The sequence below is a fragment of the Mixophyes fleayi genome, chromosome 5 (genome assembly GCF_038048845.1).
Source record: "Mixophyes fleayi isolate aMixFle1 chromosome 5, aMixFle1.hap1, whole genome shotgun sequence".
NCBI classification, from domain to species: Eukaryota; Metazoa; Chordata; class Amphibia; order Anura; family Limnodynastidae; genus Mixophyes; species Mixophyes fleayi.
In genome coordinates this window covers 17,285,028-17,573,385 of record NC_134406.1, presented here as the reverse complement: position 1 = coordinate 17,573,385, position 288,358 = coordinate 17,285,028, and the positions used below count along the sequence as shown (strand labels likewise).

Here is a 288,358-nt window from a genome sequence, read left to right as displayed (position 1 = left end):
AGTGACCCAGACCAAGGTAGCCCACTATGGGACCAACCCGGGTGGGCAGATGCCCCACAGACCAGGCTGTCCCTGTCTGAAAGCAATCTCAGCATTATATACGCCAGATGCCTTATTGGTATCTATAGATGCCCGTGTGTAACAGGCTTTAGGAATTGTCTCTGCCACTTCTTGTAAAACCTTCATACAAAAGTCTTATAATATACATACAGACTTCTTTAAACATTTCCATTAAACAAATATAAATAGGGGAAAAAATAATGGTTAGAGTGCCTTTAATTGCTTGATTAGCTTGGGACCCGCATATCTAAATAAACATCTGCTGCAAAATACTCTTTATCCCTCGCTTAGTGATTCATTAGGGCTTCATTTACTTTGATAGTATCCCGTAAATACGTAGGTAGTTTTTTTTTAAACTAATTTATCGCTCATTGTGATTTAATAAATATTATTTGCTAAATTAGCTGAGCCCATTTATATTTCCCAATAACCATTTTATTTGAATGTAATACAATCTTGCCTCGTATTCCGCAGAAATATAAATACTGTGATAATAAAACATTGTTATACAAGCAATACCGTAATTATGTCTTGTTTTCATAACTTAAATTTACAGCAAACTAGAACGCAATGGATATTTACACGTTTAACCCCAGTCTCAGCTGGACTCTGTGAGATAATTGCGTTTGGCACAGATAAAAGATTGGGTATATGCATTGCGATCACTCCTATATTTGAAGAGTCTGTGAGTATTATTTCTCCAAATGATAAAAAGACAGCGTGCGTTGTATTACTGATGTAGGGCTTCTGTTCAGGCCCCAGTGCTGCTGGAACAGATTGTCTCCTACAAGCCAAGTCCAAATGACATCTGATTCACCCACTGACAGTCATCTATGTCTATCTGGACCGGCAGACCTCAATGCACACTGCTCTTGGATGTTCCTTTCCAGTGTGTTTATCAGCAGCTCTCAAGCTGTTGAAGTCATCTTGGCAGAGCCGTTCAAAGTAATCACTTACTTTGTTTCCAGGGCTCTTCCTCGAAGACTAGCTATCCCTCTTATTTTTGGTTCATTATCAGTCTGTGAAGTGTAGATTTTGTTGGATGAATGAATAAAAAGCATTTAAAATGTAAAAAAAAAAAATCCACTATATAGAAAAAAAAACAACATACTGGATGTAACTTAAGTGGGGATCTATATTTGTATAACAGCCACAAAGCTATGCTAAAAGGTTCTAAAATCATTTTTTGTTGTTGTTGTTGCTTTTAAATCCCTTTAATCCCCAAATTTTTATCTCCGTCGCCCCAATCCCCTTTAATAGAGGGGCTATACAAGGTATTTACCCCCTCTTGGATTTTTTCACATTTTGCTGTGTTACAATATGGAACTTTGATCGATTTATTTAAAATTTATCCCACAAATCAACACAGCGTATTCGACAATGTGCAAAAAAACAATTAAGAGCAAAAACTGAAAAATGTGAGTGCATTAGTATTTACACTTTGACCCCCCCCCCCCAATTAATACTTGCTAGAATCACATTAGGCAGCAATGATAGCTCTGAAACTACTTGGGTAAGTGTCTATCAGTTTGCACATCTAGACACTTTTAGCCCATTCTTCTTGACAAAAGTGGTCAAGCTCCATCGGTTTGGATGGAGATCTGGGTTTCGACTAGGTCACTTTTTGGTGGTACGTCATGTCACTGTGGCTTTTGCTGTATGCTTTGGGTCATTGTCATGTCTGAAGAGAAAGCTTCTTCAAAGTCCAAGCGCACTTGTGGCCTGCACCAGATTTTCCGCCAAGATTTCCTGTACTTTGCTCCATCCATTTTCCCCCTCTATTTTTATGAGCTTCCCGGTCCCTGCTGCAGAGAAACACCCTCAAAACATGATGCCGCCACCACCATGCTTCACCTTAGGGATGATGTTTTTTATGTGATGTGCGGGTTATGTAGGTGCCAAGCCCAGCACTTAGCATTGAGGCTGAGAAGATCAATATTGGCCTCATAAGATCATAGAATCTTCCTCCACATGGTCATGTCCCACTACATATCTTTGGGCAAACTGTAGCCGGTCTTTGAATTTGTTTTGACAAGGGCTTTCTTCTTGCCACCCTTCCATAAAACCCAGATTTATGAAGAGGGAAGCTATTGTTTTCCCATTCACATTTACTTCCATCTCCGTCATTGACGACCATAGTTCCTTTAGAGTTGACATTGGCCTCTTGTTGGCCTCCCTTACTACAGCTCTTCTCCCACAGACACTCAGTTTTGGAGGACGGCCTGTTCTCAGCAGTTGTTCCAGAACGTCTCCATTTTTTAATGATGGACTTAACTATGCTTCCTAATTGTTACTTATCAATAATCTTGTCCCGGATCTGATTGGAATTTTCTTTTGTCTTAATTTTGTTGTCTTTGCTTGGAAATGTACAATCTACCTGAGGGAGGTCACAGAGACAGGTGCATTTATGCTGTAGTCATTTGATGCACCTTAACTGCACACAGGTGGACTCCAATAAACTATTAATGTAACTTGTGAAGAAAGTTGCTTACTTCAGAGGGCATCTAGTATAGATATACCAAGGGGGTAAATACCGTATGCGGTCAACTGCTAGATATTTATTTGGTCGACATTCCGAAACTAAACAACAATAGGTCGACAATTTACATGGTCGACAGTATTATTAGGTCAACAATTAAAACGTTGGCAGTATAATTTGGGCGACAGTTTGGATGTGGACAGTATTATTAGGTCGACAATTGTAATGTAGACAGTATTATTAAGTTGAAAATTTGAATGTAGATAGTATTATTAGGTCGGCAATTCAAATGTCGACAGAATTATATGGTTAGCGTTAGGGTTCAGCATAGAGGTAGGGATAAGGATAGGGTTAGGCATAGGAATAGGGTTAGGGTTAATAATACTGTTTACATTTGAATTGCCGACTTAATAATACTCTTTACATTTGAATTGTAGACCTAATCATACTGTCTACATTCAAATTGTCGACCTAATAATACTGTCGATGTCATTGTGGACTTTCCAACCCTGTCTATATTATGATGTTGACCATATGAATGTTGATCATGTAATTGTTGTACATATGTTTCACACCCGGTAAATATGAATGCAATCACTTTTTCAGTTTTTTGTTCTTAATTAATTTGGACAAAGGGTTGCATTAATTTTTTTTGCCACATAATTTGTGTTGATTAGTTGGAATAAATTTCAAATAAATCCATCATGGTAACACAGCAAAATGTGAAAAAGTCCAAGGCAGGTGAATACCTTTAATAGTCACTGTAGCACTCTATGGCTCCAACACCCACTCCAAAAAATAAATATAAGGATATAATTCAGGCCAAACTATCCAAGCTAAAATGCTTATAATACACAAATAGTAAATTATTAATATACAACATATATCAACTGTGACAATGTTTCATCCTCAGGTCTACTAGCCTAGTCCCGATTTGATGCTGTCTATCCACAAAATCAAGGCAACACAACGCACAAAGTGTCCGACTGAGTCATCAAGTGCCCAAAGGAGAAAACAATGGCAGGGGTCCATGCAATAGTCATGAATGGGTGCTGGAGGGGGGTCGGATGGCTCTCAGAGGGTAAAACTACCACTTACCAGCTTTAGATGAAAAACATACAGTAGCACCATACTAGGCATATGGAGGCAGCTGGCTGGGGTGGTCATAAAAAGTTTGTGCATTCTGGTGAACTACTACCTCTAATCCTCTCTTTGGCATGTGATGCCACGTGACACCGGTATGTGAGAAATCAAGTGACATCGCTAGTATGGCATCACCACCTCACCTTGGCTCAGCCTCAGACTGATAGACAGGGATCTGAGCCAGGCAGGGGCGGGGTCCTGATCCCCGCTGTCAACTGCAGGACATTTAATACAGTGTCTGGTCCCTGGGGAGGAGCCATCTGCCAGGAAGAACCCCGATGCCATTACCAGCACCCTATAGACCAGGGCTGGCCCAAACAAGCTTGGGCCAACCAGACCAGGACCCCCGGCCTTGATGCCAACTAACAAAAAATGCATAAAAAAACATGAAACAAAATGGAACTTATAAAAGTTTTATTAAAAAGATCAGAGAAATAGCAATGGAACAGGTCCTCTTAGGCAGTGGAAGCCTATCGGGGCTTGCCCCAGTATCCCAGTGGGCCAGTTCAGCACTGAACACACGAACATTAATTTGTTCAATTAATGCTCTCAGCAGTGATTATAGAGGAAAGCAGTGCTTGTGTGTCAGGAATTTAGCACTTACACTGTCTGCTATGTGCAGGAAAACATAGGATAAAAGTTAGACTTTCCTAGGCTGGTATACATAGGTGCCAATATACTGATACCTATGCTGCAGCTATTCTACCCTCCATGTGACACTTATCAATCAAAGCTTCAAGCCGTTGTCTCCATAGGCATAAAATCTATATATGTTAAAAGAAATACATGGTATTTTGTTCCGCAGCTGATATTGCATTCTTCCTCTCCTTCTGTATACTCGGTAGGTGAACAGGAATGACCACAAAATAATGAAACTTCCAAAATCTCCAGATGGGGCATGCTACATTTTAATCGACTTCAGCACGTCTGGAATACTCTCTCCTCCATAACTATGTAAAGGCAGAGAATAAATTGGATCTCGGCGTTGTCTGACGTAAGACGAGCAGAATAGTAACCAACTTTCATTGCAAACTGGTAGCCACGGACTCCTGCGATAACGGGTAGCAGGTGCACACACAGGAATCGCATTTATTTACAGCTTGCATAATACAAGATAACATTATTACTTGCTGCAACGTTGAAGGCTGGGGATGTGGAGAGATATAGAGCACTTTACTATAAATGATTTATTCATCTGCACTCAGTAACGCTTGACTTCTTATTTATAGGAAAGCTAACCCTATATTTTTATTTTCTCTTTTTATTTGTCTGACGTAAATATCATAGGATGAAGGCCTAAAATGTTCTTGTTTTAGGACTTTACCTTTTTTCTGTGATGATCTTAGTAAGCCCCAGGGACTGATGTGAATGGCAAATATTCTCTGTACCGCGCCACTTAATATGGCGGCGCTATATAATTAAACGACAATGCAAATAATAAGTCTGCTGAAAAAGCTGAACATTCGGTACAGCTGCCATTGTTTCTCTTTTTATTCCCATAATTCTTTTATCTCATGAAAGGAACCTTCAGTAAATTTTATTGAGGTGTGATAATCCTCTCATGATATACAAGCTTTAGGGCATAGCCTAGTGGCATTGGATAAATGTGACGTTATTGGGGGCATAGTATGCCATTATTGGGGCATGGCAAGGACCAGAGATGTGACAAAGAGCAGACATAAAGGTGGAAGGAACAATCACAATCTTGTGCTTGTTCACAGCTTGCCAGACCCGGATCAACCATTAGGCAACAAAAGCTACCACCTATGGCACAGTGGTCACCCTGGGGCCAAATTACCCTAGCCATTTTGTTTGAAGGGGGGTGTTTGACAAAAGGAGGGGGAGAAGGGAGCAAGGAGCACAAATCAGTATCATGTCTAGGGCCCCACAGGGCTGCCAAGAGAAATTCTGGGCCCCAGTACAGCAACCTTTTGGGGCCCTTTCTATAGCAATCAAAGGGGGGAACCATGCCAGGTTGGTGGCTCCTCCCACTACACAGGCAGGCCTGGGCCCTGATACTTTGTATCTGCTCACCTTCCCCCCCCCCCACACCACCACCTCTCGATGCCCCTGGCACCATAATATCTATATCAGGCTTTGTAGCCTGCACATAATAATAAAATAGAATATATAATCTCTCTTCTGTGCTAGACACAAATACGCTAAGAAAATGTTTGAGTTTACTGTCCCTTTATCTACTTTGCAGTGGTCTAATTTTTTTCTTCTTATCTTACACTACTACACAGTCAGTGTTCATTTATTTTGCCTCTTGAACTATTTTTACCTTTCAGTTTTTTCAATTTTCTTTCCTGAGACAGGATTTTTTTTTTTTTCTTTCACTTTAGTTTTCAAGAAACTCTTTAAATGTTTTTTATTTCAGCTTCAGCAAAGCTTACCTAGTGCGTATTTCTTCTTTTATCCTTTGTGACCTTGCCGGTCAGCTGTGCAGCAGGAGATCAAAGCAATACTGCAGTGTGGCAAGGATAGGCCATGTAATGTTTTCGTGTTTGATTTGGTTATTGCAGAATATACTGCTCAACTTAATGATATAAATCCATGATGTCATGTCACTGACAGGCATTCTCAGTATGTTGATTAGTCAAAAGAAATGGTGGTTGTCTAATAAAAACATGACTTTAGTATGGGTAAAGTCAGTTAAAAGAAAACCGAGAGGGCACCATTAGTCAGAAGCCATTTTAGGGTGATTAATATGCAATTAGAAGATCATTAGAAGACGTATCCATTTTTTTCAACTTACACGTTAAGTTGAAAAAAAAATACTTATAAATAATTTGCAATTAAGACCAGTTTATGTTGATTGCATGAGATGGGTGGGGACATCGGTTCCCATCTGCGAGTTAGCTTTAAGTTGCAACTGTCCTGTTTCATTATCAGTGCCGCTTTAAACCGCGATGAGTGAAGATGTGTATAATGCCGATGCATTCCCCAGGAAGGTGAATATAATATATGTACCAATCTAAAGAGTAAGGAAGGGGATCCAGCCGGAGAACGACTATGCACTTTTGTTAGTATTGTGTAAGGGAATAATGTGTGATACGACTCCTTATAAAATAATGTGTGTGTTGAAATATATGTATTCAGATATATGATTCCTTATATGTATGCACAGATATATTTAAGTGGAAAAATACAGATATGTGCAAGTTACAAGTGAGACCTTTGTGAGACCTTTGTGACAGGAACAAGCCCGGAAGGTGATAACATCTATTTCTGCGGTTGAGATGCGGATCAGACATATGGCAGTTGTTCCAACTGCAACTGGCACTGGCAGATGTTTCCTCACAGAAGTGATAAACAACTCAATATTGTCATGAGCCGTAGCGGTACTTACAGCCTCCGCAACTCACTTCCTCCCCTGTCCTGCGCCCCGGCCGTCACCTTGACGACCGGGACGTCACTTCCGGGCAGGACCCGACCGTTGCGGGCCGGACGCTTTTCTTCAGTGCTGCGTCCCGGCAATGAGAGGAAGCCGGGCGTATGCGCAAGACACCCCTAGCTAGCCTGCGGCCTAATAGTAATTAATTATGCAGAGATGATTGGCAGGTGATTGTGTCAGAGCTAGGCTCTGATTGGCCACATGAAGTACTTAAGGCAGGGAGGGCTTAGCCTCCCTGCCGGTCATAGCGTCTGTGTAGTGCACTAGTGCTCACTGTTTCTGCTGGATTGCTGTTTTGATTATTTGCCTGCTTACTGGATTTTGCCTTCTTGCCTGTGTCCCTGATCCTTTCGCCTGTACTTCGGATTCTGCTGACCTGCTCGTGACCCTGACCCTTTGGCGTGTTTTTGACTATTCTTTTCTGCAAGTGACCCCTGACCTTGGCTAGTTTACCGGATTCGCTGTCTGCCATACTCCTCATTCCTGGGTTCTCTGCAGCCAGTACCCATTTCCCGACCCTCCGTTTGTCTGCAGCCAAATCTGTCCCCACCACTAGGGGCAACAGTGAAAACCAGACCTTCGGAGCAGACTCCGGGTTTTGTGGTATTGGCTGCTGGAGTTCCTAACAAATATATGGACATGTTATACAATAAGTGCTTTTGCAATAATCTGCGGAATCTTTTTTGCTTTGTTGTCTGCCTATAAAAGACTCCCTGAATAAAGGAGCAATAGCTCAGTTTATCTTGACCTCAATTGTGTATGTCATAAAGAACACATATGATATCTGAAGGTAGTTTATTTCAAGCACAAGAATTGCCTTAACAATTGCATGAGATTTATCATTTACCAGATTGAATGACAGACATGGTGTTCGTAAAGAAGAAAATAACTGCCTGGACCACATATGTCAATAATGCCAACGCAAAGGGCATCCATGATCGACCTAGGAGGTAAGCTCAGGGAGGACAGAATGCTCCCATGGAGCAGAAGGGCAAAGGCTAAAGTAAGGGCTAGGCTCTTACCCAAACAAAGGTTGCCTTGCCCCCTAAATATAGGTGTCATACTTGATGTAATATGAGAACACAAGAAGATTAGATATTGTCCAGTCCCACCTGAGACACAACATTCCATCGCTGGGCCCCATAGAATATTTTTTGTGGTTGTGGAGGAGGCTGGTCATATGAACCAGCAAATGAGGACCTGTGTGGGGATGAATGAAGCTAAATGCCAGGCTCTTATTACCAGCAATGCACTTACCTGTAATGGTTAACTTTCCCTCCAGTTTGAAACATCCAATAGGATACCAAGAGGTGTGGTAACCATGCATTTATAACTTTTTCCTCCAGTTTGAAACATCCAATAGGATTCCAAGAGGTGGGGTAACCAAGCATTTATACGTTAGTGTAGGCAGGAAGTCGTTCTATTCCCACCGGCCCTCCCTTTATGCTGTGTTTTATATCTGCATGATGTTTGTTCTCCTAACCACGTTTTTTTTTTAATTTAGGTGAGCCACAGTCGGAAAGCAGTGCAGGCAGTAGTTTAATACATGGCGCAAGAGTATATTGAGTCACAGTAATCTCCCCCTTTCGATTTCATCTTTCCCAGGGTCACTTGTGGAAGTGCCTGGGGTATTGTTTGTGAAAGCGTGCCCTTTAGAGTCCGGGAGGGGCTGACTCTTTCTGGCGCCATAAAGTAGCGCCGGGGATTCTGGGTCGGCTGGCCATCCCCATTTGTTGGTTGGCTGTTTCATTGCCACTCCTTTTTTTGGTTAAAACTTAAACTGTGACCTTGTTTGGCCAAAATTTAAACATGTGTCCGTGTTATTATTTTAGGTCATAAGTAAGATGAAGTAAATCTAAGGGAAAGGTTTAAGAAGGGGCAGGGTTGGTATATTGGCCCTTGGTGTTTAGTAGAACGGGAAGATAAAGTTGTACTGAAGAATAAGAGAAGGAGGCAAGCTCACTCTCTTGAGCTAATCATTGGCAAGGCAGAGAGGAACTCTTCAGAAATGTAGGCATACGGATAGCCTAGTAGGGTTTAATATTTTTCCCCTAAGTTAATGGTCCGCAACTTCTGTGCCTCCCTCTTTAACAGCCATGCAGTAATGATGTTCCTATGGCTCTGCCAGATAGCCTGTAAGCTGTTACATTTACTTACATCACTCACACAAAAGTACAAGATACATTATTAGTTTTATCCTCCATTCGCAATTGTGCTGTAGTTATTAGGAATTAGACTCCGCCCTAATTTCTAGTTAGGCATTGACGAAGCAGTGACATATTCCACTAATGGAATGCACCTAGTAGACCACAGGCAACAGAAATAGTTGTGAAGAGAAAACTCTGTTTCTGTCTTTAAGCTGTCAGTGGGTCCATCAGAAAATGTGGGTGCACGGCCCTTTTCTAAGCACAGTTGCACCTGATTTAAAGCACTGTGCATATAAATGGTCACAATCACATTTTGCATTATCACGGGCCTTGCACGCAGATGTTTTGTTAAACATTTTACAGAGTTCTGCTCCATGAGCCTCTGTGGCTGAAACTGAAGTGCCTGTAGCATCCTGGTTTCTCCTAAAACACTGCTGGTTGGACCCTCCTTTATGTTTTTTGTATCTTGTGGCAGTAACGTGACATCTGGACTATCTTTATATTACGTGTAAGAAATTTACATTTTACGTTTTCTATTACATTCATTTATTTGTGCACTTCTCATATAATATGAACCTAGTAAAAGTCGTATTGACAAAGTCCAGATTACTGCCACGTCCGAGGGAGTGAGGCTATTTTGTGCATTTAAAAGCTTCAGACCTGCTAAATTGGGTATGCAGTCAATTCAATCTCCACCCCTTTTTTTTTAGAAAATCTCATCCTATAAAAATACATTTTGATTTGTAAAATCAGACGCCATTCTATAAAGATTGCTAAAACTTTTTTCCTTTTTAATTAACAAAAGCGTTGATAACTATAGAAAAGTCTCTGTGCAAATTGTGGTTCTGGAATGATATAGTAAAATAATTAATTAATGTATTGGATAAACATATAACTATTGCTATAACTTAAGGAAAAACAAACATATACACTAAAAGGACAAACTGATACACTTAATGGGCCGCATAGGTGGCCCACTATCCTTCAAAAGGGCCACATATTACCCTTAATCTCAGTAATAAGTTAAAACTAAAGACGAGCGGTTTGGATTCAGAGAAATCCGACAGATCCAAATTTTAGAGTACCGCGTCGAACCGAGCCATGACTCGGTTTCTTGCTCCAAATTTAGATCTGAAAACGAGACAAAGCGTAATTTCCGGTTTAATGTCAGATCTTGCAAGTTTTGGATCAGTATCATCTATATATAGCCTGCTCCCCTGTTCTCAGCAGCTATTTTAGAAGTGAAAGCATGTGGATAGGAAATTGGCGAAAATTCTGTGGTAAGAAAAGCGCTTGCAGAGGGTTGGACAGGGTGAAAGAGACAATTTACATAGCAATAGCGGTGTTTTTAGCGCAGTTTATTTAGAGATCAGTCTGCGAGAATTGTGTGCACTGCTAAGCTATTGGGTATCAAAGATGGAAGAGTAGTGGCTACTGGTTGCCATAATAGTATATATTGTTAGAAGAGGAGAGCTACGCTCCGTCTCTTCTTAGTAGTCAAATCCCTGGTGGTCTATTGTACAGGAACTGGGGCAGCAGCTTCACATCCGTATCGCACTACTGCGCATGCGCGAGCACTGAAACCTGGAAGTCGGCTTCTGAAGCGGCACTTTCATTGAGACACTGAGAGAGACAGACGCAGTGTACATTAGCTGTGTACCGTTATCTATATAAAGCCCTAAAAGTCCTTCAGTGAGTGACTGGAGGTTCCCTATGTATAATAGGAGCCCGTGCCCACAAGAATAAGATCCTGAGAATACCTACATATGTATAAGAGTCCTGCCTGTATGTATATATGATGTCTACAAGTGCATACTGCATAAGGGTGTATACTGCTGATACAAGACTGCATAATACTGTATATCTAATTGCTGCTGTACTACAAAGCATTGCCAATTATGAGTACCTGCATAATCAAGTGTTGTTACCAAGTTCGATAAACAGCAACCTGTTTAAGTTAAAAGTGTTTGTGGCTTCACATCCACCTAACACCACTGACACCTTTCACAACATCAAAGATATAACCAATATATATATATATATATATATATATATATATATATATATATATATATAGTATAGACATATGAACTATTTAGTGGAGTAAAAACAGGGTGCTATATGAGCAACACACCCAAAAAACAAATCGATTTCTTGCGTTTAAAATCCCAAGTGATTCAAGCTCAAAAGCAATTGTAGCGAAACGAGTTTGATAACACCTTAACCAGCCTGTCCCTAGTTTCTCACAAAATGTGGAGCATAACATGTACTTTTTATAGCCCTGTTTTTGTTTCCAACTCAACAGAATACAACTACGGTGTCTAATTATGTATGAATAAAGGGACATTGTACCTTTTCACTATATGTTACTCATTGTAAATATGTATATTGTTTATTGTATCTTGTTGATATTACAGTGAAGCTGTTACTCATTGTCCTTAAAGTGAAGCCAGGTGGGTTATGGGAAAGGATAAGTTTCCTGGATACAGGTGAGGGGGCTGTAGCTACATTCATTCTCCCCCTCCTTTCTGTACAGCATGAAACAGCTGGAGACCCTGTGACATCACAAAGCAGTTTAAAGGATTTATTTCAGGAGGGGTTGAGAGCTTTCCCAGATCTGAAGGCGGAAAGGCCAATTAGTATCCATTGTCCTCCACAGAACTTGTCCAGACATTTGTTTGGAACCCAGCAGGGTAGCCACTGTAGAATTACAGGTCGTCTCCACTCTCCTACATCCCCCTAGTCCAGCACTCACCAATGTTTAAGAAGGAGAGAGTCAGGGGTTTGCAGAGGAAGGGGATTAACATGGTGGAAATTTGACCCTAGATATAAGGAGCCAATCTAGGTGGGTGGTGTTGTTTGTGCTGAGGATTGATGACTGGAAGCTGCAGGGTGGCTGGTTGTGAGTTGCTGTTCTCTACCAGTGGACTACACCTGCAGATCCATGGGTCGTCAAGTCCGGACAGCCAGGTGACTGTAACTCCTTAAGCTGGTGGAGTAAGGGACAGATAATGTGGTAAACCTGCCTGGCATTTATTTACTGTTTGTATATAATATTCTAGGGTTGTTTTAATTACAATAAATGTACTGTTGTACTTCTCTAACTGCATTTGCCTGAGTGACTATAGCAACATTAGAAGGTACTGGGTAGTCTTACCTGGCATAGTAAGACACCCCTTGGTGGCCAGCAATGTCAGAAGAATTGTAAGGTAACATTCCCTCCTTGGGCATTCACCTGGTGTGACGGCAGCTACAAGTACCTCCAACCTCAGGTAGCAGTACTCCTCTTGTCTACCATGCATCAATCTACAGATCAGGAGCATCTCAGGACCAACACTGGTAGTAGTCGTACTTTTTTGACCTCTACTGGTGAAAAAAAGGCCATGCAGGAAGAAAGTGTAAGAAAATGTGCTCAAAATCCAAACACTGTTTGTCAATCTCAAAGAAAACATCAGCTCTTGATGTAAGGATTCAGCGAGAAGTTTCTGATGAATGTTGTGATTTTTCCCAAAAAATGAAAAGAGATAATATTACATACACCACCGCTGTGGCGAGAAACGTAAGAGTGATTAAGTCATGTGCTTATTAACTGACGCAGCCTTAGATGGAAAGGTAACCTGCTTGAAAGTATTTACTGAAAGCCGGTCAAAGTAAAAGAAAATGAAAAGCCTTAGATGAAGAGTTGTACATGGCCGAATGAGTATTATTCCTGGATTGTTAAGAAAAGAACACAGAAAATGAGAAAGACAAATGTTACTATAAAGAAACTTGTAGAAACTGAATTAAAGACAGTATTATTTAATTATAAAAGAGAAAATTTGTCCTTCTGTCCTTCTGTCTGTCTTTCTATACAAATCCACCTTTTTCAAGCAAAGATCATGAAATTTTGCATACGAGTGTATTAAAACATGACGGAGGCAACTAAAAAAATGTAAAATTGAAATTCATTACGGGGTGGGGGTGGCGAGGGGGGTAACACCTAAAAGTCATCGAAAACGACCATAACTCTGGAATGTCTGGAACAATTTACACCAAACCTGGTACACATATGACTTACAGTCTGACAACAAATATTGTGGGGGCAACACACCCCTAGCACTCCTAAGGGTGGGGGTGGCGAGAGGGGTAACACCTAAAAATCATCGAAAACGACCATAACTCTGGAATGTCTGGAACAATTTACACCAAACCTGGTACTCATATGACTTACAGTCTGACAACAAATATTGTGGGGGCAAGACACCCCTAGCACTCCTAAGGGTGGGGGTGGCAAAGGGGGTAACACCTAAAAATCATCTAAAACGACCATAACTCTGGAATGTCTGGAACAATGTCTTGGAAGAAGTTCCAAAAAAAGGGGGAAATATATTTTTTCTGGATGCACCCGGAGGAACAGGTAAGATGTTTCTCATCAAGTTGTTACCTGCTAAAATTCCAGTATATTCCAAGATAGCTATTGCTGTGGCCTCTTCTGGAATTGCTGCAACTTTGCTCCCTGGTGGAAGAACAGCACATTCAGCTTTTAAGTTACCGCTTAATCTGGCCCGAAGTGAAACTCCCGTCTGCAATATCACTAAACGAACAGAAAAAGCTCAAATTCTGCAGCAATGTCAGGTCATTGTATGGGATGAATGCACCATGTCACACAAAAATGCTTTACAGGCCCTCAATCAAACACTTCAATTTTTAAGAGGCAATGATTTACTAATGGGTGGAGTCACTGTTGTATTGGCTGGAGATTTTCGACAAACATTGCCGGTCATTCCAAAAGGAACAATGGCGGATGAAATTAATGCATGCCTTAAATCATCACATCTTTGCAGGCATGTTCACACTTTGCGACTAACCACAAATATAAGAGTTTCTCTGCATGGCAACACAATGGACGGTCAGTTTGCTGATCATTTGTTAAATATTGGGAATGGTTTAATGCCGCTTCATCCAGTAACTGGTTTCTTCAAACTCAGAGAAACACTTTGTAACACAGTTGTGTCTTAAAATTCTTTAAGTCCCGGGCAACGCCGGGTATTCTGCTAGTTTAATTATAAAAATGGTAACTGTATTTCCCCCATACTGACACCTCCAATAATAAAGCCTCCATCTATGTAACACAATAGCAAAGTTTTAACTAGAAAAGGACATTGGTTTAAATTTACTAAGCTGCGGGTTTGAAATAGTGGGGATGTTGCCTATAGCAACCAATCAGATTCTAGCTTTCATTTATTTAGTACCTTTTACAAAATGACAGCTAGAATCTTATTGGTTGATATAGGCAACATCCCCACTTTTTCAAACCCGCAGCTTAGTAAATCTAGCCCATTGTCTCACTGGTTTAAAAATAAATCCCCAAGCCCTGTCCCCTGATGGCATGTATACTAGCCATTATTTAAATATTTATACAGTAATTTAGTAATATATCTGAAACATAATTGTGTGTCTTTGTACTTATAGCTCATCCCAGTCCTAAAGATTAGGCAGACATCTTTTATGGTGCATATAAAATTATCGAAAATATAAACTGAAGAGAGGGGCATTGATGGTCAGTGGCATACCATCAAGGAAAACCAAATGAGCACCTTGACTCCAGGGACATAAAATGCATATTTGGGTACCCCCATACTTGGAATAATTAGCTGAGTACATTTTGAGGTACATTTCTGGGGTTGCATTATTTGTGCAAAAGCAACTATGGACAGTTGAGTGTGTGACCACAGAGTGTTTTCCGTCTGGAACAATGACTTTACACGTTTTCGGAGGTGCCGGTAATGGGGTGGGTGCTGGCTTATTTCTTCTCTGGTTTTGTTTCAAAATATTGCCCTATTGTCATAGCAGCTGTCTATTTAAGGCTCATTTGGGTGTGGCTCACAAGCCTGCCCTTGCTAGATGTAAGCCCTTATACCTGGGAGGTGAGTGCATCTCATTTTAACTGAATTTTAATGACATTTGAAGTATATAAGTCAGTGTAGAACCTGCATACCATGAGGTGCCCTTGAAGCTGGGTGACAGGCTTAAATGTTTTGATAAAAATAGGAACCAATACCTTATGTTTTTATTTTGCTAGATACACACAGATATGCAGTGTTAAGGATAAACACTGACAACACCAAATGAGTGAGAGAAAGGAACCAAGTAAAAGGCAGAATAGAGGGAGTGAGAGAAAGGAACCAAGTAAGAGGGAGAATAGAGGGAGTGAGAGAAAGGAACCAAGTAAGAGGCAGAATAGAGGGAGTGAGAGAAAGAAATCGAGTAAGAGGGAGAATAGAGGGAGTGAGAGAAAGGAACCAAGTAAGAGGGAGAATCGAGGGAGTGAGAGAAAGGAATCGAGTTAGAGGCAAAATAGAGGGAGCGAGAGAAAGGAATCGCGTAAGAGGCAGAATAGATGGAGTGAGAGAAAGGAACCAAGTAAGAGGCAGAATAGAGGGAGTGAGAGAAAGGAATCGAGTAAGAGGCAGAATAGAGGGAGTGAGAGAAAGGAACCAAGTAAGAGGGAGAATAGAGAGAGCGAGAGAAAGGAATCAAGTAAGAGGGAGAATAGAGGGAGTGAGAGAAAGGAACCAAGTAAGAGGGAGAATAGAGAGAGCGAGAGAAAGGAATCGAGTAAGAGGCAGAATAGAGGGAGTGAGAGAAAGGAACCAAGTAAGAGGGAGAATAGAGAGAGCGAGAGAAAGGAATCGAGTAAGAGGCAGAATAGAGGGAGTGAGAGAAAGGAACCAAGTAAGAGGGAGAATAGAGAGAGCGAGAGAAAGGAATCAAGTAAGAGGGAGAATAGAGGGAGTGAGAGAAAGGAATCGAGTAAGAGGGAGAATAGAGGGAGTGAGAGAAAGGAACCAAGTAAGAGGCAGAATAGAGGGAGTGAGAGAAAGGAACCAAGTAAGAGGCAGAATAGAGGGAGTGAGAGAAAGGAACCAAGTAAGAGGGAGAATAGAGAGAGCGAGAGAAAGGAACCAAGTAAGAGGGAGAATAGAGGGAGTGAGAGAAAGGAACTAAGTAAGAGGGAGAATAGAGAGAGCGAGAGAAAGGAATCAAGTAAGAGGGAGAATAGAGAGAGCGAGAGAAAGGAATCGAGTAAGAGGGAGAATAGAGAGAGCGAGAGAAAGGAACCAAGTAAGAGGGAGAATAGAGGGAGTGAGAGAAAGGAACCAAGTTAGAGGGAGAATAGAGGGAGTGAGAGAAAGGAACCAAGTAAGAGGGAGAATAGAGAGAGCGAGAGAAAGGAACTAAGTAAGAGGGAGAATAGAGGGAGTGAGAGAAAGGAACCAAGTAAGAGGGAGAATAGAGAGAGCGAGAGAAAGGAACTAAGTAAGAGGGAGAATAGAGAGAGCGAGAGAAAGGAATCAAGTAAGAGGGAGAATAGAGGGAGTGAGAGAAAGGAACTAAGTAAGAGGGAGAATAGAGAGAGCGAGAGAAAGGAACTAAGTAAGAGGGAGAATAGAGGGAGTGAGAGAAAGGAACCAAGTTAGAGGGAGAATAGAGGGAGTGAGAGAAAGGAACCAAGTAAGAGGGAGAATAGAGGGAGTGAGAGAAAGGAACTAAGTAAGAGGGAGAATAGAGGGAGTGAGAGAAAGGAACCAAGTTAGAGGGAGAATAGAGGGAGTGAGAGAAAGGAACCAAGTAAGAGGCAGAATAGAGGGAGTGAGAGAAAGGAACCAAGTAAGAGGGAGAATAGAGGGAGTGAGAGAAAGGAACCAAGTTAGAGGGAGAATAGAGGGAGTGAGAGAAAGGAACTAAGTAAGAGGGAGAATAGAGAGAGCGAGAGAAAGGAATCAAGTAAGAGGGAGAATAGAGGGAGTGAGAGAAAGGAACCAAGTAAGAGGGAGAATAGAGGGAGTGAGAGAAAGGAACCAAGTTAGAGGGAGAATAGAGGGAGTGAGAGAAAGGAACCAAGTAAGAGGCAGAATAGAGGGAGTGAGAGAAAGGAACCAAGTAAGAGGGAGAATAGAGGGAGTGAGAGAAAGGAACTAAGTAAGAGGGAGAATAGAGAGAGCGAGAGAAAGGAATCAAGTAAGAGGGAGAATAGAGGGAGTGAGAGAAAGGAACTAAGTAAGAGGGAGAATAGAGAGAGCGAGAGAAAGGAACTAAGTAAGAGGGAGAATAGAGAGAGCGAGAGAAAGGAATCAAGTAAGAGGGAGAATAGAGGGAGTGAGAGAAAGGAACCAAGTAAGAGGCAGAATAGAGGGAGTGAGAGAAAGGAACCAAGTAAGAGGGAGAATAGAGAGAGCGAGAGAAAGGAATCAAGTAAGAGGGAGAATAGAGGGAGTGAGAGAAAGGAACTAAGTAAGAGGGAGAATAGAGAGAGCGAGAGAAAGGAATCGAGTAAGATGGAGAATAGAGAGAGCGAGAGAAAGGAACCAAGTTAGAGGGAGAATAGAGGGAGTGAGAGAAAGGAACTAAGTAAGAGGGAGAATAGAGAGAGCGAGAGAAAGGAATCGAGTAAGATGGAGAATAGAGAGAGCGAGAGAAAGGAACCAAGTTAGAGGGAGAATAGAGGGAGTGAGAGAAAGGAACCAAGTAAGAGGGAGAATAGAGGGAGTGAGAGAAAGGAACCAAGTTAGAGGGAGAATAGAGGGAGTGAGAGAAAGGAACCAAGTAAGAGGGAGAATAGAGAGAGCGAGAGAAAGGAACCAAGTTAGAGGGAGAATAGAGGGAGTGAGAGAAAGGAACCAAGTAAGAGGGAGAATAGAGAGAGCGAGAGAAAGGAACTAAGTAAGAGGGAGAATAGAGGGAGTGAGAGAAAGGAACCAAGTAAGAGGGAGAATAGAGAGAGCGAGAGAAAGGAACTAAGTAAGAGGGAGAATAGAGAGAGCGAGAGAAAGGAACCAAGTAAGAGGGAGAATAGAGAGAGCGAGAGAAAGGAATCGAGTAAGAGGGAGAATATAGGGAATGAGAGAAAGGAATCGAGTAAGATGGAGAATAGAGGGAACGAGAGAAAGGAACCGAGTAAAAGGCAGAAGAGAGGGAGTGAGAGTGAGGAAGGAAAGTAAGAGGCAGAATAGAGGGAGTGAGAGTGAGGAAGGAAAGTAAGAGGCAGAATAGAGTGAGTGAGAGCGAGGAAGGAAAGTAAGAGGCAGAATAGAATGAGTGAGAGCGAGGAAGGAAAGTAAGAGGCAGAATAGAGGGAGTGAGAGTGAGGAAGGAAAGTAAGAGGCAGAATAGAGTGAGTGAGAGCGAGGAAGGAAAGTAAGAGGCAGAATAGAGTGAGTGAGAGCGAGGAAGGAAAGTAAGAGGCAGAATAGAGGGAGTGAGAGCGAGGAAGGAAAGTAAGAGGCAGAATAGAGGGAGTGAGAGCGAGGAAGGAAAGTAAGAGGCAGAATAGAGGGAGTGAGAGTGAGGAAGGAAAGTAAGAGGCAGAATAGAGGGAGTGAGAGCGAGGAAGGAAAGTAAGAGGCAGAATAGAGGGAGTGAGAGCGAGGAAGGAAAGTAAGAGGCAGAATAGAGGGAGTGAGAGCGAGGAAGGAAAGTAAGAGGCAGAATAGAGTGAGTGAGAGCGAGGAAGGAAAGTAAGAGGCAGAATAGAGTGAGTGAGAGCGAGGAAGGAAAGTAAGAGGCAGAATAGAGGGAGTGAGAGCGAGGAAGGAAAGTAAGAGGCAGAATAGAGGGAGTGAGAGCGAGGAAGGAAAGTAAGAGGCAGAATAGAGGGAGTGAGAGCGAGGAAGGAAAGTAAGAGGCAGAATAGAGGGAGTGAGAGCGAGGAAGGAAAGTAAGAGGCAGAATAGAGGGAGTGAGAGCGAGGAAGGAAAGTAAGAGGCAGAATAGAGGGAGTGAGAGCGAGGAAGGAAAGTAAGAGGCAGGGTTCAGCCTTGTATAAGAGACAGAATAGAGGAAAAAGGATTTAAGGAAGTTAGAAAGAGCAACTAAGCTTTGACAGCAAATCAGAAGTACAAAGGAACTGACCACCATCCTGTATCACCCTCCAATTTTTCTACTGAGCATCCTTATTAAGAATTGGAATCATACGTTCAGGTATAAGAGCATATCATGTGGGTCACTTGACTATGGATCCTAGTTTTAATAGTTTAATTTGCATTACCTGGGCTCTTATTACAGAAAAACAATTGAGGGTCTGGTAGGAAAATCTACTGCAGAATACCCCTGAAGAGTCACAAAATGTATTAAATAGCTCACATTTTGAGGAGCATTTGCCTAAGGTTAATATACACATTTGAAGTTAATTGTACCTAGGAGGTATCAACTCCTCATTTCATCTCCTGGAGTGCTGAACAAGATTATTGAGAGTAATAAAATTGGAGAGAGGGAGAGGGAAATAAAGCGAGGAGCAGAAAGTAGGGATCTCTAGCTTGCCTAAATCTAACATCCATCACCAGACCCTTGGCTCTTAACCAGGGGCTGGCTGGGCATCTGTCATGGATTACCTGCATTTTTTTTCCTTTAAAATGTTCCTAATAGGCTCTGAACTATGCCCCCCTCACGCCAAAATTTGCCAGGCAGACCCCGCTCCCAACATCTGCTGATTCATAAAAGCTAAACTTGAATGTGTACTTACATTGCAAGATCTGCAAGATGGTCATTTAAGTGCATTTGCATTAAAGTTAACCTGCTGTGTACCTCCATACTTTCAACTCAGTGCTGGAAACTACATCTCCCAGCAAGGACAGATTAACTTTAGGGGTATATCTCACTTTCTCCTAGAAAGCCACTGCATTAAAAGGGTTATGAGTAACGATCACATGGGTGTTGGTATTGAAAAATGAATACATTATAAAATATTACTAACTACTGCATATTGTTTTATACATATTATTTAAATTTATACCACCCCATTCAGAAAGAGCGAAACTCCATCACTATTTTAGTCACAATACTATATTTCAACCCTTGCACCTTGTGATTTGTTAAAGAACAAACATGTAAAATAAAAGCTACAAACCAAATAACGTGTTCAAGTAACCAAATTAACACCGGATAATGCTTCTTTTTCTGAAGACATTTAGACGCAACACTGGGTTCCTGTTGTTCCTTAAAACGCTTTGCGTTCACTGTAATCCCTCCTACGGTTTACAATGCAAAGGTTATTTATTAAATGTGCCCATTGTGAAGAAAAAAAAAGCAACAAAATCTATTTTCCTATGTTTAAAATATTGTCTTTATTATTAGACTATAATTATTTAAATGAGAGCAATTTTCAAGTTTTGATTAATAGTTGCATGTAAGCGTTGAGAGTTCCTTGACCTTTCGACAATAAAAGAGTCCAGGCTGGAGCCCCCATCGGCGCAGGGAAAATATATCACAGAAATACAATGTATAACATTGTTCCCACATCTGCCGCCAAACTATTTCATTATTTTTTCATTCTGTATAATTTTGCCTGATTTCCTCTAGGTGAATCCTGTTGATTCTCTTTTCTTTGAGCTATACACTATAATCACCTTTGGTTTAGGTACAGTACACTACCAAACCACCCACTGGAAAACTAAAACCATTTTGATGAAGCAATGAGCTTTTTAGACTGCGATTCCTCCACCCTCCCTGCAAGAGTCTTACATTTCACCAAGTGATTTTGTATGCTTTCATCTTTTTTTTTTTTTTATTTTGCTCTATATAATTCCAAGTCATTCTTTCTCAATTTAACATGCATTGCAGCTTTGACTGTAAGTACTTTGTTTTATTTCCGTTTCTTGCATTGCCTTTTTCGACCTACTGTTGCGTACATATGGACATATAATGGTAGATTTTCTAACCAGACATTTTCATGTCTTTATTGAGCACGAAGGTCACTAAGGGTTATTTCCTAAAAGGTAATGCAACATAAATTTCCTGTAAGTGGAGTCAAAAAAGTTTATTTGTTGACAGCGCGGTTAGTTCTATGGAACTGCAGAGAATTTCATTACGAAGTAAGTAAACTTTGCTTGTGGGCAGATCACGTGCTGTGATGTAGACACGATGATCCACCTTGCAAAGCACAAAACCCACAAAAACAAGTTGTGTACGCCCCCCCAACCCAGTGTTCACTTGTCAAGTTGGGCTGGGTCCCCCACTCCCAGGAGTTGAGTGGTAGAGGAGGAGAAGTCACTGACAGGAGGGGCCATTCAACTCAATGCTGGAAACTACATCTCCCAGCAAGCCCAAGGAGCAAGAACATAGGAAATGAAATCACAGCCTGCCACACACATAGAAGCCCTGAAGTGTGGTCATAGAGGAGGAAGTTGTAATATCCACAAAGCCTGTACATGAGAGGAGAAATCTTCATGCTGAAAAATCAATATTCTATCCTTCCTAATACCAAACATCTTTCCTTTAAAGTGTCAATTATTCTTGGGTCATATCTTGGTTGGGTAACTCACCTCTCTCTGCGTTGGGATTGGTAACATCCTATAAAGGGCGAAACGCAGTCAGTACCAACAACTCCGGCTACAGAGTACCATGATAATCATTATTTTTTTGCTTTTTTGTTATTCCAATTTTTGTTGCACTTTTGTATTATTTGTACGTGCTTACAGTTTGTGTTCGCAAACTTCCTCCACTTTTTCCAGCTACCATTTTCAACCTGGGAAGACAAGCCGCTAGTTTGTAGGTATACATTATATATTTCTGTGTCCTGAGGATTAGAATAAACACGATCATGTACACTCCCTAGATCACATGTGCTCCTAGAGCTGAATGATATACTAACCATATGTCTTCTCACCTTTGCAGCCAGTGTGCGGTACTCCATTTGAGCTGAGATTTTGGAATGTTTCGGGGTGGGAAGTAGATCTTAGTGAAATCGGGGCAAAAAATTTGTGTGGACAATTTTCACGGCTGTAGAGGCCGCTTCTCAGAGGTGCAAAGTTGCTTTTCCATTCCGCAGAATGTCATTATGCACTATATTTGTACATTTGCATTTTGCGGAATGTATACTCTACGTGGTGTGATTGCGGTAAAACGTGGAACACTTAAGACCAAATTCCACTGGCAAAACCCTTGAAATTTCACAGCTAAATGCAGAGCGATGTGAATATTTATATGGGATGTACGTCAGCTTGTGTAGAGTATCTTGCGTGAAATCGATTTGTGCATACCAAGAAAGTGGGTGCACTCATATGTGCCTATGCTGTCTTGTGCAATTCTGGCACTTATGCCCTCCTGTGCCTGGAGAGATGTGGGAGGTAAGGGGCGTGTTTATGCAAATGGGGCTCATGCAGACCTGCAGAAACACACAGATACACCTGTTAGGAGGTGTATATTTTGCACCTGCTATAGAACAGATTCAAAGATTCACGTTGATGATGACTTGTCGTAAACCAGGCGCATATGCTGCTGATGTACACGCATCTTGGGTTTTCTACGGCTCTACATAAATAAGGATGGAAATTCGCTCATTTATTAACATTTTGAGGCAAGCTCTGCAATCAGCTCTTGATGTTCAGATAACCATGCTTGATTTAGATTTTGGTATGCAGATACCTACATTTTCTTTTTGAGATATCAGAATTTCATTGAGCAACTACACGATTATTTGGTACCTCTTTGCTCCTTCTATGTTTTATATACATAAAAATATGGGGGGTGGTAAAGAATTTTTTTTCGTGCAGCCTTTTCATCTGCAGTATAAAAATCGACACTCACAAAAGGATTTTCATTGGCTGTAAATACAGTATCTCATAACACTATTTCCATCTCCTAGAACCATTGCATTTTTCCGGTTGTCTCAAGGGGGTCTCAGCTCTGTTGCCTATTTATTTCTATCAATGGTCATAGTGATGTTGGATTGTTCTCAGCCATTATTAACTCACCAGCTACGATTTATTACCTGAATATTACATCTTGCTAGTGTTCCACTGGAAGTCTAATCTACTATTACAACAACCTAAAGAGGCCTTATTAGTTTGTATTATTATTATCCTTTATTTATGTGGCACCACAAAGGGTCTGCAGCGCCGTACGTAGAGCATGGACAAAACTCGGCATATAGGACAGTACAAGAAAAAAAATAGAGTGCAATGAAAGAACCAACTCAGGTGCAACAACGCGGTATGGGGAGGGGGAGAGGTGGGGAGTGAAACAGACTGACCTAAGCCCAGCGATGGGGCGCGACTAACAGGGACAGAGCAGTGATGGAAGTGGGAAGGAAAGGGAGAAAAGCAGAACCATCGAGGAGCAAAAATGAAGCTGGGAAGCTGAAGTTAAGGTAACAGGAGGAGGAGACAGGAGGAAGAGAGGGCCCTGAGGCCTTCTGTACTATGGAAACATACCATCTTTGTCTTTCTTATTGGACTTATTATATTATGATCATATGAGAGATACTTTATGCCTTCTGGGTCATAGCTACATGGTGGCTCAGTGGTTAGCACTTCTGCCTCACAGCACTGGGGTCATGAATTCGATTCCCGACCATGGCCTTATCTGGGTGGACTTTGTATGTTCTCCCTGTGTTTACATGGCTTTCCTCCGGGTGCTCCAGTTTCCTCCCACACTATAAAAACATACTAGTAGGTTAATTGGCTGCTATCAAATTGACCCTAGTCTCTCTCTCTGTCTGTGTGTATGTTGCATAATTTAGACTGTAAGCCCCGGAGGGGCAGGGACTGATGTGAGTGAGTTCTCTGTACAGCGCTGCGGAGTTAGTGGCGCTATATAAATAGCTGATAATGATGACATGCTAGGAGATTTGAGCAAACATTTTAAGGAATTATTCTGTTTAGCCATCTTTAAACATGCACAGAGCAATTTCTTGCAAGATGCGGCATGCGGAAGGACTCACGTCCGTATGTGAATCAGGCTCTAAATGTGTAATTATCTCTTGCATCTTATCCGAAGTGACATCACTTAAGCAAACTTTTCAGTCTGAACTATAAAAGTCAGATGCTGGTTGACAATCCAGCGTGGCAGAGATTGGGGCTAGGATGGATACCGCAGAGACCAGATTAGAGGAGCTCATTCAATTTCAACAAGAAGCTGAGGAGACTATGAGATCCTTTTTCAATGACATTCAACAACTTAAAGGCTATTGTAATAGTAGAATAGACTTGTAATATTCAGGTAATGTATCTCCGCTAGAGAGCTAATAAAGGTTAAGACCAATTCATTGTCACTGTTGGTATTAATATAAATAAAGAGCCCATAGATAGGAAGCCCCTTGAGACGTTAGAAATGGGGCTAGGCAACGGAAGTAGTTTCACTGACATACTTAAAGCAAGAGGACCTAGATAGCCATCAAGCTAGGCCTCATCCTTCAGCCATTATTTCAAGGTTAAAGAGAAACTCCTTATGGAAGCGAGGCATAGGGAAAAATGTAGTTTTGAAAAGTTTCAACTCTCAGGGCTAGACTTACTAAAGGGCGGGTTGTTGAAACCGCCGGTATTCGGCGATAACTGCTGGATTTAGTGGCCAGAATTTACATTTTTCAAAACCACCACTTTACGAATCGCCACCCTGATTTTAACAATGATGAACATACAAACCACCAGATTTACTAAGCTGGGGTTTGCAAAACTGCCACAAAACGCCACGCAAATGGCCAAAATAAAAAAGGTGGTTGTGAGTGGCGAGATTGTTGAAACTGCTGCTCTTTGAGCTATTTTCAGAACATAAGAGAAAGCATCACTGACATTTAAAGTATTTGGGCAATCATTATTTATTGATTATCTATTGATTAAAGGGCAAAATTAATTTAATATTAATTTATGGGAGAAATTTTCTTTTATATATTTTTTAAGGGGACACTATTATATCGTTATATTGTGGGGAAATGTGAATATATAATAATATTAATTATATAATAATATAATAATATTAACTGATTGATCGTTAATGGTGAATATAATTATTTATGTTGCTCAATTTGGCATTATATAGTGCCTAAATAATATATTAATTAAATAATTTTGTCCCCTTAATATAATGAATTCCCCCCCCCCAAACTTAATATTTAGTTAATTTTGCCCCTAAGTCAATAATGATTGCCAAAATACTTTAAATGTCAATGGTGCTTACTCTTATGTTCTGAATGGCGAAATAATTCAAACAGCATGTTTGAGCCATAAAGCCATTCAGAAGCAGGTAGCTTCCTGGTGTTTGCTCTAGGAGGCATCCTGCTATCTTCTGTGAGTGTGAGGGGTGTCAATTCTCTATGCTCATCATCTTAATTTTGAACTGAATGAGGTAATTGCAGATGAAATGGGGATAAATCATATTCTCTCTGACACCTGATCTCCCGGATACATCAATGAATGTGTATGACCCTAATCAAAACCAGTCAACTTTCTTTATCACCTTTGATCCAAACTAGCGAGAGGGAATCCAACCCTATCATGTCTAGCGACTCACAAGCTTTCTTCCAAAACAAATTATCTTTGCTGAGAGACAACTGGCTACATCATGAATGGTGTGTGTGGGATCCCTTGGCCAAGGACTTTACTTTCCATTCTCAGGTACATAATTTATAATGATCTTTATAGGTCAATTGAATATATGAAACTGATATGTACTCTCATTTTTTCAATTATCTGGGCTGACAACGCTCCTATTGGAGCTGGACAGTCTTTTTCGCCCTTCTCTTCTTCTTGACTTCTCTTTCGCCCTTCTCTTCTTTTTTGCATCTCTTGCTGCCTTCTCTTCTTTTTTGCTTCTCTTGCAGCCTTCTCTTCTTTTTTGCATCTCTTGCAGCTTTCTCTTCTTCTTGACTTCTCTTTCGCCCTTCTCTTCTTTTTTGCATGTCTTGCAGCCTTCTCTTCTTTTTTGCTTCTCTTGCAGCCTTCTCTTCTTCTTGGTTTCTCTTTCGCCCTTCTCTTCTTCTTGACTTCTCTTTTGCCCTTCTCTTCTTCTTGACTTCTCTTTCGCCCGTCTCTTCTTCTTGGTTTCTCTTTAGCCCTTCTCTTCTTCTTGACTTCTCTTCTTCTTGACTTCTCTTTTGCCCTTTTCTTCTTCTTGACCTCTCTTGCAGCCTTCTCTACTTCTTGACTTCTCTTTCGCCCTTCTCTTCTTCTCTTTTGCCCTTCTCATCTTCTTGACTTTTCTTGCAGCCTTCTCTTCTTCTCGTCTTCTCTTTCACCCTTCTCTTCTTCTTGACCTCTCTTGCAGCCTTCTCTACTGCTTGACTTCTCTTTTGCCCTTCTCTTCTTCTTGACTTCTCTTTTGCACTTCTCTTCTTCTTGACTTCTCTTGCAGCCTTCTCTTCTTCTCTTTCACCCTTCTCTTCTTTTTGACCTCTCTTGCAGCCTTCTCTACTTCTTGACTTCTTTTTTGCCCTTCTCTTCTTCTCTTTTGCCCTTCTCATCTTCTTGACTTCTCTTGCAGCCTTCTCTTCTTCTCGTCTTCTCTTTCACCCTTCTCTTCTTCTTGACTTCTCTTTCACCCTTCTCTTCTTCTCTTTTGCCCTTCTCATCTTCTTGACTTCTCTTGCAGCCTTCTCTACCACTTGACTTCTCTTCCGCCCTTCTCTTCTTCTCTTTTGCCCTTCTCATCTTCTTGACTTCTCTTGTAGCCTTCGCTACTTCTTGGCCTCTGAATGAGCTTCTCCTCTAAGATGTTTATATTAAGCAAAATCTTTCTCAGACTTTGGAGAATTATTTTGCTCAGTATCAGCATGAAGCAAACCAAATGAGAATATAAGAAAAAATATTGATCCTAATGAGCCAATGACAAAAATTAGAAGTGGCACCTAAATTTACATTATCTAACCATATTCTAAGTGAATTATTAAAAGAGTCAAATTAAATCTGCATCTATCTGTTTGCACAGAACGGGCACTAAAGTGGCGCATTCAGAAATATTAAGAGGAAGGGGACAAGGCCGATAGGCTTCACACATACAGATTTAGAGATAAAATATATGTATGATTAAGGATTGCAAATGGATCCTACCACATGATCCGAGTAAAATTTTGATAAAATTTGAAACTTTTTTTTAGAACATTTTTTAGAACCTTCCTTTTAATGCCAGTTCTAATCCCACCCCAGCCTGTCCTATTAAGTCCTTCCTCTTCAAGTGCCATCTACCTAGATTATTCAGCTCTAGAGTGGAGAGTTTAGGAAAATAAATTATGATAGAAGAGATTGTAATGGCTATTACAGACCAGATATCCAGCAGGGTCCTACGTCCGTACAGCTTCTCAGCTGCATATTACAAAACATTTCAACAAATATTGATCTCCCACTTATATACGTTCTTTAATTATTCTATTAACAGCAATCTATTCTCCAATCACCAGTCCTTAAAACCCAAATTTCTCTTCTTCACAAACCTGGTAAAGACTCGACTTTCTGTACTAGCTACCACCCTATGTCCTTCATAATTGTTATTTGCAATAATCCATATGACTATAATGACCGAGTAGGATTTCTACATAATAGATAGGCAACGGATAATACTAGGTGAAGTATTGGTTTAATTCTCAAAGTTAGCTCCAGAAAAAACTCCATCCTTACTTCTTCCCTAAGATGTCTATAAGGGATTTTAACGGCCCATTCCTTTGCTTCATTAGAGAGATATAGTTTTGCAGATAATTTTCTTGTGCACTAATCCTTCAACCAGTGGAGAGGGGAATGTGGAGAGACACTGCCGGCGTCCTGCTTCGTTGTGTTGCAGAGATTTACTTTATCTACACACCTGTTGTTTTTTCCAGTGGGGTAAGATTACATCCATATAGAGATTGAAAACTGCACAGAAATTTGCTTCTTTTATGGTTTTATACAGTTTTATTGCTGGTAATAAAGACTAATTGTTTGTGGAGTTTGTATGGTCTCCCTGTGATCACGTGGGTTTCCTCCAGGTGCTCTGGTTTTCTCCCACACTCCAAAAACATACTGGTAGGTTAATTGGCTGATATCAAAATCGACCCTAGTGTGTGTGTGTGTGTGTGTGTGTGTTAGGGAATTTAGACTGTAAGCTCCAATGGGGCAGGGAGTGATGTGAGTTCTATGTACAGCGCTGCGGGATTAGTGGCGCTATATAAATGTCTGATGATGATGATTATATATATATATATATATATATATATAAAGAAAGGGATAGGTCGCCAAAATGGTGTAGTATCATAACATCGTCATCCACTATTACAAAACTGAGTTGTGCACACCAACCATTAAAGGATCTCAAGCAAGTTTGGTTCTTGGTCCAAGATGTTTCAACACCTCATAGCAACTGTAGAGCCAGAGTGATCAGAGATGACTTAACCGTGAATTGGTGCAAAATCCTATAACATACACACCAAACCATCCAGAGGTGTATATGCGTACCAGAAGTAGAGGCTTTAGAGCTTATCTGCAAACAGTCCTGAAGTCCTACTATGTTGGCTGTTCATCTCAGACATATAGTATCAGGGTTATTAGAACATATATATTGATTCTCCCCAAATCCAAAAAGTAAATATGCCAGACTGGGTGCGGGTGAGGTGCCCATTGCCATACCAAGATGTTGTAGATAGAACTCTTTATATTATGTGCTAATAAATATCATTCAACACATTCAATAAAGAATATTATCTGTTTCACTGGTAAATTTGCAAGGTTATAAGAATGAATACGTAACCTCAATGCATTGATGACAGTCACTGAGTAGAGGGACTTGCGGGTAAATGGATCAAATGATGGTTACGTAAGATCTCCGATTCTCGTGGTTTGCCGTCATTTTTTTAATGGAACCCTTAAATAAATGATGGGTAACTTATATACAAATGACTTTATAAAGAATAGTTTAAATACTTAGATCATTGTGATATAAACAAATAGAAATAATGAGTACATTTCTGTGAATATATGGAAGTTGGGATTTTTGGTATTTTAAAATATATAGACTCTAATTCCATTTGCCTAATAATGTCCTGGGATTGTGCACTAAATAAAATGCTTTTCAGTACCAAATATAAAGATTTTGCAGGATCCCATTTAATAATACTGTTATTGCAAGTATCTCCCAAGATATTTAGATATGCATTGCGAAACTTTCATGTGAGAGTTCCAATATCCCCTTTATCTGAAACTATATCTGGATGGTTCATTTGTTGCTGTACAGCAATTCTTTGTTGAATGTTTATGTCATCCTTACGGTAATTCTTGGAGGTATTTAAAATCTAAATCTCTTGTAATGTTGATAAAATGTTTGTATAAAAGGTACTCTAGCAAATGTGAATTTGAATATGGAAGAAGGTTTGAAAGGAATATGGAAGCTGTCAAATAAATGTGGATGAAGGTTTGAACTATGTGGAAGGATACTTTTAGTAGGAGTCTTATCACACTATGTATTCTCTGTGTCACGGGATTGGGAGCTGTCATATCGTTCATTCTGTTTTGCAAGGGATTGACAACTATGTTTTGTCTTTTTCAAAGGATGGAAAGCTATCTTGCTGTATGATCTGTTTTGCAAGGGGTTAAGAAGACTAGGGGGTACATTTATCAAGCTACGGGTTTGGAAAAATGGAGATGTTGCCTATAGCAACCAATCAGTGTCTAGCTGTCATTTTGTAGAATGTACTAAATAAATGATAACTAGAATCTGATTGGTTGCTATAGGCAACATCTCCAGCTTCTCAAACCCGCAGCTTGATACATTTACCCCTAGGAGTAAGGAACTTTTGAAAATATTTGTAATGTGAGTTTCCTTGTGAATTTATTAAGATTAATAAGCAACTCAAACTTATTTAAGAGCATAGAAAATGCAAACATATACCCATACTTGCTAACTCTGAAATAGGGGTGATCTCCCTCACTCCCTGAAGAGTCTGGCATTCTCCCAGTACAAGACGTGGTTGGCTTCACCATCTGTGGCAGGATGACACAGTTCAGAAATTGTGTCCTATGTCCATGTATTGATGCCTATGGAGGTGGCCATTTTCATGGAGACCAAGATTTAATCAAAGACTGACAGGTAAGACAACATGACTTCAGTAATGGAGACAGAAATGTAAAAGACACTTCAGTCTCTAGAGATTCATTAGCTGCTTTTCTTTAACGCAAAGCTGCCTACTCTGCCGGAATGTCTGGGAGACTCCCGCATTTCTGGGAGACCTCCCGGGAGAGCAGGGCAACCTCCCGGTTCTCGTCCCCGCAAAGATAAGTAGTGGGGGGGGGGCTTAATGATGCAAATATAGAGTAATCTTAGCCCCGCACCCTGCTGTAATTGGCCAAAACTGTGACAATCGTTTAGGGAGCGGTGCCAAAATTATGCAATTTGTCAAGCCCCGCCCCCTGCACGAACACCTCCCCCGGGTTATCCCTGAAGCCAAGGAGGAAAAGTTGGCAAGTATGTATATACCCTTGCTTAGGAGAGAAATATGTGCATTTGTGAAATTGCAACAAGTGACATTAAATATACCCTTATTTTTAATTATTTTATCCAAAGGTTTCTTTTTTGAATAATATTTTCTACCTCCCCACTGCTTCTTTTATATCTAAGATCTTTTTGTTATAATGTGTGGAATGCCAAGACATACAAGCACTAGTATTGGTAGTTAACTTTGGAGTGTTATTACCATGCGAAATTACTTTCTTAGGGATATTGGAACTAGAGGAAGATTTAGGAGTTGGGAAAAGAGAACTTGGAGATTTTCTTCTTTCCAGTTCTCCAGTAGAAATAATATCAAATAGAATTGGTTCAGAACTTTATTCTCGGCGTTGATTATAATTCTGATCATGTCTCTCAAATCTACTCCAAGAGTGATATCTGCTTGTTCGATAGTCTGAACTATCTCTATTGAACGTAAACTATCACTATTGAAGTTCATAGAGAATAATGTAAACGATAACTGGAAGATATTTAAAACGGACCCAGTTTTGGAATTCATTTTGCCTGACAGACCTAGGTTCTTCTATACAAAAGCTAGTTGTATAAAAAATAAAGTAGCTCCTTCTATAAAATTTGAAGATGTGATAGATGTTAAGGACCTGATTCATCAAGGAATGTAAATGCTGATGCCGTATTTCGCGTAAATTCGCTCTGCGTATATCCACAAACTAACCATAGACCAGAGAACACAGCAATGCCCAATTCATCTTCACGTGCAAAGGACCCTTAGTACAGTCTATGATGTCATGGGTCGGAACGGGGAGGAGAATGGGCATATGCATGTAGTCTATGTACAGTACGGGCGTGCCAAGCTCAAATGCATTACTAATGATGACGGCTGTGTATACATGCTAGAACATGTGTTTGCAATCAGTAGCAACTGAAAAAAATGCATTTTATGTACAGTAGACATTAATAACATCATAATAAATTTATTTTATTGAAATAAAAATTAAAAATATTTTTTTAAAAAATTTTTTTCTCACTAATGATTATATTGTTAGCAGGTGACATTAATTGATTTTTTTTTCTGTGACTTTTTTGTGACTTTATATTCCACATATGTATTGGACGTATTCTGCGGTGTGTCTATATCCCATATCGGTTGGGTCCTGGTTCACCTACCTAAGGGTTCCCGCGCTGGTAGTCTTTGCCGCAGAGACATGGCTGCTCTGGTCCGGCGCCACCTTGAGGTCGGGCTGCGCATGCGCATTTCGTCCTTTTCTCTGCTCCCATTCATTCCTAGAGGCTAGTGCCCTCTATTGGTTGGATTATTTAAGACACCTCTTTTCTTCAATCATTTGTCAGTTGTTGAAGTCTCTCCTTGTGTGTGGACGTGTTCTGACTTCCCTGTTCTATTTAACTTTTACCGCTATACTATTCTGAACATTAGTGAACCTCCGCTGCATACCGTGGTACTCCGCCTGATCCAGCTCCAGTCAGTGGCGGATCCAGGGGGGGGGGGGGGGGGGGCGATCGGGGCGATCGCAGGGGCTTGCTGCCGGCGGCTGCATACTATGTGCAGGTCCATTCAGCAGTGACAGGCAGGGCCAGCGTGCTGCCCGGCCGCTCTGATTGTGTTTTAAACACAATCAGAGCATCCGGGCAGCACACTGTCCCTGCCTGTCACTGCCGAAGGGACCTGCACATAGTATGCAGCCGCCGGCAGCCTCAGATGTCAAAAAGGGGGCGGGGCCTAAATCCCCCCCCCCCCCCTTACATCGCCCCGGGTAGCAGTATTCTCTAGATCCGCCCCTGGCTCCAGTGCTCCCTAGCATAGCTGGACCCAAGGATACCCTCAGCCGCAGTCCTGTATAATCTTCTAAAAGAAAATAGGTAACAAAATATTGATGATTGATAAATGCTTTATTGATATAATAAAGCATTTTCTTCTGCTAGCACCATCCAATGGCTGCCACGATCCTTGCTAAATAGACTGTTCCATACTTGGATACCTAGATGGGATAAACTGACCCATTCTAATAGAGCAAAAGAATAACTCTGTATCACTAGGTTACAATCAATAAATGGCTTATTTAATAAGTATATTTTGCCCCAAATCATGAATCGTTGAAACGGCTGTTTGTGCATTATGGTAATTTAAGTATCTGGATAATTTAGCAAAAGCTATAAAGGCAGAGAAATCATAGATTCCTCCGGTGTTCACTAACTTAGTGCTTAGTAACGCTGATCCCATTGATCTCTATGGGAGCATCTATTTACCAAGCAACGAAAAGCCTAGATTTTTGCAAAATGTCAACGCCGCCCTCCGATGTCCGCAGGGGACTGACGTCTCTCCTTAGTGTGAATCTGCACAGCCGCAGTATATGCAAGTGAGCAAAAAATGGGTGTGATGTCATCCGCCACTGTGGTGAATTAAATCACAGGGGGAGAAGTACAGGACAGCCATTGTCGGAAGTGCTGTTTTGGCAGAAGAATATTAATAAATAGCTCTGATAAATCAAAGACAATAGGTGAGAATGAGATTGAAAATTATTGGGGAAAAAACCCTAAAGATTGTTTCAATTTTAGACATTTAAAATAAGCTGAACATCAGCATATCCTAATTTATAACACTGGATCCATCTTGCAAAAACTGCACTTTCTATATTACAATAACTAGATTGTAACTATTTCATTGCTTTCAAAGAAATAGCAGAAATGTAGTGTTACAATACAGACACAATGTGACAGCTGGTTGTCTACCTCACAGCAAATTCATTTCACACTATGCATTGTCCCTTTGAGTTTTACTGCCATCTAGTGGTCGTTTTAAAGGTTGCAGATAAATCCCTATAGATTGTATATGCCACCTTCTGTCATGTACCGTCTTGTTTAACACTTACTTTTATTTACGTTTGAAATTTTAAAATGATAAACAAAATGACTTACACCAATTCTATAAACTCGGTCTATACTGACTAGAAGCTGCCGTGATGTTCTCTCTAAAAATTAGTGTTAAATCTGCATTTTACAAAGCTTGGTATAGAAGTAGGTAGACATAAATCTACAACAGCATGCATTTCTGTTAACTAGGCAGCTTAGTTATTTATCCGAGTCAGTTTTCTTCACAGAGTGTGGTCACCGACATTTAAATGATTTCTGTGTTACTAGAACTGTTCATTCTGTGTGTGTATATGTGTGTGTATGTTAGTGAATTTAGACTCTTAGTCCCAATGGGGCAGGGACTGGTGTGAGCGAATTCTCTGTACAGCGCTGCGGAATTAGTGGCGCTATATAAGTAAATGGTGATGATGATGATAGATAAGCAAAATATTACAGTCCCTGGCAACATAACATGAATGGGGGAAGAGAGAAGATGTGCATACTTCTATAGTAGACATAGAGAAAATCAGTTAGAATTTATGACCCCAAAAACTTGAGTAACTTTGCACCTTGGCAAAACCATGTTGCATTGGAGGGGGAGGTAAATTTAAAATGTGATGGCAGATTTAGAGTTCAGGTAGAACATGTCCTAGATCAACTTTAAATTTCAGTTTAAAACTAAAGCTATAAAGTATTTGTGTCCTACATGAAAAGAACACACAGTATTTAACTTATAAGCAAAATAATAAACTAATTTGTACCCCTTTCATTGTAACTTGGTTTTGTCCAGGAGAAACTTACTCATTTTTTTGCCTTACTTGGGGGCTTGATTCATCTTCGAATGCAATGTGAACGCAACTTGGGCCTGATTCATTATAGAGAGTAAGGCAAAAAAAGTAGTAACTTTGCACCCTGGCAAAACCATGTTGCATTGGAGCAGGGAGATACATTTAAAATGTGAGGACAGATTTATAATTGGGGTAAAGCATGTCCTACATCAACTTTTAATGTCAGTGTAAAAATAAAGCTATCAAGTATTTGCATCCTACATAAAAAAACAGCCAGTATTTTCCTTATGTGCATAATAATAAACGCATTTGCACCGCTTGTAACATGGTTTTGCCAAGGTTCAACGTTACTCATTTATTTTCTTTACTTTACTTAATGAATCTGGCCCCATATGTTTAAAAAAACTCATGCAACTTGTACGCCAGTATTCAAATACAAGAAAATCTCAAAATACATTTCCATTTAAATCTGGCTATATGTTTCTTGCTATATGCAAGCAGATAGAACAGACGGAGCATACTCACATGCATATGAGCAATGTAAACTCCCATCAGAACTCATGCAAAAAAAAAAAATGCTATAAAACAAATTTACAACTCTTAATACTGTAATCATTAATAAAATAAATAAATAATTAATAATAATAGTATATTATACATGAAATACATGTATCAGGATGTTAATGTGTACAGAACATAAAATGTATTTTTATTATTACTTGCAAACACATGTTCTGTTATACATACATGCAGTTATCACTATCAGTCGGCACTCACCCCTGTCCGGTAGCTGGTGCAAGTTATACGGCTAAAAAACACGTACGTACAAGATGCCCTGAATTCAAATCGGTCACAATGACGTAGGAACGCCTCTACTGTACATTGCCGTCCGCCCCTTCTCCCCCCCCCCCGTTCCGCCCTTCAAGTCCTAGGCAGTTGGAAGTGTCAGTTACATTCAGACATTTGAGACATGAATTGCATGTAATTGCATTCACTGGCGCAAGTCCCATTCTGGCGCATGTGCAGAGCTTTTTCACACAAGATACACTATGCAAATGGACTTATCCCCGAGGACGAATCAGAGACATTCACTCTGGTCCTGTAGTTAGATCCATTCTTTCCAGAATATTTATGGCAGTAATTGGAGCTATTTACATCAGAATTTCTGCTGATTGCATCGCTGCAGATGATATTGATTTCTGTATCAGTTTTGCTACACACCCATTATTGTAATTTACTAAGTTTCTGATTGTTTTGGATTAGTGGCTATCACTTAATGAGCAGCAGGATTTATTCAGTGTATGCTTTTTTATTCCATTCTGATATTAGTGAGGTCTTCTCCAGCAAATCTGTTTGTCAACAGGAGCCTTTGTCACTGAATTTAATGTCATTTAATCCATTTGTCATATTTTTTCAATATTTCATCAAGTTTCAATAATTCATATAAGCATGTTATAGCATTAAAACGCCTTCAGTGTTTATAAGTTATTTTAGAAATGTTATCATAAAAAGTATGTATTACTCTGAGATGGTTTCAAGAGAGAATTGTTTTCTTCTTTAAATGTATGTAATTCTTATTTCTTCGTCACACCCTCGTCAGCTGGAAATTTAGGTAATATTTTTGAAGCCATATACAGTGTTGAGGATTTCTATAATTATATTTAGCAATCCTGCTGCCTCGCTCTGTGTAAGTATATAATTGTGTGAAGCTCGTTGCCTAGGTGTGATCCTTGACTCACAACTGTCGTTTATTCCCCACATCAACTAAATCATGTTACATACATCTAAAGAACATTTCCAGAATACGCACATATCTTACACAAGACACCGCAAAAACCTTAATTCATGCACTCATCATCTCCCGCATCGACTATTGCAATTCCCTCCTAACTGGTCTTCCCAAAGTCAGACTTGAACCCCTACAATCTATTTTGCACGCAGCGGCAAGATTGATTTTCCTTGCAAACCGTTATTCCTCTGCTGAGCTACTCTGTCAGTCTCTACATTGGTTGCCTGTATTTCAACGAATCCAATGTAAAATTCTTCTACTAACATACAAGGCCATCAACAAAATTGCACCGACATACATTTCCTCACTTGTCTCAAAATATCTCCCAACTCGACACCTCCGTTCTGCCTAAGATCTACATCTCTCTTCCACTCTTATCACATCCTCCCATTCTCGGCTACAGGACTGCAATGTATGTCAGTGTAGTCAGGAACTTTCAGGAAAGGAAAAATGCTCCAGCGAGGTTTTTAACCACTGAATCTTATCTAAATAAGGGTCAATTTGTAAACTGTTCAGTTGGACCTGAATTAAGTTAATTCATATCAATTTTTTCTTTGTCAGATTGGTTCACTCTTCTCTAATCACAAAAACAATATATTTATATTCATTTTATATGGGTTTTAAAGGATATACCTATATGTGTAAATTTTACAGTATGCCATCCTATCTACCCTTTCTCATTCCTTTTTTTATGTCCATACTTTATGCCAAGGACACTTAGCACCTGTATTGATCAACCGATGCGTCTGCCTGCCCTTATGTACTCAACAAACTCATCAAAAAGGCAACACATAGGGGTATATTTACTAAACTGCGGGTTTGAAAAAGTGGAGATGTTGCCTATAGCAGCCAATCAGATTCTAGCTTTCATTTATTTAGTACATTCTACAAAATGACAGCTAGAATCTGATTGGTTGCTAGAGGCATCATCTCCACTTTTTCAAACCTGCAGTTTAGTAAATATGCCTCATAGTGTGTAATTTATTCTACCATGTAATAATTAACAGGAGTATTTACATAAAAACAAGTTATTGAAAACTCATTTCATATTGGGTTAAAAAAATGATGATATTTCAACAAAATTAATATTCTCCTTAGACGTATTTTTCCATAATGATTTTCTTTATTATGATGAAAGGAAATTTACCAAAATAGTTTTCTTGGGAAAATTCAACAATTAGATGTTTGTTGTTTTCCCTTCCACTTGAAGAACCCATTTGAATTCTATTATAATAGTTATTATCAAAATGTGAAACTGAACACTCTCGCATTAACCAGAATGGTTTTTACCATTAGCATACCTGTTTACATTACCATTTAAAAACTATTTGTAAATGAAGCACAATTGCGCAGTACATTATCACATATAAATGATATTATATTATCTAAATGATCACATATAGCGTAAATGTAATTGTAAGAACATGACCTTATTTAAACAAAACAAGAAGAGCGGCAGATGGAGCCAGTTCTCTCCTCAAACAGGTACGGTGCTCATAATTAGATAGAAAATATGGAGATTCGAATAAATCTTTAAGCAAATGCCAGATGGTGGGAGCTAAAATTGAAGTTGGTGCTTTGTTTATGCGATGCCAAACAGCCCTTTGTCCGACCCTGACAAGAGTGCTACAATTAAGATCGATGACTGAAGTGGTTGCTTCCACTAAACTTGAAATGTTTCCTTCAAAAATACAATTTATTTACCTTTATTAGTGAACTAACAGGAAACTATTTTAAAAAAAAACTACCATACATATATTGTATAGATAGTAAAGACCTGATTCACTAAGGAAAGTAAGGCAAAAAAAATGAGTAACTTTGTACTTTGGCAAAACCATGTTGCATTGGAGGGGGAGGTAAATTGAAAATGTGAGGACAGATTTATAGTTGGAGTAGAGCATGTCCTAGATCAACTTTTAATGTCAGTGTAAAAAGAAAGCTATCAAGGATTTGCGCTCTACATGAAAAAAACAGCCAGTATTTTCCTTATGTGCAAAATAATACTAATAAAACTAATTTTCACCCCATGCATTGTAACATGGTTTTGCCAAGGTTCAAATATACTCATTTCTTTTTGCTTTACTTTCCTGAATAAATCAGGCCCTAAGTATTTATGTCCATGAATTGTCAGTACAATATAGATTTAGCAAACCTTCTAAAATGGAAAAGTGGAGGTGTTGCCCATAACAACCAATCAGATTCCAGCTGTCATTTATCTAGTCTATCTGTGTAGATTTCCTCCGGGTGCTCTGGTTTCCTCCCACACTCCAAAAATATATTAGTAAATTAATTGGCTGCTATCAAATTGACCCTGGTCTATGTGTCTATCTGTGTTTGTGTGTGTATGTTAGGGAATTTAGACTGTAAGCTCCAATGGGGCAAGGACTGATGTGAGTGAGTTCTCTGTACAGCGCTGCGGAATTAGTGGCGCTATATAAATAGCTGATGATGATGATGACCAAGATCAAGAGGGGTAGTCATCCAAAGCCAATAAGTCAAACACTGATAAACAATCAGGAGAGTAGAGAAGGTTTGCTTTACTAAGCCAACACCTTTTATAAGGAATGTTTGCTAGTTTATGGGATGCATGAGAAGAACACAATGGGATAACTTTGCCGATGTGCACAAATGTTAAAACTTCACGCTCGGAGACAATGCAAAGGCATCGATGTTGAATGAGTCTGTTGCCCGCATGTGATGTGGGCAGAAGGGACGCCTGGGGATACCTCATGTCTCCGGCAGCTGTAACCGCCCCATCTGGAAAAAGAGCTGGGACTTAGGCTCCCGCCTAGGAGGACTTAGTGGGCCTCAGTCATTAAGGAAAGGATAGCAGGAAAAGGAGTAACTTTGCACCTTGGCAAAACTATGCTGCATTGGAGGGGGAGGTTAATTTAAATGTGGGGACAGATTTATAGTTGGGGTAGGGCATGTCCTAGATTACCTTTAAATTTCATTGTAAAAATAAAGCTATCAAGTATTTGTGTGCTATATGAAAAAAACAGCCAGTATTTTTCTCAGGTGCAAATAAATAAATTCATTTGCACCCCTTGCATTGTAACATGGTTTATTCAGGATCAAATTTACTTATTTTTATGCCTTACTTTCCTTAATGACTCAGGCCCAGTGTGAGGCCGTCAGGACATACAACACTGCAGGTAAGGCAAGACAAAGAGTGCGTCAGCAGTGACAACAAGCTAAATTACTTTGAGCCCAACTTTCACCCAAGATAATCAGGGTTTGAATTGTCATGTTTTGGCCGCAGCAATATTATATTTACTTATTTTCTTTAATTTTTATTTTGTGGCAAAGGGGCATATTTGCCACAGTTTCCCTATAAGAGAACTGTTAAAAACACAGCCAGGCTGCAGACAGGGTTAAAGGTTCCCTAGGTTTCTCTTTTAGCACACACACACACACACAGGTGTACCACATGGTGGTGATTAGTTTGCTGTGATTTGTTTGTAGTGCTTGGGGTGGAGGATAAAGACACTGTCTGTATGTGTGGGTGGGACCACCGATGCCAGTAAGTGGCCGGCTTGCAGACAGGGAAGTTATGTCTAGCCAGATGTAGGTGGTGGGGATTTTTGTGTACTGTTACTGCATATGACTTCTGTACCAGCGTTGGAACTATTTACCATCCTGACAACTGCTAATAAACAGTAAAATGGTTCAGCATACCTGTGTCCGATTCCTGTGAATGCTGCACTTTCTCACAATTTATAATTCTATATTGGGTCCATGGCACTCCCTAATGTCTTTGTTCTTAAAATACTTTTATATTATGAGACAACTTCATCAAAATCGCAAGTTACAATTTCAGAAATAAATGACGGGCAGGAAAGAAACGTGATGTATTTTTGTTTTCTATCTTCTTTAAGCCTAATTACATTACTAATCCTGTAGAAGTAATTTTATGCGTGTTGTACTGACCAAATCTAGAATTGTCATTAGGTGAGTTTAGAGCTGGACACAAGTGCATCCACATGTCATAGTTTTGTGTTTCACTTAAAATTTGCAGCACGACGCAAGCGCACAACTTGCATTAGTATTTTGATCTGCACGTATCCAACAGTTAAGGCCCCGATGCTTCTAACAGTGGATTGTTAAGCTACACTAAGGGCACGCAGATGCAATTAAGTATTCCTTTACATGATGCATCTTATTTTGGATTACATAAATGTTTGAAATAGTTTACTTAACAAGGGCAAAATCTGCACCTACGCAAGATGAGTAGGGTGTGGAGATTTTGAGTAAATGAAGATGCTGCATATTTAAGATTACACATATATTATGGTGCGTGTAACTCAAAAAACAGATTTGGAGACATAAGGGCACAGGCATATAAACAACAGACATCTTTTACAACTCTAAGGAGTATATTTACTAAACTGTAGGTATGAAAAAGTGGAATTGTTACCTATGGCAACCAATCAGATTCTAGCTGTCATTTTGTAAAATGTAGTAAATAAATGCTAACTAGGGGCCTGATTCATTAAGGATCCTAAATGAAGAGGTATCTTATTTCAGTCTCCTGGACAAAACCATGTTACAATGCAAGGGGTGCAAACTAGTTTTCTGTTTTGCACATAAGTTAAATACTGACTGTTTTTTCATGTAGCACACAAATACTTGATAGCTTATTTGTACACTGAAATTTAAAGTGGATATTTGTGTGCTACATGAAACTAGTTTGCACCCCTTGCATTGTAACATGGTGTTGTCCAGGAGACTGAAATAAGATACCTCTTCATTTAAGATCCTTAATGAATCAGGCCCTAGAATCTGATTGGTTGCTAAATCACCCTCTATGTCTTTATCAATTGGATTTACTCATTCTCCAAACATCAATCATTTTTAAGTTTTCTGCAGTAGAATGCTTAGCAATAAAGGTAAGCACATCTAGGTAGTAAGGGTGCTTCATATAAGCACTTGGGTCCTGCAGGACTTTAATATTCCCTGGTGATGTCACCAAGGTCTCTCTGAAGTAAATGACAAATTACTCTCAATTGTTAAATAGATATATGATCATAGTTTATTTTTTCGATGCATCAAGTTAAGTTATAACTATATATAATAATAATAATAATAATAATTGCATTTACATAGTGCCTTTCTCTTAATTAGGACTCAAAGTGCTTTACAGTTGAAACACACAAAGAATACATGACACAGTAACATATGAAGCACAGGAGATACAAACATAGGGCCTGATTCATTAAGGATCTTAAATGAAGAGGTATCTTATTTTAGTCTCCTGGACACAACCATGTTACAATGCAAGGGGTGCAAATTAGTATTCTGTTTTGCACATAAGTTAAATACTCACTGTTTTTTCATGTAGCACACAAATACTTGATAGCTTATTTGTACACTGAAATTTGATATTTGTGTGCTACATAAAAAAACAGTCAGTATTTAACTTATGTGCAAAACAGAAAACTAGTTTGCACCCCTTGCATTGTAACATGGTTTTGTCCAGGAAACTGAAATAAGATACCTCTTCATTTAAGAACCTTAATAAATCAGGCCCATATATAGCAAAATGAGAGTCAGGTACTGGGAAAACATCGGGGAGGCAGCCATCTTGGGTGCACTTAGAGTATAGGGGATAGTAATACTTGCGACACAGACGAGGCACAGACATGAGACAGAGAGAAGAGACAGGACACTGTTTTTACAAGTTTACAATGTAATATATAACATATATATATATACAATTTACAAAGAAGATGTTGATAGTAGGCCAATATTAGGTCTGAGGGGTACTAAAGCTTCTAAAAGGAAAAATGGAGGTGTTGCCCATAGCAACCAATCAGATTGTAGCTATTATTTTCTAGAATGTACTAGATAATTGATAGCTAGAATCTGATTGGTTGCTACGGGCAACATCTCCATTTTCCCTTTTTAAAAGCTTTAATAAATATACCCTTACATGAAACATGATTACTTTAGAAGATATTGCTAAATGACATCACTACGGCTCTGAACGCACTGGGTTTATAACTCTTATTTTCAAAGATTTCCATTTACGGGAAACTATTTTCATTTCCGCTAAATTGGAGCAGTGAAATAAAACTATCTTCATACAGATGCTTTTACGTTTAATTAATTTACCGTGGTGAATACATTGGCCGTTCTCTGACAATTTTATAGAGGCAATCTTAATAAACTGAAATACAAATCTTATTAAACTAAAATACGAACTCCAGGAGTGTTTTTTGCTCTCATCCTACTAAATCATCTGGACATTATTTTCAATGTAATGTAGATAGCACGGCGGAGGTACATTAATCTTATTCATGACCATCTCAAAATATATTTCACTTAGGAGTCGATATGTTGGGTGGTCCATATATTTAATGAAACAGTGGAAACGTTTCCCTATCAAAAAGTTTGCTTATGCTGCCCTCTAGTGGAAATAATGCAAATTAATGCCAACAGAGTAACCCTGAGGGCCTTCATTGAATGCTTTATACGTTTTATTAGAAATGAGCAAATCTCTTGTGGTTCGGTCCACTGGCCGATTTGCGATCCTGGGCCAATAGTTTTATTTTCAGTGAATCAATTAACATATTTTATTAAGGGTTATAAAAAGATATTTAAAGGGTTTATAATGCACAATGTGTTGCTATTTTGACATTTTCATAGAATGTGTTGTTAAAAACAGTTGACATTGAAAACAGTTTCTTCAAAGAAAGACATTAATAATAAAGCATGATCCAGTATATTAGCAGGAACTTCGTAACGGAGAAACATTGAAATTCATAGAAAACTTTGTTATTCATTCATATACTTTGTATCATGACTGCTATACTTGCACTAGTTAATTATTCGTCACTGGTTCAAGAGACAGACGTGTTTGAGAGGTGTATTTGAATTTGTTTTAGGTAGAGTTTAAATAGACAATAAAACTTGGTAGAAAAATATAAATTGTACTTTGGAGGAGCTATTTGCCAGATCCATCAGTCACTTCAATGGGTACAATGGTCCATGCCACACTCCTCCCCCTTTTCACCATTCAGTCTGTTTAAAGCAGACAGAACAGGTATCAGTGCCAATCAGATGTTATCTTTCTATTGATCCCGGCGAACCCAAGAACAAATGACACATCCACATTTCAGTTTATCAAGCAGTATGGTAACTTCAACTAATAGTTCAAACATGCAGAGAAATAATGTTTTCTGTTCAGTCCACACATGGTGATAAGAGAAAACATATAAACCCTTCAGATAAGAGAAATAGAAAAACAGCACCTCATTTACTGCAATTTTAGCAATAGATTTTTTTTATAAATGTCCTCCGTTAATATAACAATGAGCTGCCTATGTACTTCTATACCTAGATAGGTAATTGCACTAATGAGAAGAACATAGAAGACAATTGAGCTTTGCGCCATTCAGTGTGTTTAGCAAATACACGGGTCAAGATCACAATGTATTGCCTATGTATCTATACACTTAGATAAGTAATGGGGCTAATGACAATTACAGAAATCAATTGTAACTTCCGGCAATAATGCCCAACTCACAATTATCAATATTGTGATTCTAAGCATTGTTGACCCAAGGCTGTAGCTGTCTGGAAGTGTTACCTACAATAGCTGCCGTAGCTGCATGTGCCTATATCCCGACGTCTTCATTGGCTTCAGTTATCAGTTCAAGAAGGACTTCCATCTCTGGGTCATCCATGGAAGGACAGCAGACAGACAATACCCCAACCACCCTATCCAAGTACACTTTGATGTTCTATGTCATTAGCTGTTTGCTTGCTCCATCCAAGGCAATGGTATAGTCCATCTCACAGTGGCACTGCACTTTGGTATATGGACTGGCCCAAATGGCCTGGAGGTAATCTTTCCTGATTTGGACCTACACCATCACCTTCTGCCCTATTTCGGCCAAATGATTGCCTATCATAGGTTTCTAGCAGGCTAGAGTTAGTCAGCTCGATTAACCACTTAAGTCGTTCCCGCAAATTCTCAGCTCAATGATGTGGACCTACAGGACCCAGAAAGTCCCTTCTTTGCTATCTCAAACTAAGTCCAAGGTTCCTCATACCCTCCAGCCATACAGTAGTTAGATTAGAGAGAAACCGGTAGACTCCTGCGGCTGCGATAGGGACTTCCCCTAGTTTCCCCCTTGCAAGTGGAGATATGCTCACAACAATTGCCTTAGTGTGCAGTTAAAATTCTCACATAGCAACCTTCTAGGCAAATCCTACCCAGCTGAATATGACATCAACGTCTGTGCTACGTGCTCGGCATCTATGGATTCCAGGGCTTCTGCATCAGATATCTGGTGGTATAGTCAACCAGGGTCAGGATGTATCTCTTCCTTATCCTAATGGGTCTGGGCCAGGGTCCCACTATATCTACAGCCACTCACTGGAAGAACTTTACAATAATCAGCATGGACTGAAAGAGTGCGCAGCAAAGGGGATCCCCCAAGATGTTGGTACATGCTGCAAGACCCCTGGAAAGAAGAGACTACTCTATAGTTATGTAGTCTTGTGGATCTTCAAATGTCCAGCTTGAGAACATCATGGGCTAGTGTTACCAGCTGTGCTCTGTACAATCTGGAGACCACTACTTGCTTAGCTGCTGTACAGGGCTAATGCGAAGTCCGCATCTCAGTAACCCTGTATAGCTGTCCATCCTTCCACATGATGCGGTCACCATTAGTGGGCATGACTGGTTGGTAATCAGCACTGTAAAGGCTGGCTAGGGAAGGTTCTGTTCATTGAGACCTATCCAACACGTCTCTATCCACCTCCTCCAAGTCGACTCCATGGTTAGTTATGTCAGATGGCAGGTTATTCATCTGTAGTTCAGGGGACATTGCTGGTGATCCATCAGGGACTTTTGGTACTGGAGGCCAAGCATGGGTGGCCGCGTTAACAAAGTGGCTGGCCTGTCCTTGCCCTAGGTTGTTCATCAGGATGACTTGCAATAACCCAACTTTCACTTTTCAGTAACCGTGTCCCAAGTCCAGGTGTTTTTTGGCCATGGGGATATCCCTTAGCTGTCCTCTGAACATGGCAATCCAAACCGCCTTGTTTCCCCTAGGACTTAGATACCAACTCAGGCCAAACAAGAGTGATGGAATCACCCGAGTCCCTAAGCTCCTGAACCTCTCTTTCTCACACTCAAATTGGTTGCAGATGACCCTGCCTGCTGGCTGGTACCGTTTACACCAGGAAAATACCTACACCACCACTGGCACATTACTGAAGCTCTTCTGGGTAGCAATGAATGTCCTCCTGCTGAGTCAGTCCCCCTGCATATGCCTGGTCTGGTTGCACCTAAAACACAGATTCTGGTCTGGCAGTTCTGGGGTAATCCAGCAGGGTGGTTCGCGGTTCAAGATAGTCGGCACTGTAGGGGTGCATTGGGGTAATCCTCTGTTGAATCCACCGGAGGACAGCATCTCGGGGCCTCGGTTGAACCTTCCATTCAGCCAGTCTTTACCTTCTGGATTGATTGGCCACAAACTCATCCCCTATGGTGGCCCAATTTTTCAGGGTGTCTGGTTTATGTTCTGACACCCACTCTCTAATCTCTGGAGAGAAACAGCCAGGGGTTCACCACACAAGGAAGCTTAATAGCCGATCCTAACCTGAAGGGGCTATAGTCACCAAGTTTCTCCTTTACAAGAAATTGATGTTTTGCCTTCTTTCAGTAAAACTTGGAAATGTTGGATTCAATTATTATTAGTATCTTTTATTTATAAAGCACCAACATATTACTCAGTGCTGTACATTGAAGGGCTCATGGGTATAGCACTAGTTCTTAACTCTGGTCAGTTGGTAATTACAGAGACTGTGATAGTTTCTGGCTCCAGGAAGTTGGTAATTGCAGGTATAGCACTAGTTCCTGGCTCTGGTCAGTTGGTAATTACAGGCACTATGAAAGGCAGTTGGTAATTGCAGGTACTCAACTACTTCCTGGTTCTGAGACAGAACTACAGAGGGTACAAGAGGTGTGGAGCTACAAGGTCCAAAGTTGAGGGACACCTGGCAATGTAAAGTCACCTCCCTAAGGCCCCTGCTCCCCCAGATGCCACCAATCTACTCTCAAAACAACTGAACAGAGGCTTCTTCTGAGCACGCGTTAGTCCCCTTGGTAAAATCATATACATCCCCTGGTCATTATGGTTATTTCCTAACCATGGATTTTGAGTGCAGGTGTAGACAGGGGTGGAATTAATAAAAGTAACAATTTAATTTAAAAAATTGCTATGTGGTCTGTGAAATGTGGCTGCCAATGGAGCTCACAGTGGAGGTGTAATGCTCATTATCTGACTTTCTCCTTGTACATGGACAGCTGAGTAGTGTCAATTTAATAGTATCTTTACAGATGTTATATTGTACCAAAGACATCATAGCCTTGGGTGACATAGAATAGTAAAAGATGAAACATGGGTGTGACATGGCCTAAAATTTATCAAGGGGCATAATTATTAATTAATAGTTACCTTTCTGAACGGCTCTTCAGCTTTGAGAGAATACCAATCAGTCTCTTAGTAAAAACCTTGATTTGTAGAAACAAGAATGGGCTAGGGGCCAAATACCTCCCTGTCCCTATTTTCAGCCATTCCCTGCTACTGTTGTCTCCGTACATAATTGGGACACGACAATACATAGCAAATATGTCTTTCTTTAGCTCCATTTCAGTACATTATCGAACCATTTTCTTTGGTTTTCCTTTTGTTGTCAAAAACGTTATCTTTAATTTAGAGAATGAGAAAAGATCAAATAAAAAAATACCCAACGTGATCACTCACTCTTACATATTGTGACAATTTAATAAACTAATATTATCCTGTACATCACCTTCATGCTGGAATAATTCAGTGGCCACACATCTCTTATGATACAACACAATCCCTGAACCTCCATGAATGCCATCATTTGACATCAAGTTAAAAATAATGCTCTGCCGGGTAGAAATTTTGATAACTTGTTGTAAGTGAATGGCTACCACCACCTAGTGTTTTAGGTAAAGTACAACATGTACAAATTATATTAGAAACACATCTATGGTATTTATGGTAAAACAGTGACTCTGAATTTATTTTCACTCCACGGCTCCAAATGTCAGTGTGCCATTTTACTGGGACCCCCGAAAATTCTGGTAACCCCCCTGGAGTTTGGATCCATAGGCTGATATATAGCACTGATTCACAGAGAGCGTGTCTCTGTGTGGAAGTGCTGATGTGCAAGTTACATTTAGGTGTGACAGGTTAAAAGCCTTGAAAGAATCAAAATAATTTGAAGATATGCAAAATATACTTTAAATGGTATTTAAAGCATATATGTTTTTAATTATACCAGTCTGATTTAGCACAGTATAGCAGGTATTTTTTAAAAAAAACATTGATTTATGTATGATGCCAGTATCACTACATGAAAGAGAAAGGAACCACAAGTGCACAGGGAGTTTTGGAGTTTAAAGATATTGTTTTTAAGCTTGTGTATTGGAGGAGGTGGAGGTGGGCACGCGGTCTGCATTGGTTTCCACCTCATGGAAGCTGTAAGCTCTAGTATTTCACACAGAGCCCATTGTAGTAGATAATATACCAGTTCTGGTGGACAGTGTATGATGCAAAGCTAATTCTGGCGGCTAATATACGTTTTAGCCCATTCTGGTGACTAGTATACAAAGCAAGGTCCATTTTGGCACCAAGGGTGCAGTGTTTTTCCCCAGAAGCAGTGTGGTCGCAGCCAATATTGATCCAGAACATTGCCCTGAATCCATTACCCCATGCCTCCTTACCAATTTTAGGATGACGCAATATACACCATTTAGGGGGAGGTCTACTAAATGTCAACTTCTCTATGTTTTTCTTGTCCCAACTTTCTAACCTATAAAGCAGTGATTTTTTTTTAACTATTCCAGAGATTTCCATAGATTTAAAGTAAAAGTTGGTTTCACCCATGATTGGTGTAGAAACCCCACTGAAAGAAATTGGTCCATTGATATACAACGCATTGAAATGAATAGGAAAACCTCTTTTTAGGCAGTTTTCCATCATTAGACGAACAGGCTAGTTATGGCTATATGGACAACCTTCTTGGAGGTATAAGGTGTATTCCAAAAGAGCCTGCATTCTTTTGGTGTTTCAATCTCCCTCCTCAGCTGCGTTGTTTTTTCCCCACATCAATAAGAATTGGGAAAGCTTAATTAGCTACATAATTCATTGTTTTTCTCATTGATATTATGCTCAATACTGAAATCTCATACAGCTTTGCATTAGTGTAATTCATTTGCATAGTCACAATTTTGTTCTAGGTTATAAAATAACACATTGATAAAGCACAACAAATGGGAAAACAAAACTAGTGAAGGTTGTATTCAGGCTACTTTAATTCACTGGTTTGTACATGCCTTCCTATAACTATTACTGAGTATATTGCTTTAATGTGGATACAAATGTATGCAATACACCAGTGGTGGGCAACAGGTGGCCCGTGGTCCACTGAGCACTTCCACGTCATGTACTGTATTAGGTATATAATTGGGTATAGAGATATAATTCTTTATCCCCTTGTTAGACCACTTATGTGGAGTATGTAAGCATGTTATGTTGAGACATATACCCCCTTTAGATGCAGCTCTTATTGTTCATTATTTGAATTCTTTATTAATACTATCTATAGTCATGTGTATATATATTTTTTAGTGTCTCTCTATCTATTTAGTTTACTGCTGTATAGCCAGTATTACTTTATGTGCTGGGTTTTACAATATGACGCAATTTATATCTATGTACCATGGACCTGGTAAATGCATGCTTATATATTTTTTAACTAATTGACAGGTATTTTGTAATTATCTCTTTATTCTTAGTAGACTATATTGTTCCTAATATCTAAATGTCCCACATTCTAGACTATTTGTACACTTTATTTATATGTTGGGTATTACACATGTATTATGTTGTTTTTATTGCATTTATACTGTTGAGGCTGCGCTTTGATTGATACATAGAGATCAGATATTAGCTGATATTTTGATTGTTAATTCCAAGCTGTATTATTATTCGGATGCTTTCATGAGGACATTTTTTATTATGATCAGCATCCTCTAGGTTTTGGTGTCCACCACTAGAGGTAACCATGTGACTGACATGTCACCCATGTGATTCTAGCAATGCGCGCGTCACAGTGTTATCTGACACTACTGCGCATGCTCCAAAATGGCGCTGGACATTATTTAAAAAGACGCTGGAGATCCCAGCATCTCTATCATTCAATTTTTACCTCCTGATGAAGTCTGATTACTTAGCAGACGAAACGCGTTGAGGAGTGTCTGAGGATTTTTATTGTTTTGGATATCGTGGTACCAGCGTGGCGGGAGTGCTGTGGACTTATCTACTATTGACTGATATCTATCTATATGTCTTTGAATGCATCCCAGATGAGTACCAAAAGATACCATTATATGCTTCTTATATTTGCTTTTATGTAAGTGTGTTACTTACCGTCTATTAGTAAAATCTGATTTTTACAGTATTATACTATTTGAGTTTTTTATTGCTCCTATGATGCTGAGGTTCCAGTCCTAACGAGATAATTCATTTGGATGAGTGACGTTACTGGCAACATCTGTACAGCCTTGGAGACACCATTTCAACATATACATTTACCTTCAAGTGCTACTATCTGGTACGCAGATATATGGTTATTGGTGATTTTTTTTTTGTGGCATTGGATACAGTGTGTTGTCACGTGTGTATGTCTCTAATCACCATTTCGGTTCCATCTTTCACATTGGAGAGTTGTAACAAGTCTTGAGTGTGCATCTGATTTATCACACCTTATCCTCTCTCACAGTATTACGTATTAATATCGTGGTAATACACTATGTGGCGCCATGTTTCCTTTATTCCCTTATATATATATATTTGTTTATACATGTAAAACAACAATTACAGTTTTATTTATTTTGTTTTTTTAACTTGCTTGTTCACAAACAAAAACAATAAAAATAGACATAATGAGCTCTGATCTAAAAAATAATTTCAAGGGTTGTGCACTAAGCATTCTTGTTACGTTTATTAGAGAATACCCATATTATATTGCTTGATGAAAGCTGACATGTTTATATATGTGCAGTGAGGCACAGTTTTCCTTTACGCTGAAATGGAAAAGAGTGGAGGAACAGCGCACAGAAGAATCAAACTCAACTGCACGGTGGCTCAGTGGTTAGCACTTCTGCCTCACAGCACTTGGGTCATGAGTTCGATTCCCAACCATGGCCTTATCTGTGTGGAGTTTGTATGTTCTCCCCATATTTGCGTGGGTTTCCTCCGGGTGCTCCGGTTTCCACCCCACACTCCAAAAACATACTGGTAGGTTAATTGGCTGCTATCAAAATTGAGCCTAGTGTCTGTCTGTGTGTGTGTTAGGGAATTTAGACTGTAAGCTCCAATGGGGCGGGGACTGATGTGAATGAGTTCTCTGTACAGCGCTGCGGAATCAGTGACGCTATATAAATAAATGGTGATGTTGATGATGATTATGAGTGGTTTTATTTCAGCTTGTTCAACTGTGTTTCATCTGCCTGTATTACATGGAATATAATCTCTCCCACAGCTAACACTCTAAACTTTAATTGAAATACAACTTCTTAATTTCTTGTTTTAAAACAATTATCAGTGGACAGAAATGCTTCATTGTAAAAAGCTAGAAGCTACCTCCAGTGTCACATATAATGCTCTTTATAGTATGCTATACATGTGTCACCTGTAGAATTGTCCTTTGTATAAGTTGGTAATGACCATCGTCTGGGTATCTCAATTCACAAACTAAACGACTTAGATCATTTAGATACAGCGTAATATAGCAGCACACACTGACCACTAAGAAACTAGTCTGCTAAATGGATTGTGGGGTTTAGCTTACCCTTTATTTCATACCCAATCCTACCCACGTATTTCTTTTGTCAAAATAGAATATCGGACTCCGTAAGCGCTACTGATATCTGTTACTTAGAGGAACTTGCTATATATCTACTTAACTTGATTATTATTTATTTATTTATAGGGCGCCACATATTCTGTAGCGCTGGAGAATACTACTAATACAGATAAAACGTAACTAACACAGTGAGCAAGACCACACATACATGAAAACAGTTACATCAATGGGTGTGAGTGAAACTATAGGGACTCACACAGAATGTAGCTGAAGACACGTCAAGGATATATGAAGAAGTACAGGAGACAGACATGAGACGATAGGGAGAGAGCTTACATTCTAGATGATCCAACGACATACAGAGATGCTCATCCATTAAGTGATTTGTCTGACATCATCCTCATCGCCATCATAGTTTATTTATAAGGCCCCACAGAATCTGCAGCTCCGCACAATCAGCAAAACAATTCACAAATAAGTATGGGACAAAAGAAACAATGTAATCGGTAAAAACGAATACAAGATAAGACAATAAAGATGAAGACACAATCACGTATGTTTTTTCAAAGAACTAAATCAATTTCCTTTAAACATAAGTTGAAACAACAACAAAAAGTGTTTGTTCTAAACATGTCTTTCTCTGTTAATATTACAGAACCTTTGTTTTTGATTCTGAACTATGTATATATGTATGGGCAGCACGGTGGCCAAGTGGTTAGCACTTCTACCTCACAGCGCTGGGGTCATAAGTTCAATTCCCGACCATGGCCTTATCTGTGTGGAGTTTGTATGTTCTCCCCGTGTTTGCGTGGGTTTCCTCCGGGTGCTCCGGTTTCCTCCCACACTCCAAAAACATACTAGTAGGTTGATTGGCTGCTATCAAAATTGACCCTAGAGGATCTCTCTCTGTCTCTGTGTGTATGTTAGGGAATTTAGACTGTAAGCTCCAATGGGGCAGGGACTGATGTGGGTGAGTTCTCTGTGCAGCGCTGCGGAATCAGTGGCGCCATATAAATAAATGGTGATAGTGATGATGATGATGATATATTATACAGATCTTCTACTGCCCTAAAAGGTACAAATATCACAATATATCAACATCACCAGCCAATAACACTGTATAGTAGAGATCTAAGACTCACAGTAATGTGTATAACACAATCAGTGTGACCTTACTGTTGCCGAGAGCGGTCTCACATGATCTTCACTTTCACAATTTATGGGATCGTTTTGTTTTTCAGTGTTCACAGACATGAACCCTGCTTCAGTTATTAAGGGTTTGCCCTGTGTGCCTGCGTGGCTTATAGCGTTTAGACTGGATATACCACATTTTTTGTCTTGCAGGAATAAAGTTGCTTCCTAGTCCTCCACACTTCATCTACCTACAGTATACTCGTTGTTTTTGGTCCAGCACAAACACTCCCCAATTACAATGGCATACAAGTTAAAATAAGTGGTGGGCCAATGCCATATACCAGGCCTGGCCAACCCGTAGCTCTAAAGGTGGCATGAAACTACAAGTCCCAGCATGCTTTGCCAGCAATTGGCTGAGAGCCACAGGTTGGTCAGACCTGCCAGAGAAGGAGCCAGTGCAGAATAGAAAAATACAGCTCTCCCGCCAAGTGCTTCTAGTTACCATACTGCAAATGCAAACTTAATATAGATTAAGACTAAAAAGACAGCAACAAATGGTAAAACTAAGTTTGTACATATTATGCTATTATTCCAATCCCAGGAAGAGATGATGGCGTCTCCACCGCCCACCTGCTAAAGTAAGGAGAAGCGGTGGGGGTGCCACACTGCGGTGGGTCACCAGCTAGGGCTTGGACCTGCCCTGGATGTCAGGATGATGCTCAGTGCACATTACTGTGTCTGACAAACAGGTATGTTGGCTGTTTCTGTGCTCCTTTTTTTGTAGCTCCACCAGCTGCCAATAACTGACCTGGCTGAGTGTAAAGGTCGGTACAGATGTTCTTCTATACACTGGTGATTTGCGCTGGCTAATTTCGAATGGCTAATGGGAACCCCAGTCTACGCTTGTGTCCCCTTCGAGTAAATTATGGGCTTCACATACTGCACTGCACCCAGGCTAGTCTCACTAGGCACCTGGGACCTGATTCATTAAGGATCTTAACTTGAGAAACTTCTTATTTCAGTCTCCTGGACAAAACCATGTTACAATGCAAGGGGTGCAAATTAGTATTTCTGTTTTGCACATAAGTTAAATACTGACTGTTTTTTCATGTAACACACAAATACTTGATAGTTTATTTGTACACTGAAATTTAAAGTTGATATTTGTTGTTCACCACACAGGACAGACGTGGTTGTGATCTAAGAAGAAGCCCATTTCTATATTTTTGTCATATGCATGATGCCATATATAACTTTGTAGAATGACAACCATCTCAGCTGATAGATTTATCAGCTGATTTATCACTTATAAATAACTTGTATAAATATATCTAAATTATTAACACAGTGGGCCAATTTATATAATTGCAAATGTACTGATTTCTGAGGTGTTGATTTTTTATAGACAGTATATCACGTTTGGGTTTTGTAATTTTTCTATAGGAAATCCAAAGTAAGCATATGTGTGGAGGGGATGTGTTTTTCTACTGTCTGGAGACAGGTAATCTCATGTTAATTAGACAGTTTCATCGCTGAGTGACCAACGCGTCTGCTGAACCTGAAAGCACAGGAGGGGTAATTAGACTTGCTGGTAGATCCCTATGTGTGTAAGACTCAAGAAGTAAGTGAGCACAGATTAATGAGAATTTTGCAGGTTAATTTGCGCTAAAAGCAAGATTAGAGAAAATGTTATATCCTGATGATAAACATTCAATATAAAACCTCAGACGTTGTGGTGCCGCTAGCAATGAAAAAAAGTGTTAAACCCCTCCAGGCTGATTTATGTACAGGCTGCATGAAGCACCTGGGTTGGTTAGAGGGTCAGGGGGCTGGATTATGTCATGCCAGGGTATCTGTGTAAATCTGTATAAAAAGCAGACTGTTTGACCATGTAATGTAGTATTATCATTCCATCTGTAACTCTTGAAAGATCACTAGTACCACAAACTAGTGTAACTGTTCTTATTAGGACTACTTGAGCTAATAAATGATGTGAATGAGTTCTCTGTACAGCGCTTCGGAATCAGTGGCGCTATATAAATAAATGGTGATGATGATGATAATAAATCATCACTGCTTCAAGATCCTGCTTTGACGACTACTTGCCTACTGTAATTCCTGTGTTCTGAGGTTGGAACTCAGCAATTAGTACCAATGCTCTGCTTGCTACCCTGCAACTCTGGTCAGTGTGATAGTCCAGGGGGAACCTTTCACAGCAACCCTGATCTAAAGAAAGAGGTCAGATGGACCAGTCCAGGTGCCCAGCAAAGGGGTACGCTAGCAGTGAGTTACCCAGAAGGACGCGGTTCTAGGTGCTGGTGAAGGAGCCTAGTGATGGCAGCAGGCCCCTTCGACTGCAGTTAGAGGGGTGCAATTTGGTTTAACATTTACCTTTCCTAAATCAGGATACAACCATGACCTCTTCAAAAGTAAAGTATTGGCTACACCACGTCGGTCACAATGAGCATGGTCACGGGCTCGGGGTTGTCTTGCACTTCTTAAGCGCTCAACCGCCCCCAAACACCCTCCTTTTTTTTTGACACCTGCTCGTCATGATGATCAAGGTTATACCTCTGAACTTCCCACCAGTAGAACCCATACTTACCAACTATTGAAATTTGTTTTACGGGAGCCTGCCGGGAAAAGGTGGGCGTGATGGGAGGCGGGCTCCAAATTGCGTCATTTTGGACCCGCCCCCGTGACGTAATGACGCAAACGCATCATTTGACAGCGGGGGGGGGGGGGGGGGGGGGGGCAAACGCCGCAATTCACCAGGAATCGCGGCGTTTGGGACCTAATTCTGCCCACTTCACTAGGAGTGAATCCGGGAGATTGCCACACTCTCCCGGGAGTCCGTGAGACTCTCGCAAAATGCAAGTTTGGCAAGTACGGTAGAAACAGGTTTGCCCACTTGCAGTACTGTCCATTCAGCTCAAGGCTCTCCTGCAATAATTTGGGCAGTTGGGAAGTGTACTATAGCGAACACCACCTTTTTTCCTCTGCATCAGTTTTCATAAATGCATGTGGTTTGCATGCTACGATTACCATTACATTATAAAAACGCCCCACATCAATGTAAACCTTCCAAAAAAAACACCATCAATGCAAACCTCCTACATTAATAAACATGATCAATACAGTACTTACAGTATTGGCCCCCCTCCCCCAATAAAGCTTCTCCTGATTTAATAAAAATGTAGTATAATAGAAAAACATAACACACACACACCAGTGTAGTGCAAAGTCTGATGCAACAATTGTAGAGATTCAAAAGCAAGACAAACAGCAATCCCTTTGTTGTGTTCGTCTGTACGTTTTAATAAAGTTGCAAATATCAAACTATGGCGGAAAAGAAAGGTTGGTGCCGGAAGATCTGGCGCATGCGCAGTGCCGGTTACTCGCTCAGGCCGCCATGACAGGGACGTCAGAAGACGTAACGGGCGGGTTGTGACGCAGCAGCAGCAGCAGTAGCACTCTCTGCCTGGCAGCCGCTCGGCAGGTGCGGGGAGGATGGACTCAGCGAGGGAGGACAGCGGCGGCAAGTAGCCCCGGGGAGGCGGGGGTTCTTCACCCTGAGGAGGAGGCCCCCAGGTTTGGGAACCTTATGGCGGCCCCCAGGTACCGGTGGTCGGTCAGCGGGTACGGGCCGTGCTGGATGTGGCCCTGCGGGTTCCTCCTATCTTCATTATTGACGCCATGTTAAACTCGTCACACGATGGCACTGCCGGATACCTGTCATCACTTGTCCAGGTCATCCTGAAACTGCTGGGTGAGATACCTGAGTGTCCTCATAATACTGTATTACTGTAGGAACCCCCCCCCCCCCCCCTCACATTGCTGTGTGACTGTATAGGACCCCCCCCCATCACATTGCTGTGTGACTGTATAGGACCCCCCCTCCTCACATTGCTGTGTGACTCTATAGGACCCCCCTCCTCACATTGCTGTGTGACTGTATAGGACCCCCCTCCTCACATTGCTGTGTGACTCTATAGGACCCCCCTCCTCACATTGCTGTGTGACTGTATAGGACCCCCCTCCTCACATTGCTGTGTGACTCTATAGGACCCCCCTCCTCACATTGCTGTGTGACTCTATAGGACCCCCCTCCTCACATTGCTGTGTGACTGTATAGGACCCCCCCATCTCACATTGCTGTGTGACTGTATAGGACCCCCCCATCTCACATTGCTGTGTGACTCTATAGGACCCCCCCATCTCACATTGCTGTGTGACTGTATAGGACCCCCCCTCCTCACATTGCTGTGTGACTGTATAGGACCCCCCCCTCCTCACATGCTGTGTGACTCTATAGGACCCCCCCTCCTCACATTGCTGTGTGACTCTATAGGACCCCCCCATCTCACATTGCTGTGTGACTGTATAGGACCCCCCCTCCTCACATTGCTGTGTGACTGTATAGGACCCCCCCCTCCTCACATTGCTGTGTGACTGTATAGGACCCCCCCTCCTCACATTGCTGTGTGACTGTATAGGACCCCCCCTCCTCACATTGCTGTGTGACTGTATAGGACCCCCCCTCCTCACATTGCTGTGTGACTGTATAGGACCCCCCCCTCCTCACATTGCTGTGTGACTGTATAGGACCCCCCCCTCCTCACATTGCTGTGTGACTGTATAGGACCCCCCCCTCCTCACATTGCTGTGTGACTGTATAGGACCCCCCCTCCTCACATTGCTGTGTGACTGTATAGGACCCCCCCCTCCTCACATTGCTGTGTGACTGTATAGGACCCCCCCTCCTCACATTGCTGTGTGACTGTATAGGACCCCCCCTCCTCACATTGCTGTGTGACTGTATAGGACCCCCCCTCCTCACATTGCTGTGTGACTGTATAGGACCCCCCCTCCTCACATTGCTGTGTGACTGTATAGGACCCCCCCTCCTCACATTGCTGTGTGACTGTATAGGACCCCCCCTCCTCACATTGCTGTGTGACTGTATAGGACCCCCCCTCCTCACATTGCTGTGTGACTGTATAGGACCCCCCCCTCCTCACATTGCTGTGTGACTGTATAGGACCCCCCCTCCTCACATTGCTGTGTGACTGTATAGGACCCCCCCTCCTCACATTGCTGTGTGACTGTATAGGACCCCCCCTCCTCACATTGCTGTGTGACTGTATAGGACCCCCCCTCCTCACATTGCTGTGTGACTGTATAGGACCCCCCCTCCTCACATTGCTGTGTGACTGTATAGGACCCCCCCTCCTCACATTGCTGTGTGACTGTATAGGACCCCCCCTCCTCACATTGCTGTGTGACTGTATAGGACCCCCCCTCCTCACATTGCTGTGTGACTGTATAGGACCCCCCCTCCTCACATTGCTGTTTGACTGTAATAGCGCCCCCCTCCTCACATTGCTGTGTGACTGTATAGGACCCCCCTCCTCACATTGCTGTGTGACTGTATAGGACCCCCCCTCCTCACATTGCTGTGTGACTGTATAGGACCCCCCCTCCTCACATTGCTGTGTGACTGTATAGGACCCCCCCCTCCTCACATTGCTGTGTGACTGTATAGGACCCCCCCCTCCTCACATTGCTGTGTGACTGTATAGGACCCCCCCTCCTCACATTGCTGTGTGACTGTATAGGACCCCCCCTCCTCACATTGCTGTGTGACTGTATAGGACCCCCCCTCCTCACATTGCTGTGTGACTGTATAGGACCCCCCCTCCTCACATTGCTGTGTGACTGTATAGGACCCCCCCCCCCATCACATTGCTGTGTGACTGTATAGGACCCCCCCTCCTCACATTGCTGTGTGACTGTATAGGACCCCCCCCTCCTCACATTGCTGTGTGACTGTATAGGGACCCCCCCCCATCACATTGCTGTGTGACTGTATAGGACCCCCCCTCCTCACATTGCTGTGTGACTGTATAGGACACCCCCTCCTCACATTGCTGTGTGACTGTATAGGACACCCCCTCCTCACATTGCTGTGTGACTGTATAGGACACCCCCTCCTCACATTGCTGTGTGACTGTATAGGACCCCCCCCCCCCCATCACATTGCTGTGTGACTGTATAGGACCCCCCCCCCCCATCACATTGCTGTGTGACTGTATAGGACCCCCCCCCCCCATCACATTGCTGTGTGACTGTATAGGACCCCCCCCCCATCACATTGCTGTGTGACTGTATAGGACCCCCCCCTCCTCACATTGCTGTGTGACTGTATAGGACCCCCCCTCCTCACATTGCGCTGTGACTGTATAGGACCCCCCTCCTCACATTGCGCTGTGACTGTATAGGACCCCCCTCCTCACATTGCGCTGTGACTGTATAGGACCCCCCTCCTCACATTGCGCTGTGACTGTATAGGACCCCCCTCCTCACATTGCGCTGTGACTGTATAGGACCCCCTCCTCACATTGCCGTGTGACTGTATAGGACCCCCCCCCCCCCCCATCACATTGCCGTGTGACTGTATAGGACCCCCACTTCCGCATCACATTGCCGTGTGACTGTATAACGCCCCCCCCCCCCCCCCCCCCCCCCCCACGCACACACTATTAGTGCCTACTACAGGGGATATAGTTGCTTCCTCATCACTTTTTTTTAGTGCTTAGTACAGGGGGTATAATGCCCCCCAACATCATTAGTGCTTAATCCTGCCATGGTGAAGGCTTCTACATCACACAAAAAAGCAGTTAAACCTAACATAAAAGTTGTCTTGTAGTAAAGATCTGATAACATTCACAAATATTTTTGTAAAAGGCTTCAAATACTCTTAAGCTTAACATCTAGATGTAGGTGGCATTGTCTGCATAAAGATTACATCTGGTGTCTTTCTTACTGGTAATACTCATTGGCCATGAGTCTCGGTGTCCATGTGACTTGCACATGGACTCTGAGACAAATGTCCGACCACAGGTAGAATGCTAGATTTATTCTTTTGTAAATGCCATCTAATATCACTGTTACATTTGTGGCAGCAGTAGCTATTTATTAACTTATTCTTAAAGAGACCTCCCTTGTGACTGTGGGTTGTAAATACAAAAAGCTTAGGATACTATGGTTTCCTGGGAGTCCTGCCAGATCTCGATTTCCCCTTTGCGCGCTGACAGCTATACCGAGAAGTTACTGACATTACTAAACACATTACACTCAGGAGGACTGGATGTGTCATGTGACCTGTGGAAAGCATTAGTGTTTGATCTAATGTCATTCACAGATGTTGATGCGTTGGACAGTAGCCATGATGCTAACAAATCAGGCGTGACTTTATTATTAGCAAATTAACTGTGACCTTGCTACATGTGTCCAGAATGACCACTCAAATTCAGAAGGAGCAGTGTGAATATCCATGGATAAATGCAGGCTACACTTGATGTGTGCGAGTTGTGTAATATAATTACTCATAAGTATAGTAATTAGTATCCTTACAGAGGATTCACACTTGTTATAAGCTCTTGTAACTTGTTAACTTTAAATGTACAGAAACAGTCCTTTTTTTAGTAAACCATTTTTTTGGGCCCAGTATTTAAAGACTGCTAATGCTGTGCAAGATTGTACAACTTTGCAATCCTTCCTGGTCATATAGTACAGATTTAGATTGAATTGTTGTTTCTGTAGCTTTATTCCAAGCATCTTGCATGTATGAACATAAGCTTATTTTTCCATCATCACCATTTAGTTATATAGCGCCACTGATTCCGCAGCGCTGTACAGAGAACTCATTCACATCAGTCCCTACCCCATTGGAGCTTACAGTCTAAATTCCCTAACACACAGACACAGAGAGACTAGGGTACTTTTTTGATAGCAGCCAATTAACCTACCAGTATGTTTTTGGAGTGTGGGAGGAAACCGGAGCACCTGGAGGAAACCCATGCAAACACAGGGAGAACATACAAACTCAACACAGATAAGGCCATGGTCGGGATTCAAACTCATGATCCCAGCACTCTGAGGCAGAAGTGCTAACCACTTAGCCACCATGCTGCCCTATTTTTCAGTATAAACGATGTATGCAGATGAAGCTTTTCACATAATCTTGTGCCTTTGCTTGCTAAGCCTTGCGTTGCATTTTTACTTCTTTGTAAAAATAAGACAAAATGCTTGCAACTACAGAATAAATAATAGCGTACACAATATTGTCTTTCTCCAATTGACACTTTTGTCTGTCTGCCACTACTTGTGTTAGTGTGTTGTGATCTGCCCATTTGGTGGCCAATCACAGCAGCTGAACCGTCCCTGGCGGAAGATGACCGTAAAAACACACTGCTGGCAGCCACCTGCAAGACTGCGTTTACTAATGTGTCTGATGATCATCCAATCAATTTAGATCGGCTTATTGGGCATGCAGTGGTAGTATTGGGACCATGTTCTGATATTGGTACGAGTGCCCAATGTACTTGTAGATATCACGGCATAAGTAGTAATAAAAAAAAACAAATCATGATTCCCTCAAAAATATTTTTAGGTCATTAGTGTAATCACAGATATTTATCCCAAAACTTTACCAGCTAGTTCACGAACACCTAAGTATACCAAAATCATCATCATAACTACCAGTATGTTTCTGGAGTGTGGGACGAAACCAGAGCACCCGGAGGAAACCCACGCAAACACAGGCAGAACATACAAACTCCTCACAGATAAGTCCATGGTCGGGAATTGAACTCACGGCCCCAGTGCTGTGAGGCAGAAGTGCTAACCACTACGCCACAGTGCTGTCCAGAAGTGTACTTTGTGCAAGGCCCGACGCCTGAACTTGTCTTGAGATTGTAGTCAAAATAAAATTTAGAAAAACTACAATACTCAACTTTGTACATGATTACAACTTGATTATTATGGCTGTAACTAGTTTAAACCTGACTCGAAAATGAATCATCCATGTAATCTGTGTCCTTGAACTGACAGAAACATCCATTTAGGTCTATTACTGTTTCCATTCTAATTTCCCCTTTATCTGAGACCACACATACTGTATGATTGGGTTTAGTTAAGGTGGCTATACGCAGATAGAATGATTTTCTTGGTTATGGAAGAAAAACAGGATGAGCACTAATCATGAGTGATTGCTCAGCCTGCAAGTATTTATGCAAATCGTTGCAAACTGATTGTTCGGCCTGGCATCTGAAAAAAAGCAGATTTGGGCATTTTGATGGTTCAACTAGTGGCCTTCACTCTGGCGCTAGTGTAAAAAAAAAAAAAAGTACTTCTTTGTATAAGAGGTTAGTGTAATACTTGTTTCAAGCACCAATTTTAGTTTTCCAAGTGCTTATTCTCTTAAATATACAAACATATATTTTTTTTTTTTTGAGGAAATGGGCTGTATATCAGGAGTTACCCTCTGCAGTAATACATCAACTGTAATAGTCATATAATACTACTTGACATGCCAGATACCAATAGATCCCTATTATTGGTGGTGATCTAATGATGTAGAGCGATGGGAGAGAGTTGCATATGCATGTCTCATGGTAAAGTCTAATGCAGCAATCCCCACTTCTATATTGGGCCATTCATATTGAACACTATGGCGGGTATTCAATTGTCGAGCGCGGAAAAACTATTACCGTTAATACGGTAATCTCTCGCTGGATTTCAGCTCGCAGCTCCCCTAGCTGCGAGCTGAAATCCAACGAGTAAATTACTGTATTAATGTTTTTTCCGCGCAGGATTACCGTAATAACGGTAATCCTGCGCGGGCCGCGGGATTTTCGGCAATCCCGAGGGGCATATTCAATTGTCCGATGTATGAGACCTGACTCCCAACAGGTTCTCAGCACATTGCTGGAATTAAAGGAAGTCACTAAACAGTATAGTGTGAGTGGGCCACCGTTTTCCTGTGTCATAGAAGCTTGTAGCGTCATTTATATAGGTACCAAACAGTGGTTACAGGAAAGCTCCAATCGTAATGTACAACTGTACAGGATTTATTTTGTATAACAAAACAAATGTTTACAAATGACCGGTATTGCAAGTTTTGAGACTCTACCTTTTTTTTGTACAAATGTTTCAAATTTCCCATTAGTTTTCCTGCAATTCACTTATTACTATTTGTATCATATTGAGAATATATGATGCAAGTATACCCTGTTCAAGTCTACTTAAAGAGACATTTTTGTAATAAGTTTGGGAACTAATTTCTGCTAGATTGATACAGTAAGTTGGTTTTAGCTCAGTCTGCTCATTGTTCCTCCATAATTGTCCCTAGTTGCGTTAGGCAGCTGCACAAGTCCAGGGTTATTACAGGAGATTCCATCTTTCTCTATCCATACTCTATATTCTAGTCCCTGGCTCTATATACAAACACACATACTCCGGGCTGTGATGTTCATGGGGCTGCACTGTGTACATGCGCACAATCCTGCTCTGCTTCCCTCCTTCTATCTGTTACATGTCTACAATGTGATTTATTGCCGGACACCCCATTAACATATTGCTGATATCCATTATTCAAGTGTGATCTGTGCCAAGTAAGCAGACTCCACCTGCAGTCACAGATCCATGTGCTAGAGGATTACTTCCTAGTATTCTGTAATTACAGCTGACTGGAGGACATGAGTTTTATGGAATCCCAAAGCAAAATATAAACTGCTACTTTATACCTTTCTTGCGCTAATAATGAATTGTATAGTGTCATTTTTAGTTATGACTTTTCTTTGAAATGTGAGGTATGTAAAAGTAAAATGTTTTTTAGCCATTTCATTGTGTATATCCGGTTTATATGTTATGCCTTTTATAGTCTAAATAAACTAGTCATTAGATGGTTGAAAATGTTTAAGTATCTTTTTTCAAAAGCCACATCCCCCAGGAGAACCAAATTGTACCTTTTGTGTAGATGTCGTAAGACAATACTGGGCAAATGGCTGTAAGTAGAGCTGAACGAGGATCTCTCTTGTACCCAAAACTTGTGTTTAGCGTTACTTAATGTGGTAATCCTAGCAAATGGTTGCTTCCTCCAGTGCTTAAATGGCCTTTTTAATGGAACACTTCCTTCCTCTGCAGTTATAGTAATTCTCTATAGCCAGTGCTGCACTCTGTTGTCTGAGATGGAAGCTGGATCGTTCAAAATTCTTTTGGGCCCTCATTTGGGTGTACAACCAATGTTTAGGCCCATTGTGTTTTGGGTTTTATGTAATCTGCTCACATTTTATTTATACAATATATGCATTTTAGTTGTTGTTGTACAATAACTGTAACTTCTCCATATTTTTTCAGGTGTTCTGGCTTCCACCGTTGTGCTGGTGTTGTCCCGGAGAGCACTTTTCAAGTTTTACATCATCAGTATGGCCCTCATAATTGCTGCAACTTCAGTGTTGATGAATTATTATACCACTTTGCACATGAAATTTAATTCAGCTTATAAGCTGGGGCTTCTTCCCTCCAGTGGACCTTCTCTGTGGATGCCACTTATTGCCTTGCAGCTCATCTTCAGTATTGGTTTCATCACATTGTTTGAGATCCAGTCTGTTTACGCCCAACTTGTAATATTGGATTTGTTAGTTCCTGCCGTTGGTTTCATAATTGAATTTCCAAGCCAAGTTCAGGAGACCCTAGTTATCATTTCTGGACTAGTGCTTGCAATCTACACTGCAGTATGCCTGTACGTCCGATTTAAGTGGTTCTATTACTCCACTAAATACACCGTCATCCTGCTCAAGCACATGTACCAGGTTTATGGATTACAAGTTATGGTTGAAGACGTCTGGAAAAAGGTTCACTTTCCCGACGTGCTACGAGTGTTCTGGCTGACTAGATTGGCTACACAAGCTGTATTTTTAGTCTACGTGGTTAAGCTGTCAAATGCCAACACAGGAGAAGGCTCCTACTTTATACAATGGAAAGACTTTTGGGAACTTGTCTGCAATCTCATAATCAGCGGGTGCGATTCTACCTTAACTGTCTTAGGAATGAGCGCAGTGATTTCTTCCATAGCACATTACCTAGGACTTGGAATACTCTCCTTCATCGGCTCGACTGAAGAAGAGGACAAACGCCTTGGCTTTGTGGCTCCCGTTCTGTTTTTTATACTGGCCCTACAAACTGGCCTTAGCGGACTAAAACCCGAAGAAAGACTTGTACGTCTGTGTCGAAACATGTGCCTTTTGTTGACAGCAATTTTACATTTTATCCATGGAATGACTGACCCGGTGTTAATGTCACTTAGTGCCTCCCATGTGTCTTCTTTTCGCAGGCATTTCCCAGTGCTCTTGGTTTCGGCATTCCTGTTTGCGCTTCCGATTCTGCTTAGTTGCGTCTTGTGGCACTACTATGCACTAAACACTTGGTTATTTGCCGTTACAGCATTCTGCGTTGAGCTTTGTTTAAAAGTAATCGTTTCTCTGACTGTGTACACACTGTTCATGATTGACGGCCACTACAGTGTAGTGTGGGAGAAGCTGGACGATTATGTGTATTACGTGCGGTCAACTGGCAGTATCATCGAGTTTATTTTTGGAGTAGTCATGTTCGGCAATGGAGCCTACACGATGATGTTTGAATCCGGAAGCAAGATCCGAGCTTGTATGATGTGTCTTCATGCTTACTTCAATATATACTTGCAAGCAAGGAACGGGTGGAAGACTTTCATCAACCGCCGGACAGCCGTCAAAAAAATTAACTCTCTTCCAGAGGTGAAAGTTTCAGAGGGCAGTGAAATAGACGACGTCTGTGCAATCTGCTACCAGGAGTTCCGTTCATCCGCTCGCGTTACACCCTGCCACCATTACTTTCACGCACTTTGCCTTCGCAAGTGGCTGTACATCCAAGATACGTGCCCAATGTGCCATCAGAAAGTATACATTGAAGACGACCCAAAAGAGACAACCCCCTTTTCCAACAACAATGGATTTGTTGCGCCAAATGAGGAACCCGTGCAGGATATTGTGAATGGGGAAGTTGAGCGTGAACTTGATGGCCACGAGCTGAGTGAAGATGATAGCACGGAAGGAGAGGAGGAAGAGTGGACACCTGAACCACATCATTCCACTGCTGAGGAAGAAGAATATACTGATGATATTGACCATTTGAGGGATTAAACATTTATTTATTTTGGATTTCTTTTTTTTTTTTCTTTGCTATCGTGTGTCTGTATTATGAAATTTAAAGGTGAAATTAAGATCGGGAATTCTTTCGTAACTCTGAAAGCACAATCGGAATCCTGAAGCGAGGTCTGAATGGATAGTGTTTAAGTGCTACTGTAAATATATCTCTTGGTCTCTTTTGTGACCTAATTAAAATGTGTACATTCTTGTACATGAAATAAAAAAAAAGTTGATTCTGCATCACTTGCGTTTTTCTAGGGGCCAATGTGGCTTATTGTAAGTACTGCTCAGAGTCTGGGATTGAAGTCTGAAAATTCTTTATAGATCATGTATAAGAATAATTCATCAGTGGATGTGAGCAATGCACAGCATTTTACAGTAAGACTCTGGGTTGAAAGTGACATCTAGGCTTCCTTCTATCCCTGTAACACTTCTCATAGACTATACTGTAAAGGTCTAACAAAGCATAATGTTAAACGCAGTTGTGATATTTCTGAAAGCTATTACATAGGTAACTGAATGAAAGGTCCTATACCTGATAGCTAAAGATCATATGAGTGCTTACAATTTCTAAATTTTACTAGAAAAATAGAATGTGGTGGTTATTGAGAGCAGCACGTCATAGAGGTAACCTGTGGAATAGTTTTAACTCAACTTGATATAAGATTACAGCCATTACTGTGATGCTGTAGCCAGCTGCTAAACAGAAGTCATACTAAATACAGTGTGCAGACAAATATTTATTTCTGGAACACTGTTCTATAGTCGTAACTAAGGGGACTTTGCTTCTGTACTTGTATAACACTTTAATCTTTTAAACTGTTTTTTGCAACCTATCGAAATCTGCTTTCCTGTATAATGTGCTTTTTTAGGATGCATTGAACGTATGCAATGGATGGGTAACAATGAGGAGGGAAAAGGACTCTAGCCCGTTGCTAAACAGGGAAAAAAAATTCCCCTAAATGTGCATTCTCTATCTGAAATCTCACTTTAAAATCTTATCTTTCGATACTGATCTCCTCTTTGCATTGAGGAGCAGTATTAGCAAAATTCGTGTGTCTAGCCTGTACTTGGGATGGAAGGTCCCGAGCCATCACAAGCACCACAGTTGCCATCTATTTGTGCTGACCCATATAACACAAAAGGAAGTGCATGGTGCATTTTGTCATTTGTTTATGATTTTGGTGCTAGTCTCTGCTGATTGGCCAAGCCATGATCAGACCTGTTCACTGTGGGTGGAGTAGACAAGTTGGTAACAGCCAATTGGCACTTGTCCCATGGGAGTAACTGCTGCATCTCAATGTGTTGTGGGTGGTTTGTATAACATGTTATTGGAGACTGCGGTTTCAGAAGAAGCTGAACTGGTAAATGTTACATCCTGTGATAAAGATGAAATGTTATCCCTGAGTATTAATGCTATAAATGGCTTCATGCATTCTCTTTTTATGAGTTATGGAAGCAGCATGCAGAAGAATCGTGTGTGACACGTTCTTGTATTATGTGCAGAGTTGGCATCAACTGGAGATTTGAGTCTTAGTTTATGGTGAAGTGAAACATACGGGTTGGTTTAAATATTGTCACCTTCTCCAGGTATCTTGTACTTTAAATGAAAATAGGTCTCAGTGCAGTTACCACTTTGATTTGTATAACATTATAGCACACCATACTGGAGGCGCTGGTCCAGGCATTTGTTGGGTGTTCCCTGATCTTTGGAAATAGAAAACTGTCACTTTTTCGATGCTCCTGGTTGTGTTGAGAGGGGGGCAGGTGAGACCATCTGGCTCGGTAGGTGATCTAACGGCAGTCTGAGCTACCATGATATAAGCTGAGCTTATGGAGAAGGAAAAAAAGGACATTAAAGCTGAAATCCTTTATTACACTCTTTATTTCAACAAAATTATCTGTAAATGCTGTAACAGTTGCTCTGAGAACCATGTTAATCTGAGTACATGACAGCAGACTGTCCCGTTAAGGGTAACATGTAGAATATCATTTCTGTAGGAAAACAGGATTCAAAAAGCAGCAGACAGAGTGCAGGTGAGTCACGCTCTTAGGGGTATGTCTTTCAGCAATGCTTCCTCAGTGATGGTCCCTGAAATCTCCTGTTCCTTCTGTGCTTTGCTGATAAAACACATCCCTAAGAGGATCCCTGTCATTGTTTTGATTTTTGAATCATTTTCTTCTGTGTATTTGGAAGCAGTGAGGAAGAGGCTGGATCCCAGCTAGCAGTGGTCCAGATAGTGATGACTTTCTCCATAACTGTCATTCTACACGTCTGGGAAAAACACTTTGGTTGTGTTGGTGTAGAGAGTCTGGGCCAGCTCCTCCGGCTCCTCTTCTCTTGCTGCCGCTAATATCTCCAGGACTTGTCTGCAATATAAAGTTGACATTGTTATAGTATCAAATAAGCCATATTCCTAAATTTACTGTATAAGCTGATTCAAAGTGTTAAATTTGAAATGGCAACAATATTACTTTTTGTGCTACCCAGACTTCATAGTCTTCACCCTTCAGGTGCACAAAATTCATGCACATGGCCAAAAGCTAGTCTATTTTGTGTAACTTTTATTATATAAGTGTAATATGTTCAGATTTCATTACAATTGTTTAATGACCTTAATGCTGAAACTAAATAGTAACCAATGCACAGATTTAGCCATTGGACAAAGTTCACCCCTGTAATTAGAAAAAAAACACATTTACAAATAGAACTCAATACAAGCAGAGGAGGCCAGTGGTTTTCATATCTAGTCCTTGGGAAGTAGCATGGTTAATGTTTCCTAAGATAAGAAACTCAGCCGTGACTGTGTCTGTAACCTGCCTGAAGAGTTTGGCATTCAATGGGTTTTTTGTAATGCAGTCATAAAAAAAAAAGTATAATAAATTAATATATACTTGTAGCAGAGGTTTAAGCAGCGTGTAAATATAGCTAGAATTTATTACTCTATTCTAGTGGGAACAAAGATACAGATTGATTGGATCAAAAGACTCAATGAAAGTAGTACAATTATAAAAATATATTTTCTTCATGTAAGACTGAATTATTTTATTACTTGTATTCATAAAGTTATGAAACAGACAGGGTAGTGTGCATTGTAATATTGATGGAAACGTTGGTCCAACTCTGCCTGAATAGAAGGAATTGGTGTCTCTGCAGCCTGTAACAACAGTTTGTAAATTAACAGGACCCATGCATGTAGGTTCTAAATTCTGTATTATATCATATGCAGCATACAGCTCAACTCCATTGTTTCAATGCATGTAAGACTAACTTGGGGGGAAGCATCTTATTGATACTCCAGAAGGCCGTGCAGATGGTCTATGGATATCATATCAAATGTGCATGGCTCTTACATTTTTAGTCTAACTCCTAAAATATTTGGCTGTTGCTAACTAGCACAGTGATTATATTACATATGTATACTGCTGTGTGACTGCCCCCAGACTTTCTCCATGGACAGCAAGGAAATTATAATGATAGATCAAGCTAAATAGTTTCCCAAGTAATTTGCATATGATGTTTGTCTCCAGGATATGGCGGTCTAAGTATGATTATGTTAATTTTATTATGAAATAACAAAAGGCAGAGTCATGGTTAAATACAGCATTTTCTTATTTTCACATGCCAATAATCCCAGCTGGCTCAGACACTTACATGATGTGGCAGGGCTCATTCCTGTCCTTCAGACAGTGACCTGACTCCCACTTCTTCTTAGTCGGGAAAGTGGTTTTCACATACTTGGAGCCAGCGTGCGTATTCTTCACCCCACACCAGGGGGCGTCTGTTCCATAAATGCAGGACAATACAGTCAGACATCAGAATAACCTACAGCACTGATGTCCTGCTCGACATTGAGTGCTTACAATATTACTACCCAGCATATAACATCTGATGCAGACTGTAGCCACGCATTATACATACCCACAGTTTAACACTTTTTATGAGCGGTGGAGAAAGAACAATATAACTATTTTGGCACAAAGAAGCGCCACCCGTTAGCTTGCCCAATGCCTCTTATTACATATTTGATACATAGGCCTGACCACTTGTCACATGACGCGTGAAAATATTACATGCAGGATTGTGCAACAGTGGAGACAAAAACACCTGTGAGGATGTGAGGAGTGTAATAGGTAAACTACATTTTGGTTTCTGCAGGGTGCACAGAATGCCTCTGTGATGTCACTGGTGTCTAGTGCACGCTGCATTCTCATGAATATTTGTTGCGCTCACACTACTGCTGCCTTCAATGGACGCAGGTAGTTTAACCTCTAAAGGATCGTATCACACTGTCACGTGGTCAGTGACCTCCTGAGAGCACAAGTAGGATTTCTGGGCCATTGAGGTAATGATTCTGCATAGGACACCCCCTTTGCTTTATTTAAGGGGGGGTGCTTGTTCCAGGTGCATTTCTTAAACTGAGGTTCACATTGTAAAACTAACCCAGGTGCATGAATACATGTTATGTAGCGCTAAAAGAAATAAAGAAGTGGATGATGGCAAAACAGACAGTTTAGTTACGGTATAAAGAAGAAACCAAAACAAAACGCCAACCAGCACATTAGGCTAAGGGTAGATATACACTACAGTTAGATATGTCTATTATTACTCTTTATATAGCGCAGATATACAGTGGAAATAAAAAGTCTACATATCCCTATTGAAATTGCAGGCATTAGTAATGGGAAGGATCAGTCAGTTTAGGACGGTGTTCAGCATTAATGTGACCTTGTAACCAACAAAATTCAAGTGAAAAGCTAATGGTCAATTTTTAGGGAGGAAAAGTGAAGAAAAAAATCCCTATAGTACGCTGGGTGCATAAATGTGCACACCCCTAAACGAATGTTTTGTAGAAGCACCTTTTTGATTTTATTATAGCAGTGAGTCTTTTTGGGTAAGTAGCGAGAAAAATGGACAAAAAAAACCATCACACTGGAAAAACAAGAAAAGAGGACATTGTAAGAGGCGAGAGCTGAAACGTGACGGTCTGACCTAACAGACTTCTCAAAAGTTAAAAGAAAAATTAAAGATAAAACATTTACAAAAAGTCCCCCTCAGTAATGGGCCAATCTACTTTGCAGCAGTCCCTGTTTTACTGATGCCCCAGCCCAATGCTAAGTAGCATTGGTTCCCTCCTGGTACACCCGGCCTGGGGAAAAAACAACTTGTACAGCCCATGTTACATCATTCCCCAGGTTTTCAGTGCCATTGAGGTCAGGTGAGAGACTTCACCCCAGCGGGCATTGTTTTTGAAGCTTAACATTTTTAACTTTTTTTTTGTGTTAACTGTTTTCATAAGTAAGAATAAAACAGATCATATTCTATTCAAGGTTTCTTTCTAGGTAAAAAGATAAATCTACCCCCTTTGCCTTTATCAAACCCAGTGAAAGTGACTGGAACAATCAGCCTTACACCAATTTTGAATTCACAATTAAATGACTTATTTCATGTACCCATAACAGATGCAGTGTATAGCCTGATCTTTCTTCATTGTAATATGGAGTTTTTCAATCCCATAATACTGAACTGATGTGTCTGTGTGTTAGGGAATTTAGACTAAGCTCCAATGGAGCAGGGACTGATGTGAGTGAGTTCTCTGTACAGCGCTGCGGATTTAGTGGCGCCTATAAATAAATGGTGATGATGATGCACAATTGAACCTCACCTGTCCTAATCGTCAGAAATAAACTAAACTATTAGATGCATCTGTGTGTGTAAAGTAAACTGGGGGTGTGGATTCACACTGGTGGCACAATTAGAGGTGTTTGTTTGTCACATATGAGCACGTTTTCTTTTTCCACTCATTTGTTTGGGTTGTATACAGTTTGTTTTAGATATGAATTTTTGATGTACTATGCTATAGAATTATGTTTTGGGGTTTGTTTTACATTTCACCATCTGAGTGGATAAGGGAAAAAATAAGGTGCTTGAAAAAGTGTTTTGTTTTTTTTTATGAGCTTTATAATTGATAAGCATTGAATCTAGTCCAGAAGCAGTGCTGAAAATATAAATAACATATGTTAGACACAGCTTAACTGATTTTTTTAGAATGTTATTTTATTGTATGAAGCTCAAAGTTTCACATTTATCACTGTTAACCAGAATCCGTAGTGGTTGCATTCACACCCGTGGTGGGGGGTGTTGTAGTCCTTTAAGTGTCAGCAGACATTTTGGGTGCTGAACATTTGGCTGTAATGGATAAGAATGCAGCACTTATTGATGACTACTGACTAATGTTTCAGCCAACAACACAACTGCCACTGTTGTGTGTAAATGCCAGGAGAAGCTCTATTCATCTAATCCTTTACATAGTTGTTTTAAATATACAGAATGCAGATATATGTATCTGGTGTCTTATAATATACACCTAATGTGTTATGTAACACAAGGACAGGACCTGTATCTTACTATAGTAGTATCCGACTCCTTGGTGTAGATTTATCAAACCTAACAAGGAAAAGTGGAGGTGTTGCCCATAGCAACCAGATTCTAGTTATCACTTACCTAGTACATTTTAGAATCTGGTTGCTATAGGCAACCTCCGCTTTTCCTTGTTGGGTTTGATAAATCTACCCCATAACTTTAATAAAAAAAAAAAAGTGAATGGAACAATCAGCTATTGCACCAATCAAAGAGTTTAGAATTAAATGACTTATTTCATGTACCCATAACCGCTGCAGAGTATAGTCCAGGGTTTACCAAACCCAGTCCTCAGGGCTCCCCAACAGTGCAGGTTTTCCATATCTCCTTGCTGGAGCACAGGTGTATTCATTACTGACTGACACATTGTAACAGATCCACAGGTGGTCCTAATTATGTCACATGTGATCTGGAAAACCTGCACTGTTAGGGAGCCCTGAGGACTGGGTTTGGGAAACCCTGGTTTAGTCTGATCTTTCTTCACTGTAACATGAAGTTTCCAGTCCCATAATAATGAACTGATGCACAATATGAACCTCACCTGTCTCAATCATCAGCCTCTCGCTGGGAAGGGATTTAAGGACCTCCAGGTTGGACTCTGTTTTTAATGAACTAGGAGATTAGAAATAACAACATAAATAACAGACAAATACACATCAGTCGTGTCAGACACCTAAACTAAGGAGTACTTCTAAAAACAGATGCAGAGGAAAATGGTGATATCACCCACAGGAACCAATCAGAAATCTGTGTGTGTGTTAGACCACTGACCACCAGTCTGACCAGTCCTGCCAGGTGTGGGCAATAACGTCCAAAATGTTTCAATATTATTGCAAAGTATTACAACTGACCCCACCCGGCTGCTTCTTAATGCCACCAGGCTGGTAAAATTCTCTGGGGAGAACAGTGTCCCTTTCATACTGGCATTGCATGTGATATTGTTAGTCTATAAAACTTTGTGCTGACTAATGAGTCAGGTGAGTGAAGAGGTTATTGTCATTTGTACTGAAACGAATGTACTTGAGCCCAAGGCTGAGCACTAACAGTTATCAACCTTTCCTATCACAAACAGATAACTGAATATCCTTGTGAACTGTGCTGACCTCTGCAGAACACGATGACCTTCACTTTTGACTATAAACTTTTTTCCTTCCTTTGTTCGTTTTATTGAGTGATGTACTAGAAGGGAGCGGGTCACGTGGGTACAAATATAACGCAAACCAGCCCCTTCTCCCATTGCCCCCCCAGTCAACAGGACAAAAACTCTGCATATAACTTTTCATATTCTGTGTATCATTTTCTTCACTACCAACTTGGTACAATAAACTTTTATTATTTTAAAGATGCTTCAGTACAAGCCTTAGCACCTATGATATAGATAGATATCGCACAACGCACTGCAATGACCATATAAAACCACAAGGCTGCAGGCTGAGAACATTTATATAAGGTACAGAATTCGGTGAACACCAAGAACACTGCGCAGTGATATAGTCGTCACATTAATAACTCTCCTTAGTGAAAGTAATTATGGTCCCCGAGGTCATCGTCACAACCAATGAAAACTGCTTGACAGCTCTTCATTTTTCAAACTCAAATTAAATACCTACACGATTCTCACCCAGTTAATACAATCCTATTGTCCATTCATCATTAATATGCTTTGTTTATTTATTTTTTTGGTCATGGATTGCCAAACAATATATTCTTACCAGCCATTAATGCCAATGTAAAGATCCAAATTAATTATGGCTTCTGCATCTTCTTTTGTACCATCAAATGAATGAACCTAAATATATGATGCAAGAGGTTCAAATTGATATTACATTATACAGATTTATAACAAATATCTTAGATCACTGTAATCGTGTGGCTTGGTTATCTCCGATGTGTCTTAATGGAATGATAAAAACCTGTGTTCATAGATTGTCATATAAATTACTCTATATTGAATTCATACACTGGAGTAGTGACTTCATGTGCTGACAAGGACAAGTGACCCACACTGAGGAGCCCAAACAAGGATGAAGCAGGTTGGAGGAGGATGTCCTGTTCTAAAAGTCAAATGGGTGTGGGAATGACTCAATGGGACGCCATGTAAATGACATTACCCAGAAGTCTACTTGTAAAATTTCACAAAAGTGGAATGAGGCAAATATTCAGAGTGAAAATATTGTTCATCTTTAGCCAACAGTGAGTTGGGTACAGGGAAAAGAACAGGTCTATATCGTCACTAATAGGCAGCTGAACAATCAGTTTGTGAATTACATATTAGAATGACGCGACTGTCATAATCATCCAGATAACATATTATGACACAGTCTTTACAATTTGGATTGGAAACAAGAGGATATAGATTCAATGTTAATTATCTATAATATGTTTCAAGGGTCAGAATATTTCATGACTTTTGGGTCTGTACCCTGAGCTGTAAAGAAACAAATACTCTGGTGCGAAATAATAAGGGATTAGGAGCGCGCCGTGTGCGTCGGTGAAGTTGGGATTAGGAGCGCGCCGTGTGCGTCGGTGAAGTTGGGATTAGGAGCGCGCCGTGTGCGTCGGTGAAGTTGGGATTAGGAGCGCGCTGTGTGCGTCGATGATGTTGGGATTAGGAGCGCGCCGTGTGCGTTGGTGAAGTTGGGATTAGGAGCGCGCCGGTGAAGTTGGAATTAGGAGCGCGCCGGTTGCGTAGGTGAAGTTGGGATTAGGAGCGCGCCGTGTGCGTTGGTGAAGTTGGGATTAGGAGCGCGCCGGTGAAGTTGGGATTAGGAGCGCGCCGGTTGCGTAGGTGAAGTTGGGATTAGGAGCGCGCCGTGTGCGTCGGTGAAGGTGGGATTAGGAGCGCGCCGCGTGCGTCGATGATGTTGGGATTAGGAGCGCGCAGTGTGCGTCGGTGAAGTTGGGATTAGGAGCGCGCCGGTGAAGTTGGGATTAGGAGCGCGCTGGTGAAGTTGGGATTAGGAGCGCGCCGGTTGCGTAGGTGAAGTTGGGATTAGGAGCGCGCCGCGTGCGTCGATGATGTTGGGATTAGGAGCGCGCAGTGTGCGTCGGTGAAGTTGGGATTAGGAGCGCGCCGGTGAAGTTGGGATTAGGAGCGCGCTGGTGAAGTTGGGATTAGGAGCGCGCCGGTTGCGTAGGTGAAATTGGGATTAGGAGCGCGCCGCGTGCGTCGATGATGTTGGGATTAGGAGCGCGCAGTGTGCGTCGGTGAAATTGGGATTAGGAGCGCGCCGGTGAAGTTGGGATTAGGAGCGCGCTGGTGAAGTTGGGATTAGGAGCGTGCCGGTTGCGTAGGTGAAGTTGGGATTAGGAGCGCGCCGGGTGCATCGATGAAGTTGGGATTAGGAGCGCGCCATGTGCGTCGGTGAAGTTGGGATTAGGAGCGCGCCGGGTGCGTCGATGAAGTTGGGATTAGGAGCGCGCCGTGTGCGTCGGTGAAGTTGGGATTAGGAGCGCGCCGTGTGCGTCGGTGAAGTTGGGATTAGGAGCGCGCCGGGCGCGTCGGTGAAGTTGGGATTAGGAGCGCGCCGGGTGCGTCGGTGAAGTTGGGATTAGGAGCGCGCCGTGTGTGTTAGTGAACTTGGAATGTGGGGCTCACTGTGTGTTCTAAGGAAATTTAAAACTCAGTGGATATACAGAGTGCACATTAGAGTGATTCAGTGGGTAATTACAGCTATAGAACTGCATAGTGCTGTTAGTAGGTTTAATCCACCACTGTTTCTACGATCTGTGACTCTGCTGCAGATGAAATTGTATTTCTGATCATACAGCTGCACTTAGTAAATGAGGAGAATGCACTGCATGATATCCAACCGCACATCTATATTCCTTCCTGACCCTGCCGTCTGGTGCTGTAAGAACCAGCAGAGGATTCATCATGTTTGTCTCTGTCATGTACTTCAACAGGGAACCGAGCCGAAAGGACAGCGATTCTGTAGCGGATGTGGCCCCCTCCATACTTACCACTCCTCCAACACAGCGGTCTCGATTCCTCTGCATTATATCTGAATACCAGCAAAGGCAAAAAGACAGGAAAGGAAGAATTAGAGGACGTCCATCTACTCAGTAACTCAGACCTCATCTTTATTATGGGGCTGTGTTCTGGGTTCCTCACTGTTAGGACATAAGAGAACTTTAGAGGGTTCAGAAACAGGAAACCTCATCAACAAAGGGGATGTTTGTTACTTTAAAAAAAGCCTTAGAGGTGACCTAATTAATATATAATTATAATATGTATATCTGAGATCAGAATAAAAATAAGTGAATGATTCTGCGCTATTGTATCACTCAGACACAGAGTATATAAAAAAAATATGTATAAATACATGAAAATACTTAAATTTCGAAATTTTGAATATTCGCCTCATTCCACTTTTGTGATATTTTACATGTAGACTTCTGGGTAACGTCATTAACATGGCTTCCCACTGAGTCACTGCCACACCCATACAGAATTACACTATTATTATCTACATTACTTTTTTCATCCATGTTATTCTTCGGAGATTGAGAAGAATCGACATGTGTCAAAATTTCTGAATTTAAGTATTTTCATGTATTTGTACACAATTTTTACTCTCTCTGTCCGAGTGATTCAATAGCGCAGAATCATATACTTATTTTTATTCTGTTTATATTAGGACTTGTGTGTTGAGTCTCTGGTAAATGTAACTGCAGCGGTTGTTTGTGAAGCGCTGTAAGGAATTTCCATTTAGATATTATATATCCGAGATCAATATGAAGATGTCTAATGTACTTTTCATACCAAGGTCCTTACAGAGAACAAAGAGTCATCAACTGCAAATGGAAAAGGACAGTTCCACCATCAGTATAGGAAGGATTCTTTACTGTAAATGTGGTTTGCAACAGTCTCACTGTTAGCTTTAATTTCGTTCCTCTGGATCAAAAAAATTGGAATTGATTAAAAGTTTACCTTAATAAATGTGTCTTTTAGTAACCTAAGTAAGTAACTATTATACTGTTATGTCACATCTACATCAAACTGCCCCATCTGGCAATTTATTAATCCATCTGTTAAGAACACTTAGAATTATATTTATATTTGTATCTACAAAGTAACTATGGACCAGTGTAATCTAAAGCCAACATAACTAGAATATAGGAAAAAATCTATTTATATTACAATCTAGTTATAGCAGATTTTCAAATCGTATAAATATGATGCACATCATACTAGTATGTGTGGGGTTAATCCTATGACAATGTATAGTAGGTTTTATTTAGTATATCATTAAACATGGGACTGGTCGCGCTAAAAATATGTTAAAAATAGAAAGCAAATGTTAGAAAAATACCACTATTATCATCAAGTGAAATATATCTACAGTTAACGAAATAAAAAGAATCGGGGTAGCTTTATCAAACATTCTAAAAAGGAAATGTTGCCCATGGCAACCAATCAGATTCTAGCTAGCGTCACCTCCACTTTTCCTTTTTAGCCAGCAAGACTGACTGCTCCGCTTGGGGATTCAATGCTTTTTGGGGTTCACAGTATAGAACAACCTAAGTATTTTATATACTACCAGCAGCATGTTGTTGTAATAGACTCTGTAGGATTCACTTTTTAATTACGTAGCAAAGGTATTGTCATTTACAGATACAGAATTTTATTACAGATGTTTCTTACTTTCTAGAATTGCCAATATACTGTTTCTCCATATGCATATAAACCTTTTATAACCCGCAGGGACCTACCTAAAAACTCCTTGTGGGCATTCCTGCAGTGCAGGAACATTGGAAGTTTCGAGTGCTCGGCCAGAATAAACTGCTTTTCAAAATACCTTTTTCAGAGAGAAAGATTATTATACATCGAATGTACATCTCTAACTCAGGATCCATCTCGGCCTCCTAGCCTAGATTGTAAGCTCTCCGGGGCAGCCTCTGCATGTTTACTGGAGAGGTAAGTGTTTAGCCACTCTACGAGGGCCCGTCACCTACACACAGTACCTTGTGAGTATCGGACATCACTAAGTAATGTCGCTGGTTTCTAGCAACATACACAGCTCTGATATAGATATATTTATTAACTACAGCATATTCAGATTATCTACAAGATTCTAACAAGTTTTCTCACTGAGTGACAATACATTTACCATCCTAAAGAAACAGACAACTAGACCACAAACCTCTCTCATATTTCACAAAGTAACCGAATATCATTAGAGGAATATGTCTTACTTGAGTTGCGTCTCCTTTGGACAAAATTCCAGCCTGTCAAAGTCTGTTAGGGACGGAAAATAGAACAATGCCGCTATTGTATTTCAATGTTACATTTGCATTTTAAAACAAGAGATTTCTTTGAACAAAGCATGAAGACAATGTTTACCTCTGACCCATGTCTACATTTGATATAGTACTGGAACAAAAAAAAAGGTTTTATGTGTAATATGATGGCACACAGACAGTGTGTAAAAAGTGCTCTGTAACGTATCAAAATCAGACTAAAGAAAACACATAGGTTATAGTGCTTTTTAGACAAACTGTTTGGACAGATTAGTGTGTATTTCATTGGTTGCTGTTTGTGGCATTTGTACCATGCTAACGAGAAGGCAATTAAAGGATTACTGGTTTAATAATAGTAGTTGTATGCAACAGGGTTAATGTGATCTTCATAATAGTGTGTGTCACTGGTGGAATCTTGTGTGTGTAACTTAACCCTTGGAGGGAAAGTCACAGTTTATGGCCACTAGGTGGCGGTAAGTAAAAGGGTATAAACTCATTGTAGTGCTGTGTCTGTTCAGCTGTGCCATCTTTGTTGATGGCATGCTCTATTGCAATAAAAAAACAATGCTTCATCCATATCAGGACTTCTATATTTCTTTACCACTAATAAGGGTAAGGACGTTTCCTTTGAGCACTATTCCGCCTGACTTGCCAGTGGTATAGTGACAGCAGAGGATCAGATACTTTTAGCATATATTTTTTTAATAGTTGATGGTACAAAACACCTTTATATGGAGGTCTGATGGAAGTCAACTTAATTTTCCACCCTGACAGATAGATTCCACTTTGACCAGATCAGATTTTAGTCTCCCAGAATGGGGACACACACACAGTGCAACTATCAGCCAATTTAGGAATATAATTACTAATTATTTAGAAGAAATGTCCATCGTGCTGTCTATCTCACCCATTTGCAGTAAGTTGCAATGGTAGAAGGGGATTGTTTCTCTGTCCTAGATCATTTTATTACATGACTGCAGACTGGATCTGCTTAAATACACTGTGTGGATTGGTGAATTTATCCACATGGGCCAATGATATTACTGCAGCTTAACTGATGTAAGTTGTGATTTCAGTTAATTGAGTGGAAGATTTATTACTCTGTTATACTTTAACTTTGTTAACAGAGCTGCGGCAGAAGTTTAGGATATAAATGAACTATAACCTTCCTGTATAAAAATTTAATTTCGGGGATTTACTGTTTTGTTTTTTTTCTTTGCTCACAAATGTCCACTTCACTTACCTAGGCCGCACTCCCCGACAGCTACAACTTTCCCCTTGTTGTTGTCCAGTAGATTCTGCAGTTCAGATAAATACCGGTCAGGGTCTCCAGTCTCAAACTCTCCGCACCTTGTAGGGTGGCACCCGACCGTGCTGTAGAATCGATCTGACAAGTTTGTGTGGTTAGAATTCTCCTGACAACAATGATAGAAAAGCAGGAACAAGACAGCAGCACGAGCCTATACGTAGTACCCCAAACTCCTTCACTGATCCTGGTTTACCAGGTACCATATAAGTAAGGGTCATTTTTCATATAAGCACTTGTATTTGTGGCCCAAGATGACATCATCATGTGGGCAGATGATAGGTGATCCTTGTTAAGAAAGGATTTTTAAATCCATTTCTTAGTCCATTGGGGTTACACCCGATACATTGGGGTATAGTGTAGGGATGCAGACGGGCGGGCGTTTTAAGAAACTTAATAGAGGTCCATAGCTCCTTTCTCTCTATACCCCTCTTCTGTTTGACCTCAGTTTATGTTTAACCAAGCCCCACAGAAAAGGAGACACATAGAGAAACAGAAAAGGAAGAAAACAACAAACATCCCCACGAACATAAAACACAACATGTCACACAAAAGGAGAAACCACCGCATCAAGGTTGGGCACACGGTGTCCCCAAATGGACTAAGAGAAATAGTTTTAACGCACGTATAGAAATAAAATTTTCTCCTGCATCCTTTTGGGATGTCCGAAGCTGCCATCATGGGTGGGAACGCGCAGAAGAAACAGCGCAAAGCACTGGCATCCATGGATGCAAACACAGGAAACCTGTCACTGGGTAAAAGTGTGAACAGAGGACCAGGTAGCTGCCCGACACAGCTGTTCAGTCAAGGCACCATGCCGTGCCGCCCAGGAAGCATTCATCGACCTGGTGGAGTGAGCCCGTAGATTCTCAGGAAAAGGCTGCCCTGTCCCACCATAAATTTGATGGATTATAGACGTAATCCACTGAGCAACAGAACTTTAGAGGCTGCGCATCATAGAAGACTAAAAAGTCCTCAGTCTTGCACACATATTAAGTCCTATGCACATAAGTACGCAAAGCTCTGACCACATCCAAAGAACGAAGAGAAGCCTCATCCTCTGAACACAGACTCCAGGTGAGACCCAGGATAACAATACCCTGGTTAATGTGCTGGGACACCACCATGGGATGGAAGGTTTGGTCCAAGAACTGACCTATCCTCGTGATAACCTAGAAGAGGAGACTGGCAGGACAAGCTGCCAGCTCTGAAAGTTTTCTAGCTGTAGAAATGGACAAAAGGAAGTTTTCCACGTAAGGAATTTCAAGTCCACAGACTACAATGGGGAATGCTGCAAAGCAATCAACACAAAGTTTAAATTCCAAGCCACTGGAGGAAGACATGGCGGACGTACATGAAGACTCCCCTGCAAGAACTACTGCACAGCATGTATCAAAGCAAGTCGTCTTTGAAAAAAAGACAGAAAGAGCAGACACCTGAACCTTAAGAAAGCTAAGGCACAAACCAGCATCCAGCCCATCCTGTAAAAACAAAAGCAACCTGGGGTTCCTTTCACACCAGGTAATATACCTCCTCCAGACCCAATAATAATTTTTGGATGAACCTGGCATCCTAGCCCAAAGCATAGTTTGCCTAAGACAAATCTTTGGCCCGAAGAATCATGACTTCAACAGTCAAGTCATTAAAGCCAGATATTCTAAACTATGATGAAAAAACACTTCTTGGCTTAGTAGGTCTGGCCAGAGCATCAGATGCCATGGCTGACCCACTGCTATGGAAAGAACAATGGTGTACCAGGCCCTCCAAAGCCAATCTGGTCCTCAGAAGCATAGATAGTGAAGGAAACAGGTAAACAAGGTCGAACCACCAGGGTACAGACATGTCATCTACCAAGACTTCCCGAAGATATCTTGCACTGGAACAGAAGATCTCGATCTTGTGGTTCAACAGAGATACCATCTGTGCACTAACTAATGAAATGCATCTGGACACACAGACCATTCCCTGGGGTGAAGAGTCTGCCTGCTCAGAAAGGTGGTCTTTCAATTTTCCACCCCTGGGATTAAAACCACCATGATGGCTCAAGCCTGGTTTTCGACTCATTGATTGATCCTGCATGTTTATCTCTTGGACTCCTGATGCTGCCCTGGTGATTGAGGTATGCCCCTGTTGGGGAATTGTCCGACAGTATCTTCACCACTCTGCCATGCAGCAAATGTTCCTCACTGGCCAGAGTGCTGGAATTCGTTGTCACGGAGGTCCAATCCCAAATTGAGAATGGGCGACCCTTGTAGATATCGTCCATCTGTGGCCACCAAAAGAGTGACTGTCGTACCTGATAGGGAAGATGACACACCTGCCTGGAAAGGTTCAGGTGAGATCTGTTCTACTTCCAGAGGAGTTCCAGCTGAAACTCCCTTGCATGAAACAGAACAAAGTGGACCACTGGAAAGCCGATACCATCTTGCACAAAACCTTCATGAAGAAGGCTGACAGCCAATAGAGACAGCAACATCTTGTGTAAGGCCCGACTCTTGTCCGGTGGCAAAATTAACCTCTGGTTGGGTTGCCAAAGAGAAAACCCATAAAGATCATCCATTGGGAGTTGATCTGGACTTCTTGAAATTGAGGATCCAACTGTGATACTCCAGAGTCTGCGCTGTCACGTGGACATGGAACAGAAGCACTGATGGTGACTCCGCCTTGAGCATATCATCTAGGTAAGGAATGATCATAAACCCCTTGGACCGCAACAGCGCCGCCATGACGTCCAAGAGTCTTGGTGAAGACTGTTGGGGCTGTGGCGAGACCAAAAACGAAGAGCCCTGAGCTGGTAATGTTCCGACTGAACAGAAAACCTGAGAAGGGACTTATGGCCCTCCCAGATGGGAACATGAAAATACACGTTCCTGATGTCTAGAGACACCATAAACTCACTCTGTTTGATTTTGTGAATTACTAACTTCAATGACTCCATATTGAATTTGGGCATACGCAACTGGGTCTACAAACATTTGAGGCTCAGGATCGGCCTGAATGAACCATCGGGCTTTGGAACCAGAAACAAGTTGGAATAAAACCCCAAACTTCTTTGATTTTCTGGAACTGGTATAACCAACCCTGAAGAAATCAGGGAGCAGAAGGCCAAACATTTTTTCTGACCTGCAGGGATCCCTGTGGAAAAGAACAATCTGGGGGTATACCTCAGGAGATCCATCATGTATACTGCCGTCCACGATTCCACTCCCCCAGACATCCATGGTGCTCTGATACCACTAAACCCGGAAGAGGAGAAGATGGATTCCCACCATGGCAGATCCTGGCTCAGCAGAACGCCCGTCATGCAGATTGTTTGTTGGCAGATTGGACTTAAGTACACCCTCAACATTACAGTCCACACAGTCCTTAAGCGTGGCACTGTCACGCAGGGGTACTTAACTACACGGAGGCCTAACAGGAGTGGAGTATAGAAGGTGAGAAGTTATGGACAGCCTTTAAGTTTCTTAAAGTGCCCACACACCTGGATGCCCTACACTATACCCTAATGTACCCTGTGTATTCCAACAGATGCAGGAGAAATATGGATTAGGCACACGAGTAAGCCTAGCTTTGCAAGTAAGGTGAAAAATAAGATTTCATTTTGTGGGACAGGATTATATAAATAGCTGCCAGCCTTTTCCAGAACAGAGCTTGGATAATCTAGTTGGTCAAATGTGACATAAACCCAACCTCAACCTTTTAATGGGTCCCACTTTATACCTTATAGGTGCACTTGAACTGGAAAGCTCAACCCACCAATGTACTAAACACCTTCCAACACACAAAGGAGCAAAGCAAAACAGAACAGTTTAATGTAATGAAAGAGGTCTAAAGCAGAAGTAGACTGGACTTTGATATAACATTTTTTCCACCAACAGCATTTTCCAGAGTAACCACAAACCCAAAAATTTAGGTGAATCCCTCTTTCATGGCGTGGTTTTCAAACACCGGCAATTGCAGCATGCAGCTAGTAATGCGCTCGCTGGACAATTAGCTGCACTTGTGCAAATTTCACATCATTGTGCAGCCGCATTTATTTGTATGATTATTTATTTACAAATTCCTCCATATTGCAGAGCACACGGAGTAGTATACTTTGCCCACCTATCCATCTATCTTTTCCTTCCACATCCTCACCGGAGAAGGGACTATTATAATTTAACAACAGTTTAAGCCAATACAGATCCATATACCTTCATCTAAGTAGAAAGTAGAGTCAATAATAAATACCATTGGTCTGTGCCAGGTGTATCGCCTCTGTGCTTTCACGTACGTTTCCTCCGGTGATCATAAACTGTACAAAACAAGTGAGGAGGTTTGGTCAATGTTGTGAGAAAGACAATGGGGTGCAATTTATTTTAATATTAACTAATATTTAAATCGCTTAGATTCTGCTAAACTGTGGATACCAATGGGTATGTCCATGATTATCGTGTCGAGGGCCATCATAATAATGGGTAAAAGAGGCATTTGCCCTAGGCCAACACAGAAGAGTGACCACCATAAGACTACATAGTAATGGAGCATATATCAGAGACGGCCTAAACATGTACTATGTCAACCCCTGGGGGTATATTTACTAATCTGCGGATTTGAAAAGGTGGAGATGTTGCTTATGGCAACCAATCAGATTCTAGCTTTCATTCATTTAGTGCAGTCTACAAAATGACAGCTAGAATCTGATTGGTTGCTATAGGCAACATCTCCACTTTTTCAAACCCGCAGTTTAGTAAATATACCCCCTGGTGTCCTAGGATGACAACTGATGGAGAAAAATCATCTAATAGTTGTAATTAGAGATGATTGAGATTTTCAAAACAAAAAGGTGGAATTCAAGGATTGTTTTGTACACTAAACCTTAGTACCTTGATTTGACCTAAATATAAACCTTCTCAACTCATTAAAGTTTTATAACTACAAATCATTAATGTTAATTGGCTGCCACCAAATTGACCCTAGTGTGTGTGTGTGTGTGTGTGTGTGTGTGTGTGTGTTAGGGAAGTTAGACTGTAAGCTCCAATGGGGCAGGAACTGATGTGAATGAGTTCTCTGTACAGCGCTGCGGAATTAGTGGCGCTATATAAATAACTGATGATGATGATGATTAATACAAGCTCTAATCTAAGACAATTTCTGAATTGAACCATTAAACACAGCCAACACCCACTTTATCCAGGGTCTTAAAAACAACTTTGATTTCATCGCTAAACTGTACACAGCATAATTTATACCTGTGGAAAAGTCTTTAAAAATAAATAAATGTACTGTTTGCTTGCGAAACACAAACCAGTCTACCTTTCTGATACAGCTGATCGTTCTTATTCTTTTTGCTACTTCTCATGTTTTGTAATTGGATCCACTATCATGTTGTATATGTTGTAGTACCACAAAAGCTAGGGAACCAGTTTCCCTAGTGTAGAATGTTGTAGGATATGTATACCTAATATAAACACTTTCCCTCAAGTTTTTGAACTAGGTAGAAAATAGAGATAGTACGAATTTTATGACCCTTTCCCTGATCCCGTCTACTGTTATCCTACAATAAACAGAACGGTCATCTGGGTTGAATGTAGCTTTGGATACTTCAGTCCATCGACCACTATACAGATAACAGATTTTGAGTAAATGAGAAATAAACTTTCTATTGTGTTTTTTTTCCTGGTGGTGAAGTAGTTATAACTGTACTGACTTCCACATACCATATCACGGATGGGTAAATACATGAAAATATGCAGAGAGAATAAGTTTGTATTCTTTCAATGAGCACAGGTTTTTAGAAAGCTCACATTGGATTGAGAATGGTGAGAAGTGGTGCATGCTGGGTTCATTATCTCTCAGGCACTTTTTTTTTTTTTAAAGTCCAATGTGTACTTTAGGTCTACATAACATTCTGAACAGCTGTAAGAGAACATAACAGGACTATGTCCAGTTTCGGTCACTAACATGGGACTGCTCAGTTGAAACCCAGTGGATGAACAGACAAGGCAACGAGGAAAGTGAAGTGGAACGACTTATTTTTTTATGTGGTATCGGAACATTATTTTGCTAGAGTCATGTGACAAGGCCCAATCAGTGCAAATTCACTTACTGTCATATTCTCCTGCCTAGATAATAACAGATTAAATCAAAGTAGCCACAAGAGAAACCAAATCAAGCTATCCAGGGAACGGGAGACCTCTTACCTTCTGTACACCAATTTTCACTGCTCGTTCAATTATATCTGTAAAGTCATCTGTGAAGTTAAACAGAAGTTATCTGAAGTTACAGCAAACACAGAACAGTCACAGCTAGAACCATGATAATGTCTCACTGATGTCACCGTTTCCAAGTGAAATGATTGGCTGTATTGTTATGAAAATTGGCCGATCCCACAAAATGTCCGCCCCATTGCGCGTGCAGGTGGATGTTAAGCAGTGAAAGTAGACCTACATTACGAACCCTTGAATATTAGGCTACAATGACATGCAGTACGCACTGTTTGTGTAAGTGTCTCAAATTCCCCATGCCCAATATACTCAGTCATGTTACACTATACCACTAGTGGCTGCTGGGTAATATTATTCTACCTATCATTGTCTGCAAATGCAAATAATATTGTTTCTCATAATATAGCAACTGTGAGAAAAAGAGACAGAAAGAGAAAACAAGAGCGAGAAAAAAGTGAAATAAATACCCCCCATACCATGATAAATACCCACCTTTACCATGCTAAACTATTTATTTCACTTATTCGAACCCTGTGAGTGCTTCCAACCTATCTTTGGTTTGGCTAATACTTCCCTCATGAAAAATAATTATCTCCGGATAGCGATTTCGTGTGTACTCACTCACTCTCTATATTGGTCAAAGTGGGCTGGTATACAGTGGTATATCATACTGCCTTTATGTCAAACTTCATTCACTTACATGCTCCTTTCACAGGAAGAGGGGCATAGAACTAATTTCTGTTCATGTTCATCTTTAGGGACTTTAACCATAGGTACAAGACACAATATTTAATATACAATAACACAAAAAAAAAAAAATGACCCTTTCAGTATGTAGCGAAAGTAAAAAGTTGGACACATATCCACACTCACCTTGATGTTTCTTTGTGCCTCTATAAATTCCTCTAAACATAGGATCTGTCAGATTTATACCAATATCTACAGAAAAATGCACAAAAACAGAAATGTCTAATGAGAAAGTATTATACACATATACACACCTGAAATAATTGATGTGTTTATGCGTAATTAGTCTGTCCAATATTCTATCTGTTTTATCCTTTAGAGAGCAGATACTGCTTGTGCTTGGGAGGCGTTTATCTATCTTGCAATTACTATGGAACAGATCAATATCCAGCGCTTATGAGATTGGATTACAAGAATCATAGGCAATATAAAGTTTAATTACAGACTATACATTGTTGGATCCATAGACAGTTGCTTTATCAATTCTTCAGGAGTTATTCTGGAGAAATGCAATTGTGTCCAGCAGTACTGTACATTTCTCCAATATTTATTTTTTTGAATGGAAATAAAGACTTTAAGCAATAAATCGTCAAACTATGGCCATTGTCATAGCTGCAAAATTGGGGGTATATTTACTAAGCTGCGGGTTTGAAAAAAAAGTGGAGATGTTGCCTATAGCAACCAATCAGATTCTAGCTGTCAGTTTGTAGAATGTACTAAATAAATAACTAGAATCTGATTGGTTGCTATAGGCAATATCTCCACTTTTCCAAACCCACAGTTTAGTAAATATACCCGAGTGTTTAAGTAGATCTCTGAGTCTTAGGCCAATATAGCTGTTCCTTACTCAGTGACTTTCTGTAGTTAGTGTATTCTGCCTTTAGGACTGCAGATACAATAAACTCTGGTCTTTCACTTCAGAATGATATAACATTACTTTAGTATTATTTATATTGTAAAACATCGGTTTAGTGGCAACTTTGGGGATCAGAGGGAGATCACTTCTCTGCTACTAGTTTACAATTCTGTTCACATATCTGCCAATGGACTAACTTCATTCCAGCATTAGTTGGGTCCAATGCATCAATATAGATATCAACAACACTGTGCATTATGCAGATGATTTTGCTGCATCTGCAACAAAGTGTCCAACAACAAATATTTGTTATCATCGCTGTAATTACTGGCGCAGGGATAACATCTTTCATATAAGCACTTAACATCACCGGCAGGTCAAGGGGTGACATAAGCTGGGACACTTGGATACCGGGGAAGTGCATGTAAGGACACCACACATGGTCTTTTCTTGGCTGCCCTCACGGTACTACAACGCTCATCATGCAAGTTATATTAAAAAATAATATCCTGTTTTGTATTTTTAATACACTGCTCCCTCTTTAGAATACCCCACCCCCCTCTCATTTACCACCAAGCATATTCTTTGCACAAACATGCATTCACATCTATACAATGTACCCACTCACCTCTTACCACAGACCAGCTATGGCCTGAGTTATAAAGGGAGATCACTATAGTATAGTGATCTCCCTTTATAACTCAGGCCATAGCTGGTCTGTGGTAAGAGGTGAGTGGGTACATTGTATAGATGTGAATGCATGTGACTAAGTCACTATACTCATAGTTATTAAATATTAAAATAAGAATGAATGCTCTACTGCTGGTCAGTACTTGAACATAGGGATAACATAATACCAGAGTCACATTTTTAAAACTGAGGAATGCAAAGCAGATCTCCCTCACCAATGAATCTGAAGAGAGACATGTTGAGTCCGGTGTGGTCGAAGCTCTCTCCACTCCCAGCATCACCTCACTGCAAGTTTAATGACTGTCAGTCGCCATCTTGATACACCCTCCACAAGGTGCACTCCTCCATACCGGTACACCCACCTTTAACGAAATAATGGGGTAGCTGCCATTATAACTGACCACTCAGCAAATAAAACGATATATTCTTGAATAATACTACTGGAGAGCACTGAACCAACACAAAGTCCTATTAATATATTTATTATTATTGGGAATAAAATTAGTGTCTGGTCCATCATGTCTCCATCGTGCAGTCATTTTGGTGAAGAACATTGCACTAGGTTTTATGAAATTCAGTCTCCGAAAAAATGGCCGCCGTCGCAGTTCTTGCGGGTCTGGTACTGAAGACACGTCTTGTTACAAGGCACTGTTTATAGTGTCATTTACAAGTAGCCAATCACCGAAGAGGACAAAGTGACGTCCAGTTGCTGCGCTGTGTCCGCTGGAGGAGGGGGTGGCAAGATGGCGGCCTACCTGTCCCACCAGCAGATGGTACTGCGGCTGTATAAGAGGGCTGTGCGTCACGTGGAGTCATATACTGTGCTCAGGTAATGTTATAATCTGTGTATGTACATACTGACAGGAGGACAGAGGCCGGCGGTGTACTGAGTGCTCTGTAGCCTGACCTGCCCTCAGAGAGGACACTCAATGACAGCCAGGGGAGGAGGAGGGGGCAGCTGTTTAGTCAGTTCTACAATGTATCTGCAGCGCCTCTACTGAGGGAATTATCTACCTATCTATCTATACAGGAGTATAGTGCAAGGTTGTAGATGGATTACTGATTTCACGTTGGGAATCCTTAGAAAGGGGGCTACTTCTAACTGCCCTTCTAACTTCTCATGCCTAAACTCCCATCTACCTCTCTTTCTCTTCCCTTCTCCCCCTTCCTCGACTCCGTTTCTCCTGTCTCTCCGTCTCATCCATGTGTCTGTCTGTCTTCCCCTCCCTTTAGATTGTACGCTCCTTTGATCAGGTCTCTCCTACCTCCTGTTTCCAGCACTTTTAACTGCGCTCTCCAGCTACTCAGCTCACCTCCTCTCGGACCCTCTGTCTCCTCTTGCTTCTCTCCGCTCCCCTCAGTGACTCTTACCTGTCACCCGTGCCCACCCTCTTGGGCCATAGTTACCTGCCTGTACTCACTTTTCCCCTCCCTCCCTCTCTTTCTTGCTGTGCCTGAGCCCCCAGAGTTATAGTGCTTACTGTTACTTGTACTGTGCTGTTTCACCTTGTACTGTGCCATTGTTTGTCCCTGTACGGTGCTTCGGATACTTTGTGGCGCCCTATAAATAAAAATGAATAATAATAATAACTAATTGGGATTAAGCTTGTTGGGCATCAAAACAGGAGAAAGTGGGCACAGAAGCCATATTATTTACAATTTTCTACGAATAACTTTTTTTTACAGGGTTAAACCAATTTGGGTCAGTAATTAAACAGTTGGAATCCCCAGAGCGGGTGGAGGGGTCTTACATTAAACCTACTTGTGTTTAGCTTGGCCCATAACGTTTTGGGCATCAGGACACGGGGCATGTGGCCACAGGTGGCACGCTGTTCATATTACTAGTGCAGGAACACTAGTAATAACACTTATTGAACAACCATGTTGACTTTCTCCATGCCGGCTACTGACTAGCTTAAGTACCAGCGGGTGCTATGAGCAGCTGCCTTTCATGTATTCGTACTGGAATGTTTGTTTGCCTTCATGCTCCCAGCTCTGGAAAACAGGAAACTGCACTGACCAGTATATTTTCCAGCTGTGATATGCAGTGTTGTGTTGGAAAAAGAAATATACAAACATATTAATTATATATACATAAAGGCTGTGAGGAACCAGGCCCTGTGATGGTTTGTGTGTGTGCTAACTAGGGAGAGCATGTCATCCAAGGTGCCATCTATATACTCTCCCCTCTTTCTTCAGGCTCCACAGCGATAAAGCTGTGAGGTACAGAGCAAAGCTGGCTGAGGACCTCCAGGTTGTCGGATTGCACTAAGCTCACTACTCTACAACCCTCAGCTCTCCTGCTGTACGGGCTGAAGGAAGCCTGGGTGTCCTGAATTATATTACTGTGTTATGTGTAACAGGAAACTGCTTAGAGATTCTCCGATGCTCTTGGCTACTGCTGAAATAGTGTGCCTGATTCATTAAGTGACGTAAATGGCAATTTTGTGCATATAATCCACACAATTGCTCTGTGCATGCCCAGAACCAGACCATACGCCACAGAACGCAACGTTCAATTCATCTTCCAGTGCAAATGACACTTTCTACAGCCTACAATGTCGGGGAAGGGACGTATGCCCGCAGTCAGTGTACACTAAGGGCGTGCCACGTTCGAGCGCATGCAGCAGCTTCACCATTAAAGCCATGGGCATCTCTCAGGTACTTCGTTTTTCAGTCATATCACTTGCACCAGATACAGGTGTAGTCTAGTGATGACGGCTGTGTGTGCATTCTAGGACATGTGTCCGGAGCAACTTTAAAATGCATTACATGAACAGTAGACATTTATAATATTCTAATAAATATATTTCATGGGGGAAAAAAAAATAAAACACTTATTTTTTTAATGTTTTATCATTAATGCCTATTTTGTTAACAGGTGACATTAATTGAATATTTTATTTTTTACTCTGACTTTATATTCTAAATACGTATTGGACGTACCCTGCAGTGTCTTGTCTAGTAGAACTGATCGCACCTACACCCGTATTCATCACCATACGTATCTTTAAATCCGCTCTTTGTTGAATTTAGACGGCCATACACCCGATTAACGTGCGCGTTTTAAAAAAACGCACATTGCGTTTAGTATGTGTCCCTTAGTGAATCAGGCCCATGTGTTTGCTACACACATAGTAAGTTCGAACAACCTGGTTAATTTATACTTTGCTGTTTGTTGCAGTAGAGTGTCGGTTGGAATTCCTAGACTTGGATGCCCAGAGTGGTGTCTCCAAAAAATGGTGAATGAATACAGGAGTCGGATAGTAGATGTAATAATACAATAAAATATTTGTGCTAGAATGGCACGGTCCACAGCCAATATGCACACAGTTTTTTGGCTGACAACCGATATTTTAAAAACTGTGGTTTTATAACAATTTTGTATTCATTCTCACTAAAAGAACCTAATGAGGAAAATGCTAATTAGTCATGAAACGCGTTGAAACCGTACTTGTACGGCGGATATGCATATACTTCACTCAGTCAGAATCATCATGCAATAGGGGATATATTTTTCTAAGTTCCTTCTTGTGGATGTGCAGTTACTGGTGGAGGAGAATATGCAGATCACTCGGCCATTCAGAAGCAGCTAATAACTCGCTCGCTCAGATTCTTGTTCCACAGTGCCGGCATTCTGGTATTGGAAATTGCTCATTTTGCTTTACCCCAGCATTATCCCATTCAGAAAGTTGGGAACTTGAGGGTTCGGATGGGAGCCAGTATGTCGGCCTTGGGTTTTGTGAGTATTTCACTAACCCGGGTTAAAGGGGGCAATAATGCATTAGCAATGTCAACCTTTGGTGAGATTGCATGGGAGAGGGAGGATAATAATAGCAGAGTAATGAGAACATTTTAGCTACAAAGATCGGACTATACTATGTCTATAATATTAATCAATGTTAAAACTTAGTAATAATTCATTATAAACAGCTTTTACTAATGTATTTTATATTTTTTTTTATTAAAGTCTTGTGTTCCCCCTGCAGAGACCAGTTTCGTTATGAGGCCTGTCTCCTGAGAGCGCGCTTTGATGAAAATAAAAATGAGAAGGACTTTGTTAAAGCCACCTTAATGCTAAAGGCAGGCGAGGAGGAATTCTTTCATCGCCAGCACCCCCAGCCGTACATCTTCCCAGACTCCCCGGGAGGGACGTCCTATGAGAGATACGATTGCTACAAGGTCAGAATCTCGATTGCGTGTGGCTATTGGTGTTAGTGGTCACAAAGTAACACTGGTACAATTGTATCTAATTCAATTATGCTCTCGGCCATACATGGACGTGGAACAGAACAGGGAAGGAAGTTATAGGAGTATGTAAGTTATATTTCCGCCCATTTGGTTTCCAAGATTTTTGCAGATGTTATACATAAAATGTTTGATCCTTAAGCATTTATTATTTTTTTTAATTTTTATTTATAGGGCGCCACTAGGTGTCCGTGGCGCCATACAGGGACAAACAAAATTACAATACAAGGTGAGACAGCACAGTACAGTAAACAATAATCACAGTAACTCAATGAGCTCAACGCTAGGGTAGGGGAAGGGGAGAGTCCACATACGATGGAGCCCAGGAGGGAGGGCACGGGTGACAGGGAAATTCCCAGAGGGGGAGGAGGGAGTGAGAGGGGACTGGGGGGGGAGAGGGTCCTCGAGGAGGAGGGCTGATAGCTGGAGAGCAGAGTTGAAAGTGGTGGAGACAGGAGGAGAGATGACCCTGCTCAAAGGAGCGTACAATCTAAGGGGCGGGGTAGACAGACACGGGGGAGGGAGAAAAGGAGGAACGGAGGATAACTATGAGGGAAGGGGAGTGAGGGGAAAGAGGCAGAAGAAAAGGTAGGAAGTTAAGTGGGAGACTGAAAGGCTTTAAGAAAAAGGTGGGTTTTTAAAGCCCGTTTGAAACTGGACAGATTAGGGCAAGTTCTGATGGAGGGAGGGAGCTTGTTCCAGTGGAGGGGGGCAGCGCGGGCGAAGTCTTGGATACGCGCATGGGAGGAGGTGATCAGGGGGGAAGAGAGGCGACGGTTATTGGCAGATCGGAGGGGACGGGATGGAGCATGAATAGAGAGGAGGGTGGAGATGTAGGGTGCAGTGCAGTTGGCGAGGTCCTTGTATGTAAGAGTGAGGAGCTTGTATGTGGCGAAGGCCTTGTAAGCATGTATTTTTAAAAGAAAAACTTGCCCTAAATGCAAATATATGCTAATGTGTAAATATGCATCATCCATATTCTGATGAGACGCACACAGCCTTGTACTACACCAGGGGTGGGCAAACCAGTCCTCAAGGGCCAACAACAGTTCATGTTTTTAGGATTTCTGTCTGTAGAAACAGCTGGGATAATTACTGACCCAGCCAAATAGATTAACTCAGCTGTGCATGATTAAAGAAATCCTAAAAACATGAACTGTTGATGGCCCTTGAGGACTGGTTTGCCCACCCCTGTACTACACCAACCAGAAATGTAGACAGATTGGAATATTCCTTTTTTGAAGGCTAATTACATAATTTAATCATTTATAACTCTCCTGGGGTCCAGCGTCCTTCGGATCAGACAGGTCCCCCGATGTCTGGCAGTGTTGGTGATTGACAACACGCTGGCAACTGGAGCGAGGAGCATATCATCGGAAAACACTGCTGGAATTACGGGACCTGTGGGATGAGGTGGAACGTTGGACCCCAGAAACTTTATATTTTGTGATAATATATAATTTATGGAACTCTCCCCAAAGATACATTTTCCCTTAAGTTAGAGCTGTGCATAGTAGTTACCATAGAAATGGATACAACCGTTTCCTGTTTTTTATCCAGCATAACTGGATAATGATTTACAATGGTCAAACGCCTTCCTCCATGACCAGTATAACGACTCAGAGGTTCAGCAGTACTAAACCCTCCTGCCACCGCTAATGTGCCCAGGGATCAAGCGCAGTGTGTTATATTTGGGCAGCACAGTGGCTCAGTGGTTAGCACTTCTGTCTCGCAGCTCTGGGGTCATGAGTTCAATTCCCAACCATGGCTTTATCTGTCAGGAGTTTGTATGTTCTCCCCGTGTTTGCGTGGGTTTCCTCCGGGTGCTCCAGTTTCCTCCCACACTCCAAAACCATACTGGTAGGTTAATTGGCTGCTATCAAAATTGACCCTAGTCTGTGTGTGTGTGTGTTAGGGAATTTAGACTGTAAGCTCCAATGGGGCAGGGACTGATGTGAAGGAGTTCTCTGTACAGCGCTACAGAATTAGTGGTGCTATATAAATAGCTGCTGATGATGATGATATAATCTAATGACCAGCAAAGTGCTTTATGATTGGTTAATAGTGTTGTTTGTTACAGTCCTCTCTCAGCGTCTGGAACGTCCTGTAGTAGAGGTATGGATTCATTCAGCGCCGGTGAACGTGATAGTACAGTTGGTTTCATTGGACCCAGTTATAGAATATAATCTCCATCAATGGAAGTAACTGTTCCAGTGTGTAATAAACTGATTCTTTCCTATATTATCTTGATAGCATATTGTCTGCCAGAAAAGTAGTGTGTTTTTTTATCACAGGGTAACATTTGCAGTTAATAAATCAATCTAAATAACCATTTAAACCTTTCCAGAAATGACCTTGTAGTGTGACCCAGTCGCCATTAGACTTTACGTTCTTCCTGATGCTTCTGAAAATGTTTTGAGCTCACTGTAAATGATTGAAGTTGGGTCCACAATCTTATGTAATGTGCATTGTAGGAATCTAGTCGTAGCGTAGCTGAGTAAGAAGCCCGAGTTCGGCCTCTTCAGAGAGAGTCTGTGTCTAGTGAATGCTTTGCTGTTGGTTTATGATGTCAAGCAAAGCAATGAATTGCCACAATATTTGAGTTATGTTTATTCTCCTGGCAGAAGGGTCTGGCATTTATATATTGTATAATTGACTCCCTACTGTGAGTTATAAATATACTAGAAGTTACCAATAAAAGATCACTGCTGCAGACAATGGCAATGAGTAATTTTATGTGGATCACAGAAATCCAAGATATAATAATGCATATTTTCTATTAAACAATAAATTGACAGCATCAGAAATCCAGGAAGATAATAGTTTGGGAAATAATATATAAACAGTAATGTACTTTCTGCTGTAGATTATAAGGATATTAGAAGTCTCCACGGAGTTAAGTGACTATAAAAGGAATGGCTGTATGATTTAAACCAAGGTGCACAGAACTTGCTGGTGACTTGTAATGATTTTTTATTATTCATAAGGGGGTTTTCTTATCCTTGTATTTTGCTGCTGACCCCTGAAGGGATGACGTGAGAACTCTGTGTATAGAGACATACGTTGTTATCCATGGGTAACATCATGTGTTATATGGTTGTATACAGGTCCCGGAGTGGAGTTTGGAGCACTGGCACCCATCGGAGAAGGCCATGTACCCAGACTACTTTGCTAAAAGAGAAGAGTGGAAAAAGCTCCGAGAAGCAACTTGGGACCGTGAGGTTAGTGGTCTGTTCCTTTGTAACCAAACCCCACACGAGCGGAATCCTCTCCCTTCAGTCCTGTCTGCTGATGTGTAGAGGACGCCTGTCAATACTAAATAGCACCTTGACGTAATATTAAGTGGTTGGTTTGTACGTGCTCTTCTGCATCTTTAACTTTATACACTGATTTATCTTTTCGGATCCCTTCTGTGCCTTTCAGTCATTTAGTTATATCATCAATAAGAGATGTTTACTTCCGTCACCTCCTGCATATGGGATAGCTCTAATGCGATCCATGCATAGGATACATTGGTACTCGGTGCGTAGCTTTGTGTCCTATCTACTGGCAACAGGAGTAAACAGTTCTGCCTGACTTAGAGGTGTCTAAAGAATTACGCAAGGAAGACGGAAGGATAAAGCCGTATATTATGTGAAAGCTGCAGGAGGGCGTACACAAGTTACACAAGCTAATAAATTGGTCAAAATCCCAGGATGCATTGCAACAGTTATTGTGATTGGCTGGACGTTCTACAGGAACAGCTGATCTTTATTTGGGGTTAATCACAATCACTTTCATTGCTGGCAGGTGTATGCTAATTAGCTTAACATAATTTTGAATGTGATTGGTTAACTCTTAACAGCAGCTACAGCCCCATTATGGAAGGATGTGCACACTTATGGAAGGGTGTGCACACTTATGGAAGGGTGTGCACACTTATGGAAGGGTGTGCACACTTATGGAAACTGGGGTATTTTTTTTTGTCTGCTTATTCCAAAAAAAAAAAAAAAAAGTCTGTATTTCTCTTGGATTTTCTTTGAGGCGAGGTCACATTAAAGGTGGGAAAGGGTCTGACATGAGTTCTCTAGACTTAATGCTTTACATCACAAACATGTGCAATTTCAGTAGTGGCTGTGTAGACTTTTTATATCCACCGTACAAACCGCCATCTACAGTTCTAGGCAGCCAGGCCTATCCAGCACTTTGGTGCCTTCCAATCAGCAGCGGATCCACATACACTTACAGGCTTTCGGTCATGCTGCCTCTGGGCTCCGTGTGTAGTATAATAGCAGGAACATGTGACTTCCCTCACTTGTACTAGTTTAGCATTATCTACCAATGGATCATATAGATTGTTACTATCCTTCTCCTTAGATATCTTCTGTACAGCGCTGTGTAGTGGTGCTATATAAACTAACAGTAATAAATAATTGACTAGTCCTCCATGTAAGGCAGATGAAGGAAGGGCTGTGTCATAAGGCAGTAAGGAACCTATACAGTAGATCAGGTGATATAGGTGCTGTTTGCCAATCAGGAAGAAGATGTGTGTGATCCTTAGCGTCCCACTAATGGGACTGAGACCAGAGGGTGGGTGGTTGGTAACTGACCATTTTAATCATGATAAAAAAAGGTATAAATGTCACTTGCATATTATTTGGGCAAGTCATGCTCTGTTTGGGGAGTGTATACGGTCCACTCTCTGCTGGGTGAAATTATCCAAATATGGCAGCCCTGAAGCTCCAAAATAGTTCAAATACCATCTACAGAGTTTGGATTCCTCTGCAGAAGCGGTGATTACGCTCTAGCGCTTTATTATGTCTTCTTCAGGGATAGGTTAAGTTACGGGTGAATGATTGATAAAAAATAATAATCTGCATTTGAATTAAATTAATTTTTTTTTTTTTTTAACTAGATTTAATATATTTTTGGATTATAGCTACTTATAGTTGTGGAAATGAATATCTTAAGATAAAGTGATGCTCTATGGGTAGCGTGTCATCACTATTGTATGTTTTACTTGGCATACTTTCTAATGCTCACTAGATAATTGCTGAAAGCATAGAACATTGAGTATTACGGATTGCAATGTTTACAAACAGTATCCTTCACTATGGAAATAAAGTTGTATTTGTGTATAAATGCTGATGAGGCCATAGATATTTGCATGGCAACAAAGGGGTGAGTGTATTGAATTGAGAGACGCGTGATACATTGTAAGGCCTCTGACACAGTAATTCATAGATCAGGACATAGCTCTGTGTCTACCACAGAACACTTGATTTTTCTCTTTCCCATAAATTCCCTATTTTTGTTTGCTGATGGAATAGAAGTGTGATCCGTTTATTGCGAGAGCTAAATCCCTGTGTGTCATTGTTAAATAGGTGAGTACTGTGTATTTATCTCTCACAGGTGCAGCAACTGACGGAGGAGACCCCACCCGATGGTCCCAAGACTGAAGCTTTGCCCCCAGCTCGCAGGGAGGGGGACCTGCCCCCTCTGTGGTGGTCTTTTGTGACAAGAGCCCGCGAGAGACCTGCATAAGAGGGATGCTTCACCCGTCATCACAATAGAACTCTAGTCATACGTGTGTCTGATATAACCGGAATGTATTAAATGTCTGTGGACAACGAATACATTGTATTTTATTTATTTTCTCAGTGTAATATTCAAAACCTAATATAAGGATTTGTATAGAATAAGAGATCACAACATCCAAAAATACCTGCCTTATCCCTGTGTTATAGGTGAGACTAACTGCCATGCAGCCTCAGACCTGTCTAATCCCTGTGTTATAGGGGAGACTAACTGCCATGCATACTCAGACCTGTCTTATCCCTGATAGGGGAGACTAACTGCCATACAGCCTCAGAGCTGTCTAATCCCTGTGATATAGGTGAGACTAACTGCCATGCAGCCTCAGACCTGTCTAATCCCTGTGTTATAGGTGAGACTAACTGCCATGCAGCCTCAGACCTGTCTAATCCCTGTGATATAGGTGAGACTAACTGCCATGCAGCCTCAGACCTGTCTAATCCCTGTGTTATAGGGGAGACTAACTGCCATGCAGCCTCAGACCTGTCTAATCCCTGTGTTATAGGTGAGACTAACTGCCATGCAGCCTCAGACCTGTCTAATCCCTGTGTTATAGGTGAGACTAACTGCCATGCAGCCTCAGACCTGTCTAATCCCTGTGATATAGGTGAGACTAACTGCCATGCAGCCTCAGACCTGTCTAATCCCTGTGTTATAGGTGAGACTAACTGCCATGCAGCCTCAGACCTGCCTTATCCCTGATAGGTGAGACTAACTGCCATGCAGCCTCAGATCTGTCTAATCCCTGTGTTATAGGTGAGACTAACTGCCATGCAGCCTCAGACCTGTCTAATCCCTGTGTTTTAGGGGAGACTAACTGCCATGCAGCCTCAGACCTGTCTAATCCCTGTGTTATAGGGGAGACTAACTGCCATGCAGCCTCAGACCTGTCTAATCCCTGTGTTATAGGTGAGACTAACTGCCATGCAGCCTCAGACCTGTCTAATCCCTGTGTTATAGGTGAGACTAACTGCCATGCAGCCTCAGACCTGCCTTATCCCTGATAGGTGAGACTAACTGCCATGCAGCCTCAGACCTGTCTAATCCCTGTGTTATAGGTGAGACTAACTGCCATGCAGCCTCAGATCTGTCTAATCCCTGTGTTATAGGTGAGACTAACTGCCATGCAGCCTCAGACCTGTCTAATCCCTGTGTTATAGGTGAGACTAACTGCCATACAGCCTCAGAGCTGTCTAATCCCTGTGATATAGGTGAGACTAACTGCCATACAGCCTCAGACCTGTCTAATCCCTGTGATATAGGTGAGACTAACTGCCATGCAGCCTCAGACCTGTCTAATCCCTGTTATAGGTGAGACTAACTGCCATGCATCCTCAGACCTGTCTAATCCCTGTGATATAGGTGAGACTAACTGCCATACAGCCTCAGACCTGTCTAATCCCTGTGTTATAGGTGAGACTAACTGCCATGCAGCCTCAGACCTGTCTAATCCCTGTGTTATAGGTGAGACTAACTGCCATGCATCCTCAGACCTGTCTAATCCCTGTGATATAGGTGAGACTAACTGCCATGCAGCCTCAGACCTGTCTAATCCCTCTTTGGATTTGCAGAGCAGCGACATACAACTGTTCTCCTTATCTGTTTCTCTTGGTAGACCTGAATGCAACTCAGTATACTCCCGTAATTGAAGTTTTTTGTTTGTTTTTTTTCTTGCTTTTTTTTTTAAACAACTAAAATTTTGCTGCATCTCAGACTGCAAACAACAGTAACTTCCTACTATACTTCTGAATATATTTTTATGATTAACAAAAGCTTTAATAGCCACTAAACATAAGCTACAAATTTGTCCCCAGTTATAGCTATATTAAATGTGTACTCAAAATGTGATAATTTATGTGATGATCTCTATATACATCGTAGATATATATCTTTATTTAAGTCCATACCGATTTAGTTTGATGACTTGTTTTCCACTACAGAGCTCCACAGTACCGTACGGTAGGGAAAACAGGACATGCATAAAATAGGGATCTTCAAGGTAGACAAAATAAATGCAGACATGAAAACAAAGGGTTAGAAGGACCCTGCTCATTAGAGAGCGTAGAGTATAAGTGGAAGAGGGCACAGCTGAAACGAGTGTAGATTGGGTCGGTTGTGAGGGTTCATTAGAGATTTGAACATTGTGGGAAAGCCTGATTGGGCGTGGTAGGGAATTCCATAAGTGGGGAGAAGCACGGGAGAAGTCTTGCAGGCAGGAGTGAGAGGTGGGTATCAGACGAGACAAGGAGCAGGTCAGACGTAGATCTAAGGGGGTGGGAAGGACAGTATTTATGTGTTTTGAGATGTATGAAGGTGTTGAGGGCTTTCTAAGTAATGATGACTAATTGAATTGGATTCTGGAGGACACAGGAAGCCAGTGTAGATATTTTGAAAGTGGTGCAGCAGATGTGGAGTGGTGAGAGAGGAAGATCAGTTTTGTAGCAACGTTTAGGATGGATTTAAGTGGGTGTTGGAAATGCCAGATAGCAGGAGGTTGCAGTAGTCGAGATGGGAGAGAAGAGCCTTGGTAACATGATGGGTAAAAAAAAGGACATATTCTGACAATTTTTTTAAGGTAGAGTTGACAAGACTGGGAGAGAGTCTGGATGTGAGGAATAAAGCAGAGGGCAGAGTCAAGTGTGACACCAAGGCGGTGAGGGAGATTTGAGGGGCGATGGTGACTCTGGCAGGAGGGAAGATAAGTTCTGTTTTAGACATGTTGAGGTTTAGGTGACATTGGGACATCCATGTGGAGATAGCAGAGAGATAGTTGGTTACACGAGATAGAACAGAAGGAGAGCAGTCAGGAGAAGAGTTAGAGATGTGGGTGTCGTGAGCATAGAGGTGGTACTGCAGGCCAAATTAGCATATTAGTTCCCAAAGAGAAGAGGTGTACAATGAAAACAAGTAAAGGGCCAATAGCGGAGCCTAATGGGACCCCAACAGATAGTGGGAGTGGAGCGGAGGATGTACAAACACTAAAGGAGCGGTTCGCTAGGTAGGAAGTGGACCAGGAGAACTATGTCACGAAGGCCAGTTGACTGAAGGGTGTGTAGGAGTAGAGAGGTTGATCAACCGTGTTAAAACTAGCAGAAATGTCCAGTTAAATGAGTATGGAGAAATGACTCCGACTTTGCAGTAAGTAGATTATTGATCACTTTTTTTGAGAGCATTTTCAGTGGAATGTTGGGGACGGAAGCCTGACTGCAGGGAGTTGGGAATGGAGTTAGAGGGGAGTTAGACAGGTGTTTGTATTCAAACTTCTTGAGAGATCAGTGTACAAAGGAGAGTTGAGAAATAGGGAGGTAGTTGGAGAGAGAGTCTGGGTCAGGAGATGGTTCCTTTAGAATTGGTGAGCTGAGAGCAAGTTTAAAGGAAGATGGAAATGTGCCACTGGAGAGAGACAGGATGACAAGGTGAGCATGTAGGGGGTACAGGAAGCAGAAAAGGTGAGTGCAGAGACTTCGTCTTCAGTTACTGGAGAGAGAATTAAGGGTGCATTGGGGAGTGTAGGTGAAGGAGGGAGCAGTGTGAATTTGGCATGAGGAAATATTTTGTCGAATGGTGTGAATTATGTATATTTATAACCAAAGTTTAAAATTTTTAACAGGTGCAAACACATTCAGGACACAAGACGGTGGGTCTTAGATGTTGGCCATCTCTGACCAGAAGTGCTGGTCAGGTTGCAACTTGAAAAAGGTGGAAATGGCACTAAAGGGTTAACGCTAGGAGACCACCATTTAATCTTATCCACGGGACTAAGCTCCTTTGTGTGGAAATGTTGACAGCTTAAGTGCAGTGCTCTTGAGACTTTGAGGATCCATCCCCAGCAGGGGGTCCTAGAGTAGGTGAGTTAGGGGATTGGCATACTACTACACTATTGGAACAGGCCTGGCCAACTTGTGGCTCTCCATGTTGTGAAACTACAATTCCCAGCATGCTTTGCAAGATATCTGCTGGCTATGTACTGGCAACACATTCTAGGGCTTGTAGCTTCACAACACCTGGAGAGCCACAGGTTGTCCAGGCCTGGGCTGGAGGTTATGGTTCCACTGGAGAATCTGCAACAAGCACTGGCACCTGTCACTTAGGAATAAAGAAGATATGCTGAATTGCCCAACAGCTCCGACTAAAAGGTGACCATCCAGGGTGGCTCATAAAATATGATATTTATATTATTTCTTGTATGTTATTGTATAATGCACAGTGTAAAAGTGCTATAGTCATTTTCATGATCATTGTTCAATAATAATTTATTCAAAATATGAGATATCTACCTGGGTGTGAAAGTAGATATCCCGATAGGCTCCCCGTTAGGTACTGATCAAGTACGTTGTTGCAGGTTAATTCTGAGTACTCTGTTAGTGCAGATAATAGCCTGAAATTCCCCCTTTATTGTGACAATTAAAATGTTAATTTTTTTTTGTCTAGAAAGACCATCTGGTTTTGTCTGTTTCTCCCAAAGGAGATGATGATTCCTTTCCATATATTGGACCTTTTTGAACCTACTATGCATTTGACCATTTTTATATTACACATGTCACTTATAGAAAAAAAAAAGTAATCTCCAAACCAATGCTTTTCAACCTTGCAGTGGTGACTGGCCTTTTACATACGTATGGTTATTATGTCCGTTTATTAAGAACTAGCAGCCATTGCATTGTCTGGTATTACATTATTGGTCTAATTTAGCTTATAACAAATTACACTCTCCGCACAGTAAAAATGTTGTTGTTTTTGGAGAGTTGTGCTTCTTAAGAGTGTTTTGTGAATAAGAGACATTTTATCTGTCTGAATTTAGCTGAATTGCAGCACGATATAGTTGTACGTTTCCTTTTTACGGTCACCTCTTTCACAAGCAGTTTCTGAAAATAGGTTACTTGATGTAATTTAATTTTGTGTCACCAAAATCTGTGCACACAGATTGCTTTGCGATGACAAATATTTACCACTTACGTTTTTGGTGTTTTTTTTTTTTTATTCTAAATAAGTTGGATGAGGATAGACCAGCACTTCTTTTCTTTACTTCAATACCACTTGCACAAGCATTGCTTCTTTTCTTGCGCAATGTATTAAGCAATGTAGGTTTATCGCTGGCTGGTAAATTTTCATTCCCAGCTGACCATCTAGCAGCAGTTAGTTATCCTCATCTTTCCTCTGCAGGTGAAGATTACGGTCTCATCATGCGCATTTTCAAATTGCTGTTGACAATTAATTACATGGGTATTATGGCTATTTGTACATTTAGCTAATGAGAACTCAAAGATTTTTTTTTTCTTTGCACCAGTGTTGTAAAATACTGGTACAAATAGTAAGCAATGTACTGTCTGATAGTTGACCAACTATATGGATAAGGGCAAGTAAATAATCGATTGGTTTTGGATTTTTTTACAATACAGTTTGTTGATCCTCGCAGCTGGCCCCATTCTTCGTCCAAATTTTGGATAAATCTGGACAGATTTGTGAATTGATTGTTAGTGGAGGAAATTCAGCCAAATTTCAGAATCAATTTGGTCATCTGGACTGCACCCATACTGACATACAGCATTGGTGCTGGAGATTACGCTCAGTATGACAGTACCTTGTACATGGTACAGGTTGGCGAGAGCACCTGGCTGAATTTACAGCAACTTAGCGATCTGACTCTTACATCACTATCTACTGAGCAAGAAACATTGGAACCAACAGATAAAATGCTTTTGACAAATTAAATCTAAATTAATTTTGCCTGACATCCCCTTATATTAAGGTTTAGGTGGATACTTCTGCAACACAATCTTTGTATGGAGGAATTCATGTATAATTAACACAGATGACTTATTCCAGCTATAAATGGACTAAGATGTAATCATGAGATTGGTTTTCTAGAATCAGACCCTCCAGCATCATGTAAGTCCTTATTCAACGGGAATCCCAGAGAAGACTAAACACAGCCGACTTTACAGCGGAAACTTGTCAGAGAATTGTTTTGTGAGATGTATTGTGGTGTTGAGAAGCAGGATATTTACCTATGAAATAAAGCTTTATGTTGGGACTTATAACCAGTGTGAACAGAACCGCATAGTGCGATTGTGTAGCGCTAATTCTTAGCAGCTACTAGAAGCACTAATATAGACTTATTGTTTTATACCATCTTGAGTCTGGGAGGTGGATTAGCTTTCAAATAATCATGTATTGTATTTAAAATTTATTACTTCATAGTTACTTTAAAATAAGAACATTATATAGTTGAAATTAACCATTAAAACAGAAACTTGTGTAAACAATTTAGTCCTGTAAAATCAGCAAATTTACACTCATCACACGTTATTAAATCATTAATTTTATGTGGGAGGAACGTTTAGCCTATTAAAAGTGGTATGTGGCCTCATGTAACTTGTACTAGATATATTGCTCTTTTTTCCTTTTTTTTGTATCACGGTTCTGTGAATGGAATTCTATATAGTGAAGCTGAACAGTGTTGTACCCAAGGTCAACCATCGTGAACAACTCTACTGTGTTTTTCACCAAGGCCTTATATCTGCTAGAAAATCAAATGTATTCAGTAAAAGTTTCAGGGTGGCATCTATAACCAATAAAGTAATTTGAAGGTGGAAACCCCCACTGAAAGTGATTGTGGTGAGCCATTAATTTTGAGTCTGTAATTTATGGACTAAAACCCTTGAATATGATGGTACAAATGTGTACATTTTCAGGGGCAGAACGGTGCATCGCCAGGCCACATAGATTGGGTAGACCCCCTGCTTTGATCTTTAAATAGGAGAGCTGGCCCCCTCTTTGGAGCATGTGTGGTCCAAATCGTATGCCCACTGAGCATGTAACTTTCAGAAGAGGACTCCTCCTTTTTAAGAGCAGAGACGGGCCTCTGGGATTGTTGTGGGTAACCAGCGTAGTGACCACATGCCTTGTGCCCATGGTAGTTCCGCTACTGCACATTTTCACCGACTCCAATGAACTGAGCAAGTTTGTTGCAAAAAGCTCTCCACAGAACATACCACGCTAGCTTTCACTCCGTGACGATACAGTACAACTTCCCAGACCGATTTTCTCAATCTCAATGCTGGAGTTAAGACCTGAACCACTTAATTATTGTGTAACAGACGCAAGCAAATGCCTTTATCCAGTTTTCTTTATTCTTTTTTTATGTAGGCTGAAGCAATCATTACAATGTAGAGGGAGGCACGGATACAGCAAAAAAGTCATTTAAACAATTTAAAACAACCTGCACTGGGAGAGGTCAACTCTCGGTACAAACTAGCAACTAAACACAATAACTTAGCAGAAGAATCACTTATTTTTAATTACTTATTTCTTCCGCTGCGACACTGCTATACAATATGCAAAAAGAACATAAAACGGAACAGTTCTATGATTAAGAGGGCGTAAATTCTACAGTGAACGTTGGCTGCCTTCTGATACGATACTTTATATAAGGAAGGATACAACCATGTGGTTTAAATGATCTCCTTATTTATTTAGGTAACGGATAACTGTTAAAGGTGTTGTATAAAGTGTGTCTCTCACCTACACGCAGTGGGGGCAGCCATTTTGGAATAGATCAGTTGTGGGTTGAGGAATTTGTTTTCCTCTCCTGTGTGGCTAAATTAGCAAATGGGGTTTTTGTTTTGCCTCTAGATTAACGCAATTAGATATACAAGGTTCATCTCTATGGAACCCCCAACCTTATGAGGTAAATATTCAAGTAAATGCAGTGTATAAAGTTCTGAGCTGGTAGTGACTTCATAGGCTGGGTATGCATTCGATCCCAAAAAAATGGCCACCTCCACTGCGGGCAAGGGATGGGTTCACTTTAAGGATATGTCTACTTTGGGCTTGACCGATGGATATCGTCAATAAAACGTTTCTTATACAAAATACTCAGCTTGTCCAGTACTCTGCCTTATGGTCACTCCCAATCGGTCAAGTTTAGCTGAACTTACCGGATTGAAAGCAGAGCTCTGACACAAACAAAAAAAAACTTGAATAATTGACTTTTATACCATGCCCTTTTAATAATGTCAAACTGCAACATAACATTGTGGAAGGAATCACGGACGTTCTTCTATAGAAACAAGACAACTTCACACATTACTTTACATCATTAACAACAGCCAACAAGAAATTTGCAGAGTTGTTCTCTCAGAGTCTAGCACCTTTACAGTATTGTATTTTGGCATCGATAAACCAATTTATCCAGGCGGTCACGGCTAGATAACTCGCTCTGTATATCCTCTTATCTGGAAATTGTGATCCCCCTTCAGCTTATTCATATCAATAAAATATATTCCTATATTTTAATAGTATAAACAAATGATATTGCTCTAGAAAAAATATGTATTTATATGACCATGCTGTATTTTATAAGCATTATGTGGGTGGGGGGATTATTTTAAAGTGGTTTCTGTGCACAACATATGACACGTTACCATTTTTAATGGTCCCCGAATATAAATGTAATCAACATAACACTGAGTTGTGAATATAATGGTGTGAATTTTTACGATTTATACGATATACAGGTATTGAGTGTACAAAATTGTGGTATAACCAATCAGGAGTTTGCTTTCAATTTCTAAACTGTACTAGAGAGGAGAGTTAGAATCTGATTGGTTGCTACGGGCTACACAAGTTTATATACCAAATTATGTGCACAGGTTATTAAGGTGTCTGCAAAATCTGATTTAGGTGTCAAATACATTATGAGAGGTTGGATAAGTTCCTAGCCAGACAAAGTACAGCAAAGCCAAATTTAGGGTGAAGAGGCACAGGGAGACGAATGACCATTTAAAAAAATGTGCAATGAAGTTGGGGGCCATTGCTCTTGGACGGTACACCTTAAAGAATTTATGGTGAAATAAAATATGCACAATTGTCTTGTGCCTGAAAGAATCAGATAGTCCCTAAAAAATATCACAGGACAAAGGGCATAGACAACACACCAGAAATTCCACCCTTAAAAGCCTATAATGAGATAAAGTTTTCATCTGCATTTTCCCCCATCAAAATTACTATAAAAATAAATAGATTGGCACTACATCTCCATTGGGTATTCTGAACAGTTGTAGCTCCATCTTGTGACGAAGGAGTGAACTTGCACCTTCCAATTATACTCAGATCAGCTACTGCCTATATGAATAGCTAATCATTGTTTATTTGTCTTCTAGGAATAGTTTCTCCTTGTGTATAACTTTCTTCCACCTCAATGACTATTAAAGCAACGTTGACTACTGAGCCATTTTGGGTAGTCACTAATCTGACCTTTAAACCATCTAAACGATCTGTAGTTTCAGCCCACATTTCTTTCTGATCTTGGGCTATCACAGCAAAAAAAAAAAAATAGTTTAATCATTCAATATTAATATACATTATTTTAAAGAAAAGGACATGTGCTACATTGCTATTTCGCATCAATAAACAGTCCAAAAATACATTACATAGAAAACAATTCACAGAGAATAGACTTTGAAAAAACGTTTCCTTTGTTCAGAGTATGCCCTCCGCCAAATTTGTTTACTTCCAAGTCAGAAAACAGAAACAAGCCCCTGCTTTTATTAAAACAAAAATCTGCTTGCAAAATCACTTGCCTCCACGATAATTAACAGTGCTGTGTGTGTGCATTGTGTGTGTGTGTGTGTGTGTGTGTGCACATAGACATGTTTGGGCTTTGCAAGGTAACCCAGCCCGCTGGGACCTAATGTGAACAAGCTTTTTTTATTTTATTTTTACATATAAGAACTCCCTGCTACCATTATGTAATTTTTTTTTTTAAATATATTATAATTGCCTTAGCCTTTTTACAAGTTATTATAATTACCACTGTTATAACTATTCCTTTAGTTTGTTAGTAGTTGGTGAGATAACGTGAGCGCACAGAAGAACACAAACAGAGTGCTTTGGAAACATAAGAAAAGCCCCCTTCAATGCAGACAGGTGCTTAAAGATGACCGGTCTCCTGCACAAAACATAGGCGGCCATTTTGTGACCCGGCTCCACGAGGTGAAGGCAGCCTATCAAAATCATGAGGAACGAGTGATGTCACTAGTTGCTAGGGAACAGCTAGGCAGAATATTGGTTCTGCTCACAAAATGGTCGCCTACACTGAGCGCAGGTAATAGGTACCCTTAAAACTAGGTTTCTCTAGTCTGTAAGTTACTCCCTAACCTAAGCCCAGGACAGTAAGAGTTTATACAATAGGTCATAGATGTGGCATGCTGGGTTTAAAAATTACTGAGAAGATGAGGTTTTTAATTTTTTTGGGTTTTATACAAAGTATGGTGGAAAGCACTCGATAAAACAGGAACACTGTAATCTGGTATGGCTTATTGGGACCTAGTTATAATGGAGCGGCAAGTGATAATGTCTAGATTACAGGTGGTATGTGTGTGTGCGAGTGCGACAGCGTGTTATAATGGTATTCTCCACCGATAAATTCCCCTAGTTACATGCTAAAACTTTTTATTTTTTTTTTATTTTTATTTTATATTGCTCTTAGTTGTTAATAACTTATAACATCAGCTTTTAAAAAAAAAAAAAAAACAACAACCCACCCCTCCCCCAAAAAAGGATTTAAAATAATAAAACAATAAAAATGTAGTGGATATTTTTGTATAGGATAAGTGAAGCCGCTGGGATACTAAGGTGTTCTACACCTCGTTTAAGTAGCCTCGGGCCGTTCAGCGGTTCTTGAACTATATTACCCATCATGCCCATTCCTGATCTATACAAAGGTTAGGGGGGGGGGCAGCCACAGACCCCAGTCCTCCCTCTGTAGGGAAACATGCTTGTTCTTTCTTCATTTTTATCCCATCTGATGTTTTTTTAAATTTTACAAAGACTTATATAAAATCAAAATATGGATTTTGGCACTTTATGGAAAACATCTGAACATAAAACAAACAAAAACAAAAAAAAAAAAAAGGGAAAAAAAACCCCCCAAAACATAAAAGGTATTAATTATGTGCAGAAGTAAAATCACTATTTACAATATCGGAACACCAACAGATATTAACCTTGCTTTTCTATTCTGCTTTACTGTAATATTAATTAAGAGTATGTTTGTCAACCCTGTGTATGCTCCTACGAAATCCGCTGATCACAGACTGGAATGGATTAAGATAAGTAAGTGTCAGGGTGCAGTTCTCTCGATCCGGCCTCTTCCTCTAGGAGAGACGAGGGGCCGAGCGATCGTTTGTGGTGGTTTTCTTAAGTTTGACTCCACGGCGAATTGCGTTTAGCATATCACCACCTTGAGGTTCGTCTGCTGGAACAGATTCTGCTGCCTCTAGGTCAACTTGGGCTGTGGATTCAGGGATGTCGGATCCATCCTGTTCATCTTCCTCTTCATCATTTTCTGACCGTCCGGGCCTCTGTTCTTCAGCGATCATGCCATGTGGTCCTAGAACCGGGGGGTTTACGGAAGCCTGTCCGCTCCACATGTCACCGGTAAGCACCGTTCCTTCCGTGACGGTAGGGGAGTTGAGAGCTTGCTCGGAGCATTCCTCACTAGTGCTGGTGGGCAGTCCACCCGGCATGTCTGGCACTGTGGGGGTTTTAACGGGGATAACCGGTGTCTTTATTGGTATGGGGCCTCCTCCAATAGTCCCACGTCTCACCGACGGTTTGGTAGATGGTGTCCTTCGGATGGTAGCCACACCGGGAGTGACTATTACAGGTCCGAAGGTGGCCGGCAGTCCGGCAGTGGAGGCGGGACGTTTGGCTTGGAACATCCTCCTGTACGACTGGCTGATATCGCTGTTTCTGGGGATGGTGGAAGATTTATCAAAATCCTGTTGTTCAGGCTCCTGGTCTCCACTTACCGAGAAGTAATCGTAATCTGAAACTAGACAACAAGAAAGTTGAAGGACTCCGTTCCGAGCAGCAGCAACTTTAGATAGAAAAATAAAAATATACAGTAAGACAATCTGATAATCTCTGGAAAGTGAGTGATACTATGGTGAGGTGTAAACGCCTGGTGCACTATATTTCGGCCAAAGGTCCATGCTTGTTCTCCACTCATGGGAGAAGCTTCCTCTATCTAGAAGAAGGCCTCACCCTATCTGTACATAGTGCACTAAGGACAGCTTCCCAATCCGGTTAGAGGGGGCCAGACACTCTCAATATGTGGGGGGGGGGGGGGGGCAGAATTAATTAAAAAGTGGACAATCCATTTATTGATCAACAGATACAGCTATAGAAAGAGGAAATCCTTTGTCTAAAGTAGGATGGAGGGGGGTCTCTGTCCTGGGTACACCACCTATACGGAGATACAACAGAGGATGTTTTCTTTCACCCAACCATCACTGGGGTGTAGGGGAGAGATCAAAATTAAGACCAAAATTAAGGGAACCTCTCTAACAGAAATTCTTAAAGTGCACCAACACCATGATTTCCATAGTATATTATACTACCTATACATCACAAGTGTTGTACTCAGCTTCCCAACATCTAGAGAACCACATGAGATATATATCTAAATCCAGGCTAGGACATTTATTTCTCCAACAGGTTGATCTATTTATCCTTTTTCTTACTCTGTCTCCCCCCACCCTCTGCTTAATACCACGGGCTCCAGGATTAGCTGTGGAGGAGGAGGCTGAGCCCTGACCCTTGTTCATGGACTAGCACAAGAGCATTTCTGTTGTTTTAGGTCAGGCCTGTCCAACCTGCAGCCCTCCAGGTGTTGTGAAACTACAAGCCCCAGCATGCTTTGCCAGTAAACAACCTGTTGATAGCTGGAAGGGCTTGCTGGGACTTGTAGTTTCACAACATCTGGAGGGACGCAGGTTGGACAGGCCTGTTTTAGGTGGTGCCGGTACCTTGCGAGGGGATAGTGTCCTCGGAACAGCAGGGTGTCGTAGTCTGTGTGCTGTAACCACTAGAACACTGTAAGGAGTCTCTGCTGCTCCTCTGTGTATCCAGCTGCAGTCCCCTACTCAGCGCCAGGGCCAGCTCATCGCAGTTCTCCGCTTCCTCTCCCTGCGGCTAGAAGGGACACAAAGGAGAGAACCAATGAACACAACACACCAGCGTTACGTCAAACACCCACACAGGAAACAGTCGTACCCAGGTCTAGACCAATCAGCTGATTTCCCACCAAATTCTACTCTTGTCACAGGTGAACTGAAATCTGACCCAAGCGCATACTGTAGACCAGGCTCTCCAGGTGTTGTGAAACTACAAGACCCAGCATGCTCTGCCAGCAGACAGCCGGACGATAGCTGGCAAGGTATACTGGGACTTGTAGTTTCACAACACCTGGAGAGGCGCAGGTCAGCAAGACCAGATGTAGACAGCCGAATGAAAGGATAAATATGTCTACCTCTATTTATACAGACACACGAAAATGCTGGAAGGGCTAAAATATAGAAAAAGTTCTTTAAAGATCCTTAGCCAAACTATCAATCTAGCACATACAGACAATATCCTGAAGACGCGTGTTAGCAGCTGTAGGACAATTTGACTAGAGAAGTGGAGTTAAGGAGATCGGTTCCACTACGTGACTCTTTACCCTAGATGCTGCGGGGACACTTGTGATCCGCTGTGATAGAAGCTCTTCATTCCGCCCTGAAGTTGCAAACTGGGCTCCTCCAGAAGGATCGGCTTCGCGTTTGCGCCTCTGGAGCGTGTTCACCGTAGGCTGGTCGTAGGGACCTGGCTTAGCCCAGTCCTGAATGAAAGGTTATAACAGGCTATACATAGATGTAAAGCACCTGGTCTTTTCAAGGAAACGTGGGTTAAATCTCGGCTGTTACTTACAAGACAAAATGCATAACGAACCAGAGGCACCGCCAGAAAGGACAGAGACAGACAGGGCTGGATTTATCACAAGGCACAGTAAGCTCTAGCCCAGAGGCGGAGATGGTTTCTCAATTTGCATTTAGCAGAGGTGGGAAATTTGCAAATCCAGGGTACATGAGGGGCACATAATGGAGGAGGGAGATGAAATATTGTGCAGGGAAGACTCGATGGCATTGTATGCTGGGGTTTGTAGTTTCACAATACCTAGAGAGCCACAGGTTGTTAAGGCCTGAGCTAAGCTATGTAAAAATTGTTTTTGTGTGCAAGGGGCGGGGCTAGCGGACAGGGCGGAGCTTAGCCAGCAAAGCTTGGTGTCTACAGGTTCCAGTGATTTAAATCCAGCCCTGACGGTAAATAAATGTATTAATCAACACAGCTTCTATGCAGATCAACTAACATTACAAAATGCATGCATTTGTGCATAATCTTATAAAATCACTGTTAGTATCCCTGTTATACAGATATTAAGCAACGTTCAATTATTTAGCAATGTTAAGAATTACGGTAAGATTTTCTTTCCTGGGATGCCAGTTAAGTCACCTCCACCAATTTCAGCCAGCAGATCTCAGGAAGAGGAGGAGGAAGAACGGACTTTTATCTACCCGTAATCAGAAGGTGAGGAAAGTCTTATTGTGATTTTTATTGTATTTTGGGTAGTACGGTGGCACAGTGCTCAGTATTGCAGGCCTGGGGCCCTGGGTTTATATAAACCATGGTGATGTGTGAGTGGATTTTCTACGTCCTACTTGGACTCACTTATGAAACGCACTAAATGGCACCACAAAGGTACATATGGCTGCTCTCCGCATTCAGGAGAGGCTTCCGCAAGCTAGAAGGGCGTCAGGTGTGAGAGGGTAAACCTCACACTAAAGTCTCACCCCCAAACCCATTTAGAAACACCCCTTTCATTAAATTAACCCTTTTCTCCTGAAATATTGCTCGGTTTACCATCATTTAGGACAATCACAAGTGGGAAGGGATATTGGGACGGTCTCATAACAGTCTTTTGCGCAAGTGAAGCCTTTTATGGCATCGTCCACAGCGCGCCTAAAAAAAAGCTTCTCTGCCAACATACAACATGAAGGTGACAAAGGATCCCATTAAAAGTCCAAGTCAAGACCCGAAGTCCACAGAGCTTTGAGCTGGTAAAAAAACTCAAGTCTTTTGGTTGTGTGAACATAGCCAAATGCCTCTCCACCCAGCTATAAACGCCCCTCAAATGCACCCCCCAATTATATTTCAATCATTTAAGGAAACCTTGTCCTGACACTGCTCTGCAGAAGTTAACGTACCTACTCTGTACAATTTACGCTCTATCCAGCTCCCCCCCTGAGCTGGTGCACTCTGGTGGAAATCTAGGCATCCGTGCGCCGATTTTGCATTGAGCTTCACCTTATTTGTGCTTCGTAAGTGACCTTTGGTAGGTTAATTGTCTCCTGACTACATTGGTCTAGTGTCTGTGATAGGGAGTTATATTGGGAACTGGCGCATGGACTATGTTAATGAATATACCTTCTGTACAACGCTGCATAATATGTTAGCACTATACAAATAAAGATCAATAATAGACCACAGCAAGAGACAAAGATCACCATGAATTGTCCTACAGTGATATGATCAAAAGTCCTTTCTTTGAAGACCAGTAGAATATAAAACACTCTATACACACTAAACTAGATTAAAAGAAAGGAAATAGGTTACAGCATACAATAATAGGCAAGAAAACACACCCAGAAGCCGGAGAACATCTCACTACACAACCCCAGCTCACTTCACAATAAAGCTTCTTACAACTGGTCACATTTTCAGATCTGAGTATTTGTAAAACAAGTACAGGAGAAACAGTCTGTGTCAATGTCAAACTGGTGTGTGGTAGATGATCAATGTGTTACAAAGATTAAACTAAACAGTATTTATAAATCCTATATTTCAGCCATTATCCGTCAGAATAATAATAATAATTTTGATAACATTTCAAGGCATGAAAACGGATTTGTTAAAGCTACACAATCTGGCATTTACCAAACTAGACAGAAATGGGATCTGTAACTTTTGGTGTGTGTGGTCGCTTATATATTATATGGCATAGTGTAGGCAACATACTCAGATTTGAGGATTACTGACCAGAGATTTTGTCTTGAAAAGCGAAAAAAAATTAAGTGTTAATTAAAATTATAATATAAATTCAAAAACGTTTTAGACCAAGAGGAAACAAAATGAAGTGCACTCTGGGGGTTGTGCAGAATCGAGATTGACAGAATTCACAGAGGTTTTAAGAAATGTCTGAAACCAAGAAGACCCCGTTAGGTTAGTCGCTGGCAGGTGCCGCAGAGGAGGAATGAAGGTGTGAGGCTGCAGCTCGCTACGCAGAAACACAAACCTTCCAGCTGAGGATCTTAGAGGATGGCAATATGCTCGGCCCAATGGTGTAATAGTTACGGCTCTCTGAGCTACAGCGGCTCCAGGAACGGGAGCCTGGGAACGGGAAGTGGGTGAAAGGACCCGCTGCAGTCAGCTCACTGGACAGGCTATAGTGATAATACCCATTAGACAACTGGAGACAAACAACATGAAGGGAAAGGAAACAAAAACAGGAGGGGAAAAAACGAAATCAATATAATGGCAAATGAGGGAAATGTGACTAAAGTGGACCTCCAGCATGACAGCGGCCATCTTGTGGGATAAACCAATATTCTGCCCGTGAATTCAGTAGCTACAAGTGACTTTTGTACCTCATGCTTCAGTCATGTGACTAGTTCCTAGCGAGTTCATAGGCTGCGTTGTCATTAATACTGGCTAGGCCCACAAAATGGCCGACTGTAAGCAGGCGATGGGTCCACTTTACAGAATAAAGAGAAATAAACAGGGATAATATGAATATGGTAAATGGATAATATGGTAAAACACCAGCACAAAATGAAGCTGCATTTAAGGACAGGTTACACTTAGGATGTACATGAGGAAAATTATGACAAATGTGCACCCTCAGATCAGATGTATTGCATACAGAACAGTGTACCCCCACGGTTTGTTTGTTTTTTGGGGGGGGCAGGTGCATACCCACAAATTAGAACAATTCAATTTTTAAGACCTGTATAACATCAATATACACTGTATACACATCATACATGTTCACAGAGAAGCTGTTCTACACACAGTACACGAGAACACCACACGCTTTTTTGTTCCCTGGCGTACAAGGACCGCTATGTGTTTATCCATTTCATTGTATAATTCTTGTGTTCAGTTACAAGCTATACAAATTGAACAGATAAAAGAATCCTGGAGGAACAGTTTCTAAAACAGGTGCAAAATGGTAGGAAATCTACACAACTAGCAATTTATTTCGGACTGACCAACCCCCTTGTCTGGGGCCCTATAGTGATCATTATACACAATTGCATAGGACTTAACTGTCATTGACAGAAATACAAATTGCTGTTTTATCGGAGCAATATTCAGCCTATCAAAACGCTACAAACTAGTGACATCACTGAAGCGGTAGGAGCAAAGTGATAACAGTGATGTCACCGGTTCCCAGTGAACTGATAGGCTGCTTTCGCATGACTAGTGGTTCAGCCAATAAAAAATGTCTGCCTCCACTGTGGAACTAAATCTATACCTTGACACTTGCAGGAGTTATCCTTACTATAAGGTAACAACTATATACAGCAAAAGTATATTCCTCTATATTAGGAATTAAGAAACTTGGAAATTAGTCAGGTTTTATTATTGACTATAACCTTATGAATTTAATTTGTTGTATTTCTTTAGGATACTGCTCGTATAGATAAAGTATTATGTGTCTTACAAAGCTATATTATAGACTAAGTGTTGGGATTTTTTTAATTTATTTATTTTAAGTCTTGCACAATATTACTACATTTACTTGTATTGTAATTTAAAGGCAGAACCATTAACTATAAATACCCAAATTAAAATATAAATACCCAAAATACAGTGCAAGTCAATCTCAAATGCAACAAGCTGTTAGGTCTAAAAGCTCAACACCCCGTAAAATCTGTGAAAAGAGCTTAAACAATATAAAACAAGTCCAATACTGTACACCTGATGATCATCTCTCCTAGAGATCTTAGTAAATAGCTAGAGAGACGAAAAGATTGGGATATTACAAATAAGTAGCATTCTGAAACTTGTTGGAAACATTGAGCTAATAACACTATAATTAGGGTACTGGGCACCCCATATCTGTAACAGAGGATATAGAGAATAATCTGGGTATGCGTAACATTAACGAGTGTTTAGGAAAAGTTATAATTCAATCAATCAGATTCCTTGAGTATGTGGTGGAGATGGAACAATACACGTTGTACCTCAATCACTTCAATAAGTGGCATATTTAGAACTAATTAATATGGTTAACACTTGTGATAACAGGGCTAAATATGCAGCAAGTCACCTTGGAATCGCGAATCTGATAGGACGCTTTAACTCGGGTCAATTTAAATGACATTGGCAGATCTGTGCTGCTGTCAGGAGTTAGTTTGGGATAAAAGAGGATCTTAATAAACCAACTTTTCCAGACGGAATAATACCACACAAAGTAAATAAGGAAGGAATAATGGGGATGATCTTTGCAGCCCATAATAACCACAAAGCAGATTTAGGCTCCGATCAATTAGAATAACACAAGCAACAACCTGATGAAGTACTAACACTACATTTGTGAGATGTTATCGCATGGAGCAGAATTGTTGCATCAGTTTCCTACAGGATTTGCCCACTGACAGTTGCTAGTTAGACTTAATGACATCGTTTTAAGCAACAACAATTATAAATCTTCAATGGTCAAAAAAAACACCAAAAAAACTAAAAACAAAAACCAGCAGATAAAAATACAAGCCCTCCAAGCGTGTTCACCTTGTCAGTGGACGCCCACGCTCCCATGGTGGAGCCAGAACTCACGGAAGTAGGCGAACTGCACTCACTGACTGACTGGCAGGTCTCAGAGGCTTCCGACGAGGCAGAGCTGGATGAATTCTGCATGGAGCAAAGGGGGGGAGGGGGCAGATAGGATAGGAGGTGGGGGTTCATGAGAACATGGCCCAAATGAGGGGAAAGAGAGAAGCAATGGAAATACCAGTTTAGTAAAGGGGTCTCTGCAGCAAGAGGGCGGCCATATTGTTCACAGAGCAACAATGACATAAAACGCACAAAACGCATGAAGACAATGTGGTGTAAAGATCATTTTGCCGATAATGGTAGCATATATATTATAAATATATTGTATTTTAAATATTAGCTATTATGTGGGTACCAGTAGTGAAATCAGCTGGACTTAAGAGGTAATATGGCTGGTGAATTTTGCAAAGAAACACTTCCACCAAAGTATGCACATAACTCTCAAGAAATAAAATAAGAGTATTATTTGTATGTCAACAAACCCCTCCGAGCACAAAGACAGTGCATGTTTTCTGAATTTCCTCCAATACCACTGATTAAATGATTCAATTTGAAACTCACACAAACCTTAATAATAAAAACATTGTAATTGTGGCTCACACCATAAAATCATTTAAAAAAACAAAACAAAACTACATTAAAAATAGTTTCTCCCTTAAGCAAGCATCCCGTCCCTCAAACTACAGTCTCCAATAGAACAGAAGAGCCCCAACTTCTTAAGCCTTGCAGACATTGGACAGGTAGAGTAGTTGTGTACAAGTTCAAACAGTCGTCAATGGCCAGTGCGCATTGAAAATGGCAGATAATTGATCAGGTGCCGTGACAATGAAATATAGTATGTACTAAAAGTGGCACCAGATTTGATAGCTGTGGTTCCTGTTCCATCAGCCACTTCGAGTGTGTGCAGACTCCCACAGTCGCTTCCAGTCAGTGGCTCTAACTCGCCGGAGCCTGTCTGATCAAAGGAGGAACCAGCTTCTGATCAAATGGAGATTGTGAGGTAAAGGCCCCTGGGAACCTCCACCAGGAAAGAGGCTAGCTTAGGTGAGAAACTTCATTTTGAGCATCCCCCAACATCTCACATGTTAGAAATAAAAGTTATACGAATGGCTAGCTCTTACCTGGTTGACCGCTTCTGGTGGCATAGGGGATGGAGACTTTGACTGAAAGGCATCCTGGGAAATGAAGCCGGAATCATGGGAGGAGACGCTGGACAGCCTCATGGGGGCCTGCTGAGGCAGATTGGAGCTGCGATAGCGATAGTGTGAAGTGGGTGAGTGTGAGTGGGAGCCACTTGATCTGGAGTCACTACTGTTAACGCTGTTCAAACTGCTGTGTAAGACAAAGGGGATAGGGAAAGGGAAAGACAAGAGGGGGCGCAAAAGTTGGGGAAAAGGGAGTGAAGGATTTGAAAAAGAAATAAAGTAGAGGGAAGAAGGGGAGGGAAAAACCAAGCACCAAATTATAACTCCACAAATCTCCAGCATACAGGCAGCATGAACCACAATTAAAACAAAAACAGCACATAGTACGGGGAGGTGCAGTATCCATAGTCTGGGTTTAGCTAAACTGCTGACAGATTGGGAGGTTCCGCGGTCACCTTTTATGAACACCTGTCCGTTACACACAGTGGAGGCAGCCATTTTGTCGTAGTCTGGACCAATATTCATGAGAATGCGGAATCAGTTCAGTAGGAACCAGTGATATTACAGAGGCCCAGTTATACGTTGGGTGTTTTCAAAGACAGCTGTCAGGTTTCTCACTGAGGAGATTTCCTCCCTAACACAGAACTTGGTCTCTTCCCATTGTATTTTAATTGTACATGCAGCCAAATATATCCTTTGTTAGGAAATCTTCTAAACCAGGCCTGGACAACCTTTGGCTCTCCAGGTGCTGTCAAACTACAAGCCCCAGCATGCTCTGCCAGTTTATATCCAGCTGACTGCTGGCAGGGCATGCTGGTACTTGTAGCATTACAACGCCCGGAGAGCCACTGCTTGGCCATACCTGTTCTAAACCAACTAAGTCACTATGCCTGTTAACCTGTCCCATCTGAGAAAAAAAATTCTTAGACAGGTCTAATCCCCACTAATACGCCCTTTTCCCTTTAATTTGTCAGAGTCAAACACATTTTTTTCTAAACTGTTTTATTCTGCAAAAATAAAATGCTTTTAGTACTATTGGGAGAAATGTGCAAAATAAACAAAATTATTATTGTTCACATTCAGCTTATGAATCCACTAATTACTACTGAACGCACACATTACTTGATATATTGCATTCTCAGAAATATTGTTTCAGTCCACAAAACAGCTCCCTCTACAGGTGGGAGGTGACAGTTACACTTCATTAAGGACTTGACCAGACAGACGATATTTAGGATACTGCATGTGCTAGGTGTGTGTGCATTACAGTATATCTCTTCCTGACGGCAGACATATACCTATGTGCACACAGACACTCATGTACAACACAATAAACACACAGGCTGCTGGATTGGGCATGCTCTTGTAGTAGTTGTGGGGGGCTGGGGGGAGTAAGAAGGACCAGCACAAGGGGAAGACAGGAAACCCCTCTGAGGAAGCCAAAACCATTCACTATTCAGGCCACAGACGGCATGCAAATAAATAATTAAACTGTTTTATACAGGAAAAACAGTTTGTCTGAGGTGAATGCAGACACTAATTCATCCATTATACACGGGGTCTGTGTAACAGGCAGGAAGTCCTCCTTACACACTTGTTGGAGGTAACAACTACATGGTTAACTATGTAAAATAACATTTTATGTCATAAACCCATCAAAGATTCACTGTATCCTCCTATGTCTCAAAAGATTGAGAAAAACAAAATTTTATTGGTAACAATTGCTTTATAAACACTTATAGTTGTAACGTCTCGGGTTCCATATTGGTTGGTGCAAAGCCTATGTCTATATGCCGTTATATACAGAAATTACATTTTACCTCTATTTATAATTACCTTCTACTTAAAACAAAATACAATAAGTGCATTTAGCATTAAATGGAACCCTCAGATGACTTTATTAGACCTATACATGTCCTCCTACAACTTATGCAACGTCGCTTTCTTTGCTTCCTTCTGTGCTTTTCAGCTCTGTATTTATATAATCTGGTAGTTATTTATGTTACCCTGGGATAAGGCGCAGATCTGATGTGTTTTGCACAACTGAATACATATGCATGCAGAGATTGGCTGCGTGTCATTGCATAGGGAAACCAGTATCAAAAACTCCATGATAATATAAATACATGGATGGACGGATGGACATGTATGTATATTTAATGTACTTAGTACAATTTGGGGGACATACAAGCATTTAAGCCTTTTATGTCAGAGAAAAATAAGATTGCACATTATTGTGATGTTTATATACATCAGGCACAGGTAATTATGTTGCTGAACTACATATCCCAGGATCTCTAGGTACTTTTTACCTTTCAAAGAATTCTGGGAGTTGTAGTTTGACAACCTGCGGAACAGACAACGGCTGCTTACCTGCAGACACTGGACTTGCGAGACATGGTGGTACTCGGAGAAGATGGTGGGGTCTGGTAAGACCAGTTGTAGTCTGAGCCTTTTAAGTCATGAATCACCTATTGAGAAAAGGAGAAATGACACAACGTATCCTGCCAACCTGATATTCAGAATTACCATGACTTGGATACGCTGCATCCCCACCCCTTAGAATTAGATAATAATATGCCTATATCTATGTAACAGCAGGGCTGGTACTTAGTGTACGTACATAGTGTACGCACGTAGTGTCTGCACTGTATAGTTACATCAGGCAGAGGGGCTCTGATTAAGACTAAGGTGAAAACAGTAGACTTGGACGGATTCCCTCAAGTAGTATGAATGGGATTCATCCATTTATCATCGATTGATAACATAGACGGACATGCTCTGTGGAGTGACAGCAAATGTTCTCTCTGGTGTTCATCTGCCAATAATAAAAATGGCTGACCTGTGGCTCTCCAGCTGATGGCGGGCATGCTGGGACCTGTAGTGGAAGAGCCGCATATTGCCCTGTCCTGGGTCACTCGCAATCACCATTCGTCTGTCATTATACTTGTGCTCACTGTTAGTGGTGCCTCATGCAGCCTACGCTGTATCTGGTTCTCTATCTCAGACACTAGGCTACGTTGGTCTCTCCAGTATTGCTGTATGTTATTGCCGTAGACCATTATGTGTACCGACCTGTTCGCTGGCAGAAGGTAGTTTATGGGGGTCCATGGTAAGAGTCTTTAGGTCTTCAGATATTGTCTGTAAATGAGTGATCTCTCCCAGCATTGAAATCTCCTCCTCCTATAAACAAAAATAGGATTGTGCCCCAACATCAGACAATGGATATCAGTGCGTCTCCACCAGTAGCAGCAGTGATGGCGATATAAAACCCACGTTTAAAATAGGCTCTTAAAGGGTTAACCATTCAAAAATTATGTTGTCCAATTAAAATCACTATACCGGGTTCTACGACTTACCGGACCAATTCCCGATACATGAAATAAGACTTGAGCCTAAAATCACCTGCGGAAACAGTCAGTACTGTCCATAGTACATTTCCATGGTTACAGATGTTACTAAGGAAGTCAGTTATTCACAACCTATCAAACTGCAGCAACAACGTGTTCTGAGTCTTCAACAGTTGATTTCAGACAGAGGTCCAATTTCAAGTATCAGGCGTTACTGAACTAAATCGTTCCATCCTGTAAAATGATTTTAATTAACACCAACTTTTGAGTGGTGGTAGAAAATTATGGCTCACTGTACAAAACCATCACGGTTATAATTTCATATATTTCCTTTAGACTGACCTAACCCTTTCCTTTTTAAAATCTCATATTACTGTATTACTTATGATGTGTTTCATTGTCTCCCTGACTGTACAGAACTGGGGAATACATTAGCACTATATAAAAGAACATAAACATAACACTCGCAATGTGCGGATTATTGATTCAAACGTCACTTCTGGAACAAAACAGCCTTTCAATGTAAAACAATAAAACCCCATGAAACTGGTGGACAATACAGTAGACTGCAATGAATATATAGAAATAGAAATTAGGAATAATGATCTCAAAAGAAACATATAGCATCTATACAAAATGAACGTAGTAAATAATTAAGTGATCACAGCCCAGAGATCTCTGCTGTACCCAAATCTCCACGACATATAATGATGGTCATGCATTTAAAAATGCTTATTGCTGAATAGATTGCAACCCCTTTGTCTGAGTTTCTGTAACGGATTGCTGGATCTGCTGTCATACACTGGAAAACATTTATTTTAAACAAAGAAAGGAAAGTGTCCTTATACATCAACTAAAACAAATATTGCATGCTTGTCAAAGCATATCTAGAACACAAGTCGTGATTTCTTTGTTGCTCTTGCAAAAGTTTCATATTCTGGTGCTAAAAGTGGGTATTTGGTAATGTTGAGACTAACAAAAACAATATTATAATAGAAAGAAAAAATGCCAACAATTAAGCCTTTACGACACAATAAGCAATGCAATTAACCAGCTAGGACCAATCACTATAAGGTTAGAGGTGTTTATGATTTTTTCCTTAGCTGTGAGTGCAAATATGACAGTCAGTTAATTCATATATCATATAAATGGCGCCCTCTATCTGTTGTCAGGGGAATCACAATATACAGACACTCGTCTATATTCACCATACTATAATCCAATGTTCTAGACAAGATATCGTGTGTACCTGGCTACCGAAACAGTCCAGAAGAAGCAGTAGGTAGCCTCAATTTGCTTGGCTTTGTAAATACAGATGGAGAAGCCTTTTGCTGAAGCATTTAGCTCACTTGGCTTACCCATTAGGCTGATCACTATCACCATTTTTCCACTCTATGGGGATTAGCTCTGTAGTAAGTGCACTGAAGTCTACTCAATCTGCACTATTCCCACCAATGAAGGACCAACATGCTATAGACTTACGATGACGGGCCGGAGCATGGAGATGAAGGAACAGAATCGGCTGCGCTCCTCAATCAGGGCTTTCCTCACCGCCTGTTTCTCGGTTTCTTCCAGGAGTAAATACTTGTCATTGACGTCTTGCAGGGCGCTGTCTAGCTGAGGCTGTATGTCTCCTCGCCCTGCCAACGGCATTACCAAGTCACACGGTTATTCATGCAAGCGCACAACTTTATCTCCATCCTGGTTGTCCAGGTCACAACACAACTCTAAAGTCTGTACAATTTATAACAATGAGCAGGTGACAGCGAAATCGATCATTAGTGATGTCAGAAAACAACAGCTTATCCGTGACCCAATCAATGGATAACTACATTTTATACCGGATCTGAATTCCCCGGAGACGTCATATTGAACCATTATAATACCAGGTCCCTAATTATCAGAGGAAACCAGAGCAGAGGTCCCAGGACTAAACACGGCTGCAGATTTAGGATCCACACAATGCTGTATATACTGCTCAAATCTTATCTCCATTACTCCTCAAAGCTTAGCCTCGCCATCTCCCATATATCCATATTTGTGTATGATCACTTCTGTTACACAGTGCTGCAGAAATAGTAAATAAACATTCCCACATTGCACTGTGCCATTGATTTGTTTTTCCATGTGATGGCACATACTGAATAACGCCTCTTCTATGGATAAGTCTGAACTAGTTTTTACACAGATGGTCCTCAATGCCGTGTAAACGCCTCTATCCAGGTGATAAGTGTTGTTATTGTACATTGCACGGATGGACAACATGTCTTTTGGGTTAATGGCGCATTTGAGCTGCTACCATTGAATTATAATGGAGAACTTTTGGCATAACGCAGCAAGTCCACTGCGCTACTAGGATCACCGGATTATATTATTTATCTAAATGTGCTCCAACCGTATATATAGCACATAGGACACAGCGGCACTGCCATCAATAAACTGGGAGGATTCTGCCCTCCCTGAGCACACCTTAGGACACCTAAAGCGTGATTGATTTTCCTTGCAAACCGTTCTTCCTCTGCTGAGTCACTCTTTCACTCTCTACATTGGTTGCCTGTATTTTAACGAATCCAATATATAATTCTTCTACTAACATACAAGGCCGTCAACAAAATTGCACCAACATACATTTCCTCACTGGTCTCAAAATATCCCCCGACTCGACACCTCCGTTCTGCGTCTCTCTTCCACTCTCATAACATCCTCCCATTCCCGGTTACAGGACTTTTTTCGGGCTGCTCCCACTTTGTGGAATTCCCTCCCTCGCACAGTAAGACTTTCCCCTAGTCTTCAAACCTTCAAGTGTTCTCTGAAAACCCACCTCTTCAGACAAGCTTATAATATTTCTCTACCACCATCTTAATCTCCCTAGGTTACCATATTACCATCCTCTACACAGCCAACACAAGACAACAAACCTTTGACCAACATTGCTGTGTGATTGATCACACAGCCCACTCAATACTTTTACCTTTGCATTCTAGCTGGTCCAGTGTGCAATATGATGTAGCACATGCCCTTGTGTTTCAAACTCCTATTGTCCTATAGATTGTAAGCAGGGTTCTCTTCCCTCTCTGTCTGTATTACCCAATAATGTTTTATTAATCGTTGTTCCCAATTGTATAGTGCTATGCAATTTGCTGGCGCTATATAAATAAATGTTGATGATGATGATGTTTTGCGGTTTCACAGGCGAACTAAAATAGAATGGAATTTGATAGTAACTTGGTAGTTTATAGAGTTAATCCTACGCTTCTTTTTTAAGTATTGCCATAGTAGATTTCAGACAGAGGTTTAGGTGAGGATGATGGGGTCCACTTAAGTAAAAATAGCTAGGTAAAGAGGTTCATGAAAGGACACCGATAATGCGGATTTTGGCTTTGTAATAACAAGACCGCTTATTGTCACAGGTATAATTGGGTATGATTCTGTACAGCTAATATTGGCTCAGCCTAGGGACGAGATCTGTTCCGACAGCGGATTCGTGAGTCGAACGCGGGGTTTCCATCAGAGCGCGCCAGCCATGGTTGCCATGGAAACTATAGAAGTTCTTTATAAAACTGTAAGGGAAGATAATGACTATAATACTCGCTGTAAAAGGTCTCAGACTCATAAAAGCACATAGACGTAACCCCTTACGGTCTATCCCCCAGGGTTTACCCAGCAGCAAGCTGAAGCTTTCTTATTACCTATATAATATGGCTGTGCCACAGTGCACTCTCTGCTGCATTGACACATATAACGAATGATAACATGTTGCTACAACATTTATTGCAGCTGACATATAATGCAGAATGTCACTACACGCCGGCGTTGTGTGGATACAGGAAGACTGACCTCCTTATAAAAAGACAAATCAAGCTGCTAAACAGGCACAGGTATTGGTGATTTGGCCAGGAAGAGCCTCCAAAATAATGCCTGGAAAATATGTAATATAGATCTATCGGAAGGGATTGGGCACTGCCCATAAATCTAGTGGCATATGGCGCTATCTGCATATGTGCCCACTGTCAGCGCCAATTGGCCACCATTTGATGTGGTTGCTCGACTCAAGTGCCGAACCTGTCCGATGTGGCCAAGATAAGCCACAGCGAGTCCACAAGTCCTACGTTTGGTTAAATTTGCCCATCCGAGAACTCAGACAAGCTGAGAAAAGTCACCTGACAGATGTTCATTACAAGGTGGAGAGGCCGAGAACGGTCACTATCATCCTACATTACAGGCATCAAGAACAGCGTATCTGGCAGTCACACAGCTCTACTACCAGGAGAAAATAGTTCTCATATTAATACACTGTGCAGGTCACGGTGTCATTTCAAGGATTCATCTGCCTTTATCAGGTAAAGAAAATAAAAAATAGACAGTTGTCAGTGCTCATTAACCTGGAACACACAGAACAGAACGAACGGTCCTGTAATGCTGACATATTTCATGTTCACTCACACACTGTTCCCTGGAGTTATTTAGACATTTATTAAAGACTTACAAATTAGTTCCTTCTGGCTGCAAATCTAAAATTAGTTTTTGTTTTTTTTTACATGTTCATTTTTTAAAGTCTATAAAATTATATATATATATATATATACGCACACATATCTATACTGTATATACACAGACCCCTCCAAAGTAGGTGAAGGGTTAATTTTAGCATGATGTTTAGCAGCTGAATATCCAATAATGGGGGTTGGAGGGAGCCGAGCACTCTGGGGAGGACACAGATATTGGCAAATTTTAACCCAGGAGGAGAGACTCTGCTCAGCAACTTGTTAGGAACATTTTAAAGGAAAAAACCTGCAGGGAGCCCAGTACCAAGCCCAAGGCTGTCCACTATGGGACCGGTTCGGGATCATATGCCCCCCTGCCTACCATGCAGCAGCTGGCTGTGGGTTGCACCCTATGACATTAATATCGCCAGCGGTGCCTTCTATATATAGGTTGCTGGGGGACCCAGGTCTTAAAGAGCGATGTCACTAGTTCCTTGTGAACGGATGGGTGCATTCATTACAGAAGAGAACCAACACATCTTCTTAATAACACCCAACATATACAATAGATCACCTTTCTTCGCCTTTTTCTGCAGTTTAAGGGTGTCTGACGACTTCTTTTTGATTTCTTGACGGGCTTTTTTGTATTCTGAAAAAGAAAAACAAACCAATGAGTAGGATCGGGGGGCGGTAATGAGGAGGATAGGGATCAGGGGGTGATGAGGAGGTTTGGGGGGGGGGGTGATGGGATGAGGAGGTTTGGGGGGGGGGGTGATGGGATGAGGAGGTTTGGGGGGGGGGGGGGTGATGGGATGAGGAGGATCGGGGGTGGGGGGGTGATGGGATGAGGAGGATCGGGGGTGGGGGGGTGATGGATGAGGAGGATCGGGGGTGGGGGGGTGATGGGATGAGGAGGATCGTGGGGGGGGGGGGTGATGGGATGAGGAGGATCGGGGGTGGGGGGGTGATGGGATGAGGAGGATCGTGGGGGGGGGGGGTGATGGGATGAGGAGGATTGGGGGGGGGTGATGGGATGAGGAGGATCGGGGGGGTGTGATGAGGAGGATCGGGGGGGGTGGTGTGAAGAGGAGGATCGGGGGGGTGGGTGATGAGGAGGATCGGGGGGGGGTGGGTGATGAGGAGGATCGGGGGGGGTGGGTGATGAGGAGGATCGGGGGGGGTGGGTGATGAGGAGGATCGGGGGGGGTGGGTGATGAGGAGGATCGGGGGGGGGTGGGTGATGAGGAGGATCGGGGGGGGGGTGGGTGATGAGGAGGATCGGGGGGGTGGTGTGAAGAGGAGGATCGGGGGGGTGGTGTGATGAGGAGGATCAGGGGGGTGGGTGATGAGGAGGATCAGGGGGGTGGGGTGATGAGGAGGATCGGGGGGGTGATGAGGAGGATCGGGGGGGGGGTGGGTGATGAGGAGGATCGGGGGGGGGTGGGTGATGAGGAGGATCGAGGGGGGTGTGTGATGAGGAGGATCAGGGGGGTGTGAAGAGGAGGATCGGGGGGGGTGGGTGATGAGGAGGATCGGGGGGGTGGGTGATGAGGAGGATCGGGGGGGTGGGTGATGAGGAGGATCGGGGGGGGGTGATGAGGAGGATCGGGGGGGTGTGTGATGAGGAGGATCGGGGGGGGTGTGTGATGAGGAGGATCGGGGGGGTGGGTGATGAGGAGGATCGGGGGTGGGTGATGAGGAGGATCGGGGGTGGGTGATGAGGAGGATCGGGGGTGGGTGATGAGGAGGATCGGGGGTGGGTGATGAGGAGGATCGGGGGTGGGTGATGAGGAGGATCGGGGGGGTGATGAGGAGGATCGGGGGGGTGATGATTAAGATCAGGGCGGTGGTGATTAGGAGGGTCGGGGAGGTGATGATTAGGAGGGCGGTGATGATTAGGAGGATCGGGGCGGTGATGATCATGATGATAACTCAGGAAACAGTCTGCATGGTAATGTACTGGTTCTGCAGGAAAATGTATTGCATATTTATTTACATTACAGAACACAATTACTAGATAAAAGGTACCCAGATATAATCTGCAGATACAAGCCGTTATTACTAAATCACATTATTGGCAACTTAACTATGATCAGATTTTTAATACACAATAGGTATGGTTAGTGCAAATGTTTGTTTTTATCATCACGCATATATAGAAGATGTCAGAAAATAAAGCATTGTTATTTAAAAATCTGCACGTACAACCTATATGGCTGTACTGGAATGGGGACATCCATTTACTATTAACACGTAGACAGAGCACCCGGTAAGTCACAGATGTTCCAATACTATGTTTTGCTTTTTCTGACAGATGGTTTTCTGAGAAATTCTGCTGATTGTTAGAGTCAGCAATAAATACCTATAAAGCCACTGGAAATTAGCAGTTAGGAGAATGTGGCATATGTTCTAATACTTATATTGGCTACGAGTTGGTATAAGCCAGTGAACAATTTAATTCCCTTGTCAGCTGCAGGTTGGATCTAGCTCTGTGAACATTCTAATGCCCCAACTGCCTGCAGGTTGGTTATAGCATTCTGAACATTCCAATATCCAGATTGGCTGAAGGTTGGTTCAACCCACTTCACCTGCTTGCATATGCACGGCCATCTGACTTAAAAAATTAAGCAGAGCAGATTCAGATACAATATGGCATCTGAATTCAGGTAACAGGTGGACACACCCCTTTGTCAAAGAGTAAGGGGTTCTATTGAGTTGCAGATTGTCCAAAAGTTAATACCCCTTTAAATTAATTACAGTAATTACCTTTTGCATGGTCCTTGTCTAGTTGATTGGCGACTTTCTTCCATTCCTCCACCTGTTCTTGCAGTGGATTGATCAGACAGTCGATCAGTGCGCTGAAATGTAAAATACAGAGCGAACTTGTTGGTCTGTAGAAAGAAACTCTATAATAACAATTTCTAAATACTGCAGCTTGTATCAAATGCAAAGCCTCTGGTCTGAAGAGCTTATAATCAGTGTAAAGGAACAAAGTACAACTAAAGCAAATGGAAAAGCAGAAGGTGTCTAAAGCGGACTTCACAAAATCTTTCACACAAGTGTAATTATGCAGCACATATAGCGTGCCTCAGTTATTCACAACTGTTTTGTGGCAGTTTCACATGTTAAAATACATTTTATTTACCACAATTTACCAGGTTTATAAGACCAGCATGAACACAAAAGCCCTGGAGGGAAAAGACACATGCAGTGAGGTAGCTGCAACCACTACAGACACTAAGGAAAGAACTTTATTATAAGTTGTTCTTATTATTTATTTATTTATTGGGCTCCACAGACTCCATACAGATGGACAATTATACAAACACAGATAAGATAACTAATACAGTGATCAAAATGTCAAATACATGAGAAAAAATACATGTAAAGTTGGGAACACACTACAGAATTTTCCACCAACTTTTTATGCCGAACGATTTTACATGCGACCGATGGTCCGATCGCTCGGTCCATGGACTGCATACACACTAGCCTTGTTTAGGACGATAAAGGGAAGAGCGGACGTCCCTTTAGCGACTTTTTACAGCCATGTTGTCGTGAGCAATGACTGTAATTTCGTACTCACTGTTGTGGATCGGTCGGAAGTTTATACACACTACACAGCGGGAACGAGATTGGAACCAAAATATTAAACAGTACGACCAATCAAATGAGGCGACAATCGTCCATTTGGGCAGACTTTCGACCATCGTGTCACTACACACACTGACCCGACTTTTGAACGAACGGTCGTATGTCGGCCGATTTAGCCGATTATTGGATGAAAACTGTGTAGTGTGTACCCAGCTTAAGTAGCAGGGATGAGTGTGACCGAAACAAACTGTAGGGACTCACAAAGAATGTAGCAAAAGACATGACAAGGACATACGGGAAAGGCGGACAGTAGACAGACATGAGACAAGAGGTAGAGAGGACCCTGCACGTGACAGCTTACAGAGTTGCAAAGGAGAATTTCCAGTTGTTAAGTAACCACAGAAACAGGTGTGTCCTCATTACATACAAACAGCTTCTGTTTAATAAGAGCAGTTAACCTTTAGTGACTGGCAGAATAGCCCATCTAATTCTTCAACACAGACAAGTCACTGTCTGTATTTATACATCTGGTACGACATAGAGCTGTCATGTATAGTGAGAGGAGAAGGTGAGTCGGTGGTCCTGATAGTGAGGAGAAGAGAAGGTGAATAGGTGGACAGGAAGGCGATGAGGTGAATAGGTGGACAGGGAGGCGATGAGATGAGGTGAATAGGTGGACAAGAAGGCGATGAGATGAGGTGAATAGGTGGACAAGAAGGCGATGAGATGAGGTGAATAGGTGGACAGGAAGGCGATGAGGTGAATAGGTGGACAGGGAGGCGATGAGGTGAATAGGTGGACAGGGAGGCGATGAGATGAATAGGTGGACAGGGAGGCGATGAGATGAATAGGTGGACAGGGAGGCGATGAGGTGAGGTGAATAGGTGGACAGGAAGGCGATGAGGTGAATAGGTGGACAGGAAGGCGATGAGGTGAGGTGAATAGGTGGACAGGAAGGCGATGAGATGAGGTGAATAGGTGGACAGGAAGGCGATGAGGTGAGGTGAATAGGTGGACAGGAAGGCGATGAGGTGAGGTGAATAGGTGGACAGGAAGGCGATGAGATGAGGTGAATAGGTGGACAGGAAGGCGATGAGATGAGGTGAATAGGTGGACAGGGAGGCAATGAGATGAGGTGAATAGGTGGACAGGAAGGTAATGAGAGGAGGTGAACAGGAAGGCAATCAGATGAGGTGAATAGGTGGACAGGGAGGCAATGAGATGAGGTGAATAGGTGGACAGGAAGGCGATGAGCGAAGGTGAACAGGAAGGCGATGAGGTGAGGTGAATAGGTGGACAGGAAGGCTATGATATGAGGTGAATAGGTGGACAGGAAGGCGATGAGATGAGGTGAATAGGTGGACAGGAAGGCGATGAGGTGAATAGGTGGACAGGAAGGCGATGAGGTGAATAGATGGACAGGAAGGCGATGAGGTGAGGTGAATAGGTGGACAGGAAGGCGATGAGGTGAATAGGTGGACAGGAAGGTGATGAGGTGAATAGGTGGACAGGAAGGCGATGAGGTGAATAGGTGGACAGGAAGGCGATGAGGTGAGGTGAATAGGTGGACAGGAAGGCGATGAGATGAGGTGAATAGGTGGACAGGAAGGCGATGAGGTGAGGTGAATAGGTGGACAGGAAGGCGATGAGATGAGGTGAATAGGTGGACAGGAAGGCGATGAGATGAGGTGAATAGGTGGACAGGAAGGTAATGAGAGGAGGTGAACAGGAAGGCGATGAGGTGAGGTGAATAGGTGGACAGGAAGGCTATGATATGAGGTGAATAGGAAGGTGATGAGGTGAATAGGTGGACAGGAAGGCGATGAGCGAAGGTGAACAGGAAGGCGATGAGGTGAGGTGAATAGGTGGACAGGAAGGCTATGAGATGAGGTGAATAGGTGGACAGGAAGGCGATGAGGTGAATAGGTGGACAGGAAGGCGATGAGGTGAATAGGTGGACAGGAAGGCGATGAGGTGAGGTGAATAGGTGGACAGGAAGGCGATGAGGTGAATAGGTGGACAGGAAGGTGATGAGGTGAATAGGTGGACAGGAAGGCGATGAGGTGAATAGGTGGACAGGAAGGCGATGAGGTGAGGTGAATAGGTGGACAGGAAGGCGATGAGATGAGGTGAATAGGTGGACAGGAAGGCGATGAGGTGAGGTGAATAGGTGGACAGGAAGGCGATGAGATGAGGTGAATAGGTGGACAGGAAGGCGATGAGATGAGGTGAATAGGTGGACAGGAAGGCGATGAGATGAGGTGAATAGGTGGACAGGAAGGCGATGAGATGAGGTGAATAGGTGGAAAGGGAGGCGATGAGGTGAGGTGAATAGGTGGATAGGAAGGCAACGAGGTGAGCTGAATAGGTGGACAGGAAGGCGATGAGGTGAATAGGTGGACAGGGAGGCGACGAGATGAGGTGAATAGGTGGACAGGGAGGCGATGAGATGAGGTGAATAGGTGGACAGGGAGGCGATGAGATGAGGTGAATAGGTGGACAGGGAGGCGATGAGATGAGGTGAATAGGTGGACAGGAAGGCGATGAGATGAGGTGAATAGGTGGACAGGAAGGCGATGAGATGAGTTGAATAGGACAGGAAGGCGATGAGATGAGGTGAATAGGTGGACAGGGAGGCGACGAGATGAGGTGAATAGGTGGATAGGAAGGCAACGAGGTGAGCTGAATAGGTGGACCGGAAGGCGATGAGGTGAATAGGTGGACAGGGAGGCGATGAGGTGAATAGGTGGACAGGTAGGCGATGAGGTGAGGTGAATAGGTAGATAGGAAGGCAACGAGGTGAGCTGAATAGGTGGACAGGAAGGTGATTAGGTGAATAGGTGGACAGGGAGGCGATGAGGTGAGGTGAATAGGTAGATAGGAAGGCAACGAGGTGAGCTGAATAGGTGGACAGGGAGGCGATGAGATGAGGTGAATAGGTGGACAGGGGGGTGATGAGATGAGGTGAATAGGTGGATAGGAAGGCGACGAGGTGAGGTGAATAGGTGGATAGGAAGGCGATGAGATGAGGTGAATAGGTGGATAGGAAGGCGACAAGGTGAGGTGGATAGGAAGGCGATGAGATGAGGTGAATAGGTGGACAGGGAGGCGATGAGATGAGGTGAATAGGTGGACAGGGAGGCGACGAGATGAGGTGAATAGGTGGACAGGGAGGCGACGAGATGAGGTGAATAGGTGGATAGGAAGGCGACGAGGTGAGGTGAATAGGTGGATAAGAAGGCGATGAGATGAGGTGAATAGGTGGATAGGAAGACGACGAGGTGAGGTGAATAGGTGGACAGGAAGGCGATGAGATGAGGTGAATAGGTGGATAGGAAGGCGATGAGATGAGGTGAATAGGTGGACAGGGAGGCGATGAGATGAGGTGAATAGGTGGATAGGAAGGCGACGAGGTGAGGTGAATAGGTGGACAGGAAGGCGATGAGATGAGGTGAATAGGTGGACAGGGAGGCGATGAGACGAGGTGAATAGGTGATAGGAAGGCGACGAGGTGAGGTGAATAGGTGGACAGGAAGGCGATGAGATGAGGTGAATAGGTGGATAGGAAGGCGACGAGGTGAGGTGAATAGGTGGATAAGAAGGCGATGAGATGAGGTGAATAGGTGATAGGAAGGCGACGAGGTGAGGTGAATAGGTGGACAGGAAGGCGATGAGATGAGGTGAATAGGTGATAGGAAGGCGACGAGGTGAGGTGAATAGGTGGATAGGAAGGCGATGAGATGAGGTGAATAGGTGGATAGGAAGGCGACGAGGTGAGGTGAATAGGTGGACAGGGAGGCGACGAGACGAGGTGAATAGGTGATAGGAAGGCGACGAGGTGAGATGAATAGGTGGATAGGAAGGCGACGAGTTGAGGTGAATAGGTGGACAGGGAGGCGACGAGACGAGGTGAATAGGTGATAGGAAGGCGACGAGGTGAGGTGAATAGGTGGATAGGAAGGCGACGAGGTGAGGTGAATAGGTGGACAGGGGGGTGATGAGATGAATAGGTGGACAGGAAGGCGACTAGAGGAGGTGAATATAGTACATGCTGATGGTAAGAAGTCAGTGGAGCTGAACAATGTTTGATGAAACATGGATAAAGAAGTAGAAACCTCGAGTGAGGATGAGGAAGGGGAAATGAGAGACACAGGAAGAGAAGAAAGAAAACACATAACAAGGTACTCTAATTCCCATGAACATGCCCCTGATCACCGCATCCGCTTCTTCCTGAGTTTACAGTAATAAATGCACTTTGTTTATAATCAGTGTACACAAAACCCGTCCACGCTTATAGCTGTTTATACAGATACACACAATTATAAAAGCACAGCAGTTATGTAGGTGTGTGTTTGGGAAATACAGGGACATTTCCAAGAGTGCTGTTTATTTTATGAGGGTGGAAACGTAATGAATCCAAAGATCAATAAGTAGATATAATAGAGCCAATCAGACGTTACACGTTCCAGCACCCGAGATCTGGGGCAACCTGATAGTTATATACATACTGGATTCTTGTCGATCTATGTGTACAGTAAATTCTTAGCTGCAGTTTACATAAATTGTGCTTTCTTGTTAATCCCTTAGCAAGGAAATTGGTACGCAGAAATTCGTGCTGTTTTTACAGTTCATAAAAGGCCTCTGAGAACTCCTTAACCTATCAGGACTGAACATTGCCATCTAGAACTCTTCTGTATACAGGACGAAGATAATACAATCATTTCTCTACTACGTGGATTCTGTTGTGATTCCAGGATAGAACATCCTGACTTCTAGGAATAGAGAAACTGAATTTTTATACAAGCTGTCGATAAGGAGGACAATTCTATCAATCTATTTCAACCGGCTAGTTGGCTTCCATTTCTCAACTTCAATTAAAAACCCTATTCCAGATCTAGGCCCGTTAACGCAGTCACGTATCCTCATATTATACATCGGTGACGGCTTTTATGCTGGAGAAGATAGACCACGTCAAATTTTTCTTTTATTTACGTCACAAAGCCACACACACACACAAAAAAAAAAAATCTCTTTTCTGTCTAGTGGAAATTCATGACGCTGTGTGACATCCATAATATTACTGCTTGTGGGGGCCAATTCATTAAATCACTGGCATTTCTTAAAGTAACGCTTCCTTAGGTTATAGCTCACCTCATCTCATCGCCTTCCTGTCCACCTATTCACCTCATCGCCTTCCTGTCCACCTATTCACCTCATCACCTTCCTGTCCACCTATTCACCTCATCACCTTCCTGTCCACCTATTCACCTCATCGCCTTCCTGTTCACCTATTCACCTCATCACCTTCCTGTCCACCTATTCACCTCATCGCCTTCCTGTTCACCTATTCACCTCACCTCATCGCCTTCCTGTCCACCTATTCACCTCACCTCATCGCCTTCCTGTCCACCTATTCACCTCATCTCATCGCCTTCCTGTCCACCTATTCACCTCATCTCATCGCCTTCCTGTCCACCTATTCACCTCATCTCATAGCCTTCCTGTCCACCTATTCACCTCATCTCATCGCCTTCCTGTCCACCTATTCACCTCATCTCATCGCCTTCCTGTCCACCTATTCACCTCATCTCATAGCCTTCCTGTCCACCTATTCACAGGACATACACAGGGAGGGAGATTAGCCCACAAACATTAGGGGTCCCTGGCATCAGATTGGACATGTTTTGGCAGCAGGATCACTGTCCACAGAATGTAGCCTTGTTCTAGCATGGAATTAAGACCAACTACAAAAGGAGGTCACCAGCTTATTGGATAGAATCAATGGTTCCATCTAACAGGAGTTCAAGTCAAAAAAATACCACCACCCAATACCGAACATTCAGTTAAACATGATCCCAGAGTATTACTTACAAGGGGTCTGTTCTGCCGCACCTTCTGCTGGGTGCCAGTATATCTGTCGTGGCACCGTGAACCTCTTCTCATACCGGCTGGCAGCACGTTGTCAGCAGACAACAGGCTGCCTGTATTATTGTGGTTGGTGTCTAAGGCCCCACAGTGCACCACACAGCCGGGCAGTGGGAAAAACAGAGGATACATAAAACAGGGACATCCATGTAGCCAAAATGTAGATGTGGGAACAAAGAGTAGGCAGAATCCTGCTCAGGAGAGGAGTTTACAATAATAGTAAAAGGGTCAGAGCTGAGATTAGAGGAACGAGCGAGGATCAGAGTGGAGAACAGGAGTACGGGTGCACCAGGGAGTAGTATAGGCGAGCCTAGAGCAGGCAGAGTATAAAAACTTGCCGCAGAAATGCCAGACTGAAGGGGGTTGCAGTATTTGAGGAGGGAAATGATAGGAGAATATATAAATGTTCTGGTCACATCTTGGATAGTGAAAAGGCAAACAATGGTGCCCCCATCAAGTAATAATGTGGGATCTAGTTTAGATTGTGAAAACTGAATTTTCAATTTGTGGTGGAATTACATTTTTAAATAAAGCTGTTTTAAACTGTAATTTGTGCCCATTGTATTTCAGTGCTGATCCCTCTCTGGAATCACCATCACTTTGCAGAAGTTAGTAGTGTCCTGTACTTACAATCACTGGCTACTTCTGCTGCCTACCCTCTTACCACTTTAACTTTTTAAATGAAAACACATACACATATACACACACACATATACACACACACACACACACACACACACACACACATATTGTATTCTCAGCACTGATTGAAAGTGATTTACTAATAAGATTTAAGAAGGGTTGTAAATAATCAGTTAAGGCAGAAAGATGTTATTCTAACTCCACCACAATACGATTAAATATGTTTCCAGTAACATTAAACAGACACAAATTTAAAGAATATCTGTTAAAAAAATAAAAAAAACTACTGTGTTTTACAACTATATAGTTGAATTTAAATTCCAATCTATACATGTCTGCAGGAAGTTATCCCTCTTGTGGACAAATAAGAATATTCATAGTAATGAGACAGTGAACCCCATGTACTGGCAAGGAGCATGCTCAGTGCGCTCCAGGGAAACCTCCGGATACATCAGACTGTAGGACGTCTGCCAGCTTTAAACACAGGTTCTTGATTGGCTCTGAATGATCACATTATTAGTGTCACGATTGCCAGCGCACACAGCTAATATAAATGATCCAGTAAATAAGAGACTGTGCATGTAGACTGACCTGGAAAACTGTCTGAGTTTGGACTCTATACTCCGGTGTCTCATGCACATTCTGGTCAAAGCTGAACCAACTTCTCTTGTTGCCCCTGAAAGAAAAACAAACAGTCATTAACGTAAACAGATAAAAGGCTAAATAAAACAAACCTTACACATTATATAAAGAGACACAAACAACAAAGTTATGTATCATTTAGATTTATGCTTAAAAACAGATTAGATAACAGGATGTTACTTTGTATATAAAATGCAAACACATTTGTGCATTTTTTTTGTTGTAATCAAAAGGACCCTACAGCTGCAGATGGTATCTCTGTAGTTTTTCTCCTTCACTCCCTAAAGCTGGGTACACACCTATACAATGTACCTTCAGATCTGTGATCTTCATCTCTCATAACCATTTGCAGTAAAGACATCATCCCATCGTTAATCGTGATTTTTAGGAAGTTTATAAAACCAAATCAACAGATGCGATGTGTTTTGGTCCGATAAATCATGATAGTGGGAGTGTACACAGTGTTGCAATATCTGACCAAACGGTTGCAAATCGTGTGATTTGCACAATAATTGCATCAGTGTGTACACAACTTAAATCTTGGGACTTTTCAACATACTGCAAAACATTAGATAACTCTATAATCAATAATTAACCAATTATTTAATCCACAGCCTAGTAAACTAGAGGCAACCTTCCAGAGAGATAAACGTCACCAAATAAGACATGGATTCATTGATAGTTATTTATATAGGGCAAACATATTGTGAAGTGCTTTACAGAGAGTATTAATGATACACATCAGTCCTTTCCCCTGCGACGCTCACAATCCATATTCCTTATAACACACATTCTAGTAATCTCATAAAAACACAGACTTGCCTCTTTAAGCAGGACACCTTAGTAATTCTAAATAACGGAGGTATTTTGCATTCCAGGAATTTTTTGTACAGACTAAAAAAAAACAATTTGGAAATGTGGTTCCTCCATGCAATGCCGCATTCCACCACATGATGGCACTGATGCACTGTTGCAGAATAAACCAAGCACTGCTCTATTCTATACCCAGCAACAAACCTTCATCCTCTTGTCAGTCACAGGAACCGCTTTGAAATATTTCCAATGTCAAAACATATCCAATACATAATTAAGAAATATATTGTCAATATGACGATGATATTTTCACAGACAATAAAACACATCTCATGTTTGATACAGTAGAACTTGGGTTTGTTATGTGGCTGTTATGAGAGAATGAAGTCCGCTGCTTTAACTCTTTCACCATCATTGTTTGCTGCTGTGGAATAAGACATTAAGGGCTAGATTTACTAAGCTGCGGGTTTGAAAAAAATGGGGATGTTGCCTATAGCAACCAATCAGATTCTAGCTTTCATTTATTTAGTACATTCTACAAAATGACAGCTAGAATCTGATTGGTTGCTATAGGCAACATCCCCACTTTTTCAAACCCGCAGCTTAGTAAATCTAGCCCTAAGTCTTACAGTATTATATAGATCTGCATTGGAATAACCCAGCTCTTTAAGTGCAGTGTTTGTTTGTTTTATTTACCATAAAAAAAACACATTTTAAAACACATTATTTAAGGATCCTTTTGTTATACATTGCAGTTAAAAAAGTACTGTAGTGCAATGTGTAGGTACCGTTATTATTTAAAAAAATTTACATTAATTATTTTGCCTTTTTAAGTGTCTTTAAATCCAGATTCCTCCCCCCCAAGTTTTTTACATGTAAATTGCATGTTAAACATGGATTTATAGCGCATATTATGCATTCGTCGATCCGTCCTTTTAGACTCATTGCCAAAAAAATTGCATCTTTAAACACGAAAGGGGGGAAAAAGTAAAAATAAACAGTCTGTGGCATTATTGCTGTCATCATATCAATTATTAATTATCTGGTTTATTATTCCTTTAATGGAATGATGGTCTGGGCTGCTTCTAGATAGGGGCAAAATCTGGTACTTGTCACTAGTGGGCGCGAATAAAGCCGTTTGTGATAATTGCCCTCATAGTTCCCTTTTCATTCCTGCTTGTTCAAAACTTATTTTTCATATAAATGATTAAAATAACATATCATCATCATTTATTTATATAGCGCCAACATATTCCGTAGCGCTTTACAATTGGGGACAAACATAGTAAACTAATAAACAAACTGGGTAAAACAGACAAAGAGGTGAGAAGTCCCTGCTCACAAGCTTACAACCAATGGACAATGGGAGTTTGACACATGAGGTTAAGTCTACATTTGCAGTTGGCCCAGCCAGACTGCAAAGGTAAAAGTGACTCATAAGCTAAATGATCCTGTCACACAACAATGTTGGTCAAGGGGTAGTTGCATAACGGGTGGTAATAGGGTAGTGTAGTGAGGTTAAGAGGGTGGTTGAGGAATATTATAAGCTTGTCTGAAGAGGTGGCTTGAAAGCTTGTAGACCAGAGGAGAGTCTTAATGTGCAAGGAAGAGAATTCCATAGAGTGGGTGCAGCCCGAAAAAAGTCCTGTAACCGGGAATGGGAGGATGTAATGAGGGTGAATAAAAGACGCAGATCTTGTGCAGAACGGAGTTGCCGAGTTGGGAGATATTTTGAGACAAGAGAGGAGATATATGTTGGTGCAGCTTTGTTGATGGCCGTATTTATAACTTATTCCTCAGTAATGTCACTGGTTCCTAGTGTGTTAATAGGCTGCATTCGTATGAATAATGGTTCAGCCGACACGATCAGACCCTCCCAACATGGCCACTTCCAGACAGTACTAATCGAACTGCTCCCAATCTTCCCACTTCCAGGTTTAGTGCAATAGGAAAATAATTGGAAAGGCTATTTCCTATTGCAGATACCCGGGCTGAATTATTAGAGGATTTAAAACACCTCTTTTCGCCAATTAGTCCAGGCTAGGTAACCGTGATAGGAAAATAAGTGAAGTTCGGGAGCAGAGATTTTTGTAGAGAGTGAAAGAGGCAATGGAGGATTCTGTGAAAAATGGCCACCTCAAGTGTAACTGTAATATGGAGCCATCTGTCATAAACGTACAAGGGGTTAAGGGTGTGGGAATTTAATTTTCTTCTCTGTCCATATGTTTAAAATTACAGGGTTCTGAGTCAAATCAAACACATAAGCCACAAGAGAGCGGCCTCTGGATTTGCTAAATGACAGGTGGACGGATCGGGTCTATAAATGTTCAGGAAATAGTACGGCATCGTACAATTATAGGGCCTGCGGCCGAGCAGTGCTCAGTTAGCGGAGAGGCCTGCCTGCACCCTGCCAAAAAAAAAAACAGGGTCAAGTTAGGGCTGTGCTGTGACAGGAGAATTTAGGAGAGATTACGAAATTAAACTAACGAGGACAGAATGTTTTACAAAAGACAGAACTGGAATTGGGCAACGAGTAGGGAGATATTTTGACATAATTTGTCACACTCCAGCTGCCACAGTTACTGAAGATGATATTAATGTTTGTTAGCTCTTAACAAACCCCTGCGTTCGTCCTGAATATCAACACTGGTCTGTAGGTGGTCCGATTACAAAGAGACGCGCGCTTCGTTTATTTGGATTAGATTTTTATATATACATTATTATTTTAAACCATTAAGCTGATTTTTTTTGTGTGTGCAGCATCTCGATTTAAAGGACCGCTACACCTAAAATACTTTAAAAAAAAATAAAAAAATACTCCTGGATGTCCGGGAGATTCTCGTATTCAGGCTCCTTGGCGTTCCCAAATATACACTGTATGGAAAGTCCCAATACCGTGACAGAGTTTTAAATACTCACCATTGTCTTTCCATTGGCTGTACAGCTGAGTACAAGCTATCGCTGTCTGTTATCAGCTACTTTATGCAAAAAACACAAAACAAAACCTAAAAGAAGCTTATTGGAATGTTCTTAAATGATATTACTGGTCAGATATAGCTATTATTTTAACCTGAAGGTACATTTCTGTGCCTCTGGTGAAGGTGGGCAATAAGCCGATATAAAATGATCAGTATTTATAAGTATTGATAACCCAGGGTCCGATCACAGCGTTATACCCAAGAACGAGGTGTAACAAACCTCAGACCAGAACGCTGTAAACTGCCAATACAGTTTTCCTTATATGGAAGGAGTCATATATTCCTTCATCCCAACCAACGTCCCCTCCTCCACCTGTGTTTTCTGGCACAGCTTACTGAGAGATGTAGTTTAAAAACCACAAGTTGATTAAACTTTCCTAAATAATTCTGTGGTCTCCTCTCACGAAGTCTTTGTGACACAGCTGTAAGGGGGGACACTCTGACTGCGCTTCGGTTTAATCCGGTTGTTATTATAACACCATGTAGGGATAAAGTGGGTGGAGGGCGAGGAGAGCTCCACGCAGACACCAGTCCACCCTGCACGATGACTGTGTACTAATGAAATGTGCAGCCACATTACATTACAATCCTCCGCATACAACTCAGCCGCCATGTGTACAGGGTCAGCATTACAAAATCATTTCCAGAGATGCCTCGCAGTGAGCCGAAGCATCTAAGCACGTTGTAAGCTTTCCTAGCTCATCAAACCCTGGGGAACTACAACTCCCAACGTGTCATGTGGACAGAACTTGAATATAATGCACTTTTCTGAAATGTAAACGCACCTCTACAATAAACTAAGTTATATGGACTAAAGAATAAGGACAAAGACGCAGCTAAAATGGAGAAAAACATTTTATATTTTTGGAGACAATTATTTAGACACAAGACTGTCCATGGAAATTAGAACAGTGTCCCATTGACAATTTTTCAGCAATGGTTTCCCATGGCGGAATAATAGATTTTATTTCCCCAGGCAAATTTTTCTATTGGTGAACTGTAAATATTGAGTGTTTTTCTGGCCATTTGGAGCTGGATTTAATAAGTAACCCTGGGGCCTATTTAATAACATGGTGCTATGTACCCATCTCTGCCGTAACCCATAGCAACCAGATCATTTTCTAAACCGCACTACAAAAATAAAATGTTAGAAGCCAATTGGCTGTTGCAGGGTGCACCAAACTGTGCATGTTGCGACATATTATTAAGCAAGACCCTGTTTGTGCTATACATCCAATTATATAGACTGTCCCATTACGGTTTACACCATTACACTGAGGCAATGCTGTTGTCATGGTAACAGGCAGAGCAATCAATTGCTAAATAGACATCACATCCCCCCCCCCCGATAATGATGAAATATTCAGTATGAAAATAGATCTGAGAGAGAGGACAAAACAGAAACAGGATAACAAAAAGATGTACGGTATGTGCAATGTGATTTACGGCGACGTATACCTCTTAAAAACGTAACTAAATATTGCAATTGGCAAATTGGTTCTTAATAGGACACAGGAGCAGATTCAATATGGCCATTTCTATTTAACGTACAGTCAATGCAGGCTGATTTTTTTCTACTTAACTACAAGTGGAGGGTGTAATATACACCCAAAGACGATGGCTCCATTGCCAATAGTCAAAGATGGAGGAGGTAGACAACCAGGTTTGTCTGTATAATTTGCAGGCAATTGTTAGAATTAAGGACGGCCTACTAGGGATTAAACTGGTTTTTTTCATAATTTATTAGCTTTAGAATTACCTCACTTATCCCAGAAACAGGTGGAGCACTAAATTAGGTTATTTTAGACAAAAAAAAATAAAAATGGTATTTTTTACAAAAATTGCAAAACAAAACCAAACAAAACCAAAACACAAAGGTAATCCAGATCCAAAATGAAAACACAGGGGGTCAGTTACCATCTCTAGTTACTATGCTATATGTAAATTTTAGATATTGCTATTGAAGAAGACGCTAGCTGCCTCAACGCTGCATAGAATGCAGTCCATCCAGCAAGGAGTCCTTTGCTGTAGTGGCAAATACTTAAACACACTCACGATGTGCTACACTCAAGCACTCCGAAGTATTTTCCACAAGTGTCATCTCTGGGAACCAGCTGAATTATAGGCCGAGGCAGATGGTTAAACTTTACAGTGTTTACCAACCGGCAGCTCATTATGAGAGAAGTTTTCATTAACAGTTTATTATGCCCTGTAGTGCTTATGATTTAAACTTGTCACAAAACACCGCTTAATCTAATATGCAGCAGGACAAAGATAGAAGTATAACAGGAACATGGATGAGAGGAGCCTACAGAGAGGTGAAGAAGGGAACAGGAAAATGATTTTAGTTGGTCAGGTCAACTAAACTAATCAGCGGCTCTACAGAGTTACGTGCATGTTATACCAGATAAAAACCCCATTTAATTAGAGCTGATAGAGGAAATCGGGTTGAATGATAGCACAGCCGGATACGTGTGATCAACGTGGGCACATTCAATATGGCGCAAAGTGCCACGATGTTTATTAGTTTACTATGTTTGTCCCCAATTGTAAAGCGCTACGGAACATGTTGGTGCTATATAAATAAATGATGATGATGATGTGACTCCAGAACGATCTGCGGAGACACCGCCTTGATGTTCCGACTCAAATCTCCGCTCACTTTCCCTCGCACCCTACAGAGGTGGGCAGAGCAACGAGAGGATATGCCTTACCATAATAGGCGCCAATATTTCACATCGGAACAGCGAGGCGATGTTCAGCGACACTTTCCGCTGAATTCAATCTACCCCGCGGTTTGACTCGGAAGTACCGGAGCCCACTCCTGCACTGCGATCCGGTTGCTCAATGACGAGTCCGAATATCAAGATGAACGCAACGTATGTGGGGTTGCAGGTTATACAGAAGCACGGAGACCAAACCAAGCGCGGAGGAGACAGAAATACATTTACTGCATCGTATCACCTATGTCTTTTATATAGTAATATGTAAAGCATTGAAGCAGCCTCTCTGTAATGCCAGTAATGAGATGGAGAAGACAGGTGTAACTGGTATTCTAATGGTTTAAAAAAATAAATAAGAGGAATGGACAAACCCTAATGGGATGGAACCAAGTCCGTGTGTCTGTTTTAGCTCCAAAAATAACATGGTGATAATACCAGGAACAGAGCACTCCCTCCGGCACACAAATTCCTGGTTTCTCTGCAGTCCCTCTCTAATAATACAGCCCCAGCTGTGTACACACAGAAGCTAATGAGTGCAGACAAGCAGGGTCACTCTGTAGGACGTAACTCCTGTTTGCCGTTACCTGCAGTAAAATAATTACCAAAGTCTGCAGCAAATCTCTGCAATCTCTCTACTGATAACCCGTGCATGACTGCCCAGGGCGATGGCTCATACTGGCTCACACCGACCAGACTCAATAGCGCAAGAATCATTGTGTGACACAAGCATTGTTTTCTGTAGTAACAAAACAAAGTATCAATACCTGCATAGGCAAACCGAGGAGGGGGGTTTCTAGTGCCTGGAAACCCCCCTCCAAGCCTGGGGCACTGTATAATTGAGGTGGCTGGACCCTGCCCCCGCTTCACACGGCTCTGGTTGAAAGGGGAGAGCTGCGTGCACCTAACAGTAGTGCACGCAGCATTGCCCATGTATATGATGGGGATAGGAAGAGTTGGAGAGCAGCCAAGCACTGTCTAATATTATAGCCACGCCCCCATGCATGCTGGTCACGCCCACTGGCGGCGTGGTGTGGAAACCCCCCTCTGCAAATCCCGCGTTTGCCCCTGACCTGATGCCACCATAGCACAATGTTATTATATCCTTATAAATATACAATAGGGGGTACATTATCCCACATATCTGTTATCAGGCATAATATACAGCACTTCCTAGTAACTAATATATTTTTTTAGTAATTAATTTATGAATTGTAAGGAACAAGTCAAAACTTCTGTAGTGACCTGGAAGCATCAAAAAGACTTTGTCACCTTTATAGAAGGTACCTGACAACGGTCCTGTGTCTACGGCTGATATCTGGGACTTTAGCAGTAAAGGTAACCAAGCATTTGCTGCTCCCACACCCCGTACTATTTAACATACACTGAACAGCGACTTCCTGCACTGCTACATATGTCTCCGACACCGTATCCTACTCTGCACTCCTACACTTCTCCAAGGGATCACCCTCAATGTAGGGCATGAACGTCAACTGCTCAGACATTGAAAACCTTCTCGTTATACTACAGTCATCCTTAATTCTGCAACACACAACTTGTTACGGGCATCAGTTGTGTGATTGCATGAAACAAAATGATGCCATTCATTCTGCAAAATGTTATTACTGTCATTAGTTCTAGACCTGGCTTTTGCCACTTGCTGCAGCCCCCTGGGAACTGTAACATAACAAGGTTGGTATTGGTAGACTTGTCCACGCAGGGACAGAATTCTGGGCTATTGGTATTAAACAGTTTAAGTAACCAAACTAAGGCTGGGTACACTACAGGTTTAATCACCCAGTTATCGGGACAATGACACGATAAACGATCATTCAGCCCGATATCGCATTCAAGTGTACGCTCCAAAGATCAATGAATTGATTTCATTAATGGACTAAAAATCTCGTTCAACGATGGAACAATGTCCTCCCGATCCTGCAGTGTGTCTGCACTCAGGACCGGCAGTGTCCATAGATCTCTATGGAGTGTGCAGAGTCACTCAGGACCGGCAGTGTCCATAGATCTCTATGGAGTGTGCAGAGTCACTCAGGACCGGCAGTGTCCATAGATCTCTATGGAGTGTGCAGAGTCACCCAGGACCGGCAGTGTCCATAGATCTCTATGGAGTGTGCAGAGTCACTCAGGACCGGCAGTGTCCATAGATCTCTATGGAGTGTGCAGAATCACTCAGGAGCGGCAGTGTCCATAGATCTCTATGGAGTGTGCAGAGTCACTCAGGACCGGCAGTGTCCATAGATCTCTATGGAGTGTGCAGAATCACCCAGGACCGGCAGTGTCCATAGATCTCTATGGAGTGTGCAGAGTCACTCAGGACCGGCAGTGTCCATAGATCTCTATGGAGTGTGCAGAGTCACTCAGGACCGGCAGTGTCCATAGATCTCTATGGAGTTTGCAGAGTCACTCAGGACCGGCAGCGTCCATACATCTCTACGGAGTGTGCAGAGTCACTCAGGACCGGCAGTGTCCATAGATCTATATGGCGTGTGCAGAGTCACTCAGGACCGGCAGTGTCCATAGATCTCTATGGAGTTTGCAGAGTCACTCAGGACCGGCAGCGTCCATACATCTCTACGGAGTGCGCAGAGTCACTCAGGACTGGCAGTGTCCATAGATCTATATGGCGTGTGCAGAGTCACTCAGGACCGGCAGTGTCCATAGATCTCTATGGAGTGTGCAGAGTCACAATTTTTTCAGCCGACAGTTACAACAGATGAAGAGCACAGATCTGATGGTAAATTTTGTAAAACGTGTATAGTGTGTACACAGGAACTGGCTGCTGATCGGGACTTTCAGTCGCTGGTAAAAATCGCTAAAGATATCAGGAGAAATTTTCTATAGTGTATACGCAGCCAAAGCCCTGAACTATGTTGTAGCACTCAGCAGTGAAAGGAATGGCCGTAGACTTTACACAATAGCCCCTTGTTTACATATTATAGTGTCTTTCCAAAGTTGAAAAGGACAACATACTGAGGGTGAGAACTGGTGTCCCCAATAATACCGTTAATGTATTTAAGTTATGAGTCTGCTCCTTCTTCCCCAACAAGAAACCCCATTAATACACAATTTCTGTAAAAATATCTGTATATTATATCTTTATAATCACTGCTTAGTCATGGAATTGCCTCAGAGTTTCTAATATTTTCAGGGAAAAAAAATGCCTCCAACTGTAGATTATAAAGGACAATTTAAGTCCACCCAAACCTGTCCTAGATAATATAATCCTCGCTGTCATTATATATGGTCAAAGAAATGTTGAACTTGTCCTTATAATTCCCAACATAATCCTATAAATAATATATGAATAGTTTCACCAGAACAGCCGGTATATACAGATCTGATTGCTGTGCTTATCTCACTAGCTGTCCATGTGTAACTGAATTAAAACAGAAGCGATTGGTGTATTGCCGGACATCGCTCCCGCACGGTGATCCGTCTCTCCGGACGACACATGGCTGCAACTCTCCAGCTGTTTGGTTTGTAAGTTTAAACAAACATTTGAAAGAAAGAAAGGAATCCCGCACTCCGTCTAATAATTCTGAATAATCTCCATATAAACACTTCCCAGAGCAACAGTCAACGTTAAAGGGGATTGTTATAGAGGTCAAATACAGAAGTGCAGTAAGAAGCCACGGGTAGCAAAGACAGGCCTGCGTGATCCAAATACAACACTATACGTGGTCAATGTCAGCATTGTCCCTGAACAGCCCAGAAAATGTAGGGTCTTTCTCAACGTCTAACAAATGGGCAAAGTTAAAGGGAATATTTCATCATAAAACATCTCTATCGTGGCATCACCCAATATCTTACATCTCTATACAGTTACAAAAATAATCTATGGGCAGCACGGAGGCTTATTGGTTAGCACTTCTGCCTCACAGCACTGGGGTCATGAGTTCAATTCCCGACCATGGCCTTATCTGTGTGGAGTTTGTATGTTCTCCCCGTGTTTGCGTGGGTTTCCTCCGGGTGCTCCGGTTTCCTGGCGCTATATAAATAAATGGTGATGATGATGATGATGATCATCACCATATATTTATATAGCGCCACTAATTCCGCAGCTCTGTACAGAGAACTTCCTCACATCAGTCTCTGCCCCATTGGAGCTTATAGTCTAAATCCCCTAACATACACACACAGACAGAGAGAGACTAGGGTCAATTTAATACAGCCAATTAACCTACCAGTATGTTTTCGGAGTGTGGGAGGAAACCGGAGCACCCGGAGGAAACCCACGCAAACACTGGGAGAACATACAAACTCCACACAGATAAGGCCATGGTTGGGAATCGAACTCATGACCCCAGTGCTGTGAGGCAGAAGTGCTAACCAATAAGCCTCCGTGCTGCCCATAGATTTTTTTTGTAACTGTATAGAGATGTAAGGTATTGGGTGATGCCACGATAGAGATGTTTTATATTCACTTTGAGGAACTACCATCGTCTAAAAATGCCACATAAAAATATACACTAATTAAAAGTAAAATTTTCACAAAATGCAGATTAAAATTTAGACAGCTTTGGAACACTTAGCCCAATGTCAAGTTCATAACGTAATTCATTTTAAATCACACATTTTTTTACTATTATTTTTTTTTTGAACAGAAAGTTTTGTTAAAAATGTACATGAAGTTGAAGGTCATTTATTTGTAGGATGTCCTCCTATAACTTAGTGTTACCAATCTGATGGGGAGATTATTAGATGGTTGATAGGGCTACCTCTGAAATAAACAAATGGAAGCATTTGGTTTTGCTCTTCTTCCCATCATAGTGTAACCCAGAGCTTGATGAATTTAGGAGTTTGGAGCCTGGGCTAAAAACGTAGGAACTGGCGATTTCCAAGATAAAAAATTAAGTTTTTAGAGAAAACTTAAGGCACTTGTGCTGCATGTGAGGCTGGTCCCAGGGCCAGCCAGGCTACGACAACGGTGCTTAATCTCTATGAAAATAAACTTTAATCATATCTCCCTTGTGAGAGTAAGAGCTCTAGAGTACAGTATTTTATAGTCTGGCAGCTGATTCATTATCATTCACTGTGGTGTTAAAAACAGATTATCTGGCAGTGAGAGACCCAGGCGTAACCTGGTGTCTGAATCAGAGCCAGTCAGTCATGAAGCTCCCCAGTGGCCAAATGATGGTAGAGAAATGCTGAGAAGAGTCAACGTATTGACAGAAAACTCACTTTAGTAGGAGAACGCGATCACTTTATTTTTAAATAATCATGGCGTGTCCTCACTTCAGAACTCTGCCGTTTCCTCGTCGGAAAACCAAGACTCTCTAAATTGCTCACCTGGCCCTGATATATGACCAAATGCCTCTCTTGTGAACTCATTAAGGGCTCAGGAGGTCCAGAAAATCTTTTCTAAGCATCTAGAACAAATTTTATTGAGCTTTGATGCTTTAGGTCCGACAGGTCTCTCATTCACTTGAATGTAGTTTTTTTTTTTAAATGTTCACAAAATGTCATTTTTAGAACACACCAGATACAGAATAATGACTGCCCTGGATGTACCGTCACACACAATTATTATAATATTACTACTACGCCGGAGTTACATTCTTCTACTATATTGACTGACACAGGCAACCTTGATCTGGTTTTAATTCCAAAGCTTAATTCTATCCATGGAATCAACAGAGTGAAACTGTAGTTAATTGGTATCTTACTGTAGAGAACGCCTCCGTTTCACACAATTACAAAGATTGAAATCACGACGGGGAAATCAAGCAAATGAAATTCCAAACCTAGGAACCCATTCCCCAAGGGGTTAGATTTTGTTAAGCAAGAGAGAATCAATGTTTCGCTATTTGATGCTAAATAAAAAATAAATGACTGAACACTTGATTAAACCACTTTCCATGTGTTTTCTTAAACCTTTCAAAATAAAACTGTCACAGGAGCTATGAAAATAAATAAATTGTAAATGAGTTTGCCTGGGTGAGAACGGGTACATAGCACACAACACGGATTCACTGTTCTGCAAAACAAACGAAAGCACACGCTCATGTTTTCAGTCTCTGGATTTTATTTAAATATCCTTTGCAGCTATATGTAAATTCAGACTTCACAGTATGATAAGAATCCAGATATCAGTCCACAGTTAACCCCTGACAGGTAAATAAAGGATAGAACAAGAGCAGACTTGTGTTCTGGTTTTGGCTCTCCTTTTGGGAAGGACACTGTGGGGAAGAGTTACATAGATATAGATCAGTGACCTTCAAAAGGTTAGCACATTATGGTGGCTTAGTGGTTAGGAATTCTGCCTCACAGCACTGGGGTCATGAGTTCAATTCCCGACCATGGCCTTATCTGTGTGGAGTTTGTATGGTCTCCCGATGTTTGCGTGGGTTTCCTCCGGGTGCTCCGGTTTCCTCCCACACTCCAAAAACATACTAGTAGGTTAATTGACTTCTATCAAAATTGACCCTAGTCTCTGTCTGTCTGTCTGTCTGTGAATTTAGACTGTAAGCTCCAAAGGGGCAGGGACTGATGTGAGTTCTCTGTACAGCGCTGCGGAATCAGTGACGCTATATAAATAAATGATGATGAGGATGATGAAGATTTCCCCACATGCCACTCACACCCCCCCCCCCTCTCCAAAATACCCATTAGGCTCCTACCAATACCCATTCTGCAAAAACGCCCTTAGAACTCCATTCATCGCAACACTCAGATACCTCCCACTTGCTCTAACACCCCTCAGTTTCCACATTCACTTATTTAATAAGAGCAGGGGCCGTGGGTGAAGCTCGGTGTGACATAAAGCAGCTAATGAGAGCTGGGACCAATGAAGCATAAACCAAGGAAAAGCCCTGACAAGTAATAAAGCAGGAAGTAGCTGGAGGCTGCAGATGACGGCCACATCTGGGCTGCCTGTTGCACATCACTGATGTAGATGTATAAGTTCACAATGCAGTAACCGATAGCAACCAGCTTTGATGAGCTCAGTGCACGTTAGGAATAAGAGGAAGTGTCTGATTAGTTTCTATGAGTGGTAGCTCATTTGCATGTATGTTAATCACCTGTAAGGTTCCCCCCCCCCAATTAGAGCCACACATTACAGAAAAGTCAAATTAAAAGGTGCTGATTTCAATAGACCGTTACATTCATAAAAGAGTTGACTTTAGATTTGAATTAAAAACCATTTTTTTTTCTCCTATCAAATGTAGCAAAAAGATGTGCAACACTGCCCATTGCACTACAAGCCTACAATAAAAGCAGACGTTTCAAGACCTGTAGGCAACTACTGCTGTCTGATGCCTAAACAGTGATACAAATTTGCAACCTCTTCAGCCACCTATGTCTGGCAGTGCAACAACATATAAACATTTGGGCAGCACGGTGGCTTAGTGGTTAGCACTTCTGCCTCACAGCACTGGGGTCATGAGTTCGATTCCTGACCATGGCCTTATCTGTGTGGAGTTTATATGTTCTCTCCGTGTTTGTGTGGGTTTCCTCCGGTAGCTCCAGTTCCCGCCCACACTCCAAAAACATGCTGGGTGGTTAACTGGCCACTAACAAATTGACCCTAGTCTGTGTCTGTCTGTGTGTGTATATGTTAGGGAATTTAGACTGTAAGCTCCAATGGGGCAGGGACTGATGTGAGTGAGTTCTCTGTACAGCTCTGCGGAATTAGTGCCGCTATATAAATAGATGATGATGACGATTATGATGAGTAGACATGAGATATCTCTTATTTCAAAGTTGAAGACCACTAATATATCTATATCTCTACATATAAGCGCTAATCGATAACATGCCCAAAATGTATAGATTTTTCCTTCAACATATCACAATATTTGTCAAGAGTATTAATAAACAAACAATGCAGCTCTAATGCAGCTGAGTCCAAGCACAGTTATCATGGGACCTCAATCTGTTATGTACTTTAAGCTTCCATAATTAACATGTAATCAGATTAATTTAAAAGCTCATAATAACCAAGACAAGTGAAATGCATATACTATTAAGCCCACTGTAAATAAACCAATGTTTTTGTCTCTTTAGAGCAAGGTGGGGTGAGGTAAATGTCTTCTTAAAACAGATGTTATTTACATGCCCCTGGTATAAATTATTATCTAGATTGTCTTCATATCTTCCCTCTGATGCTTCCAGATTATGCACTTGTACAAAAGAACTACTAATGTTTATTAATTACTGTTTATTTAAATATATTAGAGTCAATCGTATTACTATGAATCATTCACATCCGTCCCTGCCCCATTGGAGCTTACAGTCTAAATTCCCTACCACACAGACTAGGGTCCACTTTGCCAGAAGTCAACCTACCAGTAGGTTTTTTGACTATAGGGGTAAAACCGGAGTATCTGGAGGAAACTCACGCAAATACGGGGAGAACACACCAAATCCACATATGTGTAAAATTAACAATACCTTGAGAGAACATGACATTGCATTTACATCGGCTATATAGCCAACAGCAAACTATTGTTCTCTGTTATCAACCAGTTCAGACCAAAACAAAAAAATGTGTATGTCTGCAGTGGACTTTAATGGAACAGTTGCTCTGTAAAGGTTTGGTATAAGTCCTACACCATAGAAACGATTGTTCCATATCTTACACTGATGAGCTCTATTAAAGTAAAACGTGAGGTACTTTTTTCACTCCTTCCAACCTGGTGGTAACTGTATCAAGCTGAGAATTTTCCAACGGGTTTGAACAACCAATCAGATTCTAGCTATCATTTATTTAGTACATTCTACAAAATGATAGCTAGAATCTGATTGGTTGCTAGAGGCAACATCTCCACTTTTCAAACCCGCCGGAAAACTCTCAGCTTGATACATTTACCCCCTGGTCTTTTTTTATTTATTTAAGACCAGGAATAGGTTGTCCATCAATAAAATGGGAAAAAAGCTGACCAGAAACAGGCACACGGCAGAAATCATGGGATCATTTCATCATTTTGGCCCCAGGGAAAGTTATCTTTTGAGACCTAGTAGAAATATCCTTTAGGATGAAACAGTGATCTGCAAGGTGGACACCTGACTTCACCTATTATGGCTGCATCTCTGTCTCTATCCACCGGTTCTGGATGCATACATGCTCAAAAGGATCATATAAAAGAGCGACTTCTATGTCCCCACCCACAATTCCATAAATGAGGACTAAATTCATAGTTGCAGCTCTTGCTGATTGTCCTCAAGTCTCCCGAATATGAGGAGAACCTTCTTGACCAAGAGAGCAGGCAATTCTCCTGCAGGAACGCTTGGCTACCTGCAAAGTGGGTGGGATTGTGCTGGGAAGACACAATTGACATCTTCACCTCAATAACAATGGTCATCAGACACCGCGCCCCTCCCATTTGATGATGTAAATTAAGTCATTAAGTCACGCCCACCTCTTCTCCTACATACCCTCCACATCTCCTGGAGCACAGGTATGAAAGGTAGGTAAGTGGCATAGGCAAACCCGAATATGGGGGGGGGGGGGCTTTACTAGTGCCTGGAAACCCCCTTCCAAGCCTGGGGCACTGTATAATTGAGGTGGCTGGACCATGCCCCCGCTTCACACGGCTCTGCTCGAAAAGAGAGAGCTGTGTGCACCTAACAGTAGTGCACGCAGCATTGCCCATGTATATGATGGAGATAGGAAAAGTTGGAGAGCAGCCAAGCACTGTCTAAAATTATAGCCACGCCTTCATGCATGCTGGTCACGCCCACTGGCGGTGTGGTGTGTAAACCGCCTCTGCAAATTCTGCGTTTGCCCGAGTAGATTTGAATTCCCCTTTGTTTTGTGTGAGGCAACACCATTTTCTAGTTGGGATATGCAATCTCTCCATGACCGAGGCAGTCTTGCTTTATATCTCACAGCTCTGACATGTTAGATTGTCTAAATTTACTACTTTAAACAGATGCGGCATCACATAAGGAGCTGGAAAACGCTGGAATAATTGAGTATTAGTCTGTGGTTGTTGAGTCTGTTTTGCACGTAGATGCAGTTTTGTATGCCTGTCTGTGCTGTTTCTGGCTTCCAGATCACGTTGATCAACAAGCTGGTTACAGTGACCTTTTCTACAATGTTTTTGTCAGCAGTGTATAGTTGAATACAAAGCAAGATACACAGGGTCAGCAGTCAGGTGCACACGGTATCCAGACAAGCACGTGAATGAGCGTTGTGGAAAAGCAAACTACATCCCACTGCCTGTCTGACACATTTGTCTACCTGCAGCCACTTATCACTGAAACATATCATACAGTGTGACCATCATTGGATGAGCAGAACAGTGATCACTACCAAGATATTTATGTATTGAAAAACACCTGACTAAGAAGAAAAGATAAATAATAATTAGTCTCCTATGGCCTCGAAGTAAGAAAACAAATACACGATAAAGACTCTGCTCTTAGAGATGATTAACTAGCAGAAAGTTATGCAATCAGCCTCTCCTCAGCTGTTGTACAAATCCCAGAATCCTTTGCAAACCAGCTAAATGCTAAAGACCTTTTTCTGTAGAGCTTATATTAAAGGACACAGGAAATATTTGACTTTCTAGTTATTGTGGAACAACAAGTTCTAGCAACCACACATAGTATCTCTTGCTTGGGGTAAACATTTAGGAGGGGGGGAATCGAAGTGTTGACTATTGCAATAACAGCATTATTGACCAAAATCAATTGGCAATATGTACTGACAAAAACACAAGATTCTACAAAGATAGATAAACTCACATTAATCCCCTATGTAACTATAGTAATGAAATACAGATGTCACTATTCATATGAAATTTATAATTATAGAACCATATCAAGATTTTTATAAATTGTAGCATTTCATGGAAAATTCACAGCCCTAATGAATAATTAAGAATCACTTGAAACACATACAAACAACTGTCCAACAAACAATAGATATATAAACTGTGCTAATGTCAGCTCAAATTGTCTAAAAAAAAAAAAAAGACATATATAGATAAATAAACTATGCTTCGGTCCACATATGTAAATCACACTTGGCTAATTGTCCTGCATGGCTCCCAGGAGGGGACTATGGAAAATAGGAGTTCGATGACGTTATTAACACCCAATGGACAGTCCTTGCTTACTGAGGTGGGTGGAGTTTGATGACATGATTTGCATAGTGTCCCCGCCCACCTTGAAGCAGGTAGGAGCGGTGAGAAAGGATCACCTGCTCACTTTGGAGTCTAAAAGTTCTTTCACCCTAATTTTAATATTCTGGTGAGACGGTAACCACGCTGTAAACACAATAGGAGCCAGACCTCGCTGAAGTCAGGGTGTCCCAGTTTTTGTCATAGATGCACTTTATATACAATAAAGTTTACAAATCCTTATAAAATTAATAAAGTAAATTCCTCTGGAGGTGTCAAAGTGCCTCATCCCAACACTGCTCTGGGTATATAGAACACACTTGGAGAGATATCAGTATAGAAGCCACCAGAGAGCACAAGCTTAGACAGGACAACTGATGCAAGTCTATAGAAAATCCCCATTCACAGCAGCATCCTGAGGCATGAATACACCTCACTAAGAGTTTTACTTATTTGCCCCTATTATATGTACACTTGCACAGAAGCTGGTTTTAAAACAGGAAGCACAAAGCCTAAACATTCATCCATCTGCCCGTGTACGTTCTGCACCCGACGAGAGGGTGTAACATTGATGGGCAAGAGGCACCTGGCAGCCTTCATCTGTGGGACCCAGCTAGGTCCAGGCTTATTCCCCCTCTTTGGGGCATATTCAATTGTTTGAATATCCCGCGGCGTTAAAAGTATTACCGTTATTACGGTAATACTAAGCAGGATTTCAGCTCGCAGCTCCCTGAGCCGCGAGCTGAAAATCCAGCGTCAAAAGGTACCGTAATAACGGTATTTAAGCGCACTATTACCGTAATGACGGTAATAGTGCGCGCGCCGCATTACTTTGGCCAATGACGCCAACAATTGAATATGCCCCTTTGACTGTTATTGAATAAGTCTGCAGCTGCGTCCGTATCACATGACCGCGCACCACAGGTACATCTAAATGTACCAAGAGGGAGTGCAGTCATCACCACGTGGTCGCTCGCCTTCATTCCTGAATCCTGACCAACAAGGTAAGAGCACTTTCCGGCCAAGTTCTTGTTAATTAGTGGTAATTATTAATTAATGGTGTTTAGCAGTGGGTGGTCACTGTTACCCCCAGTGAGGGGTACGGCAGGGCATATGGGGCAGTGTATAATCAGATGGCATGTGGGGCATTGTGTAAAAAGCGGTCTCTCTTTCTTTGATTAAATGTATTGTTTTAACTTATTACTGATATTAAGGGTAACATGTGAAGGTTGTAGTGTACATGCAGCCCGTGAATCGTGTGATGTTGCCCATCGCTGATGTGTAAGGATGTATCACATACTACAGTGACAAGGTTATGAAATAAGCATAGTCTGGATGTGTCTGGTACCGTATATGTAAATATACAACAAGACATCTCAGACAGCGGGCTCCAAGGACCTCGTTCGCCTGAAAGCATTCACCAACAATTACTTCCACATAGGGGAAGCCACGGACTATAAAGCCTGTTCATTCAGCCGCATGCAGGTCAGCAGTACCATCCATTAAGGCTTCCCGTATCCTCAAGGACTGAAAGAGCGCAGTCAAGTGGCCTCAATGCTGCTGCTCATCATTACGTTACTCAAACACACAACATTGCAGCAGCGTGTTAACCCTTTCACAGACCCAATCCCATCCTTCCTCTCACACCCTTCTCCCGCCATTGTTTGGTAGATGTTCACACGTACAGAGGTGAGTGACAACAGGATCTGAGATACAGAGGATTAGATGAGAACAATTTAACAGAAACAGGTCAGTCTAGGTGGGGGATAAATACATCCTATATAGTCTGTAAAAATTCCTTTTCAGAGTCTTCTCTAAGAACCTGCGGCTTCTTGTACAGTAAGACCACATAATGTAGCACTAATGTATATTACACAGTGAATGGAAGGGGAAGGTGATGAACAGAATGTGAATAGAGTGTAACACTTTTCCAAAATGACTGTCAGTCAATAGAGCTCTTTTCTCTATAATCTCTTCAACCTGTAACTATTTGAGGTCACGGAATAAGTGGTTCTTCTGGCTTCTAAATTCAGTTGCCTCCTTTGGGGTTATTTACAAAGTACAGAGGAGCAGTAACCTTTACCAACCAGACATCTGGTTTACAGAGAATGTTTAATCAGTCCCTGCACCAGCGAAGCTTATAGTCTTAATTCTCGAACGCTAACATTAACCTAGCAGTATGTTACCTACCGGTAGGTTTTGGACTGTGGGAGGGAAGTAAGGGACCTGGAGAAGACCCACACGGGGATCACATACAGACTCCACACTTAACCCTAGTTGGACTCCATGGCTCCAGTGAATGTTAATATTGTCAAACACAATGCAAACCGGTCACTCAGGACGATCGCAAAACAGCCAGATTTTTAAGAGATTTCGCCATGCATGGAGGTTACAAGCTGCAGTAATTCAGTCTTCTGAGAGCTGCGTCAAACTACCAGGTACTCTTCACTGGGCTGTTCTCCAAAAAAGTTCACCAAAATAGGGTGGATTCCGGTGTACACCTATTATTTATTCCATCTGGGTTTTTTTATTAATGGGTTAGTGAACACAGGAAAAATTAGGTGACATAAGTAAAATATATTTAAGGGTCTGCAAGACCTTCTAGATCAGTGCTACGTTTTGATCTTTTTATGCATCTCACCGAATCCCTCCAAAAATGTATTTGGTGCAATTTATCCTTTAAATATCAAATGTTTTACAGTTTAATCAGCTCAAGACAGAAACGCACAGATACCCTGGTTAACCAAGAAGAAAATTAAAATGGAAAAAGGCTGCTTGGAAGCTCTCTAAAATTTCTTGCCCTAAGCAATAGAAAAATACCCCAAAATCAAAGACCACAGCACCACAAATCCTGACACTTGTATTGGCACTCAGCATATTCAAGTTTACACTAATCATATATTTACAAGACATTGAGATGGAGAGCTGTCTGCATTACCTGGTAACCGCTGACGTAATTTCATTTGTAAAAATGTGTAGAACAAGATGCAAACACATGACTGACAACGTAGGCACACCGCTTAAATATTCAATTTCTGCTTGTAATGGCTGTTAGATACACTGAGTATAAACATTACCAATGAGAGGCCTGCAGCACCAACACTGGAGGGGGGGGGTCAGGTCACACGTCCAATTACAACTGGTGGAGCGTAAAGCCGAGAACTCTCTGAGAATGTAATCGATTTTCAACATTACCGTCCTCATTAGCATTCTGTGCCCATCTTACGAGTACGAAAACAGCTCTGGCCATGAATAGTCCTGGAGAACATCGCAACATCTGCTCTGTTCTGAAACGCGGCTTAATTACAGTAACAGAGAAAAACAGCTATATATCTATCGCTTCATTGTAAAAGAGCAGATTGTGGCACAAACAAAAGTTTATGAGTCCTTACATATATTAACCAAGTTTAAAAGTGCATTAATGAGAATTTTCATGGAACTAAAACCCCATTAGGCCTTCAGTGCACATGCGCCAATCACTGTGTATGCTGCCAACCTAAGAAACGTACCCCCTAATTTTATTCTGCAAATTCTAATGCTTACAGGGATATTGAATGTGCTAGGATATGTTCCACCACTAGGGGCACTGTGGCAGATTAGCTCTCCTAGTGGTAGAGACCAACTTTTTTACGCAGAAAAAACTAATGATTAAATCGCCTGCGTTTTCTGGTTATTGGTTGGGCCTGATTAAGGGTTCAGGCTGCCCTGGGCCAACACACTTGTAGCGCCCCAAGCAAACTTGTTCTTAATTTAAAATATGGCTTTCTGAGCCTCCCAAAGTTTATGTTCTTGTGTTTATGAAATTCAACTCCACTTGGCTTTTTAAAAGGGTTACAGCAATCTTTATCACTCTTTTAATTTTCATTAAAATCAGGACTGTATAGCAGAACGGAGGCATGGACGAGCGCTACTGAGGGTGGTGGAGAGAGAGGGGGACTGTCCAGTCTGTGCCCATCACCATCCTTGTCTCTCCTACCCAGCTGTCATTGATGTAAGCATTATTTTACAGGTTAGAGTAAAGGTTAGGATTAGGGTTAACCCTTTATGACAAGTCTCGGTTTGTGACGACGTCATCTTGCACAGTCGGCAACACAGAGAGTCGTCCCATGAAGACATCTGCATCCTGGTAAGCAGGTTTATTCAGGTCGCTCTACGATGCATTCGGTGTCCTCCTGTCCTCGTCTTCTCTGTCAGGGTAGCCAGAAATTGGTACTACACCCTCCTTGTCACCCCCTACCAATAGCCTTGCACCCTAGTCAGCCTATTGGATAATCAGGCCATGTTCATTGGTGCGTTCTTATGATGGCGTGGGTAGTGATATCTGTAAGATTACTTTCCCTGTCTGCCTAAGAGGCGATCATGTGTCCTGTAGAAAACCCAATCACTATTAATAAGCGAGCGGTGGAGTTCCTTCCAACGCAGTGACGTTCTGATCTTGGATCCTTTTACGTCACAGGTTAATAATGAACGTACATGAGCTGGGGGAGAAGGGTAATCACCCACCGGCAGCTGCGGATTGCGCACTGCCTTGCGCTCACTAGTAAAACTCATGTGTACAGTCATTATCAAAAGGACTGGTACTGTAATTGTAAGGGTGGAGCCCATTTATCAAGAACATATAAACAGACACAAAAAGAGCTTCTTGGTTTTGCCGTCTTCTAACAGCCTCGTAACTCAGCAATTCATTTTAAAGACACACTTTACCGAAAAGGTACATCCAACAGACAACATAACAGTGTTTATGTTTTGCAGAGTTCATGTTGATTATTAAAACAAGAATATTCTGATGATGAAGTTATTATGGTCATATGGTGTTACAGGTTGCTGACTCGGTATTCTACCATTTTTGTGATCTCTTCAAAGGGGATTTGGGGGTCAATGGCTGATATTTTCCCAAGTCAACATGGTATAGTAATAAATGCACATATACAGGTAGAGAATAGAAACATATTATGACACATATTCTATGTGCAATTCTCATATATTTTACTGAACGAAAACTAAAGACAAACTTTTAATGTACAGGGTACATTTAATTTCTGTATCTGGCGCGGTAAGAGCTATGACATAGACGAACGGACCTCACGAGGCACGAAGAAGGAAGGAAGGAGAAGAAACAAGGGAAGAAAGAAAGAAAAAGAAGGGAAGAAAGAAAGAAAAAGAAGGGAAGAAAGAAAGAAAAAGAAGGGAAGAGAGGAAAAGAAGGGAAGAGAGGAAAAGAAGGGAAGAGAGGAAAAGAAGGGAAGAGAGGAAAAGAAGGGAAGAGAGGAAAAGAAGGGAAGAGAGGAAAAGAAGGGAAGAGAGGAAAAGAAGGGAAGAGAGGAAAAGAAGGGAAGAGAGGAAAAGAAGGGAAGAGAAGAAAAGAAAGGAAGAGAAGGAAGAAAGGAAGAGAAGAAAGAAGGGAAGAGAAGAAAGAAGGGAAGAGAAGAAAGAAGGGAAGAGAAGAAAGAAGGGAAGAAAGAAAGGAAGAAAAGAAGAAAGAAGGAAGGAAGGAAGGGGAAAAAAAGAAAAAAAAAAAACAAGACACAGTTACTCCTAATTATTGATACCGATGGTCACGTCACTACATGACGTAGTCCATACCGAAAAATAGGCCCGACTCTCCAGGATCTGGGCCCCTCTTGTGAACAAACAATAACCCAGTTCTATGTAATATTGACAGTTCACACTGTGCTGCAACAACACACAGGAGCCTAAATACAAAGAAACCATTAACTACCACAAATGGCAGACGGCCTCTTTCTTCCCGCTCACCTCACGTCACCGCCAGCACCATAAATACTGCACTTTCTGTGCCGCCTGAGTACATGAAAGCAACGGGGTTTCATGACTCTTACGTGTACAGGCTGCAAACGTAATCAAATACCAGAGATGAAAAGGAGGTAGCACATGTACTTTTATTCTGTTAATCAAACTCACATACAATAGATGAAAAGAACCACAGCTATATACACACAGGATCACGTGTATGGATCCTTTTGTCTTCACACAGGGCTCCTATCTCTTTCCTGCGAGAGGTAAAATACACTAAAAAACAAAGGACAAGGCAGTGCGGGGACAGAGCGGTTATAGTTACGTGGAGACCAGAGTCATCCTCTCGGCACCTGTCTAGCGAGACTGTTAAATGAAACCATTTGATGTATATTCAGTTAAATTAAATATAGTCAGACTTGCAAGTTCATTAAAAACAATGCAGTAAAACAGAATGTCAAGATAGCACATGGTCAATCAATGGTTATTCTAGTGTTAGAAGAGGCAATGCTATATTATTATAATATTTATAACGGTCTGCATTGCAGTATACTTTATTTGAGGATTTAGTGAAAATAACTACATCCCAGTAACAGCAATTGCTAAATTAAACACCCTGAAAACCTTCCTCATTAAGGCATTAATGAAAGAGCAGCAAATTTTATAGACAACACACTACTACTGTGTGTATGTATCCTGCCTGTGTTTCTAATAAAAAAAATCATACCAATATATACTTACACATAGGGGAAGAAAAAAAAAGTTTATATATATATATATATATATATATATATATATATATATATATATATATATATATATATATATATATATATATATATATACACACACATATATACATATACATATATACATATACACAGTGTTTCATACAGAGGTGCATTTGACACCAGATTGACAGGACCCTCGCGTCACTACTCTGTGCTGCTTTTAACAATAACATTTTGGGATTGGCTACATATCGGCCTAGCCCCTCCCACTTCAAACTACACATTGTGCTGTTGTTAACATTCTAATGTTCCCGATTGGCTGCATGCTTTTATAGCCATTCCTACCTACTTCTCTGCATGTCTGTGTGTGTGTGTGTATATATATATATAATATATAATATATATATATATATATATATATATATATATATATATATATATATATATATATATATATATATATATATATATATATATATATATATAACCACTCTGTATTTCTAAGTATCCTGTTGAAGAATAACTGTTTTGCTGGTTTATGGGATATATGCTGCAGCTATACCTAGCCTTTGCATTATTGGTGAAGTAGGAGAAGAGAAGTGGGTAGATAATGTATGATGCTTTCTTCCACATTTCCCATCAGTATCATCCTGAAACTCTGGGGATGAAGAGATAGAGCAGATCAGTTCCACCTAGATAGATGCAATAGCCGGGAGTCTATTTCTAGAGTGACAGATCTGAATGCGGGAGGGGAGAGGAGGGGAGAAGAGGGGAGTGTCATCCTGCTTTGGCCTGGGGACAGCAGCAATGCAGAGAGAAAGTCAGGCATCTGCCCATGTCCTCTGCAAATCCACATACAAAACAGAAATGTGCCCTCTAATGCTGACACACATACAGACTTGTCTCGTGCATTACAAACGTGATGGTTCTACATTAATGGTGCTATACATAAGCTATAATTCAATATATTTCGCAGGTAATGCAACCATCAGCAGTTTGGAGAAGGTGGCCCGCTTTTTTTTTATTAAATAATTGAATAGGCAAATATTCAGTGTATGCAGTATCGTTATTATTTGTAGAATGCTTGGGGCGGGACATTGGCTTATTCTCAAGATTATTTGTCAAAGTCTGCCTAGATCTGTGAGGGGCAACATCAAAAAGCTGGAGGGCCGCATGCCAGCCATCAAAGGGGCAGCACAGAAGAAGGATGGAGAGTGTACTTCCCCTCTCCTCATCCGGCTATGCCGTGTGACCTCCCTGCACTGTGCACTCCCTCCTCCTCCAGGTATACCATGTGACCTCCCTGCACTGTGCACTCCTCCTCCTCCTCCAGGTATTATACCATGTGACCTCCCTGCACTGTGCACTCCCTCCTCCTCCTCCAGGTATACTATGTGACCTCCCTGCACTGTGCACTCCTCCTCCTCCTCCAGGTATACCATGTGACCTCCCTGCACTGTGCACTCCTCCTCCTCCTCCAGGTATTATACCATGTGACCTCCCTGCACTGTGCACTCCCTCCTCCAGGTATACTATGTGACCTCCCTGCACTGTGCACTCCCTCCTCCTCCTCCAGGTATTATACCATGTGACCTCCCTGCACTGTGCACTCCCTCCTCCTCCTCCAGGTATACTATGTGACCTCCCTGCACTGTGCACTCTCTCCTCCTCCTCCAGGTATACCATGTGACCTCCCTGCACAGTGCACTCCCTCCTCCTCCAGGTATTATACCATGTGACCTCCCTGCACTGTGCACTCCTCCTCCTCCTCCAGGTATTATACCATGTGACCTCCCTGCACTGTGCACTCCCTCCTCCTCCAGGTATACCATGTGACCTCCCTGCACTGTGCACTCCTCCTCCTCCTCCTCCAGGTATTATACCATGTGACCTCCCTCCTCCTCCAGGTATACCATGTGACCTCCCTGCACTGTGCACTCCTCCTCCTCCTCCTCCAGGTATTATACCATGTGACCTCCCTGCACTGTGCACTCCCTCCTCCAGGTATACCATGTGACCTCCCTGCACTGTGCACTCCTCCTCCTCCTCCAGGTATTATACCATGTGACCTCCCTCCTCCTCCTCCAGGTATACCATGTGACCTCCCTGCACTGTGCACTCTCTCCTCCTCCTCCAGGTATACCATGTGACCTCCCTGCACTGTGCACTCCCTCCTCCTCCAGGTATACCATGTGACCTCCCTGCACTGTGCACTCCCTCCTCCTCCGGGTATACCATGTGACCTCCCTGCACTGTGCACTCCCTCCTCCTCCTCCAGGTATACCATGTGACCTCCCTGCACTGTGCACTCCCTCCTCCTCCTCTGGGTATACCATGTGACCTCCCTGCACTGTGCACTCCCTCCTCCTCCTCTGGGTATACCATGTGACCTCCCTGTACTGTGCACTGCCTCCTCCTCCAGGTATACCATGTGACCTCCCTGTACTGTGCACCCCCTCCTCCTCCGCCAGGTATACCATGTGACCTCCCTGCACTGTGCACTCCCTCCTCCGGGTATACCATGTGACCTCCCTGCACTGTGCACTCCCTCCTCCTCCGCCAGGTATACCATGTGACCTCCCTGCACTGTGCACTCCCTCCTCCTCCGGGTATACCATGTGACCTCCCTGCACTATGCACTCTCTCCTCCTCCTCCAGGTATACCATGTGACCTCCCTGCACTGTGCACTCCTCCTCCTCCTCCAGGTATACCATGTGACCTCCCTGCACTGTCCACTCCCTCCTCCTCCAGGTATACCATGTGACCTCCCTGCACTGTGCACTCCCTCCTCCTCCTCCAGGTATACCATGTGACCTCCCTGCACAGTACACTCTCTCCTCCTCCTCCAGGTATACCATGTGACCTCCCTGCACTGTGCACTCCCTCCTCCTCCTCCAGGTATACCATGTGACCTCCCTGCACTGTGCACTCCCTCCTCCTCCTCCAGGTATACCATGTGACCTCCCTGCACTGTCCACTCCCTCCTCCTCCAGGTATACCATGTGACCTCCCTGCACTGTGCACTCCCTCCTCCTCCTCCAGGTATACCATGTGACCTCCCTGCACTGTGCACTCTCTCCTCCTCCTCCAGGTATACCATGTGACCTCCCTGCACTGTGCACTCCTCCTCCTCCTCCAGGTATACCATGTGACCTCCCTGCACTGTGCACTCCCTCCTCCTCCTCCAGGTATACCATGTGACCTCCCTGCACTGTGCACTCCTCCTCCTCCTCCAGGTATACCATGTGACCTCCCTGCACTGTGCACTCCCTCCTCCTCCTCCAGGTATACCATGTGACCTCCCTGCACTGTGCACTTCCTCCTCCTCCTCCAGGTATACCATGTGACCTCCCTACACTGTGCACTCCCTCCTCCTCCTCCAGGTATACCATGTTACCTCCCTCCTCCTCCAGGTATACCATGTGACCTCCCTCCTCCTCCGGGTATACCATGTGACCTCCCTCCTCCTCTGGGTATACCATGTGACCTCCCTTCACGGTACCAGAGGAGGTCGCGTGATGCTGAAGTCCGTAGATAAAGGTAGGTAAAGGACAGAAACGTATTTTGAAATAGTGACAAAATACAGAATACGCTCTACATGTTAACAAGCGGATGTATGCAGGGTTGGCGAAATGCGTGCAGTACATAGCCAACACAATCCTCACAATTCCCAAATACATAGGGCTGCACCAGGGGGAGAAGCAGGTTAGAAAACTTTATAGTAGGCGACATTAGGAAACAAGACAAACTTGCCTACATTTTAGACCACCCTTACGGGAGATCCTCGAAGGGTGGGACAAGTATGAAGGGGCGGCCTATTCTGACAGGGGTCCAGGAGGATTCCCCAAATGTTGGGATAATCCCTGGCATTCTACAGTAGACATGAAAGTATAAAGCAAGAAAATGTGGACTTAGCAAACAATTGGGTACATTAATAACAAAATGAAACCAATCGTAACCAACTAGCTGTTTGTCATTTTTCTAATGCAGATTACAAAAGGAAAATCAATGTGATCTGGTTGTTACAGGAAACAACAACTGTTGTGTATTCTTAGTATGAAGTTAAATATAAATACATTCTTGGATTTTCACAGTGTTCTATAAACCATGACTCTTTCTCCAATTGAGTATCATATCAGTATAATGGTCATTTAAATTGCAACAACCACTATAGCCACAGATTCCATCATTAAAGCCATATTCCTATAAATCAATACTTCATTTGAGAATGTGAAATATGTGAATTTTACACGGTAGCTGGTACTTTAATAAACTAATTTACAAGTAATCCAATGCAGCGATTTTGCCGTCATGCTGGCTGTATATATATGGCTGAGAATAATGTGGTCATGATATCGTGAGCTGGACAATACAAGTATCACATTGTACATTCCCAACAACACAGAGCAACCGAGAAACTACAAGTACAAGCATGCCCTGAGAGCTGGAATCAGAATCTGCATTTTCACATACAGAGTTCTCCAGCTGCTGATCTATGGATTATTTTTGGAAATTAATATTTCAAGTCCTGGAACCGACTTAGTACTAACAGAAAGCGGATTCCTATATGCAAGAAATTCTTCTAATCTCCAGTTACAATCATCTGCCAAGCATTGAATCACGGTGACAATTCTATTCCTAGTATGGATGTAGCCTATGTCTGCTGCGGAGAGCAGTGTTTACATGTGTAAAAAAACGCTCTGTGATGAATCCTGTCCCACGTACATTCATGAACATTAATTCCTAGCTCTTCCAAGGATGTGTCCTGTGGCCTTGTGGTGGTTTATATCCTGAGTGCCACAGAGTATGAACGTATAATGGGAGACAGCAGCTATGACAAAAGGAGGAAGCAACATTTAGTTTTGTTACAGATAGTGCCTGGGGGGAGTTAGGGGGGGGTCACACATTAATAACGGTGAAACTTAAAAACTCGGCAGAGAATCATGGAACCTCTACTGCTAGATTACTTTTCCAATAGACATCTCTAGGTCAGCTCCTATTGAGTAGTTGGGGGCCTACCCTGCTGCTCCTTGTCCCAGGGGAACGGGGGACTACCCTGCTGCCCCCCCACCCCACGTTGGGTGGCCGAGAGCCTACCCTGCCGTCCCCTTGTTGGGTGGCTGGGGGCTTACCCTGCCGCCCATTCGTTGGGTGGCCGGGGGCCTACCCTGCCGCCCATTCGTTGGGTGGCCGGGGGCCTACCCTGCCGCCCATTCGTTGGGTGGCCGGGGGCCTACCCTGCCGCCCATTCGTTGGGTGGCCGGGGGCATACCCTGCCGCCCATTCGTTGGGTGGCTGGGGGCCTACCCTGCCGCCCATTCGTTGGGTGGCCGGGGGCCTACCCTGCCGCCCATTCGTTGGGTGGCCGGGGGCCTACCCTGCCGCCCATTCGTTGGGTGGCCGGGGGCCTACCCTGCCGCCCATTCGTTGGGTGGCCGGGGGCCTACCCTGCCGCCCATTTGTTGGGTGGCCGGGGGCCTACCCTGCCGAGCCTTGTTGGTCAGTTGGAGTTCATTTGTGGCGACTTCATACGCAGTCTGGATTTAGACCAAATTGGCCTGAAATCACTCCTAAGGTTTGCTTTCAACCACCAACAAACGAGGCCTCTGAGGGTCCAGTCACGGCTGAACAACCGGATTAGTCCATTTTGACCATCAACGCAGCACAAGACACATATTCAGTCGTTGCCAATCGCACTGAAGGTGCAGCTCTACATTTGCAGCTCGTGTGGTCAGCTCTACTCATCCCAATTACACAACCGTTATATGAAGTCTGAAATAATATAGGGCTTATAGCGTTATATAAATTAAAAAACAAACAATGTACATGGGCAAACAATAATTATAACAATAATACTACACTGCAGTAATTCTCCACTAAAGGAAAACATTAACTTACAATTTGGGATTCATTCTTTAAAATGTGCAGTAAAACATGGACATACTGAGACTTGTAGCTCTAAAACAGCTACAGGACTGTGTAAACTACGTCAATAATTATTCTACACTGAGATTAACTATGGATGGATGGATGGTGTATATCCGTGTACATACGTCTATATGCCTTTGAGAAGGAACTAGGAAGACCAAATAAATTAGCAATGACGCGCAAACGTAAAAGAAAAAAGTAGGGATTCTTAGGATGAAGATTTAGCACTTTTAGCCATCGGTCCTCGGTTTAGAGAAGCTACTCTCTGTGATATTAATAGACGAAATGAAGCAAAGGAAGCCGCACACAGTTTAATGGAAGCTGTGCTTCAGGGATTTGCTGGCAGTTGGCTGTGATTGCAGATTTTCGACTTCCAAAGCATTAAGGAGGATAAAGACTTGGAAACTGCAGGAGGGTCTGACAGATTGCTGCATGGATTCTGGCAGGATTATATAAAACAACATTTTTGCCGTACAGTCCACATTTGCCAAGTTCCGAGATCCCGTCAAAACCCTCCTACATTTCACCCTTACCCTATATAACTGTGATATAAGGTTCTGTGATTAAACTGCCTCTCCAGACACCATACTCTTCACTTTAAATATATATTACACTAAACATTACTAATTTAACAAGCTGCATGTATTAACTTCATACAGATACATTAAGAGGCTGAGTCATTAAGGAAAGTAAGGCAAAAAAAATGAGTAAATGTTCTCCAGGACAAACCATGTCACAATGCAAGGGGTGCAAATTAGTTTATTATTTTGCATATAAGTTAAATACTGACTGTTTTTTCATCTAGCACACAAATACTTGATAGCTTTAATTTTACACTGAAATTTAAAAGTTGATCTAGGACATGCCCTACCTCAACTATAAATCTGTCATCACATTTTAAATTTACCTCCCCCTCCAATGCAACATGGTTTTGCCCAGGTGCAAAGTTACTCCATTTTTATGCTTTGCGCTCCTTAATGACTCAGACCAAGAGTCAATACAGAGAACTTTCATGGGAACTTTTTACCCCAAGGACTATTAGAGGAGAGGAAGTTTCACAACCAGCAAAGGAAGGGGTTCTTTACAGTAAGGGCAGTCAAGAAATGGAATTCACTGTCAGGGAAGGTGGCAAATCCAACTGATATGTTTAAGAAAGGGTTAGACAAATTTTTAGCGGAAAAGGGTATCCAGGGTTCAAACGTTAATTAAAATGAACGACAGTAGTGGATCCAGGGAGAAATAGGACTACAATATTGGGTCAGGGATTTTACCTGATTGAAACAGATTGGCGGTTGTTCATCTGGATCAAGCTCAAATATAAGAGAGGGATCACAGGAGATCCAATAGGTTGAACTTGATGGACTTGTGTCTTTTTTTTCAACCTCATCAACTATGTTACTATATAGAGTTGTGTTATACAGGCACTCTGTGCTGCTGGGGGACCCTGCGCCTTCCACTATATAACTCTCAGTCTGTGGCTTCTTGCTGCCTCCATTCCCCTCCTCACATCATGACTCTGCCCCTGTCACATGCAGCCCTGTCCTCACTAACACATCACTCATCTCCTGATATACTCTGTGCTGCTGGGGACCCTGCTCCTTCCACTATATAACACTCAGTCTGTGGCTTCTTGCTGCCTCCATTCCCCTCCTCACATCATGACTCTGCCCCTGTCACATGCAGCCCTGTCCTCACTAACACATCACTCATCTCCTGATATACTCTGTGCTGCTGGGGACCCTGCTCCTTCCACTATATAACTCTCAGTCTGTGGCTTCTTGCTGCCTCCATTCCCCTCCTCACATCATGACTCTGCCCCTGTTACATGCAGCCCTGTCCTCACTAACACATCACTCATCTCCTGATATACTCTGTGCTGCTGGGGAACCCTGCTCCTTCCACTATATAACTCTCAGTCTGTGGTTTCCTGCTGCCTCCATTCCCCTCCTCACATCACGTCACTGCCCTGTCCTCACTAACACAATCACACAAGTGCCGCTCACCAGGCAAGTACACTTTCAGAAATATTCTGAGCTGCAGTGAACATTAAGACGATCTGACTGGATGTGCTGGGATTATGTTGAAGATCCAATTGGCTAATAAAAGTTGGTACCTAGCGGGTAAGCGGGAGATGAAGACTGAATACAATAAGTTGTTCAGACCCATGGCGCTCACAGAGAAGCACAGCATTCAGCTTTAACGTGGGGAGAGAACCAAACCATTTAAACATTTAGCAAAACTGAATAATATTTCACAGGAAGATCTTTCCGAGAATTAAACACAACATACTGTATGTAAAGTAGCTAGATTTGGGGATAGTCAGATACAAATAAAAACGCAGCTCTCGTTATACCTCCGCTCTATTTAATCAGCAGGTATACTCTCTTAAGCTATTAAGTACACCTATGCAATCATGCAGATCACGATAAACGTCAGATATTGCAAGATTGTGGACGCTCCCGCGATCATATTATATCATACCAAAACACATCACATCTGTCGATTTGGTTTTCTAAACTTCCTAAAAGTCACGATTAATGATGGGACGATGTCGGGCAAATGTGGAAGTGTGTACGCACTCACGACCAGCAGCGTACGCAGACATCTGTAGAGCGCTGGTCCGTCTGAGAGTTGAATAGTGGCAGTAGGGTAATTAGTCCGTAAATGCAGGCACCAGTGTCCTCGGAGGTCAGGTGAGACATCCTTGTTTCAGAGAGTCTCCATGAACTATTCAACAGCCACTCTGCATGTGAATTGCTTGTGGGATTATACAAAATAAGGGTTCCATCCTGTAGGTATAAATATCCCGGCTTTTGCTCAATGAAATCTGTTACAAGTTATAAAGCAAACTGACAGCAAGTGGAAGATAACACCAATGTAGAGATCTGGACTCTTAGTAGCTCGTAAATAAACTTTGCCACAAAAAAGATCCTTTTAGAGGTTGAGTATAGAAGGGGAATGAGCGAAGAAAATGGGGAGTAACATGCAGCCCCTGCTTTACTACTATCAGCATTATAACCAGTAAGTTATATTAAGGACCACTTCCATGAACAGACCATCTGAAAAATAAAAATGTATTTTTCCAGGGTTTGTGAACTGGGTGTAGTGCAGGTACCTGCACCTGCAAACATGAATTAATCACAATGCAAAGACAGTGTACGAGGTCATCTTCTAAACTACAGGAACGTACTTACCAGTTATTTACAGTCAACCTTCCTGTATTACAGAATGTTCTCAGGTCTATCATACTAGTTTTCAATGTATCGCTAAGACTAATGCTGCAAATGAACTGGCAGAAGATTCCGCACATATCCCATCAACGCAAACATCTGCTATCATGGTCTGTCCGGCGTTCTCCAGTACGGCCATGAGTATACTTACAGCAATTGCCATAGTGCTCAATATTTTGACAATAGCTGGCGCTGCGATCACCATCTGGTGAATGCAACGCAGGGTAGTAAACAGCAGACATTAAACCGCTTTGGACATGTTTGCTTTCAGTGACGGTTGTACATTCCATCCTAGAACAATTTCAAATATTAACTAGTTTAGTCTCACACCTACATTTTGGAAGCAGCGTTTATAGGGGAGATTCAATTTGGAGTGATGTGCCACGGAACATTCCACGAAGACACTCTACGCCGATGTATCGCCGCTCAATTTTGCTGGCACCCCACAGAGATACACAGGATAATGAGCAGAGATCCCTTATCGGAATAGGCTCTAATGTGCGCAACTAGACACTGCGTTGATATCCGGCTGGCACATTGCTCCGAATTGAATCTCCCAATAAATTTAACAATTTTAAAAAAGCTGTTGAAATTTGGGTCCATTGAAAGGACTGTAAACGCTGTACATAGTCGCACACAAGCTGTAAAAACCAACCGAAGAACTATTCCTTGACCTTGGCAAAACAAACCTATAACACCGTAATGTTGCTAAAATCAGAAATTAATTCCTATTCAGTTTAAAATTATTTTATAGAATATGGCAACAAGAAAAAAAAAGGAGATATTTGTTTTTTCACAGAAGCTAAAAAGCCAGCAGCTGCTGATCTCCATTTAAGCCCAGTGGTTAATTCACAACCGACTCGGTCAAGCCCATTGAGTCTGACTATTAACAATGGCATCCTGCATCATGCCAGCGGAATCCGCAGCCGCCTTCAACCCACGGAATGCTACTACACAGAGAGCCAGCTCAGTCAGCTTCCAACCCAGTGACAAGGCTGCCAGCCGGAGACGATTCTTTTAATATCTTTGTGAGAGTAATACTTTGGAGACATGACAGCAAGACATATTGTCTGCTATATAAATATCCTCTCTAACATATCTGCTGCAGATTTATAGGTAACTCGCTGGAGATGTCTAGAAAACTGTTGTGTGTTATTATACTAGTGTTATACATGATATTTTATCTCACAGCCAATAATCATCAGTACAGGTCACTCTTCCAGCAACAGACAAGTGTTTCTGTACAAACACCCATCATTTTGGTGGAGAATGATGGAGGTCGTAGCTTTGCAACCTTCAAAAATAAAACCGACTGGGTCACACACAGATTCTCCCGTGTTATTGCAGATTGTCACACAATGAAATTGCGATGCAAATAAACACAAGCTTAATCAAGTTATAATTAAGTTCAGAATTACTGTATAGTAAGCTTCAAGGATAATGCAACGCAGCTAAACTCTAATGTAATTAAAGAACAAGGACATTTAGCAAACTACTTGGACTAAAATGTGTTTATCTCCAGAGAAGACCCCATTTGTGTACATGTGACCTGATTAATATCCAACATTCTACAGCAAACAGACATTAACATCTGGTTTTATCTACTGGACGGCAGCAAACAAAGGTGGACGGCCAGATGTCCAGGTGAAGGGAAAGAAGACGTCTTTGCAATTATCATTCTTGCATCTTATATGAAGGTAATATAAGTTGGTTCATTCCAATACTATAATAGAATAATCGTCAGCTGCTGCAGAAGCACAAATTACAATGGTCAATTACAACTATCATATCATCATCATCATCACCATTTATTTATATAGCGCCACTGATTCCGCAGCGCTGTACAGAGAACTCACTCACATCAGTCCCTGCCCCATTGGAGCTTACAGTCTAAAATCCCTAACACACACACACACACACACAGACACCAGGGTCAATTTGTTAGCAGCCAATTAACCTACCAGTATGTTTTTTGGAGTGTGGGAGGAAACCGGAGCACCCGGAAGAAACCCACACAAACACGGGGAGAACATACAAACTCCACACAGATAAGGCCATGGTTGGGAATTGAACTCATGACCCCAGTGCTGTAAGGCAGACGTGCTAACCACTGAGCCACCATGCTGCCACACAATCTTATTTACCCAAGAGGTGGGTAAGGACCATAATGAAGTTTGTGAAAATAACAATATGCAGCTCACTAGTCTATACAGCCCGTGGTCAGGATCAAGTACAGTCCAGGTCCTTTTACAAAGTCAACGAGACTGATCCACAGCAGCTGTAATATGGAGCAGAAAGAGGCGCAGAGATCTCCTGCATCAGAGCCACAGTTGTCCGCTCCTGTCAAAAGCTGGCTTTTCAAAAGGTCTAAATTTAGCATCGCCACCTACTTTGTCTTTCTGAGAAATACAACTGTACAGTGATAAACATGGCTAGAGTTCAACTGGGGAACGCTGAGGTTTACATTATAGGAGAAATACAAGTTTGAGAGAAGTTCTAAGCTTGTTTTTTTCCAAATGCCACACAGCCGGCACATCTCTCTCCCAATACACAGATACTGTATATGGACAAAAACAGCGCAATATGAGCCCAAAAGTGCGACCCTGTCGCCGATTCTCCTTCTTTGGACCTCAGATCCTTACACCGCCCATTTTTCCTGCTTCCAACACATCAACTTCAAAAACTGACTGTTCACTTGCTGCCTAATACAGGGTGGGGTATAAAGATCTCCCATACTTCAAGGGGGCACTGTGTGAGCTGTAGTGGGGGTAAAGAGGTGAGGTAGATTTAATTCGGCAGGTTAGGCTCTGCCATTTTTAGTACCCGTCATGAATTGGACCGGGGAACATCGGGACTTTGCTGTTCAAGCGTATTATGACAAACAACGGTTCTATGATAACGACGCAGAGAGCATTCCATACACGCTTCGCGCTAGGTCGAAATGCATTTGTACAAGGTCGGAAAACGATTTTGCTATGGATTTCTAATCTTTGGGCAACTGGATCCACACTGAAAAGAAAATCACCTGGCAGACCTAGGACCGTTTGCTTCCACGTTTTCTGGCGTTCTGTGAGAGCAACCATTTGGCAATCATCATTGCGTTCTGCTCAGAAGCAGGCCATGGCACTGGGGATATCAAGTTGGAGATTGAGGAGAATTTTACATACAGATTTAAAATTACATTTTTACAAACATCATCTCTTGAGGATTTGAAGGAAAGGATCAGACAGGAAATCAAAGCCATTCCACCCGATATGACCCGGAGAGTGAAGGAGAAATTCCGGGAACGCCTTCAGCAATGTATTGCCAACAACGGCCGCCATTTGTCCGATATGATATTTAAAACCCATTAAAACAAAACGGTTTTTTTTATGTTCTTTTCAGAAATTAATACAATGTTTTTCTAAAGAGTTTTGTTCATTTTTTATACCCTTTCAAAATGTGGTAGATCTATATGCCCCACCCCGTATATGCCACCCCTTGACAGGTGCCATTGCAACGAGATCATCCATGTCATTCACTTCACTTGTCCGTGGTTTTAATGTTGTGGCTGATTGGTGCAAATATATATAAACATTTTTCCATACACATTATAATAATTCTATAAAACTGCAGCAGTGGACAAGCTTGTGGTACAGTCTATTGAACCTACGATGCACAAGTAGCCCGTTTCATGGCGTATTCCTTTGTGTTTGGCGCACTGTGCGGCACTGAATGAAGCGTTGTCTACTCTGACCGATCCGGGCCAGGGAGCAGCGCTTACTGTACAGCAGTGAATGGGCCATTTCAATAAGGGGCGACGTGTCAACCAAGAGACTGCCTCAATAAACAACCTCTTTCTGCAGCACAAAAGACGCCATTGACAGAAAGCCACGGAGTCCATTGGTTTCACTCTATAACGTACAGAGAGTCCTTCTGTTAATGAAGAGGTTCTAGAATTTCCACTTTATTGTACGTTATTAGCAGGATGTGCAATGTAACGGGTGTTATTAACATCCACATCTGGTACACAATAGCTCAAAGAGGTCAATATGAATGACCTTCTGTTTGGATAGGCCGAACGAATTAAAAAAAAATGTACATTACATTTATTTGGTGGAATTCAATCTAAAAATAAATGTTATATAGTATACATTACACACATCATTAACATTGTAACATACCATAGTAATGTACGGTATTAAAAGTACGGTGAAAAAAAATCATTGTAGTACAACAGATGCCTTACATTTCTTACTCCGCTATGTTTCCGAAAAATGCAGTGAGGTACGAGGCACGAGGCATTTTATATTTCGGACCATAACGTTCAACCGCAAAATTAGTTGCGGCGTTTTATTAACATTTTTGCCATAGTAACAACATTGCTAATGCAGGACAGCGTTAATATATTGAGTCTAGTGGGTCAGAACACACTGGAGGGCAGTTATAAAACAATGGACAGATTATTTGTCTAGCAGAGTTTATAATCTAAGGCTGCGTACACTATCGGTTTTTCACTCGATTATCGTGCCAGTCAGGTGATAAACGACCATTAGGTCTGATACTGCGTTAGCGTGTACGCTCCAACAATCATGTTTTATTGTTCCAAAGCACCGTATCCAGGGCCGCCATCAGGGGGGTACGGGGGGGTACTGTTGTACCGGGCCCGGGCTCACCAGGGGGCCCGGTACAACAGCTTTGCACAGACTTACCTGGGGCCCGCCGCTGGTCTCCGCTATTCGGTCATCAGCCTGGCTGTCACCGTGACAGCCAGGCACCAGGATCCGATCGCAGGGGTGGGGGATTCATTCCCCCTGCGATCATGTGCTCTGCCTGTGACAGATCACATGATCGCAGGGGGAATGATTCCTCCACCCCTGCGATCGGATCCTGGTGCCTGGCTGTCACGGTGACAGCCAGGCTGAAGACAGAATAGCGGAGACCAGCGGCGGGCCCCAGGTAAGTATGTGTTGCTCATGGGGGGGGGGGGGGGCCCGGGTGGCACGGGGGCCCGTACTGGGCCCGATTTTTTCTAAAGGCGGCCCTGACCGTATCGCTTGATTTGGTTTTATAGACTTCTTAAAAAAGTCACGATCAACAATGGAATGACATAGGGCAAATGTGGAAGTGTGCACACACTCACAACCAGCAGTGTAAGCAGATATCTGTAGAGTGGGCAGAGTCACGATCTTTGCAGCCAATGGTTATGACAGATGAAGAAGAGCACAGATCAGACGGTAAATCCTGTACAGCGTGTACACATGAATCACATGATCATCGGGACTTTCAGCTGTTGGTAAAATCGTTAATGATACCACATGGGGAGAAATTATCTGTATTGTGTACCCAGCCCAATTCTGGTGCTTGGGACCTAGAATACGGTAGCTTGCCTAAAGTCACCAGGACGGATTATAAATGGAATGAACAGGAAGGTTCTGCATGGTATAGCTATATGTACGTCAATGCTCTAACACAATTATTCTTACCATTTATTTATTATAGCGCCACTAATTCCGCAGTGTTGTACAGAGAACTCACTCACATCAGTCCTTGTCCCATTGGGGCTTACAGTCTAAATTCCCTAACACACACACACACACAGACAGACAGAGAGAGACACACAGACTAGGGTCAATTTGTTAGCAGCTAAGTAACCTACCAGTATGTTTTTGGAGTGTGGGAGGAAACTGGAGAACCTGGAGGAAACCCACGCAAACACGGGGAGAACATACAAACTCCACACAGATAAGACCATGGTGGGGAATTTAATTCATGATCCCAGTGCTGTGAGGCAGAAGTGCTAACCACTTTTTCTTATAGGTCTGTACTAAAAATTCCCATCCCCACTTCTGTTCCCCCTCCACATATCGAGGGTAGATGTGCTTTACTTTCTTATCAGAATGATAATTTGTAAGGAGGGGGACAGGAGTTAGCAGAAGGGACCACTGAGGACCACTCGTAAACAACAGACAATATTTGTACATCAACTTCCCCGCACACGACACAAAGTTTTGACGTTAGATTCCCTTTAATCGCAGACTTTCATTGATCTGTAACACAGTTCGGAGGGAGGCGCTCCAGCAATCCTCTGTTAACTCGCTTTCCAGCCACTAATGCCTAAGAGAGCCATCAACAACAGGATGAATTATTCCCTTTAAGCTCATTCCCAGTGGCACGGCTTATTGCTCATGTATTAACAAGTGCAAGTGATTGGATTGGTAATAATGCAACACATGAAAATACCTCACTAACACATGCATCCGTTTTCATGTCTTTTACCCATTTTCCCAGAGCATATATGTGAACGAGCCCTATAGGACATTATAATAAACACTTGCAAGATAAAACATTCACTCTGCAAGGATGACGCAATGTTACATTTGCATTTTGCAAGTAATCAATATCAGTAAATGCGCCCTGGTGTACAGAATATATGGTAATAAGTAACTGTTTTCATTCTCCTGTTGGAATATTTTATGCGAAAACAGAATCCTGGGAGGGAAACGGTATGAAATGTACGATTCCAAAGGCTTTTCAGAGGCAACAAGCAACGTGTGTCTGTAAGTCATTCTTGAGACTGAATGAAGTTCATTAGCAATGCTGCAATATTATATTAATGGGTGAATTAGTGCAATTGTTGGTCTATTCTCATATTGGAGCAACATACGTCGAGAGAGGAATGGAAATGTAGCATGGTGGCTCAGTGGTTAGCAATTCTGCCTTACAGCACTGGGGTCATGCGTTCAATCCCTGATCATGGCCTTATCTGTGTGGAGTTTGTATGCTCTCCCCGTGTTTCCGTGGGTTTCCTCCCACACTCCAAAAACATAGTGGTAGGCTAATTGGCTGCTGACAAAAATTGACCCTAGTCTGTGTGCCTGTCTCTGTTCTGTGCCTGTCTGTCTCTGTCTGTTAGGGAATTTAGATTGTAAGCCCCAATGGGGCAAGGACTGATGTGAGCGATTTCTTTGTACAGCACTGCGGAATTAGTGGCGCTATATAAATAAATGGTAATAATAATAATAATAATAATAATAATAATAATAATAATAACAACAACAACCTCTCCTTAGAATTGTCCTTCCAAGTGCACCGTACTTTATAATTCTATATCACACTTCTTTACCCTACTCCAAACTCTTCTTAGGTTAATAGGTAAAAAATGATAGTTGCTTTAGTGAACACCACAAAAAAAAAAAACATCAATTTTATAGAATACATGTTATGTTTTTATGATTCTGTCTTCAGATGTTTTTATATCCCAAAACTTTTCAATAGTATATGGTGTAAAATTGGATTGCTGTTTCATCAAACAAGACATGTTTAAGAACATTTCATGCTCTTCCACTTTGATAGACTACTGCAATATGTGCAAGGAAAGTACTATTAACATTCTGCTGATGATGTTTAGTTCAGAACGGTGTAGAGTGCGATATCTATAATAGAAAAGCAAAAATGTGTCAAATGCGGAATTTCAGATGTCAAATGGAAAAAAAATAATAATTTTGAAGCCGCATTACCACCAGGGGCAGGTACTTTCCTGCAGCCGTTTGTCCCCGGGCTGCTCTGGTTCTGTAGCAACGCAAATTGATTTTGTTAGATAACATTAATGGGCGCTGGAAGGAGGTGTATGCGGGAGGACCAGTCACAAGCTGTAATCTCTTGTTTTCAGGTCTGCATTTTATCTTGTCTACCTTCCCTGTGTTATGTAGGTCTGGTGTTTCCCACGGGTGCACAAGGACTGAAGGTGGAGGACTAGTAACCTGGTGTGTGGGAATTAGCAGGTGAGGAGGTGACACCCAATGTTATTGTCTGATTTTCTCTTCAGATGGGCAAAAAATGTGACAGATTTTTACTGACGTCTGTCACTCTACAGATGGCTGCAACCACACTGTTCAGGTGTGAGATATTCATGATTATTAATGAGACATAGGCAGCAGCGTGCTCTCTCTGCTCCAAGAGGCTTTTTCTGACATTTTTAAAATTTTATGACTATAGAGTCCCTGCTCCTGATTGGCTCTGTCTGATCATGTGATGGGTGGCAGAGTGATTGGCAGAGTGATTGGCAGAGCCGACTCTGCATGGAGTGTTATAGAGAATATACAACGTACTTTATAATCAGTTCAGCAATGTGACACATATCACAGGGCAGGTCACTATACTGTACAAACAACCAGTAGAAGCAAATCCCAGGAACCAGTTCTGCCAACTTCTCATATCACAGAGAGTTCAACACTAAATTTACTGTTCAAACATTGCACTGTTCCCCTTACTGCATAAACCTGTCAGTAGCTGTATAAACAGATGTCTTCACTCCAGAGACACAGCACAGATCACACAGTATATACTTCTCAGCGCTTCCAGTAAGCTGAGGGCAGCTCGTGTTTGTATCAGGAACCAGTGTCTGAGCAGAGGTGGGTGACTCAACACAATGGGGGGAATAGATTATGTTTTTTTCATGTGTGTGTAATATATTATACAGACCAAAAAAGGAGAAACACACGGAATGAGCAAGAGCGTATGCTGAAAGAGCAAGGGAGCGCGCGTACGCTGAGAGAGCAAGGGAGCGCGCGTACGGTGAGAGAGCAAGGGAGCGCGCGTACGCTGAAAGAGCAAGGGAGCGCCCGTACGCTGAAAGAGCAAGGGAGCGCCCGTACGCTGAAAGAGCAAGGGAGCGCCCGTACGCTGAAAGAGCAAGGGAGCGCCCGTACGCTGAAAGAGCAAGGGAGCGCCCGTACGCTGAAAGAGCAAGGGAGCGCCCGTACGCTGAAAGAGCAAGGGAGCGCCCGTACGCTGAAAGAGCAAGGGAGCGCGCGTACGCTGAAAGAGCAAGGGAGCGCGCGTACGCTGAAAGAGCAAGGGAGCGCCCGTACGCTGAAAGAGCAAGGGAGCGCCCGTACGCTGAAAGAGCAAGGGAGCGCCCGTACGCTGAAAGAGCAAGGGAGCGCCCGTACGCTGAAAGAGCAAGGGAGCGCCCGTACGCTGAAAGAGCAAGGGAGCGCGCGTACGCTGAAAGAGCAAGGGAGCGCGCGTACGCTGAAAGAGCAAGGGAGCGCGCGTACGCTGAAAGAGCAAGGGAGCGCCCGTACGCTGAAAGAGCAAGGGAGCGCCCGTACGCTGAAAGAGCAAGGGAGCGCCCGTACGCTGAAAGAGCAAGGGAGCGCCCGTACGCTGAAAGAGCAAGGGAGCGCCCGTACGCTGAAAGAGCAAGGGAGCGCCCGTACGCTGAAAGAGCAAGGGAGCGCGCGTACGCTGAAAGAGCAAGGGAGCGCGCGTACGCTGAAAGAGCAAGGGAGCGCGCGTACGCTGAAAGAGCAAGGGAGCGCCCGTACGCTGAAAGAGCAAGGGAGCGCGCGTACGCTGAAAGAGCACGGGAGCGCGCGTACGCTGAAAGAGCAAGAGAGCGCGCGTACGCTGAAAGAGCAAGGGAGCGCGCGTACGCTGAAAGAGCACGGGAGCGAGCGTACGCTGAAAGAGCAAGAGAGCGAGCGTACGCTGAAAGAGCAAGAGAGCAACACGTAAAGAGTGAGAGAGAGAAATGGAAAGTGTGAGAGAAAGATTACAAATAGTTAATTGTAATATCTCCCTCCCTACATTTAACATACAACAGAGAGATACGATAAGAATAAAACCCTGTTCAAAAGAGCTTACAATTAAATTACGTTAACCCTTTTTGACATGCTCAGATATTACTCTAGAGTACTAAACGCATGTTCCTATAAAATTACCTTGCCCACCTTTTCTCATAGACACACTAAAGCCACATTTTGCCTACGGTGCTACTAATTAGGATAAGTACATGATGATGTACTGCTTGATACAGCCTGGCACACATAGACCTGCATAGAAGACCGGCTGAAGTAATACAAAGCAGATCCCTGACTTATTCAGAGACCGCTGTATTTTTGCCCTGATTTGAACCGTTTCCCCGGCACAAACACCTGTCACTTCCATCTCCGCAGCTTCCCGGCAGAACATTGTACAAGTACTACATATAAATAAACAATGCCTATAACTGCTTGTCATAATAATATATCCATCTTCTCCAGGTAGATACCTGGGATTCTTGTGTAAATTTCCCACCGTACAATTTTGTTCCATGTACAAGCAGAAGAGATGCATCGTGTCTGAACAAAGACTTAGGGGTTGGGTATTTCTAGGCTGACATGATGAATTTTTTGCAGGGTACTCTAGGAAATACTTCTCTCACTACGATCCCTGACATTTTAATTGGGAATTAACGTGCACCCACCGCCTTGAAAAATAAGTAATTTGAAAATTCATGGGAAAAAAAATGTAAAATAAAATTGCGTGCTGGGTATGACCTCACACTGCCCTTTAATACTGTGCTACATCGGGTCCGGGTGTATACCTCCCAACAATGAATATAATTACATTAAGACAAGATCACGCCTTCTGCAAAAGAGGGCATGATAGCACCACATTAGGGACGTGCTCACGTCACCATGGCAAATGGAGAAATACCTCCCAACCTCCCTCAAGTCGGGACAAATGTGCTTACACGCAGGATTGCAAGACAGCCCCCTCATATTGGGACTGTTGGGAGGTATGAGAGACAGAAGACAGCAACAGTCACTTCAGTAACATACATATTGCAGACTTGCAAACTTTTAAATGTTGGCTTCTGGGAGTTCTTGGGGAGAGGTGGGCGAGTGTGGGTGGAGTTCAGAAAAACGCATCATTTATGCCCCACCCCCGCAACGCAACAAAGCACACGTGTCATTTTACTGCGGAGCGGGCAAAAATTACGCGATTCCCCTAGAATCGCGTCCTGGAGGTTCCAAGTCATGCTGACTTCACTAGGAAGTGAGCAGATGCGGGTGGATGCCCTACTTTCTCGGGAGTCCGGGAGACCTACCTGAGATTCTGGAGTTTCTCTGATTTCCTGCACCGCAAAAGCAAATCAAAGTTTGCACTTTATTAAACAGACAACTACACGATTACAGCCACAACAGGTAGGGAAGATAATAGTATGGACAAGGTCACCCCATGTAAAAGACGACACAAGTGCATGGGACGCCAACCATAATCTGTTCTTTGAGATGAATATTAATATTAGTGTTTATCTTCTTCCAGGTGCAGATTTTCATTCTAAAAGTGCAGCACGCAACACTGTATTCACACACTGAGCCAAGACTTCATAATCTCTCTCCCTCTCGACGGCTCGGAGCTGATTAAATCCATCAGCCTTTCAGAGAACGCTGCTCTCAGCACTTCCTCCCTATGTTGTGTACAGGATTCCGGTGTTTCTATTCAGTCAGCACAGATGGCCGCCATTCATTCACTTTACTTACAGAGGAAGAAGAAAGTCTCTGAAATACAAAGATAAAAAGAAGATGGGAAATATGTCTCTTCCAAGTTTGTGACACTAGGTGGTAAATGTATCACGCTGCAGGTTTGAAAAAGTAGAGATGTTGCCTATGGCAACCAATCAGATTCTAGCTGTCATTTTGTAGAATGTACTAAACAAATGACAGCTAGAATCTGATTGGTTTCCAAAGGCAACATCTCCGCTTTTTCAAACCTGCAGTGTGATAAATTTACATCTATATACGTATAGATTTTAACCAGGAGAACATCATGGTACAATCGAGTGCTCCGAGCAGGGCACGGACTAAGAGTTAAGGACTGAGGTTTGAATGAACATGGCACTCAGAAGCGACAGTTCATGTGATTGAGGTGCTTACTTAAATATGTTCACTAAGGAGGAGCTTGAAAGCCTCTAATCTTTTTCAGTAGTGCATCACATGCCAAAGGAGAAATCCCTATCCTACACTGATGAGCCCCCAAACAGGTCAAAACTGTCCAGACCATAAATACCCAGAGGGTCTTACCAGAGGCGGAACTAGTGAGCTATGGGCCCCACGGCAGGGAGGCAGGAACCCGGGGCCCCCGACCCGCTGCAGCTGTCATGCAGCGGGCCCCAATATCTCCATGGGCCCGGGTGCACGGCCTATGCTGCACCAACGATAGTTCCGCCACTGGGCCTTGCGCATAAAGTGCAAAATGACAGGTTTGTTTCTAAGTGCATTTCTCCAACATATACAAATCTTCAAACACACAAAAGTGCCACATGGAAAACAGACAATCCTGATGTGCCCACACTCCGATGATTAATAGAAGCCTTAACTGAAGCTAAACTGAGCAGTAATTTAGGCGTAAAAGAGTAAACCTTTATTTAACGAAAAGAGTTTTTTTTGAAGAGGTCAAAGATTAGAGTTTGATGTGACGTCTACACATTTACGCCTCTTCTGACTTTTCCACTTCTCTGCAAACTCGGGCGCACTTATAGATTTCAAAGACGTCTTCAGAGTCGAGAGGTTACGTGTTTGTCTCGCTGCGCGCTGGGCCGACTATATAGAAGCATTGGTGCAAAACCACGGCATTTGGTGCAGCATTTCCAGTGTGCTTTATAAAGGAGTGTGTCTTTCAACAAACAAACATTGGTCTAGCAGTTTGTTTTGTCTGGAATACGAAAACCCTGCCGTCTGTACGATTTTATTCCATGAGAGGAAAGGACGTCAAGTTAAAAGACTGGATGCAACGGAGATGGAAGCAAAAATTATAAAAATAAGAAATAAAAATCAATTTACCTATAGGTTTCTATTTTACATACATCTCAAGAGGATTACAATGAAGAGGTGAGGTGATAATTAGGATACTATGGCGCAGATGCTCCCAGAACATTTAATTGGAACTGTGTGTCATAAATATGCAGATTCCTAAACGTCTTCGTTAAGAGCATTCTGCACAATGCAGCACTGAAATTAAAATCTCTTCTTACAAGCTACTGTATAATCCCAACGGTAACCCAAAATTCACAATATCTCTCATGAAACCGATACCATCCATCAGAACCACAGGGTATACCAGACTCCTGTTATGCCACATAACTAAAAACATTTGTTACTTTTCAAGCTTCGTTAAACGCTCAACGATCTGAGGACTTTAAATGTGTCTCCAATTCATTATCATGCCCTAGATTGTATTCTACTAATATATTTTCCATCTTTTCAAAGTCCTGGCACAGAACAGTTTGCGGTTTTGCAGCTTCTACATCACCTTATACGTAGTGTACTATACGGAACACCTGGACAAAGAATTGTCAGGTGTGCATTGTCAAGGGGAAGAAACAATTATTTGTTCATTTCATGTGCGTCAGTCAGTATTTCCCTGCCCCATTGGGGCTTACAGTCTAAATTCCATAACATACACACACAAACACACAGACACACAGACTAGGGTCAATTTTGTTAGCAGCCAATTAACCTACCAGTATAGGGTTTTTTTGGAGTGTGGGAGGAAACCAGAGCACCCGGAGGAAACCCCCGCAAACACGGGGAGAGCATACAAACTCCACACAGATAAGGCCATGGTCGGGAATTGAACTCATGACCCCAGTGCTGAGAGGCAGGAGTGCTAACCACTGAGCCACTGTGCTGCCTATAACCTATAGGCAGATACAACTGAGAACAGTATGTACCCGTTATAGAGATTATAAGTGCAGGCACCGATCTGAAGAAGGTTACCTTGTCCCGGTAGACGGCATCCACAATTTGAACAGAACGTGCACTAAGAACCTTATGTTTATAGCCAATATTATCTTACATAGCAATGTTACAAAGTGCAAAATACAATTGTTACTTATTGCAATTAGTATGTCTTTCGTGTCCAAAGTGTGAGCCTACATTCTCGTCCTGTACCATCAACTGCAGAGACAACCTACAGTCCGGGGACTGGACTTTCAAACATCTCAGAAGCATCTGTTACATGAAAGTAGAGTATTTCCATTGGGTGTTGTCCTGGGTATGGTACGGCTTCGATATTTACATTGATCCTGCACTTAAGGTACAAGCTTAGGAGACAAAACAAAATTTAATATAAGTTCAATTCCCAACCATGGCCTTGCCTGTTTGGAGTTTGCATGTTCTCCCTGTGTTTGTGTGGGTTTCCTCCGGGTGCTCCGGTTTTCTCCCACATTCCAAAAACATACTGGTAGGTTAATTGGCTGCTAACAAATTGACCCTAGTGTATGTGTGTGTCTGTGTTAGGGAATTTAGACTGTAAGCTCCAATGGGGCAGGGACTGATGCGAGTGAGTTCTCTGTACAGCGCTGCAGAATTAGTGGCGCTATATAAATAAATGGTGATAAGTGTCATTGCTTTTAAAGCAGTTTTGCTAATTTGGGCTGCACTTGAGATTCATGAAATGAGATCTCCAACTTTATGTATCACTAATACAGAGGAAAACTGCCTCAATAGCCCAATCTCTCAGCTACATTGTGATCACGGCTTTCTTTACCCTCGGTGTTCGGTCACAAAGACTCTGTTGCATCTCACGTTCCCACGAGCCCCATCACACACCTGTCGTTATCAAGTTGCAAAACCTCCAAGATACCAAATCCATTCTTTTAATCTGTTAACAAAGCATTAAAAAAAAAAAAAAAAAGCTACTGTATTGCAGCGAGACGTTGCCAAGAACCCGCCTCAGCCCCCAGACGAACCACAAACATCCAGAGAGCACTTTCCTTAGTGAAGGATAATTACCTGTGTCTCTCCGAGATCACTGGTTTGCGCGTGGAGCATATATAATTATGGCTGGCTGTGTCACCGCTGGTCGGACGTATGTATATAGAAAACAGAAGGAACAATTTGGGAAAAAGAAACAAAACAAAATAAACACTTCCCATTGGATGGTTCGGTGGCGCCAGCCAGTACAGGAGTGTTGTGAGCTCTAAACACAAACCAAGTATAGGGAGATGTGGAAATAATACATAGCTGTTGAATGTGGATTAGATGCACTTAGCTGGGATAATGTATCCCCTACTGTAAATTATAAAGATGTTAGAAGATAACAATGAGTTCCGGGACCATATAAAGGGCAGAACAAGTGCATTTAAACAGGTCACAGATCTCCAAGGCGATTTTGAATATCTATAGTAATTTCATACTTGCCAACTCTCCCGGAATGTCCGGGAGACCCCCGAAATTCGGGTAGGTCTCCCGGGAGAGTAGGCAACATGCTCCTCAAAATGACGTGATTCGCAACATTTTGGCCATGCCCCTGCGGGGAAAATGCATTTTGTCACGGGGGGGGGGTGCAGAGCCAAAATGATGCGAAATACCGTGCACCACCCCTCCCGCTCTCCAACCACACCCTCCTGCCTGGGATCTCCCGGAACTAGCTTGCCAAAGGTTGGCAAGTATGAGTAATTTACAGTAGGGGGTGCCCATTGCATCCCAAAGGATAATAATAATAATATTCTGTATAACATGGACATTAAAGCAACAACATCAGAACTCCACATCTATACACACATTATTTAGGATCTCATACATATATTAGTATCACTTGTGTATTATAGTAACTATACAAAGCATCAAGGAATGTTTGCACACACTTGGAATCCTAGATCTAGAAGCCACACATTATAATTTTATATTAAAGAGCACCCATCACCATAAAACAACATTTTCTTACAGATCATATAATAAATTGCAGAGATCATGCTGGTTACTCGTTTCCATTATTTAACATCCTATTACCTAATGCCCACATGCAAATGATCAGAGCACACAAATTCAGCGGTGTTGTAATAGTGTAAGATTATAGACTACTCTAGTGCTCTACAGGAAGGATTATTGTTTGAGACTCACAGGAACTCTAAAACGAAAAACCTTAATGGACTTTTAAAAATGTACGCATTTTCTACCCAATTGCAGGCAGCCATATTCACGAGGAACCAGTGATAATCACTAAGGTTTGAAAGTCCCAAATACATTGTAATATAATATAAAATATATCCTTATAATGCAACATGCTGGATCTATGTACCTGTAACATTTATTGGGACACATGTAACTCTACTTATGGGCCACAAATGGGGCATGGGCACTGAGATCACACCATGTTTAGGGTAAATAACTGGTATGATATGCTTTGTCATTTGAGCTTTTTGCCCTTTGTTTATCAGCACTCTTGTAAATCATTGCCCGATTATGGATATGACTTTTGAAGTTTGCGATGGGAAGGAATACTCAACTACAAAGTCAATTGAAACTAGGGGCATGTTCAAAGATATGCACTAGGAAATCAGGTATAATGCTTGAAAACAGCGCACTTTAGACCCCGTTTAGTGATGTATTTTTAATGTGTTTTCCATGTGCTTTAAGCACTTTTACCAATACAAATCGATTGTACCAGTAGTGTGTATTAATGCATGAGAAATAGAGTATGCTGCAGCTTAAAATGTTATTTACATTGTAAAACGCATCACTAGACACTTCTAAGGCTCTCAATAGTTTGCAATCATTTTTCTCATTTCCCCAGTATGTGTACGAACGAGTGATCAGTGCGTTTTTCAGGGGTCTGTTAGCGGTTGAAAACACATTAAGAGATGTGAATGAACACGAACATATTATCAATTTTCAAACGTAAAATTTCAATCCTGGGACATGTCCTCAAGACAGAAGAATTTGTATAAGTAAACAATAATTAGCAGATGTTTATTCTCTATGATGTATTTTAAGGGGAAAAAAATCATTTGATTTTTAGAAATAAAAAGATTTTTTTCTTTTTTTTAGCTGTTCCATACTTTTATAGAGATTTTACTTGATTTGTGGCATTTGAGGTTTCCTGTTTACCAGTTGTTGTTACGTTTGTAGGTTGTCATCTGCCAAGGATTCCGGAATAAGTTGTGTCATTGTCTGCCAATAAAGCTTTAGAGGTCTTTAATTAGTTGTTCTTATTCCTGTCAGGACAAGGCATTTTAAAAATGGTATTTTCTCATATACTATTCTCGGTGCATGTCATTGGTGTTGATGGTTTTAGTACATAACATGCAAGTTTTCAGATTCAATGTTCATTTTTAACCATCGGCTAAAAAGATTGTGACTCTGCACACTCCATAGAGATCTATGGACACTGTCGGTCCTGAGTGACTCTGCACACGCCATAGAGATCTATGGACACTGCCGGTCCTGAGTGACTCTGCACACGCCATAGAGATCTATGGACACTGCCGGTCCTGAGTGACTCTGCACACGCCATAGAGATCTATGGACACTGCCGGTCCTGAGTGACTCTGCACACTCCATAGAGGTCTATGGACACTGCCGGTCCTGAGTGACTCTGCACACGCCATAGAGATCTATGGACACTGCCGGTCCTGAGTGACTCTGCACACTCCATAGAGATCTATGGACACTGTCGGTCCCGAGTGACTCTGCACACGCCATAGAGATCTATGGACACTGCCGGTCCTGAGTGACTCTGCACACTCCATAGAGATCTATGGACACTGCCGGTCCTGAGTGACTCTGCACACTCCATAGAGATCTATGGACACTGCCGGTCCTGAGTGCAGACACACTGCAGGATTGGAACAACATGGTTCCATCGTTGATCAAGATTTTTCCTTCGGTTTAAAAATCTAATGAAACAATACAATGAGCTTTGGAACTATACTCGTTCCTCGTTGGATAAAACATGATCGTTGGAGCGCCCACACTAACACGATATCGGGCCAAATTGTTGTTTATCATGTGATTCGCCCGATCACCGTCTGAAAACTCTGTAGTGTGTACCGAACCTTACACAGAAGGCAACTCAATGTCACCAGAAGATTGTGCATCGCTGAAGAATAATTATCTGATGTATTAGGATTAGCTACTAAAGTATCGCACTAAAAAACCCTTCTGCATCGTTGCTTTTCATAGCTCCCGGTCACACTGCTGGTCTGTATAACAATGGAATGAACATCAGTGTTCCGTACCCCAGTAATACTATCCTGCAGATAAGACGTGTAGTTCTGCTCCCCGGCTAGCGGCTGCATGGCTGGGGAAAGCCTAAGCCCAGTGACCACTGAGAGGGCAAATTCTGTCCCGACAATCCAGTTCTATAACACTAGCTTAGGCACCGTGAATACAGGTAGGCCTATTAGTTGTGTGAGAGCACTGGAGATCTTGGACCTATTAGTTTGTCAGTGAACTGTGCCATTGGTCACTGCTGTCATACCAGAAGTAGTCAACCTGTAGTACGCTAACCTCTTGTGGAACTACAAGTGCCAGCGTGCAAAGCAGCCTCTAGCTGACACAGCAATTGGTGCGGTGTAAATTCCACGACAGCCGGTGAGACACGGGTTGACCATTTATAGTAATAAAAACAATTGTACAAAAGGTCTAAAATTTTACAAATAATCCAATGTAACTGTGGCAACGGGACTGAAAATCCTAAATGTAAAAATTGTACATGGGGCAAATTGTATTTATTAACAGGCCGGTATTTGTAACAAGCGGGCAATTCTCCCCCCCCCCCCCTCCCATTGTAATACATGAAGAATAAACGCATAATTCACTCTAAGCTGTGTATACAGTACTGAAAATTATTACGTAAGCCATGTGCCAAGACCGCTGAAAGAAAGTCATGTTTATATTCACGCAGGTACATTAGTTATACTAGATGAAATTATGAGATAAACTGGAACCCACAATTCTATGGCTTTGTATAACGGTGTTCAGCTGAAATGTTTGAGTGATAAGGATGGAATAAACATTTGAACCATTAAATACTCACTTCCCGAACACGGTGTCCATTTCAGGGTAGTCCGAAAAATCTACCTCCCAGCTGGCAATAAACAGTCCTCCCAATGTATGTACGCTGCAGTTGGCAGTCTGCCCAAGCTACCTTATAGGGCTTTATGTTAAGCGTTGGTTTACACAAGTGTCAGCAGGGAGGTAAATTCCCTTTAAACATGATCACTTCTGAAGCCAAGAGGTAATGCGTTACATGTTCTTTGTAGAACTTGGATCCTGACACATGACCACCTTACATCACCCTCTCCTTAAACTGATTAAAAATAATCAGTTTGTCAGATAATATAATGAAATAGTGATGTCTTCAGAACAGGGTTAAAATTCAGACATTTCGGGAAGGTGTTAGATGAGACCAGCACATGAATAATTCAGTATTGTTCACAATCTGTCAGATCCCAAAATTGATTAACATTTCCTCAAGAGGAATGGTTTGATAAGTGTAAACGCCCCTAAAAATGCAGTGTATAATGTTACTCAGAATAATAAAATACAAAATTAACCAAAAGTAGACCAAATTACATTTCTGTCTTTTTTAACAAAATATGAGTAGATCATTCATCATCATTTATTTATATAGCGCCAGCAGATTCCGTAGCGCTTTACAATTGGGAACAAACATTAATAAAACAATACTGGGTAATACATACAGACAGAGAGGTAAGAGAACCCTGCTCGCAAGCTTACAGTCTATGGGACAATGGGAGTTAGAAACACAAGGGCATGTGCTACATCATATTGCACACTGGAGCTAGAACGCAAAGGTAAAAGTATTGAGTGGGCTGTGTGTGTACCAGTGTTGGTCAGAGGGTTGTTGTCTTTTGTTAGCTGTGTAGAGGGTGGTAATAGGTGAGATTAAGAGGGAGGTAGAGGAATACTATAAGCGTGTCTGAAGAGGTGGGTTTTCAGAGAACGCTTGAAGGTTTGAAGACTAGAGGAAAGTCTTACTGTGCGAGGGAGGGAATTCCACAAAGTGGGTGGAGTCCAAAAAAAGTCCTGTAACCGACAATGGGAGGATGTGATGAGAGTAGGAGAGACGCAGATCTTGTGCAGAACGGAGGTGTCGAGTTGGGAGATATTTTGAGATAAGTGAGGAGATGTATGTCGGTGCAATTTTGTTGACGGCCTTGTATGTTAGAAGAATTTTTTGTTGGATTCGTTGAAATACAGGCAGCCAATGTAGAAACTGACAGAGTTGCTCAGCAGAGGAAGAACGTTTTGTAAGGAAAACGAATCTAGCCGCAGCGTGCAAAATAGATAGTAGGGGTTCAAGTCTGACTTTGGGAAGACCAGTAAGGAGGGAATTGCAATAGTTGATGCGGGAGATGATGAGTGCATGAATTAGGGTTTTTGCGGTATCTTGTGTGAGATATGTGTGTATTCTGGAAATGTTCTTTAGATGTATGTAACATGATTTAGATATGGAGTTGATGTGGGGAATAAATGATAGTTGTGAGTCAAGGATAACACATTATGAAGAATCCAAAATTATAGGTCCAATATTGCAAACTATATGGTGTACCAAGTTATGTAAGGTTCGCTCACCTTTCCTTGCTAGGATTAAATATATTCGGGGGGGCTGTATTAGTAGTGGAAACTTAATTATTATGCACAGAACACTTAACGATTGTAACATTGTAATATCAGGACAAATATTGTATAGAATAGGTTACGAAGAAGAGAAGCTCCCCCAAAGCAACACAATGTCAAACATATCTAATTCTGCACCTTATTGTGAACACATTTGTGAGTTTTTAAAATATCCCTGATCAGCTCTAATTTTGGTTGACTGGACTATTAAGAGAAAACAAAAGGTTATTTATTAATAGGAAATCCATTTGAGAAACCCAGTGACCTTATGAAAAACGTCACCGATGATCATTAGTGGGAACAGTATACAAACAGAAAAGTCTGTTCACCTTGTAGAGTGTATGGGAAATATTTACATTATACATACAGTGAGAATGTCCGATTCCCACCAGAAGTCATGCTGGCGGCTCAACATTAGGTCACGCTTGTATCTTACAGGTAAAGTAGCTTTAGACCCCAACATGTAAATCTTCATATATGAACCATTAGTAAGACATATATTGTTCAGTGTTACCCCAACATTCCACTGCAGCTTTGTTATAAAGCATTAGTATTAGCCCCCATCCCCACTACCAAGTTACACCTATCACATATTTACAATAATGTTCTCATAAGATCTCATGTGGATGACGAAGACGACAAATCTGCAGGTATTTCAGTTACTGTGACATTACTAGCACTGTCACTGGTTCAACCAATCCACTCTGAGAAATGACTTACAAGTCTGCAAAGCTGCAGCTCACACGCTGCCTGCTTAGTTACAGAAGCCCCTCCCATCTAACGTGGCTGTCTACTGTAGTGACACAGAACGTGATGTTTAATTGTAAGCACTCCACCTATTTCAGGTATACTGCTCAGCTCAGAAATAGGCTAAAATCTTATATTGAATTTACTTAATATTTAAATAACATACACAATCTGTGTGAGGCTTAATGATGCAATTCATGCCCCCTGCCGTAATAGGATGAAAATTGTGCAGTCTTGCAGAGGTGGGGCGGTTGTGGCTGGATGACACGATTTGTGTGGCCACATGAAACATAAAAAAAACTAAATAAAACATACATAAAACAATGACTTTGTTGGATCAACAAAACACAGCATATAATTCAGTGCCAAAATGTAATCGTCCACCCACATGAAGCCGGGATAGCTATTGAGGGCACCATACTTAACATAAACCCACTTGATTATGTTGCATGCGTTTGACTATTTAAAACTTACCGGGCCATTAATCAAACACACGTCCCCCTGAATGCGTTGCCTTTGCAATATTAAGTTCCTAATGACTGTTTAATTCTAAACAAGCAACAACATTGCCGGTAATAAAAAATAAATTACACAATGGTCACATTAATGCCTGTGTTTAATAAGTGAGCCCGTTGTCAAATGCACCTTTTAGCGTTTGAAATGTGCCCCAGAGACCCCCAGACTCAACATAACGTAACTGTTTCAAAATGAGAAAAGGCTGCTCTAACTCGCAAGAAACATTACTGTATCCTTCTGCAGCAATACACTAAACACATGATCCTCTTAGAGATTGTGCTATGTACATTAGGCGGGTTATCCATTGGGGTTTAGGAAATAAGTCAGCGCCGGCGCATGTGAAACGCGATCCTGTACGATATGCGGTGGGTAACCGGCACTTGTACATGTGGTTGGGTGTATGGGGAGCGGTCAATGGAGTATGTGAAATTGAACAGGCAGATTATATACAATGATTTGGAATGCTGGAAGGCAATTGGCCTCAGTGTCCCAAATATCGCTCATCGTAGACCAACTGCTTTGCTTATACGTAACCGAGTGTCACGCCGTAAAACGTATGCAGAAGACATAGTTAATATAAGCCAGTGGTGGCTAACCTGTGACACTCCAGGTGTTTATGAAACTACAAGTCCCAGCATGCTTTGCCAATATATAGCAGTTTATTGCTCTAAGGGTATGCTGGGACTTGTAGTTCCACGACACCTGGAGTATCACAGGTTAGCCAACACTTTTATAGGCCCATTTAACTTAACCATTACATGCATAACGTGGTTATATATAAATACACAACAATATCATTACTATGGTTAAAATTTAATTTATAAACTATTAAACTGAAGTTGTTGAGGACCTGAGAAATTTAAAAAAAATCTATGAAACCTGCAACCATGATCAACCCCAGCCTATATTATGTATAACAGATCACCACTGTGCCCCTTGGTTTTCGGCAAAGCACAGAGGTTGCAGAACAAGATGGCGCCGCGCACGATTTGCAGAGCGATGCAGACATGAGATTTCCTCTTGTGAAATGCGATTATTGAAATGAGAAGGGGCGATTCTTGTTGTGGAAATGGCCTAATGCTCCTCAGCCAAGGCCATTTCCACTCCGCAAAAAGGGTTCAATTTTGCACCCAGAATTGGTGTTTTTTCGGATTTCATCCTATACTTCTAATGGGACTCGGTCTGTGCTTCCATGTTACACTTCAGCGGAGCAGCGCGTTTTGAGGCAAACGTTGCAGTAAAACGTTTCAGTACCGGTGTCCCCTTAAGCTCAAGATACATTTAAGCGGACAGTATTTCACGATATATGTGACGTTTGCACCTTTGCACGGAGCGCCTCTTCAGATGTTTCCTCTTCTCTGCAAACATTGACGCACTTGACCAGACTGTGCTGGCTTTTCCCGAGATTGGCGTTCAGGAGCGTAACCCTGATGTGTGCCAAGTGGACCATCCAGGTACAAAGGTGCAAAACCAAGGCAGTGTGCTTCAAAAACAACTAAAAAAAGATTAAAAAGGTAAAAAAAATATATATTTATGTACTTTGTGACATTAGAGAGATCTGGCACCAGAAATCTATTCTAAGCCGCTGTTTAAACAAGTTTAGTACTAGTGCTGGGAACCGAATTGTCAGTGCACCATTGTGTCTCGGACCCCAAACGAGGGGGCGTTTCCGATAAAACAAATTGCATATCAGGGGACCCCAAAAACAGATTCTGGGCCCCCCACATGTTGTGCATAGCTGGTGTCTCAGAACCACTTTTATAGAAGACGGTTTAAAGGACGTGTAAGGATAATCTTTACTTCTTAACATTAAATGGTTTGAAAGAAACCAGTCTTCTAAAGGTCATTCAATAACACTTGAGAAGTGGAGAGCTCAGCAGCCCACTGAGTGTCTAATTCCGGCGTTAAGGACAGAAGCGTCCTCAGCTTCTTTATCCCATGCAAATGATGGACGTTGGGGGGGGTGAGCACAAATTGACTTTCAAAAGATCTTCTTCAGTATTGTCCTTTAAAGGAAGCTGCACTGGCAACGAAGCAGACCACAAAGTGTAAATGGATTACCTTTCAAGTCCTTACATGACGGCAGCTAGTGGCTTAAACCTAAATGAGAATCTGACGGCAAACAGAATATTACGTAAAAGTCTTGTTACTGTCAAACAATACAGACAAGAAACCAGTGGGAGAGCCCCAGGGTGCGAAACAATCATTTTAGAATCGTATTCATCTGTCACAACAACAGGACATTGTGAAAACCAATTCCAAGAGATTTATTTTCCAGATTAGACAGCTCAGGATCACCCTTCAGAAGACATTATAAAGTCTGGAGAGTACAATGCCACATTAACGAGGGATGCAATCAATGCAATGCCATTACCTTTACAATGCAGAAATGTTTTTTATTAAATACAAAAAAAGGTTATATACAGTATGCTTCCTAGTAAGAAAGATTTGGATTTTTCTTGGCGCATGGTAAGTAGAAATAAAATAAATATAACAGCCTCAAATGGGTAGGAGAAAAGTCATAAAGTGGCATTTATAAAACGAATGCCAGAAATAATTATTGTGTAACAGAGGTGCACAGTACAGCACCATAATTATAACGCAGGGTGCACAGTACAGCACCATAATTATAACACAGGGTGCACAGTAGATTAATTTCCTCTGCTTCCCAAGAACACATGGTGCAACATTTAATAGACAGAGAACAAAAACTGGGGTTTGTCCTACACCAGAAGAAGCACATGGAGCTGTCTGGGGGGCATTTCTAAAAACCGCCATCAGATTCATTTTCTGAAGCTTCTATTTTGCAGTTTTCCTGTGCGCTCCGTTCTATAAATGTACCCCATAGTGTGCGAAGCTCGTCCCTGCTAAAAGCAAACATGCCGTGAACCAAAAACCAAACAAGCCAGTTTCAACAGGTCTTTGAGAATTCAACTGCTTGAATAAAGTAAACTTTGTGGATAGTTGACATGAAAATCATAGCTAAAAATGTGTCTCCATACGATAAACAAATTTAAAACACAAATATTCACGTGAATTTAAAGGGATTTTAAAATTAAATTAGGTGTATAAGAAGGTGGGGGTGGGGTATTAATGAGTATTTTGCTCTTTGCTTCTTTAACTTTTCTACTTTGGCTTATATGGAGGTGGTTTAATTTTAAAGCAGATTTGTCATCTACACACAATTCCACATTAAACAGACCTGTTAAGTGTTAAAGCTGTATAGTTTCTTCTATACCAGTGGAGGGTAGACAGCGGCCACCCGCAGAGAAGGGGAAGGAGTTAGCGCAGTGCATTCTGGACCACACACACTCTCCTTCCCTCCTCCGCGGGATCCGGCTGGGCAGGTAAGTGTGGGGAGGTCAAAGCGGCAAGTGGGGAGGACCAAGGGCCATGGGAGGGGCACGTGGGGAGGACCGAGGGGCATGTGAGGAGGTTTCAGAATACATGGGGGAGCATTTTGTGACAATTTGGGGTCTGAGGTTATATGGGGCTATTTTGAAGTAAGTAGCAGATCTGAGTGGCATATGGTGAAATTTTGAAGCAGGTGGGCATGTGAGGGGCATTTTGCGATGAGTAATGTGGGGGTGCTGAAGTTGTTTTGACATTAAAGGTAATATGAGCCCTTTTGGAGGTTATTCGCCTCAATACATGACAGCATGCATGCTGGCCATGCATAGGCAAACCAAGAGGGGTTTTTAGTGCCTGGAAACCCCCCTTCAAGCCTGCTCATTGTATAATTGAGGTGGCTGGACCCTGCCCCCGCTTCACACGGCTCTGCTTGAAAAGGGAGAGCAGCATGCACCTAACAGTAGTGCACACAGCATTGCCCATGTATGTATATTATGGGGATAGGAAGAGTTGAAGAGCAGCCAAGCACTGTCAAAAATTATAGCCACACCCCCATGCATGCTGGTCACACCCACTGGTGGCGTGGTGTGGAAACCCCTCTACAAATCCTGCATATGCCCCTGCCATGTATAAAGATTCATGACTATTAATCAGCGTTTAAACAACCCATGTACTGGCAGAAGCATGGTCACTGTGCTCCTAAGTAACATCCTAAGACATCAAACTGTAGGAAGTCTGCCAGCTTTTAGTATGGATCACATGAGATTAGTGTCATAGGTTTCTTCAGCCCACAGGACAGCCTACAATAATCCATCCATCCAAATAATGCCCAAGAAATTACAGCAGAAATATATAACAGGGAAGGCAGTTTTATAGCCATTTCTTTTGAAGATTGTTTTGTGCACTGCAATTAGCATTTTACTCAGGTTGTACTATATTTAGATTTTTCGAAACTGCATGACAAGTACCGTACATTCAAGAAAATTAACTTTATTTTTAAATGGCTCTATGCTTCGTTTAAGATCCATTACAGCAGAACAATGTGCTCATTTGATTTAAAGAGAAGCTGAAGCCTATGAGTTATTCCAATAAAACACTTACTTATACAAGGATGTTAACCTTTTAGTGACATATCTGAGGCGGGAAGTGTACTGTGCAGAACAGAGACAAGTTAACCAGCGGACTCCTGACAGTTCACAAATACAACTATTGTCATTCAATAGAAGTCACAGGAAAGGGATGTGACCATTGTATAACAATCAGCATGGAAACGCCAGTGTTCTCCAATGTGCTCTTTACACGCAGCAAGTGAAGAGCAATAATGGAATTCAATTCATGTGGCCTCTATTGACTTGTGACTGAAAAGGGTCCAGGCCTCCCAGGGAGGTACGGTGGTTGTGGTGTTCAGGGTCATCAGGAAGACGCACTCAATAAAACAGACTGACAAATCTAATGGACGGACACCTTTAACAGACCCATCTACTACGCACTGTGGCGGCAGCAAATCCATTAACTAAGAACTAGTGCATCATGAGTTCGATTCCCGACAATGGCCTTATCTGTGTGGAGTTTGTATGTTCTCCCCGTGTTTGCATGGGTTTCCTCCGGGTGCTCCGGTTTCCTCCCACACTCCAAAAACATAATGGTAGGTTAAATGGCTGCTATCAAAGTGTGTGAGTGAGTGAGTGAGTGAGTGAGTGTGTGTGTGTTTAGACTGTAAACTCCAATGGGGCAGGGACTGATGCGCAAGTTCTCTGTACAGCGCTGTGGAATTCGAGGCGCTATATAAATAGATGATGATGATGATGAATGTGGAAATTTAGAAGTACTCCCCCTCCTCCATCACACTGTGCCCCCCCTCCTCCGTCACACTGAGCCCCCCCTCCTCCTCCACCACCACACTGCGCCCCCCCCTCCTCCTCCACCACCACACTGCGCACCCCTCCTCCGTCACACTGAGCCCCCCCTCCTCCGTCACACTGAGCCCCCCCTCCTCCTCCACCACCACACTGCGCCCCCCCCCTCCTCCTCCACCACCACACTGCGCACCCCTTCTCCGTCACACTGAGCCCCCCCCTCCTGCATCACACTGCGCCCCCCCACTCCTCCTCCAGCACCACACTGCGCACCCCTCCTCCGTCACACTGAGCCCCCCCTCCTCCGTCACACTGAGCCCCCCCTCCTCCTCCACCACCACACTGCGCCCCCCCCCTCCTCCTCCTCCACCACACTGCGCACCCCTTCTCCGTCACACTGAGCCCCCCCTCCTGCATCACACTGCGCCCCCCACTCCTCCACCACACTGCACCCCCCTCCTCCACACTGCGCCCCCCCTCCTCCGTCACACTGTGCTCGCCTACATTCTTTACTTACCTTTCTCTTTGTGCCCCCTCCACCACTGTGCACCCTCCTCCTCCCCCCTCCACCACACTGCGCTCCCCTCCTCCGTCACTGCGCCACCCTTCTCCACCCATTGTGTCCCCCCCTCTGTTCTTTACTTACCTTTCTATGAACTTCTTTTCTTCTGCTCTCTTCCTCTTTTCTTTGGTCTTCTGGCTCCTCTCTGTGCCGCTCCTCACTGGCAGTGTCAGGACGTGATGACCCTATGCACGACAGTCGCCCCTCTTCTAACACTGTAAACACATACATTATCGTTTTGATGCTTTTTGGTGTTTTGCTCTAAGCTCCTCCCCCTTGGGGGAGTGGCAGACACTTCCTGCTGTCATGTATACTAGCCGTTACCTGATCCTATCGCTGTACCTAGCTACATTCCTGTCATGTCTAGTAACACTCTTTCTCTGTGCTAATAAACCTATGGTCTCAGCATATTATGTGGTAACTGAAAACTGCTTTCTCTGTACAATAAAATATTAAAACATCTCCAATGGGACAGTGCCCCCTAGAGGACAAGATCTCATGAAATCTGGTTACATACATTTGCTAGCTTTTAATAAATTAGAACTTTGGAAGAAATCATCTCTTGGTACAAATGTTGCATTAACACCCTACTATATTCCATTTTACCAAGTGAGACCGTACATATTTACATTTTTACCTGCATTTAACTTGTGCTGCGTTATTTTAAAAATAGCTCTTGAAAACTTCATTCAATTGCAATAGGAGCCCGTTGTGACTGGTTCTGTCACAGACACGCATTTAAAAAAAAAACCAAAACACAACAGATTAAACCTACTTGTAGAAACATTTAAATGCATAAATGTGATGTAGGATAATATTCGTTCCTACACGTATTAAAAAAAATAAAAATGAATTGTATATACTGGTGTGTACGTACCCTAAAGCTGCTGAAATACAAGAACGTTTCCTGACACCTCCTAGTGACCTGCTCACCCGCTGCCCTCCATGTCTGGGAGGCAGTGAATCAGAGGTAAGCTGACCCGACTCCTCGGGGTTAATTTTCATGCAACATAAAACCTGTGTATTAATGTTTCATGTTTACACCACTGGTAACAGGAGAGCGCGACACAGAAATACGCTTTAAAAAGAAAAGAGCTGAAACGCAAAGTTACTCCCGTCGTATCCATTGTGCGTGTACAGCTCTAGGTAACGGGGAAGGGCTCAGCTAGTCAGGGAACCACCGAAGGGTACTTAAAAATCATCTTCAGATTAAAAAGATTTCACTTAATATTATTATACCCAGCCCAAAATGTTTTAGCCAATTCTAACAGATACCATATTATAATGTGTCCACTTCCATCTGAAATTATCCCACAATGAAGGCTGGGTACACACTACAGAAAATTTCTCTCGATGTGATATCGTTAACAATTTTACAAACGACTGGAAGACCCGATCAGCAGCCGATTCATGTGTACACACTGTACGCATTTTACCCCATTTACCGTCAGATCTGTGCTCTTCATCTGTCATAACAATCGGCAGAAAAGATGGTGACTCAGTACACTCTATAGAGATCTGTTTATGAGTGAATACGCACTGCAGAACTTGCCCAACATCATTCCATCGTTTATAGAGGATAGGCAAACCGGGGGGGGGGGGGGTTCCTAGTGCCTGGAAAACCCCTCCAAGCCTGGGGCACTGTATAATTGAGGTAGCTGGACCCTGCCCCCGCTTCACTCGGCTCTGCTTGAAAAGGGAGAGCTGCGTGCACCTAACAGTAGTGCACGCAGCATTGCCCATGTATATTATGGGGACAGGAAGAGATGGAGAGCAGCCAAGCACTGTCTCAAATTATAGCCACGCCCCCATGCATGCTGGTCACGCCCACTGTCGGCGTGGTGTTCAAACCGCCCTCTGCAAATCCTGCGTTTGTCCCTGTAGAGGTTTTAAGCCCAGTTATAAAATCAAACATTACGATGTGCTTTGGAAGGATAATTGTTGGAGCGTACACACCAATGTGATATCAGACCTAACAGTCGTTTATTGTGTGATTGGCACATTAATCAGGTGAAATACCTGCTATGTATACCCTACCTTAGTCTATTCTACAGGACAACACAAAAATCGATTATAAACCATCACATAGAATGTAAGCTCTCAAGAGCAGGGTCCTCTCCACCTGTTATTTCATATCTGTCTACGGTCAGTCTCCTTGTACGTCCTGTCAGTTTTACTCACGCTCATGAGTATGTAACTACCTCATGTATTTATGGTTTGCTTACTGTATTAGTTATGTAATTTCTGTATTTGCACGATTGTCCGGCAATAAACGTTGTCTAACGGCAATAAACAGAATTGCAAAACATTGTTATGCAAAGTAAGCTCTGCACCACCCGTATGTTTTATATGAATAGCACCTTAACGCTCTTCAAGGAGTGACCTTGTGCCTGAGAGATGTTCGCTGTGTGTAAGTGATGAATACACTGTACAGGACCAGTGACTGAAGTTTGAAATTTTCAAATATGATTCCTGAAGATACAATACAGGTTTAACCTGCCATTCTACTGCAGATTTGTTAAAAAAATATAAAGTACTATCTTCCCAATCCATTACAGAGAGCTGAATAACATCCCACATCTTTAGGACAGTGTCCTCATGGCATCTGATACAGCCAAAAAAAAAGCCAAGACTGCAATTTTGTAAGTTGGTTTTAAATCCCTGGCCTGTGCTTACAAAGAGCAAGTCTACAAGCCTGTCAGTCATTCTCTTATCCATTACTGAAGCAGAGGTAAGCTGGTAAGGGAGACAGTCTGCATTGTAAAGCTACCAGAAATTTGGGCCATGCATTTTATAGCAGTCACTGGATGGCCCTTTGTATTGAGTCCCGATCACCAGACTGTATTGTATAATCTGTCTTTGAAATGTTCTCTGTATTGTATATCACTAGTACAGTTGTACTAAGGTCACCAGAATGCTCTCTGCACTGCACAGCCGCCACCAGAATGCTCTCTGCACTGCACAGCCGCCACCAGAATGCTCTCTGCACTGCACAGCCGCCACCAGAATGCTCTCTGCACTGCACAGCCGCCACCAGAATGCTCTCTGCACTGCACAGCCGCCACCAGAATGCTCTCTGCACTGCACAGCCGCCACCAGAATGCTCTCTGCACTGCACAGCCGCCACCAGAATGCTCTCTGCATGGCATAGCCGCCACTAGAATGCTCTCTGTACGGCATAGCCGTCACTAGAATGCTCTATATACTGCATAGCGGATTCTAGAATGCTCTCTATACTGCACAGCCGCCACTAGAATGCTCTCTGCACGGCATAGCCGCCACCAGAATGCTCTCTGCACGGCATAGCCGCCACCAGAATGCTCTCTGCACGGCATAGCCGCCACTAGAATGCTCTCTGTATGGCATAGCCGCCACTAGAATGCTCTCTGTATGGCATAGCCGTCACTAGAATGCTCTATATACTGTATAGCGGACTCTAGAAAAGCTCTATAAACTGCATAGCGGACTCTAGAATGCTCTCTATACTGCATAGCCGCCACTAAACTAGCTGTGCATCAAATACAGGGTAATTGGGACTGCATGATATTTAATAATAGCTCTATAGTGATCTATATTTTTCATATACATAAAACCACACCTAAATTAGTTAAATAACAACCACATGGCCTGGTCACACTAAATATATAGGGGCATATTCAATTAGCTTTCTGGTTCGCGGTAACCAGCGTTACTGCGAATCCTGCACAGTATTGCCGTTAATACGGTACCGCATTAACGCGGATTTTCGTACGCAACCCTATGGGCTGCGAACGAAAATCCACGTTATTGCGGTACCGTAGATTGACTACGAGGCCCGTTCCGGCGCGATCCCGCGGACCGGAAAGCTAATTGAATATGCCCCATATATTGTTGTCTTCATTTATTTTATTTTTTACATTGTTATTATTATTACATAGACTTTGCTATACAGAGACAGTAAACTGTGGCTTTACTGCATGTGCATTGTTCCCCCGTCAGGTGATAGCCCCCTCCCCATAGGATGAGCGGCAGTGAGCCCACAGACTGGCTATATATAGTATATACACACACACACACTAACACACAGACATGTTGACAAAGAGAATTGCGGCTTTCAGCAAAGTCATACTATACTATACAGAGAAACAAAGAAAACCTTCCCTCTATACAAAGCAACAGCTGTGTCCTGAAAACCAGGGAGCACAATAGACAAACCTCTCCTATGTGTGTTCCTCCAAACATCCGTATACATAAAGCTGTGGCCATATATGCAAAACAAACCCAAAGAAATGAAAAGGTCTATGCTACGTGGTAAACACCGACTCCATAGAGAGGTATCCAGGGGTATAAAGCACAAACACACATACTATGACATGGCAGCTCAAAGGTCTCCAGCGTCAGTACCCTCAAAGATTGATAGATACAGATATTGTCTGTGTCAATTAGTCATGGGATAGTATTCACTAATGTAAATGGGAGCGGTCATTAAAAGTGTAGCCCCCCTCCTAGACACAGAGGAGAAAACTATTTAGCATGTACAAATATATACGAGAATCCCACCAGTTAACTAGGACACATGTACACTGAGAAGCCAGAGATATAGCTCAGATGGTAACGTGATTGCATAAAAAAAAAATATTCTTTGCTGACACAAATACATTTTACATAGAAGCAGGGAGGGGGTGGCTCACAAAATAACTATACAACTAGCAGAACAATATATTCTTTGCAATGTTGACAAGTCAGATATACCTGGAGGGGGGGGGGGGGGGGGGTATTAGGAATCACAGAATGAATACCATCCATTCACGAAAAACACTGGGGAAGTGGGGCTTCCTGTTATTGGCAAATCTCTATTTTCATTTCAAAATTAGGAATGCACAGCACAAATTCAGAACAGCAGTGGGAAACATTGAAATAAGGGGTTGATTTATTAAAACTCTGCAAATGAAAAGTGGAGGTGTTGCCCATAGCAACCAATCAGATTGCAGCTAGCATTCTCTAGAATGTACTAGATAAATGAGAGCTAGAATCTTATTGGCTGCTATGAGCTACACCTCCACTTTTACTTTTTAGAAGGTTTAAAAAAACTACCCCTTTGTTTTGGAAAAGACTAAAGGCTAGATTTACTAAACTGTGGGTTTGAAAAACTGTAGATGTTGCCTATAGCAACCAGTTTCTAGCTGTCATTTATTTAGTACATTCTACAAAATGACAGCTAGAATCTGATTGGTTGCTATTGGCAACATCTCCACTTTTTCAAACCTGCAGTTTAGTAAATATACCCCTAAATCAGAGAGGGGCAATGTGTGATTCTCTAGCGGTTGTTTGATGCTTGTAGCTCCACACCATAATAGAGGGAACTCACCTTCTGATACAATGCGTGCAATTGAGAATTGGGGCGCAGGTATTATATCCCGCAGTTCTCATTGTATCAGGATTGGTCCATACATCTATTCATATGTAAACTATAACTTTATTGAAGTTGGGTCATGTACTAAAAGCTCCGCAGGCTGTTTTGAACCATGTTCTTTGAAGATGGTAATTGACACAATCGGTCACAACATTTTTACTATGTGATCCAATCAATCTGGATTATTACAATAGAATAATTATGTGGCCCAGTTCTGAAGCATTGAGAATTACAGAGGTTAGCCCCTGCGAACCATTCTGGAACTACAAGTCTCAGCAAAGCCTGTCAGCCAAAAGCTCAAAAGGAGTAATGGACCCTTTAATCTCAGAAACAAAACCGGGGGGGCTCTGTTGGGGACAAGGTTCCCAAGACCACCTTCTCCACAAGCCTAGGGATGTTCCTTTACTCACGGATCGCCACAGCTTAGCCCAAGGGCTAAATCTTCATTGCCCTCAAAAGACGTAGCCGTGAGAGGGTAAAGGAGGTGGGAACACCATGCCACATCACCACCCCTTAGATCTTGGAGGTGGTCCGTAAGGGTGGCCTACGCTAAAACCTTATAATCCAAACTGAAGTGACAAAAATATCAAATGAAATATATTTTTACTTATATTCCACTTGAGAGAGCTTATAATGCAACGCTGAACTGCTGCAGAGGCGTCGTGAGGCACAGGCAGCTCGCAGACCTTTATCAGATGGTTGGTGTGACAATCCGACACATGGGACAAGGGTAACTCTTTACTGTAAACAAGACCTATGAGTAGTATGCAAAGCAGCCTGCACATGCCGTTGTGCACATGGAGAAGTCAGCAGCTATCACCTGAGACAGAAAAGGGAAAATAGACAGGCAAATGAAGGAGCTATTTTTGGGAACGTTTATTAATAGCATTCAAATGTGAGCGTCTCACCTCAGCAGCAGGTACAGAAATTGAGTAGCGGCTCTGTTCTCAGCGAGTAGAATATAGGTGATGCAGGGACGATGAAGAGAGTTAGTAGCAGAATATTGGATTTAACCTCTTTATGACCAGAGTTATTACATTTAGTAACCAGACCTTACTAGACTTTTTGTAGTTTATGCTCTGAAGGCAAATCGGGAAATCACATCTGGCTCTTGTGCGACCCAGAGGATCACATTTGTGCCAGAAGATCCCAGTAATGGCGGACTCCAACCCTTGTACGGGAACCAGAAGCTGCAATGGTTAGTCCAGTTTAGTATGACATACAAAGAAATGTGTGCGCCTGTATTTTAAACAAACATGGGTCCTCCGTACTATAGTAAAAGGACCCAAATGACATCACTCCTATGCAATTGAGACAGGAACGGGATATCATTAGGAACTAATGACGTGTCATGTATCGCTCCAGAGATGTCACCAATACCTACTATATCAATAGGCCAGGGGCAAACAAAGGATTTGTAGAGGGGGGGCTTTCACCCCACGCCACAAGTGGGCGTGACCAGCATGCATGGGGGCGTGGCTATAATATTAGACAGTACTTGGCTGCTCTCCAACTCTTCCTAACTCCGTAATATACATGGACAATGCTGCGTGCACTACTGTTAGGTGCACACAGCTCTCTCTTTTCAAGCAGAGCCGTGGGAAGTGGAGGCAGGGTCCAGACACATCAATTATACAGTGCCCCAGGCTTGGAGGGGGGTTTTCCAGGCACTAGGACCCCCCTCGGTTTGCCTATGTAGGCTGCAATATCACAATGTTTAGATTCATCCAACAAAACAACTGTATCTGCTTTGTCATCCTTCAATTCCGACACCATGAGTGAATCTAAAAAATTAAATTCTACTTAACATGAATGAAGCATCCGCTGGAACCACGAGGATCCGTGGTGGCTGTAAGCGTTCCACAGCGCAATTCTTTTACCGCAAAGTCAGAGTGTTTTCACCACTCTCCTGCCATCATGATGAATAGGAAGGGGCTTTAGACACCAGCTTCCACCAATCAGGAACCTGAACTTGGAGCCGGTAAACTGTGCATGAATTGAGAGACTGCGTTCTAATCAATATTGGGTCAACCCAGAAAATGGCTACCTCCATTGGGGGAGGTACAAATGGGTGCAAGGGTTCCCTCATGACCCAAGTGCCTTACAGCACTGGGGTCATGAGTTCAATTCCCGACCATGGCCTTATCTGTGGGGAGTTTGTATGTTCTCCCCATGTTTGCGTGGGTTTCCTCCAGGTGCTCCGGTTTCCTCCCACACTCCAAAAACATACTGGTAGGTTAATTGGCTGCCGTACAGCGCTGCGGAATTAGTGGCGCTATATTAATAAATGGTAATAATAATAAAGTATAAATACAGGTACATACAACAGGAAAAAGAGGATAACAGTGCATATATTGGCCATTGAGAGGGTTAGGACAATAAAAGATGCAAATCATAGAAATTAAGTTATCCACTCATTTTACATTTGATCTAACTGAAATCTTAAATCTGGTTCTTTTTTCGCGTGTATGTTGTCAGTCATTGGCCAAGAACCATGTATGGACATCTTTCAAACCAATCCGCCAGTGTTGATCACCAAATAACCAAACTGGCCACAGAATCATTGATCAGTCATTTATGGACAACCGTATTCCACCATGAATGGATTTTTCAGGGGTGATAGAGAAAAAAAAAAAAAAAGACAGTTTCCCTTTAATTTGAAAATAAAGAAATTCAAATTTTTTACTTCAAGCACAATAGCTGAAATAGCAGAAGTATTTTCAGGTCACGGACGTACAGTGTATGGAAACTGTGCTGTGGTATTTCATCGTCTTCTATATGCAGCACAGATCATGCAATGTCCTTCAATGCAACATGACTTCTCCCCTACACACAGCCCCTGCAGGCCTAGCGCACAGCTCAGCTAAGCATCAGTTCAGTCACAAAGTGTTAATTTCACGCAGGATGCAGAGCAGATCCTCTCTCGCCCTATCGCCTGCCAGCTACCGCGCTGGACGGTGAACGTTGAGTGTGTTGCCATGGCGACCGTTTCATCCCCCTCGCACTGGTGAAACCCTTGGCAATGAGCATTAAAGCAGCACTAATTTACATCTGACACAATTTAGGTCTGACACGAATGCAAAAATGAGCTTTAATGCTCGATCTTCAAAGTGGAGGGGGAAAAAAAAAAAAAAAAAGTAGGACACAGAAACCTTGCGAAGAGACATCAAGAGATTTTAATGCAGCCCTGATATGAAAGTAACGGGCCATAATATTATAAGCCAATTTCTCTCACTAACAAGGACAGGATGAACCTAAATTCCCCACAGTAATTGATGCACTGATGATATAGTCATTAAAATGGAAATAAAAGTATTTTTTTCTTTTTTTTTCCCCCCCAATAAGGATCCATAAAAGTTTACAGACGTGTAAAATTGCTTACTGATGATTTGCACGCTGTATTATAACCGTGTGCTGTTTGTCTCAGACATGTCGCAATTTACTAGTGAATTGATATTGGTTCAGGTGACAAAATGGCTGCTCCCTCTGTGTAGGTGACGGATATATACCCGAGGTTCTGAATCATGTTATGTACAATGACTATTATGCTTAAATCTAAACTTGTGTTAAATGTGTTATTAAATAAATGTACATTTATAACTTTAAATAAAATTTTTAAAAAAAACAAGAAGTATAAATATAATTTAGAAATAAAATAAAAGTTATGACAGGTCAGGAAATTTGTTTTTTTGCTGCTAAAAATAGAATGGAGAAAGAGATGAAAGTCCTTAGACTGATGCGAATGTCCCAGTGATAAGAGACAGGAATAAGCAGTAAAAACACGCAATATACAGGATTTACAACATGAAGATTGCAACAAGCCGAGAGGGAGGGAGGGACACGAGCAGCTAAAGGATATTCATACAACATGGACTTGCTTTTACGGTTACTCTGTGCTGTACGTAATGGTGGACATGAATGTTGCTTGTATGTCACAGGTGGAAATACAACAGAAAATTAGGTTTGTATTTTGTATGACTTGCCCTTTTGCATGAAGGTGGGTGAAGATGATGGTGTAAATAAATGGTGATGAGGACGGTGCGAGGGTGATGAGGACGGTGCGAGGGTGATGAGGACGGTGAGATGGTGATGAGGACGGTGAGAGGGTGATGAGCATTTTTAATGATCATTAATGTGAAACACAGCAACTTGGACCAATATCAGAGCATGTATGACGTGCCCAAAACTCACATCCGCACAGAACCTCTGTCTGCCTGTGTGTGCGATCATCTTAACTTAGCTCAAGCAACTGGGTCTGCACAAACTGGAATCCCATGTGTATAGCCAAACTGAACCGAACCCTGACTGCTCGGACCGGGTGGCTGCACTGCGCCCTGTATGCCCAGCGTAAGTCTTGTGGACAGAAAAATATTTCTTGAAAAAACCCAGAATTATCGAAAATAATCTTTTAGTACACTCCTGATCTGCTCAGAGAAGGGCACTAGCCTGTGACTGTCATTACTTATAAACATGGAGAGAATAAACAGCCTCTAAGCTGCTCTGTGAAGGCCGATACCATGATAACCCTGTGTGAAGTCCCAGAGCGCTCTGGAAGTTTATGAACACATAGAACATTACACTGAGCCTGTCTCAATCTGACACATTCCAGTGACATCCTCTCTTCCCGCTGCTCACACATTGGATGCAATGAGCCTTGTGCGGACTACAGGTCAGTCCCGTTATAAGATGTACTGCCAGGCTTGGAGACCACATGCAGCCTTTTTATCACTGCCAAATACCAACAACGTGCTCTGTACTAAGTTTAATACTGACAGAAGGATTACGCTTTTTGGATCAGAAAAAAATATTTATTGAACAGTTAAATCCAGGTGCTAAACTGAGAAATTCAAACTAAACTAAATTTTGATAAACATCCATTTGAATGAACTGTAAAAACTTGAAAGCAGCAATTCCATGAACAAATGAGGTGTTTCTTTTTAACATAATGACTAAGACAGGCTAGAAGAAGAATGTTGTCATTTACCATTTTCCCTTGGCTTGTTTCTTCAACTTGCTATTAATGATTTATAATGCTTCAAAGTTATGGCAACCACAGTCACGCGACACATAATGCAGTGAGCAGAAAGGCTTTGGAACACCCCAATGAGAGAGTACAATCCTCCCCTTCCTTCATCCCCCTCTGCCTTCACATGACATGCTGACAGCTGCGGGCCTGTGTCTGTGTATGTGGAAGCCATATTTTAGAACCTCCAAGAGATTTTAAAAAGAAGATAATGATTTATAGAAGAACAGCTAAGAAAAATGTTACAGATGCTTGCATAAAAACAGTACTTAACTTGCTGACTAAGAAAAAATAAAAATAAACCTTGTTTGTTAAAATTGCTGCTTTAAATACTTTAGCAACTAATAAAAGGATGTGGAAATTCACACTGCATATATAACGAATGTATCCCAATAGTAATTATAGCTCAAGGGCACAGCACCGTTATACAGTCTAACAGGTAAACATTACTTTAGATCACAATATAAAAGGCTATTGAAATATAAAATTGGAGCAGCAGAGAGTTGGCGCACAATCAAAACAAGAAGTGTACTTTTCAGAGTTGAGAGCTCCAGATGGTTACCGATTAGCTAAAATCTCCAAAAATGTCTGTTAGTTTAGAAAGCAAGAAATACAGAATCCACACAAAGGGTGCTTCACTAAAACAGTATCGCTTCAAACACAATACAATAGTGTTGAAAAACAAGCGCACATCCTACGGGAGAGAAACTATGACTCATGGGTATGTACAGCAACAAAAAATGTTAATAAGCAAATTTAAAAACGGCCACCCGTAAACTGCGCCGTCGGCTCCATCGTGTCTTGGACCGCTACCCTAGATAGTCAGAAATATTCATAAAGAAACCGTATGTGTTAGAGAACGAAACTGAAGGGGCGCTCATACAGTGTGACAACCTTATAGCCAAGTAAACGTCATCCATAAAATTGAGAGAGATACTCGGAATTACAGTGGTCAGAGAACGCCTTTGGGCAAGCTGAGAGACAGGTAAAGGAGATATTAATCTGGTGCCTCTGTCTATTCCTATTCTATTTTACATTAAACAACCACAAACTGACAGATTGAGGTAAATCTTGAGTATGGCAAAAGACATATATATATATATTGGGGCAGACTGCAGCTTGCCTGTAGTACTCCAGACCAGGATGTAAAGGTGTTAGCCACCAAAATACATCACCAACACTGCACATATTTATGAAACCCCTTCCCACTTTAATATATATATATATTATATATACACACACATATATATATATATATATATATATATATATTTTAATCCTATTGATGATCACACAGCTGATAATTCCAAACACTCCATTATATGGAATTACACAGGTCTATAGGCTTATTTCTGCCTCTCTGATACTCTAATATCCTATATGTGGCTGCACATTATATAGAACCTATTACAAGCCTGTGCTTTAATTATAATCAGTACAATGTATCGGGGAGGCAGGAAACCCCCATGGAACCACAGGTCTGCAGACTCTTCAAATTGTTTCCATCTAGGATGGAGCAGTGTCTGCCGGATAGGAGAAGACATAAGAGTAGGAGAAGAAGAAGAAGAAGAAGAAGAAGAAGAAGAAGTAGGAGTAAGAGTAAGAGTAAGAGTAAGAGTAGGAGAAGAAGTAGGAGTAAGAGTAGGAGAAGAAGAAGTAGGAGAAGAAGAAGAAGGAGAAGAAGTAGGAGTAAGAGGAAGAGGAGTAAGAGGAAGAGGAGGAAGAGGAGGCAGAATAAATATACATTAACGAGGGAGATCTCAGAGCCTCTGATCTCTATTTTACAGATACCATACACTTGGCTCGGAGGATCCCATGATACTTGCACCCTCATTCCTCTATGGCAGAGTTTCACTAGCCATACATACAAAGTGGCAGCAATAGGTTTAGACAATGTTATCTCTTCTACAAAATGATTCAATGACCACACAAGCGGATGGATGTCAGATTACTGCAAACTGCTGAGCTGTGGATATAAATTAAACTGACTTTCATTTAATATTTAATCAAACTGCTAAAAATACAATGTGATTACATCACTTTGATTACACGCAACGTATGCGGCTCAGCCGTTAAGAAATTTGAAACAGGAGGTGAAACGGACTGCATTGTAGGGACGTACTGTGATTGGAGGGGTTAATACTGAAATGTGCTTACCCCGAGTATTTGTTGCCATGTCAGCGACTTTTTGGAAGGCATCCAGGAACGCTGCAGCAGCCACTACTGTAGTGCTATAGGGAAACAAAAAAAACTGTATTAGACTGCAAGCTCTTCAGTTTATAGCCTGTGCATGATGCTGGTTCCTTCTAGAACGCAAATCATCAACATGGAGATGTTAAAAACTGTAGTGATTATAAAGCAGAATTCATGATGCGTCAAAGCCCCACAGCTTGGACGGCAGAGAACAGGCTGCTTTTAAATGAGTAGTGCCATTAAAATATCACTTTATATAGGTTGTGTGAAATCGAGTTGACGTTTTCAATTTATTAAATACAAAAGAATAAACCATCTTATTGATTATGTACGTTGCTTTTTTCCTCCTCAGTGTGATTTTGTTTGTTTTCTAATGGTGCAGAACGGGCAAATAAACATTATGTAATATAATGCATTACGTTAGACAGACTTTGGATCTCCCTCTAGTGTGGTGTAAAGTCCTATGTTTTAATCAGCAAGATTAAACACTGACAGGTGTGTAAATTACAACCCCTGTAATGCATACCTGTTGTCAACTCAGTGGAGGCAGCCATTTTGTGCCTCAGCGATGTCACCATTCCTAGTGAATTGGTAGAATGAATATTGGCTTCGTCCTCGGAATGGCTGCCTCCATTTTGTGTAGGACACTTGATGGTTACATTTCAGAATGCACGGCTTACAGGGACCATACATAACATTTAATCATGGGTCTCACTGGTTTTAGTGTGGTTTATGCTAGAATGATGCATCTAGCTATATCTGCAGAGAGATGCTTTTCTGGTGCAAGCACACCAAAATGCAATTATTGTTAATGTCCCAAAAGATAAAATGTAGCCAATTCCAATGCTTTACATAGGGTTAAATCATTTTTATTGCCAAAAGACATTACTCCAACATCTGCAGTGTGAGGAGGAGAAACAGCCAAGCGATATCTAGTTATTCTTTCCTCTTTGCTCTTTCTTAGCCTAAATCAGTCTGCGCTCCCCAGCTCGAGTGTTACCATGGCGACAGATCTCCCCATCTACTGAAGGAGCCGTGGAGTTGCTGTGCGGAGAGAATTGCGCATGAAAGACGTCAGCTGCCTTTACTCCCCCCCCCCCCCTTCAGCGACCCAGTTTCACAAAGCAACGGACTAGCACTTTCATTGACAAATCGTCCAGGCTCTCAGCTGTCAGAGGATTTTAATGCTGGTCACCTACAGCCCAGTATAGACCATCTCATTGCTGGTTCAGAAAATAGATCTGCGTATAGACCAAAGGGGGAGCTTTTAAAAAAGGAAAATAAACCGAGCTACCTTATATAAAAGCCATATTTACAAACAAGCTTGTGGCAACTACAAATATTAGACTTATTTACTGCAGCTTCTTAAAAAAAGAAAAAGTGGAGGTGTTGCCCATAGCAACCAATCACATTCTAGCTATCATGTTCTAGAATGCACTGGATAAATGATAGCTAGAATCTGATTGGTTGCTATGGGCAACAGCTTCACTTTTTCTTTTTAGAAGCTTTAGCAAATCTCCCCCATCTGAGTAGAAAGAGATGCATTTTTAATGTGCACTCAGACTATTATTAAGTCTATTGATGTAAACAGCAAGGGATCACATAGTGGGCGTTTTACAGAGGATAATAGTTTGACAGTAGCTATTGTTGGTCTTCACACTTCCCCAACCTCTAAGCCTTCATCTGCAGCCCCCCCAGCCAGCTTCTCCCAATCTTATTTATCACTAATTTGCAACAAGCAGAGAATGAGGCAGAACAGGCGCTAATGACTTCCACATCACATGTCCTCCACCCATCACTGCTCTAAACTATATAAGCAAAAGTGGGTGGGAGTCTGTCTTAGCGATACTCACAGCTCCATATCAGCCATATCTTATTTTTTCCTTTTTTTATTTTATTAAATTCTGCTTGTCCATTGATGTATCCTTACACACAGGTAAAAGGACCAAACAACACAAAACTCACCGAAGCTGCGACTGTAGTTTTCCTGCTTTGTTGATAAAATCTTCCCAAACCGGATAACTTCCCTAAAAGAAAGGCAAACACACAATCTGGTTAGAAAATGTATTTTTGTGATCAATATTCCATTTATAGTCTGCAAAACAATGCAATAGTTGCCAACTGTCCCCAATTCTCAGGGACAGTTCCAGACTTTAAAGCTTTGGCCTAGTAGAACCGCGGCAGACTTCCCATCAGCCCACGTAATAACCGTACGATGGACTCAGATTACTTTTAAACCACTCTCACCTGTCAGCCTGGAAAAACCCCACAGATAGGGGATTCACTGTGAACCAAAAAAAAAAAAAAATCCACGAGGTTCCCCTTTAAGACAAATAAACTATACTTCTATGTGATTCACCTTTGCTGCACAGTAAACCTAGTTCTCCTTTCATTATTACCAGGATTACAGCAAAGGTCTCCACCTGCCACTGGTGTGATAACACATTGTGTGAACCTTGGACAATGGGCACCTTCTGTCTGGCACGTACCGATCTACCCTCAGAGCACATTTGTGGTTTATACTTTTGAACCAGACATCTTTACACAGATAAGAACTCTGTATGACTTACTTCTTCAGCAACAGAAATATATTGAGAGAAAGAAACGTCTCCCAGTGTTCCAGAGCAAATACACACTGCTGGGTCTCTGTCTAACATGCTGGGACAGGCAGTTCATCAACAACAGGGCAGCCATAGCTTGCTTAGGTCCTATACTAGAAAAACTCCTTAAAACTTTCCTCATTGTACAGATAAAGACAGCAGTAACTTAAGTTTTACATAAAAAATAAATAAAAAGCATGATATATAGCAGACCTGGCTCTCCAGGTGTTGTGAAACTACAAGTACCAGCATGCTCGTCCAGTAGATAGTCAGATGGCAGTGTTAGGGCAGTGTTGGCTAACCTGTGACACTAGGTGTTGTAAAACTACAAGTCCCAGCATGCTTTGCCAATATATAGCAGCTTATTGCTGGAAGGGTATGCTGGGACTTGTAGTTTCACAAAATCTGGAGTGTCACAGGTTAGCCAACACTGTGTTAGGGTATACTGGGACCTGTGCAGTTTCACAACACCAAGAGAGCACAAGGCTGGCCATGCCCGGTATATAGGATCAGATGTACTATAGAAAATATCCGTTTACAGGGGCAGGTCGGCTTTATGTGGTTTATGGTATTAATACTTTTGTAGAACAGGATCATAAAATCAAAATCCCCACAAACCTGAATGTAATAAAAGTTAATCGTGTAACATTTATAACATGTAAATATATATTTATAGTTTGCCAGTGACAGGACTAGGTAAAGTATATAGTATAAAGTACGGCTATGGGTACTACACTAAGCACGCACCCTCCCCCCTCTGTTCTGGGTAAAATTATATACCAGGTCTAGAATCCACGATCAGTCTGTTCTATCACTGCCCGATAACACTCAATTACCTGCGCTGCCCCGGGGTTCAATCGATATCAGTAAAGCTAGGTACACACTACAAAAATTTCAACCAGCTTTTTATTCCGAGCAATTTTACATGCGATCGATGGTCCAATCGCTCGGTCCATGGACTGCGTACACACTAGTCTTGTTTAGGACGATAAAGGGAAGAGCGGACGTCCCTTTAGCGACTTTTTACAGTCATGTTGTCGTGAGCAATGACTGTAATTTCGTACTCACTTGTGGATCGGTCGGAAACTTATACACACTACACAATGGAAACGAGATTGGAACGAAAATATTAAACGGTACGACCAACCAAATGAGGCGACAATCTTCCATTTGGGCAGACTTTCGACCATCGTGTCACTGCACACACTGACCCGACTTTTGAACGAGCGGTCGTATGTCGGCTGGTTGAGCCGATTATTGGACGAAAACTGTGTAGTGTGTACCCAGCTTAAGTCACAGAACAGGCTGATAACAGTGCAAGACAAACATGCTGCTGGATCCTAGATATTGACAAATTTGTTGTAATCTACCCATATGTTTCTCCAAAATGACAGTCGTTTACGGCCCTGCCTTCTGCACAGGTACCAAGCTGGCAATTAAAAAAAAATTAAAAAAAATAAATCTCCAATAAAGGGCCATACAATAAAGATATTTACTCCAATAAGCTACCGAAATAAAGCTCCCTCCACTCCAAAAAACATAATAAAGTAAAATGTGATAGGATAGACTAAAAGATAAAAATGCATTACTAAAATTATTAAATTGTTCTGAATGTGAAGGAGCCTGTTGCATAGTTGGATCATCCACTTGGCAACCAAGGTTTCTGCCTAAGGCCCAGGGGGGGGGGGCTTAAGAGCCCACATGACCCTAGCCCATTTTTTAGGTTTCATTTTCTGACAAACAGAAGGGTTGCTGCTGGGGGCCTAACTCAGGGCCATCTTTTCCATTGGGCATGATGGGCAGCTGCCCGGGGGCCCCACGGGCAAGAGGGCCCCATAGGCACGGCTCTTAATGAGAATAAATAATCCTGCAAAAGAAAAAAACCTGCAAAAAAAAACTTCAAGGGTCACTGAGCAAGTACATCTATCTATCTCTATCTCTATATATCTATATCTGTATCTGTATACATCTATATATCTATATCTATATCTAGGGGCCCCGGTGCACTGCTTTGCCCGGGGGCCCGTAATGTTGTTAAGATGGCCCTGGCCTAACTATAGGTGGGGGTGCAGCCTTCACCTGCACCCCTGCCCCTATCCCAGCCAGCTGCTCCTGACCATCAGCGGTGTACTCTCCCTTCTTCCTCTGTGCGGCCCCGTGAAGATTGCAGGGGCCCTTGAAGAATGAAAGGTTGCCCATCAGTAGGTAGCCTAGGACCCCTTGGGGTCTTTGCTGATCTACTGCCACCAGGCCAGAGCTGGACTGTTATGGGTTGTTTACAAAAAAAAACAAAAAAACAAAAACAAACAAACATACTTTGACATTTCACACAGGGAACAGCACCGCTCCTTCGCCCGTGGCTAACTCAGCAAGTCCTAGGTGTGACTGACACAAACTACCTCATCACCATGAATCACACAGTTTACGGCTAATCTTTAGTTGAATGATACATCACTGCTTTCCAGGGATTTAAATGTCACAGAACACTAAAGAGAATCCTGCCGAGAATAAACTGGTAAGAAAGACGCTGAGGGAGCCAAGCGTTACCACAGACAGGAGCGCAGAGCAGAGTTCTGCATTGTACAATGCCTCGCATGTCTGTTGTAGAATTCCCTGAAATTTGGGGGGGGGTCTGCATTGTAACACCACCAAGGTTTTAAAATGCCTCCATTGTATAGTGTTATCCAGAATCTGGTCATATAAATGCTCTCTATGGGCCCGATTCATTAAGGAAAGTAAAGCACAAAAAATGAGTAACTTTTCACCTTGGCAAAACCATATTGCATTGGAGGGGGGAGATAAATTTAAAAGGTGAGGACAGATTTATAACTGGGGTAGGGCATGTCCTAGATCAACTTTTAATGTCAGTGTAAAAATAAAGCTATCAAGTATTTGCGTCATACATGAAAAAAGACCCAGTATTTTCCTTATGTGCAAAATACTAAACTCATTTTGCAGCCCTTGCATTGCAACATGGTTTTGCCGAGGTTCAAAGTTACTCATTTTTTTGCTTTACTTTCCTTAATGAATCAGTCCCTTTATCGTATATTGGCCATCATAATGTATAGAGTGTGGATCACTAGAATCTGTTCTGTATTGCACAGAATCCATTAGATTATCCTCTATATTGTATGTAAGCCACTAGAATGCTCTCTGTATTGTATATCAGACTGTAATTTGGCACTCTAAAAGAGGTTGACTTTTATTGCGCTATAGTTCTTTGAAATAAACATTTTCATATACAGTTTAATCGGCCTTGCAAAACAAGGGCCAAAGGTAGACAAAACTATGGCAACATATTTTGGCCAAACCCATTTACCCACACTATGGGGGGGATTCAATTCTGTCACGAGTAACGCGGTGCTAAATCTATTACTGTTAATAATGCAATTTTAACCCTGATTCGCGAGCAAACACCAGCGTTGAAGATTACCGTATTAGCAGTAATAATGTGTACTATTACCGTAATATCGGTAATAGTGCGCAGGCCGCATTACTTTCGGCAGTAACGCGGCCAATTGAATTCCCCCCTATATGCGTTGAAAATTTGTTTTTCAATATGAACTTCCATAATAATCATAATAATTAGTCTTATAATGTTAAGAGTAAGGCTGGGTATACACTACAGGTTTTTCAGCTGATTATCGCTCCAATCAGACGATAAACAGTTAGGTCAGATATCGCATTAGTGTGAATGCTCCAACCATCAGGTTTCATCGGTCCAAAGCACATCGTATCGTTGGATTTGATTTTATAAAACGGACTAAAAATCTCTATAAACAATGTCGGGCAAATTCAGTAGTGTGTACGTACTCATAACCAGCAGTGTCCATAGATCTCTATGGAGTTTACAGAGTCACCATCTTTTCAGCCGATGGTTATGACAGATGAAGAGCACAGATCTGATGGTAAATCTTGTAAAACGTGTATACTGTGTACGCAGGAATTGTCGGGACTTTCAGTCATTGGTAAAAGTGTTAACGAAGTCACATGGGGAGAAATTTTCTGTAGTGTGTACCCAGCCTGACTGAATCCAATGCCTCTCACAGTACAAAATGGCTGCCGTCACACCGAGGGAAGGCAGCGGTTACACTGTAAAAGTCATAAGCACAGGAATTATTTAGGAAAAACAGTTAATATTTGCTCTACAGGTTTACTGACATCTTCCTGCTAATTGTGCCTGCGTAGAAGTGTATATAATGCAAGTACACAACACGTCCATATCACAGCCTGCTAACAGGCTGGCCAAGCAAGTAATTTTAATGACTGGCTGTCCTCAAACATTTGTTCAGTGCGCACTATTTCACTATGCCCCACTGAACACATTTCTCCACACAGTCGGCTTAGCACAGCAAACACGGCAGTCATGGGACATTGAGGCTCGGAGACGGAGGAGGATTCCAATTAAAGCTATTCCACGCAACGTCCCTTCTCAAAGTATTTTTACCAACTGAAAACACAACAAGAGCAGAACAAGCTGTGCAAATAGCCAGGATTCTCCGCTCGCTGCTTTTAGAGTGCAGACTTCATTGTTAGAGACGCTGACTGCAATAGGAGGAAGCTTGACGAGTATTCAACTGGAGTGGAGGATATACAACCTCCCTTCCCCTGGAGGCAAAGGCAGTATTACGGAGATAGTGCTTCCCATTGTCTTGGTCTTCTCCATGCAAGAGCCAGAGAGTATTGCATTACTGAATATCATATAAACAGAGACATTGAAAGCTCATCATCGATTCACAGTGAAGGCGGCCATTGAACCAGTCGCCATGACTGCCAGGCAGCCAATCACATCACTGGTGGCGTTCTTAAAAATAAACAATGATCCTCAGGGCTCCCATAATGTGACAAGGAGAACTTTGAACTCTTTAGGCTGCTGGTTCTCCAAATCAGGCCACCAGTGTCTTGCTACTCAGAGTGGGCGATGATGGAAAAACATGTATATTCCCTTCCCCGTAAGCATTATATATCCACCATATAAACCATACTAGCCATCTTTGGCAGGATTGCCACCAGGATTGCCATCGGTGGTGAGGTGGGGGCGGGGCTTGCCAAATCACTTCATCTGGCCCCACCCCCTAAGTTCCCATAACATATTCTGGCCTATAACAGCAAGGGGCAGGGCCACAATGACGCGCGAATCATGTCATAAGCCCCGCCTCCCACTTAATTTAACAAATGGCCAGGAACCGGGAGATTGCTCTGCTCTCCCAGGAGTCCGGAAGGACTCCCAGAAATTCGGGAGAGTAGGAACCTATGATATAAATTGTATAATGAAATAATGTTATTGCATATTTATACATACTATAGTAAATTTGATATATTACTGCAGTTTAAATGGAATGAATATATGGGCTCTGCATAAAAAGACCAGTGTACCTCACAGCAAAACAAATTGCATACAGAGGTCCATTACAAAACGCTTACAAGTAAAACAAATGTAATAAAGACATACATCTACAACCCTTACAGCGCAAAGGACAATCACATAGGAAGCAATATTAAAGTTCAGACACAAATACAATTGGAAATAAGTACCTAAGCAGAAGAGTCTACGCTCTAATTTGATAGGAGAAGATATATACCAACAGATAGGTAGGAAAGGTGTTCTAGGACCCCAATTGTACACACATCCTTTTATCAGCAACTGTAAAAGGTCACACACTTATATAAATATACTAAACTAAGCTAGCCACAAATGTCTGTTTCATTATCCAATCTGCCAGATTCGGTGGTAGCCTAGCCTACGCAGAAAAAAAACAGCAATTACGGTAATGAACTTGGCTCATGAACGAAGATCATTACTTAATTGGATCGGCCCACAAAATGTGCCGAATTTGTAGCACGAGCCGCAAACCATCGTCTGGTCCGATCAAAAGCCAATTGGATGGAGTTTTAAGCGAATAAAATGGTCAATCCTATTGGACAGTGATCACCCTGTGTTACTGACTTCCAGTTGTTCAATACAATCCAGAGAATCTGAGCAATTTGGAAACCACCTTCATACTCAAAACGGTCCAGACATTTGGTGACCTCGCCAAACGACCAATCCCAATGTGTCCCAGCCCTAGCTGTGCAATTAGATGCTTGGTTAGAAAGTATTTTTTCACCAATTTTTCAGCAAAACACTCCTCATAAACGTCTCTCCGTTTTTGTTATGTCTGCGGAGATTAACCAGCCTGATTTCCTGCTTTTTTTTTTTAAGTCATAATTAAATCCATCACAATTAATAGACAGAGAGGGGGGAGCAGAACAGACAAATCACCAGATGTAAGTAAAGGCCTGACGTGACCTGGCATTACACTCCCACTATCAGATTTATGTTGGCATACGCTCTGCGTGCAGCCGGGGAAGACAGGCTCTTGTTTGCAAGCTGGATTTAATCAGCACATCTTTTAGGTTTATTATTAAGCCGACAAAGAGGAGGAAACTTGGAATGAAAACAGAACCTTGTCTGAGCGGCAGCTATAATGCATTATTAGCCTTCTAATGTACATTATTGGCTTAAATCCTTTTCCAACCACTGCAAAACAGTAAATAAACAGCATGCTCCATCTTTAGCTGATGGAACCGAGATGATCATGAAATTCAAACTATAGAAAATGCTTTTAAAGTAGAGGCAGTATTGGGAACCCATTCCGATATAGTGAAAGATACAACACCGATCAACAAGTGTTGCAGAACTTTATCATAATACGAGATCCTGTCCTTGCAGATAGAACATACAAAGCGCTGAGGGTCATCGGATCAGCTGGTAGTCCGCCACAGCCGGTCAAATCTGAGCCAATCAAATATGACTTTGATGGGGTAAGAGGAGCCCATACAGTTTGGTTAATGTGCTCAATCATAAGTACCAGTAAGCTACAATTTCTCCAGCGTTGACTCTTTAAATAAAAAAAGTGGTGACAAAAAGATTTGGCTCTTCACCACTTGTTAAATAGACCCCCATGTGGGGCCAGATTAAATCTTTCAAGAGCTGAGGAAGGACTGAAGGATCATAATGTCTGACGGAGAACACCTCTCCTGTACGATACATTTAACAGGAGATGTGTTGCCCCCCCATATAATATTTGCTTTGCTCACCCTATATAAGGCCACACTTGCTTCCTCTTGGGTAACAGCAGTAAACAGGCGATGGCACATGTGACATCCTCTACATATTCCTCATATAAATGAATTATTTAAGAGCAATTAATCTCTGTGATTTAAAACACGGACATCTCCCACAACAAGATCACGCTCCCTCTTAAATCCATTACTTTGGGAGCATTTGAAAACAGATTTAGGAAAATAAAACAATAATTAAACAGAAAGGTCTCATGAAAAACAGAGACACATGGAACTACAAGGGATATGGATAACATCATAAGGTGGTACTCCCAAGAGGGGCAGTACTGTCTGTTTCCAGGTATGTAGCAAACCATTATCAAATGTATGCAACATGCTAAAATACATGGAAGCCGTTTTAATACATATTTATATAATTATATTAAGCATTGGGTGTTTGTAGAGACACAGATGGTCCTAGCATGTGTCAGCCAAATCAAGGCAAACGGAAGGTCTGGGATTATTTTTACAGTGAAGAATCCCCAGCACGGCTGTGAACTAGTACAAGTAGAATATGTTTTCCTTTCTGGAGAACCCCACACTTTCAAGCTCCTGCTGTGAGCCTATAAATTGATTGAGCAACTTCCATTTCTGTATTGATGCGCATGCTCTGGTATCAGTAAGCTGATGGGGATTGCTAGTGCTGCACTGCCTTTTGGAGGCTCCTAGGGTACATCTATTACCTTAGCTGTCAACTGAAAAACACATGAATGTATGACCCAGAATACAGGGACTCTCCTTGTTTAGAGTTAGGACCACCCTATTAGCAGAAGCGCCGTGACGTGGCGGGGGGCTTATCGAGCGTTTGCAAATGGGTGTAACAGAGAATTCTGCTTTTTTATGGACAAGTAGAATAGCAGCTATTTTACTAGTTCACAGCAGTGCTGCTGGGGGATTCTTCTATTTGTTATTTTCTGGGTACCACCACCCTTTCAAGCACCTATAAATTGACTAAGCAACTTCCATTTCTGTAAAATTATTTTTATAATCACGAACCTAGAATCTTTGTGCAATTATAGACAAAGTAGTTCATTTATCTATTTTAATGCACCTTTTATTAACCCTTCTGCTACCATACAAGGTCGTCAACAAAATTGCACCGACATACATTTCCTCACTTGTCTCAAAATATCTCCCAACTCGACACCTCCGTTCTGCACAAGATCTGCGTCTCTCTTCCACTCTCATCACATCCTACCATTCTCGGTTACAGGGTTTTTTTCAGGCTGCACCCACTTTGTGGAATTCCCTCCCTTGCACAGTAAGACTTTCCTCTGATCTTCAAACCTTCAAGCGTTCTCTGAAAACCCACCTCTTCAGACAAGCTTATACTATTCCTCAACCAGCATCTTAATCTCCCTAGGTTACCCTATTATCGCCCTGTACACAGCTAACACAAGACAACAACCCTCTGACCAACTTTGCCACACACACACAGCTCACTCAATACTTTTACCTTTGCATTCTAGCTGGTCCATTGTGCAGTATGATGTAGCGCTTACCCTTGTGTTTCAAACTACCATTGTCCTACATATTATAAACTTGCGAGTAGGGTTTTCTTACCTCTCTGTCTGTCTGTATTACCCAGTATTGTTTTATTAATGTTTGTTCCCAATTGTAAAGCGCTACGGAATTTGCTGGTGCTATATAAATAAATGTTGATGATGCTGTCTGAAGAGGTTGTGTGCACTTAAACAATGTACGATTCAAGGCAAGTATGCCGAATATGTGCAACTGATGACAAAGGTCTGTACGCTATTCTCCATGATTACTGCTCAGCCCATTTCATTAAAGTTCATGGCGGAGGGCACCGACAACCTCATGGCCCAACGGGCGTGCAGCGTGGGACCATTATGGCCACCAGGGACCCCAACAAATGATGAATGCAAGATAATTATACTTTTTGTGTTTATTTTAACACATTTTTTTTTTAGTTCTGGATGGAGTTCTTTAAATGGAGTCGTGGGTACACTCGGATGATGACGTTCTAGCCTACAACTAGGGGTTAAGATTGTAATGTTTGTGGACAGTGATTTATTTAGTTTAGAGAGAGTGTATTGGAATCTATGATGTAGAATTGTACACAAAGGAGTATTCGGTGTCACATGCAGCATACAGGCAGGTCTGGGCTCGTGGAGAGGCCACAGGCCTCAGCCTAGGGCAGCGGATTTATAGGAGTGTCAGGCTCTCCCTTATTTTATCATTGGGTCACATTTTTGTTCTTAAATTCCTGCCTGCATTAAAATTATAATCACTTGCCTATGTTTAAGATGGAAGTCTATAGCCGTTCTGTGACTATGGGGGTTGGGATTCAGCAAATGCAGAGTATACAATTTCTAAACACAGGTAAGCAACCATTTTTGTGGGCTCAACTTTATGAGAAGGCAGCCTATCAATTCATTAGGTGACCCAGTGATGTCATTGGTTCCAAGTGAATTGATTGGCCGCACTGCAGGAGTATGAATATTGGTTTCAGTCCACAAAACAGTTGCCTACACTGCAATGGAGTAACATATCCATACTCCACATACAAATCCAATTTGATTTAGTTCCTTCCCAGAACGTTTTCATTTGGCCCTGCATTCACCTCTGACAGCTTCAAGCAAAATGATCGGCTCCCGCCAAAAGTGCGACAATCATCAAGGCAGTGACGTGAAAAAAGGTCAGTAATTACCTCTCAGGCTTATCACAAGTCTACAGCCTAACAAGGCTCGTAGAGCGTGGTGGAACCTAATGCAACAATTTATGTAAATAAAACTAGAAAAATTATGTTTAATGCAATAGTCTGCATAGTATTATCATAGATCATATATAGATCATTATGAACTATGGAATCTGCCCGGTAAGGCTAGAAGCCATTTGTATTTTTTAAGAATGCAAGATAAATGTTCACCTATTAAAGTGTAACCGTTCGTCATCAGCACACAGCGCAGACAGGCGCTTTGTGAGCTTTAACCAATATTCTTGAAAATGCTGCGTATTTTATTACTTTATTAAACATTTACTGATATAGCATCAGCACACTCCACAGTGCTTTACAGAACAAAGACAGTAAAAAAACAAGACAGGGAATTAACAGACGAGGAGGTATGAATTCACCAAGATGTAGTAACTTGCTTCCACAATTGTTACATGAAAAACTGACTGATTATTAATGTTTTATGAACACCCCTTTTAATTTATAACACACTGTGACGGCTATTATTTATTTATTTATTTATAAGGCTATCAAAAGAATGTTGGCATTTACCAATTTTCCTAGTTTTTTTTCCTTCAGGTTGCTATTAATGATTTATCATGCTGGGCTGCCATGGTAACCACAGTCATGTAGCTCATTATGTCGTGAGCAGAGAGGCTTTAGACTGCCCCTCTGCTCCACTTGTGAGCCAAGTCAGCATACATTTAAAAAAGGGAAACACTGTTCCCTGTCCAAAAACAATTCAGCTTCACCCTTGGCTTTATGGCTGAAACTACCAGCTTCTCTGCAGAACCAAGTTTAAACTTATTTTTTTTTTTTTGTAGAGAACAGCAACATCGTTTCAACAAAATAAAATACGAATGGTGGAGTCTGCCCCTAAGTTTTACTTTTGGGAATAGAAAAGGAAAAGCGAATGCGAGAGCCCAGACTACTAGAGTTTCAAACTTACCTGATACAGCTCAGCTGAAATTTCCACCTCACAAGTAGATGGGTTAGTAACTTTATGATATTCTTACTCTCCCTCCCACTGTTTTTTAATGAAATAAGCACCTTTTTTATTTTTAAATAATTTACTCATAATGCACTTAAACATGATTTATATAGTATGTACCTGCCTTTCTATCGAGAGCAGAGAGCATCACAAAAGTATACTAAAACATAATGCTATATGTAAAGTTACAAAGATTTACAAAAGCCATCATCACTGTCTCTGACTATTTACAAAGTCTGACATTTGTGCCGAGCAGGGATTTTCGTTCGCCGGTGTTAATTTGTTTGAGTGGTCATCGACCAGGAAGCTCTCACGACATTTGATGGCTGATTAATATTTGATGGACTGCTTTATGATCCTGTGAAATTATCCGGTGTTTATGTACATACATTACAGCGCCTGGGCGCCATCTTCAGCAGGGAGCTGGCGGTTTCCATGGCGATCTAAGCATCCTAAAAATCCCCCTTCAGGTTAGAAGGTCTTATCAATACAAGTGATCGCCTCAGACCTTAGCAACAGCTACGCTTCATACAGTCTATTATGTATTCAACCCTTTGAGGGAAAGCATAATGTAAACACCAACAAAAACAATAACAGAATCGTAGTAATTCGTGATGATGTTCCACATTTTTATTTATTTTTTTCTTTGCAAAATTTGTTGGTAGTCTATGGTACGGAATTCTGTTTTTACATCACTGAACAAACTACACAGCAAAAAGGCATTATCATGTCATGTAGGGGGCTCAAACCAACCCCCAGGAAAAGCAAGAGGGCTGCTGGGTAAGGTCATACTACAATAAACCCCCTCATTGCAGTCAGTATGGATGGGGGTGGTTGCATGCATGCATTATTTTAACAGCTGAAGCTTTAAACATCAGACCAGCTATGTATGTACTTCTGTACTTTAATTCAAGTATCTCATCATTCACCCTCTTCAGTAAGAGGGAGCGGAGAGGAGCGAAGCCAGGCAGACAGGCAGAGCGGAGAGGAGCGAAGCCAGGCAGACAGGCAGAGCGGAGAGGAGCGAAGCCAGGCAGACAGGCAGAGCGGAGAGGAGCGAAGCCAGGCAGACAGGCAGAGCGGAGAGGAGCGAAGGCAGAGCGGAGAGGAGCGAAGGCAGAGCGCAGGTCCCTCGCCAGGCAGAGCGCAGGTCCCTCGCCAGGCAGAGCGCAGGTCCCTCGCCAGCCTGCAGACCAGAGCGCAGGTCCCTCGCCAGCCTGCAGGCCAGAGCGCAGGTCCCTCGCCAGCCTGCAGGCCAGAGCGCAGGTCTCTCGCCAGCCTGCAGACCAGAGCGCAGGTCCCTCGCCAGCCTGCAGACCAGAGCGCAGGTCCCTCGCCAGCCTGCAGACCAGAGCGCAGGTCCCTCGCCAGCCTGCAGACCAGAGCGCAGGTCCCTCGCCAGCCTGCAGACCAGAGCGCAGGTCCCTCGCCAGCCTGCAGACCAGAGCGCAGGTCCCTCGCCAGCCTGCAGACCAGAGCGCAGGTCCCTCGCCAGCAATACAGATAGCTGTTGCCATGAATAAACAGTTGAGAACATTCCAGAGGCAGATAAAATGGGATAAAAACACAGATATCACTAATTTCTAGGATAAACACAGCGTTTATGTACCAACATTCTGGATGCACTTAGAACACAGCGTGTCGTTTTTGATGTAGATCCACCACATGATGAACATAGTTAAAAGTACCACAGTTAAAATTAATTTTCCCTTTAACAGTGTGTATGAGCCCTTTGATATTTTGCACGCAATTTTTTTTCCAGGGCATATTTTTTTCCCCCTCAAAATTCCGGAAATTTCACAACTGTTCATAAATGTCAACGGCATTCCTGTTATTGGAGAGAGGGAAGGATTGAATTTTGCAAGACCATGCAGGTACCAGATGAAGGACGCTAAGCATAGCAAGTACAAAAGTCCCAACATCCCCTATGTGTTTAATGTAAATTACAACGTGTGTAAAATGGTGCAGGTGTGAGTCGTAAAGAATGCCGTGTGTGTGTGTGTGTGTGTGTGTGTGTGTGTGTGTGTGTGTGTGTGTGTGTGTGTGTGTAAGAAATACACAGCAAATCTCGTCCTCTGCAGCTTTAATATCTATTATTTTTTGTGCATTGTTTAATCTGCAAAATAAATAATTTTAATATTGACATATACATACATGCCTCTCTCTCTCATATATATATATATATATATATTATTTATCATACGCACACATCAGGAGAATGTAAGATTTAGGGGAGACCAGATGAGATTCACTGAAGAGATAATAGTACATTACAGATCATGTGCCGGCAGATCTTTCTCTAGCATTAAAGGGAACTCTCTCTACACCACCTGACAACAGACAATACAGGTTTGTACACATTTCCCATTTTAATGCACAGGTTCATGCATGAAAAGTGCACTGAAACAGAATTAAATGCTTCCATTGTTGTCGTTCGTGCTGGATCATGCATGACAATCTGATACGGTAATGCTGCATTTAAAATGTGAGAACAGAGTTTTGGGGACATTTATGAAAACAGAGAGAGAGAAAAAAAAAGGTGGTGTTGCCCTTAGCAACCGGAGGTTTACGTTGATATTTTCCAAACGGCACTAGGCAGCCGACGGCTACAATATGGCTGTTAGAGAACCATGTTTTCCTTTACACCAGTTTCCATAAATTTTCCCCACATCATGTTCTATTTTTCATGTGTTACCCATAAATTCAGTGTACAGGAAACACATGAAAAACAGATGAGGATTCATCTACATGTGTTCTCCACATGCTTTCCATGTGTATCACGCCTTACAGAGTGATGGTGCATTTTCTGTAATATGTCAAGTGCATTTATATCAGTGTAACACACCAGTGAGAGATACGTGCTAAGAGCATTAATGCAGAACAATAACCTGAAATCTGAGGATAAATGTTAATTATTGTAAACATTTTCATTATTAATAGTTTTTGGTTTTGTTTAAGTGGATTAACAACAGGTCACAAATCCTCACATCTCTTCGCCTATTGTCCTAAACAAAATAAGTGAATAGAGCCAATTATCCAAGTTTACAATTAGTGCCGATAACACCAAAGCCTCCCCCTTAATGTCTCCCAACATCTACTTAAAACTAATCTCAATTTAGATGTCAATCACAAAAAACTGAAGTACCTGGGAATCCTTCTGACAAAATGCTATGATCAATTATGCTCCGTTAATTTTGCGCTGTTAATAGAAGATATTAAAAAAAGATCTTCGTTTCTGGACCTCCCAACATATTTCTTGGAGAGGTAGAGTGTAGTTAAGATGAATATTGTCCCCAGAGTCCTTTACATCTTCCAAAACCTCCCAGTCAGGGCCAACTCCAATATTCTCAAAGACCTGCAGAGTAATATCATGTTCTTTGTTTGGGCCTCCGGGAGACCTAGGGGTATATTTACTAAACTGTGGGTTTGGAAAAGTGGAGATGTTGCCTATAGCAACCAATCAGATTCTAGCTGTCATTTATTTAGTGCATTCTACAAAATGACAGCTAGAATCCGATTGGTTGCTATAGGCAACATCTCCACTTTTCCAAACCCGCAGTTTAGTAAATCTGACCCCTAGAGTCCACCTTAAGGTCCTTTATAGAGACCCAAAGGACAGTGGCTTAGACCTCCTCAGTCTCCATAAGGACTATCTAGCAGCACATCTCACAGACATTGTACTGCTCCACTCAAGCGCCCGCACCAGACTATGGGTGGATGTTGAAGGCCAACTGTTGCATTCCTTTTACGCCCTTTAGTGGATCGATCCCAAAGACCACCACTAATCTTCACACCTCCCTCCCACACTGCAATTTTCACTTAAACCTTGGAACTATTGTACCCACACCTTTGACATAGAAGAAGATCCCTACCGGATGACTCCGCTTTGTAACAACCCAGAATTTTCTCTGGAACTGGACCCTGGTGCTTTTATGTACTGGACAATTCATAACATCAAATTCTTTCTCGAGATTGCAGTCCTAAACTTCTTCCTAAAAGTTCTCTTCGCTCCGGAGAACATGAGTTAATCCCTGAGTCACTGGTTCCAAATACGTGAAAGAGTTGCTAAGAGCTCAATCTGTAGGCAGCTAAAATAATACACATACAAACTGCTGTTCTGCTGGTACAGTGGAGACATATACCCCACGGCTGTGGAGCGGAAGGCACCCTCCCCAAAATATAGTAGAGCTGTTCCAAAATTACAAGCTTATGGAAAGAAGTCTGCAACTTAATCACACTCATCACGCATGTCCACCATCCTCACAACCTCTCATCCTCTCCCATGCCCAATCCTTAACACCGAAACGTGAACAAACACTAAGAGGTTACATCTACCTGGCTGCTTGGTGTCTCATAGCTCTCTTCTGATTTTCAATCCAGTCCAGTCCCTGCCCCTCCTCCTCCCCTTACCAACAATTCCCTGGTCCTTCCATTTCTAGTTCATAGGGTCAATTTATCAAGCTGCAGGTTTGAAAAAGTGGAGATGTTGCCTATAGCAACCAATCAGATTCTAGTTATCACTTATTTAGTACATTCTACAAAAGGACAGCTAGAATCTGATAGGTTGCTATAGGCAACATCTCCACTTTTTCAAACCTGCAGCTTGATAAATTTACTCCCATGTCTCCTTAAGTGTATTTATTTTTCAATGGAATATATGCTCCCTCACCATGCTGCCCTCTTCCCTTCTGTATGCCCATCTGCCCCTTTCATATTCTTATATTCCACTATAAGAGATCATCAGGGAAGCTTCCAGCCGTCAAAAGTAGAGACTACAAAATGCTTGTAAGGCTGTTTTTTGGTTTTTTTTGTTATAATCTGCTGGGGAAACCGCTGCGTTGATACTTCAATAGCTCTTTACAGCTTGTCTGTGACTGTCTGGAGCGCTTTCTATTTCAGCAGTATTTGTTTTCCTCTCCAAGACGTTACATGTATTCATCATCATCATCATCAACATTTATTTATATAGCGCCAGCAAATTCCGTAGCGCTTTACAATTGGATTGTATTGCTTATAAGCATTACGCACTAGTGCACCAGCAACGAGCAGACCCTTTAGACTTCACGGATATGAATTAACCACAGATTACGCGCCATTTCTAAAACACGGGTATGACACCAACCTTAATTAGAGTATTGCCCCTGTGAAAACATCTTTCCTCCACTGCAGTGTTTTGACAGAAATATAGAGTAGAGCTGGAGTAAGTGTAACATGTACAGAGGTGGAGGGCCGTCAAACCACTGTGGGTGCAAAAGGCGGCAGCTCCCCCTACCCGCTGCTTCATACCGTATAACAGGCAGGCGGGAGAGCGTCACTGATCTTCAGTCTGGGAGTGGCGCTGAGCAGCGATATCACAGCCCAGCGCCACTCTCCAGCACTCTGTGTGGGGGCCCAGCAGGGACATTATGTCACTCATTCTGTGTTTCAGGAGCCTTCTAACCATTGGCATCTTAGGCCCAGATTCGCCCAACGTTGGCTCTGGCCCTGCAGGGGTGTTTTACTGAAGCAGATGTCAGAGCTGGGACAGATGAAAGACGGAAATAAAGATGTCTGTGTACACATGGAATATAGCACTCATTTATCACTTTCATTGTATTAATAGATCTTGTGGAGAGAGAGGTCGTAAAAAGTGTTTTAATGTGGTTACATTTAGTTGACTCAGGGCGACTAGGGAGTCATTTATATTGATGTAAACGGATAGAGATCTCTGCTGACTATATCTTGAATTCCGCATTATTTTGTCCACCACTGGTTTCCATATAAAAATATCTTCCTTCTTTACCAGATACCTGCACAGCTTAACACAGTCTCTAAACACTTTAATTAAAACTACAGATAAGTGATTTTAGCCGTCTTTTCACCTAAGATAAGATACATCCAAAGTGTTCGACTCCGGGGACCGGTCAAGGTTGGCGCTACGCAAGCGATTTTTCAGTCCCTGCGATTAAATTTCATGAGATTAATTTCCCAAAAGGTAACAACAACAACAACAACAACCCTTCCCGTGTTATTTCATTGAGCATTTTATTCCTAAAATTCATCAAATATCTCCCGCGTGAGTGATTAATCGCTTGTCCCTTTAAACTCTACAGAAGAGATTAATTGCCTGAAGCTCACGAGGCGACTAAAATTACGGCATTATGTGATTGAAGGAACTCCACGCGCTACAAAGTGATTAAAATCGCTGATGTAGCAGAGTACATAGGATAAAACGTGTTACCAAACGAGCAATCGGAATCTTATCACTCGAGAACCAGTGATTAAAAAAATCACCCATTTGAACCAGCCCTAAAAACACAACTGGATACGTTACGAACCTTATAATTATTTTTTTTGATGTATATCACACTACTTAAAAAAAAAATACTGTAACACAATAAAAAGCAAATACATATAATATTTCTATAAAATAGGGGTGGTACCAGCTCAAATTGCAAATGACTAAGTAACAACTATTTAGCAGGCTAGAAGTTATATGCTAATCACATCTTAGCAATCACAGACTTCGCTCTACCTACCTACCCTAGTACACCGAGACCGGCAACCTTTGTCTATCTAGGCATGCTGGTACTTGTAGTTTCACTACACCTGGAGGGCCAAAGATTTCATAAGTCTATTATTAAAGATATGATAACCCCTTATTAACCTCCAACAAGGTAATGAATGGGATGGGATGTCTCATTTCCATGATAGCTGTAGAGATAAAAATAAAATTAAAAAAAAGAAAGAGAGGATACCGGCCATTATGTATAAAATTAAAGTTTCATAAACAAAGGGAAGGCTACATCTAGCAACAGAAAGAGTTGTAGAGGACTAGTGATCTGTTACAGGGGACCTAAAAACAACAAGAGCGACCTTTCTGACCCTCAAACAATAACATTGCTCTTTAATTACACCAGTCCCTTTCAGAGAGGACCTTTTTTTGTGCAAGACCTACATAACCAAACTGCAACGGTGTCAACTACAAAAGCCTACGTTACACAACAAGTGTTTATGTAAAAACATACGTTGCACTTAAATGGTATTTCTGCTTACATGTTTTTTGTTTATTTATTCATTTAAACCGATAAACCCAAAATCCCTTCAGTGTCTTTTTGTAGTTTGCCATTCTCCCACTACCAAGATTGGACTTAGATAGTGTAACCTATTCAGACAATATTTGTTATATGGCTGTTCAGCATGAAATGGAAAAACCTGCTTCTCAGCGTCAATCTGCAGCAATAAAAGGTCAGCCAGCTTTTGTCATGGCTAAAAATATTTAATTAATGACGTAGTCTAGTAAATAAAAATACACAGCACATACGCATAAATATATATATATATATATATATATATATATATATATATATATATATATATATATAAATAATCACATGGACGTAAACAAGCCCTGAAGGTGTCCTAATTTTTTTTTCTTTGACAACGGCATTGTTAACACGCATGAATTTCAGAAGCGGGAAACGTGACAAATGACAAGGCCCCAAGCTTATTGTAAGAAATGTAACCCAGATAGCGATCAATGGACGTTGCTCCCAATTACGCTGTACATACACGTGTCCAAACACAAATAAGCCAAAAGCAGATATAGATAGATGTGTGTCACACACAAAAAACATCTCCTACAAAACAATCATTTGCTTCTCTTGATTTTTTTTTTTTAGTCCAGCAAAGCATAAAGTATGGGGGACACAATGTAAAGAGAATAAACACTATTTGTAAGTTGGGTAGGTATTTACATAAATAATTAATATAGTAAGCATTTTTAGTCCATGAAAGGGAGCTGTAAGATGAATTTAGATAAAATAATTCCCAACTTAGAATTCAAATCAACACAGGAATATCACTCTTCAGACTTTAGTATAACTCTTTACATGTGATGCTTACCACTGGAAATTTATAGGAAATAAGAATGGTCAGAAACCAATTATCAAGGAACTTGTGCTGTTATATGTATTGGGTGTCAGTGGTGTTGGTGGTAGGTGTTAAACCACAAGAAGCTTTTAGACTTCACCAGTTTGTTGGTTTTATTTCAGAACTTGTTGTAATATATGATATATACAGTTGTTCACAGTTGATAGTGACTGCAACAGACAGGCAGTATGACAAGCTTATGCGGTTAATGTACTTAACGCTATTATAGTACATTCATATATGCAGATGGTAGTAAGCTTATTTTGTGGGCAATGTCAAAGAAGAAGATGCTCATTTATATATCTATTTACACAAAAAAGATGCAGCTTGAGTTAAGATGTCTTTACAGTTCAACTATCACTGGAAGAACCTGCGGAGAGCCTAACTTCCTGCCTGTGCATGCTCAGTAGAGCAATGCGGACGGCTGGAGGCTGTCCCACTTCCAAGGCACACTACCAAGATGGAAGACTGAGCGTAGCGCCCCATATTAACAATACGTTTGTGAGATAGATACATAAATGTGTCTATAGACAGATCTAAGTCTTCAAAGGGCGCTTGTGTGGCCCTCTAACAATAATCTTATTACCCTTAATCTCAGGTATAAAAGTTAAAACCATACATTTAACCAAATAATTATACACCACATTACAATTGATCTCACGTGCAGTCCAAAAACACTGTAGATTTAACCACCTGCCACTCAAAAACACCCCTCAGACCCCTTACAATGCCCACTCTCCAAAAACACACCATATGCAGACACATTACCAATGTGCCTTAAATCAGAAAGGTGCTGGGGGCCACAGATGAAGGTTCAGTGGGCCACACGCGGCTCTCAGACTACCTCAGGCCCCTCAATACATTAATGGTCTGCTAAACTTTTCGTTTTAAAATTACAATAAAAATGTACTTTATTTCTTTTAATGACAGTTTGTAAGAAAAATAAATTGTTCGAAAATTTCAACCGATCCATAATTAAAACGAGAGAGAAAAGAAGTTTACATCGTATCAACACTATTTTTAGACATTTTTGTAAAATATAAAGCTTGAAAATCGGCCCCGCAGCTAACAATTCCCATTATGTTTTAAAATTTCTATTCTGGAAAGAAAACCGTTTATGATCACTTAAAGGAGAATTAATGTCCTCCATCGCTGTGGTAACTTAATGAGTGAAGCATGAACACCACAGTGCTGATTAAATAAGGGTTATTAGCATAATGATCGCACAAGCACAGTGGCCATCCACTGCTGCAAGGGACTCTGGGTAACACTATGTAAAGTGGCATTCTGGGTACACAAATCAATATGGTATAGATACAGTAAATCAGATTATCAGGCCAATCAGACGATAAACAACAAATTATTGTGCACCCAGGAACGATGAACGAATATCGTTCAAAGCACATGAAAGTTGATCGAGATTTTCAAACCGAACTGAAAATCTCAGTCAAAGATGAAACAATATCGTTCCAATTCCGCAGTGTGTGCACTCTGTAGAATTGAAACGACCATTCAGCTAACGTACATTAGAATTTTGTTGTAGTGTGTACCCAGGCTAAAAGAGACGAAAGCTATTGTTAATTAAAACTCGCTGGGAGATTTAAACATGGGCTGAGTAAGTCTATAGTGACTGTAGCTTCAAATTCTACAGCAGCCCAAGCCAAACCAATCAAGAACTGCAACCAGGACACCCCCCTGCAGTCACCAATCCTAGCTATTTGAACAAACACCAGCACGCACGCTGAGTAAACAAGCTAAGCCGTGGCGTTAATGGTCTGACATTATTTTGAAAAAGCAACATTGCATTTGTTTTGTTATCGGATTTTGGATTATACTTTAATATCTGAGCCGCAAAGGATGGAGGGGTTATTCCTAAAACTATCCATCTATAAAATGACCACATGCATCATTCAGATAGATATAAAAAGCATGCAATTAATAATAAATGAGTTTATTCTTTACAAAAAGAGCAGTGTGGGAAAATTTAATTAGACTGAGGCTGTCACGAAAAACGCATAGCCCTAATTGAAAGCTCCCCGCGGCTCACAGACTGTAAACGGAGACCAATAATTAAATTATGAGCACTTTAAGGGTGGCATCACACCGCCACTTTTCACTCTACGTTTAAAGTGCAGCGTCTAATCGCCCCAAATCGAAAACCATTCATTGCTATGAGCAAAGCGGAGAGGATGTCACCGTTAATTGTGCAAGCGGGTTTTAAAATGCCAACAGTCTGCGTGCCCAAAACTCTGGATAAAAATTCTCACCACCAGAATTACATTATATTTCAGCAGACCACGCCGCACCGAGCGTTATAAGCGCTCATTATAAGCTATGAGGCTTAAAATTGCTGCTGTTTTCCGTCTGTTATAAAACGCTATAAAAATTAAGCACGACCGCTTCTAGTGATGGCGAGACGCTACCCAAGGCTACAAATTGTTGGATCAAAAAATAAATACCAAATCAGAACAAATCATTGTTCTGCAGAACATAAGGAAACATTCACTTTAGTGCCCTTCTAGGAAAAATAGCCTGCCAATTAAACTGGCACGTTCACGTAGTGACACAGTGCAAATTTAAAGAACACTATATTTGCACTTCTGTCCTATAAAACTGGTCATACATTGTAAAAATTCCAGACTAACAACGTTACTGTAGATAATCTTTTTTATTGTACCTTCCAGCAAACAAGACACATTCGCTTTTTGTCGCAATACAATTAACGGTATTGTTATCCACATATATCTCTATATCTCCATTATCATAAATAGTTGTGGGATAGGACGGTGCTTTAAAAGCATCATAATTAAGGCCTTGTTTTAAAGCAGGGCATATGGAAATGTTTGCAACATACATATATACATTTCCGATTAAGATTTCGGGGGGCATCCTAAAAAGCGGACCATCAGAATTTGAGTACAGTATGGGTATAGTACCCAATCCTGGAGATGCGGACACCAGAAGCCTGTTGGTGGTGGCGATTATGGTAATGAGGATGACACTACATAGCCGTTTCCGATTGGCTGATCCCACCAGCTGATAGTACTGCACTCATTAGGGCCCCAATTATACCAAATTGTGGCCGCCTCTCTGTAATTCTTATTTCTCACTTCAATTTGGACTTCATTGGATGTTAAACCAGTAAACAATACATTTTATATGGGAAAGGTGAAGACAGTATGTGTGTCCGAGGCACAAAATGCATCAAATTCGAAGAGAGGCCTAAATTTGGGATAACATACCTTTATTGTATATAATAATGATATTAAGTGTTAGCGAAGTTCCATTTTAAAGGCATAAAGTGGGGTGCTTTATACAGAGCACCAATATTGCTATAATGAAGTATATGGAGTATAAAAGAAGTTCCTAACAAATACTAGTACAGATTTATAAAGCCGCAGGTACCTCGGCTGTTGTAGAACTACAAGTCCCAGCATGACCAGCCAGCCTCTGGTTAAGACATTACCCAACAGCAGGAGCTGAACATGTTCCCTTAGCCTACTGTAAGGTGTAAAAGGTCTATAGAACAGTGAATATTGATCTCCTCAATTCTATGTTTTCAGGAAACAGTTTTCTATTGTAATAAACAGTGTACATCCTATTAGGAGGTTACTAAAAGTCACCTCCAAGTTCTGTTAACTGTTAAAAAGCAATCCACCTTCAGCCAGGTGAGGTTATACTTCTAATCCCCTTATAAATTACAAAAGGGAGTATATTATTTCATACATTGGTAAAATGCCAGAATTTATAATGAAGCAGGAATTCGGAACAAGGCTACAATTCATGTATTGTAAAAACTAACAAACCTGCTCTAAAACGACATGGATATTTGAAGTCACCAAGCAGTTTACATTATTCACCTAGATTTTTATTATTCTTCCATAATGGGGTTGTTTTTTTTAGCAGAAAGCTGTGAAATACCAGCTAATCCTAGTCTTTACCCTGTAATTGGAAATCAAAAGTGTTCTATTACAGTATAAAAATAACCTTTCAATTAAACTTATGATGATATTTGTCTAATGGCTGTAACGGTATCAGACGATATAATGCTTATATTTTAATTTGACAAATTATATGTCATACAGTTTATAGGACATAATAAAAGAAAATGAATAAAAGAAAAAAAAAAAAAAAAAACACTTTGGGAAAATGCAGAAAGAACATGGGTGTTTCAGAAAAAGGATATATTGGAGGGTTATGGGGGTAAACATACAAAAGAGAGGACACGCTAGTAACAAAGAAACTAAAAACAGTGTTGCAGAAATAACCAGAATTATCTGTAATACTAGACACATATTTTAGTGACAGGTTCTCAAGTGTGACATATTAGGGTTTTATGTGGCTGACATATCTGACATAAAAGAATGTTTTATGTATTGTATACATTCATAAACAAGTATACAAATAACCATATACTACAGAAATAAATTAAATACTTTTAAAAGTACAGACTGCAACCACATTAAATTGGTAAATTAGCTGGACAAAAGCTGTAGGCATTACTATCAAATAATCAAAATAAATAATAAAAAAAAAAAACATTAATACAATCTAAACTGCCCTTTAATTAAGTCCGCTGTACATTGCTCAGACTCCTTTTTCAAGACCATAGCAACATGATTTTCAGCCCTGCCCCAAAACATGCAGTCAGGGGGGGTTTCAGTGAAAGGGTTGATTGGTGGGATGACAAACCAGCTTCTGATACCATAATAAACTGTGATTGACAGATGTCAGACTCCACTAGACACAATGCAAAGCAAAATTCAGCACTGAATTGGTTACCTAAGTTGCAGAATCACATGCACAAACACAAAAGGTAATATATATTAGGATTATTAAATGTATATAGTAGCCAAAAACCGTGCATCTAAAGAATGGAAATCGCAGTGTGCAGCAGCATTCACAATCTACAGCATTGCAAATCTATATGGGCTGCTCTGCGGGGGGGAGCTATCAGCTGCCCCTATGAGAGGGGTAAATTCGGAGTCCTATGCAGACATCCTGACACCTGTTCTCCAGCAGCCTGCAGACCCCCACCCAGGCTGTTTATTTGTAGCTCCCATTGACTTGCAGCACAGACACAATAAGACAGACACAGCAACAAACACAGGGAATGTCAGTACAGGGCTCCTTACATTCCAAATAAATAAATGCACCTTAGGTAACAGCAGTAATATAGTGTCCATCACATACATCTACATAGGATTTGCATCTCATTCCAGAGTATGCTGGAAATTGTTGCAATCAAATATTCTGTATTTCCACTAATATTGTAGGGAATATTTGTATTATTTTTTTTCTATTAATAGATGGGAGCATTGGAGTGCAAAGCCAGATCTGATCCCTGTAGTCCTCCTAACAAGCATTGCTTTGTGCCTGCAAACTGCAGCCATGGGGTTAATTGCCCCCCTCTAAATCCTCATCTTACCTTCATGTCACTGATGATGGTCTGGAAGAGACCTCCCAGAGCACTGCACTCCTTCTCTATCACAGCCTCCATTTTCAGTATGGGATCAATCCAGATAACAAGAGAGGAGGGAGGGAGGAGAAATCCACCAGGAGGATCCCACTGCTGCAGATCACCACCAGATCCCCTGTGTGATCTTCCTGACTGCAACCAGTCTCTCGCCTCTTATTTACAGCAGGAGAGTAGAGAGCCAAGGGATGGGCTGTGCACAGTGCGACCCCCAAGCTAAATCCTTCTGCATGCAGCGGAGATCACCTGATTCAGACACTCAAAAGCCCCCCAAGCTGATCCCCCAAGACAAGATCCATTGCTGGTCAGTGGAGGACATGGTGGGGATCCAGCCTAGAATGCAGAAGTAGGGGAAGGTCAGGAATCAGCAGCACACAGGGATCTTGGAGAAGAGACCTAGGACTGCCATGCACCACAATCCCTGCTCTGTCAAGCTATGCACTGGCTGGCTCTTCCCCTTCCGTCTGGATAATGAGTCCTTGCACGGCGCCCCCTGCTGGACGTCTTCGGAACTGTCCAGGCATCTGCACTATTGTGTCTGCACTGTGCAGCCCACATGCATCCTGGGCATAGTGCATTATTTATTATTTTATTTTTTAATTATTCATAGGGTTAACAATAATCTAATCACGTTATCTATTTACAGTTAACTGTGGACAAGTAATGCCGTTCATTGCAAACAGAATGAATGGTCCCAGTTTTTACACATCAGATGCAAAAGCAGATTGCTATCTTTACTGAATAATTGAGGTACTGCAGATGGCATGTTTACTAAATATATAATACATGGACACTCTGTCCAACTTTATTTTATTACTATGTTTATTTATTTTTATTAGAATGCATAGTTGTTTACATAAGCACTGGACCACTTTAGCTTGTTCTGTGGGATGTTTATATGATTAATGGATGGACAAATGCACAGTACAACTTATCTTACTCTAGACGTAGGTGGCAGTTCTCAGTATCAGTTCCTATTCTGTGTGTATGGACAACTTCACCTGTAAGCTATTGTATGTGCAATTCTCAATATCTTTCCTTCTTATATGTATGTGGCAGCTGTTCATAGTACTGCATCAGTATCTGTTTGCTGTTTCAGTATCTGTCCTTATTTTGTATGTAAGGATAAATGCACAGTATTACTGCTCCTAGCAGCACTGGAATTGTACTCAGCTCTGCTCAGGGAGTAGATATCAGCATCTACTGTTGAGAATTCTGTCCTCCAGCTGCTGCCAAATGAAGCTTTTCTGGTACACTGTAAGATTGATGCGCTGTGGGAGGGGATGGAGGCATAGAGCTCAGTTCCACTGGTAGATCTGTCATTACACAACTGATTTACACTGAGAATATGACATAAAGATGGTCAAGGTTCTGCTCCCTGCTCTTCCCCACCCCCAACTACACGTTCCCCCATTTACAGTTACTCCTCCACCAACTTTACCGGCCACCTCTGGATATAAAGTTCTGCTCAATGTTTTGTCCAGTCTCCAGGTAAGTAAAAGTGGCAGAAGTGAGAGACCAGGCACCCATCGCAGCAGCCCCTTGTTCCCTTCCCTCCCCCCACCCTCCTGGGTCTCCTTACCCCACCCCAAGTATAATCCTTGGCAGGCCTGTGCTTAGGTACCTTGTACACCACTTCCCCTCCACTCAGCTCCCCTGGGGGCAATAATTAAACAACATAGTACTCACAGACCCACTGACAATCAATACACAAAAAAGCCACAAACACCAAAGGCAATGCTGAGTGACTGCAAACATGACATTTTATTATTAGACCATAAAGGTAGATGGCTAAAGTGTGAAAGTGCTGAGTAAAAGCACCTAATGGTACCATAGGCAAACCGAGGGGGGGGTTTCCTAGTGTCTGGAAGCTCCCTCCCAGCATGGGGCACTGTATGCTTGAGGTGGCTTGCCCCGTGTATATGATTGGGATAGGAATTGCCTGTGTATATAATGTGACTAGGAAGAGTTGGAGAGCAGCCAAGCACTGTCTAAAATTATAGTCACGCCCCCATGCATGCTGGTCACGCCCACTGGCGGCATAGTGTGGAAACCCCCCTCTGCAAATCCTGCGTTTGCCCCTGGGTATACCTAGCGGATTCACAGGTGCACGCCCACGTCTTAGAACCGCCCCCAGGAAAGCAGTCTCCACCTTTGTTTTTTGGGGTTACTAGTTCAACTGGAAATGCACATGCTGGAAATAGTAAAAACGTTGCTGGCATTATCAGCTCCTTATGCCGGAAATTTGAAGCATGCATCGTGAAGCCCCTTTGGGTGCCCCCAAACTGCCATGTTCTGCCCATTGGAAAATGCTACATTTTGCATCCCCACAGATACGTCATCTCGGCCCACCAATGCTACTTATGCGTCCACAAAAGTAAGTGCATAATATAGAGTTCAAGCCCTCCTGAGACAGAATCATGTTCAGGAGCGAGTTCATCTTTGCAGCCAACATTCAACATTTGTATATAGTACACACAAAATTGTTGGCTGGGGGCAGATATTCCGCCCATCCTCCCGTGGCCCCTGCTCTGCTCTGTTGGGAGGACTGTGCAGTAAAGCTCCAGTTTCACTGTGCATACTCTGAGATAATAGTGGAGACAGTGATAGCCCCTGTATATGCCTACACACACTAGTAACCACACTAGTAACCACCGCCGTTGTACAGTGTGCAACAGCTACAGCCCCCCCTCAACAATCACTGAGCGCCTATTTCTGTAGTCATTGCCCAAGAACACAGCCATGAATAAAGAATGGTACCAAAACATCCTCCAAGAGCAACTAATCCCAACTATCCAAGAACAGTTTGGGGATGAACAATGCCTTTTCTAGCATGATGGGGCACCTTGCCATAAGGCAAAAGTGATAACTAAGTGGCTCCGGGATCAAAACATCGAAATTTTGGATCCATGGCCAGGAAACTCCCCAGACCTTAATCCCATTGAGAATTTGTGGTCAATCCTCAAGAGGCGGGTGGACAAACAAAACCCCACAAATTCTGACAAACTCCAAGCATTGCTTAGGCAAGAATGGGCGGCCATCAGTCAGTATGTGGCCCAGAAGTTGATTGACAGCATGCCAGGGCGAATTACAGAGATCTTCAAAAGAAGGGTCAACACTGCAAATATTGACTCTTTGCATAAACTTAAGGTAATTAATAAAAGCCTTTAACACTTATGGAATACTTATGTAATTTTACTTCAGTTTACCATAGCAACATCTGACAAAAAGGTCTAAAAACACTGAAGCAGCAAACTTTGTGAAAACCAATATTTGTGTCATTCTCAAAGCTTTTGTCCATGACTGTATGCATGGGCGGACCCAGACATTTGTCCTACCCGGGGCGATTTTAGGGGGGGGGGGGGGGGGTGATTTAGGCCCCGCCCCCTTTCTGTGTTCTAAGGCTGCCGGCGGCTGCACAGTATGTGCTGGTCCGTTCAGCAGTGAAAGTGTGCTGTCCCGCTGCTCTGATTGTGTTTAAAACACAATCAGAGCAGCCGGGCAGCATACTGTCACTGCTGAACGGACCTGCACAGTGTGCAGCTGTCGGCAGCAAGCCCCTGGTAGGGGGGGCGATAGCCCCGATCGCCCCCCCCTCCTGGATCTGCCACTGACTGTATGTGATCCAATCAAGCCACTGACCTATAGTTGTGGGAGGTGCTTCAGTTGCCTGTAATGGAATGTGGAGATATAATACTTTACTTTGTAACAGAGCAGCAGTGAAATATCCGAGCAACATAAAAAAATGTATTTTTACCTCCATGGTCCATAACGGATCATTTCAATTGGAATTTAGTGGTCCTTTAATGTATGTAATACATACACAGTAATTTCTAGAAATACAATAACAATGGAATATTGTCAATACATGGCAACACAATACAGCATTGTGTGAACTGTGGACTCCAAGTAACTGTAATTGCCAGTGTGAGTCTATTGTTAAGATCATTTGAGGTTTATATTCTAACTAATAATATGTTTTTATTTTAACTGGCAACTCACACAACAGACACATCCTTCAAATGTACTGTGTTATGTCAGGCACCAGTCCCTCGTAGCTGAAAATTGTTCTATTTTATAAAGGTTAGACACTCGGTTTTGCTTCATTAAAGAACAAATATGTTCTGCTTTGTGGGGAAGCTGGTTATTTACATTGAAAAAGTGCAAATGTTTGGTCATTTTGGGCAGTTGTGTGTATTGTATCTGTATATGTGTAGTAGAATTATGCATATTTACACATTTTTCGTTTAAAATTTCAGGAGGGCAAAATCTTATCAAGGCTTAATTCTGGGATCTGCCACTGGTTTTAGTCCTGAACCCCCAGCATCTAACTTCTTATATTGCCCTTGTAACCTATGGCTAAGAATGGAAGGCGTTAAGAACTTGAACAGCCTTTAATGACTTGCTCCATTGTAATTTTGTAGATAAATGCTTCATTTATTGTTGTAGGAAGTCAGTATGGGACCTTTGTAGTTGCAAAGTGAAGAATTCGGAAGCTTGTCTTTCTGCCAATCATTCTAAATACAATTGTATTATCAGTCTCCTATTTGTGCACACACCATCCATCTACTGAAAATACTTGTATATATCTTGCTGTAAACAAATGAAGAAAGATGAAACAATATGGGGCATATTCAATTGTTGGCGTTACATGTAAAAGTAACGCGGCGTGCGCACTATTACCATCATTACGGTAATAGTGCGCGTAAACACCATTATTACGGTAATTTTCACGCTGGATTTCAGCTCGCAGCTCAGGGAGCCCTTTCTGAATTTTTTTTTACACACACACTAAGAATTTAGTAGGTCAGTGTATAACTCCGCCCAGCAGGTGGCGCTGCAGCTTGGTTTTATTTTTTCCACACACAGACAGACTAACACACGCCACTAGACATTTATATTATAGATATATACTCGATGGGGAAGGGGCCCTACTACATATTTTCAAGTGGTTTAGAAGGATCTTTTTCCACAGCTAACATCAAGCTGACAAGATGTGAGAGTAATTACACAGAACCCCTGCGGAGAACTCATTTTGAAAGGCAAGGTGGGAGTGTCACCTGTCCATCAAGCTAGGGCTGTGGGAGGGGTGTGAGGTTTTTAAACTTGTATTTTTTCATTGTTCAGGGTGACCGATGCCGAATAAGGTGGCCGTTGACTAGGGAGCTGGTCTCTGTTAGCTGAGCATTAGGGTTATAAAAAAGTTTGTGGAACTTTATGTTGTGAGTTTCAGGTTCTGAAAGGAAAGCCCCTTTTATTGACTATTGTCTTGACTTACAATTACAGGCATAGAAAATGATGGGTACATTTTTATAATTTTTTTACTTATGCTCATTCTTCTGAGTACTTCAGCTTATAAACCTATCAATTGCAAGGGGAATGGGAAAACTATTAAACCAATCCCATGCTTCTGATTGGTTTATTGGTTCACAGGTTCAACCAAGGCAGAAAATAAACTATATTCCCACCATTTCCCGTTTCTCTTGTCAGTTGATCAATTAAATCAGTGCTGTGAAGGAATACTTAAAGGACTGACGACATTGCTTCTACTCCCTTTTTTAAGGCAACAGTTGACAGTGCATAGGTGAGGTAAGTTGGAGTTTATCTGTATAACATATTTAATTAGAGTGTTTGTTTGTTAAACTGTAATTGTTATAATTAAACTATATTACTGAAGCGATTAATATACCTCAGATAACTGTCGGATTTAAACTATGTCCACCATGCTTTTTTTTCAACCCACTACAGGTTAAGGGTAGGTGCTTCTCTAATTAAACAGTTACTGACAGGATTGCAGACATACTATGCAGAAATGCACTGGGTAGATTGCTGGAGTGGTCTACGGGGCAGGACCAGTGATGTCATAGCAGCTCAAATGACTGCATTCTCAGAATGCATCAGATTCCGTTAGGGCACTGTTCTAAAAATATGGGAAGGGCTTCAGCTCTCTGTGATTGGTTAGGGAGGTAATCCTTTACTTTTTAACAGAGCTGTGGTTGAATAACAGGTTAACATTGAACAGTTACCTTCATGATTAGTGTACTGGCCAGAGGTGTTGGTGACATCCTGTCCAGCATTCTCATAGCTCTTACAGAATGGTGGATGCTTTGGATGCTCTTTATTTGTGGTTGGTTCTGGGTGACAGAAATTTGATATACAGATTCTGCTGTCTGCTGTATGGCTGCTAAGTAGAGACAAACTGAAGTTCAGTATCTTGTGCATCAAACCAATGATATATCTCAAATAAAATGAGAGCACTTGGGTTCACTGTTATATGTATTACTGTTGCTTAAAGTAAGTTAAACAGCATATGGGCTAGAATAGAGGGGTTGGATTGAAATGTCGACAATGAACATGTTGACATTCAGAATGCTGACACCGTAATGACGACAGTCAGAACGTCGACACAGTCAAAAGGTCGACATTCACATGTTTATTAGGTCAACAGGGTTAAAATGTCGACAATGTGAATTATGTTTACCTACTGCCATTTAACCCTTTAGTTAAAGGGATAAAATAAAAATCGATACCATATTTTCAATACTATCAAGACATAGAATTCTCTGCACTCACCAAAGATGCTATTAATACTATTCAAGCTGTACTCTGTATACTAAGCTTATACCATATATTAAAACATAAAGGGCCTGATTCATTAAGGAACGTAAAATACCGTATTTTGTGAAACAATCACTCTGCGCATGCTCAGAAGCAGACAGGGTTAAAATGTTGACAATGTGAAATATGAACGGCCAATTCATCTTCAAGCGCAAAGGACACTTGCAACAGACTACAATTTCATGGGCGGAATGGGGAGGGGAATGGGCGTATACAAGTAGTCAATGTTAATGTGCAGTAAGGGAGCGCCAAGCTAGAGTGCACACAACAACATCCGATTCAAGCGTTGGTCATCCCTAAGGTTCGTGTTTTCCTGCCGTATCACTTGCACCAGCTACAGGTCGGGTGCAAGTACCGAGTGATAGTGATGATGGATGTGTATGTATGATAGAATATGTGTTCCGGAGCAGCTGTACAAATGCATTTTATGTACAGTGGATATTAATAACAGCATAACAGATGACAATAATTGAATACCTATTTTTCTGTGCGTTTTGCTGGGACTTTATATTCCACATATATATTGGACGTATCCTGAGAATTTGTATTCCGAATACTTTCAAATTGAGGCACATTTAATCTAGAAAAGCCATATATGTATTTGAAATAAATGTTATTACAATTAAAAAAATTAGATTTATTTGAGAACATTTGTGCCTGGAGACATTTCTAAATAGAATCCATGCAAAGCCTGTTTCTCTGATACACTCTCTTGTCCTGTAAGGTGCTCTCTGAGAACAATGTGTTGTTTAAGCTTTAGAGGGAACATTTTACTGTTTTCAGAAAGAGCGATGTTAGTAAACTTCTAATTATTCTTGGACTTTGCGTATCTCAAGACAAGGTAGGATAGCAAAAGGTGCAATGCCAAAAAGGAGAGAAGGTGTCTGCGGGGGAGGAGGGGGAAAAGGGGCACTTTGGAGAGAGGGGCAAAAGAACTGAAATAACCCAGAATTCAGGCTAGAGTATTTGTTGTAAAGGGAGAAAATCTGCAAAATGAGTAACATTTGGGTGCATGGTGATTGCGTGTAAAGCATTCGCCTCCCATGTCTATTAAATAAAATAAGGGCAAGGTAAAGCAACCTGTAAATACCATTGTAGTTCAAAAAAACAAGAAATATGTAAACAAACAACATACAATCGCGTAAGACATATCAACAATTACACTATAAAATAGGAGAACACAACAGTGCATAGGCAAACCGAGGGGGTTTTCCTAGTGCCTGAAAACCCCCTCCAAGCCTGGGTCACTGTATAATTGAGGTGGCTGGACCCTGCCACACTCCACACGGCTCTGCTGGAAAAGGGAGAGCTGCGTGCACCTAACAGTAGTGCACGCAGCATTGCCCATGTATATCATGGGGATAGGGAGAGTTGGAGAGCAGCCAACGCTGTCTAAAATTATAGCCACGCCCCCATGCATGCTGGTCACTCCCACTGGTGGCGTGGTGTGGAAACCCCCCTCTGCAAATCCTGCGTTTGCCCCTGCAATGGGAACGTAACATTATAGTTAACATAATATCAGCATATGAACCAATAAGCAAACTATCAAAATCAACAAGAAATGTAGCCAGAGACAACAATGTGCCCCAATTCTAGTCGACTAGGAAGGAGAACAGCCTAGAAACACGTATATTAACAATAAACTATAATAGCAGACTATACTCGCGGCTGCCCAAACTACAGTATGCCTACCAATAACAGAGTAAATGCCGTATAGGCAGAGCATACCTAGACCTGTGTTCAACAAGATCCGCTCATTGAATACAGGCGTGTGTATGCCTGAATTATGTGTGTTTGTAAAAAGACATACAATATGTTATTATTACATGCCTTAATGAATCAGGCCCAGTATTTCCTTTTTTTTTATCAATTATCAAAGCTAATATCTCATTTATATTTTGGCGCGTTCACATGATTTACAGTATATGGGAAAAACCTTTCGGAAAAAATGTAAACGTTTTATTTCAACATGTAAACAGTATAAGGAATATTAGAAAAGCTCTTACCGATTTGCTATCTCACTTTGAATTATAACACAATAGCAATGCGGCTCAAGTGAATGCATAGGCATTGCATTAATTGCCCCAAATTTACATTGGGGTGAGAGAAAATGCAATCTCCTGAAAAGAGAAAAATGTAATCTTGTAGTAGGCATACATTAGGATTTAATAAAGCAATCATATATATATATATACATGTGTGTGTGCGTATGTAGAAAAAAGTGATTATTATACATATATATATATATCACTTTTTTTTTTCAAGTCCCCCTTAACTTACCTTTCAATCGCCCTGTTCTTCGAGTCCGATCCTGTTCTCTTCTTCGTCACTGTTCTGCGCTTCTCCGTGCTGCGCTCCTCCGTGCTCCTCCATGCTGCGCTCACAGCGAATGTTGGGCGTGATGACGTCATCACATCTAACATTCCCTGTGAGCGCAGCACAGAAGAGGGGACCAGGGAGGGAGCCGGATCGCCACCTGACCTGAACAGTCAGGTGACCGCAAAAGATAGGGGTTTTTTTTCGTGTTTTTTTTATTTATAGGAGACCTGCCTCGGGCCCCCTTGTCCACTGAGCCCCCGGGCACCTGCCCGTCATGCCCAGTCGGAAAGACGGCCCTGATTATATTCCAGCTCAGTATCCTCCAAAATTTTCGATATTTTTAATGGCCTTCTTTTAGATTTTTATATGTCCTTATACTCAATTAATTTGGATTATTAACTTAGTCTGCCCTGTTATTTTGTGTTGTCAATATTCTATTCTAACTTTTATATGTGTGTGTGAGTGTATAGTTGTTACTTTTATCAGACAGTGAAATTCTTTGATGTTTTCTCATAATTTGATCAGAATAATTGTATAATTGAGTTATATTATTTCAATTTTTAAGTATATAATTACTGAATTAATTCTGCAACCAGCTTGTTGAGATGTTTTGTATACTGCACGATCATCCATTTAGTTTGAAATTTGTAATTCTTTACATAATCACAGGAATTATATGGATTAATGTCCTAATTGAAATGATTCTATATATTTTTAATTCAATTGATTATGACCAATAGTGGCAATCATGATATATAGTTAAAATGGATAGAAACAACAGCGCTGATATAGATATATGGCAGCCCGTATGTGGCTACTCCTATCCACAAAGGAGTAAAAATGAGCTCAATATATATAGTACAATGCCACAATTGACGGCGCCTAATATCGTAACACACAAATTTTCAAGGTTATAACAAAAAACGACATATAGACAAAAATGGTCCAAAATAATGGCAGCTCTTAAAAGCCGTTTGTTCCAAATGTATAGCCCCTTTTTAATGATTATACATTCCGTCCGGATCCACACGAAAAACCCCCTTAGGGAGATGTACTCACCAGAAATGGGTAGTACATCAGCGTGTATGACTCTCCCACGGTCACTCCGTTTGTTCCGTGAACCTCTCCACAAACTATAGTTAGGATGACGTCCTCTGCTGTGAATCCAATCATCGGACAGGGAAAGAAGATGGGGGGAGTGGTCACGTCTTCCGTTTTCTCACCGATCCACGATCCTATGTACTTTGACCACGATTTTCCTTTTATAACCTCAGCACATGATATCCATGTGTTTCTCCCACAATCACTTTCTTAAATTCTTCTGCCTGAGCGCATGGATGCTGTGCTCCAATCTTAATGCCGGCTGCTGGTAATTATGTTCTGTTCAATTTAGGCACTGCTGGGAGTACACATCCACTATAGTGTGAAGACGCTCGGTATATGGGAGGAGTTACCGTCTGTCTGATTGCAGAAATGCTGTGCTCCAATCTCAATATCGGCTGTTAGTAATAGACAACAAGCTGTTGTAAACCAACAGTCACTTGAACCAGAAAGTGTAGCAATATAAGTCCAACCCCGGGGTTCATACGAGGCGCCTCTGATGAAACGGCATGAATTTTGGACCATTTTTGTCTATATGTCGTTTTTTGTTATATCCTTGAAAATTTGTGTGTTACGATATTAGGCGCCTTCAGTTGTGGCATTGTACTATATATAGTGGCAATCATGAGTTCTCCTCTACTTGTTAGCATCGCTGATTCACTTGGGTTCGATTCCAACTAATGTGCTCCGGTTTCCTCCCACAATCTGAAAGCTTACTAGTAGGCTAATTGGTTGCTGACAAAAATGGCCCATTTTGTGTGTGTGTGTGGTAGAGAATTTAGACTGTAAGGTCCAATGGGGCAGGAACTGATGAAAATAATTAAATATTCTCTGTGTGACATGATGGCACTATATAAATAATTGGTAATAATGCGAGTGGAGTTATTGTTGTGTATGATAACTTTATTGGAAACCCCCATGATAGCGGATATTATAACCTCACAACACAGCTGTGGCAACATGGAACGATCTTCTCTTGAGGATAGTGGCTGAAGAGAAATCAGAAAACAGTTGAAGGTCAGAAAGAACCTCTGTATTTTCCGCTGCTCTGGTTGCTCTCAGAAGCTGCTCTTTCACATGGAGAAAATGCATCCTGAGGAGCGTATCTCTGGGGGAAGATCCCGTAAATGCTCTAGGTTTACGCAGTCTGTGAACCCTATAAATAATGAGATCATGCTCTGCAGACGAGGGGAGCAGTTTGCGGAAGAGTGCAGTGACATAGGAGACAAGGTCAACATTGACCACTAATTCCGAGATGCCTCTGATTTTAATGTTATTTAGTCTCTACTGGTCCTCCATGTCCACCATTTTATCTTTAAAGGATTGCAATTCTTCTTGCAGCATGTCATGAGCATCTATTAAATTGTTGTGAGATGCTAGCAACGCTCCCATATTCTGTTCAAGATGGTTAGTGTGGTCTCCTATTTCTGCTATTTCTCCTTTTAGTTCTTGAATGAATGCTCTCATGGTAGTAACGAGCTTGGAGTTGAGATTAGCAAGCATAGGTTGCATAGTGTCCACAGTTAGAGGAGCACAAGGATCAAGATTGGCAGGAAGGAGTAGTAGGGTGGTCCATAGCCCCAGAGGTTAAGGTGGTCGCAGTTTCTGAGAGAGGTTGGATCTCCGGTGGAGAATGGGTCTTCTTGTCTGTGCCAGCCGCTAGGCTATTAAAGTAGTTCACAGTAGGTATGGGTTTGGTACCCGTGAGATTTTTCGGGTCCATCATGCACACAAAAGGACAGAAACCATTAAGATAGTTTGTCACAAAGGTGTGGAGGAGGCTGTAGCAAATAGTCAGGTCAAAACAGGTGATACAGATAGTAAGACATAGGTGGGCCACTGAGGTTGAGGCTAGTGACCAGACATAATCGGATGTATGTAGATAGAAGCGTGGGAGCGAAAGGCACCTTCACAGTCAGGCACCAGTAATCCAAACAAGGAGGAGATGCTCTGCTAAACAGACAGTAGATACAAAAATGTATATGCGGGTGTAGGGGGTAAGGTGATGTGGAGGGATCAACCTAGACTGCCACAGAAACGTCGCCCTCAAGATTGAACCAGCACACAAGGCTGGCAAAGCACCGGCTGTAATTCTAAATAGCAGGAGCTTATAAGGGGTGTAGAAATTGCACAGAGCACAAAATTTGTCAATCTGTATGTGAGATGAGGCTTGAGGTTAACAGGTGCCTTAATTGAAGTAGAATATATATACGAGGGGCACCATGTGGTGCTCCCGTCAAGTGTAAGGCCTTCTGACTGATAGGTCACACGTCCCAATTCTGCATGGAGAGAGCCATAAATAAATAAATTTAAATTTTTGCAGCTTCCATGCAATATCAACAGGATACAATAAGCAATATACATATTTACAATGAACTACAATGTCCCCTTATCCACATGTAATTAGACACTGCAGTTGTACTCTGTTGAGCTGGGGAACAAAAGCAAGGACTATAAAAAATACATGCTATAATCCACATTATGTGAGAAACGAGGGACAGGCTGGTTAGGGTGATATTAATACCTCATTTCACCACACCCTCCTTCATCTGCAGTTCTATCTGCTCTGTCCTTCCCCTGCAGTTCTCTCTTCCCCTCCTTCCCTGCAGTTCTCTCTCCCCCTCCTCCCCTGCAGTTTTCTCTCCCCCTCCTCCCCTGTAGTTCTCTTCCCCTCCTCCCCTGCAGTTCTCTTCCCCTCCTCCCCTGCAGTTCTCTTCCCCTCCTCCCCTGCAGTTCTCTCTTCCCCTCCTCCCCTGCAGTTGTCTCTTCCCCTCCTCCCCTGCAGTTGTCTCTTCCCCTCCTCCCCTGCAGTTGTCTCTTCCCCTCCTCCCCTGCAGTTCTCTTCCCCTCCTCCCCTGCAGTTCTCTTCCCCTCCTCCCCTGCAGTTCTCTCTTCCCCTCCTCCCCTACAGTTCTCTCTTCCCCTCCTCCCCTGCAGTTCTCTCTTCCCCTCCTCCCCTGCAGTTGTCTCTTCCCCTCCTCCCCTGCAGTTGTCTCTTCCCCTCCTCCCCTGCAGTTGTCTCTTTCACTTCTCCCCTGCAGTTGTCTCTTCCCCTCCTCCCCTGCAGTTCTCTCTTCCCCTCCTCCCCTGCAGTTCTCTCTTCTCCTCCTCCCCTGCAGTTCTCTTCCCCTCCTCCCCTGCAGTTCTCTTCTCCCCCTCCTCCCCTGCAGTTCTCTCTTCCCCTCCTCCCCTGCAGTTCTCTTCCCCTCCTCCCCTGCAGTTCTCTCTCCCCCTCCTCCCCTGCAGTTCTCTTCCCCTCCCCCCCTGCAGTTCTCTTCCCCTCCTCCCCTGCAGTTCTCTCTTCCCCTCCTCCCCTGCAGTTGTCTCTTCCCCTCCTCCCCTGCAGTTGTCTCTTCCCCTCCTCCCCTGCAGTTGTCTCTTCCCCTCCTCCCCTGCAGTTCTCTTCCCCTCCTCCCCTGCAGTTCTCTTCCCCTCCTCCCCTGCAGTTGTCTTCCCCTCCTCCCCTGCAGTTCTCTCTTCCCCTCCTCCCCTGCAGTTCTCTCTTCCCCTCCTCCCCTGCAGTTCTCTCTTCCCCTCCTCCCCTGCAGTTCTCTCTTCCCCTCCTCCCCTGCAGTTCTCTTCCCCTCCTCCCCTGCAGTTCCCTCTTCCCCTCCTCCCCTGCAGTTCTCTCTTCCCCTCCTCCCCTGCAGTTCTCTTCCCCTCCTCCCCTGAAGTTCTCTCTTCCCCTTCTCCCCTGCAGTTCTCTCTTCCCCTCCTCCCCTGCACTTCTCTCTTCCCCTCCTCCCCTGCAGTTCTCTTCCCCTCCTCCCCTGCAGTTCTCTTCCCCTCCTCCCCTGCAGTTCTCTCTCCCCCTCTCCCTGTAGTTCTCTTTTCCCCTCCTCCCCTGCAGTTCTCTCTTCCCCTCCTCCCCTGCAGTTATCTTCCCCTCCTCCCCTGCAGTTCTCTCTTCCCCTCCTTCCCCTGCAGATCTCTTCCACTTCCTCCCCTGCAGTTCTCTTCTCCCCCTCCTCCCCTGCAGTTCTCTTCTCCCCTCCTCCACCTGCAGTTCTCTCTTCCCCTCCTCCCCTCCTCCCCTGCAGTTCTCTTCCCCTCCTCCCCTGAAGTTCTCTCTTCCCCTCCTCCCCTGCAGTTCTCTTCCCCTCCTCCCCTGCAGTTCTCTCTTTCCCTCCTCCCCTGCAGTTCTCTCTTCCCCTCCTCCCCTGCAGTTCTCTTCCCCTCCTTCCCCTGCAGTTCTCTCTTCCCCTCCTCCCCTGCAGTTCTCTTCCCCTCCTCCCCTGCAGTTCTTTCTTCCCCTCCTCCCCTGCAGTTCTCTTCCCATCCTGCCCTGCAGTTCTCTTCCCATCCTGCCCTGCAGTTCTCTTTCCCCCTCCTCCCCTGCAGTTCTCTTCTCCCCCTCCTCCCCTGCAGTTCTCTCTCCCCCTCCTCCCTCTGCAGTCCTCTCTTCCAAAATCCAGTAATATTGCAGTAAAACTTAAAAATTGTGATATTGCCTAAATGTGAATTGGAATGATCACTGCAAATATATATTGATAGCTTCATATGAAAGGTAGGAAGACCCTGCTCACTACAACTTTCAATATAAATTGTTCAATATTTCAATATAAATATTCAATTAATTGTTATAAACTAAAAAGTATTCATGCAGGTCGCCTGTGACAGATGCAGTATAGGCGGCTACAGTAGGGAAGTGGGTACAATAAGGGATATTTTATAAAAGTGAGGGCAACTGAAAATGTTATTAAAAATAACTGATGATGCTTTAAAGGAACAATAACACTGCATCATGTTCCATTAAAGAGTTTTTATTTTGAATGTTACATTTTTTTTTAATTATTATTATTATTATTATACAATTTTTTTGTTCTTTTTTAAGTTCTGTAATGTTGTTTTTGCATTGCTCAATTTCTGCTGATTTTACTACTATTTCAAACACTACAGCTGCTCGCGGCACATACGGCCTCTCCTTCCTCTGCCTTGTCCCGCCACTGAAGCAAACATAACACAACTTAACAATATGTAAATATTCAAACAGATGTTTATATGAGCTATTTAATGACTCATGTAAAAAAAAAATCTGTTTCTTTGATATGGTAACAGTTATTAAGTTTCCCTGTAAACGAATTACAGCGAACCAGTAATTATTATATTTTTACACCTCTCAGTAACAAAACTTCCTTTCACCCATTGGTTTATGTCAACTCTCTACAGTATAAATCAAAACTTTTTCAGAATACGGAATATCTTCTCTTTCTTTAGTGAATAGATTGCTGCGCATACTCGGCCAGTCCGTATAATACCAGCTTTATACACAATATAATAGGCTCTCGATACATCACATAATCCTTTTGTACTTAATACCAAAATAGTTTTTTTTTTTCTTTTGCAGTATTCTTGGCGAAGCAACATCTCCTTACAGGGAAACCTGGCTGAGAATTTTAATCCTTTGAGCCAAGATGTTTTCTTGTAACAAGTTTGTACAGAGCAATAAACTGTTCAATTAAGTGTGTGGGAACTTTTCAAGTGAGTACTAGAACGACTTATGTATAGGTCAGGTGAAGGTGTCAACACGGAGCAACGTTCTTGTTGTCTTGAGTATAGTGGATGTCTGCAAAACGGGGAAGTATACCAACAACAAATATAGAATTTAATTACCATTAAAATAGTTATATTCTTTATCTGCCATTCTGTATACATACTAGTATTAACTGCTTATTAATTAATAATACATTGAACAAGATTTTCAGAACACAGCCCTTTGATGTGCTGCAATTTATAGTCCTTCGAGTAATATCGTATTGCACTGTACTATTTAACTTGCACCAATGGATTGGATTTGGTGAAAGCAACACACATGAAATGGGTTTTCGACATGATGATTTTATCATTTATGTGTGTATGACTGTAATAACAATAAAAGTTTGTTTCATGTAGAGGCATTTGACCCCATAAACCTTTGCCTTTGGTTCAACAGTAGCCTCTCCTCACTGCTCTGTGCTGTTAGAGGACCCTGCTAATTCTACTATCTATGTCCCAGCCTGTGACTTTCTGCTTGTCTCCACCCCGCTCCTCACATCATGACACTGTCCCTGTCACATGCAGCCCTGTCCTCACTAACATAATGATGAATTCTCAGCCTCCCACAAGGTCTGCAGACTCATCTCCTGAAATACTCTGCACAACTGTTAATATTTTGGTGATCTGAGCTGGATGCAGTTTTCTATCCCCTGCAGTTTGGTCCATTATACTGCACATTGTATCTGATAGTCTCTCCCAAAGTTGTCTGAGGCTCCCTCCTTGTGGGGGTTGCTGAAGATTCAGTCCACCGAGGAAAGCTTCGGCTGACCTAGGGGTAAAGGTATGGTACAGTGTCCTGTCTGGTAGAGCTCCTTGTTGAATCATCATCATCACCATTTATTTATATAGCACCACTGATTCTGCAGCGCTGTACAGAGAACTCACTCAAATCAGTCCCTGCCCCATTGGAGCTTACAGTCTAAATTCCCTAACATACACACACACACACACACAGACAGAGAGAGAGAGAGACTAGGGTCAATTTTGATACCAACCAATTAACCTACAAATATGTTTCTGGAGTGTGGGAGGAAACCGGAGCACCCGGAGGAAACCCACGCAAACACGGGAGAACATACAAACTCCACACAGATAAGGCCATGGTTGGGAATTGAACTCATGACCCCAGCGCTGTGAGGCAGAAGTGCTAACCACTTAGCCACCGTATACCTGATTTAAAGCGCATTTCGTTCGGTAAGCATCCCTTAATGCATCAAAATAAGTTATATTTCAATATAATGAACTGTTTAAGTGTATCTATTCAATTATTGAAGGTAGCAGTTTTCGGCTTAACCAATTTTCAATCCACTACGAGCATCACTGAGACATAAGGTAGAAAATCACAGCACGTTGCATTCACATGATTATAATGTCTTGGTTCTTCTGTAAGTACGGGATGAGTACTCTTGATATATTTAAGTACATTGGGTGTGACCATATTTTGCATACTCTTCAGAAAAATTCTACATAGAGAAGAGCGCCACCTGTAGGGAGCTGCAGCTTTTGCATGACTAAATGACCAAATAGGAAAGAAGGTTTCTACTTGGATCTAGAGATGGGCGGGTCCGGTTCTCCGAGAACCGAACCCACCCGAACTTTGGGTATCCGAGTACCGAGCTGAGCAGCTCGGTACTCTCCCGCCCATTCCGAATCCAAATCGAGGCCGAACGTCATTGTGACGTCGTCGGATCTCGGGACTCGGTTCTCGCGATACTTCAACTTTATAAATACACGCCTCCACAGCAATCCATCGCCATTTGACAGAGGGAGAGAGCAGGGTGTAGTCATAGGCTAATTAGAGCAGGGACAGAGAATACCATATTGTTCTTGCAATTGCTCTAACCAAAATCGCTAGTGCAGAGAGGAGGATAGAGGTTTATTATTTTTTCTTCATATTTGGCACTCCCCAGCGCTTTTGGGGTGTCCCCCATAATTGTGCATTAATATTTCTGGCTGTCAAAAGTCATATCTGTCAGCAGTATCTACTAAATAATTTGTAGCACACCTCAGTGTTTTTGGGGTGTCCTCCCTAATTGTGCATTAATATTTCTGGCTGTCAAAAGTCATATCTGTCAGCAGTATCTACTCAATAATTTTTAGCACTCCTCAGTGTTTTTGGGGTGTCCTCCCTAATTGTGCATTAATATTTCTGGCTGTCAAAAGTCATATCTGTCAGCAGTATCTACTCAATAATTTTTAGCACTCCTCAGTGTTTTTGGGGTGTCCTCCCTAATTGTGCATTAATATTTCTGGCTGTCAAAAGTCATATCTGTCAGCAGTATCTACTCAATAATTTTTAGCACTCCTCAGTGTTTTTGGGGTGTCCTCCCTAATTGTGCATTAATATTTCTGGCTGTCAAAAGTCATATCTGTCAGCAGTATCTACTCAATAATTTTTAGCACTCCTCAGTGTTTTTGGGGTGTCCTCCCTAATTGTGCATTAATATTTCTGGCTGTCAAAAGTCATATCTGTCAGCAGTATCTACTAAATAATTTGTAGCACACCTCAGTGTTTTTGGGGTGTCCTCCCTAATTGTGCATTAATATTTCTGGCTGTCAAAAGTCATATCTGTCAGCAGTATCTACTCAATAATTTTTAGCACTCCTCAGTGTTTTTGGGGTGTCCTCCCTAATTGTGCATTAATATTTCTGGCTGTCAAAAGTCATATCTGTCAGCAGTATCTACTCAATAATTTTTAGCACTCCTCAGTGTTTTTGGGGTGTCCTCCCTAATTGTGCATTAATATTTCTGGCTGTCAAAAGTCATATCTGTCAGCAGTATCTACTCAATAATTTTTAGCACTCCTCAGTGTTTTTGGGGTGTCCTCCCTAATTGTGCATTAATATTTCTGGCTGTCAAAAGTCATATCTGTCAGCAGTATCTACTCAATAATTTTTAGCACTCCTCAGTGTTTTTGGGGTGTCCTCCCTAATTGTGCATTAATATTTCTGGCTGTCAAAAGTCATATCTGTCAGCAGTATCTACTCAATAATTTTTAGCACTCCTCAGTGTTTTTGGGGTGTCCTCCCTAATTGTGCATTAATATTTCTGGCTGTCAAAAGTCATATCTGTCAGCAGTATCTACTCAATAATTTTTAGCACTCCTCAGTGTTTTTGGGGTGTCCTCCCTAATTGTGCATTAATATTTCTGGCTGTCAAAAGTCATATCTGTCAGCAGTATCTACTAAATAATTTGTAGCACACCTCAGTGTTTTTGGGGTGTCCTCCCTAATTGTGCATTAATATTTCTGGCTGTCAAAAGTCATATCTGTCAGCAGTATCTACTCAATAATTTTTAGCACTCCTCAGTGTTTTTGGGGTGTCCTCCCTAATTGTGCATTAATATTTCTGGCTGTCAAAAGTCATATCTGTCAGCAGTATCTACTCAATAATTTTTAGCACTCCTCAGTGTTTTTGGGGTGTCCTCCCTAATTGTGCATTAATATTTCTGGCTGTCAAAAGTCATATCTGTCAGCAGTATCTACTAAATAATTTGTAGCACACCTCAGTGTTTTTGGGGTGTCCTCCCTAATTGTGCATTAATATTTCTGGCTGTCAAAAGTCATATCTGTCAGCAGTATCTACTCAATAATTTTTAGCACTCCTCAGTGTTTTTGGGGTGTCCTCCCTAATTGTGCATTAATATTTCTGGCTGTCAAAAGTCATATCTGTCAGCAGTATCTACTCAATAATTTTTAGCACTCCTCAGTGTTTTTGGGGTGTCCTCCCTAATTGTGCATTAATATTTCTGGCTGTCAAAAGTCATATCTGTCAGCAGTATCTACTCAATAATTTTTAGCACTCCTCAGTGTTTTTGGGGTGTCCTCCCTAATTGTGCATTAATATTTCTGGCTGTCAAAAGTCATATCTGTCAGCAGTATCTACTCAATAATTTTTAGCACTCCTCAGTGTTTTTGGGGTGTCCTCCCTAATTGTGCATTAATATTTCTGGCTGTCAAAAGTCATATCTGTCAGCAGTATCTACTAAATAATTTGTAGCACACCTCAGTGTTTTTGGGGTGTCCTCCCTAATTGTGCATTAATATTTCTGGCTGTCAAAAGTCATATCTGTCAGCAGTATCTACTCAATAATTTTTAGCACTCCTCAGTGTTTTTGGGGTGTCCTCCCTAATTGTGCATTAATATTTCTGGCTGTCAAAAGTCATATCTGTCAGCAGTATCTACTCAATAATTTTTAGCACTCCTCAGTGTTTTTGGGGTGTCCTCCCTAATTGTGCATTAATATTTCTGGCTGTCAAAAGTCATATCTGTCAGCAGTATCTACTCAATAATTTTTAGCACTCCTCAGTGTTTTTGGGGTGTCCTCCCTAATTGTGCATTAATATTTCTGGCTGTCAAAAGTCATATCTGTCAGCAGTATCTACTCAATAATTTTTAGCACTCAGTGTTTTTGGGGTGTCCTCCCTAATTGTGCATTAATATTTCTGGCTGTCAAAAGTCATATCTGTCAGCAGTATCTACTCAATAATTTTTAGCACTCCTCAGTGTTTTTGGGGTGTCCTCCCTAATTGTGCATTAATATTTCTGGCTGTCAAAAGTCATATCTGTCAGCAGTATCTACTAAATAATTTGTAGCACACCTCAGTGTTTTTGGGGTGTCCTCCCTAATTGTGCATTAATATTTCTGGCTGTCAAAAGTCATATCTGTCAGCAGTATCTACTCAATAATTTTTAGCACTCCTCAGTGTTTTTGGGGTGTCCTCCCTAATTGTGCATTAATATTTCTGGCTGTCAAAAGTCATATCTGTCAGCAGTATCTACTCAATAATTTTTAGCACTCCTCAGTGTTTTTGGGGTGTCCTCCCTAATTGTGCATTAATATTTCTGGCTGTCAAAAGTCATATCTGTCAGCAGTATCTACTCAATAATTTTTAGCACTCCTCAGTGTTTTTGGGGTGTCCTCCCTAATTGTGCATTAATATTTCTGGCTGTCAAAAGTCATATCTGTCAGCAGTATCTACTCAATAATTTTTAGCACTCCTCAGTGTTTTTGGGGTGTCCTCCCTAATTGTGCATTAATATTTCTGGCTGTCAAAAGTCATATCTGTCAGCAGTATCTACTCAATAATTTTTAGCACTCCTCAGTGTTTTTGGGGTGTCCTCCCTAATTGTGCATTAATATTTCTGGCTGTCAAAAGTCATATCTGTCAGCAGTATCTACTCAATAATTTTTAGCACTCCTCAGTGTTTTTGGGGTGTCCTCCCTAATTGTGCATTAATATTTCTGGCTGTCAAAAGTCATATCTGTCAGCAGTATCTACTCAATAATTTTTAGCACTCCTCAGTGTTTTTGGGGTGTCCTCCCTAATTGTGCATTAATATTTCTGGCTGTCAAAAGTCATATCTGTCAGCAGTATCTACTCAATAATTTTTAGCACTCCTCAGTGTTTTTGGGGTGTCCTCCCTAATTGTGCATTAATATTTCTGGCTGTCAAAAGTCATATCTGTCAGCAGTATCTACTCAATAATTTTTAGCACTCCTCAGTGGTTTGCGCTCAGAATGGATTCAAAGCAGTCCACATATGATCTAAATGAGCAACCAGGTTCTGTCACCAGTCCTGATGTTAGTGTTCCCAGTACGTCATCTGGCCAAGGCGATGTCAAACAACAGAGTGTTTTCAAATTAGTGCAAAAAACAAAAACCAAAAAAAAATTTACTGTATTGAAGCGAAAAAGAAGTGTAACTGAGCAAAAGTTAAGTGACGATAAAAAAAAAATTGCAAGCATGCCATTCTACACACGCAGTGGCAAAGAGAGAATGAGGCCTTCACCTTTGGCTATTAGTGGCAGATCCCAAAAAGTTACCCAGGCTACAATTGGTGCACAACTACTGTTACGCGTCAAAGCTGAGCTGCAAGATACCAGTGAGGCATTACAGGAGAATATTTGCTCTGATTCACAAATGACAACAATCCCTGTGGAGAGTCCATCCAACAGTGGGATGTCTAATCGTGAGCATTCTGCTGATGTGTGCCTTAATAGCCCGAGTGTAGCCGGTGATACCCAAATTGAGGATGCCACTTTGGAATTAGAAGAGGATGAGGGGGAGATTTGTGTAGGCGACGAGGGCGCTAATGAGGATGTTGATGAGGATGAGGTTGTTTGTGTAAGTCCTGCACCAGTGGCAGCAGTTCTGGCACGTGACAAGAAAAAGGCCATTGTCATGCCTGGGCATAAAACAAAAAAATCCACTTCTTATGTGTGGAATTATTTCTACCCAAATCCAGACAACAATTGTATAGCCATTTGTAGTGTATGTGAAGCCACAGTCAGTCGAGGGAGGGACCTTAACCATCTTGGAACCTCGTCTATGTTACGCCATTTAACGAGAGTTCATGGCAAAGTGTTGGGAAAAGCTGAAAGTTCTTCCCAAAAGAATACAAGCACTCCCTCATCAGCTAAGACCCTCCGCTCACCGACATACCGACGGCTACAAAATACACCCACCACACCATCCTCATCAATATCCTCAGTAGCGCTCGGAGTTAGCCCGGCATCCCACTTAAGGCTGGATGACTCCGGCACTATTATTGATTCCTCTGAAGAAAGCGTTAGTCCTGCTGCTGCTGTTGCTGCTGCTGGGGGTGAATCGTCATCCCAGAGGCAGGTGAATAAAATGAGCAGTCCTACATTTCAGCAATTAACTGTGAAACAATCATTTGCGAGGGGAAGCAAATATGACAGCAGTCACCCAGTCGCCAAGCGAATCACAGACGCCATGGCTGCAATGTTAGTGTTAGATCTGCGTCCAATCTCCACAATAAACGCAGCTGGTTTTTCACAGTTAATTGAGGTTTTGTGTCCGCGTTACAGAATTCCATCGCGACACCATTTCTCCCGTAAAGCTATTCCACAACTATACCAAAAAGTGTGTAAAAATGTAGAGATTGCGCTGAAAAATGCCATTCTGCCCACTGTTCACTTAACCACAGATATGTGGACAAGTGGAAGTGGCCAAACCAAAGACTTTATGACTGTGACAGCCCACTGGGTTGGTCATTCACCTTCACCAGCAGGAACAGCAGCAGCATGTACACCACTACGTAACATTTGTCACAGGCAGGCCACTCTTTGTATCACCGGCTTCACTAACAGGCATACGGCTGACAATTTGTTACGCAAACTGAGAGATGTGATTGATGCATGGCTTATACCACTCGGACTCTCCCCAGGGTATGTCATTTCAGATAACGCCAACAATATAGTGCGAGCATTACAGCTGGGTGATTTCCAACATATTCCCTGTTTTGCTCACACCATCAACTTGGTGGTGCAGAGCTTCCTACGAAATAACCGTGAGGTGCAGGAGATGCTTTCGGTGGCCCGTAAAATTTCAGGCCATTTCAGGCATTCAGCCACAGCATGTAGGAGATTACAGCAGCTCCAAGAGCAGTTTAACTTGCCCTGCCACCAACTTAAGCAAGAGGTGGTAACTCGGTGGAATTCCACCCTGTACATGCTTCAGAGGATGGAGGAACAGCGCAAAGCCATCCAAGCATATTGCACAAGTCATGACATTGGGAAAGGAGGGGGGATGTATTTCACTCTTGCACAGTGGGGAATCCTTTCAGTGCTGTGCAAGGTGCTGAAACCATTTGAAGTTGTGACATGTGAGGTCAGTGCAGACTCTGCTAGTTTGAGCCAAGTCATTCCTTTAATTAGACTATTGGAAAAGCAGCTTGAGAAAATGAAGGAGGAGCTGAAAGCAAGCAATTCAGCAAAGTATGTTGGCCTTGTCGATCAAGTACTTAATTCGCTTCACAATGATCCTCGAGTTATTAAGATCTTGAACTCGGATCAGTACGTTTTGGCCACTGTGCTTGATCCAAGGTTTAAAACCTACATTGAGTCTTTACTTGTAAATGAGCGAGATGTGAACTTTTGCAAGGAGCTATTGCTCAGCAAGTTGGCCGCTGAACTGGGCCTCGGCTTGACGACGTGTCCTCCTTCACTTTCTCAAGCTGTTGCTCGTAAAAAATTAAATTTCCAAAAAAGAAGCAGGGAAGACACAGGGGGCAGACGAGAACAATTTAACATCTGGGCTGGTTTGAAGGATTTTTCAAAAAAATGTGTCACTTTGCCCATAAGTCCATCCAATATGAGTATAAACATGCAAAGGATGGTGGAGGATTACTTTCAAGAGGTAGTTGATATGGAAATGTCAGACAGTCCCTTTCCTTACTGGGAAGAAAAGCAGGCCATTTGGAAACCCATGTACAAACTTGCTTTGCAATACCTAAGCTGCCCACCCTCCAGTGTGTACTCTGAACGAGTGTTCAGCACAGCAGGGAACTTAGTCAGTGATCGCCGTAGAAGGTTACTTCCCAAAAATGTGGAGAAAATGATGTTTATAAAAATGAACTACATCTTCCACGAGGAAGGCCTTCACCATCCAAGACATCCAAGCACTGACTGTTCTCTAATGGCGGATTCAAGCGGCGATGAATTGATAGTCTGTGATGATGACGTACACACTGATGAGGGTGAGGATGAAGCTGAAGATGATGCCGATAACATCTTTTTAAAACTTTCTATGTAAGTGTAGGGTGCAATCTACCCCCAAAGAGGAAAGGGACTTGTGGCATTTCCATATCACATACCATCTTGAAAGGCTGCTGTTAGGGCAATTTATCCTTAAGGGTAGGGTGTCATAGACAGAGTGACCCTAAACTGGCTTTGTCCATTTTTCATAATATTGTACAGTCTATAATGGCTGAATTTTTTGGTATTTTATACAAGTGGAGGGGGGCCTAGAGAGACAGAGTGACCCCAAACTGTCTTTCTCCATGTCAATTAATATTGTACAGTCTATAATGGCTGAATTTTTTAGTATTTTATACAAGTGGAGGGGGGCCTAGAGAGACAGAAACCAAACTGGCTTTCTCCATGTCAATTAATATTGTACAGTCTATAATGGCTGAATTTTTTGGTATTTTATACAAGTGGAGGGGGGCCTAGAGAGACAGAGTGACCCCAAACTGTCTTTCTCCATGTCAATTAATATTGTACAGTCTATAATGGCTGAATTTTTTAGTATTTTATACAAGTGGAGGGGGGCCTAGAGAGACAGAAACCAAACTGGCTTTCTCCATGTCAATTAATATTGTACAGTCTATAATGGCTGAATTTTTTGCTATTTTATACAAGTGGAGGGGGGCCTTGAGAGACAGAAACCAAACTGGCTTTTTCCATTTCTTTACATATTTAACTATAAGTGTAGGGTGTAATATACATTCAAAGACGATGGCTGCATTGCCAATATGCATAGATGGAGAGGAAGACAATCTGTTTTGTGTGTAGAATAGGCCTACCAACGAAGAATTAAACTGTTTTTTTGGATGATTTATTACCTCAACAATTAGATTACTTGTCTCTAAAACAGTTGGAGCACTAAATTGGGTTAATTTAGGCCCAAAAACATGGATTTTCCCAAAAAATAGCAAAACAAAACCAAACAAAACCAAAACCAAAACCAAAACACGCAATGGCGGTTTTGCAAAACCAAAACCAAAACCAAAACACGACGGTAATCCAGATCCAAAACCGAATCCAAAACCAAAACACGGGGGTCAGTGACCATCTCTACTTGGATCTAAAACGCTCCTTTGTGGTAGCAGCTTCTTGTTCTGTTCCTGACAAAGGATAAAAGAGCTTTAAAGGGAAAGCCTCTGTGTCCTCAGAAAACATATTTGCTTGATGTCTTCAAAGCAGCATATTAAAACAAACGCAGGTCTCTTTCAACCTTCAATTAATTAAGGTGTTAATGTTTATGAAGTGTCTTTCATAATCCAGCATGTTTGATATAAACAATGTGAGAAGGGAGTGTACTTTAGTATATGCAAACATGATTGTGAAAGCCAGGAATACAAATAGAAATTTAGAAATATTCTATGTTATTTACTGTATGCGCTCTCTGTAATAAATGTGAGATTATTTTTTATTTATCTCTAGAATCCTATATATACACGATAAATGCAGAGGACGTAGGATACTACCACAGTACAGTCAGACGTATTTAAGAGATACAGGGGCCTGTGTTGTCATGGTGTGATATGTACAGGCATTGTGAAGGATTTAGGAATACTAGGTGACAGAAAGCTCAATGCCAGACAGCAGCTTCAAAGGCGAATAAAATCCTTGAATGCATAAAAAGGAGAAAATGCACATGATACAAACAGTATTACCATTGTGTAAGTCACTTGTTAAACCACATCTGGAATATAGGGTCCAATTTTGGGCACCTCATTAGAATAAATACATAAAGAACACCAGAGGTTTCAAAAGCAGGTAATATTAATAAAGGGAATAGAAGGTTCAAATTATGAACAACTGAGATGGTTTACTTTAGGGGGTGTAGTACCTATTATCGGTACTGACTACCCCGACACAGAACAGAACGACATGAGGATTCCGAATGAAGACTACAGCGACCTGTGAAAAAAAAGTTAGGGTTAGGAGTTAGGGGTAACCCTAATCCTAACCCTAACTTTAACCCCTAAAACACTACTTACTTTACATAAATGACAGACGGGTCCGTCCATCGCCGCTTTAAGCCAAGTCAAGCCGAGTCATCCATTGAGAATGGAACAAAAGAGTATAGTGGGCCTGAGGAGCGATAAACACAGAGGGTGTGTCCTCCACACTAGAACTAATGAGTGATCATGTCCGATTGCATATAGCAGTGCCCGGAATCTTCGGCCATCTTTGGTAGGCCTCTATCCTTTGTCTTCCAGTCGGCCCTCCACTGCATCATATGCCCATCAGAGGGTTTAAATTGAGTAGCTCGAATGCATTAAGGTGTATTTTGCACCTTTGACCATCAAGAAAATTTAACCTGTACGAACACTACAAAGAAATATAAAACAAAGTATTAATTTACTATATAAATGATTTTCAAATGCCCTTCAAACATCTTTTTAGTTTTTAACTAGTCATAAAACATTTATCAATCAACTACCAGAAAAAACAGTTATTTGTTACATAACACAAACATACTGCAAGTTTATCAATCCTTATATTAAACTCAGCAAGCCATGTCACTTGGAATAAATACTGCATACATGAAATATATTATAAACAGGATCATTTTAGAATTTTGTTTTACTTTGTAGCAGTATAACTTTTGGGGGTATATTTACTAAACTGCGGCTTTGAAAAAAATGGAGATGTTGCCTATAGCAACCAATCAGATTCTAGCTGTCATTTTGTAGAATGTACTAAATAAATGACAACTAGAATCTGATTGATTGCTATAGGCAACATCTCCACTTTTTCAAACCCGCAGTTTAGTAAATATACCTCTTAAAGTTTCTGAAAAAGTATTTAGACAATTGATGTTTAGAAACATTTCCGTGCTGCGGTAAATTTGGCCTGAAATAGTTGACAGCTCACGTCAGTATAAAGCGTGGGTTTAGTAAAGTTGATCAGTTACAAGCCTGCTTAGAATGTAAGGATATTCCCTCATGTGCTCCATTCCCATGGTCTTCTAATTATCCACCATTCAGGCTCCAGTGCTGCTCGTTCAACCAGAGCCGCCTTATCAAATTTTGTCAATAATCTCCACGCTGCTAAATCACAAGGTTTAATTAATCCTCTTTATCCAGCTGAAGCTCGACAATAGATATCTCTAATCATACTAAGACAATCCAGGAACATTTATAAAACAGTGTTGTACTGTTGCATGGCGCACAAATCAGTCTGTGGTAGCTTAGAGTTCCAATCCAGCATAAGGTCCACCAATCCAGCATTCACATCGAGCCATCAACAGCAACAGCATTATGTTAAGTTCAATTGTTCACTGCAATCAAAATCCCATTCTGTTCAGTGTTGATTGAAGGGAGCAGAAAGAAAAATGTATACTTTTTAATCTAAAAAAACCAAATGTACAAAAACGACTCCTTTCCTGGCTGAACGTTTAGCGAATGGACGTTCCTTCCTTACTGGTAGAGGGCCTGATTCATTAAGGATCTTAACTTAAGAAACTTCTTATTTAAGTCTCCTGGACAAAACCATGTTACAATGCAAGGGGTGCAAAATAGTATTCTGTTTTGCACATAAGTTAAATACTGACTGCTTTTTCATGTAGCACACAAATACTTGATAGCTTATTTGTACACTGAAATTTAAAGCTGATATTTGTGTGCTACATGAAAAAACAGTCAGTATTTAACTTATGTGCAAAACAGAATACTAATTTGCACCCCTTGCATTGTAACATGGTTTTGTCCAGGAGACTGAAATAAGAAGTTTCTTAAGTTAAGTTCCTTAATGAATCAGGCCCAGAGCAGGGCCATCTTTTCCATTGGGCACGATGGGCAGCTGCCCGGGGGCCCCACGGGCAAGGGGGCCCCAGAGGCACAGCTCTTAATGAGAATAAATAATCCTGCAAAAGAAAAAAACCTGCAAAAAAAACCTTCAAGGGTCACTGAGCAAGTACATCTATCTATCTCTATCTCTATATATCTATATCTATATCTGTATCTATATATATCTATATATATCTAGGGGCCCCGGTGTACTGCTTTGCCCGGGGGCCCATAATCTTGTTAAGATGGCCCTGGCCCAGAGAATACATCTATGTCTTGGCACATAACAGCTGTACCCCCTGCTAGTTACCCATTAGCCCATAGTTTTAAAATTAAAAAGCTTGGACACATCCATGTGACCAAAAATTTACTGAAGCCGAAAAATCCACCCCCTCCTAGTTTTTAGATAAAAAATAAGACAAAACAGTTATAGGAACCTATGACCTATAGGTTATTTTGAGCACATGTGGAAACACTCTTTCGGGTTAAAGAGTTTTAATAGAAAAAAAGGGACTGTCCTGGGAAAACCGGGACACTTACCAATGGAGTTATTAGTGTCACATTACTATGAAATCAGACCAATCTGTGTAAACCTCAATATATAGAACATCACACTTGATCCTATATAATCCTCTTTGCTGTTTAAATACATTGACTTTGTTGAGAATATTTAAGGGGATGGATTTGTATTCCTGATAATCACATATACATCGGTATATGACATGTAACTAAAATTGGAACAAGAAATTATAAAATACATTTCAGTCTGAATTACAATTACTGTAACCTTGTTTACAGCAATTTTATAAAGATCCATAATGTGTGATTGTTATTGTGCTCATCTAATTAAACTTTATTTCCCTGTTTCAAGGATCATTAAAGTCCTAATAATGTCTTATTAAATCACCTAATGTGACCAAGTTATTGAATGAGGATCATCTTCCATCTCTTCATCACCCTGATACTTTCCTCTAGTAATGTAGTTTAATCTGCTTCTTATAACCCAAAGGAGCCGGGCAACACTAGATTCTTACAACTGGAAATAATATGGTCCAGTCATCTATGTGTCAATCAGAGCACTTTAACTTGAGCACCTGACTGGACAATAAGCAACAATAATAATCACTAAAAGCTACTGTAACTATTTAATTGTAATACTAGTACAGTACAATACATGGGCATTGATTACCTTTGTAGTGATGCAGGAGACTGTACACACATGCACCACACAATGTAACAAAACGCCGTACAAACATATGAATACAAAAATGTTATAGCATATATTCTATGACCCTAAAATATTTATTATAATAAGTGGTAAATTGCGAAGGGCACCAGTAGCGTATGCACCGGTTTGCGCCAGTCATACCCCACATACACACACGACCATGTTTATAAACATTTATTTTGTTTGTAAAATACCAACTTGCTATTAGGTATCAATAAAACTTTAAAACCATCTCTAATACGGGAGAAACAACTCCCTGTCTCGCGTACGTGATTTTTTTCTTTTGTTTAAACACGCACAGATAATATATGCACTTGCAACGGAGGGAGCATCTATAAGCGTCAACAGAGTATATGCAAACAGCCAATAACAAGCGAGCGGCTATTGCGTTTCGCGTCTGCCCTTGATCCCCCGCAAATAATACGGCTTGGACATGATGCATCTGTTCACAATTGTGCGCTAATGCCCTTACTGTACTCTGCTTACGTTAGAGTGCCCTTTCTCCTCCCCCCCATCCTACCTCACCAGGTGCAATTGGATTTAAGTACCAGAATAAGGCACACTTGCATAGGTACACGTGCGTGTGGCCATTTTTCTGGGTTTGCATAGAGCGATTTCATGCCAGATACTACTCTGCAAGGCAACTATGCAAACTGTCAGAGTACTTAGTCTGCATCGTCCTCTTAGTGTGGGTAGAAGGAGGAGAGCATACTGTATACAGCAAGGTGTCTGGTAATCTCTGGAAACACCTTGTTTCACGGTCTGGTCAACCAATAAGCTAATCAGGCTGCAGCCTAGGGCGCTGGATTCTGGGGGGGGGGGGCTTAAGGGGTCGGCATTGACTGTCACGATTGCAGACAGGCAGCAATTATGATTTCTCTTAGCTGCCTGTCAGTGCACCTGTGGTGTGTATTCTGGACTGAGAACTGTCCGCAGCCGTACTGACGGGCAGCTAGCAGCAACTGGATTTGCTGCCAGGCTGCCTGTTCCCAATGAAGATAGCTGCAGTGCTGGAGCCTGGAGAAAAAGGGAGAAGAGCGGCCTGAAATGTAAGGTGGGGGGAGGTGATAAAATGTCTGGGGGGCTGATTAAGTTGCTGAATTGGCTGATTAAGTGGTTGAATTGGGCTCCTGAAATGGTCGACAAAGTGCATTTCAAAAAATATCTGGAGGGAGGGGGCACGATCTCTGTATTTTGTGGTGGCTACATGGTTGCTCTCTGCAGTCACTAGAATGTTACATACTAGTCAGTTGGGGCCAATCACACAGTCAGCTACACCAAGCTGGATGACAACCAGAAGGAGAGGGTGGTACAATGTATCACAAGTCCAAGATGGTCAGAGAGCTACTGATGGCCGTGCAGCATAATACTCACCATATGACACCACATTCAAGGATCTGGCCACAAGGAGGGGTGTGGGTTTTGACCTCATTAACCTGGTGCCTAAATCAAGTGCCCAGGCAATAAAAGTGAAAGCATCTTCCAGAATCAGAACAGGAAGTAGCATTGATAAAACGATTTCTACAACAGCAACGTTTATATCTCCACCGTCTACTGTCTCTCGTCATTCCAGCCCCGTACCCAACACTGTAACTCCAATGACCGCATTATTATTGGCGGCTAATAATGCTTCTGCACCTACATCTACAAATGTTATTCTGTTACTTTATTTATAAACCATTCTCCACACCTCATAGATTGTAAGCTCACTTGGACAGAGCCATATTTACCTTCTGTTTCACGTCATTGGATGTCATTTTTTTGCATCATTATCCCCTCAATGTACATCGCTACGTAACATTAATAGGATAATAATAATAGTAATAATATTGTAGGTACCAGGCAATATATTTATATATTTTGTATTCAGGTAACCAGTCATCAACCCTATATTGTATACCAGCCACCATGTAATGGACTCTGTACTGTATATTAGTTACCTGGTAGCGGACTCTGTATTGTACACACGCCACCAGAGAATGGATTCTGTATAGTATACCAGCCACCATGTAATGGACTCTGTACTGTATATTAGTTACCTGGTAGCGGACTCTATTGTACACACGCCACCAGAGAATGGATTCTGTATAGTATACCAGCCACCAAGTAATGGACTCTGTACTGTGTATTAGTTACTCGTCAACGGACTCTGTATTGTACACAAGTCACCAGAGACAGGATTCTGTATAATATACAAGTTACCACTACAGACACTTCTTTTCACTGTTTATTAATGTAACTCACAGGTTAAGGTGTTGAATTCTATTGCATTGACGCTATCACGCTATGTTGTTCCTATATTTTCCTTTTTTTAGGTTGGAAAAATAAGAACATCCTTGAAGTGAAAGAAAGAATCTTTTGAAACGTGACCCTGGACATTCACATCACAGCCATTATTACAGCCACCACAGGGTTTATTACAAAGCTGAAATTCCTTTGTTGTTTATGTTTATATGAATTAGCAAATGAGTAATGCGGGAACGGTAATCAGGGTACGTCATGAAGGGTGGGCACATTTTGCCAACCTCACCTTGGTACCAAATAGCTTCTTCTGCCACTCTTGGGGCATTAAGGACACCTATAACCCACCTCGCCCAGACCTTGACGTCCTGTAGCGTAAATACACCTTGAGAATTGGCAGCTGTTTAGTAATACAACAATTACACACCCAGCACACACGAGGAAATGAAAGACTGACACTGTATCAGATTGTTTGCAATATCTGGGGACAGACTGCTCACAGAACGTCACCCAAATAAAATAATCTGTTACAACAGACATTTGAATAAATATGAAGCAGGCTGATGAACTCACTTTAATTGAAGCCAATCGCACGCTTTCAAGGCTTGATCTTACCCAGCATCTGCACAGTGACAAAGTCCACGACTAACATCTGATACAACACACTGGGCTCTAAAATTAGATTCAGCAAACCTTCTTCTCAGACGGGACCAGACATGAGCTGAAATGTTTTTAGAAAATTTCTAAATAAGTTTTTTTTTTTTTGCAGTGTCCGAGTGAAGTCAGCGTCTAGGATTTAGGGTAGATTATGTAGGCCGGGGGTTTGCCAAGATAAAAATACTGTGACTCTTGGAATGAGTCTGATGAGGCAGTCGCTTGTCATTACATTTGCAATAATAAAAAAGCTGGCAGCTGTCTGATCAACTAATTATAATACTTTCCAACTTTAATCTTCAGATATGTTTTATCTACACACGCAAGTCTGTGTAGATAAACATAACTCATACTTGCCAACTCTCCCGGAATGTCCGGGAGACTCCCGAAATCCGGGTCGGTCTCCCGGAGTCCCGGGAGAGCAGGCAATTTTCCCGCATCCGGCAAATAACTGCTTAAAATAATGCGATTTGCGATGAAACGCGTCATTTTGGCCCCGCGTCAAAACATCATTTTCGACGCAGGGGGCTTGGCCAAAATGACGCGATTGACTGCGCCCCGCCACCTCCCACCTTTTGGTCCTGACCCCTGTCCGGGATCACCCAGACTGAAGTGACGAAAAGTAGGCAAGTATGACATAACTTATTGAACTCTGTGGGGCATATTCAATTGTTGGCGTTATAGCCAAAATTAACGCTCCGCTGCAATCCGGCTTACTATTACCGTAATACCGATAATAGCTTTTCCGCGGCGGAAACCGACGAGAATTGAATATGCCCCATTCTGTCTAAAGGGGTACCCCACCTTCACAAAACAACTAATCATGATTATTGTTTTCTCTTTCTCTCTCTATATATATATTTATATATATCTACCAAAAATTACCATAGGCATCAGCAGCCTGGGAAAACCTTTAAACTTTCAGAGTATTTTGTATCAGCGAACTTGAAAGTACTTTAGTGATTAGACATCTGTGGCTCAGCTCCAATGAGCTCAGTAATAGTCATTCCACAGAATCTGCAACTCTCTCGTTTAAAGTAACAATGGGATTTCTTTGAAGGTGGAGACCCCCCTTTTAACAAAGATATCTCTGGAACCTGCTCGTTGCTTGAAGAGCCCCTGTCTCCTAGCTGTGACCATGCTCTAAGGTTCCTTCCCCTGATAGACGGGTATTATAATCATGTCTTGGTATTATAGGATAGTGATTTATGTTGTCCCCCAGGACAAAAGTTGCCAGCCCCCCTTGGTGTACAATATTCACAGCCACACATTAGGCTCAGAGCAGAGTCCTACAAAACAAAGGGTATTTATAACAAGGTCGTCTTAACAGCATTATAGGCCCCCAGGCACACCAGAAATTTTATAAATTAGCGATAAAATTAAGCTTATATTTATTGGTACCTCCAACAAAATTAGTGTTTAAACAGCAGATTTAAACACATTTTTGCGTCAAGGGGTGCAGAACAGAGTCAATGAAAACTGAAACTAAATCCACTCTCTCGTCATAACCTTCAAGCTGTATTGCGTTCCGTTCCATTTCCTTCATTTTTTACGTATAGTAGGTAGCAGGAGGGGCGGGGGAAACTGACATGGACTGTTGAAAATATTAGAAGAACTTTATTATAGGTTTACGGCTTAAAAAAAAATTATGTTTGTTGATTTTGTCTTAAGTAGAATTAGTACTTTATATTGTTTTGGTCAAGGTCAAGATATGTATGCGCATCAGCTAGATCGCATGTACAGATAACAGCTGATACTGAGTGGATTTGTCCACCTAAATGTTATTATAAAGAGGGTTTGAAGGTTCTGAATAAACTTCCCCGAATAATATACTGAAAAGTTGGCAAGCCTATGGGGCCCCTATTCTCATGGGGCCTTCGGGCAACTTCCCAGCGTGCCTATACGTTAAAACGACTCTGAGTTATAATCCATGTTATACTTTCTCTTGCAGAGATTGCAACTTGAACTTGCCCTCACTGTCAGATGCCCCCCACTATGAGAATGCCCCACCTCAGGCGCTCCAGATCCCCCACTTCTTACCAGTGTGGCGTAAGTGGAAGGGTGGGTAGGAGTGGCAGAGAGAGGAGGTACCGGCTGCTACACCTCTGTGGTGTGACCCTATGCTGTGACAGATCAGGCCATGACTTCTAGTCTATCACTGGCAGCATTACTGTGGAAGGTAAGAAGCCCAAAATGTTTGCACGACCTTACTGTGAATTACATACACTTGCGTTCACTGGCGTATAGTCACATAACAGGATTTACGCTCCTTAATGAATCAGGCCAATAAAGGTCAAATTTCGCCTGTAAAATGCAAGAACATTTTGTATCATATCAGGAATCAGGCGAATATTTTTCTGAGCAGTTCTGAAATTTTTTTCTCATCTGTAGTCGTTAGAAACAGAAGCAAAAGGAAAAAAGCAAATAAAATGAACACAAAACCAACAAAGTATCTAATTAGATCCTTCTGATGTATATCTGCTAATAAACTCCAATTATGGGATAAAATAAACTCTTTAATTTTGTTTGAAAAAGTGTTGCCCAATTACTACGTGCTATTTTCCTATCATTAATACCGCCTCTCTTAAGTTTTCAATCAGTAATTGCGCTAAATTATGCTCAGCATAGATTTTATCATAGTTTTACAAGTTATGAAGGAAGCGAATAGTTTAAAGTTTGTGCAATGAGACATGAACTTAATGGTTAGATGGTGACGTCTCACAGGAGTCTGCACTTTGAACAGATGACTTTATGTTTCCAGGGCACTGTAAGATTTCTGCAGACATAAAGATATATTTCTGGATGTCATGATAAGACTCATAAAGATAAGATACATATTTAATACGTGCTGATAATTAACAGCAAGTGAAAGTGTAAGCAAAATAGTTTGCAGAAAATGTGAACTAGTTGATGTTACATTTGTATCAGTAAAATTAAATGGGTAGTTTACATTTATTTATTAAATCTGTTTTTACATTACAGGTCCCCGGCCTCAGACCTTCTATTAAAGGTAACACAGTCTAGGAAATCTTTCAGTGGGCCTAAATGGTACTGTAATATGCTGGGAAATGAGAAAAAACATGTGAAAATAAATTTATTATGGCTCTTTACCTTTTCACCATTTATATTTAATTAAGTGTTAAATATATTTAGATTATAGAGAACTTGTGGGTCAGCACGGTGGCTCAGTGGTTAGAACTTCTGCCGCACACCACTGGGGTCATGAGTACAATTCCCGACCATGGCCTTATCTGTGTGGAGTTTGCATGTTCTCTTTGTGTTTGCATGGGTTTCCTCCAGGTGCTCCGGTTTCCTTCCACACTCCAAAAACATACTGGTAGGTTAATTGGCTGCTAACAAATTGACCCGTGTCTGTGTGTGTGTGTGTGTGTGTGTGTGTGTGTGTGTGTGTGTTAGGGAATTTAGACTGTAAGCTCCAATGGGGCAGGGACTGATGTGAGTGAGTTCTCTGTACAGCGCTGCGGAATTAGTGGCGCTATATAAATAAATGGTGATGATGATGATGATGAAGATGATTAATATCCAAAGTGTCAATTTTACTGGAAGTAACTTTTTCAGGGGGGTGATGTGATGTAAAATTGAAAGTATCACCAGACAATAACACCCTGGTGTCTGCAATATAACCTGGAAGTGACACTGTCAAAGGGTAGGTGTTTAACCCATACTTGTCTTCTCTCCAAGAATATCCAGGACGCTACAGAATTTCGTGCAGTATAGGCCATCCTCCCGGATCCCAGAAGTTCTTCTGGTCTCTTTGGAGAGCACGCCCTACTTCCGAGGTGCAAAGACATGAATCACGTGGTTGGCCAGCGTTTGGCAGGGCCCCTGGTAGTTTTCCCTTCGAGATGCAAAATGTAGGAGATTTTGGTTTAACCTGAGGTTCTCAGCTTAATTGATTAATTCATGAGTCTTTATATTATACATTAAGGACTAAGAAAGGATAATGTTATATAATTTAATGCTAGATAGAGGCAGGAGAGAAGTTCAAACAACTGTGAATTTATTTGAATATGTTGAAAACATGCAGAGTAACCGATGTTCATATACAGAGAAAACACAGCTTACTACTGATTTATAAGTACAGTACATAGTCTGTGGTAATAATAATCTTAGAACAGCTGTAGTAAATTAAAGTTCTCCAGGCACTGGCAGTCTGTAATATTACACACCCAATAAATGAAGTTCAGATAGCAGAAGAAGACACAGTACTCACAGATGCAATTTTGAGCATTAAGAATATCCAATATTCCTGATCATTTGAAGGCAGCTAAACTCCAAGCGCAACTGAGATGAGCCCAGAGCCCCTCAGAGTGGTCTCAGCAGACAGAGAGATGTAGAAAGATTTCCTTCCTAACCAGCAATCAGTTGTTCAATATAAGCAGTACTCAAAGATAATTCAAAGTAAGCTGGAAGTCAAAATACTGAGTTGCAGTAGTAATGCTATTTGCCAAGGTACAGTCTGAAGACTTTGTAAGCTGTTTGCCAAAATAGTAGAAGCAGAGTTAAAACAGAAACAGGCAAACTGAAGAATCTCAGAGAGTAGAGGAAATCCCAACATCCTAACAGAAAAAATGATGTACAGTGTAAAACGAGATTGGATAACATGCTTTCTCTTTTCTATTTCCAATCAATGTGGAAGTTCCTATTAGGCAAATATGATCCTAAACATAATGTTAGATTAATCTCTAATCTGTCTAAACAGATTAAAGATTGGCAAATTGATTTAGCCAGTTTTGAAGTTTAAACTTCAGTTTTGAAAACAGGAAATTAATTTGCATATTATTCCTGATTCGTCATATAAATTATGCCCACTCCAATCACAGTCCACTGAAAATAAAGAAGTCAATCAGTAAGCATTAAAATTTTACATGCCTATAGCTTTACAAAAGGAGTTTACAGCACCCTTGGATACGCCTTCTTTATGTATTGCACTAGGACAAAATGTTTAAGAGTTGGGCAGCAACTCCGCCCTAGCCAATCACAACCAGAGACCTTGAACTGATCTGGAGAATATTAGGAAGCAAAGTTAGCTGGGAATTACTATGAACTGTCAAAGCCTTGGAAGCCAGAAGATGGAGAAAATATGTAGGGCAGCTCTCAACTCCACCTAAAAACCTCAGTCTTTCCATTTGCGTGTGCCCACTGAAAGCGGATGGTTCCTACTCCAGGTACCCCAGCATTGGCATACTGAGTAGGATGAGTAGTATGTTGTTTTGTTTTACCCTTTGTGTTATGAACCAATGCTATAAAGTGATTATTCCATTAGTTTTTTGTGGAATAATCACTCTATTTTTTTTAAAGTGTTATAGCTATTCTGGTGGCTTGTTAAAATAAAAAAAAGAGGTAGACTTATCAAATGTTATAAAAAGGAATCTAGCTGTCATTTATCTAGTACATTCTAGAAAATGCTAAATAGGATCTGATTGGTTGGCAGCACCTCCACTATTCCTATTCTGAGATTTTATGAGATCTACCCCAAAGTATTTTTATTACAATATTTGCCTAAGTTGCAAATGCTCACCAGCATACCCATGGCAGCCAGGGTATGCTGGCACTTGAAGAACCAAAAGTGCCATCATGCCCTAATACCCAGGGCTTGCTAAGCCATGTAGTGCCAAAACATTTTTTTAAAATAAACCACACTCCTAGTTCATACCACACCATTTTATTAAAAATAAAACAAAATTGATATCCTTACCAATATCTCTGTTCTTGATCTGTAAGGGACCCACTTGTCACAAACAAAGTAATTGGACGGCCTTACCTGCTGGTATTAGCGCTGCTACGCAAGGAGGCGCGGAGTCTATCCACGCCCCAGGTCTTCACCAGGGAACCCCGCAAGGAGTTATGGGCTTAGCTGCTGAGACGTGTCGGTCGCGGTTCTCCCAGGTAGCCACCAGCGAGGTCACGGAACAAACGTAGTGAACAGTCCGAGGTCAAATCCGTGCAGGCAACGAGGTACAGAAGGGTGAGACAGAAGGGTAGTCAGGAAGCCGAGAGTCAGAACCAGGATAAGGTAACAGGAACCAGGGGGAATCCAAAGAATAGTCAAACAGGCAAAGGTCAATCCGGAGGAAGCGGGCAGGAGATATATAATGAATAACAGGGGAGCCTAGAGACAGGTTGGGAGACTAGATACTCTGGCACCCTAGTGATGCCAGAGTCTAGTTTAAATAGAGGCGCCACCCCTGTCATTGGTGGAGTGGAGTTCGGCGGTCAGCTGATCTGACCGCCGACAGGAACTGCTGGCAAGCGTCTCCGTTGCCTAGCAACGAGACGCGTTGTTCGGGCGCATGCGCCTGGGCTCCTGTGGCCGGAAGTGACGTCCCGTTGCCTAGCAACGGGACGAGCGGGTATCGAGAAGACGTCCGTCCCGGCACCAGGTAAGAGTGCGGGACGGCGTCTGACACCACTCTTGTAAGCTTTTGCTCCAATAAGCTTGTTACATAATAAAACCCAATACAGTCCAGGTCCTGTAGCTATCAAAAAATATATTGCATCCAAGGTCCTGGAGTTGTCCATAAAATTTAACCCCCCCCCAAAAATATTCCACTGCTGAAGGAAAAAAATCTTCATTTCTTGAAGCTCAAAGAACCCCAAAACATTCACTGGAACCAGCTTTGCAATAAAACAAACCATGACAGACGGCAAAATCTTATTTCCTGTATGCAAGAACACATGCCGCATAATGAAATTTGAAAGACGCAAGGTCTATGTACAACCTAGGGGTTTTCCCAATAACAGCATGTAAAAACTGTATGTCAAAGAAATGAGTTTAAAAACATATCAGAGGTAATAATGAAACTCAGAAAACTGTCACCACCAGGGAAAAAGAAAATCTATTAAAAAGCTATTAAAACTATTTTGATAAGAAGGATACAGAATTTATTTGGGAAAAGAGGAAGATGAGCCACACAGTTCTTTATGTTAGAGACAGGAAATTATGAAAACATTTGAATTGTGATAATCTCGGATACTGCCAGAAGTGCTAGTGTTCTTATGTACTGCCTTATATATATATTTTCTTCTATATAGATGATTTAGAAGCATTTTGTCATTCCCTGCAATGGTATTAGCCAACTACTTGTTTTCTTGATCTCTTAATCTAAACCAGACAGCAAAGGTGCAAGAGATGGTCACAAAGGCATTAAAAAATATTTGCCAATGGGTCTGCTTGGTCCCATTGTTACTTTTTTACCAGTCCTATTGTTTCTAGCTGTCAGTAAAGTAGAAAATAAATAACATTTTCACTTGTCAGTAACAAAAACTACAAAACAGCACATGAAATCTTCAACAAGGTGACCGCATTTCTGAAACAGAAAACTTGGACACCCACGTGAGATGAAGTTTCCTCTGGGAGGCCTCCTCTTGGTTAATTTTAGGTGCCAAATGCAGTAAGACAGTTATTCGATCCTAATCCTCCATCATTTTGGAATGTTGGGAGATCAGTCAGTGACAGTTTTTAAATTGTTATTACAAACAAGTTAACCCATGCATGATACTCATACATTCTAGTCAAATCAAGCTACTTAAGGTGTTAAAAAGGTTCTTGTCATCTTCATCGCCACACACACACGCCGCTAGGCTTTTATATATTAGATAATGCTAAGAATTTAGTAGGTCAGAGTAGTATATAACTCCGCCCAGCAGGTGGCACTGCAGCTTGAGCACTCTGTCACCCGGTAGTTTTTTCCACACACACACGCCGCTAGGCTTTTATATATTAGATATTTTGTGGGGCTCTCAGTCATTACTGTTTCTGCAGATCATCGTTTGTTAAACAAGGTGGGACGAGCGGAGTGCTCTGGGTATCCCTGTAACTGGTTTCAAAAAGCATATGAGAAAGTCATCCAAAAGTTAAAATCTCTTGTGTCAGAGTTACCTATAATTCCATGTATATTAATGTATGCATTAACAGCTTCTGATTGGGTTGAATTCATCCTGGGGCTGCTACAGAATCTTAATTGGCAACATTTTAAAATAGTTTCCAGAAACATTTTACAGCGTTACCTGGGGGTATATTTACTAAGCAACGGCTCCCGACGCTTTGCCGTCACTTTATATACAGAACAAAAGGAACCAAGATTAAAAAATTAGAAACATATTTCAGAACCAAATTAGGGGCAGTTTGATTACTAGTTTAGTTACATTGTCACAGTTTAGATTTTTATAATTTAGATGTTATATATTTTTTCTGTTTTGCACTAACATAGGGTCTTATTCTTTAGTTTAAATACTGTTGCATTTCAGTTTTGTGCGCATCAGGATGAAAACCGATTACTTTGATTTTAAACCTAATTCTACGTTTGATGTATCTTGGCTGCACAATTACACTCAAACGTGGTTTCCATGGAAACCATATCTAGAGAAGTCACCAGGAAACTTGGTTTTCACCATCTGGTGACCTCACTTAGAGCCCTCAGCTCCTGGTGTGTAAGGAGACGAACGTCGCTCAGTCTGGACTCCAGCTTATTGTCTACCCTATTGTGGTTAATTCTAAGTACTATGTAATCATCATCATCATCATCATTTATTTACTGATACGTATATTAATTATAAGCTATCTTCTTCCAGAAGACCATAAATGAGACAACTTTCAGATGTCAGTTGGGAATGACATCTTTGTAGACAAGCTACTGTCTTTCTCAGTGACAGAACAACTGCAAGACCAGCTCAGGCGGACTCTATGGGCATTGAAGGGGGCACAGTGATGCCATCCTGAGCACGCATGGGCCGGGCTGTTGAGAGAATTCCCTAGCCCTACTACAGCTACTTCCAATAGGCCTCCCCCAAGGGCTGCATACATGAACCACTAGGAAGCTATTGGATCAAGCAGTCACTCTCCCCTGCTCATAATCCGGCTCTGATGGGGCTGTAGACAGAATCATTGCCCTACCTACCACTACCCACCTTCACTCTCAGCACCTCTCTGTCCAGGAGGAGGTACATGCATGGTCATAAGAACAGAGCGGTAACTTCAGGAGTGCATGGACCATTATGGCGGCTCTCCCCCTCTTCTATGGGGCCTGGACATTGAGTTCTACACACCTGGACCATTCTTTTCTTGCCATATGTTTAAGCTGGGAACATATCTCGGAATTTCATACATTTGCCATACAACTGCATCTGTGTATTTGGTCACATTGCCTAATCACGCAGATCCTGCCTTTTGGTGATTGGTAGGAAGTACCTAATTAAAGATAGGCCAAGATTCCATCTCTGAGCTGGAGCAAAAAAAAAGTCATGTCCTGTTGTGGAGTGCAAATGGTCATGCAAACCCTCAACACAGAAATGAACACCCTTAAAATATACCCCTCTTCATCCCTTTATCTAATATCAACAATCATGGCCTGCAAAAGCAAATCTAATTTTGACACTACAGACTTAATATAAATGTGTTTCTCTGGGTACACAGAGCTGTCACTAGAAGCTTCCGCAGTATAATGTTCATTGTCTGTCTCCCAATATGTCTGGAAACTGTTCACTGAATATTGTTTTAATATGCCCAAAGGCTGACGCATTTTGAGTGATTTGCCGTAGGATTCGTTCTACCGTCACTCTGGAATGTGCTACAAAAATCACTGAAATGGAGGAGCCCGGTTAAGATATTTTACTTAAATTACATTAAAGAATCCTGCAACTGCTTTCAATGAACCTTATTCCATTCACCTTCCATAAACGCCGTTCTTCCCATCCAACTTCCGTTAGTGCATAACTTGTTCCTGTGTCCTTTACTTATCTATTGCCCTAAATCTCACTCTCACTGGCCCAGCTCTCCTGGCACACGCTTACCCACAGATATGCCCGGGTTCCTTATAAAGTACTTTTGTGGCGTCTACTTTAACAAATCTTTCGATGAATTCCTTTACTACGGAAATCATCAACATTCAACATCAACGTTTATTTATATAGCGCCAGCAAATTCCGTACCGCGTTACAATTGGGAACAAACAGTAACAAAACAATACTGGGTAATACATACATACAGAGGTAACAGGGCCCTGCTCGCAAGTTTACAATCTACGGAAATGTTAAACAGCCTATATTGTTGTATTAGGGACACATTTTAACGTAAACTTGCTACGTTATACATATCTGACCAACTTTAACATAAAAGCTAATATATTTTTATTTATCCTGCCTATTGCAGGCCTACCTGTTCCGTTGTAGTCCTGCCCCTACTCTCTATTAGTCTGTATATAAATGTAGTATGATATGACTTGGGTAACGATGAGGCTGCTCAACGGTTTTCGACTGTACTAATATAGAATTTGATACATTGAATAATTAATAGATAAAATACCTCCTCTGTCTGTCTCCAGTCTGCATTTAACTTTTTTTATTAGTGGGTCGTATTATACAGGATTCACTGCAGGGGCCCAAACACATACTGGTAGGTTATTTGGCTGCTGGCTATAATGGACTCTAGTGAGCGAGTGTGTGGTAGAGAATTGCTCCAATAAGCAGGGACTGATGTGGAAGACAAAGAGCGCTGGTGGCTCCCACTGATGATGTGAAGACGCTCTGCACAGTCCGCGTAGAAGCAGAGTGGGCCGTGTAGAGTATTGCAGTGACCCTGCTTCTACCAGAGCCACGCAGTAGGAAACAGCAGCTGGAGTGTTCGGTGGAGGAGGTTAGATCTGCACCTGAACACCTCTCGTCCTAATGTGCACCTAAAGCAAACAAAGAAATTAGATAAGCAGTAGACTCCCAGTGCAGACGGGGCCTGAGCTGTGAGCCCCCCCTATTGCTGATGGACCTTCAGAGATACTTAGGCAGCTTTCAAGGTACCTACAAATTACAGGGACTAGAGAGTCAAGCAAAGGAAAGTTGCTAACAATATATATGAGTTGTTTGGGCTCTATGACTAATTTATTCTGCAGTTATTAGCAAGACGCATTGTTCTATATTGTTCCACCGGTAACATTGTTTTCTAGGGGAAAAATACTGTTTTAATTCAGTGATGGCTAGATGTTAAATGAAACAACATTCTGCCACACTAGCTCCTTTCTTTCTAAATAAAATGCTTTTGACCTCCTAATAATACTTGCCATCCAATTCATCACTGTGTACCCCACCTCCTCAATGACTCATCCAGTGTTACCATCTTCACATAATCCGGGGCAAAGGTTCAGATTCCACGGCTGCCTCTACTATGGCTGAAACAAGAAGCCGGTATCTGGAATGTATGAAACAGCTGCCGTCACCCATCCATAGGATGAGCTGGAATGCAAAGTAGAATGTACAGAATGCACTGCAGAATGCACAGAACAACGATGCAATGCCTTCAACAACGTAACATCAGTAAATGTTAAAGATTCAGAAAATCTACAGGAAATGTCAGAAAAGATCACAAACTAATGAACATTCTACAATAAGGTCATTGCCACCAGCAAATGTATATTTTATAAGCCGCCTAGCGGTTGATAGACACTTTTACTTGATTGCACTTGATTGGCATGCCTTTCCACCGCCTAGACTCTTCAGGAAGACAAAGCAGAAAAAAATAACATTACAAGCAATTAAACGACATCGGGGCTCGGGTGGGCATTGAACTTTCCAGATGGCAAGAGAATGAAACTAAACACATCCCCTCCTTATAAGCCCTCCTCAGCTCAGGTCTTCCCTAGAGCTCCTCACTGATTGGCTGTTAAATCATAACAAATAACCTTATATAAACTCTTGCAAGTTCAATTCTTTTACTTTATCTTTTACAACCTATGCACTTATTTCCCTTCAGGCCAATTCCTCCCCTCTGTTATTCAATTGTTTTGTTGTTTGTTGAAATCGCTGATGTGCTGGTGCCCCATCACAGTTTGGGCAGGCATTGGAATGTGCTGAAGTTTGGCTTATTGTCAATAGATTGTTCAGAGACCAGGTTACATAAGACTATGGGATATATTTATCCAACCTTTTAAAATGGAAAAGTGGAGGTGCTGCCAATGGCAACCAATCAGAATCTAGCTATCATTTTTGAGAATGTACTAGATAAATGAAAGTTTGAATCTGATTGGTTGCTATGGGCAACACCTCCAGTTTCCCTTTTAAAAGGTTAGATATATATACCCCTATGAGGACTAGTATGTGTATCTCTGAGACTGCCATTATGGTAAAGTTGATTTATTTATATTGGGTAACTTATGCAGAACCCCCAAAAAAACATTGTTATTCATTTTATGTATTTCATACTATTTTGGTGATATTTATCGATGTAGTGTGATTTAACCTTATGACATCTATATTGCACCCATGACTGTGTAAGCCGAGCCTTGGAGAGATTGGATTAAGAGACCTCCAGGCTGTAGCAGTAAATACCTTAAACTAATGATGACGCATTTAACACCCCTTTAGGCTAGGCAATGGGGTGAGATATCCTCATTAGGGGGGATTACGAGAGGGACCACCTCAGGCAGTGGAGTGTTAGAGAGAGAGGAGGTCGACATAAAGCTTTGTGGAGGGAATGATAGAGAGAACTTCTGAGAAGCTTGGAGATCATGTGGGGAACGTTCATCTCTAATGAGAGGTCTTGGTGCAGAGAAATCTGCTGTCTTAGCAAAGCAGATAACGGAGCAGACACAAGGGGAAGTGCAGTCACTGAAAAGAATCGCAGCAATTGCAAAATATACATTACGCATCCAAACATAACATAATTTAGTTAGTAACCAATTAACCTACAGGTATGTCTTTAGCATGTGGAAGAAAACCAGGGTATCCAGGTAACACCCATGGGGTTAACATAAAAAAATAGATAGGGCCCTAGTTGTAATCGACTGGGACCCATCAGGCCAGTGCTGTGAGGCAACAATGCTAACCAGTGTGCCACAATGCTGCTGACAGACAGACAGAGTAGGGGAGTAACTCACAATCAATGTTTCCCATAGCAAAATTTGTGTGGCTATGTCTGTGTATCTATTTATCATACTGGGGCCCTGATCTACTCTTCTAAGCATGTGTGGAGTCTGCTGCTTGTGCCATGGAGTCCCATTTTGGCTTCCAGTTCCGGAGCAGATGGTCATGCACCACACAGTCCCCTCACTGCCGGACCCCATAGTAGCCACATTGGCTGCTCCGGCGATATGCCCCTGGCTCTATGGTCCTCTGAGATAATATCTTATGTAATGTGCTTAGATACATTCACTACACATGAAGCGGTACAGGAAGATCTCACATAACTGTCACTTGCACAGACATTATCGTCTGTATTTTAGGCTTTATTTCACCTAGTTCTGTGTCTGTATTAATCTATGAAAAGAGAATGATTAGAATATATATATACAATCTTTTTTTATTTTGCTTTGCCTCCCGTTAGACTCTGTTAAAAGCTCTTTCACTGATGAAACCCAGTTGGCATTTTTCTAAGAAATAAAACTAGGTCACGTATACATTAACTATCGGTGCTGTAGACAAGTTCACTTACTTTAATCTTAGTTTAATCTGATCCAAAGTGACAGCTGTTTGAAGTAAGTAAGAGGGCACTGTAGGGAGCTGCGGAGCTAGTGGATTGGTTCTCAGACACACATTGTTTGCACACAGGCACTTTTAGGATCCTTTTCTATTGGTTTCATGTTTGAGGGGAGCTATTGATTTTTCTTTCAAATGTTCTGTTTGAAAAGGAGGAAGAGATGTAGGAAGGGGGGAGCTAAGAGCCGTCGTCTGGGCATGAAAGTAGAGCAGCAAACAATCTTCTCTAATGTTTTCAAATATTGCTGATAATAATATAATGGGACTGATTTATAGGTCAACGAATATGTGTGTTCAGAATGTGCACAGGGAAAAGAAGATTGAATGAATTCAGTTGGACGCAACTCAAGATGTGTCCATCTCACAAACAGTATTATTTAAGGCATCGTCATAAAGTACATAGATAGAGCATTGCACAATCCCACAAATTGGTGGGTGTCCTTTCCCCGGAGTGCTGCTTGCGAGATAAAGTAATCTACAGTATTGATTTGTGCTGAGGACCTCTACTGGGGACTTAGGGTAATGCTGCAGAAGCGCTAATGAACAGGGGAGATCCACAGGCCTTGATAAAGCTAGTGTAGCGAAACGCGCGTTTAGCGTTCGCCTCGCTCTGTGATTACTCCTAGTCCGTTATAATTTAATATCAGCTTTTAAGTTTGAAAAGAATCTGATCACTAATTAATATATATTAGTGGCTAGATAATTTATATATACGGTTATTTACATTGTATGAATGGTTGATCAAGGAATGAATGAGAAATTGAAAAGCTATATGTTCCTACGGAGGTTCTCCTACATTGTAATAATATGATGGTTACTTTGTAACTCCAAATTATTCATACTTATTGATTATTTACAAATATGAAGGATTTAGCCATTGTAAGGATGAGAAGTATTACTTTGCTTTGTATAAAGGGAATGGTCCACTTTTGAATGATACATTGTGATCTAGTCAGTTAAATTTGACTTTCCCCACAAATTATTAAAGTTGCAATCAGAAGTGATATATTATATAAAACTAAAAAAGCTTAAAAGTAATTAGAAATGTTGAATGAAGACAGGAGACCAAATTTATAATATACAGAGTTCAAATAAATCAAACACAAAAGCGAGGCTTAGCAGTTTAATACTGCTATTGCACTTTATTTGCACTTTATGCACTGAAACATGTTTTAAACTATTTCACTACTATTGGTGATTCAGTAAGAGAATGAAAAGTTCTATATTTTTTAAGTATACCAATAAAGTTTGAAATTTTATTACAAACTAAATCACAGAGTTCCCCACATTTTTCTCTCTTCTTTGTGTCTAATTCTAATGATGTTTCTAGTTTACAATGCGTGGGTGCACCACCCGAAATCTGTTTAATAGCTCGGTATGTATTATGAGCCGCTATAAAAATTAAAATTAGAATAGTGTTTTCGGGTCAGTGATAACTTGGTGCGGTGGTTCTCTATCATATTGAAGGGAGAACTATACATCCCATCAATGGAGGCAAAAAATTCAAGGCAAATTTGGGCCACTCCCAGATCTGAAAGACAACACCCCCCCAATCTGACGACCAGGCTTCCAGTTTAACAAGTCCACACCCACACTTCACTGAGCCCCATCTGTTTCAAGCACTGCGAACCACGTGGAAATTAGGACTATTGGAGGTTGTGAGGGATCCGTCACATGATGCACAACTGGCTCCTGATTGGATGGCTGCCTCCTCATTTAGGGCGCTATTTATTAAATGGTGAAAAGCCCAATTTCCTGCGAAAAATGGGTGTTTGTACCGGAGATAAAGCTTCATCCTTATTTATCAAGGCGTCACCACTGACCACAGCATGGATACTGCTAAATTACTAACCACACCAATGATTTGGGGCCATGAACCCCTTAGTATAAATATTCCACTTGCTTTGTTCTCCATCTGCTGTTAGTTTTACTTGCTGATCTGTGAGGCATATTCAATTGTGAGCATTACTCGCATAAGTAACGCAACTTGCGCACTATTACCGTTAATCCGGTAATAGTGCGTGTAATTACTGTTATTACGGTACCTTTAACTCCGGCTTTCTGCTCGCAGCTCCCTGAGCTGAAATCCGGCTTCGTATTACCGTAATAACGGTAATACTTTTAACGCCGGGGGAAACTCGAACAATTGAATATGCCCCTATGTGTCAGTAAAGACATGTAGGCTTGAGAAGCGCATCTACCTCTTTCTATAGAGCCTGAGCTATCCGGACACAATTTAATAATATATCACCTACAACTAATACCTCCAGCCACACTGCGGGGAAGATTACCCTGAGATTATCATTTTCTAACACCATTGTCAGTAGGGTAACCCCCTCTACTCCCCTCACTACATCCCTCTTCCCCCCCACCCTTTCCTTCCCCCCTTTCATTGTCTCCCAAGTAAAATAAACATTTGCATTTACTTCCACACGTCGCACTTGCACAAATCGCACTACGGCTGCAGTATCCTCTGCATGGGGCCCTTATCTGTTTCTTGGTTGTATTTAGTTAATACTGTTAAACAAAAAGTTTTTATAAATCTGTTTAATGGCTGGAAATCCTGCGCATAGCGCGGCAACAGTATCAGTAGGTAACTGCACAGGGCAGTGATGAACGTCACGTTTACAGCGTAGATCTCACCCGCTGAGACGTAGGAGGGAGGATTTGGTACAGCTCATTTCTCACAGTGTATTTCATGTTATTCCAGCAATAAAGCTCCTTAGAAATCCTTTGTCTTCAGTGAAAATAAGCGCTGGTAAAATCAGATTAAGGAAAATCCCTATATGCAGAATCCAGAAATGATTATAGGAAGAAGCTACTTCTGGGACTTAACTCCATCAGTGCTGGAGATCTAGATAAAGCTGCCTAGACTGGGAATCAAACCCCTTACAGTCGGTTTATCAGCAATATCCACATGTTACCTTTATATAGGGGGTAGTGAATGCAGAGCAGATTCAGAAAACAAATGAAGGCTTGTTTAAAGGGTAACTCCACTCAAAAATGATGTTGCTTAATTAAAATCATTTTACTGGGTACTATAATTGACCAGAATAATTCATGCTTGCCTACTTTTGGCAAGTTGTATCTAGGAGAGGGGCGAGTCCGGAGGCTGGGAGGGGGTGGGCGCGGCCAATCGTGTCATTTCGGCCCCGCCCCCACGACAAATATGCAGTTTTGTCGCGGGGGCGGGGCCAAAATGACGCGATTTGCCGTGAATCGCGTCGTTTTAGCCCCGCAGTTGCGGGATGCGGGAGACTTGCCTGCTCTCCCGGGAGTCCGTGAGTCTCCCGGACATTCCAGGAGAGTTGGCAAGTATGGAATAATTCCTGATGCTTCAAGTAAAACTAATTATTATCATAGAAATTTTGACCGTGTCAGTCGTGTCAGTCAATGCATAGATAATGCAGTTCTTGCAGGAGGAAGAACAGGGCAAATGCCCCTTTATTAAATCTAAATTCTTACAAAAGTAATTGGGGATTACTTAATTTCCCACAGAAATAGTTCACATAATCAGAGAGATTTTGCCCCCCCCTAGGTATAAGTGTATAGTGCAATAAGAATCTGTAACTTTTACTAGGGAATAAACATAAAACCTGCACATATAACATTTGCCCACTTCCTGCATACGTCAGCCGGGTACAGGTTGGTGGGAGTAGATAAAATGTTATATTGATACTGATTCCTCACAGTGCTCTGTATCTTCTCTGTCTAGAGGGTCTCCGCATCACGGTAATAAGCAGTCCTGCCCGCAGCATTATTTTCTAGATCTTAAAGACTTCCTCAGAACACTGTGTTACCCGATTTAAAGTGGATATTTTATTCCTAATAATGAGAATAAAATCTTAAACCAGAAATTGCCTCTTATCCCAATGAGGACTTCAAAGCCCCTTATTCAGTGAGAATAGAGATAAGAGATATGATGATAAGATTCTTTCATGTCTTGAAGAGAATGTGCTTTCTGATGTTGGGTAGAGTGTGGGCAGACACAATCAGTTACCAAGTGCTGAACAAACAAATCACAGCGTTCCACTATCATGATTATACAGAATTCCGCAGGGCTCTCACTATGGGTCTGATACATGTTCAATGTAAGTCCCTTTGCCTGCGACTTGAGGTTGGAATAGGGACCAGAAGTGGCGTTTGGACGTAGCCCATGTACAGTAAGGGCGTGCTGAGGCAGATGCCCATTCATGTCCTGGGTTTCTCTTTAACACATGTTTTTAGCTGTATCATGTGCAGGGCGGGTGTTAGTGCTGATAGTGATTACTGACTCTGCATCGTCATTGTATTAAAAACTACACAACTGCGTCACTAGATAGCACAGAACATGTGTATTCAAGTAAGAGACTATAAAAACATATTGTATGTACAGAACACATTATAAACATCCCGATTTAGGTATTTACTGTTGAATAAAAAGAAAACTTTTTTTTAACACATTTTTATTAATGATTATAGTATTATAAGTTGGTCATTTATTTTATAGAATTATTTTTTTTCATGCATTCTGATGGGACTGTATTTTTTTATATTTTTTATTAGAAGCATTGTGTATTTACAAAAATACCAAAATGAAACATCAAACATATGTTTCGCAGATGCACAAAAAGGTATCAGCTTAAACATCAAGGTTTTAACAGCTGACAAGAATCAACATTCTTTGTATATAAATATGTTTGTAAAATAGACCAGAAATTAAAATTCCTCAACATATACATATACCTTCCTACCTCTCCCGCGGCCAGAGACAGATAATATCCTATGATATATACTTGTGATTTCCTAAATATTTATAAAGTAATCGGTGGGTCTTCTGATAATTTAGGAGTTAAGCCTGGTTGGGTTGTAGGTTGTTTCTGCTCTGATTTTATTGGCAGCATGAATTCACTTTTTGGATCGGCAGATCCATATTGTTTTAGGATTATACATTTGTGTATTGGTTTTAATAAATTGTGTTTTATCCATGTCTGGCCCAGCTAGACTGGATACACATCCACATAGTAACACATAGGAGAGTTGTAGGATATTGGCCCGAAAACACATATTAGGATATATTGGGATTATGCATCTGCATGATTAGATCCTTATTTATATACCAGTCAATGGGGCCAATTCAATTCTGCTGAGAATAACGCGATTCCTCACAGTGCTCTGTATCTTCTCTGTCTAACCCGCGGCCCGTGGGCCGCATGCGGCCCAGCACGCCTGTAAATGTGGCCCAGAAGGAGTTTTGGTTGTGGCAAGGGGGCAGCACTGTTAATGGAAAAAAAAAATCCTGCAAAGAAAACAAAATACTTACCTTGCGGTCACGCGGTCACGTCAGCTGGTACTCCGGCCAGGGCCGTCTCTTCCATTGGGCACGATGGGCAGGTGCCCGGGGGCCCTGCAGGCAAGGGGGGCCAGTCCGAATCCTAAAAAAAAAATACTTACCTTGCAGTCACATCAGCGGTGATCCGGCTCCCTCCCTGGTCCCCTCTTCCGTGCTGTGCTCGCAGTGAATGCTGGGCGTGATGTCACCCCTATCATTCACTGCAACCACAGCACGGAAGAGGGCAGAAGAGACTCAGCGGCGCGGCAAAAAGAAGAGGATCGGACTTAAGGTAAGTTAAGGGGGCCCCTATATATATATATCTATATATATAAGGTGTTAAAAAGGTTCTTGTCATGCATTTGGGCCATAGCCCAGGCCTCAACCACCAACCACTCCCCACTGTCACCCCCGGCAACCACCAACCACTCCCAACTGTCACTTCTCCTTCAAGAAATATATATATTTTTTAAATCTTTATAAACACTTTTAACAATTAACAAATTAAATTAACAAATTAAAAACATCTTAGTATACCAAATTTAAGCCCTTTCTGATTTTTTTTTTCCACACACACTAAGAATTTAATAGGTCAGTGTATAACTCCGCCCAGCAGGTGGCGCTGCAGCTTGGTTTTATTTTTTTCACACACACACACACACACACACACACACACACACACACACACACACACAGACAGACTAACACACGCCACTAGACATTTATATATTAGATATATATATATATATATATATATATATATATATATATATTTTGTTTTTTAGGGGCCCGGTACACTGCATTGCCCGGGGGCCCATAAAGTTGTTAAGGTGGCCCTGACTCCGGCTCCCTCCATTGTTATTGTTAGTGTATCTTATGTGCGGACCAAACCAACTCGTCATCTTCCAATGTGGCCCAGGGAAGCTAAAAGGTTGGACACCCCTGGTCTAGAGGGTCTCTGCATCCCGGTACTAAGCAGTCCTGCCTGCAGCGTTATTTTCTAGATCTTAAAGCATACTTGCCAACTCTCACCGGGAATCGCAGCGTTTAGCCCTGCCCTCGCTGTCAAATGACGCATTTTGCGTCATTACGTCATGGGGGCGGGTCCAAAAGGACGCCATTTTGGAGCCCCGTCCCCCGTTACGCCCACCTCCTCCGCAGGCTCCCGGATTTGACCAACAGAAAGTTGGTAAGTATGTCTTAAAGACTTCCTCATTTAACACAATAGATCATTAATGGAGCATGAACCATTAATTTTAGGAGCAATAAACACACATCATTGTCTTATCACACCCTTATGTTATATTATTAGTTGTATTCCTTGTGTTACATCCCTCTCAGTTCATCATCAGCTATTTATATAGCACCACTAATTTCTCAGTGCTGAGAACTCATTCACATCAGTCCCTGCCCCATTAAAGATTACAGTCTAAATTCCCTAATATAGACACACACCGAAAGAGACTAACGTCAATTAGCCTACCAGTATGTTTTTGGAGTGTGGGAGGAAACCGGAGCACCCGGAGGAAACCAACGCAAACACGGGAGAACATACAAACTCCACACAGATAAGGCCATGGTTGGGAATCGAACTCATGACCCAAGTGCTGTGAGGCAGAAGTGCTAACCACTGAGCCACCGTGCAGTTGAGTTTGATTCTTCTGTCCCTCCACTCTTTTTTATTTCAGCGTAAAAGAAAACTGTGCCTCACTGCACATATATAAACATGTCAGCTTTCATCAAGCAATATAATATGGGTATTCTCTAATAAACGTGACAAGAATGCTTAGTGCACAACCCTTGAAATTATTTTTTAGATCAGAGCTCATTATGTCTATTTTTATTGTTTCCGTTTGTGAACAAGCAAGTTAGGAAAACAAAATAAATAAAACTATAATTGTTGTTTTAAATGTATAAACAAATATATATATATATATATATATATATATATACATACACGTCACATGACGCGTAAGTGCTTAGC

The 288,358-nt window shown here is 41.8% G+C and overlaps 4 protein-coding genes across 13 annotated transcripts; 2 read left to right on the top strand and 2 right to left on the bottom strand.

Moving 5' to 3' along the window:
• The first annotated feature begins 55,286 nt into the window (after positions 1–55,286).
• On the top strand, positions 55,287–65,164 carry RNF139 (ring finger protein 139). Its single transcript, XM_075211741.1, has 2 exons — positions 55,287–55,667; positions 63,101–65,164. The coding sequence occupies exons 1-2, from the start codon at positions 55,595–55,597 to the stop codon at positions 64,918–64,920; spliced, it is 1,893 nt and encodes a 630-aa protein (XP_075067842.1). The 5' UTR covers positions 55,287–55,594; the 3' UTR covers positions 64,921–65,164.
• Positions 65,165–66,796: 1,632 nt separating this feature from the next.
• TATDN1 (TatD DNase domain containing 1) lies at positions 66,797–87,841 on the bottom strand. Its single transcript, XM_075211742.1, has 12 exons — positions 87,611–87,841; positions 85,976–86,041; positions 85,079–85,128; positions 83,127–83,190; positions 78,834–78,977; positions 77,546–77,588; positions 77,063–77,148; positions 75,311–75,351; positions 73,060–73,136; positions 71,889–71,959; positions 68,582–68,708; positions 66,797–67,296 (listed from the first exon to the last, which is right to left on the bottom strand). The coding sequence occupies exons 1-12, from the start codon at positions 87,630–87,632 to the stop codon at positions 67,194–67,196; spliced, it is 894 nt and encodes a 297-aa protein (XP_075067843.1). The 5' UTR covers positions 87,633–87,841; the 3' UTR covers positions 66,797–67,193.
• Positions 87,842–88,096: 255 nt separating this feature from the next.
• Positions 88,097–97,256, top strand: NDUFB9 (NADH:ubiquinone oxidoreductase subunit B9). Its single transcript, XM_075211743.1, has 4 exons — positions 88,097–88,224; positions 91,385–91,577; positions 94,751–94,864; positions 97,035–97,256. The coding sequence occupies exons 1-4, from the start codon at positions 88,139–88,141 to the stop codon at positions 97,164–97,166; spliced, it is 525 nt and encodes a 174-aa protein (XP_075067844.1). The 5' UTR covers positions 88,097–88,138; the 3' UTR covers positions 97,167–97,256.
• Positions 97,257–104,328: 7,072 nt separating this feature from the next.
• MTSS1 (MTSS I-BAR domain containing 1) lies at positions 104,329–236,012 on the bottom strand. 10 transcript variants are annotated; one of them, XM_075211730.1, is made up of 15 exons: positions 235,511–236,012; positions 210,744–210,805; positions 208,743–208,816; positions 135,669–135,753; positions 127,683–127,774; positions 125,491–125,565; positions 121,915–122,072; positions 120,158–120,265; positions 119,456–119,553; positions 117,059–117,269; positions 115,896–116,015; positions 113,395–113,568; positions 110,725–110,883; positions 110,033–110,198; positions 104,329–109,056 (listed from the first exon to the last, which is right to left on the bottom strand). In XM_075211730.1, exons 1-15 carry the CDS (start codon positions 235,580–235,582, stop codon positions 108,377–108,379), a joined length of 2,334 nt encoding a protein of 777 aa, XP_075067831.1. In that variant the 5' UTR covers positions 235,583–236,012; the 3' UTR covers positions 104,329–108,376. The 10 variants fall into 10 exon arrangements, with proteins under 10 accessions (XP_075067831.1, XP_075067832.1, XP_075067833.1 ...); XM_075211731.1 differs by having other exon boundaries at positions 117,059–117,266; XM_075211732.1 differs by having other exon boundaries at positions 117,059–117,185.
• Between the last annotated feature and the right edge of the window lie 52,346 nt (positions 236,013–288,358).

What these genes read in the sequence shown, in the direction of transcription:
- RNF139 (XM_075211741.1), top strand. Translation starts at nt 55,595, where the DNA reads ATGTTAAACTCGTCACACGATGGCACTGCCGGATACCTGTCATCACTT. An exon ending in GGTCATCCTGAAACTGCTGG is followed by an intron (nt 55,668 to 63,100) that starts GTGAGATACCTG and finishes ATATTTTTTCAG; the next exon opens with GTGTTCTGGCTTCCACCGTT.
- TATDN1 (XM_075211742.1), bottom strand. Translation starts at nt 87,632, where the DNA reads ATGTCTCTCTTCAGATTCATTG. An exon ending in TGTCGGGGAGTGCGGCCTAG is followed by an intron (nt 77,589 to 78,833) that starts GTAAGTGAAGTG and finishes CGTCCCTAACAG; the next exon opens with ACTTTGACAGGCTGGAATTT. An exon ending in AATGAGCCCTGCCACATCAT is followed by an intron (nt 67,297 to 68,581) that starts GTAAGTGTCTGA and finishes TTTATATTGCAG; the next exon opens with ACAAGTCCTGGAGATATTAG.
- MTSS1 (XM_075211730.1), bottom strand. Translation starts at nt 235,582, where the DNA reads ATGGAGGCTGTGATAGAGAAGGAGTGCAGTGCTCTGGGAGGTCTCTTC. An exon ending in AAACTACAGTCGCAGCTTCG is followed by an intron (nt 208,817 to 210,743) that starts GTGAGTTTTGTG and finishes GTTTCCCTATAG; the next exon opens with CACTACAGTAGTGGCTGCTG. An exon ending in GCAGAAAAAGGCGAAGAAAG is followed by an intron (nt 122,073 to 125,490) that starts GTGATCTATTGT and finishes TGCCGTTGGCAG; the next exon opens with GGCGAGGAGACATACAGCCT.
- NDUFB9 (XM_075211743.1), top strand. Translation starts at nt 88,139, where the DNA reads ATGGCGGCCTACCTGTCCCACCAGCAGATGGTACTGCGGCTGTATAAG. An exon ending in AGAGATACGATTGCTACAAG is followed by an intron (nt 91,578 to 94,750) that starts GTCAGAATCTCG and finishes GGTTGTATACAG; the next exon opens with GTCCCGGAGTGGAGTTTGGA. An exon ending in AAGCAACTTGGGACCGTGAG is followed by an intron (nt 94,865 to 97,034) that starts GTTAGTGGTCTG and finishes TATCTCTCACAG; the next exon opens with GTGCAGCAACTGACGGAGGA.